The sequence below is a fragment of the Erpetoichthys calabaricus genome, chromosome 12, assembly GCF_900747795.2.
Source record: "Erpetoichthys calabaricus chromosome 12, fErpCal1.3, whole genome shotgun sequence".
NCBI classification, from domain to species: Eukaryota; Metazoa; Chordata; class Cladistia; order Polypteriformes; family Polypteridae; genus Erpetoichthys; species Erpetoichthys calabaricus.
The window spans coordinates 119594110-119882467 of record NC_041405.2 but is presented as its reverse complement, the minus strand read 5'-3'; the positions used below and the strand labels follow the sequence as shown (position 1 = coordinate 119882467).

At 40.1% G+C, this 288358-nt stretch overlaps 1 protein-coding gene across 1 annotated transcript; it reads right to left on the bottom strand.

The window, feature by feature from the left end:
- Nucleotides 1–152436: 152436 nt before the first annotated feature.
- Nucleotides 152437–281237, bottom strand: LOC127529974 (uncharacterized). Its single transcript, XM_051935400.1, has 2 exons — nt 280481–281237; nt 152437–152579 (listed from the first exon to the last, which is right to left on the bottom strand). The coding sequence occupies exons 1-2, from the start codon at nt 281199–281201 to the stop codon at nt 152437–152439; spliced, it is 864 nt and encodes a 287-aa protein (XP_051791360.1). The 5' UTR covers nt 281202–281237.
- Between the last annotated feature and the right edge of the window lie 7121 nt (nt 281238–288358).

Here is a 288358-nt window from a genome sequence, read left to right as displayed (position 1 = left end):
GAGTGACCCGGTACGAGCTCTGCGCCCGGCATGCTTCACTAGACACCCTAGGCAGGCCAGGGAGTGTGCAGGAGGGGCTCACAGACTTGGGCTGCTCCGGAAGGGGGAGGCAAAAGGGGCTTGTTATGCTCTCTCGGAGGAGAGTGCCCGCCTCCCTGTGAAGCCAGAGCCCCAATTTCCACCTAGGGGTGCCCCAGACTGGCAGGTGAATAGAGTGAAAATCTGGAGGTTCGACTCAAAGCGGCCGACCCCTCAACAAGCTTGGTCCTTATGGGCAAAGGTAGGGCAGTGGCTACAGCCACAGGAAAACAAGCCCTCCGACAAAACAGAGCAGGTGGCCTGCTACCTGCTCCTGAAAACACTACCCCGTGGCTTTACCCAGCCGGTCTGGGGTAAACAATTCCATAATATGACAGAGCTCATAGAGCTCGTAGAGACACAAAGGATGGCCTCGCAATCTGGGGGAGCTGAACTGTCCCTTAGTCAAACTCGACCAGAGTGTGTCCCAAAACCTAGCAACTCCTCCCGTACAATCCAGAGCTTGTGCCGACGTCCCCAGAGTCGCGGGCACGCAAACCACTTGGGAGCAAGGAGGAATGCAGGTGGAGGGGGAGGAGGGGTTGGTGATTAAATGGGCGATTACTCAGCTGAGGTACTACCTGCTGGGCTGGGAATTCACCCTCGTCACAGACCATGCCCCTTTACAGTGGATGGCCCTGCACAAGGAGTCGAATCCGTGGGTCACCAGGTGGTTTCTTGACCTCCAGCCGTAGAAGTTTTCGCTCGTTCATCGTCAGGGCACTCTTCACGCCAACACTGATGCCCTTTCTCGGGTTCACGACCTCTCAGCCAGGGTCGCCTGACCCGACGGGTCTGGGCTGGGGGGGGGGCCTTGTCACACACGTGCGCATGGGAGGCAGCTAAAGGGCTTGAGTAAGGGCAGTTCCGAGGCATACCGGGATGTAGCAGAGTGCACTGACTCTTTTTCTCCCTTGTCTGCAGACCATTCACAGGAGATTCCACCTGGCCTTCTTGACGTCACTTCCGGGACCGAGCCAATGGAAGGAGACCTTGCCGGCTCCAGCCCCTGTGATGTCACGTCTGGGCTCGCACCAATGACAGAAGACCTTCATGAGCCTGACCCCTTTGACTTCACTTCCTGTCTTCCCCTTTAAAAGCCTCCACCTTTACCCTGTTCCCTCAGTTCTGTTTTGGACTCGGTTTTGTGCACATCAGTGCTGAATTCATTTGTTCGACTTTGCAGTCAGGAAATTAATTACACGGGTGGCTGCCCCAAACCTTTTCACGAATGTTATGTCTGGTTTTTGTGACACCTGTTAATTGACCTTGATTTGGACAGACGTTTGGGTTACAGTTGTTACAGTTTATTTTTATTTTCTGTTGTTTTGACTTTTGCCTGCTTCTCCCAATTTACTTGCAAAATCACTTCTGCCGTTTTCCTGCTGAGTCAGTACAGTTAGGATGTTTGTTGAAGTTTATTTATTTACTTTTCTTTTCCTGAAAGATCAAAAGCTATGTGCATCTTTGGTTTTGTATGATCACCAGACACCAATGAACTTAAAATCCAGAGCCACAAAATTTTACAAAATAAAACAGAGTTCTTATTCCGAGAAAAAGCATGCTCACGAGGCACAGATGATATATTCTTCTCATGAGTATGCAATACCTGGACAGCAAGGATAATAAATTAACAACGAAAGATCAATTCACAATGGGATATGAGCCACTGTGTGTCTGCCTCATGGAAACATGGCTGATACCAAACATTCCTGATGCAGCACTTCACCCTCCTGGGATTTCAGTTCATTTTGGGAGTTGCACAGCTGATTCAACCAGCATAGAATTGTGGTGGAAGAGAGATAAAGCCTTTTCTAAGTCATGTTGAGCTTACCTGTCAAATCTTGTAGTTAAATATCGGCCCTTCTACAACTTGAAAATAAATCCTGAAGCTGCTTTACCTTGCCATCAGAAAATGTGCAAACAAGCACCAAGAATTTCCTGTCATATTGGCTTGGGACATTAAACTCTATAATTGTGAACTTTACCACCAAAGTACTTTTAAAAGATTTCTCTCCTATCCAGATGAAATGTCAGAAATCATGGGGTTAACCACTTCAGTAAGACCATGTACTCCTCTGCTTTCCTGTTTTGTGTAAATGAACAAATGAATAATAATGTAAACGTTTCCACTAAAAGTGTTTAATGCTTTTAAAAGAAAGCTTGGAAAAATGTGTGCATTAAAGTCTCATGGATCCTAATGAATATATAGAGTTGGTCGCATCCTTCTTTGAGGATTAGTGTGTGCTGTGCCGTAGGATCACACATAATAATCAGAAATGCTTGATTAACATTGATATTCACATAAAAGTGAAAGAACAGGCCGCTGCATCTTATTTAGGCAGTAGTGAATTAAACAATAAATCCTTATATATTGTACCCATAGAAATGACTATCAGGCAGGTAGAAAGCACCAGTCCACATGCCAAACTGTTGCTTGGAAAAGCCTTAATGACTTATGTAGATCCGCTGCAGTTTTCAAGTCAAATTAATGGGTAGAACAAGAAATTCAGAAATAAATGAGTTACACATTTATAATAAACCTATTGGAATTCAGTCAAAAATTAACAAAAAGAAAAAAAAATGAAGGAAACCAAAAACTAAGAGGAAAGGGAAGCTAAGACAAAAACACCTTGATAATTACTCCATGTAGAAATGAAGACAGCTAACCAAAAACTAAGGATGGAAATAAATCAAAACAAAACAGATAAGAAAGTGCAAAAATGCAGTGATCTAAACTCTAAACCTGATGGCCAAATCCATAATTCAAACACTCACCAGATAAACAAGATCAAAAGTAAAGACCAGAAAGACAAAGAGCAAAACTTCAAACAATCTTGAGACTTGACAAGGGGCACAAGGCAGTACCACAACAAAGAACTGAAGCTACAGGCCTCGCTATTGGTTGCCCTCAGGTCACTGCATTAAATTAGCAGCAGCACCTGAGATTTGGACGCCCATCCCCTTGGATCTGTTCTTAACTGGAAATGAACAACTGAAAAAGGACACAAACTGAGCCAGGATTTCCTAAATTGGCAGCAAAATGTCGTTGACATTCTATTTAAACAATTGAGCTCCCCAAGCTGAGCTGGTGCATCATCCTTAAATAACAGCAGCTTTTAATAGAGAACTGACTGTCAAATATAATTATAACTAGCAAAATACCCGCGCTTCGCAGCGGAGAAGTAGTGTGTTAAAGAGGTTATGTAAACATATATATACATATACATATATACACATATCTACATATACATATATATATATACACACATATCAACATATATATATATACACATACATATACACATATACATAAACACAGACATATACATCCATCCATCCATCCATCCTCTTCATATATACATATATACATACATACATACATAGTGCGCAATAACACGGGCTGTGATTGTTACATGGGAGGGAGACGACAAATCACAGCTTCCCGCTTTCTAATCGGGCCTGTTATTGGTGCTTTGACTGATGCCCAGATCCCACAGTATGTCTCCTTAGGAGAGGCGTTAGGCAAGTGTAATTGAATAGTGGTGCTGCAAGTTTAGCTTTACACCTGTTTTTAAGGCTTATTGACTGAAAGGGGCTTTCATGAAAAAACTTAGGGCTTTGCTACAGGATACACCCTCCACAAGTTAAGGAAGTAAAAATAAAGGTATATATTTCTGTTTTATTTAAACCTTTTAAGTTTGTATGCGGGCGGCATGGTGGCGCAGTGAAAGGTGCCAGTTAGGAGACCCAGGTTCGCTTCCCTGCGTGGAGTTTGAATGTTCTCCCCGTGTCTGTCTGGGTTTCCTCCGGGTACTCCGGTTTCCTCCCACAGTCCAAAGACATGCAGGTTAGGTGCATTGGCGATTCTAAATTGTCCCTGGTGTGTGGGTGTGTGCGCCCTGCGGTGGGCTGGCACATTGCCCGGGGTTTGTTTCCTGCCTTGTGCCCTGTGTTGGCAGGGATTGGCTCCTGTATTTAGGATATAGTGGGTTGGATAATGGATGGATGGACATTTGTATGCATAGCCCTATTTGCCCGTTTTCGTTTTTTTTCTTTCTTCAGTAATATTTCAGCAAACCCGGAGCTTGTCAGTTCAACTCCTGGTACTGACACCACTGTGTGACCCTGAGGAAGTCACTTCACCTGCCTGTGCTGCAAAAAACAAAAGTAATGTAACAAATTGTACCTCAGATGTTGCAAGTTGCTGGAATAAAGGCATAAGTAAAATAGATAAATATGTATTATACACATAGGAACTATTAATTTATTTTCAGTGAAGTCATCTGCAGCAAACCTTTATAAATGAGGGTTTCTCCTTTTTAGATAGTGCAAACTGTTTCTTCTTCATTGACGTTTTCTCTTGGAGAGCTTTTTTCATTTCATTGAAAATGAAAGCAGCAGCTGCCAAAATATGTAGCTTTCTTATTAATTTTTCAACATTGTGTAAAATAAATGTATAAAGTAACATAAAAGGTTTAAATACTGGTTATCCTTTTACACTAAAATATTACTAAAGAGGTTCGATTCCCGTAAGGGAGTGAAGTGAGTGTCCGGTTACCTACCAGGTAACGCTTATGGTTGGACAGCAAGTGACGTAACATCAGCCACGGTGCCTTCAGTTGTGAGAAGCAGATAATAGAATGATTGAAAATAGTTTTGCATTTACCTTTTTAGTAAAAGGCGAGCTTTTAAGCCTGAGAAATCACCCCGTAAATGCACACGTTTAATTGCACATGTGTTAATATGTATGCTTACACAGTATTAAAAGACAGTCAAAAATTAACGTCATTTACCTTCGTTCCCGCGTTTGACTCCTGCTGTAAATCTCTTCCTTGTTTTTAGTTCACGTGATTACGTAGGAGGTGTGATGACGCGATACGTGACTCCGCCTCCTCCATTAGAGTATATGGACAAAAAACATGTTCCAGTTATGACCATTACGCGTACAATTTCAAAATGAAACCTGCCTAACTTTTGTAAGTAAGCTGTAAGGAATGAGCCTGCCAAATTTCAGCCTTCCACCTACACGGGAAGTTCGAGAATTAGTGATGAGTCAGTCAGTCAGTCAGTCAGTCAGTCAGTGAGGGCTTTGCCTTTTATTAATATGTATAGATCACACGTAGTTATATCATCAAATATACTGACTACATCTTAGTGCTTAACCGCATATTAGAACTAGAATGTACTGTAGGCCTGCCAGAGTGATTTTGCACACTTGCTCGGAAAGTCAATAAAATCAATAAACAGAACTAACTTTAGAGTTCAGGAGGATCACAGAGAGCACAACCTTCTAGGCAGGATAAGTGGAGGAACAGCAGAAAATGTCAGCTGCTTCGAATACCCTTTGCACCAGATAGCTGACATAAGTACCCTAAATACTTAGATTATGCTGACAAAAAGTATAACACTGTGTTCATCTTTTGAGACATTTGAGAAAAAGTGGGAGAGACTAAAGAATATATATATATTTTTTTTTATTGTTGAATCACAGAGAGTCCTGACAGGTGACAATACGTGGTGTGATGGTAACGCAATCTTATATTACTATAACAAGCAGTATAAGATTTGAATTACTATTAATTATAGAGATCTTTTCCTCAGGCTGAGGAAGTAAGCACAGGATTAGATGTGTCGATTGTCAAGGTACATTAACCCAAAATTTAGAGGTGTGCAACCACTTTGTGCATTTGGCACAGCTAGAAGTCAATGCTGATAGCTCTCTAATAGGAACCAATTTAGCTGTATGTGGACTTATGCCAGTTTGCTTATAGTAAAATAAAAAAAAGTAATTTGGTTGTAAATTGTCAAGAATCACTTGTAATGCATATCCAGATCTCCTTTATTGAATAAAGCTCTGTTTTCAGCACAATTATTCCACTAAAACTTTAAGATAAACTGATAAGTGATGGGTACCAAATCAGTCCTGCATTTCTTAGTATAGCCCCTGGCTTCCTTACTTAAAGGAGCAGCACATTCTTATTCCTTCTACACTGGGAAAATATAATGCTAAGGTAGCTCTACTGCTGTTATTCTTGGCTTTCAGTGTTCTTCCAAAGTGGAAGTAGGCACGCCTAAAAGGCAATTAGTGATAGCAATATGGAGTCTGAAACTAGCTAGGTGTGATGGCTCACTCAGATTATCTCAATTTGCCACTATAATTCTGCAATGAAGACCTGGAACAAGTTCAGAGTAGGTCAAGTCAACACCATACAGTGGTTATCAGAGAGTTTCTCCCCACTTATTTATCCAATTGGTGATTTGTGGAAAATAAACAAAATATATAAATGTGAATGGTTAGAAGTCATGGAAGAATAAATTTCATTGTACTAGGTATACCTGACAATAAACCAGATCTGACCTAATGTGATCATTTATATACACATACTTGTACAATGTTGCATATGTATATGTATGTATTTATATACAGGTGCATCTCAATAATTAGAATATCATCGAAAAGCTCATTTATTTCAGTAATTCAGTTCAAAAAGTGAAACTCATATATTATATACATTCATTACACACAGAGTGATATATTTCAAGCATTCATTTCATTTTGCTGATTATGGCCTACAGGTAATGAAAACTCAAAATTCAGTATCTCAGAAAATTATAATATTACATAAGACCAATAAAAAAACATATTTTTAATACAGAAATGTTGGCCTACTGAAAAGTATGTCCATGTACGCACTCAGTACTTGGATTGAATTACTCCAGCGTGGCATGGAGACGATCAACCTGTAGCACTGCTGAGGTGTTATGAAGGTCCAGGATATGTTGACAGCTGCCTTCAGCTCGTCTGCATTGTTGGGTCTGGTGTCTCTCATCTTCCTCTTGACAATACCCCATAGATTCTCTGTGGGGTTTAGGTCAAGCAAGTTTGCTGGCCAATCAAGCACAGTGATACCATGATCATTAAACCAGGTATTGGTACGTTTAGCAGTTTGTACAGGTGCCAAGTCCTGCTGGAAAATGAAATCAGCAACTCCATAAAACCTGTCAGCAGAGGGAAGCATGAAGCGCTCTAAAATTTCTTGGTTGACGGCTGCTCTGACTTTGGACTTGATAAAACACAGCAGGCCAACACCAGCAGATGACATGGCTCCCCAAATCATCACTGACTGTGGAAACTTCACACTGGACCTCAAGCAAGGATTCTGTGCCTCTCCGCTCTTCCTCCAGACTCTGGGACCTTGATTTCCAAATGAAATGCAAAAGTTACTTTCATCTTAAAAGAGGACTTTGGACCACTGAGCAACAGTCCAGTCCGTTCTGTCCTTAGCCCAGGTAAGACACTTCTAACGTTGTCTCTGGTTCAGTGGCAGAGACTTGAAGGTGACACTGAAGCATTTGTGTCTGACAATAAGTACAAAATAATAACTCTCCCTTAATACTATAACATACAAAATATACAAATAACAAATCAGGCTAAACACACACATCAGGTCTAGATTGAAATAGTCACTGAAGGAAGTTGTTAAATTATGACAAACGCCAGTGTAGATCCTTGAAGGATACTGAATGAAAAAATGACTGAGCTGATGCCATTTTCCCAAAATGCATAAATCAGAATGATCACATTGATTTGAGACCAAACTGAATCTTTTTCCAGGTAGTGGAGAAACTGCCTCTCTGTTGAAAACACAATCTGTTGAGATGGCCTCTGGTAATTTGTCCCTGCTGGTAGAGGCCATCAGAAGCTGAAATGGTAATCGTTGTTGATGTTAAAGATGTTGCAATATAAAAAAGAAGAGGAACCTGAGGTCAGAGGCCCCATCTCAAAAAGTCAGTAGCTGTTAATCAGGCCATTCCACTATAAACATTGTTCTTTGTTTAAAAATAACTTCCCAATCTACAAAAAAGACAATAACCACCAGCAACAATGAACAAGACCAAATAAGTGACATAAATCACTGCTACAAAGGTATGAGCCAGAAAATCAATAAACGAAAAGTATCCAAAACTAAATTGTTTACTGAAAGTCAAAGTACCATGTAAAGGTCTATCTAGAATAATTAGCTGAACTGTTATTGATATGTCCTTAGAAATGTTTGTTCATAAATCTAGAAGTGTGGACACCAGGTGGGTATTCTGAGAAGTGCACTTATGAAATCGAGACTTAGGTCAGTAAACCTCGCTTGAATAAGCCTCATTTTCCAATGGAGACTTAAAAGGTTCCTTGAATGCAAAGTGTTTCTCATTACCTCAAGACAGGCTTGGGCAATTCACGATTATATGCACAAAATTTAAGCAGCGTATACAGAAAATAGCATTGTACAAACCAGATAAATAAATGAAGAAGATTAAGACAGTGAATTCTGAAAAAAAAGAAACAGACAACATAATTGATGGTCTCGCACACACACACAGGTTACATTAGCATCTTGACAGAGAAGTAAACTGAGAGAAGGGTAATAAAGTCAAGTAGAGCTAAAAGCCTTCCTGAACAGATGAGTTTTGAGTTGTTTTTTAAAAGAATTCATGGAGTCAGCTGTCCTGATTAATTTCGGTAGGTCATTCCAGAGTCTGGGCGCTATACAGCTGAAGGCCTTGTCACCCATGGAGTGTAGATTAGTGAGGGGCACAACAAGATTACCAGAATCAGGACCTTAGTGGGCGGGCAGGCACATAGTGATGGAGAAGGTCACTGATGTAGTTTGGCGCAAGGTTATTTAAGGCTTTGTAGGTTATTAGTAGGATTTTATATTCGATTCTGTAAGACACAGGGAGCCAGTGGAGACGGAGCAGGATGGGTGTGATGTGCTCACTGCTGCTGGTTCGAGTAAGGACTCTTGCAGCTGAATTTTGAATAAGCTGGAGCTGTGATATAAGATTAGAAGGGGCACCTGCCAGTAGGGAATTACAATAATCGATGCGGGATGTAATAAAAGCATGGACAAGTTAGCGTTAGAAAAGGAGAGGAAGGAGCGAACACGGGATATGTTACAGAGGTGAAAGTAGGAAAGTTTCTTAATGTGATTTATGTGGGCGGAATAAGAGAGGGAGGAATCAAAAATGACACCAAGATTTTTTACAGTAGAAGCAGGTCTGATGAGATCACTGCCAAGATAGACTGGGAAGGAGCTCATTTTATTAAGTTGCATTTTAGTCCCAATTTGCAGGAGTTCAGTTTTATTGCAATTTAATTTTAAAGATCTCCATCCAGGTTTTAATTTCACTAAGGCAGGTTGTGAGCTGAGAAAGCTCTGATGAAGCATTGCATTGGCGATTCTAAATTGTCCCTAGTGTGTGCTTGGTGTGTGTGTGTGTATGTGTGTGTGCGCCCTGCGGTGGGCTGGCACCCTGATCAGGGTTTGTTTCTTGCCTTGCGCCCTTTGTTGGCTGGGATTGGCTCCAGCAGACCCCCGTGACCCTGTAGTTAGGATATAGCGGAATGGATAATGGATGGATGGATAAAAAAAAAAGAAATGCATCTGCTATAAAAAACAACAGGGCTGTATGGTAATCCACGGCAGACCAATGTCAAAGTATATTATGGTTCTGAGCTTTGATAATTAAATATGAATGACTTTATTCAAAAAAAATTAAGTTTCCTTTGAATTGCTGAGTTTGATTGGAAAGACACTGGTTTGTGAGTGTCATACCTCAAACACTTAAAACAATTAAGTATTCAATGGCAAAATGAAGCACATTAGCAGAAATTGAAAAGTATGTACAAGCACATAACTTATTTTAGAATCACTAGAACTGTATATTTAGTACGCAAACATATAGTGCACATTTACTTTATTGCTTCAATGTCACTCCTGCAGAAGGAGGGTGTCCTAATCAGAATGGTTGATTACACAGTATGACTGGTCAGTGTCATTTAAAAGGACTGACCTGTGTGTTGATGCTGTGAATGATTTGTATTTAACACGCTCATTCTCTAATTAGCTTTGGCACTGCTGTGATTTGTATACAAGCCCCCGTGACATTTGGGAAGCCTAAATAACATTATCTAGTGTCACTGATATGACTTTGGGTAAATGAATTTTCCAGAGATTCATTTACCACACTTCTCATTTTATGTAGTGAATGTAATCACAAAAATTTGTATGAAAATTATTATCATGAGTACAAGAACCGACAACAGTTTTTATAAAGAGGTTTTCAATTTTACTGGCATATACTCAATTACTAAACATTTTTCATTTATTTTTAATATCTTACTAGTGATTAAACACAATATAAACTATTATAAACATAAAGAGGTCAGATCTGTTTAATTACTGAGGTGTGCAATTGAAACTAATTTAATAGGTGTTACTCTTTATGGTTTTACAAAGTAAATACAAATACTGTCATGACTTAGAGTATATCAAAAATGACAAAGGGCTTCTTTCTGTTCATTATTTTAGCTGCTGGTTTATAAGCTCTAAATAGCTCGCTAGGACAGGAGCCCCCAGGGTTGATCCAAAGGGTCTTGAAGTGTGGTGATTTTTATTGTGCATTACTATAAACATTTTGCACTATTTTAGTGTTAGATTTAGAATTAGCACATTTATAACTGACAATTTTAACATTTTGGAGCACAATCTATTAACCTATTTTTTTATTGCTATACTGTTTCTTTTTATTTCTCATTGACAAAAAAGTGGAAAGGGGATGAATGGCATAATAATTTAAAGAAGATATATTATTAATTCTTGTCATTTTTCAACAAACAGTGTAGCTTTTACTGTTTTACCACTTTGCAACAAATATCAGGTTAATTTAAATGTTAATAACATAACTAAGAATGCTACAAAATCCTGTCACTGACTAAAAAGGTTGTAACGAATGACATAGTTTAATTGTTGTTAATTTTCAATGGATAGTTTAGGTTGTAGTGCTTTACCATTTTTAATAAACATGTAAAATTCACTTAAACAAGAATTCAACAACATTAAATATAATTAAAAAACCCTTGGAATGTTTATTCAAGGTTTTGCTTCTCATTAAGTGGGAATTTCATGAACTTTCAATCCACAACATTCCACTTAGCTTCGTCTGGCTAAGACATGGCACTTAGTTGCCTCAGTTATCAGGTGCCACTTGCCCTAATTTTTTTTTCTTGGAACTGAAACCGGCTCAGATAAGCCCAACATCTCAATTGAAGTGAGGCGTATTTGCTAAGAATGCTCCGTGGAATACCCTGAAGGACTAGCTCACTACTAGTGTTAATCAGATAAGTTTTCCAAAGCATTTTTCACAGCAAATATTCTGCGTTTCCAAGTGATCTTGTTTGCTGAATATTTCCTGCAAATGCACAGTGAGAATGGCTTAGATGAACATTTTTTTTCCCAGAACCCCATAATGCTTTGCAAGGCCAGTGTGACATCACAGAGCTGTAGCAGCAATGTACAGAACTTTCATGTATGCATACTGCAAGATTGTTGCCGATATCCTTTGGACATGCGTTGCGTCACAACCTGATAAGCACTCCTGCTGGATTTCCACCCAGCAGTCATTAAAGAAATAATAATAATAAAAAAAAAATTACATTATTTGTATTTGAGGGTACATTAACCATACCATAATGACCATAATGAGATTATCATGAGTTCTGTCACCTGATGCATAATTAGCCATGTGCTACAAGTATTAGTCAAAACGATCCTTAAAGGAGCCCTCCCCTTCCCCTTCCCCTTCCCCTCGACAGAAAGCACATGAGATCCATGTGAAATAATAATAATAATGAAAAATATATTAGTATTTACAAGGCATTTCCTTTTTCTTCATGGAAAACTGCCAAGCATCTGTAATAATAATAATAATTCTTTGCATGTATATAGCGCTTTTCTCACTACTCAAAGCGTAAAGCAATTGCAGGTTAAGGGCCTTGCTGAAGGGCCCAACAGAGCAGAGTCCCTTTTGGCATTTACAGGATTTGAACCGGCAACCTTCCGATTGCCAGTGCATATCCCTAGCCTCAGAGCCACCACTCCGTAGAGATACATTGAAATCAAAAAGGGCCTTCTAGCTCTGTCAGGAGGCACGACTTCAAACAATGGAATGACCCAGTCTAGTGCTGGGTGGTATACTGGTTCATACCAAAAAACATTTTTTATTTATGTTATGATATGGATTTTTCTTATACCGCAACACCGGTTTAAATAGCCTAAACAACATTTGGAATGTGGCGCAGCAGGAAACTGTTTAAGGAGGGACCTTTTTCACTGCTGCACCGCTAAACACACATTTAACAGAGTACATGCGTTAGAGAAGGTATTGAACGGTGAAAATGGACAGAGAACATTCCGAAACTGAAGCTGTAGCAGACAATAAAGTTGATGACACAGAAGAACTTTTGCCGAAAAAAGGAGCCATGTCTGTTGTCTGGAGATACTTTGGTTTTAAAAGGTCGGATGTGGACCATTATGTTCAAATGTGTGAATACTGTTTCTATACTACTGGATAATACTGCAAGCCAAGTTGTACTTGTTTTATTTTTTTTTTCAATACTAAGTAATGTACCTGGGTACTGTGTAATAGTGTGACAACATGTTGACTTTATTCTCGACATTTCCACTTTAATCTCGATGCTTATGAAATGATATCAAGTATTTATCTTAGCATTCTAAATTTTCAGTGAGCAGGAATATCATGAAGTGAATGTATTCTGTGCGGCAATTGCAGCCTGCACCTCCTCTAAGTGTAGAGGAAGTCAGTTTAAGAAGCACGTAGCGATTAACAACTGGGTCGGGGATCACTTAACACAAAGCATTTAATGTGCTACATTAACTTATGACGGGGTTTGAGAAAATCTAGTAAATTAAACATTGATTTTAGGATGAAGTTTAGTTTACGACATTCTATTTTAATTACAAAATAAACTATGAGAATAAAGTGGAAATGTCGACTTTAATCTTGACATAAACGGCGAGAATAAAGTGGAAATGTCGAGAATAAAGTCAACATGTCGACTTTATTCTCGTTATAAACGTCGAGATTAAAGTCAACATGTTGACTTTATTCTCGACATATAGTTTTTTTTTTCTTCACTGTGTCCATATTTTTTTTTCTTCACCGTGGCCCTAATATGCTTCTGTAGGGCTATACCACAAATAGCATTATAAATGTAAGTTTCAGTTTTATTTTTTATGTATATAGCTTAGCTTGAAGCAAGGTCCATATTAATGCAATTTGCCTTAATGATGGTTCAGTTGGTAAAGATGTCATCACCAAGTTGCACTTGTTTTATTTTATTTTATTTTTATTTGGTGAATAATGTGTAATGCACCTGGCCTTGAAGAAATAGTATTATTACTGGAAGTTGCACTATTATTTATTTTATTGTTATATTTATTAGTTTAAATATTATGCAGTTCAATGATGGTAAAGTTGTTTAAAAAGTCACTTTAACGTGTCAGTGGACAACAATACTGTTGTATTTTGTTTGTAGTATGAGTTTCTTGTATGTCCTTTGTTATTTGAGGCACAATGGTGCAGTGTTTACCACTTACACCTCACAGCTCAGGTCCAATTTTTGTCCACAGTAATCTATCCAGCATAGTTGGCAGATGCTTCTCTACCTCCTCAGGGATATTTAAGAGACCATTGCACCATTATAGTCCACTCAAATCTAGTTCAGTTTGTACTTCTCCATTAACTTCAATGCAGAGTTCGGTGAAGTTCCCGAACATTTCCGTGATTTCTCAAAAGTCCATGGGGTTCACTCATCACTACGCACCACCATCTTAAATAGTGTTGTTTTGATGACATCATGATTTGTGCTTCCAGGAATCATATGTGATCAAAATCAACACAAAAGTGGTATAGGAGAAATTTCACCAGAATAATGATAAAATGTAGTAACACAGTGAAGATGAAGATAACAGTGCAAAATATTCACAGAAATTGACAATACTTTGACCAAACCTTTAGATTATAACTTACAGAAGAATAGCAAGGTCCCACTTTTCTTGGCCCAGTCTTATGTGCTGCTTTCTATTGACTTGAACATTTTTTGAACTCTTGCCATCTCACCAAGATTGCTCTCTTACAGTAATTAATAAAGCATCTGCTCTATGTATTGTGATAGAAAATTAGGCAGCAGACAGAAAAAGGTTTGGGGATGGACTCCCCATATATTGAATAAATCAGCAAATGAAAAGAAACATGTCTTTACAGAAGCAGAGTTCACAACTGAACTGACTAACGGATTCAGATTGTTCTATAAATATGGTGGGTAGAAGGAAGAGGTGGAGTCAGGACAGCCAGAACAGGAACTGATGTGGCAGGAAACGGAATTCTGGGTAGCGGAAATGATGTTATCAGAGTTGGCCGGAAGTTATATCAACAGGGGGTGGATCAATGGTGATGTCAATAAGAGTTAGGGTCTTCGGCTGGGCTGCAGAGGAATAAGAAGAGAAAGGATCAGGTTAGAGCACCAACCCCCAGCCTGGCAGACAAGTAACACTATTTGAGCCTGTAAGCTGTCCCCATGCGCACGAACGGGACAGTATATATATGAACTTTTCATTTAAGCATCAGCCTTATGATCAGTTTGGAAAATTATTAGCTGATATTTTATTACTGTCATTTTGATTTATGCAATGCTATTTTAAGTTTGGCCAAGTGATCACATGTGTCATGCTTATGACATGACTGGATATCACATGATTAATAATGCATGCTTACTTTATCCCTCAGTGGATTCTATGCATTTGTAAACTTTAGTGGTAGTTAGTTAATATCTATTCTAAGTAGGCCCTAGTGGAAGGATAACAATACTTATACAGAATGCCAGGCATCCCTGGATCCTGCTGAGTTGCTTTCCTTTCACTTAGCAGTACTTGTCTGCTCCCAGTTTATACATCTGTCTCTCTATTTTGGGTCCTATTTCTGCCTCTTAACCAGCACTCCCTGTCTTGAGTGTGTTCCCGTAAAGCCTGCTTCTCAAACTCTGTCATTATTTTTGAAGCACCTTTTTCACTTGCTGTCCGGTTTTACATTTGCTGTCTTTGAAGGCAACTCTCTTTACATATCCTATTTTGTTATGTCATCAAAGCCAAACTAACCAATCAAACCAAAACTAAACTGACCAATCAAAATGCTCAGAGGGACTGAATACACAGACTTAAGTGTTTTATTATATAGAATATTGCATAGTTCCAAGTTTTTAAAGCACAAGAGAAAATCTGCTACTATTGTACAAAGTCAAAGCTGATTATTAAGAAATATGTTCACCAAAAAGCAATCACCTGGAAGAATAAAACTCTGCGTAGATGTCAGTTAGTTAGCCAAAATAAACAATAATAACATGCAGTTTACCAATAATTTATGTGAAAATTCATATAACATTAATAATAAAAAAAAGTACTGTATAGTAACATAAAAATGTATAGAAGGCAGAATGAAACCTAAAAGTCAGAATGCATACTGTATGTAAATGATAGGTCAAAAAAAGGTTAAGATGTTTATTTTCCAATTAAATCTTGACAATTAATATTGAATGCAAAACTTGAAGCATCCCTAATCAAAATGCATACTTTACTGGCTCTTTGTGCATAACTTAAATATGGCATTTACAGGGTGAAAATCTGAACATGGCACATTTGTGCGTCTTTTAATGCACTCTTATTAGTTATCTGCTTCATCTAAGAGGTGAACAATGAACTGGTGAATATGGCACATGCAAACGTTTGGGGGGGTCCTACCAGGCAGGACTCCTTTGGAAGGAATCTCAGCTTCCACACATTTGCCTTTCACTTCCTTGCAGAATTCTAATATTTTCGAACTTCTTCCATGCATTGCATGTTTGCAGTCTCCCAACAGTGAATTGTTGTGAATTTCCCATTGGGATTAATAAAGTATCTATCTATCTATCTATCTATCTATCTATCTATCTATCTATCTATCTATCTATCTATCTATCTATCTATCTATCTATCTAACAGATCTTGAATAATATTAAAGACAGGCAACTATGAAGGAGATTTGAAAACTTTAAACTTTCCTTTTTTTAAATACTGTGATTTTCAGTATTGCTTTGGATTGTTATTTTGTGGGAATTTTCAACCTTTTATTTCTTCAGGGATATTATCTTTTAGGATTTTTTTTCTTTCATTCATCTTCATAGTATTTGTTGTGGCAATAGCTAACCTCAAAGTGTAATGGGATGGACTACTGCTTAACAGGGACTATAGTTGGGAAGCTATTTTTTTCTTCAAATACCTCAACTTTTTTTCTCCAAATTAGTCTTTCATGTTTGTGGCCCAGAAGATACATTTTTGTTTCATTCCACAACACTTTATTCCAGAAATTTCTCACTCATCAAATTATTGCTATACATACCTCAGACGCTGGTTTTTGTGCTGATGACACCAGACAGTCCTGGTAGATATTTCCTTAACTAAAATTGTTCTCCTTAACTGTTATTTTTAATGATAATTCTGAAAGTAGAAATATCTTGCTGCAAGTCCTTACCTATCTTCATAGCTTTCCTTGGTATTTCAAGAGATAAGAAGAGTCAGGGTCAGACTGTTTATTCAGCCCTGTAATTGTCTTTACCTTGCTTGAACTAGAATTATTTAAAAAAAATAGTTTATGAATCCACTAAGCAGGATACAAAGCACGGAGGGCTCCACAGAGGAGGATAGATAAGAAAAACACACCAGTTAATCTGAATACATGATTCTTGAAAATACAGATTTTCTTCTGAATAAGATACATGAAGTATTCTGCAAAGTGTTGTGCACTATAATTTAGTTGTCCAGCTATATGCAGTAAATACATCCTGTAGTGCGTCTTCTTTTTACCTGTATCCTGAAACGTGGAATTTTCTGTGAGTGGTACTAATGAAGTTTGAAATAAGAGCAACGAAAGTAGCACAATGTGTCTTCAGCACATCAAGAACTACTGACCCACTTAGCTTACTATTACACATGTCACTGCATTTCAGGAAATTTTGGATAGATGGGCTTGGATCAAAACAAGTCAAGTAGCTGTGTAGATTTGTGGGAGTATTTTATTGTAATAACTTGCTTACATTGACTTATTTGGCTGATGCCTTTATCCAAGTCAACGTACAACATTTATGATACAATTGGTTACGTTTGTTTGGGTTTTCCACTTGGATCACAGGCAGGTCAAGAGACTTGCTCATGGTCACAACATGTCAGTAGCAGGATTTGAACCCACAACCTCAGGCTTTGAAGTTTAAAGCCTTAACCACTAAACCACCCTGCCAGCCTACATGTGACAGATGAAGCAGCGTCCCAGCTGGTATGGACACTGACCCCATATCTGGCCAGGAGGCCAAGGAGGGAGTGATATCTCTTTTCCATGTCAGGACGCTGAGGTGGAAGACTGTTACAGTTCCTACATCGGGAGTGGAGTCCTTACAACCACTAAGCAGCATCCGGGATGGACTCAGGGACATGGAAGGTCTGTACAGTGATCGACTGGCTGCTATGGACTCTAGGTGGCAGCATCTTGACAGCAGTATGGACACCTGCAGGGCAGCATGGGAGTTGTAGTCCCATGTGCCTTCCCTTTCAGGTTCTGTGGGGGCTGCCAGAGGGAGTTCTTAGATGTTGTTGTTACAGGAACTGTGGTGGTCCTGCCTGACCCAGTAGTGCTTCCCAGGTGCAATAGATTAAGCACCAGAAGTACTCCCGGGTCTGGAGTTTAAAGAGAGTCCTCCATTCGACTCAGGAACAGTTGGAATTGGGTGTGGAGGAGAGAGTGGAGGTGTAAATTAAAAAAAGGAAAGGAAAAGAAAAAAATAAGAGAAACAGTTGTGCTGCATTTTGAACAAAAGAAGCCTGTATGAAGGTATAGTTTTAATTAAACGCACTTTTGTTGAACTGGGACTGCTGTGGTGCAATTGTGTCTGGAGGATTAGGACTCAGTGCTGCCCCTACTGGCCACACTTGTTTATTCACCACACAAACTAAGAATTTCAACAAAATCACTGGCACTACCTTACTGCAGAGTACATAGTGAAAAGCCCTGAAAGTGGCTTTGACTTGCCTTTTGTTAATAGCTGCAGGCCCCCGACACCCTGGGCCAACTACCTTTATCTGAATATACACCATTACGATTTACTTATGTTATCACTATTTAAAACCGCAAGAACTTCCATCAGTATATACAAGGTGAGACACTAAAATAACCAGATTGGTAAGAAAAAATAATTAGTGATGAATTACAGCATTCTAAACATTGTCACCTTCTATATACTCCCCCTCCCGATCTCTACACCGCTCCATACGTATCTTCCATTGATTGAAACAGTGCTGGAAGTCCTCCTGTTTGAAGCTTGTCATTTCTGTCTTCACTTTATCCATTGAAGAAAAATGTGTTCCCTTCAGTTCACTTTTGATTTTCGGGAACAAGTAAAAATCACAGGGAGTTAAATCGGGCTAATAGGGAGGATGATCTAGGACAGGAATGTTTTTGTCAGTCAAAAACTTCTCTACTGAAAAAGAGAAAATTCAGTCATTTGTTCGATTTTTTCACCCGACATTATCGAGGCAACTCCTGTAGCGATTGTTGTGTAAATACTGACTGGGCTGTTCACAGGATATACCTAGCCGGTCGGCAGTTTGAGAAGGTGTGTAGGAGGGGATATAGTTCTATGATTCACGTCTGGCCAGCCTACAGATGGTTTTCCAGGAAAGCCCCAAGCCCAGTCTGGTTATTTTTGTGTGTCACCTTGTGTATATATATATATATATATATATATATATATATATAGATATATACACACACATATACATATATAGTGTTTTGCTTATTATTAAGATATCCATTTGTCTATAGATGTAACTGCAATTGCATTTCAAATTGTACAATAAAATTAAAGTGAGATCTGAATTTTGGTAAATGTATGCTAAACCTGAGCTAGTGTAAAGACGAACTCTGCTCCATTCAATTTTGTGATAACCTATTTTATGCTACTACCATGACATTTGATTTGCTCAGCATCCTAAGCTGCAAATACAATAATAAAATGGAAACATATAAGAAATTGAAACATACACCATTCCTCATAAGGTACATTCAATGCCTTTAAGCAACGTCTTCTACAAATGTCAGGCATGAAGTCCAAGCCCTCTAGCAATTTTAGCTCTTCTGACTCCCTGCTTTGGCACTGCTTTGGCACAGTGTGAATGTGGCAGTGAGTCGGCTCTGCAATGGGCTGGCAGCCAAGGCACATTTGAGTCCTGCCGTGTGCTCAGTGCTGCTAAAATCAACTTTGGCTCCTGCAGCCCCAAATGCAATTTATCAGCTCTGAGAATGTTATATTACTTATTTTATGGCCTCTCTGTTTTGCTGGACAAGGGCATCTGAATATGATGTGGTATTCAACATATACAGTAGAGTAACAATGTCTGGCTTATTGACTCCAGTGAAAAAAATACGTAAACCAGCGGAAAATGTACATGTCTGGCTACAGTGCTCTGGAACATCTGTTTTGACTGATTGCTTTGTAACAGCATCCCATTTTGTTTTGATCTCTTTTTCCTATACTGGATTTTTGCCCAGTGTTTTCAGTATCTTGTCTTGTTTGCCTTTATTTACATGTTTTTTCTCTGTAGCTCTGGTCTTCTTCACTTTTGATATTGGAAGTCAGCTTTAAAAGACAAACACAACAAAAGACCAGAGTTGAACTTCTCTGAGCAATTTGAAAAGGAGGAGGAAGGAGTAGATTTATCATTGCATTTAGAACTGGCACGTGCCCAGTTCAGTACCACAAAGCATTGCAGTAGGGGGTGAAGTTAGCATAGAATGCAACTGGTATAGCACACGGCTCTCAGAAAATCAAAAGGTACTATTAAAGATTTCAGCATGCTGCGACCACCTTGAATGCCACTTCTGAAATGCTTTACAGTTCCAAACGAAGCCCACTAGCCAACAATAATATGAGGGCTGTTCCATCAAGCTTGTGTTTTTATCTCTCTATTTAGCACAACTAACATGCACCAGTGTAACAAAAAGACAAAAAGATCATAAAGGTATGGGACACCTTCTGGTAATCCCTGTAATTGAAAAAAACAATACAACCAAATGATTCACAGAGAAACATGACAACATCTTTCCAGACATGAGTTCTGAGCTCCATGATGGCAGCAGCTCCAGTTATGAGATGTGCAAGGCGGAACAGGTAGGTCCGGAATTGATGTCACTCAGCAGCCCACCACCGATCTCTGGATCTGCACGTAGAATGAGAGGAGAGTCATTAGGTGATGGCGCCACCCCTCAGCATGGAGTGGTATTACTGGTTCAGTAGCCCTGAAGTTGTCTCTCAAACATATGTGTGTGACACCAGACACAAAGACAGTAAGGAATTTAGATACAAATAATGGAAAATAGAGCAAAAATACAGCACACACAGAAATATAGTATTATATGTATAGAATCACTCACCTCACCAGTATGTTTACAAACCAAGTACTAATGAATTTGCTTGTCTTCTTCACTTCTAAATATCATGTTGCTTAAAGATGCTCACAAACTTCATTCAACATCAAAATCTTCACAAATTCTAACCAATCAATGTTTTTTTTTTATTTATAAAAAAAACTTTGGTACTCTGTCACCAGTTACAGAGGCCTCTTGAGCCAAAGTTGAATGCCATCTTTGAGTCAGTCGAAGATAGACTCATATCTGCCTTTTTAATTTGTAATTCAAATTTCCAATTACACAAGGATCACTACAGTGCCCCCATCTGTTTCTTTTGTCTTGATTACACTCTGTTATCATCCAGTTTAGACATTTCATACACATATATGGGTTGTAAATGCTGGCTGAGAAGTCACTGTCACTGAATAAACCCCTTGCCCCATTTACTAAAACAGTCGAACATCTAAACAGGCAGATGCATTGGCATCATGTTTAGAACCTTTGGAGTTGCTCAGCCTCAGAAGAGACTGAACTCTTGTTTCAAGTAATTGCCAATTTGAGTACTACAATGTGCTACTGATGCCTCATTTTCAGGATTATGGATTGTTACAGATGAGGTGCTCTCACCATATGAAAAAGACATGCCATTAAAAGGAAAGTAAGCACTCTTGTCACTAGAACCTGAGGCATCGCTCAATGTTCGGTCCTCAAAACACTTTAAATCAAAGATTTCGAACAGGAGAGTATAATGTGTTTCTGTTAGAGTACAAAAAGATATGAAAGTGGAGCATGTTCTCAAATGTAAATGTGCAATCATAGAAGTAAAGGAAATTATTATAGAAAATGCTTTGGGTAGAGTTTAAGAAAACCTTCATATCTGGTTTGTTGCCACGTATACTGAGCATAATAAAATTCTTAATTGTATGTCTCTCACAAACTAAATATATTGAATGAATCAAGCCAAGCAAAAGTAGGTAAAAAGCTGGGGGCCTGGAGGATGCCACATTTAATGTCCAAAGAACAGACAAACTAAAAGAACAGGTATTATGTACTAAAAAAAATTAGTAATTCTATCGATTTTTCATCCATTGTTCAAGTGGTTTTGTCTTTGATAGGTATGAACCCTTAGGTAGCTGGCTCCAAATTAGATGCTGACGTCCAGTCAGTTTGCTGCTTTTAAGGCCATGCAGACAGAAACATTGCCATTGGTGTTTTGCCTGAAGGGACATCAGAAATCATCCTGTGGGAGTTCCTCCATTCTAAAGGTGGAAATAGAAGAGTACTTAGTACCGGTGTGACACCATCAATCTTCCTCCTGTTTCCCTGAGTGGGAACCAGTGAGATATACCCAAAACACTTTTGTGCATCACAATATATATACTGTACTGTATGTGTGTGCATATATATATACATATATATATGTATATAGTAACAGCCCGTGACCCTGTGTTCGGATTCAGCAAGTTAGAAAATGGATGGATGGATGGATGGATGGTATATAGTAACAATTGCGCCTTTTTGCGCCCGTCCCAGCACAGGCTCACACAGAGGCACGTATAAAAATCAAAATAAAGATTTATTTTTCTTCACCTGTGGGGCACGTCTTCCCTGTGAACCCCACAGGCAATACACAGTCCCAAATAAGCACTGACCACAACCAAAACACGCTCTTCTGGCACCACCACTCCTCCCTTGAAGCTTTGTCCTCTCCTTCCAACTCTGGCCACTGAGTGGTGGTGGCTGGCCCCTTTTATAGCCCACCCAGAAGTGTTCCAGGTTCTTGACCACCTGGTCGCAATTGCACTTCCGGGTGGGGCTGAAGATTTGTCCAGCCAGGCTGTGGAATCCAGGCAGCACCCCCTAGCGGCAACCCTAGCTCCCAACCAGGTTGTGGAGGACTCCATCTCCCATGGAGCCCTGCGGGAGGTTGGGGAATCACCATTGGCCAGGGAGGCTGCCAACAAGTGTCCCGGGGGAGGTATTAAGCTACCCATGGTTGCTCCCCCGGAACATATGCAGCAGGGGCGTCCCGCTGCATAAATTAAAGGAACACTTTGAAAACACATCAAATCTCAATGGGAAAAAAAAGCATGCTTTATATCTATTCTGATATGGACTGGGAGATGTGTTAGGAACAAAATGATGCCACATTGTTTGATGGAAATGAAAATTATCAACCCACAGAGGGCTGAATTCAAAGACACCTCGCTGCAGGCTGCAGGCTAGTCCGTTTTGCCAAAATTTCATTGCAGCAACTCAAAATCATACTCAGTAGTTTGTATGGCCCCCATGTGCTTAAATGCATGCCTGACAACGTCGAAGCATGCTCCTAATGAGACGATGGATGGTGTCCTGGGGGATCTCCTCCCAGGTCTTGACCAGGGCCTCACTGAGCTCCTGAATAGTCTGAGGTGCAACCTGGTGGCGTCGGATGGACCGAAACATAATGTCCCAGAGGTGTTCTATTGGATTTAGGTCAGGTGAACGTGGGGGACAGTCAATGGTATTAATTCTTTCATTCTCCAGGAACTGCCTGCATACTCTTGCCACATGAGGCCGGGCATTGTCGTGCATCAGGAGGAACCCAGGACCCACTGCACCAACACAGGGTCTGACAATGGATCCAAGGATTTCATCCCGATACCTAATGGCAGTCAAGGTGCCGTTGTTTAGCCTGTAGAGGTCTGTGCGTCCCTCCATGAATATGCCTCCCCATACCATCACTGACCCAACACCAAACCGGTCATGCTGAATGATGTTACAGGCAGCATAATGTTCTCCACGCTTTTTCCAGACCCTTTCATGTCTGTCACATATGCTCAGGGTGAACCTGCTCTCATCTGTGAAAAGCAGAGGGTGCCAGTGGTGGACCTGCCAATTCTGGCATTCTATGGCAAATGCCAATCAAGCTCCACAGTGTCAGGCAGTGAGCACAGGGCCCACTAGAGGATTTCAGACCCTCAGGCCACCCTCATTAAGTCTGTTTCTGATTGTTTGGTAAGAGATTCACACCAGAGGCCTGCTGGAGGTCATTTTGTAGGGCTCTGGCAGTGCTCATCCTGTTCCTCCTTGCCCAAAGGAAAAGATACCGGTCCTGCTGATGGGTTAAGGACCTTCTTTGGCCCAGTCCAGCTCTCCTAGAGTAACTGCCTGTCTCCTGGAATCTCCTCCATGCCCTTGAGACTGTGCTGGGAGACACAGCAAACCTTCTGGCAATGGCACATATTGATGTGCTATCCTGGAGAAGTTGGACTTCCTGTGCAACCTCTGTAGGGTCCAGGTATCACCTCATGCTACCAGTAGTGACACTTTTCACTCGTAGCCAAATGCAAAACAAGTGAAAAAAACAGATGAGGAGGGAAAATGTCAGTGGCCTCCATGTCTTAAACCATTCCTGTTTTAGGGGTCGTCTCATTGTTGCTCCTCTAGTGCACCTGTTGTTAATTTTTTTAACACCAAAGCAGCTGGAATTGATTAACAACCCCCTCTGCTACTTAACTGACCAGATCAATATCTCAGAAGTTTCATTGACTTGATGGTATCCTCTGATGAAAAAGTGTTACTTTCATTTTTTAAAGTTTCAAATGTTTGAAGCGCTGCGGGAGAAGCAGATCACGCGACACGGCAACAGCAGCAAGCCAGCAGATAATGGAGCAAAGAGGAGGTAAAAAAAACTGTATTTGTTCCCATTGTATCAGCGTTTAAGAGGAGGTTTTGGAGGAGTGACTGCGTCTTCTAGGGGTGCATTCAGCCCCCCTCTTTACACTCCCTCCCTCAACTTTATTCGCATCTTCATGAATTAAGTGACTCTCCAAACCAGGTTCAGACAGGCGTGACAGGACATCTGCAATAATGTGCTCAGAGCCGGGTTAATGACTGACAGTAAAACTATACGGTTGCAAGCTCAAGAACCATCTCATGAGACAAGAGTTCATATCTTTTTGACGGTTTAGCCATTGGCGGAGTGGTGGCTCTGAGGCTAGGGATCTGCACTGGCAATCGGAAGGTTGCCGGTTCGAATCCCATAAATGCCAATAGGGACTCTGCTCTGTTGGGCCCTTGAGCAAGGTCCTTAACCTGCAATTGCTGAGCGCTTTGAGTAGTGAGAAAAGTGCTATATAAATGCAAAGAATTCTTATAACAATTATTGAAGAGCAGCGTGATCAGTCACCAATGTAAAATTACAACCCCATAAATAATAACGGAGTGCATCCACAGCCCATTTATTATTTTATTTTATTTTATTAATTTATTCGCTAAACATTCTTTCTCAATAGTCAAATAATTGCGTTCCAGAGGAAGCAATTTTCTACTTAAAAATGTGATAGGGTGCTCATCACCATCAAAAATCTGAGACAGGACAGCGCCTAAACCAAACTCATTAGCATCCATCTGTAGGACGGTTTTGGGACTAATACCACTGGACTGAACTAATCACTTTTACTTTCATGAATTACACCCAATGCCAACATCTGTTTGACTTCTTCATGCACAATATTCCTTCATGCTTCTGGGATCTGAAACGGGCACATCTGCACCTTAACACCAGGTTAAGTAGTGATTTTATGTTCTGCAAGGTGAGTCAAGCCCGGCAGGGCGGAAAAAACATCAGTGTTCCATTCAATCAAAGATAACAACTCTGTCTTTTGTGAGTCAGTCAAATTGTCACCAATGGCAATATCGGTCTCAAAGACAGCAGCCAAGGAAGTGCAAACCCCCTGCGGGTCACGCCACTCCTTCAAGAGATTAACATGTAAAAAATGGAAAGGTTTGCTCCGACCCGGTATTCTGACCTTGTAATTCACCAGCCCCATACGCTCTTCAATAAAGGCAGGACCCTGCCATTTTGCTAGGAACTTGTGCGTGTCAGATGGAATCAGAACTAAAACACCATCACCAGGTTTGAATTCATGGAGCTTACAGCGTCTATCATATAGACATTTCTGGGTTTCTTGTTCACATTGATGATGTTCCACAGCGATAGAAGAGAGTTTAGAAATCCTGTCTTGCAACGGAATTACCCGATCCGCAAAGCTTGGTCCATGAGCTTTTGTCCGGATCCCTGTCCATTCCTCACAGGCAACATCCAAGATGCCTCATGGGCGCCTAGCAAACAACAACTCAAAAGGACTCAAGCCAGTGGACGTCTCCGGCGATTCCCGCACCGCAAACATAAGAAAAGTCAGGACAGAGTCCCAAGACATTGGGTCATCATGAGCAACTCACCTGATCATCTGTTTTAAAGTCTTGTTAAACCACTCAGTCAGTCCATTCGTCTGTGGATGGTAAACAGTCGTACTTAATTTCTTAATAGCAAGGTTGTCACACAATTGTTTCATCATGTGAGAAGTAAAAGGCATCCCTGATCAGTTAAAATTTCACTAGGGATGCCAATACGAGTAAAAATCTCACACAGAGCTTTGGCAACAGGTGAGGTATTGGCTTTTCTCAGAGCAACCACTTCAGGATATAGCGTTGTATAGTCAAACAACACAAGAATATATTGATACCCATTTTAACTCTTAGGAAGTGGGCCAACAATATCTCATCCTACCCAATGAAAAGGAATATCCAAAATAGGCATAGGAGAAAGGGGCATCAAAGTCGCAGTGTGTTCAAAAGATAAAGGAACATCTGTGGGTCATCTGTAGGACCCATCTTCGTCACCAGATCCCTAGGATGAATAGAAGGAGCAGGTGGCAGATCATCTGGGTTGAGAGAAAGCGGAACACTTTGAGTGAATTGAAACAGTTCCACAGGATTCATCTGTGCAACCACTTCTGGTACCACTTGTCGCGCTTGGGTCACAGAATTGCATAGAAACACACAGGAGATTACAGAGACACCTTCACTTTCTGCACACTTTATTTTTGTTGTGACGTGGATTTTTCACCAAGGCAAAATAGTTCAGAGGCCTCCAAATGAAGCTATTAAAACAGGCCAGGATCTTCAATGGTCTGCCCTGCACAGGCTCATCTGAACACAGCTAGTCCTCAAATACTACCAACCAGCTTCAGCAGGAACAGGCCCAAAAATTGGGAGCTGGCAAATAACTAAAAATATTAAAAATAAAATAACAAAAGCCCCACAAGAGGAGGGTAGTCTCAGAGAATACACATCTGGGAATAACACATTAAAAAGTGTGTATGGAATTGCCGTGAAATCTTGTGCTGCAAAGGCTACAATCACAGGGCTTTCTTCCTAAAACACCCACCCACAGTTTCTCCAGTCTGTGTGTTTTAAACCAACGCTGGGAATTCAGGGATAAAGCAAAAGATACTGAAGAAAAGATCTGAACCTGAGAGAAAATAAAAAGCAGAAATTGTTGTTTCCATTCAGGAGCTCAGTAGCACAAGGTAGCTAAAACTTAGTAACTGATTTGCATGTTGTAATTAGTGGTGCAACAGTGGAAATTGACAGACACACACACACACACACACACACACACACACACACATTGACCACCACAGCTACTGGGCTCCACACGCTTGAGAAGTGCTTCTGTCTGTTATAATATCATTCTGACTATTGCATCGCTATATGAAATAACAACACCAAGTAAAATTTAGATAAGCATTGTGGTTTATGGATATCGAACATGTTAAAACGCTATGGCTATTTTGTCATGGCATGTTTGCATTTCTAATTTCTTTAGTTACGATTTGTTTAGACTTGCAGTCAGAAAGTGGATGCTGTGCAGCCGTCATCCTGATTTTACTGGTGTTATTAGGCAGATTTGTTGATTCGAGTGCTTTGAGTACTGAAATTTATATCTCCTGTGACTCCTCGTTATCAGCTCTCTAAACAGTAGTCCTTGGATGGAGTGTGACACATCATTTGCTTCAAATGAATATTTTGGAATTCATATTTTCATATAGCTGCCAATTCCTTCAAGCTTACATCTGCTAATATGCTATTGTCATTAGCGCTGAACAACAGAGAGCACACACAATACCTGCGACAACATATTGTTTTACATTTACCATTCATTCAGTGATGCCTTTTGAGTGCAAGTGTATAATCTTGTGCTACAGAAAGGTTACTCACTTGCATCAGGTTATTTTTATTTTTAAAACATCCAGTGTGCTCTCTGCACACACAACACACGTTTACAGTATATGCCTAATAGGGTTTTTTTAGGAGACTTTCGACTGTAGATGGTACATCATAAACAAAAGCTTGCTGTCTGCCAGACCACGTTAATGAGAGCACCTCTGATCTTTGCAGTTTAAAATCACCACCCCTACTTTGAGCTCTGCCTTAGTGAGGCATTGGATTGGTTGAGAAATGTGACACTCAGTGAGCCATTTAATTGTTCCCCCCCAGTTTTAAGCAAATCTTCTTTCTTCATGCTCTCAGCGTCCTTTAAATGCTGTTTGGCGAACTTTTACTGAAGAATGGCTTCCGTCTGAAAAGGAAACCTTTATTGTCATTGTACCAGTACGATGAAATTGTAATTGTGTGGCCACTCTACCATAAACACCTGACTAATGAGGTGCTACTGAGATGTTCATCTTCCCATCTCAGTAGAGGACTTCTGAGGCTCTTTGAGATTGACCATTGAGATCTTGGTCCCCTGTCTGACCAAGGCTGTTCATGCTCAGTCATTCAGTTTGGATGGACAGCCAACTCTAAGAAGAGTCCTAGTGGTTCCTAACATCTTCCATTTCACAATTATTGAAACCTCTGTGCTCCTAGGGACACTCAAAGCTTTAGAAATATCTATGATCTATGCATCACTGTAATTTGATCATGGGCATGTACAGAAAGTTCTTAGGACTTTGTGGCTTGTTTTTTGTCCTGAAATGCAGTGTGAACTGTAGGACCTTATATACACAGGGGTGTCCAGTGAATTCAATGTGCCACAGGTGGACTCCAACCAAGTTGTAGAAGATGCACCTGACCAGAAGACTTCAGTTTTTGATTTTTAATCAATTTTCAGACCTTTCTGAAAACACGCTTTCAGTTTGTCATTATTGGTTATTGAGTGTAAGATGATGGGGAAAATGGCAAATTTATCCAATTGAAAGAGATGCTAGAAGCTCCTACAGAACGTCAGGGTCTATAGAAGTGCCCAGTTTGTGAATTCTGATAACAACCTTTTTGTTGCTACTTTGAAGATCCAGCTTAGGTCCAGCAGGTTACAATCTGCTAGGAGAACGAGGCTGGACCTGGCCAGACTCCAAGACAAGGCTGTTTCTAATTAGTCTGCACGCAGTTTGTGTGAGGAACTTGCAGACTTAGGTGCGACTGCCGATCCTAACATGATGTGGGGAACGTCCATGACAAGACCCTAAAGGTTGCTGAGGGTTGTGTTGGTGTTGCCGGTGTTCCCAGAAGGAGGTGTTTCATCTTGCAATGTACCCTGCATATTATCGAAAGGAGACACAGCACACATCTTGATGGCAACTCTGGTCTGTACCGAGAACTGAGAAGGATGACTGCGAGGACTCTGAGGGCAGATATGTGTTGGTGACAAATAAAAATCAATTTATTTGAGCCTGGAATTGTGCTTAGGTAATATTTTGTCTGTGGTTTTTTGCTCATTGTCACTCATTGTGGTTATTACATAAATATATCTAATTCGAGGAGTCAAAGAAAGTTTAGGTTACTACTCTGGTAACCCCTTTAAATTGCAATGAAAAGGACAGCTAATAATGACTCAAACAAAGCAACAAAACAGGGCTGTAGACTGTAGGAGCTCTGTTCTCTGCTAGAGTCAGTTTGTCAGGGCAATGGGGCAGGGTTAAGTCATCCCTTTTAGGCATTTCTTCTTTGCTGCAGAGGAGTGGAACTTCTTATATCATATTTTGTATATATATACTGTATATAAAATCCAACATCTGTCTATCTGTATGTTGTAACAGATTGAGGCGTGGTCCACCTCTTGAACCCTCAGGTACCACTCTGAACACCAGGTGAAAGTGTAATACTTCTTTATTTTACTAATACACAGTGCACAAAGCATCCTCCACTCCACACTCATATAAACAATAAACTCTCACAATCCAATACTCTCTCCTCCTCGCCCAGACACTTGCCACCCTACCTCCCAGCTCAGCTCAGTGTCTGGGCTTTCCCACAGTCCTTTTATATCCCCTGACCCGGAAGTGGTTCCTGGCCAAACCTACAAGTCCTTATTCCCTCCGGGTCAGGGTAAACAGTCCTTTTCTTCAGCCCGGGAGCACGTCGTTCCTTCCTGTCACGTGATGATGACACACTCCCGGGTCATAGGGCACATAAGAGCCCACTAGCCCCCCTACAGCGACTCCCGGTGGCCCCCAAGGTATCCAGCAGTGCTGTGTATAAACACTACATAGTTCATGAGGCCCTGCTGGAACTCGGGGCACGATCATGCTGTCGGGAGAGCTCCTCCTGGCGGCCTGGGGGTGGCGACCGGAGTCTGTAGCCGGCCGTCCATCACAATGTCTGCCCTCTTTTCACGAGAGAACTACTTAACAAATTAAGATTGGATATTTTTCTATAATTTGCTTGAACATTCCAGTTGATTTTGCGACTTCTGTCTTTGCGCTAAGAGCACAGTTCACTTGCAGGAGCGATATATTGGCACTAATCCAAGACAGAGGCTGCGGGCCGAGGGGAGGGGGAACTGGAACGTCAGGAGTGGGGAGCCACTATATATATATATATATATATATATATATATATATATATATATATATATATATATATATACTGTATATACACATATATAATATTTAGACTTATGAGCAACCAGTTTATAAAAATCTGGATATGAATATGCATTTATATAAAACAAAAAATGAGACTTTGATAAGGGGATGATTTTGATAATGCAAAAAAAATTAATGCATTTGATATAGCGAGCAGTCATTTTGGAAAAATAAAGATGGATTATAGAACCTGACCACAGGTGAAAAAGTGAAAAAAACATTTAAAAAAACTGACTGGGCCTAACAAATTCTAATGTGCCATAAAATGAACAAAAAACCTCAAGACTGGCAATATAGCAAAGCTAAACATAAGTGTTTAAAGTAAAATAAGTCATCTGTCAGTTCCTAAATAAGTTGAAGTGAACAAATAAGCAAATGAGAGATTTAGTACATTCCTTTACATTAGGCCTCCTTCAGTTCTATTGACTTTAAAATATGATCCATATAAGCCACTACTTCTTATGCTAACAGTTTTCTTATTTACATTTTCATTTATTCTGTCAACATGTGCACAGCCTTCATTCATTTTCATTTGTAAGGCCCACATTCTGTTGACTGGTTTATGACTTGTACTGGTTTGTGTTTATCAGTAGGTGTTTGCATTTATTGCATCCTTCATGCTTTCAGTTTCAATTCTGTTTAATAATCTATATATATCAATATAATGATAGGCAAAATATAAAATATTTATATTTGTATTTAAAGAGTAGACAGTAGTTTTCCAGGTCCTTCATTTTTCTTTTGACTACAGTGTAAATTGTAATATGTTTCCAAGCAGGAGTTGCCAGGTCCTAGACAGACACCAGCACATTTCACCTCCAGAAGTAGCTGTTGCTCAGCGTGATCTCCAGACTTCAGCTTCTGCAGTGTAGAAACCAGGGCACGAGGACAGAAAGCAAAATGACACCCCCAAAGTTCAGCCAGCAGTGCAAGCCAAAGTGGGGATTTACTGTGGAGTGATGCAACACAGGTAAATACTTCAATATGTTTTATTCATGTTCCCCAATCCAAAAAAGCACTTAAAAAGAGGCAGGACCTAAAATAATGATAATAATCATTGAATAATATTTATTCAAAGAGCTTCTGTAAAAAGCCAAACTTCATCCTGATAGATTAGGTAGGAAAAAACATATTTACTTTTCTTTTACTATGATTTTTGCCTCTTGTTTGAAACATTTCTGTTATTAGCCTTTAAGGCTTTCCATGTTTAAACCTCTGCTTGATGATATATCCCTCTTTTGTATTCTCCCTAAAATAATCAAACTTTAGTCCTCAGGACTTGCTATCTTCCAGCTCAGGTCATGATAAAGAGTTTCCAAGCAACAGATGTAGGTGAGTGGGATCAAAGGGAAACAGCATAAGAAAGGGAACAGCAGAGGCCTCATTCAAACAGTTAGAAAAAGCATTCTCACATGGCGGAGGACCCAGAAGGTAACATAATTTAAAAGATGAAACCACACAGGGAACTGCTGAGCACCTTGAAATGCCAGTGTCACTAAACAGGTGTCTGGTACTGGTATACTCCATTTCTTTAAAGGATGCCATTTAAATCAAGTCAGAAATTGGAGATTTGGGTATTCTGAACACCAGAATGGAAATGTTAATAGTCATGAGATGATGGCAGAGATGCCAGGAGTTGGCTGTCAGATTGCAATTTAATGGCTCTTTCATTATTGTAACCCATGATAATTGTTTAGATTATACGCAGTCAGTGTCTGTTGACAGAGCATATAGTGAACAATAATCACTCTGTGGGCAACGAAGTGAGAAGACAGTCATAGAGAACTGACACAAGGCCAGTAAATGTTCCCAAACCAGGAGACAGCAGAAAATGTTCTCTTAAGGAATATTTTGCAGGGCTGGCATCATAGACACCTCCAAAACGCTACTACCGGGATGTTTATTTTTGAATTAGAGCGTAGGAACACAAGAATATGTGGACCTACCAGAGGTGAGTTCTGGTGGGACAATGTCAGGTACTTTTAGACAAAGGGAGTTTTAGACCTTCTCCTGTGGTCAGTTAAGCCATAATGTTACTTTTGGCATCAGGGCTTTTTTATGCATTTCTTGGTACCACTGCACCCCTGATCTCTCAATAGACTCAAGAGGGCCACAACAGTACTTAGGGCAATGAAAGTCTTACTTTCAAGTTTCTCATAGACTAGCGACAGTAGTATAATCACAGAAATGGACTAAAAAGACAAAGCACAGCATTATGCATTGGACGCAACATACTGATATATAATGATATACATGTGTGTGTGTCCATGGGCCGATACCATATTCATAGAATATTTTTGCCACTCCATGAAAATCAGTGAATTCCGAGGTCATGTTTTTTTATTTATTGTGAATAATTTTTAGATAACATTTTGAAGAAAAAAATTAAATTATATGTTGTCTGGACACTCGAAACTCCAAGGAGAACACCTCTTCCCCCACTCTTCACTCAAATTATAATATATCTGGATGTTTAAAAATCCCTGAGGGATAGTCCCCTACCCCCACTCTCCAACATAATGCAAAGATTTTATTAAGTCTTCTGCCAGTCAACAAGTCATAAAGATTGAAAAACACTTCTTCAGATATTTAGAAAATTAGAAAATTTTAAAGAGAATTCAGCTCATTCTTCTCAACAAAGATTGTCAATCCTACTCACCCAACTGCTCCAAAATAGTATCAAGTTAAGTTTTGAATACCCCTAAAGTCAAACTGTCTACAAAACTACTTAGTAATTCTATTCCATGTGTCTATGGACATTTACAGTATGTGAAGAAAATCTTTGTAGCTTGAGTGAAATCTGCTCTTAACAAGTTTACAGCTCTGTCTTGGTCTTCTTGTCGAATTCATTTTGAAGTAATAGCCTGGATCTACTGTACTAATTCCTTTCACAATTTTAAAAACTTCTATCAAGTAACTTCTTAATTTCTGTTTGATTGAACTGAAAAAGTTCAGCTCCCTTAATCTTTCCTCTTTGCTCATACCTCTTAGTCCTGAAATCAGCTTAGTCATTCCTCTCTGGACTATTTCTAGTAATGGTATGTCATTTTTTATAATCTGAATTACTCCAGGTGAGAATTACCGGTACTCCAAGTGATACCTCACTAGTGCGTTACAAAGCTTAAGCATACCTTCCTTTGACTTGTTCTCTACACAATGTGCTACAAAAACTGAGATTTTTGAAGACAGTGATGAGCCCACTATGACTCCTAGGTTCTTCTCATAAGGTGTACTTTCAAGCTTCAGACCTCTCAATGTGTATTAAAATCATGTAATACCCTTTGTTTACTTGTGTTAAATTTGCCGCAAATTTGCCCATGTCTATGTCTATATTCTGTGCATTTTCCTCTGATGGTTTACTGTAGTGTAACATGGCCTTCTCATAACTTCACTGTAATTTAATCCTGACACTCTGTATATCCAATTCATTATAATAACTATTCATTCAAAATTTGTACTAACCCCTACTCTCTCTTCTGTTTCCTTTTCCGGTGTCCTATTGGTGGTGGCTTGTGCCACCACCATCTACCCAAAGCACCATGATGTTCCAACAATGATGGATGGATTAAAAGCCAGAAGTCTGTATAACCATCAGCATCAAGTGACTCCGTGAGAACCCTAACTACAAAGAGGACTATTTCATTTATGTTAGGTAGAATGCCCAAAGGGGACTGGGCGGTCTCGTGGCCTGGAACCCCTACAGATTTTATTTTTTTCTCCAGCTTTCTGGAGTTTTTTTTTGTTTTTTCTGTCCACCCTGGCCATCGGACCTTACTCCTTATTATGTTAACTAAGGTTGTCTTATTTTAATTTCTTTTTTGTCTTTTATTCTTCTTTTCTTCATTATGTAAAGCACTTTGAGCTACTTTTTGTATGAAAATGTGCTATATAAATAAATGTTGTTGTTGTTGTTGTAGTTGATTCTAGATTGTTTGCACTCTCATCTAATTTGGTATCATCTGAAAACCAAAACAGTTTGTTATTTATATTCCTATCCAGATCAGTTATATACATTAAAAATTGCAGTGAAGCTAGCATTGAACCCTGAGGGCAATGGTGGATTAAGACCCCCACAGGCCCCTGGGTAACTTAATGAATAGAGCTCCTTAGGAGAGAGATGATCATACTTTAAACAATGCAACTGTTTAATGTGCACGGAGATTCTTCTTCAGCAGAGACACAAGTGTTTGCACATGGCAATCGTTTCATTGAGCGTGAGTTGGATGTGATTTCACCGTGCTGGTGGTGGACTGTAAGTGGTGATAAGGCCCCTTGCGTGCACTACCTATCTACTGTGTAAAGTACACCATGAATTCCTCCTTCTTATAGTTATAAGCCCAACCTCATGTGAGACCTTATCAAAAAAATCTTCACAATCAATGAAAGTAATATTACATGCACCTCTGAAAGCATATACTTTTGTTACATCTTCATAGAATTCATGACCTTACCCTTCTAAACCCACGCTATTTGCTAATACATGTGTTCTTGCCACAGCATGCTCCATCTTTTCCTTAATAATTTGTTTGATTCATTTATCCTGATACATGTTAGGGTTCAAAAAACAATGTAAAAGAGTTGGCAAAGCCCAAGAAAAATTAAAAGACCAATTATCTGAATGTAAAACTTGAAGTAATATTGCATTAAAAAAATATTAAACAGCATTTAAATGAAGAGAAAATTGCTTACTAGGGTTTGTACTGATGACTAACATTATTTAAACTAATTTCTGTCAATGTTATATATTTTGGTTTATTTATTTGAAGAAAACTGAGGAGATTATTTTTTGGGGGTCATCAAATGCTTTAAAAATTTATTGCATCTAACAATAGTAGTTTTAAGTTTGCGTGATGAAAGTTCATCCTACAATGGGGTGTTCAGTAACAGATTAGCTTTGCAGAGTAGAAGAAGCCTACCAGTATATAGACACATTTTTAATTATTTCTTTGTTATCATTTACATAATTCATACAATATCACACAGTTGTTATAGGTCTCCTTCTGTTTGTCCCTTTAAAATTATGTGTAGTGTTTTTTTTCTCCCAGCCATTTGCCAACAAGTAATCTGATCTGGATAGTTATAACCAGTCTCCGAGGGAAATATGGTTCCATTTCTCATAAAGTTCAAGCATGAGACATTCCAACCTCTCCCCAACTGCCCTTTGAATCTCTCTTTCTGTCAACCTCAAGCAGATTACTCCTTGACCACAAGCTACGATTATAGGGCTTAGTACCTCTGGCTGTTCATTTTCCTCACATTAGGATGTACACTTGCAAAACATATTGAAGGAGATGAAAATGTTCAACCTTTTCATCCAAAGGAAACTAAGAGTAAGAGAAGACTTTGACAGAAAGGAACAAATAAGGTTTAAGTCAACAGATACTTTAAAATAGGATCTTCAGTGGAACCAACATTGCACAAATGGAAGAAAGCTAAGAGAAAATGTTACCTAAATATTACAAATTATTTCTTTTGTTTATCCATGGAGTAAGTTGTCTAGAATTGTAGGTGGAAGTTGATCTTTTGTACATTAAGACCTCTATAATTTTCGGACACATAAGGATAAGAGAAATTCTCAAGTAATGTTGGGTTGAGGGTGGCATGGTGGCGCAGTGGGTAGCGCTGCTGCCTCACAGTTGGGAGACCTGGGGACCTGGGTTCACTTCCCGGGTCCTCCCTGCGTGGAGTTTGCATGTTCTCCCCGTGTCTGCGTGGGTTTCCTCCAGGCGCTCCGGTTTCCTCCCACAGTCCAAAGACATGCAGGTTAGGTGGATTGGTGATTCTAAATTGGCCCTAGTGTGTGCTTGGTGTGTGGGTGTGTTTGTGTGTGCCCTGCGGTGGGTTGGCACCCTGCCCAGGATTGGTTCCTGCCTTGTGCCCTGTGTTGGCTGGGATTGGCTCCAGCAGATCCCCGTGACCCTGTGTTTGGATTCAGCGGGTTGGAAAATGGATGGATGGATGGATGTTGGGTTGAAAAGATTCTGGTCAACGTTTGTTTTCTATTCTTATAATGATAATTAATTAATTAATGGTATATAATCTGTAATAACAAGAAAATGAAAATAAACTCAAATTAGGAAAAAAATGCAATCAAACATTTTAGGTTGCATTGCACTCTTTTAATTAGGCCACTTAATATCTTATTTGTACAATGCATTCTTATACCTCCTTCTAAACATAGGAATATAAATATTACACAGGAATTGTATTTCCAAAGTAAGCTTTGGAAGCTAAACAACAAGAGCATGGTGCGTCAATTATCTGTTCTTTATATGTGAGAAGAAATGCAATCTTTATCTATAATACACTACCAAGGCTATTCGTTTGTCTGTCCAGGATTTTAAATCACCTGTACCTCGCAAACCATTTGAACTATTGGCCTGAAATTTGGTACACATATACTATGTGAAGTCTACTATCCACATTCGGGGTGATGCTTGATCTCCAAGGTTATTCCTCTTTTTATTTTTATTTTATTTTATTGTAGAATTAACTCTCAGCAGCTGGCAGCAGAGCGGCCATGCAGCACATGCGTACGGGTGCTGTTCACATTCCTACCACCTTCGCTGTCACTTCTCCTACCTCTTCATATCTTAAATCATTCATGAGGCATATTGGAGACTTAAGTGCCAGCTTAAATGAAAAATTAAAGAAAACGTACTAAGTAATTGCAACACAAACACTAATTTAATCAGTTTTAATGCAAAAAGATGCCGATGAAAGAAGGGAAGAAGCGGGTCACTAGGGTGGAGAAAAGAAGAGCTGCTCAGGAAGCAGCAAGTGCATCAACCTCTGAGCAAATGAATGCTAAATGTACAGAGAAAGAGTATGAAAACTAGGAATGCTCAAGTCAAGGGTATTCACTGCACGTTATCGTGCAGTGCGCCATTACTGGTATAAAATATTTTCTGTAACTGACAGTGTTAATTGCTGAAATTTGCCAAAGCATTTTTTGGCAGTGAATATGCTGTGTTTGCTGGTGACCTCTGTTCCCTGAATTTTTTCCTGGAAATCCTGGCAGCTGGCTTAGGGAAACATTTTTTCCAAGCGCCCCAGGATGCTTTGCAAGATCAGCACGAAATTATAGAGTTGTAGCAGCCATGTGCATAACTTTCATGCATGTCTACTGTAAAAACGTTGCTGACATAACTTTGTCACAAGTACATGAGAAGAAAGATGTGGTGAGACCATCCACCAAAGCACATGACAGTGCTGTGCGATTTTTGTGCATCTCTAACTGTAATCCTTTCTTAGACTCTTCTATTGCTGAATGTGACTCGTCAGTTAATTGAAAAAGATAAAACATGGGTCACAACCCCACAAAGGTTGCAAAACGCTGCCAGATTTCCATTCTGCATGCATTAAAAAAAAAATGAAACAAACTTGCTATACTTGCTATATTACGTGTTTGACCACCGGATATATAACAGGGTCACTGTGCGCTGGCAGCACCGAATGCAAATTAGCTATATGCCCAGTAATAATCTCAAAACAAGCCTTAAAGGACCCTCCATCAGGAAACACAGGAAACACTGCAAAATAATAAAAACAAAAGATTTATTACTATTTTTACAAGTTATTTCTTCATTCTTAATGAAGAAGAAAATGCAAAGCATCTGTATAGATATATGGGAAACAAAGAAGAAATTTCTCCTGTGCCCAGATCTGCGACAAACAATGGAATGCTCCACCACTTTGTTGCATGGCCAATGTGTGCCCCAAGCTTGGAACTCTATGAACGTAATGATCTATATTTTATTTAGTTTTTGCTAGTTTGTGGCTGTTTGCTGCATTTTGTTTGTGGTATTCATTCCGTCTTTATCTTTTATTGTTTAAGGGACAGTGGTGCAGTGGTTAGTGCTGCTGCCTCACAGCTCAGATCACATATTTGGTCACAGTGATCAGTCCAGCAGAGTTGGCAGACTTTTCCGTACCCTTAAGGGATACTTAAAACAGCATCACACCATTATAGTCTAAAAGCTAGTTCAGTCCCTCCTTTACCATTGACAACACATTGCACAGACTTTGATGGAGTTCTGTGAAGTTTGCGAACAATTCTGTGATTTCACTGAACTCAAGGAAAGCGAATTTAGCGGGGTTCGCTAATCACTATTAACTGATGTTAAAAATTACCTTGAAAATTTAAAAAATCTCTAACGTAAATAGTGATGTACAAAAACAGATAAACATGGAGCCTTAATCTTTGAAGTTACAGTCAAAAAGTATGCACCTTTACTAATGCACATTTTGTTTGCTATTTATCCGATGTAAACAATGGTGTTGTTTTACAGTCTAGAGAATGAAACTCAGTTGTACTTGACTGTTACTTATTACTGAAAGGTTAACTGCTATTATACATTAGCATTGTAGGTCAAATGAAATGGCTGACATAAAAGATTTAAAGAACCACTAAATAGTTTAGGATTATATTTAGGTCTAAATTGAATTTACAAAAGACATGGGAATGGGCAAAGCAACAACATTGCTTTAAAAGAATCAATATATCATAATTTGTACTGAAAACTAGCTACCTTGATTGATCTGAGCCTCCAGTGTGTTTGTGCTCATTTCATTAATAGACATGTGCTCAATAATTGATCGGAGTTTCTAATTTGCCTGCATTCATCATTTTTTCTCAAACTGCATTTGACATTGATTCTGAGTACATCAGTCAACCATTTGAAAGGGGAAATAGCACATCTCAAGAATTCAGACCTACAGGGAGAATAATTTGTCAAGTTTAATTGTGATATGGAATACTTTGCTTGACAATATAAGAAAATGGCTTGTCCACGCAAATAGGCTGAGCTAATGACATTATAGCATAATTCTATGAGGATGGAAACAACTGTTTGTCACATTCAACAACATGCAAAATATCATTTGGGGCTTCATTTTCCATGCCCAATGAATATGTGAAGAAGGCCATTTCAGTTTTGCATCATTGTGTTTATATCCGAATTATTCAAGTTTCAAGCATGCATTCATTCAAAATGAAAAATGGTGCGGCACTGGTCTTACTGATAAAGAGGCCAGTTTATTAATGCAGTTAATTGCTGTGTCAAATATCAGTAATGCAGAGTTTTATCCCTAAGTAAATCAGGTGGTCCCTGTTACAATAACTGTGGTTTTCTATTGAATTATATATTGTACTATTTCGTAGACATATATTTGCCTTTTTTGCTTTAAACTTACCTCTGGACTTTAGTATAGATTGGTCCAACACAATCGCGTGAGCACTAGCCATACTTGCATTCCCTGCAGTACATGTACACATACTATCCCCTATTGATTTTATTAGTAAAAAAGTGCAGTATACTCAATGAGTTAAAAGCCCAGGCTCTCTCACTCAGATTCTAAGCTCTGACAGTCCTGATGCTGCTTTTCTCCTGTCTATCACCAGCTGTGCTCTGCTGCTCTACAGATGCTGCACTTTTCTAAACTTTGACAAAAAATTAAGAAAGTGTGCGGGTCCAACACATGTGCAAAGCTACACTTTTATTTCTAATGAAAGTTCTGTTCAGTACTTTCTAAAACGAACTCCACTGCACATGTTTTTAAAAGCTGGCATCTTTGTAATTCATTTGCTATAATGAAACTAGATGAAATAAAATCATGGAGAAGTCTTCTTTTTATTTAATGAGCAAACTTCAATAACAAAACAATCATTTTAAAAAAGAAATAGCAGTTACAATATAAGTTCTGAAAACAATCCATGAATTTATCCATAAAAAGTGTTTATTAGTGAAAGCAAAACTATACATTTTAATCAGTTGGGCACATAAAATAACATTTAATTAAAAAACGTTTTTTACTTCATAGACATAGTTTTAAAATTCATAATGATACTCATATATGGTCAGGTTTGCATGACTTGGGCATTGACATTTCATCAGGAATAACTGCTCATTACTGGTTACGTTCTGCCCTTACTTGTAACACGTGTTATAACACTGGATACAGCTGCACTTTGCCACATGTCTGACATGCAGCAAAGCTGGCAGTATATGAAGTACACAGCCAAAATCAATTTGATGCGGACAAAGGAGATCACACAAGATGACACACTGTGGAAAGAGCAACCGACAAATACAGAGCACAATGGCAAAATGCAGCTCACTTGCAATGCTTTCAGAGACACAGCTGACTCAAGAGTTATTCAAATGTGATAATGGAGAGTCAGCTTTCTTTGCTTGTAATTTGGGCCATGAAAGATGCTGACACACATCCAAGATTGTTTCATGCTGAAGCTGGCCAGAATTGGCCATGAAGTGTTTAGGGAAGAAAAATCAGTTTATATTAATAATTTGGACTAAGCTTTCTGAAGTCTTACAGAGCAATTTAGTCCATATGGATATATTGTGACTAAAGCCATATTTTCATGATGTTATAAATGGATATCCTCCTTCAACTCTATCATCCATTTCGGCATCGAAAGATAGTAAAACCTCTGGATATTCAGATTCTGTAGGACAATATATTACACTAAACAAGCATCAATGATTAAATATTAAATATCTGTCCTTAATAAATTTGGTTTAATCTTTTGTTATTATAGAGAGAAATGCCTTTTCCATTCTTTTATCCAAACCTTAGGCCAGGATCTTAACATCACTATTCTAAAGAGAAATTGGTCTCTATAATGTATATTTTAGCAGATCTTTACTTTTCTTTGGAAAAGTGGTAATTAATCTTGGTATATTGTTTTTGGTCAAACTTTATTTTATCAAGCTTCAGTAAACAGTGTTAGCAATATCTGGTATTAAGTTTTTATAACATTCCACAAAATAACAATCTGGGCCTGCAGCTTTCCCACTTTGCAAAGTTTATAGTGTCTTGCATTTATGTCTGAGGATCACCCTCTATGTTCTTCCCAGGTATGTGATACCACCCTAGACTGAGAAGGGGCACAGCCACTAACTGTCTTGTCTTTTTCTTATTCCACAGCGCCGATACACCACCACTCTGGGCAAATAGCTCCACCCCTTCTTGTACCTAGGCTATAAAAAGTGACCACCTGGAAGAAGGCATCACTTCATCACAAGCCAACCAGAGCTAAGGAGGTCCACATATTCACTAATGCAGATTAGAGAACCTGATTAATGGCAGCCACTTACTTTACATGCAACTATTTTTGTTTACTTTTTTGCGCCATTGTGCATTCGTTTTGTGTTGAACTTAAAATAAACGGCGTTGGCCAGGTTGGTACCCCAAAAATTCTTCCTTGAAGCCCTTCTTTACACAGAGAGTTTCAAGCTATGGTATTTGTATTTTATCAAGGAAGTCCTTTGCTTGAACCTCACTTACTGCAAGGAATACGAATACTTACAATATTCCTTACACAATATTCTTTGTGCTTCATGATTTTATTTTCTGTTTCATTTTTAATCTCGGGGCATGGTGGTGCAGTGGGTAGCGCTGCTGCCTCGCAGTTGGGAGATCTGGGGACCTGGGTTCGCTTCCCGGGTCCTCCCTGCGTGGAGTTTGCATGTTCTCCCCGTGTCTGCGTGAGTTTCCTCCGGGCGCTCCGGTTTCCTCCCACAGTCCAAAGACATGCAGGTTAGGTGGATTGGCGATTCTAAATTGGCCCTAGTGTGTGCTTGGTGTGTGGGTGTGTTTGTGTGTGTCCTGCGGTGGGTTGGCACCCTGCCCGGGATTGGTTCCTGCCTTGTGCCCTGTGTTGGCTGGGATTGGCTCCGGCAGACCCCCGTGACCCTGTAGTTAGGAATATAGCAGGTTGGAAAATGGATGAATGGATGGATTTTTAATCTCAATAATTGAGTTCTGAGATTTGTGTTTATGTATCTGTTCTAAAACATTCTTTTCCTTTTCTGTTTATAATGATGATGTGACTTGAATGTATTTTGCTCTGTTTTATTTGTAGTCAAATATTTAACTGATTGTACGGCCAAACTTTTTCTTTGCTCTGTATATGAAATCACAATAATGAGTTCTGTTGCCTTTCTAGCCTACACTTTATTTTTATTGAAACATACAAGATCATTTGTACACTTAAAAACTTCTTTAAGTGTTCCCCAGGAATCTCTGAACAAACAGAGGAATTTTATAAAGTCCTCTTTGGTGAGCATTAACTAAGCTGCCAGTATTCAGTTTGATTTGTTGAGCATAATAATTTAAACTACAAAATAACAGGACCACAGTCAGATGTAACATCAGTTCCATATGTTCTAGATTAACTAAGTTGTAGTATGTCATTGTCAGAAATAAATAAATTAAATAAAAAATTGAAAATACTTGAGTTATTATGTTGTATGGGTGAAAAAAAATTGAAAATACAGTACTTGAGTTATTATGTTGTATGGGTGAAAAGGAGTGTTCTGTCAAATTTGTGTATAGAAATCTCTGAGTCAGAGCGATTATTATATATAATAAATAGAAATTAGGACAAATACAAGTACCTAAATGTGTTGTATATACTGTATCTTATTCAAAATTAATTTAGATTTGCATAGATTCCTTCTACCATAATGTTTCATCGTTCAGAGTCGGACACTACAACAGTTGTTTTTTTATCATAGGTAGAATTAAAATGTGACCAACCCATCATATTTTCAACTGGAACTGATTGCTAGTGGACCGCCTGCAAAAATACTATCACTGCCTTTAATGAGTTACGATGGGAGAGCAACTTTCAATGTTCCAGTTTACAAAATTTATTAATGGATTAGAATTAGACTAGTTCTGTCTTCTAGGTAATATTTTCCAAAATTAGATAAGAAAAGTGCAATTTTTCAAAATGTAGCTTTATTACTAATAACCAAAAAACTATAGAATAATAGAGTGGGGAAAAGTGGTTATAGTAGAGAAATGATGGAACTGTGAAATAGTTTGTTTAACATCAGACTTTAACAAGATGTAACTAAACTTTCAATGTACCCTTCAACACTGTTGTTGCAGCTTAATAAATCATTTAAAACTTTGATTCATTTGAACATTCACATGAACTGTCTTCACTTGTCCCTCACTAATAAATCACTAGTGATGAGTTAAATTCACTTTGCCTCTTATTTGGTGAAATAATAGAAATGTTTAGAAACGTCACTGAGTTCTGCAAAATTCATTGAAGTCAATGAGAAAGGTGGAACTGAACTAGGTTTTGAGTAGATTGTAATGGTGCAGTGGTCTTTTAAGTACCCTTGAGGGATGGGGAAGTATCTACCAATTGTGCTGAACAAATTATTGTGGTGAATTATGTAATCTGAGATGTAATGCAGCTGTACTAATCACTGCGCCACCGTGCCTCAAACAACAACAGACCCAGACGTAACAAATACCACACACAAAATGTGACAAGCTGCTAAAAGCTAGCAATAACAATATAATAATAATTGTGAATTTCCCATTGGGATTAATAAAGTATCTATCTATCTATCTATCTATCTATCTATCTATCTATCTATCTATCTATCTATCTATCTATCTATCTATCTATCTATCTATCTAACTAAATAAAATATAAATCATATCACTCACAGAGTCCCAATCTTGGGGCATGCATTGACCGTGCAACGAAGCGGTGACGTGGGAATAGATTGCTTCATTGTTTGAAATCGTGGCTCCAGCCACAGCAACAATGTCGTCTTTTTGTTTCTCATGCATCTGTGCAGCTGCTTCACACTTTCTTTTTTCCATCTGGAAGAAAGAAACACATTGTAAATACCAATAAATCTTTCAATTTTATTTTTATACAATGTGTCCAGTGTTTTCTGATGAGGGGAGAGTGAGGGAAATGACTCCTTTAAGGCTTGCTTTGAGATTATTGCTGGGCACATGGTTAATTTGCATGCATAATTAGCCATGCAGTGCTGCCAGCACACAAGGATCAATGTTATATATCCGATGTCAGTAATGGAGGTTGAAACAACCACAAGTTCAAGAAACAAGTGCAGTTAGAGACAGGAAAAAACATTGTATAGAACTGTACAGTTTCAGTGCATCTTAATAACTGCAATGGCTTTTTTTTCTTTGTGTGCTTGCCATGCAGCAGTGGTCAAATTGGAAACGATCTTACAGTAGACAGTCATAAAAGTTCTGCGCATGCTTGCTACAGCTCTGTGATGTCACATTGACGTTGCAAAGCATCATGGGCACGTGGAAAAAAGTTTGCACAAGCCAGCTGCACTGCGAATTTCTAAGAAAATATTCATTGAATGAGGTTACCAGCGAACATTGCATATTTGCTAAGGAAAACACTTTGCCAAATTTTGCCGATCAACACTATAAATTACTAATATTTTGCCATTGTTGTGATTTACATTATTTTATCTTTAGTTTTCAGTCTCAACCTTACCATATTTTTGAAGAAATTTACTCTGTCTCTGCTTGCATCTGTGTCTCATTAGACAGAGAGAAACAGAGAGCAGCGCCCTCTCGGAGTAGTCCTGGAAGTGCCGATGGTGATTCCATTCTTGAATGTACTATACATATAAGGCAGAGATACTTTCATTTGTTTCATGTAGGCATTTTAAGTTTGCTGACATGTTGATGCTTGCTTATTTTTTGTTCTCCTCGTAGAAATTGCCCAAGACATACAGTGTGTCACTTCCACTCTCTGACACTATAAATAGGAAGCAGTGGTCAGGTTAGGTTTTTGAAGAAAAATGGCAGTGCATGAATTACATTGCCTCCTCTTACATATACACACACAGTCCCAGTTTAGAATCGTCAATCAACGCAAGGGAAGCCAGTGTAACAAAAGGAAAAGTAATGCAGACCCAAGAGGAACGTGCATATTACACCTAGAAAATGGCTGAGCCTAGGATAATGGATATATAAGGTAGCAGCACTTGGCCACCAAGCTGTCTCCCCAGCAGTTTGTATTTAATGAAGACATATATTCCTGTAATAAATATTTTTTTCACAAGATTATTTCTTCTTCCCTCTCAAAATTCATTGTTGTGTTAGTCAGTCAGTCATTGTCCAATCCGCCATATCCTAAAACAGAGTTACGGGAGTCTGCTGGAGCCAATCCCAGCCAACACAGGGCACAAGGCAGGAACAAATCCCAGGCGGGGTGCCAGCCCACCGCAGGGCACACACACACCCACATACCAAGCACACACTAGGGACAATTTAGGATCACCAATGCACCTAACCTGCATGTCTTTGGACTGTGGGAGGAAACCGGAGCACACGCAGGAAACCCACGCAGACACGGGGAGAACATGCAAACTCCATGCAGGGAGGACCCGGAAAGCGAATCCAGGTCTCCTTACTGCGAGGCAGCAGCACTACCACTGCACTACTGCATGTAGGATTACACGTATGCCCTGCAAAGAGGTTAAACATTCTAGCCACTTTATTTTTACATATGACCAGCAAAATAGCAACAAAAACAAAAAAATGGTACAATGCAGTCCAAAAACATTTTTCTTTACCTCAATTTGACAAGCACTTTTAGGGTGCAGTGGTAGGATTTGTGCAAGCTATGGGATTGAATTATAGCCTGTTCACATACAGGAAATGATATTGTATTGGCAACAGTGGTCTGGATTTGCCGCAGATGGGGAATTTGTGTGAGAGAACGGAATGTAAGAGTGAACCTCTGCCCCTCCTACTTAATCATAAACATTTGCCACCACATAGGATAAGGGAATGCTCTTTCAGCTAAATTACATAATTGCTTGCTTTTGTCATACATGGGTGGGCTGGAGCTACATGGGAGCCCCTATTTGAGCCATTTTCTGTGAATTACACTTGATGTTACATTGGTGATAGTTGTGGTCCAGATTTCTTCATTGCACCAGATAAAGACTTTGTGTGGGATGCGGATTAAAGTAAGAATAGCCATATGCTTCATTTCCTCCTTCGTGATAGGAGGCATATGATGCATAAATGAGAGCGTACTTAGCTGAGTGTTTCTGTCATTCATGGGCAGACTTGAGCCATGCCTTGCAATCCCATCTTCTAACATGCAGCTAGTTTTACAGAAATGATTGGATAGAAATTAGAATATGATCATTGCATCAGGTTCACAAAAAATATTCTCAGAGTAAAGATGGTAGAGAACACACTGTTAAGACCCTCTGAACTGGCAGACTAAGTGATGAAATATTTAACTAATATAAGCTACGGTTTTAATTATAGGCTGGAATTGGTCACCAGGTAAAAGGAAGCCTCAGGGGTCACACAAACCTGAGACTAAAAACCTGTTGTCTAAAGTGTAACAGATGTCTGCAAAAACACATATCCCTGCTGTGTTATTTTGATACTTTTAAATCTTGCATCTTTTTAATTATTATTTTCTGACGAAAGGTCTAGTTCCCTTTTCATGAGTCACAGGTTTTATTCCTTTTTATGTTTTTCCAAACCCAAAACCTGTTTTTAAAGCTATAATTCTCATCCTAAAATGATGAGAGAGTTTGGCAAAATTTAACAAACCAAATATGTGTGTTTTCAGTTGTTTTCGTTTAATCCTGACGTTGGCAAGTACAGAATCTTCCGGATGACTCGCCTACTACTATAATGAAACCAGCTGCCAAGAAAATTGTAAAGCAATAAAAATTATTTCACATTAGAAAATAATCTGTAGACAGGATATAATGATACATTTGCCACAGCTTTTACATTTATAGGCTTATAAATCATTACAATATATAAGAATTTAAGTTAAGAAATTATTTAAAAAAATCAAATATTATTTTGTTATAAGATTTTTCTATATTGCATTTGTAAGTTAAAATGTGTCAGTCCAGGCTATTATCTAATAGGTAGCGCCTTGTTATCAGCTTCTGTTTTAAATGTAAATTGGGCATGGAAGCAGTGCATAACAAAAAATTTACAAGCTATACCCTTTGAATAAGCATCAGAGCAGAGTGTGTCAGTATATAAGTTTCAAGCTGGAGAACAAGCAGCCTGTCATAAGCCATGTACTGCGAAAAGCAGCAAGAGGAGGAGGAGTGCGGCATAAAAGTGAAAACTGACGTATGACCAACACGCAGCACATCGCCCCTCACGAGGTACCCCAGTGCACAACTCTTCTTAAATATTATTTCAACTCAATCAATTTTCCATTATTCCTAAAATTTTCTGTTTGTTATCTTATCTGTGAAAAATATTTTAAACTTTAAAAAATTCAGAATAATTTATTTGGTGTTATACCAAAGAAGAGGAACAAAACAGCTTATTATTTATTTTCTTCATTCATAGAATTGAAATTAGCAAAAAATATAGTAAAGGCTTTGAATGAAGTTTCTGAACAATTTATACAATAACAATGCTGTGTTTTTTACATTTATTGTAGTAGCATGTACATTAAAGATCAGCGTTCCTTGCTTATTTTAAAGAACTTATGATTACATAATTACATAAAAAACCTTGAAAATGTTTATTCTTGAATGAGAAAAAGAGAGCATTCAAATCCGGTGACAAAGAGGCTCTGAAGGACTCACAGCGAGTGCTAAAAAATAAAGCTGAGTGAAGGAAAGGAAGCTTACAAAGCTAAAATAGAAAACAAACTCTCAGAATAACAGGAAAGATGTCTGGAATGGCATGGGAATAATTACTGGGCTCAAGCACTCCAGGGCTCAAATCCTAGAAGGGGATGTGGACAAAGCTAATACCCTGAACCTATTTTTAGATACATTTTTCGTCTCACTTCCATGTTCCTGTAATGGCCTGTAATCCCACATCATCCCTAATTATCAACAACACCTACTGCTTCAACAGGAATGGCCAGTGACAAGTTTACCTCTGACCATCACTGTGAACAGTCCATAACTGAAGACCAAGTAAGGAGACAACTGAGGAAGCTACACATAGGAAAAGCTGTACGACCAGATGGAGTGAGCCCTTAAGTCTTGTGCTGACCAAATTTATAGTGTCCTCGTTCACCTGTTCAGTCTGTCCCTAAAGCTCCAGAAAGTGGCACTGCTGTAGAAAACATCCTGCACTGTTCCTGTTCCTCACCTAATGACTACAGAACAGTGGCACTTAGGTCTCACATCATGAAGACCTTTGAGAAACTGGTCCTAAACTATATGAGTCCTCTTGTGGTAGACTTCCTGGTTCCACTGCAGTTTGCCTATTGGACAAAGATTGGAGAGGAGGATGCAATTATCTATCTGCTCGATAAGGCTTATTATCACATGGACAAAGCTCTGAAGATTATGTTTTTTGAATTTTCCAGTACCTTCAGTACCATCCTGCCATCCCTGCACCCTCAAGTTCTTGTAGGAGTGCTCCACCTTTACATTCCATAGTGACTGGACATTGATGCATTGACTGTCTATAACCAGTGCCTTTCTTTTGCTGATGTTAAGATACAGACAATTCTCTTTGCATCAGGAAACAAAGTTCTCAACCTGACTCCTACACTGTTTCTCACCCCCTTTATCAATACATACCATAAATACAGAATCATCTGAAAATTTCTGTTAAGTGTCATGACCTGGATTTATATTTATAGTCTGAGTTGTACAGAGTAAAGAGAAAAGGAGGCAGGACTGTTCCTTGTGGTGCTCCAGTGTTGCTCTTCCACAACTCTGTAATGGCCAGTGTGATTTTCTACGTTGTGGTTTACTCAGCTGGTAACATCACTTCAAGGAAGTCCACTGACTCAACAAACTAACTAAAAGAACAAGCTCATTTATAGGAAACACTCTTCCCCCCCTGCAGGTCATAGCAAAGGAAAGAATTAAAACACAACTGAGTGCCATTATGAACAAAACTGCGTGTCATCTCTCTGACAGACTCACCATGAATAAGATGATGTTAACCTGGCCTTGAAGATTTATATCAATTGTGCAGTGCACATATTTTCTGTGAGGTGTTAGATTTCAGAACTTTTGCCTGAGTAAGATAAAGAAATTATGTAATAGGGGTTACAAAGGAGGTAATGTAGGTTCAATGCAAGGCAAATGTTATTTATAAAGCACATTTACATTAGTCAAAACAGAACCAAAGTGCTGTACAAGAAAGGATAAGCGAAGCAATTAAAAATATATATACACATCATGAAACTGCAAACCAACCATTAAATAAAAGATAAATTCAAAATACCCAAACCTTCTTCTTCTTCTTTCGGCTGCTCCCGTTAGGGGTTGCCACAGCAGATCATCTTCTTCCATATCTTCCTGTTTTCTGCATCTTGTTCTGTTACACCCATCACCTGCATGTCCTCTCTCACCACATCCATAAACCTTCTCTTTGGCCTTCCTCTTTTTCTCTTGCCTGGCAACTCTATCCTTAGCATCCTTCTCCCAATATACTCAGCATCTCTCCTCTGCACATGTCCAAACCAACGCAATCTCGCCTCTCTGACTTTGTCTCCCAACTGTCCAACCTGAGACGACCCTCTAATGTACTCATTTCTAATCCTATCCAAAATACCCAAGCCCATACATACATATTTATATTCATAAATGTACATGAGCCAACATATACAAACATAATGACAAACTTCTTGCAAGGTCAAATGCCAGCGAGAAGAGGTATGTCTTTAATGATTTAAAAAGGCCAATATTGGGGCAGACCTAAGACAAAACGGCAAACTATTCCAATGAAGAGGAGCAGCTACCACAAAAGCCTGATCCCCTCTTTGCTTCAGCCTCAACCTTGGTACAACTAAAAGCATCTGGATAGTCAACTGCAGTGCTCTTGTTGACATGTGCAATTTAAGAAGTTCTGAGTGGCAAGACAGGGCTGATCCATTCAATCATTTCAAAACAAGCAATAGTATTTGAAAAATTGATTCTGAAGTGAACTGGAAGCCAATGGAGTGAGGTCAGTATTGGTGAAATATGGTCACACTTATGAGAGCCAGTCAATATGTGAGGAGCAGCGTTCTGGACTAGTTGTAGGCATTCGTAACAAGGCTTGGTCCACACCTACATACAAAGAATTGCAGTAGTCCAAATGAGATGTTATAAAAGTATGGATAACCTTTTCAAGATCACTGAGAGAAAAGCCTTTATCTTAAGTAAAGGTCTCAGATGGTGTTGTGATGTGAAATTTTGCTTACAAGTTGATAAATATTTTGTATGTCTTTATTTGTAACTTGGACAAAGCAATGTAATATTAGTCTTACATTACTGATAATAACAGCAATGTTTTAATGGTTTAAGAACCCCTTCCCCCCTTTTAGGGTAATTTTATGACAGAGTTGGGGGAATGCCTCAAACAAGTTTGGCAAGTGTTTCTCTGAAGTCTCTCAACCTCCATTGGAAAGCCAGGCTGCCTAACTGCCAAGATTTACCTTAACATATGGTTTGTAGGGCAGGTGTGAAGGTGTTCTATCCCCCTATTGGTCTGAAGTATGGCTGTTTGGAGTTGGCTTGTATCAGAAGCCTTTAAGTACCATGACGGCCTATTGACTGTAGGGGTTGGACAGAGAATCTATAAATGTGCTTGCTTTACCCAGCTCTCGCTCTCTCTTACCAAACTGATGAATGACCATCTCATACCATGAACTGAAAAGGACAACACAATGAAGAGCACAACTCAGCAGCCATACTGAGACAGGCAACGCGGCCTGTTCTGAAGAAAGCTGACCACAAAATGATACCTTAACTAGAGACATTTTAAGTAACTAACAAGTCTGTGTGCTGTCTGAAACTACACATCATCATTTATCAGGTTGTATGGTTGCCAATATTCAAATGTACTTTGCATATTGTTATTATTTATGAATATGATTAATAATACATTGTTTAAATTGTAACTTAAATCCTGCTTGTCTTTTACTACACCTAATTGCCTGAGGTTATAGATGTTATAAACAGTGGTAAGTCTGTGAGATTTGAGGCATTCTGACAAAGGCTATATTTTAATAATACAAAAGGGGAAAGTAGAGTAATATAATACTCTACCAAGACAAAACAGATGACAAAAGTTGCATCTAACCACTGAATTTATCTGTTTGTTGAGTTTGAAATGATCTGTCAAAAATCACACCTAGCTTCGTAACTGAAACTTTATGATAAATGGCAAGGGGTCCAGGAGAAATAACACTCAAGGTTTCTGAGCTTTTGAACACCACAATCTCAGTTTTATTATCATTTAGTTTAAGAAAATTCATTGCAATCCAGGTTTTAATATCAATGTGGGCATTCACTTTGTCAGTTCCAGTTAAGCCACAAGTATGTCATTTTTTTCTGAAAAAATACACGGCTCCTTTGAAGAGACTCATTTGTATATGGTATAGTGACCATTGCTCACCTACCAGCAACCGGAGCAGTCTGGTTTTACACCCATAATGTCTACCATCGACCGCATCCTGGCATTGAGGGTTTTCATGGAACGCAAATATGAAAATCGGCAGAGTTTCTTTGCTGTCTTTGTCAATTTTCATGAAATGTTTGACTCAGTAGATCGAGGTGCACTGTGGGGCATCCTGATTCTTTGCAGAGTCCCTCCTGAAGTTGCTGGATATCATGGCCAGTCTGTACACTGGTACTGTGAGTGCTATGCAAAGTAGTGGCAGATCCTCTACGTTTTTCCCAGTTGATTCTTGAATTTTTCAGGGGTGTGTTCTTGCTCTTACTTTGCTCAGTTCTGGGCACTGGGTGTTGGGCAGTGTCGTGGGGTCCAGAGGCTGTGGGGCATCTGTTGGTGAAGAAAGATTCACTGATCTTGACTTTGCTGATGATGCTGTGATCTTTGTGGAGTCAAATGAATGCTCTGATCGGGGCTCTCGAGAAACTGAGTGAGGAGTCTGAGTGTCCTGGATAAAAAACAACATCCAGGCCTTTAATGACATCTTGGGCACAGGCATCAGCAGTGTGTCTGTCTGCAGAGAGAATGTTGATCTCGTCAAGAGTTTTACTTACCTTGGCAATGACATTCATGTCTCTGGTGATCTTTTCCTATGAAGTCAGTTGACGGGTTGGGAGGGCATGGGTGCCACAAGGTCACTGGAAAGGGGTATTTATTTAGACATTCTGCAAAAGGATGAAGGTTCAAGTCTTTAGAATCCTGGTGCTTCATGTTTTGCTATATAATTGGATGGATGCTTTCCAGTGACCTGAGACAAAGACTGGACTCCTTCTGTACTGTATCTCTTTGGAGAATCCTTGGGTATCGCTGGTTTGACTTTGTATCAATTGAGCGTTTGCTCACGGAGTCCTGAATGAGACCCATTACCTGCATTGTGAGGCAGCGTGGCAATATGGCAATGTGGCATGATTCTCCAAGGGTGATCTGGCTCACAGGATCCTCATTATTGAGGACCCGAGCAGCTGGACAAGGCCAAGGGGACGCCCATGTAACACCTGGCTACGGAAGATAGAGGATAATTTCCAGGGAGTGGGACTGGACCACGTGTCTGCTTTGGGGGTTGACAACCGGGACCCCAAAACTGTTTTGTTGTGTGGTGGGTGCAGTTTTTTCTTTGCATGTAACTATGTCTTTGACATGTTGTAAAGCACTTTGTGTTACTTCCTATGTATGAAAATGTGCTATAGAAATAAAAGTTGTTGTTGTTGATGAAGCTGATAATAATAATAATGTGAACACCTTACTTAGTAGAGTCCAACGTGTGTGTTACCACAAGGGGGTGCCATTGAGCCCCAAACCTCAGACACATTGTCATCCTACATAGTCCCGGGTTAAAATAAAGGATTTTTAAAACACCAAAACTCCTCACCAAGTGTGCACAATCAACAAGACCACAATTAAAAAAGGGAATGCTCACACTCCTCATTTTGAATCTTGTCCTCTGTCTTCTGAGTCTGACTTACTGAGGTGAGGCTGTGGAGGTTCTTTTAAACCAAACCACAGACTACTTCTGGTGTCACAGCACTGATCGCCCGCAGCACTTCTGTGTCATGTGGACACCAGGGCAGTCCTCCCCCAGCAGCGCCCTCTGGTGGCTCTCAAGGACCCCAACAGGGCTGCCCTTCTGGGCTATAACTGCCATGTCACCCTGCAGATGTTCTAATTGAATTCAGCCTACAGGAACACTGCCATCTGCCATGTGGGGGAATTAACTATTCCTGGCATATAGCTTCCCCCAGTCCATTCAACATTCTTTGTACCCAGCTGGTACTAAGACTCCAGGAGATCCTGGTCGGGTTGTGTCTCCACCCTAGCTATCCTTCCATTGTAGTGTCACAGCTGAACAAGAAATTGCCCTCCATCCCAGTCGCAAAGCCTGCCTATCCTTCTTGATACTTATACAGGTCTTGAAAACCCCTAATGATTTCCTGTTTTCTGTCCCTGTTAAAGAAAACATCTATGTTCGCATTCATTACAACACAAGACAGCTGACAAACAACAACAGACCACTATGTCCTTTTATAGTAACTCAGTTTAATTTACAGCCATCAGTGAGGTTCAGATGTTGAGTAAAGTTGTCTTATTTTTTGCTGTATAAACATAAACCTATTTTTTTTCATGGAAGTACTGGAATTAATGAAACTAATAAAATGTCACAAAGGTAATCTCATGGAGTAAAATTGCTTACTTCTAATGAAGTTTATGCTGGTCAGTTTTCTTCCATATACGTCACAGTTAAATTTGAAGTGAGCAGAAGTCTTTAATTTAACTGTCAGTCTAAAAATAGATTACACATCACAATTAGTTTCATTCAACAATGCCAAAAGATCATTTTTCCCATTAAGGCTGCCTCAGAAGGGGATTTTTTTTTTGCCTGAACTGATTACAAAGGTCTAATTGGAGAAAGTCCTATGTTTGTCAGGTTATTTGTAAGCATTGACAAAGCCAGAAACTAACTGTGATCCCTGAAATCCTCCACAAAATTTACAAGACACCTGATTTTAGATGACATGATCCAGTAAAGTACATCATTTTACCGCCTGTTAAGATGGAACACCTGCTTCCAGGAGATAAGACAGCATGACGCAGGAGGTTATTACTTGGCTAGGATGTAGCAAAAACACATTCTTTCACATTTGATACTGATTCTAAATTTAATCAAGTGTAGCAGAGTCCTGTTATATACAAATACAAGAAATAACATAACATTACATTCTCAAACTTGCTCAATCCAATTCAGGGTAGCTGACGGGCTAAAGCCTATCTCAGCAGTAGTGGGCACAAGGTGAGAACCAACCTGAACAGGGCAACTTACCCCCGGAGGGCCCCCACATTTGCACACCCACAGTGTTGTGTACACCAATTTAGATTGCTGATTAATCTCACTTGCATAGTCATGGGGAGAAAAACGCAGGAGCCCAGGAAAAACACGAAGACAGACACAGGCAGAACATGCAGACTCCACTCAGACTGCTGCAGAAGTCAGGTTTTGGGATTTCTGAGGCATCACCTTGCTACCCAACATAAAAAGTATCTTAGGTTAATAAAAATAATAATATTAATAAATTTCTAAACTAACATAGCCTGGCTATTCATATGATTTTCTTATGTTTTAAAAAATATTAACTCTTTCTCAACCCATTGGTACATAATTGCCCAGTTCCAGTAGGATGGTACAAGGGTGGGCAATGTTATGAAGTACCTAGGTGATCATTTCTAGATCACTTTATCTTACTCATTGAAAATATTGTAACACACTCAGAGAAAAAGAAATTTTTAGAGTTGAAAAGCTGGCTCTTTAGCCCAGAAAGGTTCATATTCTTAGCTATAGAGGAGATATCATCATACATGAGATGATCACAGATAAAGGGCTACCAAACAGATCTCGTTTTCCAGATTTTGCTAAGGAAGGGGATAGACACTGGCCATTTTGCTCATCTACTTGGCATAGTAATCTAAAAAGTAAAACACACATATTCTACTTCAAAGCCACAGGCATATAACTTTGGCTTAGCTAAATCAACTCATCTTTTTATTGGGACAGTCATCCGTGTTTGAGAGTACTGTAGTTTGGACTGATTGCTGAAAAGATCCCCTTCAATGAAGTAAGTAAGGCAAAGTGCACAAGGCGGACATAACATATAAAAAAGGGACTCCTAAATAACAAATATATCAATTTTATGCTCATAAAACAGGGTTATCACGTTGGATATGAAAATTAGCTGCAGTATAGCTGTCACAGACAGGCACTTAAATTAAGGGTTTAATTGAGGATCAGGTGATGAAACATGAGCCAGAAACTGAATGAAGCTTGTAACCAAAAAGGCAGCCATATCTCGTGTCAAAATGTAATACAGAAAAGAAATTGCAAAATCAAAAACGAAGCGCAAAAACTCTGGAAATCCGGTCAAAACGGCAAAAGCAAAGCACAAAATGTATGTAAAGTAAAGGTATTCAATCTCAGATACCAGAAGCCTCATGCATAACACCGTACGTAGAATTCACACTAAAACATGGTGTACGGACAAAAGCAGAAATGTGCGTATGCACAAAAAAATCCAGATGCATAAATCTGTGCAAACGCCAACTTCTACGTTCTTCTGCTCCATAAATCCCGGCCAGTGTGAAAAGTAACGCATGTGCACGTGCTTGCTGCCCCACCCCAACTCCTCCCAGAATTACACTTCTTTGAATATGCAAATCAATATAAATAGCCCTTAAGCTCAGCATTCAGTGTAAACACAATGGCAAAAGCACGGGAGAAAATAGAAGAATTTCAACGGAGCCAAGGAAAAATGTACTATTTGTTGGTTTAAACAGTGGTATAAACAACAAAAGGAAGCTGATCGAGTGACACAGAGAGTCGGAGAAACTCGAAAGCTCAAGTTCACAAAGTCGCTCAGTGCCCGAAATAAAAAAGAAGTTGTCAGATATCAAAGTCGCAGTGAAAAGGCGAGTCGTAGCCCACTGTCTGAGTGTCATATGAAAGCTTATTAGGATACAGAGAAAAGAAAAAAAATAGAGACACAGTGAGAAAAAAACTCGAAATGTCAACTTTAATGTCGAAATTTCCACTTTAATCACATAGTTTATTTTGTCATTAAAGAAGAACATCATAAACTTCATCTTTAAATCGTATAATTTACTAGTTTCTCAAATACCATCATAACTAAAGTAGCACGTTAAATTCTTTGTTTTGTATGTGTACTTCTATGTACTCTATGTGTGTGAATCACTATGTGCTTCTTAAACGGGCTTTCTCTTCCTCCGACAGGATACAGAATCCATTACATTCGTATTATTACAGCTCTCTGAATAATTAAAATACTGAGATGTGTACTTGATATCATTTTCATGATGATAGGAGTTAAATCATGTTATTAAACATGGGAACACAGTGGTGCAGTGATAGTGACGAGCTGGCGCCCTGTCCAGAGATTATTTCTGCCTCCAGCAAGATGCTTGCTGCGCCATGCACAACCTTCGATGAAATAATTTATTGCAACAATACTGTCTCTTTCAAACGTACTAACCTCCAGTTCCTGTCCTTCCTTTTCTTTCTCCAAGTACCCAATCGTCACATAATCAGCTCTGTAATAGATGTTAAGCCATCTGTAAGCTTAGAATGCTGATTCTTCAAAACTTTTAAGGAACATTGAAATATCTTCGTAGAGAATGTTTAATTATTCTATCCATCCTTCCAGTGTCGTGCCAGTACCAGCAAGAATACAGCGCGAGGCAGGAACAATCCCTAAACGAGGCGCCAGCTCCATGCTAGTGCTGTGACACCGTGTCCTCACATGTTTAATTATTAACAATATAGATTATTTCAATGATGTTATATTTTATCTGTATAATGTGTGGAAGCTGGCCCGGACACAGATGGGTAGACATGTTTAAAGCACCACAACACGTTTATTTACAATACTAATATTTACAATAGTGACACACACAGCCCCAAAACTCCCCGAAAGTCCAGGCCTTCTCAATAATGCCTCTCTCTCTCAGGTCCACCTCCACTCCTCTCCTCTCCTCTCCTCTAAGACTTTGTCTCTCGTCCTCCCAACTCCAGCCATTGAATGGAGGGAGATGGCCCCTTTTATACACACCCGGATGTGCTCCAGGTGCCTCCTGATTAGCTTCCGCCGGCACTCCCCAGTGTGGCGGAAGTACCGGCTGTGCACCCGGAAGCAGTTCGGGTGTCCCTGGTCTTCTTCCCCCCAGCACTTCCGGGTGTGGTGGAAGTGCTGAGGGCCAGGGCTCCTCAGGCAATCGGGCACCCCCTGGCGGTGACCACGGGCCCCTATAGGGTTGAGCTTCCAAGCTCAGGTCCCATGGTCCACAAAGCCACCAGGGCAGTCGCCCTCTCGTGGCCTGGTAGAGGCATAAGCCCTCCTCCGGTCCTCCTGGGCGTCCCGGCTGGGTACCACCCCCAGCCCCTCGTCACAAATGTAATAAACATATTTTACTGCATTTCATCTTAAAAATGATATCGTCATCATATGTAATTACGTGCTTTATAAAGTGGCTCAGGTTGTGCAATATTATAATAGTATCGCAAGTTTACAGTGAGGTAATTGTACTAATAAGTACAAATAGTTCTACAAGGAGCACTTGATATACTGATTTGAGTGCATTTATAGTTCTTGGGATGAAGCTGTTTCTGAACCGTGAGGTCAGTACAGGAAAGGCTCTGAAGCATTTGTTGTATGAGAGCAATTCAATAGACTGCGCATGGCTGAGGCAGCGTGTGCTTGATGCTGTATTCCGATAATTCTTCCAGTCAGCTGCTGTAGAGCTGTGATTCCACACTCAGATACTGTGGGATAAATTCTCTGAGTGGTGCATTGAAAGGAACAACGCTAAAGCAGCTATGGTATTTGGAATAGTTTGGCCATTCCGTAGACCATTATATTGTTACAGGTTAATTACAATCAGATGCCTTAAACTAATAAACAATATGCGGTTAATTTCAGTGTATTTGATAAAGCTGCGTCAGGGATGTGGATCTAAAAAAGAAAAGGAAACCACACTGGGTGCCGCCAGTTTGCAAAACCGAGCAGAGAGCCTGCATATGCTAAGCATTTAGATGGCGTGAAAATGTGAGTGGCTTTACACCAAGTTTAGGTTTAACACATCAGTGTGGAAACGGGAGTACGCAACATTTTTGTGTGTACGCACCCGTTTATACATGAGGCCCAGGGGTGTATGAAGCTCACCTTCATACACTTGATCCCTAATGACCCCTGATGTCACCCACAGCAATGCCTTAGCAACAAAATGGCATTGAAAAATAATGCTAAAAAATTCACTTTGAAATAAGCTTTCTAACAAAACAAAAAAAAAACATCAAAAATGAATTCTTTGGGTTAAAAAAACAGGAAACATGCATACTTTAGTTTAAACAGTTACAAACAGCCAATAAGAAATTTAAAGAAAAATGACAATTACAACATAAGATGTGATGAAGCTGAGGGACCTTAACATCACAGATGGATGGGTGGAATCTATCTGTGTGACCTCAGAGCTCATGAGATGACAGTAACCAGCTGAAAGGCAAGTATTAATACTGTATTATACATATGGTCCTGAGGCAAATATTGTATTATGTGTAGCTTAGTAGCGAGGATACAACCAGCTTCTTTAGTGAGCTTATGTTATTTCTGGTAACATGTTATTCTAAACAAAAATTAGTAAGATATATGTGTCTGGTAAATCATTTGTGCAAAGTGCATTGTACTTTTTTTTTTACAAACAATGAAGTGTCCAAAATAAAGTGCAGTGCCATTTCTTCTTTAAATTAAGAAATATTCCAATAAAAACTGAGGAAGTTAAAGGTACAAATAATAAAGTCAATGAATATTCCATAAAACTGATTACAAAACTAAACCAGAATCGCCTTTAAGCTCTTTGTCCAGTGCTCGCTCTCTCTCACTCATCGTACCCCCGTCACCTATCTTCCAGGTATACTCAGCAGGGCCAAGACCCTAGTGAAAGTGGTCCTCACACTTGGCTCCTGTCCCAGGCACCATTCCTCAGCATCCAGTGTCCAGCTATGTCTTGTCTGTGCCTTGGTGTCTGTAGGATCCCCTCAATTACTCCTGCTCACCACAGCATAGCAGGAGTGATCCACTACACACCAGGAGTGCCTCTCCTTCAGCTCCTTTCATGGGGCTTCCTGCTAATTCTGTCCTTTCCTTTCCTTTCATTGTTCTTACTTCCTCAGATTTTTCTTCAGTTTGTTTTCAGTCATTCCCCCTTTCTAATGTAAGCAGGCTCCTTTATACTGTTGTGGGTACAGGTGCCTTAATGATAACCTGCAGAGGGGAAACTGGCTGAACTGATCGCGTCTTCATGCAAATGTGCGATCAGCCAGTTTCCTCATTAGCACCCTGGGGCCACTCGGCTTCACTGCTGTTTACATCCACACCCACCAAACCTAATCTGTCCTAACAGACTCGGACTGCCATGAACCCCTTACATGCTCTACCACATGGGTTCTGAGACCTCCTAATTAATCTTTTGGACCCCCTAAAAATCAAAGTTGCTGGGGTCCATGAAAATTCATTTTAAAAACCTGTCATGGTGTGGTAAATCACTTTACCCATTATTGAATTTGTGAGGAAGTACTGTAGCTGCTGACAGACAGCTCTTCACAGCATGGGCATGACTAGATGTTTGAGTGACAATAGTTTATTCAGCAGCAAAGGCAACCACATCCTTTGACAAAATTCAAAAGGATTCAGGATTAGGGCAGAGACTTCCAGAGAAAAAAATATAAATAGGAACCGTTAATGCTTGCCCTGTTCTTAGTGATGCTTGAGAGTATGTCGGTGGATAGCAGCAAGTGATGGAGATTACTGATACAATGATACTGACAGTATTCACGTTAAAGGGGAAAACTGCTTTACCCTTGAAATGGTGCACTTTTAAAAATCTGCTCTCAAAAACAGACCAAAGCTGCAGTACTGATCTGTTGTAGGGTGGTGAATTATTTTATGGCACAACATTATGATGAAATAGCCATTAAAGAACTGCACACAGAACATTCAAGTGCAAACATTTAATCAGAGGTACAAGGTGCTTTGAATTTGTTTGTAGATTGCTTTTCAGTATATAATAAAATTCATTAGTTTAAGATATTCTATCCGATATAATTATGGTGCAATGCAGTGGTAGCACTGCTTTCTCGCAAGACTGGGACTGGGGGTTCACATCCAAGGTGCTTTCTGCATGGAACTTACATGCTCTCCCTGTCTAAAGAAATGCAGGTTAGATGAATTGGTATTGTTAAATTGCTCCTAATTTAATTGCTCCTGTGAATGTGTGTGTGTATGTGTCTTTTCACCCTGAGATGGACTAGCACCTTATTTAGAGATTGTTTCTTCCTTGCACCCAATGCTTGTTGGGGTAGGCTCCAGCTGCCCTGCAACAATGCCCTGGATAAGTTAAGAAAATGGATGGATTGTTATACATAAATCACAGTGGATTTAATGTGGCCTTTTTTGACACTGATTAACAGAAAAGGACTCTTTAATATCAAAGTAAAAATTGATAATCTCCAAAGCGGTCTAAATTAATGACAAATATAAAACACAAAATAATTGATTGCATAAGTAAGTATTAACCCCTTTAGCAGATGCGCCTTTGGCAGCCATGATAGCCCCAAGTCAGAGGTCTCTATCAGCTTTTCACATGTGGACACTGAAATGTTTCCCCCTTCCTCTTTGCAAAACTGTTCAAGCTCTGGTAGGTTCCATGGGGATCATGAGTGAGCAGCCTTTTGGAAGTCCAGCCACAAATTCTCAGCTACATTGAGATCTGGACCCTGCCTCGCCCACTCCAGGACCTTAATATCTTTGTTTTTAAGCCATCCCTGTGTATTTGTGGCTTTATCCTTGGCATCATTGTCTTGATGAAAAACAGATCTTCTCATGAGGCACAGATTTATTGTAGACTGCATCAGGTTTTCCTCCAGGAAATCATATTTTGCTGCATTCATTTTACCCTCTACCCTCACAAGCTTTCCAGGGCCTGCTGCAGAGAAGCATCCTGATAGCATGATGCTGACACCACCATGCCTCACTTTGGGGCAAGTATGTTTTTGATAATTTTTAGTGTACTTGGTTTTTAGTTTGATGGACAAAAAAGCTCAAAGTTTGTCTCATCAAACCATAGAACCTTCTTTCAGATAAGTCTGCCATGTGCCTTCTGGCAAACTCTTTGTATGTTTCTTTATAACACAGGCTTTCTCTTTGCCAGTCTCCCATAAAGAAATAACTGGTGAAGCCCCTGGGCAGCAGTTGCTGTCTGCACAGTCTCTCCAATATGAGGCATTGTAGCTTGTAACATTATCATAGGTCTCTTGCCAGCCTCCCTCATAAATCATGTTCTGCATTTTACACTTTTTCATTTCGCAATGATTGGTTTAACTGAGATGATCATTGACTTTGTTATTTTCTTGCCTCCATCCCCTGACTTGTACTCTTTAATAATATTTTCACAGAGTCGCTTGGACTGTACTGTTGTCTTAATTGTGTAGGTTAGAGACCACAATACTGACTCAGCACAAGATGGTAGAGATGTTCCACTCGATACTGATATGTTGACACCATGTCATGCATTTAAAGTGCAGTTGTTCAAAGTGCTGCTTTGAGGCTTGTTTCAAATGCACCCGTCATGTGATCTTGAGGCACACTAGCTCCATGATGTCACTGACACCTCCACAGTGAGAAGCCAATTTATTTACCAATTGGATGCAGATTTTCCTTTGACCAAAGGTAAATATAATGGCCCTTCTCCATCTGCACAATGTTCCGACATGAGTTCGAACCCCGCAGGTCCTGTACAAAGAATTTGCGCAGTACTTATTTATAACTTACAAAATACTTTTGAGAAACATGATGAACGATTCATGCGGGACACCTCATTCCTTGGTGTGGAGTCATGTCCATGTAGAATCTTCATCAAATTGATGAGCATATTTTGTGTAATGCAGCTTGCATATTGCAATAATGTAATAAATGTTCTATTCTAATCCATTTCAATCATGTCAGAGAGGCTGAGAGAGGCTTCACATTAGAGTTTACTAATCTGATGCGGCCATCATGTCAGTATATGTATGAATATGTATGAATGTCAGTATATGTATATGAATACGCTGTTAGTATTCAATGATTTTCAAATCTGCAGCTGATATGTATTGTCAATTTCCAAAAGTAATGTTAATAAAAGCATGTACTGCATTATTACTGTACAGTTGTTTTTCACTCTTAACACATATAACATATGATAATATATTTTTGACGCTATGCAGTTTACAAAGGAGATTACATCACAGCCACAATAACAATCATAAATCATTAGCAAACTACCTGAATAGTCATTTCAGTCTGTCATTGAACTATATACTGTGTGTGTAATGTCAATACTAGAGGGTTCATTGTTAAATGTTTGATAGATTCATAACAATTTATAGCATAGTGGCTTCGAAAGTGTCAATATGTTACAAAACTTCCTATGAAATGTGCATGTCAGCTTAATGCTTCGAACCGTGCTCAGATGTTTCATTTTCACTGCACATGTCAGCTTAGTGTTTGAAAACTAAATAGAATTGTCAAGTGAAATGAATGTTTGTGGATCGTCAATACATTTTAAATTATTGTGCCAGATAATACTTAGTGTCAAGAAACAAAATTATAAATTACATATCTTACAAATATTGAGAGGTAGAATGCATAATGCTGCAAAGAAGAGATTTAGTAAGACAGGTCAAGACACCCCTCTCACCACAATACTCTCTTGTTATAAATATCCACACTTTGACTATTATCATTATTATCATAGTTATTATTATAAATAATAAATATATATCAAAAATAAATGCGTGTCTTGTTTCATGTGTATAAGAAAACTAAATATTTGACTGACAATTTCAATTGTTGTTATGTGTAATGACTGCAGCTTTAGGGGGTTGAATCATTAAATTTTAAATTAATCAGGAGGAATTTGTTCTTACTTTGAATATGTTGTGCTTTTGTAACTGGAAGATTAGATCCATCCATCCATCCATTTTCCAACCCGCTGAATCTGAACACAGGGTCACGGGGGTCTGCTGGAGCCAATCCCAGCCAATACAGGGCACAAGGCAGGGAACCAATCCTGGGCAGGGTGCCAACCCACCGCAGGACACACACAAACACACCCACACACCAAGCACACACTAGGGCCAATTTAGAATCGCCAATCCATCTAACCTACATGTCTTTGGACTGTGGGAGGAAACCGGAGCGCCCGGAGGAAACCCACGCAGACACGGGGAGAACATGCAAACTCCACGCAGGGTGGACCTGGGAAGCGAACCCGGGTCTCCTAACTGCGAGGCAGCAGCGCTACCACTGCGCCACCGTGCCGCCCATTAGATAGGAATGGTACAGACAATTGTAATGGAGAACTGTCATTATTATTTAAAGAAATGGTTTATTATACTGTGCTGTGACTAAGATGACTTTGTACTGATAGCCTATCCAGACATCGAATAATGTGCTCACAAGGAGGGATGTTGCTGGTCAGATTTCTGGTCAGTCAGATTTTTTTTTGAAAGCAGGTCCAGATTTGTTTATCCCGCTGCTCTTTGTTGCTGCAGCACTCAAGTGGCTCTTTAATGCTGACTTCCACAGGAATTGCTGAGTTCTCTTTTCACCACAAAGGCATCTACAGTTGCCACAGTTGATGTCCATGGCACTGTTTCTGTTTGAATAACAGTTGTAATTCATTATGTCTGTTATATGCTCTGGATTAACAGGTTTGAATTCCAGATCCAGCAGAGTAAATTCAGCCTGATCTGCCTCAGTGGGTTTGTTATCATCCTTTTCAATGGTTGGATTCATAGACTTCGACTGTCAATGAATAGAAGATGGATTATTATAAATACATGAGCTACTTTCCACATATTAGTCATAGCATTTTAATGGAGATTCTAAGTGGGAATAATTCCAGAACAGACCTTTTTTGTGATCCTTTCACAGTACCTTACTAAATTATTTGTCAACTTAGGTTATAAATATATCACACCTGATCATTGTATTATTATTATTTTTTTAAATTTAGGTGACTCTTTAGACTGACTTGAACCCGGGTTTGCACTAGGTGCAGAATATGAAAAGCAACCATCTTCATCAGTCAAACCACAGGACAGCACGATCAACACTTGTGATAGAGACAGTGGCAGCATCTTTTCTTCATAGCGAACTCATTCATTTTGAGCTCCACAAAATATTATAAAGTATTAATAACTGAAATATATCATTACTTGATAGAATAATAATGCCTGTTAATTTAAGGATTTCATCATCTTTCTCAAATGTTCTCGTCTATATTGTGGTAAAGTAGAGGGTTAAGCCTTTATTTTCTGTCTGCTTGGTTTTAAATAAGTGAACACAAAGAAAACATTTGAGGAGAAACCATGAGGCTTGTTTTCATTGTATTTACTAAACCTACAATAGTGGGTTCATGGAACGCCAAATGATGATTGATTAAATGCGATCTCAGGAAAAGATGAAGGCTATAATAATACTATTAGCAGAATCAATAATAATAATAATAATAATAATAATAATGTAAAAGGGGAATATTTATTAAAAGAGTTGGGAATCCATCAGCGAGGCATCTTATTAAAACTCTTGCTTATCGAATAGTAGTTTCTGCCTGTTGCCATTAGTTACATATTTTTAGACATCACTGGAAGCCACTAACAAATCCTTCTGTGTGTTCAGTAACAGTGAAAAATAAACTAAATCAAAGTTTAACAGACGTCTTTGAACGTTCTTGTCAGTTTGTGTAATGTTAATGCAAATGGTCAGGAAATGTCACTAGTGAGGTGAGCATCAAGTGTTTCTACAGGTCAGCTCAGGTTGGGTAGCATGCACTGGTACAGTGCATTGCCACACCAACTACATAGCGAAACATCTCAGGATCCTGGTTGACAATCCCCCAGGCAAACACGCAGTCCAGTCCCATACCTCATAAATGACCATCTATCTGCCACAGCTAGGTGTTACGTGGGCATCCACTTTGGCCTAGGCCAGCCTTCGGGTCCTCAACAACGTGGATCCTGTGAGCTGGATCACCCTTGGGAAATTGCGCCACATGGCCTTAGTGCCGTAACTGATGTTTCCTCACAATGCAGGTAATGTGCCTTATTCAGGACTCCATGAGCAACCGCTTCAACACTCCAACACAATTGCACAACATAAAAAATTTCACAAAACGAGAGGAGACCATTCAGTCCATCAAGCCCGTTTGTTTAGCTCATAACTAAGCTATCCCAAAAAGCAATGAGGGAGTCATTGTTCAAACCCGTCTGGTACTGAACAGGGTTGCTGGAGCCTTCTGGACATGAACTCTTGGCTCCTTAATGCAAGGCAGCAATGCTAAAATTGTTATATAATAATAAAATGAGAAAACTTCCAAGGAGTGCAACACTTTTTTAAGGACTGTAACAGGTAATTAATTCACATTATGTTTCAGGGTGTTTTACAGTGTGGTGTACAAATAACAAATAAAATAAAGTGGGCTATAAAGTGAGGGTAAGCAATTAGCTTATCAAACAAGTCCAACCGACTCTAATTTATACACTATTTTCCATGTTTTAGTAATCTACAGTGAATAAATAGATGTGTACCGATCAAGTAGTCTTCATTAAGCCACAGGAAAAATCAAAGACTGACAAAATTGCTTAAATTATAACATGTTATCATCAGGTCAACAGACTCAAACTGAGTACTTAGAGACATTAGTATATTTTATTTCCACACTACACTTAAGCAGCCCCCTGTCTTGGGATTTTTATGCAGCTGCATTATTGCTGTTCAACAAATCATCCTGTCAGTGCATTCTCTCCAAGCTCTGATATTCATTACTTTATGTAAAAACCATTAGACTCAAGAAAAGTATTCTGACCACCCTACTTAATACCTCCACCAATAGGTCACTACAAATAAATGATTTTTTTTTGGAAATAATTCCAAGCATTTTGTTCTGCTGAAGAAGAATACAAATTTTGTTTGGAAAAAATCAATGAAAGATATTTGTATTGTTTTGGAAAAATCACGAAAACAGAATTGTTTGTTTTGTTTCCAGAAAGTGCTTGGGTTGCTTAATGAGGAATTTGTTATCAGTTAGGTTATGGCTTAAAGAGAAAGAAAAAAGGGGTCAGAGGAAACAAATGTTTAATTTTTAGTGTTGATAATATCTTGAGATATCTCAGATGTTTGTTGAAAAAGAAATGAAGGTAAAATATTAGTAGAGTAATAAAGGCCATCTGAGACACACTTGGGCATGTGTAGAATGATTTCATATTTGTGTGACACATTTTTGTGTTGTGCTCCCAAGGAAAGGTAGCATGAAAGAGAACTGCTCAGACCTAGTCCTAGTGTATAGGGAGGCTCGTTTGAGCAAATGAAGGACTTTGTCTTTATCTACAGTATCTACTATAGGTTCCTGACTGCTTTGCTTTGAGAAGCTTTGAATGTGTTCCCACATAAGCACATTAACTATAAAAACAATTACAGGTTTTGACCTTAGTGTAACCCTGAAGAGGATATCTGGCTGCTACCTTAACAACTTAATTGTACAGTTAGGTCCTTAACTGTTTGGACAGTGACACAATTTTCTTCATTTTGGCTCTATACACCACCACGTTTGACTTGAAATTAAGAAATAAGTACATGACTGAAGTGTAGGCTTTCAACATTAATTAAAAGGATTTAACAAAAATATCGTATGCACCATTTAGGAATGACAAACATTTTTATCCATGGTCCCCCATTTTCAGGAGCTGAAATGTATTTGGACAATTGACTGACAAGCTGTTCCATAGCTAGGTGGGAGCGGGTCCCTCATTATTCCATTAACTATCAAGCAGGTAGAAGGTCTGGAATTGATTCCAAGTGTGGAACTTGCATTTGGAAGATGTTGCTATGAACCCTCAATATTAGGATCAAAGAGCTGTCAATGCAAGTAAAAATAGGCCATGATTAGGCTGATGAAGCAAAACAAAACAAATCCATCAGAGAGATAGCAGAAACACAAGGAGTAGTCAAATCAACCATTTCGTACATTCTTAATGAGAAAGAACATACTGGTGAGCTCAGTAACACCAGAAGTCCTGCACAACCATGGAAGACAACTGTACTGAATGATTGCAGAAATATTTCCTTGATGAAGAAAAAAGCACTTTAGAACAGTTAGCCAAACCAAGAACACTCTCCAAGAGGTACACCTATCATTGCCAAAGTCTACAATCAAGAGATGACTTCATGAAAGTAAAGACAGAGGGTCTACCAGAAAATATTTAAAAAATAGATTCTTTAATATTTTTTTTTCTACAGAGCTAACTCTTTAAAACCACTATTAATGTGATATAACATTTTTATGTTAAAATCTGAATGACTTAATTTGGTTCTTGGCTCCTTCATGTCAAACTCATCCAAAGGAAACCCAAAATGCCCATGCATTACACACATTTACGATGCACTTAAGTGGGTTTGGAAAATGAAGAAATAAATGAATACTGTGTCAAAAAAGGGAAAAATGGAAGATAAACTCTGCCTTGGAATTCTACTGTTGCTAGTACTTTCGATTTCATTTATGATTCATAGAATATTACAAGGAGTAGAAGCTGATAAATCAAGCTCAGTATTGACATATACAAAAATACAAGGTGGTACCAAAATAGCTAGAGGAAATAAACTACAATACACTGTTACATACACAACCAACTAATGCCATAATTCAAATTAATCCATAGAGAGACTGTTTTATAGCCTTCCCTTCAGCGCTCAATACTTAATATGCCAGTGTTACACCATAAATAGTGAATAGACGCCTGCTTCATTTGCCCAAAACACTAAAAACCTTTGTACGATTAGGCAAGGAATTAAAAGATGTATGAGAAAATAAGCCAAAGAAAGCCACTAAAAAGAAGTTTTACAACTGACCAACAAGGGAAGGCTACAACATTAGCTGGTATTACACCCATGGGCAAGTAGGCACCGTGCCATTCCCATGCAGGCTAAATACAATATATCACATTCATTAATTTTAAAACTTGAAATACAAGAACTGTTGGAGTGTGTCTGCAAGTTCAGAATTTCTACTTATTAAAAACAAGTGTAATGTTATCATAAAACAACTTATGTAACAAACAGGACTAAATCTGTTTTCAGGTTTGAGCAACACTTCGTAGAGTCAGAATGGGAAAGTGGCACTTTCAGCGGGTTTAGGCTGAAGGAAATCTGAATCATTGCTTTGACATTTGGAACAAATAAAAATGTTTAAACGGAAATTTTGACATGCTCTGGCAGGTGAGGTGTATGGTAAATGAAGAGTGAGATCACTTAACTTCCAGTATGAGCTCCAGCTGTTTGTAGTCCTGACCAAGTGAAAAATAGGTGCAAATATAATAAAAGTGAGTGGTATGAATTGTACATTATGTATTGTAATATACTTCAATCAAGTGGCAATATGTTGCGTGTTGATTCAGGATTGTGCTGGTACTTGGCATTTTAAGCAGAATTTCCTCAATCATTTGATGTCTTGCTTTTGCTTTTACTGTTTTCTGTTCCTTGCTTTATTTTAATTTGATGCTTGCAAAATCACAAACACTGTCACACACGCGTGTTTAAGAGACAACTAAAGGGCCTGAGTACATGTAATTCCACGCCAGACCGGGGGGTGGCGAAGTGCACTAATTCTCTCTCTTGATTCCTTACAGACCATTCTAGGGACATCCTGCCCAGTTCTGAGCCAGCCAACGATGTCACTTCTGGTTCCGACCCTAATGACATCACTTCCCATACTGGCCTTTAAAGCCGCCATCTTGTTTCTAGTAAATCAGTTCTGTTTTGGACTCAGTCGTGTGAACATGTCTGTTCTTTTCAATCAATTTTGCAGCAGGAAAAAATTATACAGGTGGCTGCCCCAAACCTACTCAATGTCTTTTGGTTGTTTTTGTGACAACACCATGATATAAACTTGAGTTTTAATCACAGGCTCCTTCTGCCTGGTGATTCTTTCTTCTTTTGTTTTGTGAAACAAAAACATACTTTGATTGTTACAGGGACTCAATATCTTGAAAGAATAGGAGTTCTAGAACAAGAGTTAATGGCCTTTTTTCTCTTTCATAGCAGCTGTTATGCCCAGCATGGGGAAAGGCAACTACTGTTACTGGGGGTGACCAAGAGAGGAACCATAAAGCAAGTCAGAAAATTAAAACATAAAGTCAGCCCTGTTGTCATGAACTTGGAAGAAGATTAGTATATAGTCCAAACAACTGCAGCCAAAAATCCTCAAACAAGTGGATGGATCCTACCCCTAACCTTACAGTAAACAGACCATTATAAAGTGAATGGTGAAATCCAGAAGTCAAGACAAATGGGAAACTAACGTGTTAGTGGAGAGTACATCCGTCTCGCCTTCGTGCAGGTAGGGAGATTATAAGAGAACACACTATAAGAGGTATACGTCCCTAAATTCCCAAGGCTAGAAATACCTAACCCTAACCCTAACCATGAGCTACTCTACCTAAAGTGCAGACAAAGATTCTTTATAAATAAAAAAACATTATTACAAAAATAATCTTCTTAACAAAAGCTTCAAGGAGTGCAAAAGGAACAGCAGGAGTTGCCTGAAACAGAAATACAAATCCAGAAGAATGGTCAAAAGCAAACATGAGGGACACAAATCCAGGAAATCACAAAAACACAAGAAATCAATAGAAATCGACAAAACCGCCAAGCACATTCAAGTGAACTTCTAGAAATTGCTTGTTTCCTCAGCCTTTACAGGGTTGAGGGAAGTCCCTTGATGGAGATAGACAGATAGCTCCACCTGTTGGGGAACCACCCACAAAACACATTTAACATAGAGGAACAAGCAGAGGTACAAGGAAACATAAAATAAGTAAAAAATAAAATAGATAATAAGTCAAAAATAACAATAAAATACATAAACATGTGTAAAACCACAGCACCTATCATTTGTCTAAACAAAACAGCAATCCAATTAATTATAGTCAAATTTTAGAAGGGAAAAGACAGTAAAACTGAAACTCTAAGGAGCACTATGTAACACACAAGTGCATGAAGGTTTTTCTCAGAATATCCACAAACTTGGATGATGAAGTATAAAAGGTGCTGATTTTTTACAGTTTCGCTCTGATGATGTCAAACACGGGACTTCTGCTACCATGCTTGGGAGCAACTGATGTCACACCGTGATGATGAAGACTGAAAATGATGGCATCCCTGAAAAAGAATTATGGTGACAGAAACAATGTAATATAACTTTAATAACAGAAAACAATTTCTAAAATTAAAAAATATGCAAAAATAGTATTCAGTGCCTTATAAAACCCATAATCAGTAATGATAATTAGAAAAGAAACTTGAATCAAGCATTCAAAAAATGGCAAAAATGCAGACAACATTAGATGCTTGGTCTATTTCCTATGTTTCTGTATTGTTTTGTCCCCTAGGGGTGCTTTGTGGCTCTTGAAACAGCACATGATCATTGTCTCTAACTCCATGTACGTCTCTAACCATAGGCCACCCAGCTCTTGTTGTTCAGGAAAGCTGTTATGATCTGCTGGCCTCACCAAACTCAAAAAGGCTTTACCCTAAAAATTAGACCTCTAAACCTCAGTGAGGCCAATAAGACATAAAGCGAACTTCCAAAACCCAATGTAAGATTGGCCATCATACTCATGAAACAAGATTGACGCCTAATGCACAAAGAACAAATGAACACATCATCAACATACAGAAATGCAGAATAATTTTTGGGCAAATCAATATTCAATAAAAAAAAGGGAAACATAAGTTACAAATTAAGCTAAAGGAATAAATGAACTAGGAAGGAGACCCTGGCTTTTTCCTAACAACAGCAGTGGCTGCATCTCTTCGGAGGTGACGAGCCAAACTCCTCCTCAGCTGACTCTTTCTGTCCTTGTCTTGTCACCTGCTAAAACTCCTTAACACAGGGGTGTGCAAAGCCATTCCTGGAGGGCCGCAGTGGCCGCGGGTTTTTATTCCAACCCAGTTGTTTAATTAGAAAACAATCCTTGCCAATAATTACATTTCATGGCTTTTTAGTGCTTTAACTCTGCTATGTCAAGTCATTCTCAAATCCTAGATTTTTTTTTCCATTCTAAAGATATCCAAATATTTTGAAGTGTAAAACGGATGGGTAATTCTCAATCCTTGACTTTTTTGTCTTCTCTTTCCTTCCAAGTATTTAATTAAACCAAATAGTGCATGATAAATACACACAGGTGTAAAGGGTAACAAGCAAAATGGATAACTGCTGGTTTCTTTTGTCATTTGCATCTTATTGCTAATAAGGAGCAATTAAAAACCAAGAATGCAGCTGTTTAAGACTTAAATAAGCAATAAGGGTTCAAAATCTTAACGAGGGAGATAACTAAAATGAAGCAGAAGTGTTTCTAGAGCAATTAGTGCTTCTTATTAAGCAATTGGGTTGGAACAAAAGCCTGCAGCCACTGCGGCCCTCCAGGAATGACTTTGCACATCCCTGCCTTAACACATCCTTAGGAGTAACTGAAGCTTCATCTACCTCATGAAAGAGTGTTAGAAGTGGGTTTTAGGTTTTTATGTATTTGCAACATAGCTCATTTTTAATACATGGTTCAAACTGTAGGATTTTATGCACAATCCCAAAATAATTAATAAATAACATGAGAAAAGAGTGCTACCCTAATTTGACCACACATTAGAACTGTCAATCTTTCCATAGTAAATATTTTTACACTTTCTTCACAAACAAATCTTAGTGGTTTGACCAGGTCAGTCCACAATCTGTACATAACTTTTATTTCATAAGTATTAAAAATGGGTCTACATACTGCAAAACAAGTTCAGTTGCTTTCATATCATGAGTCAATTTTTTATTCCATTAATTAAAGAGAGCTTTGTGGTGTGGCCATCATTCAATAATTCCAACCCTTATGTAGCCATGACCATGCCTGAAAAGCTACTGTTTGCTCTTTAATGCTTATGATAATTGTGTTTCTGTGTTTGCATGTACATGCAGTTCTCTAGAGTCATGCAGCAGCCAAAGCTATGGATATGGCCATTAATAAATATGCTGTTATATGGTTCAGTTTAGCATGGTTGGGTCACACTGAAGGAAAGTGTGGCTAACAGTGCCTTTTGAATCAGGGCTGATATACACAGGCACTTTATTTGTTGCTCTTTACGGCCTGTTTTGGACAGATTTCTTCATTTGTGTACTTATATCCTACACTACTGTGCAGATATGTTAATTTTATACTGATGTATTTTAATCATGTTATTGGCCAATTGAATTGGTAAAATGCTTGGTACAGATTTAAACTATTCATTTGCTATGTTTCTTGGGTGTTGTACTTATACATCTCCAGGTTTGTAACTTCATGCAACTGCAATGAATTTAGATAACATAGCTATAAACAAACCAATTAAATACTGAAAGTTGTCATACTTATTTATTTTTCTCTAAGCTTTTTACAGTAGAGACATAAATTGTATATATGGAGGGAAATGGACAAGAAAACAATATTTAGTAGCATTTCAGCTGGGCATGTAAGTGATGTTGCTATAATTTAAGAATGTCATGAGCTGGAGTGGGAATAAGCCAGCATCTCTGTAAAGTACATCTGACACCATGTTGAGTCCATTCTTTAAGAACAGCTTTAGCTAATTAGAACAGATGTAATATTAAAGTTAGAATGGTGACCCTGTTTCACTCAATCATTAAGACAAGGTTTTTGCTTCATCTAAAAATTTCAGTAATCCTGACATTTTTAAACTTCAGCAGAAGCTAAGATGAGATAATTTTAGGGACTCATAATTAGCAATGCCCACATCTGGGTGAGATCAAATATCTGACAGAGACACAAATTAGTCTGCAAAATGCTGCTTTTTGAATCCTTTTGGTATTGTAATGTATATGTCCTAGGACTGGCCTGGAGTTTAATGAAATTATTTGAAGCTGAGTCAGATCAGGCTTAAATGTGGTCCAGGTATACAATCCTCATCTGTGCCAGTATTGTGCAAAAAAGACACTGGATCAGGACTGGGCCTAATGCTGTAGGCTGTTCAGGCCAGCGCTAGAATGATGTCCTTTTGATGTTGGGGTAGGTTGTTTCAGATTCCCACAACTCTTTGAATAAAGGTGTGCTTCCTGGCTTCAGTCTTAAATGCATCTCCAGTTTTCACTGGTGTTCTTCGAGTACTGTATGTCATATCCTACTGTTCCTCATGAATGACTGCATTATTCAGGATGTTGCACAGAGAACTGTTAATGTCACAATAAATGTGGGCAAAGAAATAAAGAACATAAAACAGAGTGATTGTTTTATTCACGGAACAGGCTAGTCATTTAAATTTTATTGAGAATCATAGTCCAAAACCACAAAGCAAAAATAATAATAATAGTGTTTTATTTGAACAAGGATTGTAATTGGAATGGCTTCCAGACATTAATAACTTTTATGAAAAGCAAGAGACAAACTTCAGTCTTGGGTTTGGCATGTGTCATAGCTAACAGTTCAGCAGGACAGCGCATCTTTATGATGGGGTGAAGAAAACTTGACATCTTGGGAAGCACTAGTGTTAGAATTAGAAAACCTTTTTCTTAACAATCCAGGCACTTCAAGGCACATCAGCTGAATACATACACACGGCCGTCATCCACAAGGAGAAGCCGGCAGGGAAAAAAGACACAGAAGGCAGCTGAAACCTGGGTGGGTGGGGTAGCAGCCAAAGCTAACAAGACAAGTTGTGACAAAGCTAGCAAAACAGAAAGGACAGAATCGAAGTACAGAACCACCAAGGATGGGATTTGCAGACTGTGAAAAAAAATGAGCCAGGGCATCCATGTAATAAAACCATCAACAAATGATGGCTAACCAGTTAGTTTAAAATTTCTGTTACATCTCATGATAAATCAGTTATTAGGGGTCTATCCAATTATTTAACCTCATCTATCAAGTCAAGGGAGACAAAGGGAATACATTTAGACTCGGAACACATTGCTGCATCAAAGATATATTCAGCACAGCAGGTTTGGGAAGTAAGGGTCTGTGGGTGAACAGACAATAGACTTTTGTGATATCCCATGTAGTGGGAAAGTGGCCCCAACCTACCCTCTGGACATCTGATAGTTCATGAGCCAAACAGGATCAGCGGAGAGAAGAGAAAAAGACCAAAAGGTGCAAGTTTATTCACAAGAATGCTGCACAACAGAATTACAGTAGTGTCAGGTGGGCTTTGTTTCACAGTCCTTCAGCGCTGACACTCCTTCAAAAACTTCATAAAAACAAAAAAAGGACAAAAAAGGACATATAAACAAAAAAAAAAAGAAAAAATGCTGTATTTACAACAAAAACAGTGCACTCCTACAAAAACTACACACACACACACACTCTCTCCAAAAATGAAGGTAATCTTCCTTCTTTATCCCTGGATCAGGAAACTCCTCCAAAGGGGAAGAAATAAAAAACACACAAGTACGTGTATATACTCAGAGAAGAAATCAGTTGCACTAATCCAAAAAGAAAATCCCAACACCAAATAAGAATATATACCTCCACCAAAAATATCACTCCGAGATATACATGTACAAAAAAATATTTCCAAAGCCGTCAATGCTCTAGAGGTCAAGCAAACTGTCACCTTTTAGTTGGCCAATAAAAGATGTCATTTGGCTTGATTTCTCATTACATCCATAATGTCTAACACGGTACAACACCCTGTTTAAAGTACCAGAGTCGTCAAGTAACACAACTGCTCCTTCAATAGCGCAGCAGTGCTTAACCCCACCTTGCCTTTAGGTCCACAGACAACCCTTGTTGGCAGGCAACTCCTTAAATGTAACCGACAAGATTATCCAGCCAATCCGCCGCCCCCATCTACCCCACGCACCTATTCAGGTAGACACTGGCACGTTGAGGCCACGCGTCGTGACACACCCCTAGCAACTTTCTATTTAAAATCGAACTGCTGCTGGTTGAATGCGCATAAGGCCGGGTTTATACTTCACACAACACGACGTGTGCTCCAGCAGACGCTACTGCTTATACTTGTGTGCGTACTTTACGTAAATCTAGAAGATTCAACCTGGTTTCAGTGCGAGACTTCATTACGGTGAGAAATCGTTCAGCTTCACTGTGTTGTGAATTGCCTGAAACATCCATTAAACTCCGAGGACACCTTGCCACAATATCTCTGAAAAGAACATTTTATCATTACATCCATCAATCCAGAGATGCGCCCATTCCTGCAAGCATCGGGCAGGAGGCAGAAACAATCCCTCGATAGGGCATCAGCTCATTACAAGGTGAACACAAGCACACGCATACACTAGCGTCATTTTAGCATCACCAGATCCCCAAACCTTCATGTCTTGGGAAGGAAACCGGAGCACACTGTGGAAACCCACCAGGAAAACATGCAAATACCAGGGATGTGACACCCTGCAAGGCAGCAGCATTTCCGGTCTGCCACCTTGCCGCCCCCACACATGTAATTATTAACAGTATTTATTATTTAAATGAAGTTAATGATTTATTTGTAAAATGTAACATACATACTTTAATGCATTTCATCATGAATGTGATATCAAATATAATTCTTTTTTAAATGTGCAGAGAGCTGGAATATCATAAATTTAATGTGTTCTGTGTGGCGATTTCCGCTGTCAGTTCAGGAAGAAGCCCCAGAAGTACGCAGAGATTAACAACTGGGTTGGCTTTAAGATGACATTTATGACGGTCTACTTTAATGATAAAATAAACTACGAGGTTAAAGTGAACATTTCGAGATTAAAGACAAAATCTCCACTTTAATCACAAAATAGACATTTTCACTGCGTTTTTCATTTATTTTTCAGTGGCTCAAATTCACTGCCATACATTCTGATGCTGTTGTGAAGGTGCAAAAAAAAAAAGGCACAGAAGATGGTATGTGACATTTTTAAAATGTGTCGTGTCATTGCAATGGGGAATATAAAAGCACCAAGAATGCATCTGTATGTTGACGTTTTTCACCACATTGAGCCATTCATCAAACATCGAAGCGCACATCGATCCTGGAGGATCCTCAAAGCGGCTTTCTGTCACATGTAGATAGTAAACAGAGACTCTGACGCCACATTCCGACTTTTATTACACTGTGCCCCCTGACTTTTTGGTGGTACTGCAACTCGCGCACGCTCAGAGGACGCGTACGCGTACATGTTCTGACAATGAAGTATAAATGAGCCCTAAGGCACCCCAGATGGCCGACGGGTATGCTGAGCTCAAGAACATCAGTTGCCAACTCACCAGTAAGTAAACCTCATTTATTTTGCATTTGGGATACCCATCTCTGACTCAACCTTGGTTACAAAGACAAATGCCAGCTTTTTCCTCCAGGTGCAAACCACCTGCGATGCACAGGCTACGAGGACACCGGCAGAGGAGCTCGAACTGGCATTCATACCGGCTCCACATGTGCCCAGACCCGCCGTGCCTCACCGTGTGCACCCGCTGAGATGGCTTTGCGTTCCCGTGGCAGCACCTTTAACGCACAAACAGTAAGCGCACTTCCTTTACGTGGGCGTACTTTTACACTTGTAAACAATAATGTTCGATTTAATGTTACTTTTATCTTTAATTGGTACAGTATATGTAGCTGTGTATTCAAGAACAAAATGTCAAAACAAGTCATCTGCTGCATAGATAGTGAATTTGTCCACTATGCTGACAAGCAGAAAAGAGGGCACAAATCAAGATCTTGTAGGTGATCATCCTGATGAACTTTGTGGTAGATATCATGTACAATGTATTACTATTATTATTCTTTTTTTCTTCTTTTTTCTTTCATTGGTACTTTTATGTCATGTCTCCATTTTGTAGAGTATTTTCCTAATGGACTTTGCCATTTCCTGAGCTTTCTTACATGGACTTCATAAACTACTATTTATAGTGACAAACCATTTTGCTAATTGTGCACTTCTGTATATTCTGCCAGAGTAATATTTGGCATGCCAAAAGGCAAACCAGATTAGACAAGGAGTTGTAGAGGAGAAGAGAGGAGAAAATGAGGTCAAGGGCTGAGCTGGAAAGACAACAAGCCAAAACACCAAAATACCAAAATCTTTAACATTTACCATAAACTGAAATGAAAAATAACACAAAGTCCTGAATCTCCAAATAGTTTTTGCACTGAGTAATTACAGTGAAAGGTTTTCCATAAACAAATCCAAAAAGTTTGAAACTGGCATCTTAAGTAGTGTTGGCACTAGGCCATCATGTGTTGCATTTCCAGCAGTCATGTGATAACAATGGAGGCCATGACAAACAAGAATATGGCCTCTGCCATTCAAAAATACAAAATGGTGATGCGGTAACATCACCAAAATTAAAATGAAATAATAAAACAGTCAGAATTTAAATAAGATTAAAAAATATTAGCTGATATGTTTTTGAATCAAAAATGAAAACTTAATGAAGACCATTGCGCAGGAAACGAAAAAAGGAGCTTTTAAAATGAGTAGTCAAAAACAGGCAGAGGTCCCTGAAGTCAGGAGCAAAAAGTCCTGCTGCCAAATTCAAAAGAAGTACCAGAAAATCAAAGTAAGAAAAGGTCAAAAATATAAAAAGGCAGACACAAAAGAACATAGCAAAGCAAGTGTGAGCCACCTATTAGGATTCTAACCTAATGCTTACATGCAAGAATAGATGGAATCTGATGACACAACACATCCTGCAACCACCACAGTAAATGCAAACAAAATGTATAATAATAGTATTAAACCAATCAAAATAATGGCACCAGAGAACACTAAAAACTAAATCATGACCTCTGAAGTCATTGTGCTACCACTGTGTGTTCAACCTTTGTATCAAAGGCCTAAAAATAATCAAAAAATTAGAGAAAGGCTAACTAGTAACCAGGTAATTTAAAACGTCAAATATTCCTTTTTATGACAATGATTTTAGGATTTTATTTTAGCGTTGACTTTTTTATATTTCTCTTTAAATGTGTGTTGACCCATGCTACCCTTTTAGACTTTTTTCCTGTACTGTCCTTGCATAGCTCATTATTTTCTGGTCATTTAATAATTCTGAGTTTTTTGTTTCTCTGTTCAGCTCAATTTAGGCAAAATGACTGGGAAGACTGAGGCAAGCTATTAAAATGATGGTTGCTAATTGAAAGGATAATTAGAAACACAGAAGTAAAAGGGTTGCCTGGCTTAATGAAAATATAATATCTTCTAAGATGACAAAATAGAAAGATAAATAAAAACAGTTGTAACTGTGCTAGCCAATTGGCTTTACAGAGATAAATGTCTTCACTGGTCTGGCTCGGTAAGCTGCATATCAAAAAGACCTAAATCTTCATGCTAAACTAATCTCTACAAACCAAAGCAAAGTCATAACCAATTAATGCAAAAAACAAGCAATAATGATCATAAAATGTGAAGAACAATACATAGTTTTGATTAGCTATGCAGTTTTAGCCCTAGTTCTTGCTTTTGCCTAATAAATGTTTATCCCTCTTTTGCAGCTCAATCACACTGCAGTTATGTGAGGAGAGGGGCAAAATAAATAAAACAGGAAGCTTTTGCTGAGTTGGAATGTCAATCTATTGCTGGGTGTTTTGACTGTCTATGGATTCTGATTTTGCTCATTTTATTTACATTTTCTGTTTTAGCTTCATTGTTATTTTTTATTCTTTGTAGCCTGTGTGTATGTATGTGTAAGCATTGTGATACTGTATATGGCTGGCAGCTTATCCCAGCCAATACCCCCACGCCACAAGATGGAGTCCTCCCTACAACATGGAGGTGCCCCAAATTCCAGCAGGGCATCATGGACCATGGAGTTTTACTGCACAGCCCTGCTGGATACCGTGGGGGCCACCAGGGGATGCTGCAGGGAGGCACAATGGTTTTTATTGTAGTCCAGAAGTACTCCCTAATCACGGAGATGGAAGGAATGAAGTACTTCCGGGCTGAAGAAAAGAAGTTTTCATCTGACCCGGAAGTGCTATGAAATCACATGGACTGAGGGACAGAAGCACTTCCAGGTCAAGGAATATAAAGACTATGGGAAATCCCAGCAGACTGAGCCTAGTTGGGAGGGTGTGGAACAGAGCTGCTGGGAGTGGAGGATTGTGATTGATTATTGTATTGATTTATTGTCTATTTTTGTGTATTGTGGAGGTGGAGGTCCTTTGTGCACATTATTGGAAGAATTTAAATTAATTCTAATATTTTACCTGGTGTCAGAACGTGTTGTTTGTGGGTTCAGGGGTCGACAGGGACCCATATTTCCCACAACATATTGTGATGAGCACCACACAAAATAGTAAAAAGAATGTCAGGCCTTTAAAAGACCCACAAACCAGGCCAGGATGCTCACTAGTCTAGGCCTCACCCCAGAAAGCCTGACCTCAAACACCACAGTAAGAATTTGGCCTAAACAAGCTGAAAATAGGAAGCTGACTTTAAAGTTAAAAAATACCTTAAATGCCCCAAAATATATCAAAAATACTCCTCAAGCATCAGGAACCATCAAAAATCTGGCATGATAGACAGGTTCAATACAGAATCTTTATAAGAAGATATTTGTTTAATTTTTAACAAAAAATTGCAAAAATAATAAAAGCCCAAGCCAAGGCAGTAGGGTTTGCCTAAAAATGCAGCCCACAGCAAACTAGTCCAAATTCAAAATCCAAGAATTAAAAAACACAGAAACAATACATCTAGGAACTTTAAAAATCAACTCTTACAATAATATGTAATGTCAGTGAACCACCGAGGGGCTGTCAGCCTGGCCTCAATTATAAATACTGATGGTGGACCTTTAGAAGTGATGTCAAGGTGGCACCACCTCTTATGGCTTCACCTATGAAAAACACAGGATGATAAAAAAGGTATTTACATAATATTTAAACACTGAAAAATGTATTTTATTAACAATAAGCAAAAATCATGAAACTGCATAAATTAGAAAAACACAAATCAAAACTATGAACATAATCAACAACTTAATAAGGCAAACAAAGTAAAAATTGAAAAACAACAAAATCATTAAATAAAGAATAAACCTTAGCCAGAGCTGCAATCCTGTTTACACCATAGCACATATTATCTCTGCTTTCAGTTTTTAGTTTTCTGCTCGAGCCTTGCTAGTACCACAATGTCTTCAAGCTCCAGAGTTACCAGTTTCATTCCTCTCAGCTAGAGAATCACCAGCACAGGTTTGGCCAGTTCATGATAGATGTTGGCACAGTCTTGAGCAAGTCCTAATGGGTTTCCAGGCTCTGCAGGGTCCTGCAGAAATTGCTTAAAGTCGGAGCACAGAGGATGAATTGCTATTTGTGCTACAGATGATGGCTGTTCTGCCATGGAATAAAAAGAAGGAAGAGATTTTTTTACATGACCCGTTTAAGATAGAAAATGATTGTAACAGTCCTATGTGCAGAAGGCAGGTACTAACTCTGTACCAGATGCAAGTCCATTGCATATATAACTAACTTTCAACTTAACCAAAGTAAGTTAATATAAAGCATTAGTATTCTGTATTTGTTTAAGAATCTATAATAATAAATTGTATTTATATAGAGCCTTTCATTAAAGGAGAATGTACTTCAGGGAAGTTTTTACAATGAGAAGCAGAGAAGCTGTGAATATCCTTGAAAGGTGTGAATAAACAAACACACAGAGACAGAGAAAAAAGCGCACATTGAAAAACAAGACGTGGCAACAGACCAGTATCACGATAAGCGCTGTTTAAAAAAAACTAAGAGAACTGGATAGAAACTGTTGTTTTTTTTAGCCACTCTTCCATAAAGCCTTGCTCTTTGGGATGTATGGCTTAAAGTGGTTCCGTAGTCAGATGCTCCCATCTTCGTTGTGGATCTTTTCAGCTCCTTCAGTGTTATCCTTGGTGTCTTTGTTGCATCTTGAATTAACGCCCTCCTTGCACGGAATGTGACTTTTGGTGGGATGCCTTCTTATGTCAGGTTTGTTGTGGTGCCATATTATTTACATTTTGGTATAATGGATATAATGATGCTCAGTGGGTTATTCAAAGTTTGGTGTATTTTTTATAACCCAATCCTGATCTATCATTCTCTAAAACTTTGTCTCTGACCTGTTTGGAATGATCCTTGGTCTTCATGTTACTTGCTTAGTGGTGATGTAGTGTCAGGGACCTTTTGGAACATGTCTCTTTATACAGACATCATGCGCCAGATCATGTGACACTTGGATTGCACACAGGTGGACTCTAGTCAGCTAATTATGTGACTTCTGAAGTTATTTGGTTGGACGAGTTCTTCTTTAGGGGTTTAATAGCAAAGGGGACGAATACATATATATTTACAACATTTCAGTTTTTGCTTGTTTTTTATATACTTTATATATTTGATTACACTTCAACAATTTGGACTATATTGTTAAACCATGACATAAATCCAAATGAAAATCCATTTTAATTCTGGATTGTAATGCAACAAAACAGGACAAACACCAAGTGGGATGAATACTTTCGCAAGGCAATGTAACTAATACCTTAACTCAAGGGAACTGACATGATTCATTAAATTGGGTGGAGTGGTGGCTCTGAGGCTAAGGATCTGCGCTGGTATCCAGAAGGTTGCCGGTTCGAATCCCCGTCACTGCCAAAAGAGATCCTACTCTGCTGGGCCCTTGAGCAAGACCCTTAACCTCCAGGGGCGCTGTACAATGGCTGACCCTGCGCTCTGACCCCAAGGGGTATGCGAAAACTAACAAATTTCTAATACGAGAAATCGTATAAGACGAAATAAAAAACAAAAAAAATAAATAAATAAATATATAATGGTAATCAGTGTGAAGCCATTGTTGACCTACAAATTTCAAAGCATCGATTAGTATTACACAGAATGATATTTTTCTATCGTGAAGAGTGTACATTGCATTAAACACTTTTCTAGCTGTCACATATTGCTTAGTTTTCCAAATTCAAGGAAGGGTCTTGCCTCAGAAATCCCATTAAATGCAGAAAGTCAAGTTTTCTTCACTTGTATTAAAAAAAAAAAGGAAAACCAACAGATCAGGAATTTTCATAAAGGGAATCATGAAAGAAGGAAGCAGTTCTAGAATAAAGTAAACACATACTTGATCAGGATTTGTAAAGAAATAAGCTTCCACTGAATTAAATGATAAAAAATACATTCCATACCAGTTGAGACTTACTAAGAAGTGTCTAATTTAGACTTATTGTTTACTAAACATGGACCAGAGCCTAACCTTCCACCACTGTCAAAAGAGAAGAGTCAACTTTGTTTATGGGGTGAAGTAATTTGAGACGTAAGAAATGAAATAGACAGTTGCAAGTAGCTTTAAATAGGGCCAATGTAGCCTGAGAAAACATCCATAATTTATTATCATTATATAACAAATCAGAAGATTACTTACAGCAGTGAGTGAATATATCTGATTTGTGTCATCTACCGTTATTGAAGAAGAAATGCTTTGTGCAGCAATTCAGTTAATCCTCTGCATTTTAGAAAATACACATAAAACAAACAAGTGTCTAAAATATCATTATATATTTTGTGCTATTATGTTGGAAAAAGTCTTTTAAAAACGTGATCACATTTGCATAAAGACATATTTAAGACTCAGTGACCTAGAAACAGCTAGAAGAAAAAGGGATTTCATTTAGTTCTTAATATAAAGTATCAGAGACTGTAAATGAAGAAGACATGGAACACATTTTGAAATGTTGTTTTTTATATATGGTTAAAAAAAAGAGGGAGCTTAATAGTGGCAATTTAAGAATCTTCTTTATGAAAGTGAAGTGCTACATGTTGACAAAAAGATTTACAGTTGATTATATAGCATCAGTCTTCAACAATGAATATATATATATATATACAATATATATATATATATATATATATATATATATATATATATATATATATATATATATATATATATATATATATATAGTATGTTCAGAAAGTATTCAGACCCTTTCACTTTTTTACAATTTATTATGTTGCAGCTTTGTGTTAAAATCATTTAAATTCATTTTTTCCCAACATCAAGCAACACTCAATACCCCAGAATTACAAAGCGAGAACAGGGTTTTAGAAATCTTTGCAAACCTACTAAACAAATAACTGAAATATCCCATTGACATAAGTATTTCAGGCCATTTACTCAGTAGGTATGGTCCAAAACTGAACTAAAATCAGGGTTTTTTCGGGTCTAGATGGCCAAAAATGGGAGGGAATCCCTTGACATCTTGCACAACTAAACATCAAGATAAGTTGAACAGTATATCATATGTGGGGGTTTCCTGTTCGGGTGGGTCAGTAGGGTGTCACAAAAAAAATGAAGTGATTTCTAAGAATTAATAAGCAATTCTTATGAACACAATATTTAACATACTGTGATCAATGACATCGTTAACAAAAAGATTACTTATTTAGTGGAGTGTAAGGTGTAGCTCTCACTTTCATCTAAAGTGACAAAACCTGACCATTTTTTTCGCTTGAATAGTGTGAATTTCCAGCTTCAGGATGTGTCCAAAATGTTTTCAATGTGCAACATAAATTCAGCTTCTAATCACTGTCTGAGAAGGATATGTATTAAATTTAGCATAAGGGATCTTTGTTGATGTAAATTGAAAACTAAATCTACTGCATCTTAGCTCAAAAAGTATTTAAGGAATATGGGAAAATAATGAAATGGGTTGTCATGTTGCTGAGTATTTTATACCATTTGACCAGACTGCATGTGACCGATATTTTGGGTATGCCTCACACTGAAACAATGTTATGGTTACCTACACAAATAAGATATTTTAACTAATCATAAAAGTAATGTAGTTGTGTTTTTTTGTGTTGTCTGGAAAAAAATAGCCCCTGTATTTATGAATTCGAAGCAGACATTCTGATTATAGTGTTGCTGGAATTTGGTTAAAAAAATAAACGGGCCAATCTTAAATATTAGATCACTAAAAGAAAATCTTCTAAGTTGGTCAGGATCATTCCTGGGACAAATGTAGGTCTGTTTTATTTAACAGAAACTTGATAGTATGCCAATAAACTTGTATTACTAAGAAAGGCTACTTCAAAGTCTTCAGAATAAAAGAAAATCTGAGCAATGTGGTGACTTGGTAATAATCTGCTGTTCTGATCTGAATACAAATCTGAGTTTATTGATAACTATTCATCATCTGAATGCCTGCAGCTGAATTGATTTTGGTCAGGGTAATATTTTGTTGATTTTGATCATTTGCTTAAATCAACAGCAAATGTTGCAAAGCATTGCTTTCTTGGTTTGTGTCTACCGCTGCGTTAATGTTGTTTGTTAGTAACTGTAATATTTATATAATATTTATATAGATAAATTGAAATGCATTTTTACTGTTGAGTTAGTTTTATTTATTAATGACTAATGTGATGTGTTGCAGAGCATTTTGGGAGCTTTGAATTTAGTTTGTTCTGCAGAATCATATGTAACCAATGTTATGTGAACCTGATCTATTTTATTATGAGGTTCTTTATTAAACCACTGATATTCCTCTTGCTCTTTTAAAGAGGGAACACTATACTTGTTTCTGAGATTTAAAATCTATTAGACTTTTTTTTGTTTTATGACAACAATAAGTGACACACATGTTCCAATCCACTGCTTAATGTAATTTTTACACTATATTGGGAAACTCCATTTTAGACAAGCTGGTTCCAGTGAAAATGGGATTTGGTTCTTTTACTCTGTTTGCTCCTTGGCTTAACAGTACACTATGCCCTATAAAAGATATCATTTAATGTACTGTAGGTGGGGAAGAGAACAGAAATAGATTCATTCATGTTAAGCAAATGAATAAATAATTATTAACATTGCTTTTGGCAACATAAAAAAATGAGATGTTTGGTAAGACATTCACTTTACTTTTACTTAACCTTTTATGTAGATGGAGGTTTCTGTTTGTTAGACTTTGAATAAGAAAAAGAATAACATGATCTATTTCATCCATCCATTGTCCAACCCGCTGAATCCGAACACAGGGTCACGGGGGTCTGCTGGAGCCAATCCCAGCCAACACAGGGCACAAGGCAGGAACCAATCCCGGGCAGGGTGCCAACCCACCGCAGGACATGATCTATTTATAAACAGAATTATTATAGAAATATGTCAACTGCTTATATACACTGCTCAAAAAAATTAAGGGAACACTTAATCATCACAGTCTAACACCAAGTCAATTAAGCTTCAGGAATATCAATCTCTCCAGTTAGGAAGCATAAGCGATTGTGAATCAACTTCGCCTGCTTTGGTGCAAATGAAAGTGATAACAGGCACACTGGATGGGCAACAGCAAAACAACCCCCAATAGGGAATGGATTTACAGGTGGTGGCCACAGACAGTTGCTCTCTCCTTATTCTTCCTCACTGATTCCTCTCCAGTTTTGCATTTTACTAGTGTCCTTGTCACCACTGGTAGCATGAGGTGGTACCTGCAGCCAATTCAGACTGCACAGCTCCTCTAAGATAGCTCATCCATACTTATCACCTCAAGAAGATCTGCTGTGTCTCCCAGCACAGTCTCAAGAGCATGGAGGAGATACCTGGACATGGGCCGTTACACAAGGAGAGATGCACAGAGCTATAGAAGGGCATCAGCCCAGCAGCAAGACTGGTATCTGCTCCTTTGTGAGAGGAGAAACAGGAAGCGAACTGCCAGAGCCCTACAAAATGACCTCAAGCTGGCTACTGGTGTGCATGTTACTGATCAAACTGTCAGAAACAGACTCCATGAGGGTGGCATGAGGACCCAACATCCTCTGCTGGGTCCTGTGATCACAGCCCATCGCCATGCAGCTCATTTGGCATTCGCCAGAGAATATCACAGTTGGCAGCTGTGCCTTTGGCGCCCAATTCTTTCCATAGATGACAGCAGATTCACACTGAGCATATCCCTCCAAGATGTTTACTTGTGTCCTTATCAGTACTGTTGGCGACACCTGTAGTGCTTTTAAAGCATGCCAGTCTAGATGTATGTTGTTCTTGAGCCATTTCTGTCCAAATAAAGCTGGGCCCTCATTTTCCAGAACGTACAAGTCTAGCAACTGCTGCTCATCTTTGTGTTTCACATTAACAGTTATTTTGCCCCTTGGAGACAACTTTTGTCCTCAGTATGTCTTTAATATCACTGAAGTCTTTTAAAGTTGTATATGTGAAAACAGTCATTTGTATTCAGCAGCAGAGATAACGGACAAAGCAGATTGAGTGTCTAACTACATTTTAAATTTAACTCCTTCCACTTCTGGAAATATCCAAATTATTGGGTGATCTATTCCACTGATGCCATACAGCTCCAAGCAAGACAGGTCAGCAGTGTCTGAACTAGTGTCACTTGAATTTGATGCATTTTCAGCCATCTGATGCACATTTGTTACCTTTCGCTTCACTGTATGACCACCATCTTTGCTAACGATGCTGTTTTTCTCTGCCCTGTACACTCTCTCAATGTGACCCTTCTTATGACACCATCTGCATTCCTTATATTTGAACCAACAATCATGAGCAGGCTTGTCACAGTGGTAACATTTCTGCCTAACAAACACTTTGTTAATGGCACTTTCTGTCGCATTGTTTTCAGCAGTTTCAATTCATTCTGCGACGTTTTAAGCACGTTCCAGTTTTAAATCTTTATCTGTTAAAAGTCTCTTTTGTATACTTTCAGTATGCAGTCCACATCCAAATTTTTAGACCAGCTCCAAACTGGCAATGCTCTGAAGGCCTGCACAACTCCACCATTTATTCTGAAATGCTCTCACTGTTAGATTGATTCCACTTGTGGAAGCGAAACCTTTCAGCCAATACTAGCGGTTTGGGGTTTAAATGCTCTTGTAGAATGTCAACAATCTCCTTAAATGTTTTATCCGCTGGTTTGGTAGGAGTTAACAAACTATGGAGCAATCTGTATGTCTTTGTGTCCTTCACGCTCAGTAACACAGAAACTATCTTTTCATCTGCTACTCCATTAGCTTCACAATACAATAACGCTCTTTCCATGTAAGTTGCTCAGTCTTCAATACTACTATCAAATTCGGCAAAGGTTCCTGTGAATGACATTTTGCCCTGCTTCAATCTCAATTGAACTTTTTTTTCAGCAGGCAAGGATATGCTATTTCAATAACTCACAATTCACTTGACGTTGATAGCGTTCTTGAAACTTTTTCTTTGGTGTCCCCTTCCCCCTTCAGTCTTTATTTTATTTATTATTATTATTTTAAACAGGGCTCCTTTGTTAAGGGTTCAACTCATATCCTTGCTGCCAATTTCTTTTGTTTTCTTATTTTTTTTCCTGTAATTTAAACACATACACCAAACAAACTGCCACCAGGTTAACAACTCTTTATTGAACAACAACAATTACTACACTACACTAAATAAGATTGGAAAGAGAGGCTTTCCAATCGAAAGGGAACAGGAATCCTTCCCCACTAGGTAGGCCAGTCCGTTAAAAGGCCTGGGGGCAGCATTCCCAAATATGCTAAAGGGCTTCAGGTTCATTTTGGATACCCACGAAGCATGATAGGAGTTGGAGTCCCAAACCCTACTGGGTTCCATGGGTGCCACCATGTCAAAGATTAAAGGAGCTGCTTCACCTTGCTGAGAGAGTCAGCATTGGGAGACAGAGGACAAAGCTCTTAGGATGAGTAGAAGAAGAGAGAAAGAATTATATAAGAACGGTATGTTTGATTCTGTCACTGTGCTTGCTTACGTGTCCATTTGAGTCTGTGAGTAACAAAATGGACATTGGTTAAACCCATGGTTGTAAGGAGTTTGATTGTGTATGGGATTTTGGGCTCTGTGGTGCCCCTTACTGGTTACACCTGATAGTTTTCAATCTTCAAAAGGCCGGCTTTGTTCAATTCATTCTTGACAATACTTGTGATACTGTAAAAATCCAAGTTCTACAACATTTTTATTAGATACTATCTGTACATTCTTTGTAAGTATACTGTAAATGTTTCTACCCTGAGCCATTAATTTGCCAAAATAAAAAATATTTCCCTTGGACCTGATATTATTCCTACAACACTGCCTGCATTAAACTTAATGTACAGAAAACAAACCAGGACTCCAAAGTTTTTTATAATTACAGACTTGCTTTCTTTTTTTCCTAAAATGCTTAAATATGTGGTGCTCAGTCAATTTCAGAATTATTTGTTTTTAAAATGAACTTTCTGAATTATTTCAAACAGGATTTAGTACCCTGCATAGTACTGAGACTACTCTGAAAAGAGTGAAAAATGATCCATTGAAGGTAGCTAATGCTGATCTCATGAATGTTTTATTTTTAGTGGATATGAGAACAGCTTTGAAGACTGTAAACCATGACATTGTGCTAAGCAGAAGGGAGAATATTAACCAGCCTTCAGGACTTGCATTGCAGTAGTTTAAGTGCTGTCTGTGAGAGGTGGGAATTTCTGACCCTTGACAACTGTAAATTGAACTTTACAATAGTAACTCAAAGTATTGCAGAGAGTTCCATTCTTTGCTCTCTTATGTTTTACAGTTAGATGATACCCCAAAGATCAATTTATTTACACCTCTGGTCTGGAATATCAGTTTTTATGCTGATGTTACACAGACATATGCGAAACTGCTGCTTCACAAATAAAAACTGCACCACGAGTGCCTGAATATACCTGAGATGTTAAAGCTTTTGTTGATTAGTTCTAAGGGACTGTAGAAATAATTCTATTCAATGCCATTTTTATGTTCAACCGTAAATGTACCAGTCCTCATTTTGCAGCCAGTAATCTGGAAATGATATTTGATCCTGTTCTTTCCTTTACTGAAATACCATATTAATAATGTTAATGTAAAATGTAATTTTCCATTTAGAAAATATATCTCTTTTCTAACCAACACTTTCCTTCATAGATTCACAGAAACTAGTTTATGCTTTTATTACTTCTCAGCAACAGCAGTGGATTGTGTCAAAGACAGCACTTTTGTCTCTTCTACCTCCATAGCATCAAGTGGTCCAAAATGCAGCAGCTAAAGTCCCTACGTGTACTTTGCTTTGGGATCTGATAGGAAAAATCCCAATCCCTGGTCCACTCCAGCACTCGTGCATGGAAAGGTTCTTCAGACTCGAGCAATATATAATGTCACAAAAGCAGACCACAGATATAAAAAGGTTTGGATCAACCACCCGTATATTGTGCCTTGGCTGCAAATGGGTTGAAATTGCTTGTGATGCTCACAGGTTTGAATCCAAAACCGAACTGAATGTAACAGAAAAAGATGGCGGCTTTAAAGCCCGAGACCGGAAGTGATGTCTTCTGGAACGGAAGTGATATCATCATTGGTGCCATATCATAACATAAGCACTTTGAGCTACATTATAAGTACTTTGAGCTACATTATTTGTATGAAAATGTGCTATATAAATAAATGTTGTTGTTGTTGCTATAACTGAAAGTGATGTCTTTGACTCTGAAAGCCATAGACATATATAGGTAGACACTACATTCACTTTGTTGCCCAATCAATATGATATGTCAGCGCGTCCGCCATATTGCGAATGGCAAAATTGCCATTTAAACTAATACAGGTAGACATGGAAACCGGGTTTTCTGATGAAAAACCAATAACATTTAAAACAGTATTGTTTACATATAAAAGATTTTGGTGAATTGTTTAAATGCAATTATTTATATCCATTTATACACTAATAATGGCAATTATTGAGATGAAAACTTGACCAATGTCTGAAAGTCAAAATAGTATGACTGCACCTGGCATTCTGGTCTTTGTTTTAACAGTGAAATGATACACTCAATGACAAAAAAAAGCAATTTTATTGTATACAAATTGGCTTAATAATTTCTGAAAACATTTCACTCATTCCTCTCTCTCTCTCTCTCTCTTTCATACACACACACACACACACACACACACACACACACACACACACACACACACACACACACAATGTGGTTACTTAAATATATACAGGGTAGGATCTAAACTCCTTGAAACAGAACTGTCTACATAGCTTTTTCTGTGTGTTGCCATTCTGTAATTTGAGAGTATTCAGTCTGGCAATATGGTGCAGCCTTAGTATGTGGAAGACAGACATAACTAAAGACATGAGCATAAAATGATGGTTGCCAATTTCAAACTGTGTTTCTTCGATGTGCTCCTTGAGAAAAAACACATCATCTGAACCAATCTCAGCCTGAACAAACTGATTGATCAGAGATACACTGACAGCTTGCCCTAATGTCGACTGTCAGATAACACGCTCAGCTAATTTGACCACCTTGACTGTACCCTCAGAAGGAATCATCAAACCTCCTTTGTTATTTAATGTGAGCAAGTGGTAGCTTTGATCATATGATGCCGGTACAGCAGCTGTTACCAAACTAGCATGGCACACATCACAGGACAGCTTTCTCAAAATCTGTCGAACAACAAACCCTGAGATGTAAACAAGGGCATTTTCCATGAGGCCACCAAAGCGAGTTGATAAGTAGCTATGGTCACACACAATTTCAGGGATATTTGCAAAAGGGGATGGAAGCTCTTCTTCTGCTGCTGCTGGTGTAGAGGACATCTCAACAGCAGACAGGGAGACAGTATCATCCTTTGCTGCCACATTTCCAGATGTGCTTGGAGAGGCACCACACCGAACCATGAGACGATGGAAAATGGCCTGGAACTGACCAGCTGAAGGGTTGTTATTCCAGCCCCCTAAAACACACATGCACCACTTTTACAGATCTTTACTCTTTTTCAGTTGAGTTTGGCTTCATAAATTCTACAAAAGTGATAGATTTACATGCTTGTCTTATCTGTCTGTCCCCACAAAGTCGGTCAATCACAGCTGTCAGTCTGAGGATATTATAAAGACAATGCAATTACCATGGTAACACAGCACATGCATACCTTTGCTAGCTTAGCCTGGCATAGCAAAAGTTAAGATTATAAAATGGGATTCTCTAATGGCCAAATATAACCAAAACAATTGTTTAGCCTTACCTATGAAATGTAATCCCCTGGGATCTGGTTTGGAGCGTACAGTGGTTTGTACAATCCCAAGCAGCACATGCGTGAGGCATCTTTATCCACTACTGTACTTCACTCCACAGCAGTGCCACTCGCAACATGGCGGCAACATTGACATACGATGCTGTTGGTCATGCGGCGTCTACCTATATATGTCTATGCTAGAAGCGACATCATCCATGGCACCAGAACCGGAAGTGACATCATCCGTGGTGCCAGAACCTGAAGTGACATCATTACCGGCCCCGGGACCTGGCGAGTTTCCCGTGGATGGTCTGCAGAAGATTGAGAAAAAGAGTTAGTGCAGCTCGCCATCTCCTGGTCTGGCGTGGTAGTACTATTCTTTAATTAGTTAAATTAAATAATTTAATTCTTGAATTTATTAAAATCAAATAACACTCCATACACATAACTCGAGTTTTACAAAAAGAAAAAAAAAAAAGGTTTGAAACAAATCAACCCCACTCCTGAGAAAGAGAGCTAGGGCAGCAGTGTAAACTTTATGCTAGTAAAGACAAATGAATAGATAAAATAATAAATTATTAAAGATAAATGGAGTAAAAGAGGGGAGAGAACCTGCTTCCTCAATTTAAATGCTTATTCTCAAATGTTATTGACTAGAGGTTTTGAAAAAGTTTTGTACAGATCCTCTAAGTGCGAATTAGATTTTTTCCAGTTTCAAATAGTAATAAACATCAGTTACCCACTGACTTAGAATAGGTGAGTTAGGATTCTTCCAACTGAGCAAGATAAGTCTACGTGCCAATAGTGAAGTAAAGGCAATTACAGTTTGTTTGTCCTTCTCCACTTTAAGCCCATCTGGAAGTACACCAAACACAGCTGTTAGTGGATTAGGAGGGATTGTGACACCAAGGCTGTCTGAAAGGCATTTAAAGATTTTGGTCCAAAATAATACTAATTTGGTGCAGGCCCAAAACATGTGACCCAGTGAGGCCGGAGCTTGATTGCAGCGTTCGCAGGTTGGATCTTGCCCTGGAAATATTATGGACAATTTTAAATGAGAAAGATGTGCTCGATATATAATTTTGAGTTGAATAAGTCTATGCTTTGCACATATGGAGCTCGAGTGAATTCTGTGCATTGCTGCCTTCCATTCTTTTTCTGAGATGTTGAGTAAGAGATCCTTTTCCCACTGTTCTCTTGGAGCTTTGAAAGGGAGGGACTGTAAAATAGTTTTATATATTATACTATTCTTAAGGCCTTTCAGTTGTCTCCCAATCGCACGTGTGTGACAATAAGAAATGTACTTAACAAAGACACCTTTGGAGTACACCTTGCATTGTAATCACAGCTGTGCCAACAATCCCTTTTTAGACAAAGCCTTAATAGTGTATGAATATACAAAAGCATATTTAGCATATACAGTAGCTGATAACATTTTAATCTAATATAAATAGTTCCATATATGAGACATTAGATCATAATGTATTAGGTTACGTAGAGAGTGTAGAATAACTTGCAGAAACAAAAATAAAGATTTAGAAATTGGCCTCATATATTGTCTGGCAGAGTAGTTAAAAAAGACTGAAACTGGTCGGTAAGCTATAAAACAACAAAAGACAAGTGATAAATTAAGAGACTGGGAATTTATATTGAGACAGCAAGAAGTCGGGTGAGGTCATGAAGGTGGGATCGAAGTGAGGTCATCTGGAAGGGAGAGAAGTTACTTAATCTTCTGTGGTTCTGTGGAAATTAAAGAGGGAATGCATTAATACCCTTTACTAACCCTTTTCCTGATGTTTTCATGCCCTGAATTGGACCCTTTGGCTGTCCCCCAATTGCACGTGTGTGACAAGTGGTACATGATTCTTCATTCCAAGTCAGGAGCAACCCTAACAGACTGCATACTAGGATGAACTTACCCTTTTTAGAGCACTGAGACAAAAGGCAATAAAACTGAAAAGCTCAATAGACTAAAAGTGTTACCTAAAGGTGTTCTGTTACAGACCATATTAAGGTTATGTATCTTAAACTGCTTTGGCTTCCAATTAAAAATCAAATTAATTTGAAGATTTTATTAATCTTTTCCTAGATTTGATATTTCAGCCCTCTATATATTTCTTTATCGTAACACCCCATGTAGTGGGAACGTGGACACCAAACTACACCCTGGGTGTCATTGTAATTCTGGACTGAACAGGACCAATGGGAGAGATTTAAGACACAGAGCCACAGACAAAAATACCGGGTCTCAACAAAAAGGTGCAGTTTATTTATGATGTCCCTCTGAAGAAGCAAAGACACCTCTATTTGTAAGAGTGTGGATAGGCTTTATCAATGCCTTTGTGAATTCTGAAGACTTGGATTCAACTCTCACACAGCCTCCTCTGAACAAGACAAAAATAGTTACTTTAATATTAATAAAAATTATTATTACAGACAGAGTAGAACCACTTCAATCACCACCAATGTGTAGGACCCACCTTAATATTACAAAAGCAGCCATTGTTGCACCAGTGTGCTCACCACGCAATAGCTGTAAGGTCGTGAAGAGGTGTGAGAGATAGCATATTGGAGACAGGGGATGTCAAGGAAGCCAGAATGGATGAGGCCGCAGTGAGTAATTTAGCCAGGACATCAGAATAAACCCTACTTTTTTGGAAAGATGGCCAGGGATTTTTAATGAATACACAGAGTCAGGATCTCTGTTTTATATCTAATCCGTAGGACTGCACCTTCTTTACAATACAGTGTCCCCATCACTGCACCATGGACCACAGGGTAAGTACTCCAAGCTGGCCTTACCAACTTCTCTTCTAGGAGGAACCCAAGTATTTTCTAGATGGCCTCCCATCCAAATATTGCCCAAGTAAAATTTCGGTAGCATTTTTGTTTAGGTGCTGCTAAAATGCATCTATTACTCCTTTACTCATATGTAAAAACACCTTAGCAAGCACAAGTCTCCTTAGCAAGCACAGCCTACTCTGGCACGCCTTGTACAGCGCCTTTGTGTTGTCAGGCCAGTCCTGCTTGTTGTTTATGTGAAACCCTAGGCACTTCCATGTTCTCCCCCTGTATGGTGACTGGTCTCAGAGACTCCTTGGCACACCGAGAAGTCCACCATCAGTTTATCTTACTGATGTTGAGTTGCAGGTGGCTGTCCTTACACCACAAGACAAAATCCTCCAATACCTTCTTGTAGCCTGACTCGTATCCATTATTAATGCAGCCTATGATTGAGGAGTCATCTGAAAAGTTCTGTAGATGCCAGGCATTGGTATTTTGCTGGGAGTCTGTTGTGTAGCGGTTAAAAAGGAAGGGAGACAGGGCAGTTTCTAACATTTCTGACATGGAGTCCCTCAGCCTCACAAACTGCTATCTGTTGTTCAGGTAGTCCATGATGTAGAGGCATCAAGATACAAAGCCTTGAGCTTTTTCCCAAGGTAGTAAGGCAGGATGGTGTTAAAGGCACTGGAAAAATCAAAGAACAAGTCTTGTTCCATAACAGTATATGAGTGGTAGATGTTGCCATAATTTCCTTATCCTGTCAGATAAGAACATGCCTTTGAGTCCCGGGATGTATTTGGTTGCTATTCTCTATGAGCTTCTAGTGCTCCTTTTTCTGATGTGTTCATCAGAAGTGCAGCATTTGTGATCTAAGTTTGAACTTAATGTGCCTTGATTCGTATTCCTTGATTTAATATGGAAATAAAGTAAATCAATAAAATCAGAATTACATATAAGCATATCACAAACTGTTTAATTTTGAAATTAAAATCTGTAAAATAAATTGAATTAACATTGTTTGGACAAGTATAGACATAAACATAACTATCAATAGATGAACATTTACTGCAAGTGGGGGCAAAAGCTGAATTCTGCAGATTTTTTGGGAATGCCATTAACATTGTAAACAGCACTTTCATTGCGTACTTCTAATTTAGGGGTCTACATCTGCTTATATGAACTATGTAGTGTGCTGTAGTGACTAACAGAGAGGCTATGAGGACCAAGAATTTTTATAAATCAAGGCTGACTGTCGTGTTTTCTTTTCTTACATTTTTGACCCTCCGAAGCACCATAGGCATTGAAGTGGTAATGCTTTTAATTGCACAGCTTGAGGCTGATTTAGAAACCGATACACAAGTCATTAGATAACTACAATGGCAACATATGGAGCTCTCAGTGAGCTTAGTGCTTCAGTTAGCAGCATTCTTGTTATAATATGCCACACATGGCAAGGGCAGAGCTGAGAAGGCCTGAATGCAAATAGGTGGCACAATGTAAAAGAACCACAAGTGCAATAACAGTAGAGTGCCATGCACATTCTCTTAAATCCCTTCAAAAACTGGTAGCTTAGAATGTTGCAAAAGAGAAGTTTTATGGCAAAAGTTGACTTACTGTACATTTTAATACACTTTATGAGCCAAAGCCATCAATAAAGTTATAAACTCTGGGATAAAATTTTGCATTATGTAAAATCTTGCCAAAATACTACAGTGTTTGATATAAAATGCTAAATAAATCAGAATGTTTGATAGGTTTATGGAAAGGTAGTATTTTAACTATTAATTCACAGTAAGGATTTGTTTCTGTTTCCCACTGTGTATTTGCTGTGTCTACCATGAGGTTTAACAGGCACTTTCTCTAAGACTCTGTAATTGGCCCGCATGTCTTAAAGCCTGACCTGTTTGGCAGCTGATTTATGTAGCATTTCAAATGCCAAATGTCCTCTGCATTTTACCTAAGAAAATATATCACATTGTTTCCAGGAAAGTGTTGTAAGGATATAATCCACTAAATCTGCCATGTGGCTCTAGTTGTTGTAAAGATCTGTTGCCTATTCTCCATGGAGTCATTGCACAAACAAGAGTAGCGGAAATCTCATCAAACTCTGCAAGGTTAAAAAATATGGAGCATCTTCGGAGGCCACACAACCAAAACGAATAAATTATGTTAAAAGAGATACAAAAGATGTTTTTTTTTATAAAGCTCTTTTGATTCTGTACCCTAGATACTTCAAGCCTATAAGACAAGTATATGTTTTCTGATATTACCACCCTACTTGTAAAACAGATTACCATTTTAATATGGCTTTTCTTATCTGACCTACATTAAACAACCTCAACTTCATTTTCACCTTTTCTGGGTGATTTGTATTCAGGGATGGTTTTACATTTTGATAGACTAGCTCCTCATTTAGAGTTATGTCTTGCCTCTAGGATTACCTCTGCTTCTACCATTATATGACAGTGGAATCTGCATGTAAGAAACTGCATACACCTGGAATATTTTAAGTTGAAAAGTTACAATATAAATCAGTAGGTAAATATTTAGTGCCAGACCTGGATGAATGCCCAGGTTATCCATCTCTCTTTTCTAGGCTATGTGGTCAGAGACACTGGTGACCTTGGGGCTCTTGAGTATCACCCTGCAGGTTAGAACATCAAGAGCCAACCTAAATAAAGCTATCAGAAGAACTAAAAGGGCTCATGGAAAGGAAATAGACAGTCATTTTCAAGATCACAGGAACAGCAGAAGATTGTGGCAGGGGATTAAATCTGTTACAGATTACAAAACAGTTTCCTACCCCTGTGATGATAGCTTCAACTTCCTGAATGACCTAAATAAGTACTTTGGACGGTTTGAAGCATTGAATGATACATCACCAGTGAAGGCCACCCCTCATCCTGAGGAGAATGCACTGTGTCTGGAACCGGATGATGTTCTACGGACTTTGAGGAGAATTAATCCAAGGAAAGCTGCAGGACCAGACCAGATACCAGGTTGCGTACTCAAAGGATGTGCGGAGCAGCTGACACATGTCCTTACGGATATATTTAACATCTCTCTGTGTCAGGCTGTTGTGCTATCTTGCTTTAAAACCTCAGAAATCATCCCGGTTCCGAAAAAACTCATAGTCACAACCATGAATGACTATCGCCCTGTAGCCTTAACATCAATAGTGATGAAATGTTTCGAGAGGCTGATCAAGGACCACATTACTTCTGTCCTACCCTCCTCATTTGACCCACTCCAATTTGCCTACCACTCTAACCGTGCCACAGAGGATGCCATATCTATTGCACTCCATTTTTTGTTGGAACATCTGGAGAACAGAGACGCTATGGTCCACATGCTGTTTGTTGATTTTAGTTCGGCTTTTAATACCATCATCCCTCAGAATTTGATCAGCAAACTGGGCCCGTTGGGACTGAGCATACCTCTGCAAAACTGGATATTGGACTTTCTAATGGATAGCCCACAGTACGTACGGGTAGGAAAGAATAAATCAGATACCATTTCCTTGAGCACAGGTTCTCCACAGGAGTGTGTTCTAAGTCCCCTCCTCTTCACGCTCATGACCCACGATTGTTGTGCCAAGTTCAGCACAAATCAAATTATTAAGTATGTGGACGACACAACAGTGGTGGGTCTCATTCGAGGTGATGGGGAGGGGGATTACAGAGAGGAGGTGAAGTCATTTGTGGAATGGTGTGATAAAAACAATCTGATACTGAATGTTGAAAAAACGAAAGAACTGGTGATCGACTTGTGGAAAGCATACCCCCAGACACAGACAGACAGACACCAGGATGTCCAAAACACACTTCTTTTATTTTCCTACAGCACCACAATGCCTTCCTTCACCAACTCTTTCTTCTTCTCTTTCTCTTTCCTTCTCTTCTCACCTTCAACTTTCTCTCTCTTTCTCTCTTCTTCTTTCTTTCTTTCTTTCTCTTCTTCTTCTTCTCTTTCTCTTTCTCTTTCACCTTCGACCTCCTCTCGCCCTCCTCACAAGCTTCGTCTTCTTCCTCCCAACTCTGGCTCCCTTAGTGGAGGAAGGCGGCCCCTTTTATTACGACCCGGATGAGCCCCAGGTGCTCCCCCTGACATCCCTTCCTGGTGTGGCGGAAGTTTTCAGGAGAGCACCTGGAAGTACACCGGGTGCCCTTGGGATTACTTCTGGCAGCACTTCCTGGTGTGGCGGAAGTGCTGCCATCCTGGACTCCCTAACTGTCCGGGCGCCCCCTGGCGGTGGCCACGTCTTCTCACAGTGGTGAGTGTCCTGGCTCCATTCCTGTGGCCCCCAATTAGGCTTGGGCGGCTGCCCTGTCGTGGCCGAGGAGAAGTATCGTCCAACTCGGGGACTGTCCAGGCGTCCCGGCTGGGCAGTGTCCCCGCTCATCCGTGACAGACTTCAGGAAGAAACAGCTGATACACATCCCGGTCTACATTAAGAACACTGCTGTGGAAATTGTGCAGTCTACCAAGTTCCTGGGAGTGAATGTGACGAACAACCTCACCTGGTCCCTGCACACCTCCTCCATCATCAAGAAAGCGCTTGATCTTTCTGCGGAGGCTAAAGAGGGCCCATCTCAGTAAGTCAGTCCTCACCACTTTTTATAGAGGGACCATAGAGAACGTGTTAACCAGCAGCAGCTCTCTGTGGCAGGAGAGCTGCAGCGCTTCGGACTGGAAAGCACTGAGGAAAGTAGTGAGGGCTGTGGAGAGGATCATTGGAGCCCCGTTGCCTAATGTACAAGATTTGGCAAAACAACGCTGTCTGGCCAGAGCTGTACGGATTTCTAGAGACCCTACTTATCCTGCCTCTGAACTCTTTTCCCTCATGCCCTCAAGCAGAAGGTACCGCAGCCTGAAATGTAGAACTACCAGGTTTAAAAACAGTTTTTTTCCTACTGCCATTTGTCTTTTCAATGAAGCATTTTAGTATTTTATTGTAGGCATTTTTAATTCAGAATTTTATGTATTTTCAATTTAGACTTTTATGCACTTTTAATTAGAAATTTTTATGCACCTCTAATCAGAATTTTTGTGCATCTTTAATCAGAATCTTTCTGCACTTTTAATTGAATGTAATTGATTTTAACTATGTGTTTTTATTAATGTCTTGTGCATCGTATTTTCATTCTGCAGCACATCTTGGATGTTCTGCTGAATGACAAATAAAATTGAATTGAATTGAAGGTACCAACCTCTGGTCCTGGCACTTGGTGATGGGGCTTTGGCGGGTCTGGTTTACATGTCATGGATATTAACCTCCATAGTCCTGTATTGTCTGTCCCTAACACTGCTTAACCATTCAATGAAACCCCTATGTTCAGACCCCTAATCTTTGAGACCAGTAAAATGTGAGAATCTAGACTAAATTGTGTTAAAAGGTTTGAATTAAAGCATAAAACAAAATACAAAGATAGAAGATTAAATGGAATTGATATTTATTATAACACTTTAGCTAGATGCCTGTTGTAACTATTACGTTCTATAATGTAGTAAAAGTATAAGTAAAAGAAAATTATAGTCTTACAATAATTCAGGTCTTCCTTTTTGTCTCCAGCATGACTTTTTGATTTTAAATCTTATTGGATCTGTACATAAGTTCTACCAGAATTGCTCAGAAACTCTCACTTGGGTATGTAAATGGAATTCAACTTCCTTCCTACCTTTTATCCTAAAAATTCCATTTTTTATCTCATTCCATTTGTTTATTTATAGATTGATTGGCAATATTATTTGTCATGTGAATCTGTATTCTTGTTTTTTATGTATCTTCTGCTGTATGCATCTGAATCTGTCCATGGGATTATTAAAGTTTATTTTATCTAATCTAATTCTGGGGTGATGTAATAGTTCTCTTTCTCTTTTTAAGTATATAAAAATCTTATTTCAGATTTGTATTTTTAACTGCAGCACATTGCAGAGGAACTGTTTTTTGTGGTTTTAACTAAACTCCTTATCCTTGCATAGCACATTACTTAATCTGAAATCATTCATTTGAGCAATTGTGTCTTCACTTGTATATCTAAATTGTTTGATATCTAAGTAACTCCAATCCATTTCTGACATGATTTGGTTTTTAAGCTGAGCAGTCACTATTAATAAGAATCCCCTTCTTTATGTAATGTACTATTTAATATGGCTTATTTGTGCTTGTAACTAAAATTCCATTTTTTCATTAATCAAAAGCCAGTATGCTACTCACAGGTCACTAATCATCACCTCACTTCTTAACCTAGCTTCCACTACTCTTTCCTATAACTTCATGCTGTGGCTCATCAATTTTATTCCCCTGTAGTTATCTGCAGTCCTGCACATCCCCCTTTATTATTAAATATCGGCACCAGTACACTTCTTCTCCACTCCTCAGGCATCCTCTCACTTTCCAAGATTCCATTAAACAATCTGGTTAAAAACTTCACTGCCATCTCTCCTAAACACCTCCATGCTTCCACAGGTATGTCATATGGACCAACGGCCTTTCCATTTTTCATCCTCTTCATAGCTGTCTTTCTTTCTCCTTGCTAATCCATTGCACTTCCTGATTCACTATGTCCACATCATCCAACCTCTTCTCTCTCTCGTTCTCTTCATTCATCAGCCTCTCAAAGTACTCTTTCCTTCTGTTCAGCACACTCTCCTCGCTTGTGAGTACGTTTCCATCTTTATCCTTTATCACCCTAACGTGCTGCACATCTTTCCCAGCTTGGTCCCTCTGTCTAGCCAATCAGTACAGGTCCTTTTCTCCCTCCTTAGTGTCCAACCTCTCATACAACTCATCATACGCCTTTTCTTTAGCCTTCGCCACCCCTCTCTTCACCTTGCGTCTTATCTCCTTGTACTCTTGTCTACTTTCTGCAGCTCTCTGACTATCCCACTTCTTCTTTGCCATCCTCTTCCTCTGTATACTCTCCTGTATTTCCCCATTCCACCACCAGGTTTCCTTTTCCTCCTTCTTCTTTCCAGATGTCACGCCAAGCACCCTTCTTGCTATCACCCTTACTACATCTGCTGTAGTTTCCCAGCTGTCTGATAACTCTTCACTGCCACCCAGTGCCTGTCTCGCTTCCTCCCTAAACTCAACCTTGCAGTCTTCCTTTTTCAACTTACATCATTTGATCCTTGGCTCTGCCCTCACTCTCTTCCTCTTCTTGATCTCCAACGTCATCCTACAGACTACCATCCTATGCTGCTTAACTACACTTTCCCCTGCCACCACTTTGCAGTCTTCAATCTCCTTCAGATCAACTCTTCTGCATAGGATGTAATCTACCTGTGTGCATCTTCCTCCACTCTTGTACATAACCCTATGTTACTCCCTCTTCTTAAAATACGTATTCACCACAGCCATGTCCATCCTTTTGTCAAAATCCACTATCCTCTGACCTTCTTCATTCCTGTCCTTGACACCATACCTACCCATCACTTCCTCGTCTCCTCTGTTCCCTTCACCAACATGCCCATTGAAATCCGCTCCAATCGCCACTTTCTGTCCCTTGGGTATACTGTTCATCACTTCATCCAACTCACTCCAAAAATCTTCTTTCTCACCCATTGCACACCCAACTTGCGGTGCATATGCACTAACAACATTCATCATCACACCTCCAATATCCAGCTTCATAATCATCACTCTGCCTGACACTTTTTTCACCTCCAGAACACTCTTGATATACTGTTCCTTCAGAATAACTCCTACCCCATTTCTCCTCCTATCCACACCATGATATTGATACAAGTACTATTTTATAACTTCCTGAAATTCATTTCTGGCTAAGGCCCTGGGAAAAGTGATAGATATCTGATGGCAAAGGTTTTCCTAAATGTAAGCATCTCACCCTTGGCTGGACTGATTTATGGTACGGGTGGGTAAATCAACCAGTCAGAGAGGAACATGAGCTGTTGAAGGGCATTAAGATTAGAAAGTGAGCACAGGGGAGTCTACAGCAAACCCATACATTAAGGAAGATTATTAAAAAAATATGGGAAGCATAGAGGAGAATATTCCTCAGGGAGCCACTGTAGGAGTCTCTGAACTGCCATATTAAAGAGAGTAGGACTCTGCTAACACTAAGGTTTTAATAAATCTGCTTGTATAGTTTATCATGGAAAACCATGCAGATGAGTTAGTGCTCTGGTTGGTTGAATGGTCACACTATTTTTCTTCTTTCTTGTTATCTTCCATTTAGCCAGTTTCCAATATTTTATAAATATGCCTATTAAAGTGTAACTAAGCTGTAGTGTTAGGGAGGTTTTCAGATAGCATTTTGGTATGGCACTGTATCAAACACATTACAATTTTGTATTGATTTTGCTCTTTTAAAGGATCTTTTAGAATCCTCCTCGCTGAAGCGTAGCTATTTCTGGCACACGTCCCCACTGCAGCTGTAATTTTAAGAGAAGAATTTTTCTGTCTTTATGCTTTTTTTTTTGTTTAAGTCTTTAGATATTTTTGACAGTGAATGTTGTCAAAAGCCATCCAGATTTAGATAACAGACAAGGAATGCCTGAGTAAGCAAATCTCTCCACATGTTTATTCATATATAATCTATGAAGACAGTAATCCGGGATTTATTAGTCATATGCAGTCAATTTCAAATCTGATTATAAAAATATTTGGACATTCAATGAGATAAAAGCCTGCAATATCTGACTTTTGCTTGATGTCCTTGTTCTTTCCGTTAGTTTAGCTTTTAATGAGGCAGTAAAGCACTATATATACAGTATATATATATATATATATTATAGACAATAACTTTAACAGTGAAAATCTTTTTCTTTTGGCTGCTCCCGTTAGGGGTCGCCACAGCAGATCATCTTCTTCCATATCTTTCTGTCCCCTGTATCTTGTTCTGTTACACCCACCACCTGCATGTCCTCTCTCACCACATCCATAAACCTTCTCTTAGGCCTTCCTCTTTTTCTCTTGTTTGGCAGCTCTATCCTTAGCATCCTTCTCCCAATATACTCAGCATCTCTCCTCTGCACATGTCCAAACCAACGCAATCTCACCTCTCTGACTTTGTCTCCCAACCGTCCAACCTGAGCTGACCCTCTAATGTACTCATTACTAATCCTACTTCTAATCCTCATTTCTAATCTATCCCAACTTTAACAGTGAAAATAATTTATAAAAAATGAATGAGATCTGCAACATTCTAGTTCGCCCGCAAAAACAAAATATATTTTGTGATGTCTTTAGTGGCTAACATCTAGTGATTGTTTCTTTATAAATTTTAATGTTTTAAGATATACAAATATTTAGTTAAATAGTTTAATTAAACTATGTCCCATTGTTTAATACCTTCCACTGGCACTGAATAGTAACGCAAAATTTAAAAAAATTGCATAGACTCATTCATTTCCTCATTTCTATAATTAAAATACAGTGCTTTGCTATTAAAATGACGTTTTGCATTTCCTGATACCACATTGCAAAGATGGCCAGATTTCTCTATCACAGCAACACCTGTCCCCCAGGCAGTGGCTATTATCTACTCTATGAGAGGAGTGTTAGATGACACCATTTTCCACTTTCTAAATTTCAGAATTTTATTTTGTAATTTCGATGTAAAGTTTAATTTCTTTACCAACTACAGGGCCACGGGGGTCTGCTGAAGCCAATCCCAGCCAACACAGGGCGCAAGGCAGGAAACAAACCCCAGGCAGGGTGCCAGCCCACCGCAGGGCACACACACACACACACACACACACACACACCAGGGACAATTTACGATCACCAGTGCACCTAACCTACATGTCTTTGGGCTGTGGGAGGAAACCCACGCAGACATGGGGAGAACATGTAAACTCCACGTAGGGAGGACCCGGGAAGCAAACCCAGGTTTCCTTACTGCGAGGCAGCAGTGCTACCACTGTGCCACCGTGCTGCCCATTTATCCATATTTAATTAATATTTTTATTTGTTATTGGCACAATGGCACCACCATTGTGTGCGTTTGGTTTTCATGGACAAAGCCGTTTTGCTGTGTGATGACCAGGCAAGTGATGTACATGTCATGTGACCTGTGACACTATGGAGGAGCTTTTATAAAAGATGGCAACACTCATTAAACAAATGCAAAAGTGCATTGAGCACTATTTTAGTTATGAATCTGTTTATTTAAGTAACTTTAAATTTATCAGTCTCCCCTTGGCCTTAATGAACGATTGACTTGTCTTAAGTGTTTTGACTTTGGTTATATCTGATTTCCTTTTATTTATTGTTCCTAAAAAAATCACTGCCACCCAATTTATAATTAGGTCTCTCTGGAGTTTAAAGAAAGCTTCTGGTAATCAATACAAAAGATCAAATCAGAAAGAACAGTATAATAGGCTAAATTCAAAGGCACAAGTCTCAAAAAACAAAGAGAACAATCTGCAAGTAAATGTCTTGGAATTAGTTAACACAGTTTAGCTATGAATAGTGATAAGGATGCATTACAGCTAAATGTAGAAGCTTCATCTGATGCTACTTCATCACCAGTAGCAGTTATTCTCAGATTCCCTAACTAGAACATCACTTGGGGAACCTACAGTCAATCAATACAAACTATTATTTGTTTCTCCAGAGAATTTAAGATTACATTTTTGGTAGGAGAACATTTAGAATATGTCACCTCTATATATGATTATGTAAATGTAACAATCCAAAAAATTGCTGTTACCTGGGTATTACGAAACAATGAAATGAAAGGGCTTCCAGACCAGTGCTTTACTATTTAAGCTGTGGATAAATGTCCTTGACTTAGAATTTTGCTCTTCATTTTTGGCCCTGATGCACAGTTTACTGTGATATAATAGACTTGACTCATTTCTTTTTTCATGTCTTTCTCCTTTTTACTTGAAATCTCATCTGCCCTGCAGACAAAACACTTTATAAGTTCTCCTTTTGTTTCTTTTGGTTTGGACTGCACTCTTGTTTCTGGATTTTAATTTTTGGACCTTACATTTGCTTCTTATTTATTATTGGGTTCTTTCCTTGAGGTTTGGTTATTAATATTTCTGGACATTTGGAATTTATTTTTTTTGGCCTTTTCTTCATGCTTCAATAAGCATTATTATTATTATTATTATTATTATTATTATTATTATTATTATTATTATTATATTAAGAAACTCTGAATTTTATTCATTTGTGCCAGGTGTTTTCATGGTTCCCCTTCTCTTTTTCTGATTTGTAAGATTTGTCCTTTTAATGTGCGCAAAGGTTGCATGCCTGTTCTTCAGTTCTTCGCCAGGCCTACTTTGTTTCCAGGCCTCAGGTGATTTGGATTTAGTTTGCTTTTTTTTTCTGGTGGTAAAATGTCCAGAGATTGCTTGTTTGTTCTTGGCAATGCCAGTGCTGGCAGGTGTAGTTTACAGAGACTTTAATTTTTAGATTCACCCTAAATGTTCACAACAAACTGTAATATTACCAAATGATAAGTTGTTCATAGCCTTTACCATTTGTTTTTCAGTTTACCTACCAGAGAAGGGAATTAAACTGATCTTAGTTGCCATGTTGTTGTTTCTTATTATGACATGAAGAAAACTACATGGTCTTAGATACTGAGGTGCTGGCAAAGTTTTAGCAGTTTCCATTTGAAATGATAGTTACTGACATTCAGTTTCAAACCTACCCTTCTATGTAAATCAATTTTCCTAAATGCAAATTAAATACATCATTTGGTCAAGCATCTTAAGTATGCCTTTCTATTTCCAGTATACAGTACTGCTTAACATCCACGATACTTTCTGTGAAAGAGAATATTATGCAACAAACACCATTTTATATAGAGTCTGGTCCTGTATTTTCTTTAACAACAAGATTTATTTATATAGCAGATTTTCATACAAATAATGTAGCTCAAAGTGCTTTACAAGATAAAGAAGGAAAAAAAATACAAAATAAATAAGAATTAAAATAAAGGAACACTAATTAACATAGAATTAAAGTAAGGTCCGATGGCCAGGGAGGACAGAAAAAAAAAAAAAAACTCCAGATTGCTGGAGAATAAAATAAAATCTGCAGGGGTTCCAGGCCACAAGACCACCCAGCCCCCTCTAGGCATTCTACCTAACATAAATGACCTCAATTAGTTCTCATTGTATTAGGGTTCTCATGGAAGGACTTGTTGGCACCCTGCCCAGGATTGGTTCCTGCCTTGTGCCCTGTGTTGGCTGGGATTGGCTCCAGCAGACCCCCGTGACCCTGTGTTCGGATTCAGCGGGTTGGAAAATGGATGGATGGAAGGACTTGATGATGACGGTCATGTGGACTTCTGGCCTTTAATCCATCAATGTTGGAACATCACGGTGCTTTGATCGAAAACCGGAAAAAGAACAGAAGAGAGAGTAGGGGTTAGTATGGATTTTGGAGCCACCGTAAATGATAATGATAATTAAATGCATATACAGAGTATCGAGATTTAACTAAGATGAAGCTATGAGAAAGCCATGTTAAAGTAATGTGTTTTCAGCAGTGTTTTAAAGTGATCCACTGTATTAGCCTGGCGAATTCCTATTGGCAAGCTATTCTAGATTTTAGGTGCATAACAGCAGAAAGCCACCTCACCACTTCTTTTAAGTTTAGCTCTTGGAATTCTAAGCAGACACTCATTTGAAGATCTAAGGTTACGATTTGGAGTGTAAGGTGTAAGACATTCTGAAATATAAGATGGAGCGAGATTATTTAAGGCTTTATAAGCCATAAGCAGTATTTTAAAGTCAATTCTAAATGACACAGGTAACCAGTGGAGTGACATCAAAATTGGAGAGATGTGCTCGGATTTTCTTTTCTGAGTTAAGATTCTAGCAGCTGCATTCTGCACTAGTTGTAATCGATTGATGTCTTTTTTGGGTAGTCCTGAGAGAAGTGCGTTACAGTAATCTAGTCGACTGAAGACAAAAGCGTGAGCTAATTTCTCAGCATCTTGCAATGTTATAAGAGGTCTAACTTTTGCTATATTTTTGAAGTGAATAAATGCTGTCCTAGTAATCTGAAAATTCAGGTCAGAGTCAATAATCACTCCCAAATTCTTTAAGCATCTCGAAAACGCTCTGTGTCTTGGCAGTGATCACCAACATGCTGTACGAGATTTGCCTTTGTGTTTGGTCCTCAATCCATGTCATTAATAATTTCTCTATATCTGATAATGGTTCCTCTCGGATTTTCATTAGCCTTATAGTTTTCAGTGGAGCTGATCCTTTAACAGCTTTGAGAATTTTTCTTTGTTTTGAAGCTCATCATGATTGTCATGTGTGACATGCCCATTTCATAAGCAATAGCATTCACAGATTTTCTGCCTTTGTTTTGTTTAATAACCTTTTGTTTCATTTCCAGTTTGTTAACTCTCCAAAGCTTCTTGCTGCTGCTATCACTAGCACAGGTTTTTCTGCACTTGAAATGAAATGAAACAGAGACAACACTGCAACACCCAAGAGATACGCAAGATTGGGTGCTGCTGCCTACGAGTATGTATATATGGTATCTTTATTTTTCATTTTTAATGAAAAAAACACTTGGGCCACACAGTGCCTAATTCAGCTGCCTTTTCTGCAGAATTCTGGGTTTGAATTGCAGTCCATGTACTGTTTGTGTGGATACTGTGCATTCTACTTATGTTGATATGGGTTTTTCCTCAAAGGTTCTCACATTTTCTTCCCACACCCCAAGGCTGTGCTCTGCATGAAAGTTCCATTCTCAACTGACCCAGTATGAGTGAATGTGGATGTATGCGTGAGGGTGCCATGCAGGGCCGGATTTTCCTATAGGCTAACTAGGCTTCAGCCTAGGGCCTCAAGATCAAGAGGGGCCTACATTCAAATTGTTAGCAAAATTAAAATTACACTATTCTAAAAACAGTGAACAGTAAAACACTGAACCGAAAATAAGGAGAAATTCTACGCATATGACTAATAAACAAACATAAAAATGTATTGGTTAAGATCAACGCGTATTACGTATTTTATTATCTCTCATGTAATTTACAAACTTAAAAATGGAAGGTGAAAGGGCCTCATAAGTGGAATAGCCTAGGGCCTCTTTTCATATAAATCCGGCCCTGGTGCCATGTGATGGACTGTAGCTCAACCAACAGCTGCTTCCTGCTGCTAGTATAGGATCCAACTTCTATGATCCTGAACTGGCACGACCTTGATAATGAATGAATGGTTGAAAAATTAATAAATTGTTTGGAAATACTGATGTGCATTTCATATTACTAAAGCCCTCTTTAAACAAATTCAATCTTGAGTGATTAGTACTAGCAGTGTATCACCGCAGAGGAAGCTGCTTCATCATACAAAGTGCCTTGGACGGATTCCTGGAAGAACATTTCCTTGGTTGTGACAGGACTGAAGTCCTAATATGGTTGGTTCAGGTTGGTTGATTTAGGCCTGCTAAATATCTTGTCCTAATTAAATGTTTCAGTGAAGCAATAATGAAAAGCTTTGGATATTTGCCCTAGGGTCTGCTTCTTTACAGCAATAATGCATAGTTAAAGACATGCTGCTGCAGCTTTTTACCCTTTTTTGAGTCTTTGGTTTTAGACATTCCAGTGTGAATTAGGTAAATCAAATTTGATTGCTTATTAAAGTAATGTTTTGCTATAACCATATTGGAATGCTATGTCAATAGGCTCTCTGTATTTTGAAAAAAAAAATCCATTTACCATCTATAGCTGTCTGTCTACAGGAGTGAAACTTTATATATGTTAAATAAATTACTTACCATACAGGGTTAGGGGATTTTAAAATGTAAAAGGTTTGAACTACACATGCATTGTTACTGCTTAATTTGATTCAGAACTCATAAAATGTTAAACTCCTTCTTTGAAGAGTAGCTAAACTGTGAACTTGTTTTGGCATAATAAATTACACATTTATTTAAATTATTGTGGTGTATAGCATATAATGCAAATAATCCATGAACCATAGAAAGTGGATCAAAGTCATTCTATTGTAAACTACTTTACTGCATATCTCTTTAACTTTTGATCCATCATTTTAGCTGTTTTTACTTTTCAGTTCTATGTGATTGACACCAAATTAAAACAGTCTATATTTTCAAATGTACCATTGTCTTACTGGTTAAGGAGTTGAAGCTCGTGTAGATTAAAATAATGATCAGCTAGAAGTAGTCGGTTTCACTTCTATCTACACCAGGCATGTCAAACTTACTACCATTGGTGGGCCACTTCGATTGCCATATGTGCGTCAGCGGGCCGCACTGTAACAAATACTATTATACTATTATACAAAGTTACTGTAGCTTTCTTTCCAATACTGAAAACTTTAAAAAATGTAACACTTAAAGTTTAAAGTTTAATGAAAAGCAATTTATTTCCATGCAATCTCCGTACAACAGTGGACAATTAGAGTCTTAGCCTCTTAGCTAGGTCCTTATATAGGAGAATCTTACAGTCTGAGATCTATTTCTTTTGTCCCGACACTTGGCATCTCTTGTTAGTAACCAGTTCATCAATATCAGGCTTGAAATCTTGTGCAGCTGCAACTTTTATGAGGGATGAAAGGTGCTCGACGGTAAGTCTTGAGCGATGTGGGGTTTTTGTAGCTTTCATTAATGAAAACAATTGCTCATAAAAGTAAGTGCTTCCGAACATAGATAGTACTCTCGATGCCAACTTACGGATCTGCACATACGAGGGTGGCAGGTAAGCATACAAGCCTGGCACACCAACTTCGTTGTATTTTGCCTTCAGAATAGAATCTGACTGCAGTTCAATCAATTCCATTTGGATATTCTCAGGCACATCCTCAACATTGTAAGAGTATGGTGACGTAAACAGCGCAAAGTCCTGTTTGTGTGAACTGAAATCACGAGAATGCTCACTGAATTCATTAGTCAGTAATTCAAGTTGGAAAACAAATCCTCCAAAAATCAAATTGTCATTTGAATGCTTAAGACCCTGACATGTAGGAAAATGGACAAGATTCTCATTTCTTAATTGATGCGTCCACAGACGAATCTTGCCTTGGAAGCTTTTCACATCATCGTACATTGTAGTTACAAGTCTGTGTTTTCCTTGTAACTTCAGATTCAAGTCATACAAATGTCCAGTCAAATCCACAGCAAATGCCAAGTCCTGCACCCACATGTCGTCATTCAGAAAACTCACATGTTTTCCTTTCATCTGTAGAAACAATGTTATTTCTTCTCACAGCAGGATGAACATCTTCAGTACTTTGTGACAAGATAACCAACATACCTCTGTATAATAAGGAATGGTGTCAAATTCACTTCCTACATCTTTCCAGTAATGAAGTAAACTGTCGATGATTTAGTCCACGTGCACGAATGAAGTTGACTGTTTGTGTAACTGGTTTAAGGACTTTGTCTAGTTTCAAAACATTCAAACACAACGATTGTTGGTGGATTATGCAGTGGAAGTGAGCAAACTTGCAATCAGGTTCTTTCTCATGTATTTTTGACAACAGCCTCGCACCAACACCGTTAGTGTGTCCCACCATTGTAGCAGCCCCATCTGTTGCCAAACAAGCAAGCTTTTCCATAGGGAGAGTGTACTGAGAAAGAACTTCTTCATCCTTTTTGAAAATGTCCTCGCTGGTAGTCATGTCAAGCAAGGGAACAAGTTCCAACAACTCCTCTGTAATTTCTAAGTTTGTGTCACAAGCTCTTATAAATATAGCAATATGTGCAATGTCCGTTACTTCCGTCGATTCATCAATGGCGATCGAAAAGCACTCTAATTCAATTGACTTATTTCAAAACTGTTCCCTCAAGTTGCCGGCCATGTCATCAATTCTATCAGCAACTGTATTCTGTGTTAGTGATATATCTTTGAAAGCCTTTGTTTTTTCAGGACATATGATCTCTGCTGCTCTCACAATCCACTGCTTAATGAAATCTCCCTCAGTATACGATTTAGCATTGCTCGCAATAAGTTTCGTAGTGCCACTTAATATTGTATTCTTTTGGTACAGCAATGACATTATTGCAAATCAGACAATGAATTTTGTCATTTCTTGTCATACAAAAATATAGCAGTTCCCATTTCTCTTGAAAGATTCGATTCTCATCTTGCAGCTTTCTTTTCAACTTGGTCGAGATCATTGTACCCTTCATACTGCAATGCAAATATTTCATTTTAAATTAAATGACAAAGACATAGGCCTATCAATTTACACATGTTTGGCATTGTGCAGCTCAACATTTTACTTCAAAGTTTATATTGTAAAATAAGCCGATATGCAAAAAGCCCCCTGACCTACACTAATTTTACAAACTCAAAATCACAAAAATTTGTTAATAAACAACTCACCAACTTCTCACGTCCACTTCAGATCTTCAGCTGTCTGCACTAACTGTTCGTTACAATACTAGCACAAAATTACATAAAACTAGAGCAAAAAAACATGAAAATATGCGAGCTATTACTACCCGTGATGGTCAGTTCTGCCCAGTGGCCAGTATCAGCAGCCCAGCCAGTAGTGTAGCCTGCCAGGCTGCTGCAGCCTAGCACTTCAGTTGCAACGTCACGGCTCATTAACTTTGGTGAAGGCTCGTGAGTGGGAGGCAGTGTCATGCTTAGGGTATCGAGCTGACGCCGCAGCTGCAACTATACTAGCAGATAACGTTTCCAGTACCATAATGCCATGGGAAAACACGCTTTTGTCAGAAGGCAGAAGTAAGAAAAGTCAATAAGTAACGCCGAAGATGCAGAATGATTCAATCACAAATGATAGTAATCGTTTTGTACAAGTTTAGTGCTAACTAGGATCTGTCATGCGGGCCGCACAGATTTCTGTTGCGGGCCACATGTTTGATATGTCTGATCTACACCATTGACCCTAGAGCAAGAGTTCTCGATTGGTTCTTGATCTGGATCATCTTTCTGCTACTCTACATTTTCTACTATAAAGAAACTTTGGGTTGTTTTGAGTCTGTTGAAAAGCTATCAGCTTTGTGCCTTGTGGTGGAGTTGAATGATAAAAGTGGGGACTTAAACTTCAGACAGAAAAGTTTTGACGTTTTTCATGCACAGTGTGCATTTAGCAACTGTTTAGCTCATAGTCTCTGTATTTTTGGCTGCTGCCTTTTGGGTTGCACGAGGTTGTGACTCAAGTTTGTATTTAATTGGAAAGGGTCGCATACGGTTTGTGAAGTGTCTCGTGATGGGTTTCCATGGGTTGTTTAAGCAACAGACATTGCTCCGCTATGACTGTTGGCAATAGTTTTCGAAGACCCTAGGAAAGGTGAGATTGGGACGCGAGAAAAAATGTTTAAGAAACACTGGTTTAGAGTGGTTGGCCTTTTTAAAGAAGGTGTGTGTGGTGCTTGAAATGGTACCAGCTTTTGGCCCTCTATTCCTACTTAAAGACATCAGTGCTACTGTAAAGAATTGTGGAAACTCCTGGGTAATGTGATTGAGAGAAACAGCCTATCAGATGTAAATCCGAGTGAGGAGTTGTTATAAGATTTGCATAAATTGAAGACTATTCATCACAACAATATATGCCATCTGACCTGAGGTGATAAGTTCTCAACACTTTCATAAGGAACTGTTCTGAGCTTGTGGAAAATGCATTAATTAGACAAGCCCATCTCAAAAGAGCAGTGAGGGAGCCATGAAACGTGTAATGCATGCATCTGTTCTTTAACAGCCAACTCTATCATCCAAAAGTGCTGCTTCCAAATCTACAAGTGGGTTGTAAAGAAGTTCTTTAGATTTGAAAGACTTTGCAGTATATGAATACTAAAACGTATTTGTTCTCTTATTTAAGTTTATTAGTCAACTCTTTAATGTATACAAGAATCATGTGCCCCACACAGTTGTTCCTCCAGTGCCACATGCACCCTGTATGGAGGTGGGATTTCCCATTTACACAACTACACTACAGGTTAGATAACTTAAAAAGTTCTGTGCATTTCACAAGAGGGCAATAATAACAATGAATCAACTGTGTCATTCATTACTGCCGTCAAATGTATTATCTTCAAATAAACACGGACAAAAAGCCATTAATAATCCTCATTTGGATTGCGTGTGGCAGTAAGGTGTTTTAGTCATTTTTTGTTCCGTTCTGCTCTGGTGTCAGTTAGCTTTGAGAAGGTTTTCTGGTTCGTTTTTCATTATATCCCAAGGACTTGCTGGCTTTCATCCATTTTCAATTTTTTTCAGTAAGTATGCTCTACATTGGACGTTTTGTGCACCTTGTTTAATATTCCATTATTAAGCTGCATATGTATCAGAGGTGATTGCTCTAAGACTACAAGGGAAGCTCTGCCGCCTCTAAAATGTCATGAAAAATATTTGTCAAATATGTGCTGTTGTGGGCGGCACAGTGGCACAGTGGGTAGCGCTGCTGCCTTGCAGTTGGGTGACCTGGGGACCTGGGTTCGCTTCCCGGGTCCTCCATGCGTGGAGTTTGCATGTTCTCCCCGTGTCTGCGTGGGTTTCCTCCCACAGTCCAAAGACATGCAAGTTAGGTGGATTGGTGATTCTAAATTGGCCCTAGTGTGTGCTTGGTGTGTGGGTGTGTTTGTGTGTGTCCTGCGGTGGGTTGGCACCCTGCCCGGGATTAGTTCCTGCCTTGTGCCCTGTGTTGGCTGGGATTGGCTCCGGCAGACCCCCGTGACCCTGTGTTCGGATTCAGCGGGTTGGAGAATGGATGGATGGATGAATGGATATGTGCTGTTGTATTTACATTTCTGTTACTTGAAGAACATGTACAACTTCATGGCTAGTTCATCCAGAATCAGCAATAGTTGTTTTGTTATTGACTTCTTAATCCCTGACACTCAAAAAACATAAGCAATTTGAAGGATTGTTTCTTTCCTCCTAATGGAATCATGCCACTTTTTCATTCTTTTTCCTTTAGAAGAATGTTGTTATTTCCACGTACTTCAGACCCCATAGTGCTGGTGTTATTCTAGGACTACTTCACTGGTCTTTCTTCTCTCTTATTTTTCTTTTATGCACTTTACACATAACCTTTTCTTTAATTATGTACTGTAACATTCACTTACAAATCCACTGAGGAGATCTGTTAGATTTGCAACTGCTTCTTTTTTATTGTAAAATGTTTAGCATAATAAAAAGTATACTTTCAATTGATTTTCTTGCCCTTAAACTGCCTGTGAATCTAAAGGATTTTCTCTGGCTATTTCTTCAAGGCCTCGTTACATTAAAATATTTACTTTTTAATAGTTTCTGCTTCCAAAATACTGCAATTAGGAGATTGATACATCTTGCTGACTAAATCATAATGCTTTAACAAATTACATTCTGGATGCTATCATGATTATTATAAAATATTAAGTTCAGACCAACATTTCCTGTGTCCTTTGACATGTTCAAAAAAAGTCATTGATTACCTCCCTGAATTCAAATTCCTGTGTTGTATTACTAGATGGATTTTACTAGACAAATAATGTTTCTCGCTTCTCTCTCAGCTATGGTGTTATTATAAACATAACTATCTGCTCTCTGAATGCTGGGTCGAGGTCCATTAGGCACTCCTAATATTACATGTATGTCTGCTGTGAAGCTTTCAATTTTATCTCAAGCTAACTACCAGCCTTATATTTTGATTTTATGTGTGGTATATGGACACTTGTCAATCTTTTCAACCTTGTCTTTCTTTTTTAAGTGTATTTCTTAAATGTAATGTGATTATATACTTAGCAACTTCCTAAGAATCCACACATTTTTTTATTGCTCTAGTGTCTCCCCTCAATCCTTCAGTCAGTAAGTAGCCCAAACACATACCTTTTTAATATACACATGTCAAAATTATCTTGAAAGGTAATTTATCTTCATTTTACAGATCCCATCTGGCATAAAAGACACTCAACACCCGATAAACTGGTCATCCTCTATAAGGTGTTTATCAAAGGACACCAACGTTAATGTCAATTTTTCATTCTGCTGTCTCAGACATGTCTGATTTTTTTCATGTTTGCTCTATCTCCAAATCTGATCCTTTTTTCACTACCCTGCTTGTCCACGAATTTTTAATATTGTATTGATTTGTGTTTCTTTTTCAAATTTATTATTGGCCCTGTGGATCCTGTGGTCTGATGTTACTCTTATTTAATAAATTCTTCATTTCTCCATCAAACTTCATTACTGCTGTTATCCTATTTGTGAAAATTATTCCATTAATAATTATGTTTAATTCGGCTTAACATACTGTGTACCAGTCTTCTTTTGGTGCTAAAAGCTTGAGGTTCCCTATTCGCTCTTAAATAACTCAACATATTCATCAAATAGAAGCCTTGCATCCATTAATTTACTGAACAAACTTTTAAAAATCAGATTAATTAAACCACAGGGGATTTTGGTTTAATCCAGAAATAGCAAAAGACAGTCTGCATTCAAAATATGCACCATAAGCCCCAGTTAGAGGCTGTTGGCCAAGTGGACCTTTATCTGGTCAGGCATTGGACCATTCATGGTGTGCCCATTCCTTTAAAATGTGATGGATGAGGGCAGTTCATAGGTGATCTCTAATAACTATCATACAGTAAGTGTCTGGATTGTGAAAATAACCTATTACAGTGATCCCTCGCTATATCGCGCTTCGCCTTTCGCGGCTTCACTCCATCGCGGATTTTATATGTAAGCATATTTAAATATATATCGCGGATTTTTCGCTGCTTCGCGGGTTTCTGCGGACAATAGGTCTTTTAATTTCTGGTACATGCTTCCTCAGTTGGTTTGCCCAGTTGATTTCATACAAGGGACGCTATTGGCAGATGGCTGAGAAGCTATCCAGCTTACTTTCTCTCTCTCTCTCTCTCTCTCTTGCGCTGACGTAGGGGGGTGTGAGCAGGGGGGCTGTGTGCAGCTGCTTCCTGAAGGACATGCAGCACGGAGCTTCGCATACTTAAAAGCTCAAAGGGCACATATTGATTTTTTTTATCTGTCTCTCTCTCTCTCTCTTCCTGCTCCTGACGGAGGGGGTGTGAGCTGCCGCCTTCAACAGCTTTGTACCGGCGGTGCTTCGCATACTTAAAAGCCAAAAAGCCCTATTGATTTTTTTTTTGACTGCTTGCTTTGCACTCCTTTGAAAAGGAAGATATGTTTGCATTCTTTTAATTGTGAGACAGAACTGTCATCTCTGTCTTGTCATGGAGCACAGTTTAAACTTTTGAAAAAGAGACAAATGTTGGTTTGCAGTGTTTGAATAACGTTCCTGTCTCTCTACAACCTCCTGTGTTTCTGCGCAAATCTGTGACCCAAGCATGACATTCTAAAAATAACCATATAAACATATGGTTTCTACTTTGCGGATTTTCCTATTTCGCGGGTGGCTCTGGAACGCAACCCCCGCGATGGAGGAGGGATTACTGTATATAGTGTTACAATGGTAGATTTTAGGGCACTCAGGTGAGCAGTCTCTACATACTTAGAATGATAGTCCACTACTAGTAGGTAGTTTTGGCCTTTTAGTGAAAATAAATCAGCGGCAAGTCTTTGCCAAGGTCTCCTTGGGTAGTCGGTTGGTATTAATGGTTTGGTGTGAAATGTTCTTTCTTTTATGCATGTCCTACAATTCTGTACAAGCTCATTGAGTTGATGGCTTAGGCCGGGCCACCACACGGACTGATGGGCACGTTCTCGGCACTATACCACTCCTTGATGCCCCTCATGGATCTTAGACAGCACATCATTCCTTAATGTGGAAGGTATGACCAGCCTAGTCCCTTTTAACAACAATCCATCCTGAACAGTAAGGAAAGCATGCTGGGCCCAGTACTGACATAAAGGCCTAGTACATTTTGATCTGTCTGGCCATCCCTCTATACACATTGACATAACTTGGGAGCAGATACCGTCAGCTTTAAGATGCTCCCTTAGGCTTTCAATGTAGGCAGTGCTGGCTGGAAGATGTTTTATAATAGCATCAATATAAATATTGGTGCTTTCCATGAATTCATCTTGTTCACAATTTATTTCCCATCTGACTGGTGCACATGACAGAGCATCTGCAATCCACAGACTTTTCCCTAGGACATGAGCAATTGAATAATAGTACTTCATCAATCTCATCCTGAAGCGCTGAATTCTTGGTGGCAGAGCATCCAATGCTTGAGTTCCGAGAAGGCTCAGCAGAGGCTTATGATCAGTTTCAATCATGATGTGTTTCCCAATTATGTAGTCTCTGAATCTCTCGCATGCCCATGTCAGGCCCAGTGCTTCTTTCTCCACCTGTGCATATCGTTGCTCCGTTTGTGTGAGTGAGCATGATGCATATGCCACAGGCTTCCACTCCTCTGCCCACCTCTGCAGAAGGACTGCTCCCAACCCAAACGATGAAGCATCTGCTGACACTTTGATGTCTCTGTTTGGATCATACATTACCAGCACAGGTGCTGAAGAGAGCTCCTACTTGAGAGTTTCAAAAGCTTTGACTTGGTCTAATCCCCAAACCCAGTGATTTTTCTTAGAAAGCAGGTCTCTCACTGGTTTGTCTTTTTCTGCTAAGTGAGGAATACATTTTCCAAGCTGATTACATTAGAAGGCTCTTGCATTTTAAGTATGATTTGCTTGGGTCTGGTTTAATCCCATCGGCAGAGATAATGTGACCTAAAAACTGCACCTCTTTTTTATTCAAACTGCATTTTTCAATATTCAAAGTGATACCTGCTTCCTGGATATTTTTTAATAGTGCGTGCAGTCTTGCATCATGCTCTTCTTGCGTCTTCCCCCAAATAAGCACATCATTCATATGACAGGTCACTCCTTCCTTCTGTGAAGTCCGAGACCATGTGACTTTGAAAATGTTCAGGTGCAGAAGCAATGTCAAATGGAAGGCGATTGAAATAATACCTCCCAAAAGAGGTTATGAATGTTATGAACTTAGCCGACTCTTTAGTCTGGGGGATTTGCCAAAACCCCATATTGGCATCAAGCTTGCTAAAAAGCTTTGCACCTGCTAACATGCCAAGAGTCTGTTCCACAGTGGGGAGTATGTATTTTTCTCTGCACACTGATTCATTTAACTTGGTGAGATCAACGCATAATCGCACAGCACCGTTTTTCTTTGGGACTACCACAATGCTTGCACACCAGTCAGTTGGCTCCTCCGCTCTGCTAATTACTCCCATTCTTTCCATCCGTTGGAGCTCCTCTTTGACTTTATGCATCAGAGGGAGTGGAATCTGTCTTGGTGTCTTTAGGGAAAAGGGCACTGCACCTGACTTTAGTTTAATAGCATATGGGTGTTGGACGACACCTAAACCACTGCACAATTTTGGATATTGTCTCTTTAGGGTCTCCAAAGTAATGCTATCAAGCCGTGCTACCAGTTTTAGCTTTGTGACAGCTGGTCTTCCAAGCAGCGCTGTGTGAAGATTTTGAATTATGTAAACATCCTCCGCTATCTCTCTCTCCTTTCTTCAGTAGGAGGCTTGTGATGCCGATTACATCTATTGATGTCTGCCCTGGTCATAGAAGAGGCTTCACCACATTTTTCAGAGCAGGCTTAGATGTACGAGCAAAAACTTCACTGAAAATATGATGAGGAATTACAGTCACATCAGCACCAGTGTCAATTTTAAATTTAACTGTGGAGTCCAATATCTGAATATCCACCATCCAGGGATCACCCCCAGCTGAGACAGTTCCCAAGAATATGCTATCTTCCTCAGTGACCTCATGCACAGTTTTCAGAGTGGCACACATATGTCTAAAATGCCCTTTTTTTCCACACAGGAGGCAGTTAACATCCCATGCTGGGCACTGTTTTATTGGGTGTGAGGGGCATCTTCCACATTTAGGGCAACTGCTGCTTTCTGCTGCACTTTTGTTCTGTGTGAACTTGGTATACTTTCCTTTATTATGGGGGGTGCTGCCCTTAAAAACTGTAATTTTGTTTCAATATTACAGTCACTACGCAAAGTACTCTGCTGACGTTTAACTTCTTCTGATTGCCTTGCCATTCTAATTTCTTTATCTAATGTTAAGTCTTTATCGAGCTGCATATGCTCCAAGAGACTTAAATCTGACAATCCAACAACAAGCCTATCACGTATAAGTTTGTCGTGCAGCAGCCCATAATTGCAGTGTTCTGCTAAGGCATATACAGTGCATCCGGAAAGTATTCACAGCGCATCACTTTTTCCACATTTTGTTATGTTACAGCCTTATTCCAAAATGGATTAAATTCATTTTTTTCCTCAGAATTCTACACACAACACCCCATAATGACAACGTCAAAAAAGTTTACCTGAGATTTTTGCAAATTTATTAAAAATAAAAAAACTGAGAAATCACATGTACATAAGTATTCACAGCCTTTGCTCAATACTTTGTCGAATGCACCTTTGGCAGCAATTACAGCCTCAAGTCTTTTTGAATATGATGCCACAAGCTTGGCACACCTATCCTTGGCCAGTTTCGCCCATTCCTCTTTGCAGCACCTCTCAAGCTCAATCAGGTTGGATGGGAAGCGTCAGTGCACAACCATTTTAAAATCTCTCCAGAGATGTTCAATCGGATTCAAGTCTGGGCCACTCAAGGACATTCACAGAGTTGTCCTGAAGCAACTCCTTTGATATTTTGGTTGTGTGCTTAGGGTCGTTGTCCTGCTGAAAGATGAACCGTCGCCCCAGTCTGAGGTCAAGAGAACTCTGGAGCAGGTTTTCATCTAGGATGTCTCTGTACATTGCTGCAGTCATCTCTCCCTTTATCCTGACTAGTCTCCCAGTTCCTGCCACTGAAAAAACATCCCCACAGCATGACGCTGCCACCACCATACTTCACTGTAGGGATGGTGCCAGGTTTCCCCCAAATGTGACGCCTGGCATTCACACCAAAGAGTTCAATCTTTGTCTCATCAGACCAGAGAATTTTGTTTCTCATGGTCTGAGAGTCCTTCAGGTGCCTTTTGGCAAACTCCAGGTGGGCTGCCATGTGCCTTTTACTAAGGAGTGGCTTCCGTCTGGCCACTCTACCATACAGGCCTGATTGGTGGATTGCTGCAGAGATGGTTGTCCTTCTGGAAGGTTCTCCTCTCTCCACAGAGGACCTCTGGAGCTCTGACAGAGTGACCATCGGTTTCTTGGTCACCTCCCTGACTAAGGCCCTTCTCCCCCGATCGCTCAGTTTAGATGGCCAGCCAGCTCTAGGAAGAGTCCTGGTGGTTTCGAACTTCTTCCACTTATGGATGATGGAGGCCACTGTGCTCATTGGGACCTTCAAAGCAGCAGAAATTTTTCTGTAACCTTCCCCAGATTTGTGCCTCGAGACAATCCTGTCTCTGAGGTCTACAGGCAATTCCTTTGACTTCATGCTTGGTTTGTGCTCTGACATGAACTGTCAACTGTGGGACCTTATATAGACAGGTGTGTGCCTTTCCAAATCATGTCCAATCAACTGAATGTACCACAGGTGAACTCCAATTAAGCTGCAGAAACATCTCAAGGATGATCAGGGGAAACAGGATGCACCTGAGCTCAATTTTGAGCTTCATGGCAAAGGCTGTGAATACTTATGTACATGTACGTTCTCAATTTTTTTATTTTTAATAAATTTGCGAAAACCTCAAGTAAACTTTTTTCATGTTGTCATTATGGGGTGTTGTGTGTAGAATTCTGAGGAAAAAAATTAATTTAGCCTAATCCATTTTGGAATAAGGCTGTAACATAACAAAATATGGAAAAAGTGATGCGCTGTGAATACTTTCCGGATGCACTGTAGGGCAGTAACAAAAGAATCAATGATTTCAGTCTTGCGCTGTTTCCACATATTGCACCTTGCGCGTTCATAAATGATGTTTCTTTTAATAATAAAAAAGTCAACAAAGCCGTTCCTAACATGCACATACTCTTTTATCTGTTGCTCACTTAAATTCAAGCTCCTTAAAACATCATCTGCTTCAACACCCATAGCAGTAAATAAGCGCGTTCACCTGATTCTCTTCGGGGGACACATGCAGGTTGCTTGCCTGGCGAAACCTTTCAAAATGCCGTATCCATTTCAGACACTCCTGGGGTTTGGAAAAATTGAAAGGCTCTGGTGGCTGAATACTGAATGTTGCGGGCGGCCCTGAAGCTTGTGCGATTTGCTGGCATGCACTGGCAGCATCCATTTTGACCCCTACAAGCGCTGATTGCCATTCTTTTCTTGCGGATTCTCCAATGTTTATTTGTTTGAGAGAAATTTTTAGTACTGGAGACTTGTTCACGACAGCCAGATCACTTCTGATGCCATGTCGTGTTTTACAAGTGAGTTCAACTCTTCTGTGAGAACTTGATAACTTTTTATTTAACAAAGATAGCGTCTTACAGACCAATGCACTTCCTCCTCCCCGTCATTGCTCCTTCCTCCCTTTTCCTTCCAGTTCCCCTCCAGCATTCCTCCACCCGCAGCCTACATTACCCCCTAACACTTAACAGTATTATACACAAATTATCCCACACAAACAACCTTTCCACAGATGTTGTATCCCCAATTACCACAATACAATCCTTTCTTTCTTCCTTCCATTTCTAATTCCTCTTTTGCTCCTCTAGGCAAGTGTTGTCTTCTTCCTTCCAACTCCAACTCCCTGAACTGAGTGGAGGGCTTCCTTTTAACTCCAGTCCCAGAAGTACTTCCAGTGCTTAATCAATTACCTTTAGGAAGCAATTCCAGGTCAGGCAGGACAACAGCGGTCCTTGCATTATCACTATCTGACAGCTCCCCATGTTGGCCCCCATAGAACCTGAAATGACAGGCTGTAGGCGTCCATGATGGGGCTTATCTAATGGGATACTGCCACTCAGTGTACAGTCCTGGTTCCCACGTCCATCCCCACCATAGCCACTGTAACATCCTGGCACAGATATTAAATATTATCATTCCCTGCTGATGTTTTGCTGTCAAGGCCTCCTGGCCAGGTAAGGGAGTGGAGGTCCACTCCAGCTGGGGTGCCAGGCCGTCCCTTACAACGCTTACACAAAAAGTTTATAACAGAGACAAACACTTTTAAAGCTCTTTTCAAAGGTGGTTCAAGTTAGTTTTCAGTTAGAATAAATCAATAAAGCTAAAATATTTTATTTATTTTGTTATTCAAATTTTGTAAAGGGGAACATAAACACATTTCAAAAGATAAATTTAAAATATTACACTCTTCCCTATTGTTCTGCTAGTATTTACAAACACCGCATAAATCTTGCATATGTGCAAAGCACTACCTTCATTTGATTTGCAAAAATAATTCCTATGGTAATTGAGTTTTATTTTTTACTAGTCGAGTACTCAGTATTACCTGGGTACTTGTTTAGAATGGGTTAAGAAAAGAAAACAAAGGATTATGTGTTTTTTAAATGGTGACCCTGTTGTTATTGCTAGATGGCCCATCTGTCATCCACATTGACAGACATTGCCTCTTCATCAGTGTTTCTGTTTTCATGAGTTGAGGATTTGATCTTTTGGGGTCTGATTGAATTCCAGAATTGTGTTAACTCCTTGCTGGGTTGTAACCATGAATGTTGTTGTGTCTGACTCATCCTATTAGTTCAAGCTGAACAGTTTGTAGTGCTCAAATTATGATTAAAAGCCAACAAAGCAGAAGTTAATCACCAACCCTTTGATTTTCCTTTTGATATCTGCTGCACTTTCACTCTCAATCAAACCTCACGCAAAACCAAAAGCGCCCAATTTTTATTTTTATATTACAGTAGACAGAAGCAGCTTGTGGCGTAGCCCAGGTAAGTAATGTTAAGCTGGAACCCTCAGGATCAAAAGTTTGGGTTTCAAAGTAGACTATGTTGTCCATGCAAACTATGCAAAATTTGGTTCAGATCAGTCAAAGGGTGTAGGATTGTATAGGTAACATGCAGACAGACATTCTATTTTACAGGTATATTTATAGAATACAATCTAACAGTAGAACAGTTTATATATATATATATATATATATATATATATATATATATATATATATATATATATATATTTAAAAGCATAAAATTACTGATTTCCATAACAATGTCTATCAAAAGACTTTGCAGGACAGCCTAAGGCTGGGTAATATCAACTGTTAATATCCAATTTGTCTATGAATTATTAAGCACTTGTACACCCAGTCATAATGTTGTGTCTCTTTAGAAAGCCCAATATAAAGTACACTTTTTGATCACAACTCCTGCTGTGACCACTCTGTGGCTCCACACTTAGCACCTTCACTAAAGACAGTTTGTCTGCTAGTTGCAGGTTAGTTAGAATGAAGATGAAATTGAGTACATACAGATAGACGGATAATTAAGTGAACTGCTAAGTCATCTTTTGTGTCCTAGACAGAACAAGAATGAGACAGTCAAACCTGTAAAATAAATAAATCATAATATTTATCAAATCAAGTCAAGTGGCTTTATTGCCATACCATCCATACACAGTATTACAGCATACAGTGGCATGAAATAACATTCAGAAGGACTGTAGTACAAAATATACATAAACACAGGACAAGTGCAAACAGGTAAAGAACTATACAATACTATAAATAAATAATACTTAAGTGAATAGATAGTAATAATTTGAAACAGACATTAATAAATAATAAATAACAGTAAAACCAATAATAAAAAACAACAGTATTGACAAGTATAACAAACCACTGCATATAAATAAGTTACTAGGTGCAGGTCAGAAGGCAGGGGGGCAGAGTTCAGACAGTCAAGGGGTAGAAGTTGTTGTAGAACTTGGCAGAACTGGTTCAGCTGCGGTACCTTTGGTCAGATGGAACTGCAAAAAAAAGATTGTGACATGGGTGTGAATGGTATATCCCAATGCTGTAAGCTTTGCCGATACATCACTTTATTTATGAAGTTGTCTTTAATGGAAGGCAGCATTTGTAGGACCTTTCAGTCAGAGACACTGCATTTCTCAAACCAGACTGTGATGCAGTTGGTCAGAACACTCTTGATGGTGTCCTGTAGAATGTGGTGAGAGCGGGCAGAACTAGTACCAGTAGTAAATGGCACAAGATTAACTTTTAAAAGCAGCTCTTAGTATCTCATGTCATGTCACTTTAATGTGGCCTGTGGTCTGAGATTATGGGCCACATTATTAATGGCTGCCTGCTAATCCTCTGTGCTCATTGTATTTAGCTTCACATGTGAGTGGTAAGCAGTGGTGCTAAAGCAGACATTTGTGATTTTCTGAAATGGGAGATTAGGAAGTGGGTGGGATGTATCAAAGACAAATTTCCTTTGGTGATACCGCATCCTCCAATATCTTTATATTATTTTTTTTCAATACAAACATTTTTGAAGTTGGGCTTCCAGAGTTTATGAATATTTATAGAGAATGGATCATGCCATTCAAGAAACAAGAACAGGTGACAAGATCACTCCTAAATTTTTATTTCATATCCAGATGGCAGACTTGCTTCTCTTTAATCCTGTTACCAGTGTGAGGAGTGCAGTCATCTCACTATAAAATGACATCCAGGCCGATGATTACTGAAACTAAATCCAGCTACATGGAGGTATATTCTAGAGCTGACCTTTATGGAACAGGGATGCGTTTTAGAATCAAGGTGACTGCATAAATCCACTCCCAAGGCAACACTCTATAAAGTGTTATTTTGGATAGTGTTGAGTGAAACAACCAACACTGATTTATTTTTACAATAAACTGTTGTCTCATGGGAAGAGACAGGTTTGATGTATATTTTCCCAGAGAGTTACTGCAAATTTTATCTTACTGCAATGAGTGGTTATGCAGAAAACTTAAGAGGATAATTAAACTGGAAGAACATGCTTTTAACAGTAAGTCTTTCACGCGGTGTCACATACCCTCACATATTATTCAGGTCAGCAATGCATTATAACAAGTCGCATGTATGTTGTAATGAGCAATATTACACATTCTACCTCGCATTAAGAGCACCTCTAATGTGAAGTGAGATTAAGAGTGCTGATGAATGTTAATCTAGTAAAGGTGGGCTTTCAAAGCACATCATAGAAACAAAAAGCAAGATAGCCTTCAGGAAGTGTTTCAAATTGTATAACACTAAATGTATCAATTATTCATAAAAGCTCACAGACTATCAGTCGAGATCACAAACATTCAAACTTTTCACGATATATACAAATAAATACACATTCTAGCCTATGCAACCACTAACAACAATGCTTAATATTTCAGCATGGTAAAAGAACATATTCACAATCAAATTACAGCCATATGTCTCAGGATACACTCTGTGAACATTCACTAATGAAATATTTACCATCAGCTCTCAATTGCTATGGAGAAGCAAGAACAAAAATGGGCAACATGGTGTGCAGTGGTTAGTGTTGCGTCCTTACAGTTACAACAATTTCTAGCTGAGTCATCGTTTTTGCTGGCTTTATTTATTTCCATGTGTGCTACATCCTAAAAACATACTATGGTGGTGCGGGTTAACTCCACGCTACCGGATCCCACCGGGTGCTTCTTGAACCCACCACTACTGATAACGTTTCAGAGGGATGAGCCAGCTAATGAGGACACTCACACAAAGCAAGGGGAAGGTGTAAAGTGCTCAGTGCTTTTTTTAAACAAGTCCAAACAAAGTGTTTGAAAAGCACAGTTCTTAGTTAAATAAATAAAAGAAGGTGTCTATGTGAAGGTTAAAACAATCAAATAAATAATCCATTAAATGAAGGTTAAAACACGGCAGGAAATTGTCCTTAAAAGTATGAGCCCGGGTGCATTCCCATAAAAACTGATGTCTCTTTGGCTTAACACAAAGTTGGTCCTTGCAACCAAGGAGGTGCCTAACAAGCAGTTCAGCCCACCTCATCGCTGCTGATAGGCTTGGGCCCCTGTAGTCATTGCTAGCTCCTGACAGGGCACCCCACCAAGCTTCCGACTTCCGCTGCCAGGCTTGCGCCCCTTTGGTCCATGGTACCACCTGCAGGACGCCTGTCTCCGGTGAGTCACTACAACTGAGCAGCACCTGAGTGACCTGACAGCTGGAGTGACCATCAGCCCCGGAGTGCCATTCACACCATTCGTTCTGAGGGACTTCCTCCTGGCTGTCTACCTTCTCCATCTTTCATCCACTCATTTGCACCAGATCTCTCCCTTGTGCATGCCTTTTCTCACACTCCATCTTTTAACCTCCTTTCATTCATTTTCTCTCTCTCACTCTGTCTCTCTCCCCCTTTCTTGTGCTGGCTCGTTCTTATAAGGTTCTGTGGGAGTAGCATCTCAATCACTCACTGCAGGAAGCCAATGAAACAATTGAGAAAGACAGCACCTTCACGCGCAGGTACGTGTCACCCCAATTACTCCACCACCCATGCACACCCATTGAAAATGAGCTGGCCCTTTTATTTATTTTTATCAAAGCCCTTTTTTCTGAGCCGTGGACCCGCTATACTACACATACATGTTAAGTTAATTTTGACTCTAAATTAGTTCATGAAGTGGTGTGCCTGTGTCAAACTGCCATGGATTACTCTTGTTACACATCAATGCACTCTGGTTCAGTGATAACCACGTTGAGATGGCCATTTTATTCTTAGGTGTCACAGCTCTACTTGTCATTTTTCACACAGAGACAATGCAGTTCCTCTGCACATCTACTACTGATATTTTTTCCACCATCTATATTAGTCGTTATGCTAATTTGCCCATCACATTAGTCATAAGCAGATATGTCAGTCTAAGGCCAAAAGCCTCCCATGCCTTTGTGTTCTATGCATTTAAATTGATTTCCAGAATTTGCTCTAAAACAGTGATTGAAAACTTGTTCCAGGCCATTATCTGTCAATCCATTCATTTCTGAAAATCAAATATTCTTTTCTACTACAGGAGGTTTGAACTGATCCCAGCAACAAAGTTGACAAAGCAGAAGCAACCAAGGATTGCATTTTAAGATATTTTCAAAGTTGCTTAGGTAAAGTTCCGAATTACCAGTCATTACTCAATTCATTTAGGATTGGTGGTATAAGTGAAGTAGCAGGAAAAAACTCAACTGACAGTCACATACACTGATACTGAATGCTACATTCATTTTCTACTACAAAGGAAACTCAGTTAAACAAAATCAAAATTTTCTTTGATTTTTTTAGGTTTTCAAAAACAGTATTTTGACTTCCTCCAGGTATTCTAACTTTAACATGTCCTCTGATAATGTCTAGTTAGGTCCCCAAAACCAAATAATCCTTCTTTCATCTCCTGTTTTTCTTCACCTGTGCCACTGAACATTTTGCTCTTTCTTTACAATCCAATACAGGTACTACATACAGAACTGTGAATTCATTCAGGACATACAAATCTTTTTCTTCTTTCTCATTTTGTCACCTCTCACCTCATTAAATTATTGTAATTTCTTCCCGTTTCTAATACATAGTGATCAATAAAACTGCAACCGCTTGACATATTTTCATCCTATTTCTTTAACGTACGAGACTCACTTGCTTTACTGTGTATGCATTTCCTGCATCTACTGTATAGCATTATTTTCATTTCTCCATCCTTTCACACCTGTTTGCTATTACTATTGCAAATGCCAACTTCTTGTCTTTTTCAAACATAATTTTCATTTTGGCTAACAGCTGTTTCTTGTGCCATCCTTCATGAAAAGGTCAAATACTTAGAAACTGATTCATCTTGCTTCGTGTTGCTTCCCATTCCATGAAGTTTAACCTTTAACCTTGTATAATTTCACTTGCCTAGAAGTTAAAAAGTTCCTTGAATGAAGCGTGTAATTCTGCAATACTCTCAGGACTGACTATGATTTATATAAATCTGTAAATTTGGCCTCCAAGCCAATTTAGCAAAATAGTCTTCTGTCTTCTAACTTTTGTGATTTCATTTCAGACTGTTAGATGGTTGTTGCAAAACAAAACAAACAAAAAATAATCTTGCTTATTTGGTGTTTTATAAGCAATACCAACTACCACATTTGCTAACCAATAAGAAAAGACTAACTTCTCTAGGTAGTTTAGTGTTCTTTTCTTCTTTAAATCTATCCATTTTCAGAATCTATCTTTTCTGTTATAAGGATATGGGAAGGCGCACAGCAGGAAATAGCATTGAGAACATTAACTAACAACACTACTTTTTAGTACAATTATTTTACATATAATGCCATATCAGGCCAGTTTACTATTTCCAGTTATAAATTCTCCAGAAATACAGTGTCCTCCACAATGTTTCAGACAATGACACATTTTTTCCTTGATTTACGCCTCTTCTCAACAGTTTAAAATGACAAATGAAACAATTCAGATGTGACTAAAGTGCACATTGCCGACTTTCATTTAAGGCTATTTGCATACAATTTCACACACTTTTTCTATATGCCCCCCACCTTTCATGGTAGCAATGGCTGATCTATTAAAGCAGTCATATTTAGTACTTTGTTGCATATCCTTTGCATGCAATGACTCCTTGAAGTCTGCGATTCATAGACATCACCAGATGCTGAGGATCTTCACTGGGGAAACTCTAGCAAGCCTCTAATGCAGCCATCTTCAGCTCCTGCTTGTTTTGGGGGCTCATCCTCTTAAGTTTTCTATACAGCATATGGAAGGCACCCTCAGTTGGATTTAATTGGGTCAATGGCTTGGCAGTGGCGTAGCTGGGGGGGGGCTTTGCAAGGGGGGACATCTGTCCCCGGGCGCAGCATCCAGGGGACGCCAAATTTCCCTTCACCATTTCATTTTGGCAAACAGGAGGGGGCGCAAAATCTTCAGTTGTCCCCAGGCGCTGAAAACCCTAGCTACGCCTCTGTGGCTTGGCCATTCAAGAATTTTCCATTTTGTAGCTTTAAAAACTCCTGTGTTGCTGTAGCAGTATGTTTGGGATCATTATCTTGTTGTAGGATGAACTGTCGTCCAATGAGTTTGGAGGTTTTTACTGAAACTTGAGCAGATAAGATGTTTCTATACATGCTTTCGTCAGTGAAGAGAATTGTGCCGGTACCTGTGGTGGCCATACATGCCCAAATCATAACACCCCCACCACCATATTTAACAGATGAGGTGGTCTGCTTTGGATCTTGCTCAGTTCCTTTTGTCTCCACACTTTGCTCTTGCCTTCACTCTGATTCAGGTTCATCTTTGTCTCGTCTGTCCACAAGTACTTTTCCTAGAATTCTGCAGGCTCTTTGAAATCATTTTTCACAAACTGCAACTGACCATCCTGTTTTTTGTGGCTAACTAGTGGTTTGCATCTTGTAGTGTGGCCTCTGTAATACTGCTCATGAAGTCTTCTGTAGATAGTCATCTCTGACACATCCACATCTGCCTGCTGAAGACTGTTTATAATCTGTTGGACAGTCTTTTGGGGATTTTTCTTTACCATAGTGAGGATTCTTCTGTCATCAGCGGTGGAGGTTTTTCTTGGACTACCAGTTCCTTTGTGATTTCTGAGCTCACCAGTACATTCTTTCTTCTTAATGATATTCCAGACTGCTGATTTAGGTAATCCTAAAGTTTTGCCATTATCTCTAATGGTTGTTTTCCAGCCTCAGAATGGTTTCTTTGACTTTCATTGGCACAGCTCTTGCCCTCATGTTGAAGAATGGCAACTACCGACTCCAAAGGGTAGAAAAGAGCCTAGGAATCTTATGCCTGCATTATGCATTTTGCAGCACCTAAACTAAAGTTTTATCAATCCAGCTTGGATGGTTATTGCAATCTTTTCCATTTTCCAGGGAGACAGATTGAAGTTTCACTTTCCTCTAAAAGTGAAGGCACTGTTAAATTCAGGTTTATTATCATGTGTGCGCAGCACAACAGAATTCTTACTTGCATGTCTCCTATGAACATTTGATAGTAAATAATGGCCCCCAAGAAGGTACAGCCACTCACACCTTCTACAGTAGGTCCACGAGACTCAGTAGGCTGCTGACTCCCCTCAAGTCTCCTGAAGTCTAGTGTTAGTGACACTGAGGAAAACATTACACTCACTACCTGATTCAGAAAAAGATTTACCATCCAGCCAGCATACTAGCTTTTTTTGCCCACTACAAACTTTTTAAAGCAGGGTGTGTTGTGCTGGGAGAATGTGACTTGAAAAATAGCTAACCAATTTCGAAATGTGGCTGCATAAAGATAAGCTGAATATTTGATTCCTAATGCTAAAGTTGGTCTTATTGTTATGAGCAATTATCTGAAAAGACTAAATGCTGTACACAAAAATTAATTGAGTGATTAATTTTTATAAGTGTTTTTGTACTGATGCAAAATGAAACAGAAGATAAATGAGGTGTTTGCTTTTTTATGTCAGGAAATGGCACATGAATCTTCTGTGATTGATTGCCTATGTATACACAAGGTACCAAAACAAATACTTCACATTCTTCAGCAGATATCTTCAAAAGCGCAGAGGAAGTAATGTGGTTTATCTTCCAGTGTTGATAAAACTTGGCACACATAGAAATTAACATTTTTGTTGGAGGTAAAAAAAAAATTCTGATCAGTGGAAGTTCCTAGAGATTCAGCTTTCAAATGTGACCTTTGAAACTTCAAAGAGACCTATAGGTAATCTAATCAAATTGCAGCAAGACAGCAGGAGGCTGCAATTGTCTTTGGTTATCTACAATAACAGAACACATCTGAGGGAAACAGCACTGAAACAGCAGGAATCTTTGCTGACTGCCTGGGTTTTATTGAAGGCTTCAGTTTCTCTTGCTTCATAATGTCAGCAGCCAAGTCTGCCTTTGAACATCTAAATATAGATAAAGAAACTGTATTGACACTAATGAACCCAAATTGAGAAAAAATAGAGATTAATATCACAAGTCTGTGGAAAGCTGTATTTCTCTTGTTTCATAATGCTAATGAAAAACAATTCAATTAATTTTTATATTGCTCTCCACTAAGTACAGGGTCATAAAGACTTCACACTGTTCCAACTTTAATAAAATGACAAAAATGATTAAACCATATATGATTTACATACATCCACACAAATTACGTTGAAGACACAGTAAAAATTTCAATTTTGAGTGACAGAAACAGTATTTTAACATTAAAATGGAGATATATTTAGTTGACAATAGAGATGATGGAAGCCAAAACTCCAGTCAGAAGCATTTTTATAGAAACTAAACCTCTGGGGTGTCTGCAGTCAGTTATAATTGACAAGTTCAAAGTCAGACAAAGTCATAGTTCTGCTCACATATGCCAATTGGCCAATCACTCCAACTGACATTCTAATATACATGCCCTCTGCGTTGGGCTCACTAATACTTGGAAAATGCATACGACCACATTTCTCGGGGTGTCCTGTGAAGGGGTGCTTCAGAAATGTGGAATATGAGGCCCACTGTTGAAGTCCATTCAGTCTCTGTACAACCAGACAGAAAGCTTGGTTTCTCATTGCCATCAGTAAGTTAGACCCATTCCCAGTGGGTATGGGATTCACCAGTGCTGCACTTTGTCACCAATTCTATTCATAAATTTTATGGATTGATTTTCTAGATGCAATCAAGAAGTGGAAGGTGTCCAGTTCAGTGGCCTCAGGATCGCATCTCTGCTTTATGTGAATGATGTGGACCTGCTGGCTTCATGGGGCTGTGACCTTATTATTATTTATTTAAAAAAAAATGTTTTTATCATATTGGAAGAAAATAACATTCCATTCAATCAAGTCGAACAGAATTTAACCTCCAGCCGAAAGAAAGAGAGGAGAGACAACAGCATGGGAACAAGGAAGAAGGTCCTTTTCCAAAATACAAATGCTTATTGAGAAATGTTATTAATTAGATCTTAACATATTTTTAAAAAGCTTTGAACGAATCCTCTAAGTGAGAATTTGATTTTTTCCTATTTCAAATAGTATAAAACATCAGTTACCCACTGATTTATTCAAGGTGGGTTGGGATTCATCCAGTTGAGCAAGAAAATTCTACATGCTAGAAGTGTGGTATAGGCAATTATAACCAATTTGTCCTTCTCCGCTTTAAGCCCATCTGGGAGTGCACCAAACATAGCCGTTAATGGGTTAGTAGTGATTGTGACACCAAGGCTGTCTGATAGGCATTCAGAAATTTTTGTCCAAAATTTTGTTAATCTGGTGCACTCCGAACACTTTCAGCCCAGTGAAGATGGAGCTAGATTGCAACATTCTCAGGTTGCATCTTGCCCTGGATAGATTTTGGAAAATTTTAAACGAGATAAAAGTGATCAAGGAAAGATTTTAAGTTGAATGATTGATATGGAGCTATAGTGTATTCTGTGCATGGCTGCCTCCCACTCCTCTGAAAAATTAAGTGAAAGATCTCAGGATCTTGTTCAGGGAGGAAGAAAACAGGAGATCAACTGAAAGATCCGAGCAGCATCCACATGACCGGTCAGTGGTGGTGAAAAGATTTACTAGTTGATCTACGTTCCTACCATCCATTCATCCATTGTCCACCGCTTATCCGAAGTCGGGTCGCGGGGGCAGCAGCCTACGTAGGGAAGCTCAGACCTCCCTCTCCCCGGCCACCTCCTCCAGCTCCTCTGGGGGGACCCCAAGGCGTTCCCAGGCCAGCCGGGAGATATAATCCCTCCAGCATGTACTGGGTCTGCCCCATGGCCTTCTCCCAGTGGGACATGCCCGGAACACCTCCCTAGGGAGGTGTCCAGGGGGCATCCTGACCAGATGCCCGAACCTCCTCAACTGGCTCCTCTCAATGCGGAGGAGCAGAGACTCTACTCCGAGTCTCTCCTGGATAACTCCTCACCCTATCTCTAAGGGAAAGTCCAGCCACCCTGCAGAGAAAACTAATTTCGGCCACTTGTTTCCTCGATCTTGCTTTTTGGGTCACTACCCAAAGCTTTGGGCCATAGGTGAGGGTAAGAACGTAGATCAACGGGTAAATCGACAGCCTTGCCTTTTGGTTCAGCTCTCTCTTCATCACGACGGACCGTTGCAAAGCCTGCATTACTGTGGATGCCGCACCAATCCGTCTGTCAACCTCCCGCTCCATTCTTCCCTCACTCGTGAACAAGACCCTGAGATACTTGAACTCCTCCACTTGAGGCAATATTGTGTTCCTAACCCGGAGAAAGCATTCCACCCTTTTACGGCAGAGAACCATGGCCTCGGATTTAGAGGTGTTGACTCTCATCCCTGCCGCTTCACACTCGGCTACGAACCGCTCCAGTGAGAACTGGAGGTCACTGTCCGATGAAGCAAACAGAACCACGTCATCCACAAATAGCAGAGGCGAGATTCTGAGGGTGCAGCACGGTGGCGCAGTGGGTAGCGCTGCTGCCTCGCATTTAGGAGACCCGGGTTCGCTTCCCGGGTCCTCCCTGCGTGGAGTTTGCATGTTCTTCCTGTGTCTGCGTGGGTTTCCTCTGGGTACTCCGGTTACCTCCCACAGTCCAAAGACATGCAGGTTAGGTGCATTGGCAATTCTAATTTGTCCCTATTGTCCTTGTGCTTGGTGTGTGGGTGTGTGTGTGTGTGTGTGTGCCCTGCGGTGGGCTGGTGCCCTGCCCGGGGTTGGTTTCCTGCCTTGAGCCCTGTGTTGGCTGGGATTGGCTGCAGCAGACCCCCGTTACCCTGTAGTTAGGATATAGTGGGTTGGATAATGGATGGATGGATGGAGATTCTGAGGTCACTGAACCAGACGCCCTCCGCTCCTTGGCTGTGCCTAGAAATTCTATCCATAAAACTTATGAATAGAATCGGTGACAAAGGGCAGCCCTGGCGGAGTCCAACCTCAACAGGAAACGAGTTTGACTTGTTACCGGCAATGCGGACCAAGCTCCTGCTCCTCCTGTACAGGGACTGAATGGCTCGTAACAACAAGCCTTATACTTCGTACTCTTGGAGCACACCCCACAGGATGCTTTGAGGGACACGGTTGAATGCCTTCTCCAAATCTACAAAACATATATGGAGTGGTTGGGCAAACTCCCATGCCCCCTCCAGGATCCTGGCCAGGGTGTAGAATTGGTCCAGTGTTCCACGGCCGGGATGGAATCCGCATTGTTCCTCTTGAATCTGAGATTCGACTATCGACCAAACTCTCTTCTCCAGCACCACTGAACAGACCTTACCGGGGAGGCTGAGGAGTGTGATCCCCTATAGTTCTTAAAAAGGGGACCACCACCCCGGTTTGCCAATCCAGAGGCACTGCCCCCAATGTCCATGCGATGCTGCAGAGACATGTCAACCAGGACAGCCCCACAACATCCAGAGCCTTGAGGAACCCAGGGTGGACCTCATCCACCCCAGGGGCCCTACAACATTGGAGCTTTTTAACTACCTCGGTGACCTCGGCCCCTGATATGGACGGGCCTCCCCCCGGAGTCCTCCAGCTCTGCTTCCTCTAAGGAAGACATGCTGGTGGGATTGAGAACATCCTCGAAGTATTCCTTCCACCGGTCAATAACATGTGCAGTTGAAGTCAGCAGGGCCCCATCTCCACTGTACACAGTGTTGGTGGAGCACCGCTTTCCCCTCCTTAGGTGCTTGACGGTTTGCCAGAACCTTCTCGGTGCTGACCGAAAGTCGTTTTCCATGGCTTCTCCAAACTCCTCCTATGCCCGAGTTTTTGCCTCTGCAACAGCCGATGCCGCCACACGCTTGGCCCACTGGTACCCCTTAGCTGCCTCTGGAGTCCCACTGGTTAACCAGACCCGATAGGACTCTTTCTTCAACATGACAGCCTCTCAAACCTTAAGTGTCCACCACCTGGTTCGTGGATTACCAGCAGGAGAGGCTCCGACAACCTTGCGGCCACAGCTCCGTTCTGCTGCTTCGACAATGGAGGCTCGGAACACGGCCCATTCAGACTCAATGTCCTTCACCTCCCTTGGAATGAGACTGAAGTTCTGCCGGAGGTGGCAGTTAAAGATCTTTCTGACTGGTTCCTCTGCCAGACGTTCCCAGCAGACCCTCACTATACGTTTGGGTCTGCCTGGTCTGTCCGGTAGCCTCTCCCGCCATCTGATCCACCTTACCACCAGGTGGTGATCAGTTGACAGCTCAGCCCGATGACACGATTACAAAGTCGATCATCGAGCTGCGACCTTTGGCGTCCTAGCGCCAAGTACACTTATGTACACCCTTATGCTTGAACATGGTATTCATTATGGACAATCCATGGCCAGCACAGAAGTCCAACAACTGAACGCCACTCGAGTTTAGATCAGGGAGTCTGTTCCTCCCAATCACACCTCTCCAGGTTTCACTGTTGTTGCCGACTTGAGCGTTTAAGTCTCCCAGCAGGACGATAGAGTCCCCAGGAGCTGCGCTTCACAGCGCTTCCTCCAGGGACTCCAAGAAGGCTGGGTACTATGAACTGCCATTCGGGGCAAAAGTGCAAACAACAGTTAGAGTCCTTCCCCCAATTTGAAGGCGCAGGGAAGCAACCCTCTCATCCAACGGGGAGAACCCCAACGTGCAGGCCTCGAGCAGGAGGGCCAGAAGCAAGCCCACTCCTGCCTGATGCCTTTCACCCACAGCAACTCCAGATTGGAACAAAGTCCAGCCTCTCTCAAGAGGAATGGTTCCAGAGCCCAGACCGTGCGTAGAGATGAGCCCGACTATAGCTGGTACCTCTCATCCTCTCGCACCAGTTCAGGCTCCTTCCCCTCCAGAGAGGTAACATTCCATGTCCCAAGAGCCAGTTTCGGTAACCGTAGGTCGGAACGCCAGGGCTCCCGCCTTTGGCTACCACCCATATCACATTGCATCCGACCCCTATGGCCTCTCTTGCAAGTGGTGGGCCCACAAGACCATGTTACTCCTTTGGGCTGAGCCCGGCTGGGCCCCGTGGTCAAAGGTCTAGGCATTCACCAGTGAGCCCCTCCCCCGGGCCTGGCTCCAGGGTGGGGCCCCGGGTACCCTTTCCCGGGCAAGGGAAATGCCGATCCTTGATTTAAATCCATGTGGGGTCTCAGGATCGAGTTAGTCTGGATCTTCACCTCAGATCTTTTAGCTTTGGGAAACCCTACTAGAAGCACGTAGCTCCCAACAACATAGCTCCAAGGATCACTAGACCGCGCAATCCCTTCTGCCATGACAAGGCCTCAATCCAAGAAGGGTACATTCCTACCTTCACCTTTAATTATGAGCTGGAGGTAGTGACCAAAAGAAATTAGTTTTCTTTGCAAGGTGTCTGGGCTCAGTCTTAGAGAGGCACACACATTCTAGAGCAGGTCAAACTGGAGCTAGTGCTCCTCCACATCGAAAAGACTCTGATTAGGATGCCTCCTGGACGCTTCCCTAGTGAGGTGTTTTGGGCATCTACAACCAGGCGAGACCTTGGGGCAAACCCAGGACACTCTGGGGAGATTGTATCTCTCAGATGGCCTGGAAACGCCTTGGTATCCCCCCAGAGGAATTGGAGGAGGAGGAGGAGGTGGTAGGGAAAAGGGATGTCTGGGCATCTTTGCTTCGACTGCTACTCCCGCAACCTGGACCCAGATAAGAGGGAGAAAATGGATTGATATATGGATGTATATGTGTGTGTGTGTATACTGTCAAAAAATTAAATACTGCATAAATTGAGCAGTATTATGAGGCATAATAAACTACCTGCAAAAAATATATAGTCCATGGCTTTTTGTTTTGAAAGAATTCGTATTCTTCTTAAATATGCTTCTCACTCTAAGAATGATAAAGTTACATTGCTGTCTTTCACACTTTCATAAATACATAAATCTTCTTAATACCTAGGAGCACTCTTAACGGTCATTTAATTGCTCAAAACAAGTCTCTAAAATTCCAGAAGGGTCAATAGGGACCCACAGGCCCATTCCTGAGGGGCCATTCCAAGGGCCTAATGAACACTGATAATGTCTGTTCAGCAGACTGTCACTTCATACTGCATGATTCTGCTTGATGTTTACTCCTCCTGTATCTCAAAAATAGATCTTATTCCCTTCTGCCCTATGAATAGTTGTTCTTAAAGTGTATTTATGTATGTGCAATTTTAATTTACAGGCTGAGAAACGTACCCTTGTGAAAAATGTATTTTGAACCATTTAAAAATCAGTTATTTTTCTAAGAAAAGTGATGGGAAACACAGCATGAAAGCTAAAGCAAAACAGTAATGACGCTCATTATGCATATTTTAACCTGTCAGCTTCCTATACAGACAGCTATTAATGACCAAAGAGAAATATACTGTAAATGTGCTAATCTTTATATATAATCTTCATTTGGATCTTGATCTTTGTTTGTCCGCGAATTCCACGCATGCGTAGAACACCTTCCAGTTTAATACGTTGTTGTTACTCACGGATGTCAACAATGTGCCAGAATAACGAAAGGGGTGGTGGACAGTGTTACGCTGGTTAGCTCCTGAGGCCTGGTTAGAGAATGAGATTGCCAAAGATAAAAGGTATGTGCCTACGTAACATATGAATGAAAGAAATACAGTGGGTAAAATGAATGACAACATAACAGCACGTTCCGGAAATTATTATTGTTATGTTGTAGCCGGCGAGTGCTGCACGTCTCACAGTTGTACCCTGGCTTGCTCACATGTCAGTGAAGTGATCCCTATTTATGCTTTAAAGAGCCTGGATACCTATGCGTCCCCCTTTTATAACCATTGCTCCGTGTATATTGCCTTACTCTTTGGATTGCCACAAAGCAACCTGCAAGACTGGAGAAAGGTTGAGAAGAGATCGTGAGAGAAAACAACAGCGTCGTGAAAACGAGACGGAATGTGAACGGAGAGAAGCAGAAATGCTCCTACACCACCACATAATTACTATTCGGACAGTGATTCCGAGTAGGCCATTCCTATCGAATTAATGTCCAAGGGTTTTCTTTTGTAATTTTGTTTCCCTTATAAAAAATCATAATGCTGTACGACAAAGGGCCCAGTTCACAACTGGCAGCCGCATTTATACAGGGAGCCCTTCACAGACAACTTTAACACGCGCAACGTAGTTGGCCGCACATGGCTAATTTCATCTATATTGTTCCATTTGGCCTCTTTTCAAAGCCATTGCAGAAAGGAACCCAACTGAAAATTTTAACTAAATTAAAACAACTTGAAGAATTTTGTAATGTAATGTAACATTCTCTAAACATCTTTACAGTTCAGAGTTATGGAAGCTATCATAGGACCAACTCACAAACACACCCACTGAGGAAAACCCATAAAAACATGGGGACAATGTGCAAACTCCTCACAGACAGTAAACTGATTTGTGTGGCAGAAACACCTAGTACTTGTCTTGTTTTAAATAATTTGAAAACTGTTTTAATAGTTCACCAGTACTGTCAATAAACAAAGACTAGTTAAAAGATATAATTAAATTAATGCTTAAATTAAGATGATGACTGTTAAAATTGTAGACACATAAATTATCCATGTTTTGTGGTATACAAATTGCTTGTTGAGTAACAAATGCACTGCTAACCCAGCTGCTATGCAGGACCAGTTTTGAAAGCAAGGGCTAGACCATTGTAGAAGAAGCTGAAGCTCACAGCATCACTCAAGACTGATAACATCCTTTTGAACGATGGGGGCACATCAAAAATCATTTTACCACAGTATGTTTTAGCTGATACAATAAAAAAGTGATCCAAACCTTTACATTTTGCAACTTTCCAGCTATGGTATGCATGACTCAGCTTTACTCTGTTATAAAATCATTACCAGTAATTTTTGTTTTCAAAACTCTTTTGATTTGGAAAACATTTTTGCTCTTATACGCATAAAAGTGTATACATAAAACATACAGTATGTTTTTATATGAAATATATAGTATGTTCATGCAGATGAAAAGAATGAATTCAGAAAGTTTAATGTCAAATTACCATTGCTGAAACTACCGCTGACGTATAGTGTTTTATGACCCAGAGGAAGTCATTTAAAGGGCAAGTTAAGCCTTTTTGACATGTAGGTTTATTAAGGCCTGTTTTGATACGCCATTCGTGAATATATTTTAACAAACTTGTAACGGCCGACCCCTTTTACCCAGCCGGCAGCTACACCTCCAAGACCAGTGGCCTGGATAATTTACTGAGAAATAATCTAACTATCAAGCCGTACTTCTTACCAATTAAACTTTCCCCCCCCACAATCGACGGTGAAAAATATGAGCACAAAAACAGGATGTAAAATTAAACAGATTATATGTATTAAGTAAAACAAGACGACATGCAAAAAATAGAAACATATATAAATACAAATATCCCTCCACCCCAGCAATAACAAAACACCACCAAATATATATAAATATATACAACAAAAACCCTCCCTTGTCCCTGTAACAAATAAACACACAACACGAAAACAACAATGAATGATAAACTGAAAATGAATGAGAATGTGAGTCCGGCAATAATGAAACTGTCCTGAAAGCGGATGACTGAATTAGTGATATTGAGTGGTTTGAATCTCCCCGGAAAAAATGGAACAGCCTCACCGTGAATCCTCGTGTGAATGGTGGATGATTAAGTCCTACCCCGGGGTCTTTCGTGGTGAGGTCCGTGAAATAAATCCGGCAGATGGAAAAACAAACTGGATTGGCAAGCGCGATGTGGACAATAACTGGTACCGTTGGTTCGTGGTCGTGAATGAAAAATCTCCTCTCCTCTCCTCCTTTTCCTTCTCCTCCTGATGGCTTATATAGTCCTGTGACGGCTGGGATTGAATGATTGTAAACAGGTGTTTTCCAGGTTGGCGGCTGTGGTCTCCTTCCATCATCCGTCCCCCTTTTTTCGGGGACGGTATTAACTGATGCACAAACAGTAAACGGGACAATGAAACGAGATGCACACAGAACTGACATTTAAACACTATGTGGCCCCGCTACATTCCCCCCCCCCAACCTTGGACAAGGGAGGGCCGAAGTACGGCTTGAGATTGGCCACATGGATTGTGTCTATCTTGGAGTCAGTGCCGATACCCCTTTGAAACTGGAAATTAACGGGACCTGTTTGAGAAATGATTTTGGCCGGACCTAACCATTTAGGCGCTAGCTTGGCGGAGAACCTTTTTGCTGGCATCCGAGAGATGGTGAGCTCTAATCCAGACCAAGTCACCCGGCTGAAAGTGCGCTTCCTTACGCCGGGCATTATATAACTTGGCATGTCTGGATGTCGAACTCACCAACCTCTGTTGGATTCTCCGCCGTAATTCCTCAATTTTGAATAAGTTATTGTAAGTGGTGGTTTCTGGATTAGGGGCTCTGGGAAGGAGTCGGTCAAGCGGGCCTTTTAGCTGTCTGCCCAGCGCAACCAAAGCAGGCGTCTCACCTGTGGCTTCGTGCACAGCGGTGTTCAGGGCAAACCGGAGCTCGGGGAGCCATTTATCCCAGTCCTGATGGCGTTCACCCACATAGGAGGCGATCATGTTCTTCAGGGTCCGGTTCACTCGCTCTGTCATGTTAGCCTGGGGATGGTAAGCTGTTGTCAGGTTTTTCTTCACTCCCCAGGCTGTATAAAGTTCATCCAATAGAGAGCTCGTGAACTGCGGACCCCGGTCTGAGACGATGTTCTTCGGCACCCCCCAGCGGGTGAAGATTTCGTTCTTCAGGGTGGAGCAGATCTTGTTAGTTTTTGCGTCCGTTAAGGCAAACAGCTCCACCCACTTTGAAAAATAATCAATCACCACCATCAGGACGGTCTTCCTCGAGCTGGTAACAGGAAAAGGCCCCATCAGGTCGACTCCCAAAGTCTCCCCCGGTCCATCCGCGATTGTCGATTGCAGAAATCCTGCCGGTTTACCAGGTGGGTTTTTGAGCTGCCGGCAGGTGATGCACTTCTTCACGTGGTGGCAAATGTCTTTCCGGACAGACGGCCACCACGCAACCCCCAGGATCTTTAATAAAGTCTTTGTCCTTCCAAGGTGACCACCTAAAGGACTGTCGTGATAGTTATTTAAAAAGTCGGGGATGAGCCCTTCCGGGACGACTAGTTGGTGTTGCAGACCCCCAAGGGAGGATGGAGTGGTCCTGTACAGAACCCCCTGGAAGTCCACGAAGTGTACCCGGTCGGTACGCCGCTGTTCCAGTCCCTCCCTGATGCTCTGGCAGAATGGACTGGTGGCTTGTGCTTGAGCCAGGTCTTCCAGGCTTCTTGGCAGAGGGAGGATCATTTTCTTTGCCTCTGCCAAACACACCATCCCCGGTGGCTCCGACACCCTGGACAGAGCATCAGGCACAATATTGCCACAGCCCTTCCGATAGGTCACCTTGAAAGTGAAGTTCTGGAGGCGTAACACCCACCTGGTTAGACGGGAGGAGGTCTTCGGGTGATTAAATACCCAGGTCAGAGCGTGATGGTCGGTGTACACTTCAAATTCAACCCCCTCCAGATAGTGTCTCCATTTTTCCACAGCCCACACGACAGCCAAATACTCTTTTTCGGCTGTCGAATAATTGAGCTCGGCGCCGTGCAAGGCTCGAGAGGCGTAAGCGATGACGTGTTCAGCCTGGTGGATTTTCTGAGTGAGCACGGCGCCAAGCCCCAGGTTGCTGGCATCTGTTTGTACCTGGAAAGTGAGCTGTGGATCTGGCTGGGCCAGAACGGGCGGCTCTTGAAGGTGGCTCTTTAGTTGCTCGACCGCGTCCTGGCACTCTGCTGTCCACTCCCACGGGACATCTTTTTTTCTTAGTTTGTTCAAGGGAGCCGCTATATCAGCCATCCGGGGAATGAACTTGTGATACCACCCCACTAACCCAAGGAAACGTTGCAAAGATTTCAAATCCGTGGGCGTGGGGTAGTCTCGGATGGCTAAGGTCTTCTCGGGGTCTACAGCGACCCCCTCAGATGAAAGAATGTGCCCGAGGAAGCGTATGTGGGGTTGAATGAAGGTACACTTCTTCGTGTTCAGCGTAAGGTGCGCTTGATGTAATCGTTGGAAGATGGTGTCCAGGTCCTGAAGATGTTGTTTAATAGAAGGGGAGTAAATAATGACGTCATCGATGCATACAAAGCAGATCTTGCCTATCAACCCCCTCAGGACTTGCTCCATGAGCCGCTGGAAGGTGGCCCCAGCATTTTTAAGCCCAAAAGGCATGACTGTGAACTGGAACAAGCCTTCAGGGGTGATGACTGCCGTCTTCTTCCTACTCCCCTCGTCCATCGGCACCTGCCAATAGCCACTGCGGAGGTCTAGTGTGCTGAAAACTGCAGCTCCATGCAGCGACTCCAGAATCTCATGAACCAGGGGCATGGGATATGCGCCCAGGCTCGTCTTCCCGTTAACCCCCCTGTAGTCCACGCAGAAACGATAGGTGTCATCCGTCTTCTTTACGAGGACCACAGGGGACGCCCAGGAGGAGGAAGATGGTTCGATTATTCCCCCGGCGAGCATTTGATCAAGATGTTCTTTAATTATGGCCTTTTTTAGTGGAGAAACGCGGTAGGCTCGGTGCCTTATTGGAACTTCGTCCGAGGTGTGGATCACGTGGGTAACTCCACGGGCGACTCCTAATTTCTCAGTCCACACCTCGGCCCACTTCTTCAGCACCGGCCTTACCTCTTCGGGCTGTTCCTCCACAGGGGCTGCCGCCGAGGTGCTTACGTCACTCCTCACTGCCGCGTAGAAGCCAATGAATTCCGAGCCCAGATCTTCTTTGGATTTATGAATGAAGTCGCATACCCCTTCCCCTGGCACCGTATACCCCCTGGGACTGAGATGGATGGTCATCCTCATGGTGGTTAAAGAGTCCAGCCCAAGGAGTAACGGGACGGACAGGTGCCGGTCATCCAGGACATATGTATCCATCTCCCAGGTGGTGGAAAGTACACTGTACCTCAAGGGGACTTTGCCCAAGGCCCTGTGTTCACTCCCATCTGCCAATACAAATCGGACAGACGGGGCAGATGTTAAGTTGTCTGTCGGTCGGCTAATCTTCTTCCACATACTTGAGCGGATTAAGGTGTGATGGCTCCCTGTATCCACCACCGCATCTACCTGCCACCCCCGCAGCTTCACTGGGACGATCAGGAGGGACGTACTCCCTTGCATGATTGCGAGATCGGCTTCTGACCGGCAAGGTTTGGCTCGCTGGGGTTTTAGGGGCTGGGTTTCTCGTGTACTGGCTTGTACCTTGTTCCAGTACGTTTTTGAGTTTCCCCAGTCCCGTTCCACTTGCGAGCCCACCTTCACCAGGTCTTCCACCGACCCCACAACCCCCCTGAGACCCCCAGCTAACCGCGGGTTACAGGCATTAAGAATGCGGCGGACCACCTCTTCTTCAGACATAGCCGGCTGCCACTTCAAACACAAAGCCCGATATTCATAGGCGAAGTCCCGGATGGATTGCGAAGGCAGTTGCACCATGGATCGCAGCTTGTCCTCCAGTTCAGATTCATAGTCTTCCGGAAGAAAAGCCACGAGGAAAGATCGTCGAAAGGATCCCCAGTCTTTAATGTTCTTCTTGGCCGTCAGCCACCAGCTCCGCACCGGCCCCGAGAGGGATGCCCCTATCACCCCCATAAGCTCTTCTGGGGTTAAAGGGTTAACAGCCAGATACGCCTCCCCTTCTTCCACAAAGTTGAGGACATCATCGATGTTATAAGGGGCCCCCAACTTAGGAAAGGCGCACCCCAGGAACAGAGGGCCGATTGATGTATTCACCCCCCCCCCCCCACTAGACCTGTACGGCGTTGAATGACAGGGTGACTGACGTAACGTCTGGAGACTACTTCGGACCTCCCCCTGAAGAGTTTCTTGCCAGCGTTGATCCCGCCTCTGGAGGCACAACACGATTTCCCGCCCCAGGAGTTGAACTTGCTCACTAAGATATTCTTTTACTTCCTCCTGGGAGCTGCTGATGCAAACCCGCAAGGCATCTTCGCGCCCAAGCGCACTTTCAGCAACCTCGCGGACTTTCTCATCCAGCCGGGTTAGTTGTTGCACCAGATCTTCCCACGGAGGCGAGACATCCTCCAGGCATTCCTCCTCAGGTCCATGGTGATCTTCGAGGTACAGCGACTGCAACGAATCCACCACCTCCTGCACCGCTGAACACGCTCTGACCGTGACGTGCCGCGCCCCGGCTACTCCATCATCACACCGCGGCGAAGCAATGGTGTCGTCCTGCTCGGCACGCACTATAGACATATTAATAGGGGAATTGTTTAAAGGCAGACAGCGATAGATATTTATTAAGATTTCCTCAGAGAGGGCACCACTTTATGTAACGGCCGACCCCTTTTACCCAGCCGGCAGCTACACCTCCAAGACCAGTGGCCTGGATAATTTACTGAGAAATAATCTAACTATCAAGCCGTACTTCTTACCAATTAAACTTTTCCCCCCCCACAATCGACGGTGAAAAATATGAGCACAAAAACAGGATGTAAAATTAAACAGATTATATGTATTAAGTAAAACAAGACGACATGCAAAAAATAGAAACATATATAAATACAAATATCCCTCCACCCCAGCAATAACAAAACACCACCAAATATATATAAATATATACAACAAAAACCCTCCCTTGTCCCTGTAACAAATAAACACACAACACGAAAACAACAATGAATGATAAACTGAAAATGAATGAGAATGTGAGTCCGGCAATAATGAAACTGTCCTGAAAGCGGATGACTGAATTAGTGATATTGAGTGGTTTGAATCTCCCCGGAAAAAATGGAACAGCCTCACCGTGAATCCTCGTGTGAATGGTGGATGATTAAGTCCTACCCCGGGGTCTTTCGTGGTGAGGTCCGTGAAATAAATCCGGCAGATGGAAAAACAAACTGGATTGGCAAGCGCGATGTGGACAATAACTGGTACCGTTGGTTCGTGGTCGTGAATGAAAAATCTCCTCTCCTCTCCTCCTTTTCCTTCTCCTCCTGATGGCTTATATAGTCCTGTGACGGCTGGGATTGAATGATTGTAAACAGGTGTTTTCCAGGTTGGCGGCTGTGGTCTCCTTCCATCATCCGTCCCCCTTTTTTCGGGGACGGCATTAACTGATGCACAAACAGTAAATGGGACAATGAAACGAGACGCACACAGAACTGACATTTAAACACTATGTGGCCCCGCTACAAACTTAAGCTATAGAACCCATAGAAACTCCACATCATGTGTTGCCTCATTTCTATATAGCTCCTCAAAGTTATGGCAGTCTTACTTTTTAGGTGTTCTTTTACCAGGTCCATGCAGTTCCAAGAAAAGCCACCAGATGGCGAATGTCTTCCTGTGAAAACCCAGCGCAACTCACATACAGTATATTTACAGTGGAGAATCCTAAAATTGTTCTTTGTAAGAGGTTGATTATTTTCCTTATATACTGTATGTCAGAAGCTCATTTATGTGTGTCATAAAATGTAATGATTGCAAAATAGTGCAATTTATAAATTATTTTCTAATTCTATTTCATCATTTTGCCATTGCATAACATCCTACTAATAACCAGTAACCGTCTTTGCATGTGTGTTTTTCTTTTCTAGGGACAAATAGAAAAAGATTTGGCAAGGATGTTGTGCCCAGTACAAAAGTATAAATTAATGTACAGCTGTTAGGTTCTTTTACTTTCTTTTAATAACCTAGGGGTGCAAGAGATGTAACACATGCACCAAGTTGTTTCGTCCCTTTGTCTGCTCACACACATCACCTTACTTTGCCTCACTCCTCTCACCCATATGCCACATTATTCCCTGACTCCATGAGCTGACCCAAAGTTAAGGTCTGTATCTGCGCCTCACCAGCAGCCACACATAAGGGCTGATGGGCTTTAGAAGACAGAAGATGTGATGGAAGCGCTCTCCAAGTGCTGTGTCTCTACTTCACCACACTGCTCACAGGGCTGACTGCTTTATAGCTGGCTTATCTGGATATTCCCGCTAGTCCATGGCCACTTAAGGAGTGTGTGTCTCTCTCAGATCCAGACCCTGGAGTCACTACACTGTTTTGATACAGGTCCAAGTTTAATTTCTGTCTTGGCTTCAGGGTTCAAGTGGGTTAATTGCTTTGAGTGTGTGATGCTGCTCACCAATATAATGGTTGCAGATTTGTCTCCTGCTATAGGATCCTGAATGCCAACATAGGCTCTTCGTATTTTCCAGTAGCATGGAACACATAATAATAATTCTTTGCATTTATATAGCACTTTTCTCACTACTCAAAGCGCTCAGCAATTGCAGGTTAAGGACCTTGCTCAAGGGCCCAAAAGAGCAGAGTCCCTATTGGCATTTATGGGATTCAAACCGGCAACCTTCTGATTGCCAGTGCAGATTCCTAGCCTCAGAGCCACTACTTACGCCCTATGGAAGTTCAGCATGGACAGACATAGGACTCAGCATGTGTGTAGCAGTAAAACACACATAATCCAAAAAGAAATCTAAATCACAGCTGGAAGTAATTTTATAATATTAGTATGTCTTTTAATAAATCAGTAACACTTTACATCAATATACACATTAATTAAGTGCTAAAGTACACCCATGAATCGCGCTTATGCATAACAGAAACATATCCATCACTCCAACTCTGGAGTAAGAGTGTACAGTGATCCCTCGCTATATCGCGCTTCGCCTTTCGCGGCTTCACTCCATCGCGGATTTTATATGTAAGCATATTTAAATATATATCGCGGATTTTTTGCTGGTTCGCGGATTTCTGCGGACAATGGGTCTTTTAATTTCTGGTACATGCTTCCTCAGTTGGTTTGCCCAGTTGATTTCATACAAGGGACGCTATTGGCAGATGGCTGAGAAGCTACCCAACTTACTTTTCTCTTTCTCTCTTGCGCTTTCTCTGATCCTGACGTAGGGGGTGTGAGCAGGGGGGCTGTTCGCACACCTAGACGATACGGACGCTCGTCTAAAAATGCTGAAAGAGTTCTACCTTCTGTGTGCAGCTGCTTCGTGAAGCGACATGCTGCCCGGTGCTTCGCAAACTTAAAAGCTCAAAGGGCACGTATTGATTTTTGACTGTTTGTTTTCCTCTGTCTCTCTCTCTCTCTCTCTCCCTGCTCCTGACGGAGGGGGTGTGAGCTGCCGCCTTCAACAGCTTTGTACCGGCGGTGCTTCGCATACTTAAAAGCAAAACAGCCCTATTGATTTGTTTGGTTTTCTCTCACTTTCTGACATTATCTGCTGCTGACGCGCACTCCTTTGAAAAGGAAGGTATGTTTGCATTCTTTTAATTGTGAGACAGAACTGTCATCTCTGTCTTGTCATGGAGCACAGTTTAAACTTTTGAAAAAGAGACAAATGTTTGTTTGCAGTGTTTGAATAATGTTCCTGTCTCTCTACAACCTCCTGTGTTTCTGCGCAAATCTGTGACGCAAGCATGACAATATAAAAATAACCATATAAACATATGGTTTCTACTTCGCGGATTTTCTTATTTTGCGGGTGGCTCTGGAACACAACCCCCGCGATGGAGGAGGGATTACTGTATACAGAAAAATCAGAGCCCAGAAAAATGTGATGCCCTAGGTGCCCTTGCCGTGGGCATCATCTTTTTCCCAGAACATTGATAGACAACATGGAGAATAGACTGGGGGGGGGGGGGGGGGGTGCTTAATGGGGTAATGAGCTATTTAGTCATTCACATTCTCAACAGAGGTTGGCACAGCCAGCCTTCATTAGTAGTTCCATGGCTTGTAGAGAGAAGCACCTGTACTCGTTAGGGTGTAAAAGATTTGATTGGGTCAGTAAGGGGACAAAAAGAGGAAAGGGCAAGAGCAGAATCAGCAGAGGGGAATCCAGTGGGAGATGGAGAGGAAGCTGGTCGCTAGAAGCCCTGCGGTGGAGGGAACAGGGAGATTTGTTCCAGGGACAAGGGAGTGAGAGCAATGAGGGCTCCAAAGACTTTCTGTGGGTTACCAAAAGAGGTGACAGGAAGAGTTTACTGGGTTCAAGGGGATCAGGGGGTACTGAAGGAGGTGGCTGGGAGAAAGAGCCGTAAGCGGCTGGGTTCAAGCATGTCTGGTACCTGTCGTGTTCAGACGCAGAATGAGACACTGGTGTACAACTTTTTGTGCGCGGTTGATATTGTGATTGATTTTTACCCCACAGTTTTTATCCATTTATTGGGATTCCTTTTGATTGAAATAACCCTTTTTCCTAAATGCATCATTTTAAAATTTTTTTATTGAAGACTTGTACTTGCACTGCACTTTGGAAACCTTTTGGTGCTGTTCGTAAAATGCATTTTGCACTTTTTCACCTTTAAACTTGTTGTTGTGTCCTCACTAGCGATGTTTCAGGAGACGGATGATTACCATGGCTGCAGGCACCAGGGTCATCACAGGAAGATCACCCTCTGCCTGTACATTCCAGATCGGCACTGTGAGCTGTTCAGATACCTTTATGAGAACATTTATCAAGTTTTCTGGTTCCATCCTTTGTTTTGTGTTCTTTTATATTTGATTGTAGATTGGATTTTATGACTTGGGTTGCCATTTGGCAAAACCCTATGCTTTGCCTTTTTTTGCCTCTTATTTAAGGATATTTTCTTTCACCATATTTCTCCCCTTTTTGTTAATACAGGTATTTGGTATAGAAGATTGTTAAAGATTGCTTTGTTGCTGGGCTTTTCCCTTTTTTGTGCCTGTGCAGGCCAAAGCCTACTTAACTTTTAAGGTATAAGCCATTTTGAACACTAGGTCTCTTCAACCCTGGGGCTAGATTTTTGAGGATTGGCTTCATTTCGGCATACTGTGACAGGATATTACAACAGTCTTTATCTTAAAGATGTAATAGTATCACCATTTTGTCTGCTGTTTCCTAGCAGGAATTGACATTTTATTAATCTATTTTTATGGCTGTGGTCATATGTTTTATGGAAACTGTAACAGTTGCCTGTCACTTGGATAAGAATATTTAAGATAGACACACTAAATAAGGAATGCTCTTGTGGTATTTTTCTAAATTAAAACGGGTCTAGTAATTTGATTTTTATTTTCTTGGCTTCTGATCTATTAACTTTGATTCTTGATCATGATTCTTAATTCACATTATTTAGGGTTTGGAAAAATTATATTTTTTATTCCTTTGACTCCAGACCATTTGCCTGTTTTTTAACTTCTTCAAAGATTTCTATGTGCTGGTCATCATTTTTGTTTTTCTTGACTTAAAATTTGACCCTGTTTTCGGCTGTCTATTAAAATTGCTCTGTAAAGTGCATAAGCACATTAGGTGTCGATTTTAAATATTAATGTTCAGAAAGTTGTACTGAGTGTATTTTTCACTTAACTGTTTTACTTAGTGTATTGTGATCTATAAGCTCAATAAAATTTAAATAAATTTACATAAAACTGTAGATTATACTGATGTAGCAAAAGTGCATACATCAAGCACAGCCATATACAGTAGGAGAAGTATTTTCTGCAAAAAAAGAAATGAAAATTCAGATTATGAAAGAAAAATTATATAAAACCATTTACAATTTCATTTTCAGGCTGAACAGCAATGAAAAGTAAAATGTAAATAAGTACTGGCACCACCTGCTGTTCATTTCATTTTACTCTTTGTATTTTCATTTTCAAGCTCTCAACATGCAAATATATTTTAATTAGCACAGGTCAATGGACATGGCTTTGCACTTGGATTTCCCACAATGCTTTGTCCTTCATAGCTGTGGCCACTTCAATCGACAGACAGACTACAGTATGTCTCACTTCGACTATGTTTAAGTCACGTGATTTTGAACATTTCACCTCTATACTGTGAACTTTACAACATAACCGACTCAAAAAATCTGAATCATAATTGCAGTTCTGTATTGAATTAAGTGATTAAATTAAGTAATTAATGTGGTATTTAATTACAATATTTAACATGACAAAAATTAACCTTTATTATATCATGTTTTACATTTTTTTACATTAAAGTGGTAATGGGACATTCTGTATTTTTAATTTTTGTAACATTATATAAGAAATTTGCCCCTCTACGGTTTTCACCACCTTCTGCTCCTATAGTTATCTATAGTTATTTCCCCTGTAGTTGATCGACGACTCAACAACAACAACATTTATTTATATAGCACATTTTCATACAAATAATGTAGCTCAAAGTGCTTTACATGATGAAGAAAGAGAAAAAAAGACAAAATAAGAATTAAAATAAGAGAACACTAATTAACATAGAATTAAAGTAAGGTCCGATGGCCAGGGAGGACAGAAAAAACAAAAAAACTCCAGATGGCTGGAGAAAAAATAAAATCTGCTGGGGTTCCAGGCCATGAGACCACCCAGCCCCCTCTAGGCATTCTACCTAACATAAATGACCTCAATCAGTCCTCATTCTATTCAGGGTTCTCCATCAGTGTGGGGACATCACAGTGCTTTGATTAAGTGACGGTGGCGCAGGTTGCCACCACAGAAAACCAGACAAAGAGCAGAAGACAGAGTAGGGGTTAGTACAGATTTTGGAGCCACCATGAATAATAATGATAATTAATTGAATATACTGTGGAGGACGGCCAGGGTCCATGCCCGGCCAGGACGTCCGTTCTACTTATATTCCGGGGGAGCAGCCATGGACTCCTCAGTACCTCCCCCGGGACGCTGGGTGGAAGCCTCCCTGGTTAATGATGATGCCTCAGTTTCCCACAGGGTTTCATGGGAGATGGAGTTCTTCCCAACCCTGTGGGGACCTGGGATGGCCGCCAGGGGGCAAGGCGGAGATAGTTAAGCCCAGCTGGGCTAATCATTGGGCCCACATGGGAGTGCAATTAGGAACAGGTGAGCAAGCACCAAGAGCACTCCCGGGGGGCCATAAAAGAAGCCAGCAACCACCACTCAGGGCCAGAATCGGGTGGAAGAGGATGAGGTGCCTGAGAGGAGTGGTGGTGCCAATGGAAGGATTGCTGTCTTGAGAAAGAGGTACTTTGGGACTGTGTTATACCTGTAGGGTTCACGGGGAAGACATGCCCCACAGGTGAAGAAAAAGATTTATTTGTGTTTATTGCATTAAGTTCTTGTGGGACTGTGTTGGGCCTGTGGGACACGGGGAAGACGTGCCCCACGGCTGAAGAGAAAATAAAAAGATTTGTGTTCAATTTATACGTGCCTCAGTGTGAATCTGTGCCGGGTCGGACGCTTATATAGCGCCTTATTCACAATACAGAGCATCAGGAATTAACTAAGATGAAGCTATGAGAAAGCCATGTTAAAGTAATGTGTTTTCAGCAGTGTTTTAAAGTGCTCCACTGTATTAGCCTGGCGAATTCCTATTGGCAGGCTATTCCAGATTTTAGGTGCATAAAAGCAGAAGGCCGGCTCACCACTTCTTTTAAGTTTAGCTCTTGGAATTCTAAGCAGACACTCATTTATAGATCTAAGGTTACGATTTGGAGTGTAAGGTGTAAGACATTATGAAATATAAGATGAAGCGAAATTATTTAAGGCTTTATAAACCATAAGCAGTATTTTAAAGTCAATTCTAAATGGCACAGGTAACCAGTGTAGTGACATCAAAACTGGGGTGATGTGCTCTGATTTTCTTTTCCTACTTAAGATTCTAGCAGCTGCATTCTGCACTAGTTGCAATTGATTTATGTCTTTTTTTGGTAGTCCTGAGAGGAGTGTGTTACAGTAATGTAGTCGACTGAAAACAAAAGCGTGAATTAATTTCTCAGCACCTTTCAATGATATAAGAGGTCTAACTTTTGCTATATTTCTTAAGTGTAAAAATGCTGTCCTTGTGATCTGATTAATATGGGATTTAAAATTCAGGTCACAGTCAACAGTTACCCCTAAATTCTTTACCTCCTTCTTGACTTTTAATCCTAATGTATCAAGTTTATTTCTAATAACCTCATTATATCCATTATTGGCAATCACTAAAATTTTAGTTTTCTCTTTATTTAGTTTGAGAAAATTACTACTCATCCATTCGGAAACACAAGTGTCACTGACAATGTGTCAATGAATCAACAGAGTCAGGGTCATCAGGTGCTATTGATAAGTACAGTTGCGTGTCATCAGCATAGCTGTGGTAGCTCACATTATGCCCTGAAATAATATGACTTAATGGTAGCATGTAAATCGAAAACAGCAGCGGACCCAGGATAGAGCCTTGTGGAACACCATATAGAATATCATGTTTCATTGAAGTATAATTACCACAACTAACAAAGAATTTTCTACCTACCAGGTAGGATTCAAACCAATTTAAGACACTGCCAGAGAGGCTCACCCACTGACTAAGGTGATTTCTAAGAATGTTGTGATCAATGGTATCAAATGCGGCACTCAGATCTAAGAGGATGAGAACAGATAAACGGCCTCTGTCTGCATTTACCCGCAAGTCATTTACTACTTTAACAAGTGCAGTTTCTGTGCTGTGATTTGTTCTGAAACCCGACTGAAACGTATTAAGAATAGTATGTTTATTGAGGTGATCATTAAGCTGCATAATCACTGTCTTCTCTAGAATTTTACTTAAGAAAGGCAAGTTAGAGATAGTTCTAAAATTTTCAAAAGCAGAGGAGTCAAGATTATTTTTCTTGGGTAGGGGTTTAAATACAGCAGTCTTAAGACAGTCTGGGAAGACCCCCGTATCTAATGACGAGTTTACTATGTCAAGAATATTATCAAATAGCACGCCTGATACTTCTTTGAAAAAACTTGTTGGTATTGGGTCAAGGACACAGGTGGATGGTCTCAGTTGAGAAATTATTTTATATAAATCAGGTAAATCTATCCTGGTGAAAGAATTCAATTTGTTTATAATGGAGTACTGGGGCTTATTAGATAGATAGATAGATAGATAGATAGATAGATAGATAGATAGATAGATAGATAGATAGATAGATAGATAGATAGATAGATAGATAGATAGATAGATAGATAGATAGATAGATAGATAGATAGATAGATACTTTATTAATCCCGATTCACATTATTAGGATCAGTGTTGGGGAGATGTACTATATTGTTTCTAATATCATTAATTTTTTGATTAAAAAATACAGCAATAGCCTCACAGGTTTCACTGGAAGTATTTTGGAGGCATTCCATTGAGTGACCTGGGTTTAGCAGACGATCAAACATAGAGAATAAGACTCTGGGATTACTAGCATTGTTATTTATAATTCTAGAGAAATAACACCACCTCTCAAGATGGACTATGTTGTTGTATTCTGTTATTTTAACCCTCAATATCTCATAGTGGATAGTTAGTTTAGTTTTTCTCCATTTATGCTCAGCTCTCCAGCATGTTCACTTTAAATCAGACACTCTTTGGATCTTCCATAGTATAACAGTACTAGAAGATTTTTTAACTGTCTTTTCAGGTGTGATTATGTCAGCAGCAGCTCTCACCTTAGTATTAAAATTTTCATAATTTATTATTTACATTATCCTCACTTTTGTAGTAAGCACTACAATGAGACTGGTTGCTTAGAATGTTTGTAAATTTTGAAGCTGCTGATGAATCAAAGAAGCGTTTTTTAACAATGTGCTTCTCGTGAATATTTTCTATGATTATTTCTATATTAAATAGTAAAAGAAAATGGTCTGATAGACCAATATCAATGATCTGCTTCACATCAACTATTAGTCCTTTAGTAATGTGAATTTCCCCTTGGGATTAATAAAGTATCTATCTATCTATCTATCTATCTATCTATCTATCTATCTATCTATCTATCTATCTATCTATCTATCTATCTATCTATCTATCTATCTATCTATCTATCTATCTATCTATCTATCTATCTATCTATCTATCTATCTAATTACTAAGTCTAATGTATGACTTGATTTATGTGTAGGCTGACTGTCTCAAATCAAAAGAGTCCAGGAGGCTCATGAATTCTTTTACTTTTGGGTCACGGGATTATCAATATGAAAGTTAAAGTCACCAAATTTTAGGAACGTGTCATAGTTCGTAATTATAATTGACACCAAGTCCCTGCGGCATGGGATTACAGTTATGCTTCCTGTCAATCAGAGCAACAGCATTCAAGGCAACCTTCAGGGTGTTGTCGTTCCACTGCTCCTTTTTAATAGAAAGCCGGAGTTTGCCTGAATTGAAAGTGTAAAGCGGAGAGTAATCAACAAAAGTTGGGACACTTGTGCAAACTGTTTGCTTCAACTTGCAAGGCTTAATCTACTTTAATTACTGAAGAACATCTGTGGGTTGCAACCTATTAATATTTCCCTGAAGAACACTTATTTCTAATATTCTGAAATCTCCTTTTTTTCACTTTTTGCTAACCTAAACTTTAAATGTTAACCTCTGGCAGATTACAACTTCCTTTTCACCATTTTAGGTCATGTGTTACATTTCAACTGATAATATCTGAAGAAAAACTGGAAAAACAGAGGTACTCTAAAACTTTTGTCCAGTAGTTTACAGTACAGGCAGCATATAAAATAGAAGATGCCCTCCAATCATATTCAGCTCAGCTGGCTTTAAGGCAACTTTTTCTCCTCTTGCTTGGCTTAATAGAGTATATACAGTACATTGTTAAATAAGCATGCAGCTTTGCTTTCTGTTCTCTGCAAGTGAACATGCCATTAATTTAATGTTGTTTTTCAAAGCTGTAATTTAAAGCTCAGCTCTTTATCTTTGCCAAACAGTGGTCAATGCACAGTGATATTATCTTCAGCGATTCAGTATGGACTGTCTGAACTCAAATAACATGAACGTCACAGCACTATTCTTAAAATCTGGATGCTAAATACTTGACCCTAATTACTGATATAATTTCAGTAAAGATTCCACACTTTCTATTCTAATCCACACTTTTTACTGTTACATTAAAGGACTGGAAGATGTGAGAACTTAAAGCCAAAATAAAAATCTAAAACAGAACTTTGAAAATCCATTTCCCTCATATAACAAAAATATAACTAGACTAGTAGGATTCCATCCAGCACAAACAAATATTAATGAAATGAAAAATTGATGTCTTTACTGCAGCAGCCACTTGACCTCTGCCTTATTGCGCAAAAATTAATTTAGAGTCAGTGACCTAGAAGTGGATTGCTTTAGGTTTCATTGCAGCTTAATCAGCTACTCATTCTTCACACCTTGCAGTTCCTATCTTTGTTCTCTGTAGTGTGCCAAGAAAAGTTTTTGTTCTTTTGATTAATAGTTTTGCATTATGGAAACACAGATGCTGGCTTTACAGAACACAAATCTGCAAACGGAATAGTCTGATGTTTGAAGAAAAATAGAAAAATGAACAGGGTCTATTGACGTGATTGTTTCTGCATTGTTCAATAAAAGGGGAAAGGCACTCAAGGGCAGCAGAAAGAAAAAGAAACATGAAACACCAAAAAGAACTTAAACAGGCTTAAATCTGCTAAAGAGAATAAGGAGTCCAGATGTTCACCCAACATACGAGTATTATTTTGGCCTTTTGAACCAGAAGAAAAGGGCTTTTAAAGATGGTGATCAGCATGAGCTCAAGCGCGTGCAGAAGGAACTCCGAGTCCAGCTCAGGGCGGCGAAGGAGCAGTACAGGAGAAAGCTGGAGCAGAAGTTGCAGAATAACAGCATGAAGGAAGTGTGGGATGGGATGAAGATCATCACTGGCTGCAGCTCGAAGCGGGGTACCACCATCGAGAGAGACGTGAAGAGAGCAAACCAAATGAACAACTTCTTTAACAGGTTTGACCACCCTAACCCACTCTCACACTCACCTCGGAGTATTGCACCCTCCACACATCCTTCTGCTGATACCAGCATAGGAAAGACATCCCCACCCATAATTACAACAGCGCAAGTGAGCAGAGAGCTGAGGAGACTTCGTGCCAGCAAAGCAGTGGGTCCAGATGGAGTATTGCCACGACTGCTGAAGGTCTGTGCATCGGAGCTGGGGGGTCCTCTACAGCGCATCTTCAACCAGAGCCTAGAACAGGGGAGAGTCCCGAGGCTTTGGAAAACATCTTGTATCACCCCAGTCCCAAAGGTATCACGTCCTAGTGAGCTGAATGACTTTCGGCCTGTTGCTCTGACATCACATGTGATGAAGACCATGGAGAGGCTGCTGCTTCACCACCTTAGGCCACAGGTTCAACACGCCCTTGACCCTCTGCAGTTTGCATATCAGGAGAAGGTGGGAGCAGAGGATGCCATCATCTATATGCTACACCGATCCCTCTCTCACTTGGACAGAGGCAGTGGTGCTGTAAGAATTATGTTTCTAGACTTCTCTAGCGCCTTCAACACAATCCAACCTCTGCTCCTTAGGGACAAGCTGACAGAGATGGGATTAGATTCATACCTAGTGGCATGGATCGTGGACTATCTTAAAGACAGACCTCAGTATGTGCGTCTTGGGAACTGCACGTCTGACATTGTGGTCAGCAACACAGGAGCGCCACAGGGGACTGTACTTTCTCCGGTCCTGTTCAGCCTATATACATCGGACTTCCAATATAACTCGGAGTCCTGCCATGTGCAAAAGTTCGCTGATGACACTGCTATCGTGGGCTGCATCAGGAATGGGCTGGAGGAGGAGTATAGGGACCTAATCAATGATTTTGTTAAATGGTGCGACTCAAACCACCTACACCTGAACACCAGCAAAACCAAAGAGCTGGTGGTGGATTTTAGGAGGCCCAGACCCCTCATAGACCCAGTGATCATCAAAGGTGACTGTGTGAAGATGGTGCAGACCTATAAATACCTGGGAGTGCAGCTGGATGATAAATTAGACTGGACTGCCAATACTGATGCGCTGTGCAAGAAAGGACAGAGCCAGTTATACTACCTTAGAAGGCTGGCGTCCTTCAACATCTGCAATAAGATGCTGCAGATGTTCTATCAAACAGTTGTGGCAAGCGCCCTCTTCTACGCAGTGGTGTGCTGGGGAGGCAGCATTAAGAGGAAAGACGCCTCACGTCTGGACAAACTGGTGAGGAAGGCAAGCTCTATTGTTGGCATGGAGCTGGACAGTTTAACATCTGTGGCAGAGCGAAGGGCGCTCAGCAGGCTCCTATCAATTATGGAGAATCCACTGCATCCACTTAATAGTATCATCTCCAGACAGAACAGCAGCTTCAGCGACAGACTGCTGTCACTGTCCTGCTCCACTGACAGATTGAGGAGATCGTTCCTCCCCCAAACTATGCGACTGTTTAATTCCATCCGGGGGAGTAAACGTTAACATTTAACATTATACATAGTTATTGTCTGTTTTTCACCTGCATTATTATCATTCTTTAATATTATTTATTGTATCAGTATGCTGCTGCTGAAGAATGTGAATTTCCCATTGGGATTAATAAAGTATCTATCTATCTATCTATCTATCTATCTATCTATCTATCTATCTATCTATCTATCTATCTATCTATCTATCTATCTATCTATCTATCTATCTATCTATCTATCTATCTATCTATTTAGAAGAAGATGGCACTGATTAGGTTTTATAAATAAAATAAATGCAAGAAAGGGATAAATATGGGGAGATGAGAACCTAAAAAAAAATAAAACAGGCAAAGCAGCCCTGCAGCCATTCTGGTCTACTTGTATGGGCCATAAATTCTGTCAATGAAATGGGTGGTTTGTCCTCTTTGTTACTTTTCCTCTACCAAAAGGAACTCTCTGTTCAGGGTAAATTTAGGATAAACTTCACACAGGTCAGCATTTCTCAACCTTTAAGTATTTGCGACCTGTTTTCATAACAGTTTTAATTGTGCCCCCCTAATGTTTTTTTGAAAGGAGCCCACTAATAACAATTTGTTCTTTTTTAATTAATGATATATCATAGATGCATATTTTATTATACCTACTTAACCTTTATCGACATTTATCTAACTCTATATTTATTTTTCTAGTATCAGAATGTAGTTTAAGTTAATTTGTTTTGGTTTCAATAGATGTATTTTTCATATTTTCGATTCCTGTTTTCTTTCTGTTTTTCACATCTTTGCGCCCCCCCTTTTTGTTACTTTGCGCCCCCCTAGGGGGGCCCGCCTCACAGATTGAGAACCACTGACACAGGTGATCATATATACCAAGTAGTGTGGGTAACAGAAGAACTTTGGGGACCTTCAAACTCAACTTGATGTTCATTTTTACAAGAGTTTGTTGAATTGAGTTAAGTTCTTGTTACATTTGTCAGAATGTTCTCTGTATATCCCCTTACCCGACCCCTTCTGATCTTATTGATCTTTTATGTAGTGGCTTCCCTACAAGCTTTCTCCGTAACTCCAGCCTGAATGTGCTGCTGGCAATGGAGTGGCCTTAAGTCACTCGATGAACAGAAATTACACCTAGGTTTGGGGTGGCATAATTGTCTACAGGGACAAAGTTTGGTTAATACAAGGATTTGTTCTAACTAAATAAAGAATGACACGTGAACCCCAAGTTTCCAGTAGACCACAACAGCTTTGGCATCATCATCTAAATTTTAAGCTACTCAAGAATCACTCCATTAGGGGCCTATTAGACTTGGTGTGACCTTGTCTAGCCAGGAATGTTTGACAAAACCAAGGAACGCCATGAAGTTTGTGCACGGGACTGTAAACTCAAATCTTTTTATATAATACACTACCGTGTCTGTCAGTCCAGGATTTTAAATCACCTGTAGCTCGCAAACCGTTTGAACTATTGACCTGAAATTTGGTACACATATACTACGTAACGTCTACTATCCACTTTGGGAGTGATGATTGACCTCCAAATTTATTCCTCTTTTTATTTTTATTTTATTGTAGAATCATCTCTCAGCAGTGGCCAGCAGGCCGGTCGTGTGACGCATGCATACAGGGGCCGTTCTCATCCCTACCACCTTCGCCATCACTTCCTCTACCTCTTCATATCTTAAATCATTCTTAAGTCTTCAATCTGCCTCAAGTACCAGCTTAAGTGAAAAATTAAGGAAAAAATACTAAGTAATTGCAACACAAACACTGACTTAATTAGTTTAAATGCAAAAAGATGCAGAAAAAAGAAGAGAAGAAGCGGGCCGCTAGGGTGGAGAAAAGAAGAGCTGCTCAGGAAGCAGCAAGCACATCAACCTCTGAGCAAACGAATGCTAACGTGCAGAGAAAGAAAGAGTATGAAAACTATGAATGCTCAAGTCAAGTGTATACACTGCACGTTATCGTGCAGTTCACTGTTACTGGTTGTTGGAGATTGTGTGTACCAATCCCTGAGAAATATGATTATAAAATAATGGTAATAATAAAAACAATAAAGAAAATGAGCAACCAGCACTACTTCCCTACTGTTCTCACACTAATACAAATCAATCCAAACTATACAGGTGCTGGTCATAAAATTAGAATATCATGACAAAGTTGATTTATTTCAGTAATTCCATTCAAAAAGTGAAACTTGTATATTAGATTCATTCATTACACACAGACTGATGTATTTCAAATGTTTATTTCTTTTAATGTTGATGATTATAACTGACAACTAATTAAAGTCCCAAATTCAGTATCTTGGAAAATTAGAATATCAATTAAGACCAATGCAAAAAAAAGGATTTTTAGAAATGTTAGCCAACTGAAAGGTATGAACATGAAAAGTATGAGCATGTACAGCACTCAATATTTAGTTGGGGCTCCTTTGGCCTGGATTACTGCAGTAATGCGGCGTGGCATGGAGTCGATCAGTCTGTGGCACTGCTCAGGTGTTATGAGAGCCCATGTTGCTCTGATAGTGGCCTTTAGCTCTTCTGAATTGTTGGGTCTGGCGTATTGCATCTCCCTCTTCACAATACCCCATAGATTTTCTATGGGGTTAAGGTCAGGCGAGTTTGCTGGCCAATCAAGAACAGGGATACCATGGTCCTTAAACCAGGTACTGGTAGCTTTGGCACTGTGTGCAGGTGCCAGGTCCTGTTGGAAAATGAAATCTGCATCTCCATAATGTTCGTCAGCAGCAGGAAGCATGAAGTGCTCTAAAACTTCCTGGTAGACGGCTGCGTTGACCTTGGACCTCAGAAAACACAATGGACCAACACCAGCAGATGACATGGCACCCCAAACCATCACTGACTGTGGAAACTTTACACAGGACCTCAAGCAACGTGGATTCTGTGCCTCTCCTCTCTTCCTCCAGACTCTGGGACCTTGATTTCCAAAGGAAATGCAAAATTTACTTTCATCAGAGAACATAACTTTGGACCACTCAGCAGCAGTCCAAAGGCGAGACGCTTCTGACGCTGTCTCTTGTTCAAGAGTGGCTTGACACAAGGAATGCGACAGCTGAAACCCATGTCTTGCATACGTCTGTGCGTGGTGGTTCTTGAAGCACTGACTCCAGCTGCAGTCCACTCTTTGTGAATCTCCCCCACATTTTGAGGTTTTGTTTCACAATCCTCTCCAGGGTGCGGTTATCCCTATTGCTTGTACACTTTTTTCTACCACATCTTGTCCTTCCCTTCGCCTCTCTATTAATGTGCTTGGACACAGAGCTCTGTGAACAGCCAGCCTCTTTAGCAATGACCTTTTGTGTCTTGCCCTCCTTGTGCAAGGTGTCAATGATCGTCTTTTGGACAACTATCAAGTCAGCAGTCTTCTCCATGATTGTGTAGCCTACAGAACTCGACTGAGAGACCTTTTAAAGTCTTTTGCAGGAGTTTTGAGTTAATTAGCTGATTGGAGTGTGGCACCAGGTGTCTTCAGTATTGAACCTTTTCACAATATTCTAATTTTCTGAGATACTGAATTTGGGACTTTCAATAGTTGTCAGTTTTAATCATCAAAATTAAAAGAAATAAACATTTGAAATACATCAGTCTGTGTGTAATGAATGAATCTAATATTCAAGTTTCACTTTTTGAATGGAATTACTGAAATAAATCAACTTTGTCATGATATTCTAATTTTATGACCAGCACCTGTAAGTAATAAAAAGTTGGTTCTGTATGTTGGAAACCTGAAAATTAAATAATACACAGCATAGTAATACACAGCAAATGCCACTCAGGCAATGCCCTCCCCAAAACCTCACACATATAAACATATAACATTCAAACACAGTCAAATAAATAGTTATTAATGAAATAAAATTTTAAAAGCATATAAAGTACACTAAGTGCAACATTTTTGATTATGGGATTATGTGGAGCATTGAAGAGAAGCAATGCAAGTGGCTATAACTTTTCTAGCATGGAAATTCAGTTCACCCTGCTGGGAGGTTTTAACTTTTTTTTTGCCTTTTTCTGTTTCTTAACACAACTGTTCTTAAGTGAGTGCTCTCCACTGGTGCTTTTCGTATCATTATTCCCTCTGCAGGCTTCTTATGATTAGCTCTTTTACAATTTGATGCAACCAAACAACCAGAGTTTTCCACATAAAACAAAAGGAATGATTAACTGGTGCAGGCAGACGAGGAAATGAATTATTCACATAAGAACGGCTATAAGAGTATATAAGAAGGTGACAGATCGAAGGACATAAAATGATACCAAATGTCCTGATTCACTAAACTAGTCTGGCAACTTAGAAAAATGGAAGTGAGGACAACAGATGGGCTAGTAACACAACATCACTGGGGTCAGATCTATGTCTAGTGTGATTGATAGACAGATCACATCTTGCTGAGAACAAAGTTGAAGTGGGTTGTACTCCATCGTTGTCTTCCCGACGTGCAGTATCAAGACTTCAGACAGATTATCCAGAAAACAATCAAGAACATGGTCATATTTTAGCAAGGGACACAGGTCTTTGCTATCATATTAGAGATAGGAACACATCTACACAGCTGAACAAGGTGAAAAATCCATTTTGGAATAATCTGTTTGGATCTTGCAAATCTTAAGAGAAAGCAGACCTATTCAATAATGTGTTTGTGGAACTCAAGGGGGAAGATGCTATAATATTATTATGTTGTGCTATTTTATATACTGACATCAGTAAGGTGAAATCAAAAAGGAGAAAATTAGGTTAACTAATATATTTAGTGACGTTATTGCAAGAAAAAAAGACAACACCAAGAGGCAACAAAAACCAGGCCTTAAGCGGACTAACCTAGGATCACTGATCACTTCTTCCTTGCTCCTGTCCTATACGATACAATATAAATTATTTCTGTATAGCCCAAAATCACACAAGAAGTGCCGCAATGGGCTTTAACAGGCTCTGCCTCTTGACAGCCCCCCAGCCTTGACTCTCTAAGAAGACAAGAAAAAACTCCCAAAAAAACCCTTGTTGGGAAAAAATGGAAGAAACCTTGGGAAAGGCAGTTCAAAGAGAGACCCCTTTCCAGATAGGTTGAGCGTGCAATGGGTGTCAAAATGAAGTGGGTCAATACAATTCAATACACAAAACAGAACAAATCCTCAATACAGTATAAAAATAAAAATTTTACAAGTACGGACCAAAATTTAACAGTAGATGATATCACATAATATGATTTGGATTTGTTTAGAGTCCTGGAAACCTCAGCCATCAAGCTGCCTCCCCCATTTGGCCATTCCACAGCTGAAACAGCGCTGGGCCAGCCAATCCGATGAAAGGACCCCCTCTACCCCACGATTCCTGCGATCCTCCATTAGGGTTGACTTTACCTTAGGCAGGCAAAAAAAACTTGGCAGGTAGGCCGTGGCACCAAGTGTCACATTTGAGTACCGAGAAGAGAAAGTTAATAGGTGAGTGTTAGTAACAAATTATAACTATCATGTTACTTATGTTTTAGCGCTAATGACTAACAACAGAGATGCAGTCTGTACAGTTAATCAGAAGCTCTAGTCAGGATCTTATACTTCTCCTTTAAATTTCCTTCAGGACAGGCCGTCATTTTAACATGTATAGTGTTCTGCTTTTAGTCTCAAATAAGCTCACCATCTTTGACGTCTCTCTAGCAAAAGTGATGATTAGCATTAAGAAGCAGTTGCAACCACAAAGATAAGTAGAAAAGCAGAGGATGAGACAGAGCAGGCTTGTGCTTTATTATTATCTTACTTCATGAATGCATGAGGCCTTGCATCAAACTTTTTGAGAAGTGTTTAAATTATACATGAAACAATTATTTTTTGTAGTCTGCCACAGGAATTGATGGAATATACTGTATTTCACAAAATGTACTTTACTGATGCTAATGGAGAAAATTTGAAAGTGAATTGTAAAGTATTTGTCAGCACATCAAACCCAAGTGTGTAGCTACTTCATGAAAATATAAAATTATCCGATGTACTGAAATAATTCCTATGGAGGTGTAGCATATCTGATGTTTCTGGCAATTTGAAGGAGCAAAATTGAACAAACAACACCAAAATAAATTTAAGGGAAGACCTTTTGATTTTTTAAGGAACACCAGTCCATCTTTACTTGCTGTGTTCTTTAATAATTTATTCTGCATCTTTAGCAGCAGCTAAGTGAATTTAAGCAAAGAGAAGAAAACAGGAATAAATCTTGCAACTTACCGGCATTAAAACGTTAGTGTCACTTATGATTTACATTGACTATGAACCAGGAGTCAAATCTTTGCTCAAATACCTACATTTTGTCTAATTCCATTGTATTTCTTTAGCTTGTACTTGGATCTTTTATGATCTATGCAAAGGGATTTCAGCCACATTCTTCAGCTTCCCCATTCCATTTCAGCTGGCTTTGACCCTCTGTTGCCTCTGTTCCAGGTTTTCTGGAAAAAAGCTTCTCTTGCTCACAAAGTCTGCATGCATTTAGGTACCCCACCCCCATCCATTCCAGATTTTAGTTTTTCCATTAGTATTTTTTATATTTTTTCAAAGAATAATTTATTTAATTTGACAGCATTCCTTCTTAGGTGCAGATTACAGCTGTTTCTGATATACACCCTGCATACTCTGCTCCAAGCAGTCCACTGACCTCTTCGTAGATTTCTCAGACTACTTGTACAATGTCAGAGCTATAAGATGTGTTGTACAAGTAGCTACTATTTTAGAAGTGCTTTAAGTCTTTTGCATATCTATTTATATTTTCTATTTACTTCCTTTCAACTCGATATTTTTGCTCCAATCATTTTCTTTCAGGACAAGCTTCAACACTGTCAGCCTCTGAGTAAATTAAGGTGCTTCATAAAATATCTATATATATAATTCACTAAGCCGCCGACAAGTAGCCACCCATGGAAAGGACGCAGGAAGGGGCGTGGATTCACTAAGCCTCCGACAAGTAAGACGCCCATGGCGCACGCAGAAAGGAGCCACGCCCACCAACTCTAAGACCATTGGATACGACGACAACTCGCAGAGCCACGCCCACCAACTCGGACGCGACGACTCAGAAAAAAATGCCGTCATTTATGTTTGTCTGTGCTACAGTACACATGCACCTCTGAGCCACGTTGACTTTTCGACGCACGACCGCGTGCACCATAGCAAACTGTTTTACACGCTGCATACAGCAATTCGCATCCGCGACAAACATGCGTCTTCTTAGATGGTCCTGCAGGAACACGGAAAACGTTTCCCCACCCACCAACACTCCTTATTCCCCGACTGGCGTCCACCGCATCCGCGACAAACATGCGTCTTCTTAGATGGTCCTGCAGGAACACGGAAGACGTTTCCCCGCCCACCAACACTCCTTTTTCCCCGGCCTGCGTCTACCCTCGCTCTCTAAGCATTCACACTGCCTGCTCATGTGCCCGGACACAAAAACTCACCGACCACCCAGTTAGTCCCTTTCGTCTGTGCCAGGAGTCCACATGCACCTCTGAGCCACGTTGACTTTTCTTTATTCTTTTCGGTTACGACACCCGACCACGTCCACCATCGAAAACCATGGGAAAGGAACAACAAAGCCCCACCCAGAAACTCTACCCCTCCTCCCACGTGATCGGGAACGCACCTCAGAGCACTGCCCGCCAACTCAAACAGCTCATCAAACACATACTTGCTTTGGTCTGTGCTGCTGTCCAAATCCAGCTGTGAGCCACGATGACTGTTCTTTTGCCTTTCATGGCTACCGCTTCAAATGTATTTCATGGAAACAACACTTCTTTCAATGTTATAGAAATTCCTGCATCAGGTAACTGTTTGTTTCTATCAGTCGGGTTTTTTTGGAAAAATGTCATTGACGAAACTGTTGCTCTCAAACTTCGCAACATGGCTGTTGGCTTTGTTTGCCAACATTGGGATAACGTCGGCGATGTGGTCACAAACTGCAACAACTCACCACACAAGGACGCCCTGTCTCTCGAGGTATTCACACTGCCGGAAGACAACCATGGGATACGCAGAAAATAGCCATGTCAGTCAACGCAGATCAGACACCCAGGCAAACAACATTGAATAATCAATAGCTGCAACTTCTTTGCCCGCCCCAACTCCTCACCTGAGTCGGTTTCATCTGTGTTCAGCAGTGTTTCCCAAACTTGGTCCTGGTGAACCCCTGTGGATACAGGGTTTTGTTCCAACCAGATTCCTAATCATTAATGCCGGTGAAACTCATCAGGGATAAGTCGGTTTTTCAAACGCAGCCATGTAGCAGATTAGTCTAGCAGGATGTAATAATCCGAGATGAATGCACGCCCCCCGCGCTGAGTGAAAAGACAATGTATATTGAGTCTAGAAAACATGATCAGCAAGTCTTTGATAGGCTGCAACAAGATGATGAAAGAACGGGCGCATTTTTTTCACACAAGCTGGGTGGGTGGGTGTTAGTTAGTTAATTAGTTACTCGAAGGATTTCAAGATTTAATATGCACAAGTGGTAACACTGCAAAAGCAGCCCAAACCAGAAAAGACGGCTGGCAAAAAGTGGCCGACAAATTAAACACGTGTACATTGTACTTACTGAAAGCAGCGTTACGGATTTGCAAATGTTCATTTTTTTCTCTCTGCTTAAAAAACATTAAAAAAAGCGGCGTGATTATGCAGCGTATGCAGCATGTAAAATAGTTTGTTTGTCGCGGATAATTTGCCTTTTACTTTAACACGAAGGCAATTTCCTGTTAGATTTGCCTTTGTGATGACAATTAATAAGGCACAGGGCCAAACTTTCAAAAAGATGTGCATGTATCTGCCAAAACCAGTTTTCAGTCACGGACAGTTGTATGTTGCTCTCTCCAGAGTTCCATCTTTTCATTCACTTACTGGTATGCCTGCAGGAACACGTGCAGCGAGCGAGCGACACACACACACATACAGGCGTGCGCAAGAGGGAGTGAGCACTGGACGCATAAGAATAATAATACTTCATTACATTGATATACATGTGTTTTCAGTATTCAAAGCGCTATCCACACAGGGAGAAACTGGGAAGCGAACCCAAAATCTTCCGCAGTCTCCTTACTGCAAAGCAGCAACACTACCACTGCGCTATTTGGCAGTTAAAGAATACACCTGGCTCAATCTTGTTTTCACTTCTGTTTACAGCGATCGGATCGTAGCGAGCATTATTGCAATGTTACTTTCCTTGGTGGCTTATTATATTACGGATGTTTCACATGTGAATTTTTTCCCTGTGCTTAAAAGACATTAAAAAAGTGTTTCTCAACTGTGACTCCAAAACAACTCAGTACGCAAGCTATATTAAGCGTCAACAATGAAGACTCGCTACACCTTAATGAACAAGTGCTGAAACTTATCCCTACCGAATTTCACCAGCGTGGCCTCCATTGTCACAGACGATCCCGCTTTCAGTCACGGACAATTGTATGTTGCTCTCTCCAGAGGTCCATCTTTTCATTCACTCACAGTGGTATCCACAAACCCACCCCATTTGGACAACTGTGTCATTCAGGAAGTGTTTACCCATCAATACACAATTATGTGGCATATGCTACACCGCGGGTTGGCTAGCTGGTCATACGCTCGCACTGATTACGTCCCTGCCCTTTGTACACACCCCCCTCCCCCCCCCCTCGGTACTACCATGGTCGGGTGACTTGGTGGATTATATATAGAAAAGCAGCCAAAACCGCAAACAACAATGAAAAGTCTACGTGACTCACAGGTGCATGTGGACTGTGCAAAGAGGAAAACGACTCAGGTGACGAGTTGGGGGTGGGCACATGAGCAGGCAGTGCATACTGAACGAGAAATCAGCAGACTAGCATGACAGAGGGGGCGGAATGGGCGTCCTTCCCCTCTCCTCCCGTTCCGCACTCCGTGCCCGAGCGCCGTCCACCCCGATCCCTCGCTCTGGGAGGAGAAGGCGCGACAGCGGTCCGCCAGTTTTCAGTCACGGACAATTGTATGTTGGTTCGTTCCGTGCATTTTTACAATGTTACTTTTCTTGGTGATTTATTACATTACCGATTTTTCAAATGTTAATTTTCTCCCTGTGCTTAAAAATCATTAAAAAAGCGGCCTGATTATGCGGCGTATGGTACGCCGAGGGTTGGCTAGTAAGTTATATTACCAAACAAATTTAAAAAATATTTGATACTGTATCTCTTGCCTTATGTTTACAGTCAGCTTTTGTCCAAAAAAATAAAATCCATATATATTTCTTTTCCTACACATAATGCTGTTGGGATATGCTAATCTCTGTTACTCTTACGAACAGGTTTGAAAAATCATGAATCACTTTTGAAATTACTGAATTTGACTGGGTGTAAGTGCAGAAATTGGGCGTAACTAGAGATGACATTACATTCCCTCATCTATCATTTAGATATGTGTCATACTAGCTGTGCCCCACGGCTCCGCCTGCGTATTAGTGAAAAAGAACAGAGAGGACAGCACACTTCCCCCTCCCCTCAGCCTGCAGCCTCTGTCTCTCATTAGCACGAATATATCACTCTTGCAAGTGAACTATGATTCTTAGCGCGATGAGAGAAGTCACAAAATCAACTGGAATATTCAAGCAAATTAAAGAAAAAAACACGATTTAAATCCGCTAAGTAGTGCTCTCGTTTGCTAGCTAATAGGAGGTAAGGAAAACCCCCGAGGACCCCGCATCCATTACCCCCCCCCCCCCCCCACCATCGGCCCGCTCCGTGTTTCTCAGATTCCCACAAATAAATTAGTACCGCAAGCGAACTATGATACATAACACAATGGGAGAAGTCGCAAAATCAACTGGAATGTTCAAGCAAATGATAGAAAAAAACCCTCAATCTAAATCTGTTAAGTAGTTCTCTTGTGAAAAGTGGACAGACAGACAGACACTAGATTTTATATATGTAGAGATGGGCTTTAGTCAAACTTCAGTTGTTATATATTGTATATAGTTATTATATTCATAAACAAATAAACTTTACTTTGGTTTAAAAAAAAATTAACATTACAAGTGTAATGTTTACTGATTTTTACAGTAATTAAGCATTCCATGTCAGCAGCTACTAGCCCCATTAATTCCAGTTCTGTTCTCACAGATTATGCAATTCAGTTAAAACTTTTCATGTCAGTAATTAAAAAGGTTTGCCTTGTGCTTGAAAAAATGAACTCATTTCTGGCCAATGAAGAAGTTTTGAAATACTAAGTTTATTTTGGAATGATATGTAGTCGAATATACAGTATGTGACATTGGCACCTCGTCAAAGGTCGTGTCCTGTCTTTTGCCCAATGCAGTCGCAATAGGCACAGAATTACACCGGTCAGAAAATAAACAACTGTAACCATATTCTTAAAATTCCGTGGATAAACGCAAAGCTTCCATTCCTTTATCACAGCTGTGTATGGTGCTGTATTAAAAATAGCTAATAGTCTCGCCACTTGTTGAATTCCCTCAACCGATAATTGATTGGTTTCAATTTTCATAACTCTAAAAGCCTGCACAAATTGTTTATTTTTATTTCACAATCAATGCTATAAGAACATAAGACATAAGAAATTTGACAAATGAGAAGAGACAATTTAGCCCATCAAACCCATGTGTTTTGCTAATAACTAAGCTGCCCCAATGTCTTATCCAAATTTTTCTTAAAGGTTGCCAAGGTTTCAGATTCAACAACATGTCTCGGGAGTTTGTTCCAGAGTCCCACAACTCTTTCTGTAAAGAAGTTCTTCCTGGATTCAGTTTTAAATTCACTTCCCCTTACTATTCACTGATGTCATTGAGTATGTGATTCACACGTAAGACAAAAGGATGTTTGGCATAAAATAGTCAATTATAAAAACCTGTTTTAGTCAGGCAGTGCAGACAGGCATTGTGGTTTAGTGGTTAAGGCTTTGGACTTCAAACCCTAAGAATGTAGGTTGAAATCCTGCTATTGACAGTGTGTGATCACAAGCAAGTCACTTGACCTGCATGGGCTCCAATTGGAAAACCCAAAAGAAATGTAACCAATTGTATCATAAATGTTGTTAAGCACCTTGAATAAAGGCGTCAGCCAAATAAGTCAATGTCTTCAAAGTGTTGATACTTTACTAAGTTAAACCATGGGGGATTTCAATCCTGTCCTATGATTCTTGAGGAGTAGTTACCATCACAACAGCTTTCTCTCTCTGCTACTCCATATTTTTTGTGCTCTCTCTCATACCACCTGTTTAGAACCACTGATCTACAGTTTTGTAAATGAAAGAGACAGGCAAAACACATGAAACAGGATGGGAAGCCAGAGAAATGCCTTGTTAATAACTGGATGTAAGACTATAAAGGTTCAGGAATATCAATAATCAAGTGTGCTTGCTCTGGCCATAATGAAGTACCTTGAAGCTTTTTTGGTCCCAAAATGAACAACGTCTTCTGGTCTTCTATTGAAGGAAGTGAGAGGCAGCAGGTGCTGGAGCCGTAGTTATGGTTCTTTCTCCTGATTTTTGCCTTCAAATCTGGGTGTAGAAAAGGAAGACACTTAAGTGGCAGTATGGCAGTTAAATCTACCCCAATGTACCCTAAACCTAAGCCCCATAAAAGATTCCCTAAGCTTGCACACGTGACGGCTTTTAAAGTGGTAAATACTCAAATGATACCACCATGAAAACGCATGGAAAACTGGATATATTTTTGCTTTTTTCTTTGCCCTAATGGCTATTCTTCTGTTCATAACATTCTAATATATGTGAGGTTTGAGCCACACAGCACTTTGAAATACATATGTTGAGCTTTTTTTAACAGAATAATTAAAATTAATTCACATTGAATGAATAAAAACTGCCAGCCAACCAATCACTTTAATTCTGGATCAGTTTAATTTTCATAGCTAGTTTATGGGTGACAACCTTTGGCACAAATGGGGCTAAGTACTGCTATATTTAGTGTTTTTCTTTTAATTTTGTGAACTATCCTGTATGAATTTTTACAAAGCTTAAAGTGTCCATGATAGGAGAAATAACTCTGTAAATAAAGAATACTTGTGAATATTGCATTAATTTCTGATTTCATGATGAATTTAAGAAATTGTTAATATATACCATTATGCTGTTATGCCATTTTTGTTTTGCTACAGGAGGCCATTTTAGAACTCAGGTGAATGGTGTCTCAGAATTCCCCAGAATATATGACGCCATTTACATCCTCAGTGTGACAGGATAAAGGTCACCACTGATATCCTATTGCTATCCAAGATTGACAGCTAATGTTGATCAGTGTGCAAATTAATTTAAGAAAATTAGTTTCTGTTTTAGGATCCCCTGTTCTGATTAGCAATTACATTTTTCACAACAGTTTGGTCTGAGTTTCAGATTTTACTTCAGCGTTTTTCTACATTTACCTCCATGTCCTTATCATTCCAAAATACACTGTCTCACCTTGAGCCTCCATAAGTATGAGCTAAACATGAAGCGGGGGCCAACTCATTATTGTACTGAGTGCACAGGATGACAGCAGTGTAATGTAATATTTAAATTAGGAGAAACGTGCCAAACTTCGAAAAATGGGTGTCAAATAAATCTTTCAAACAAGCCAAAAATATTAAACCAAAATCAATTGAAATAAATCAAGAAAAAAAACAGTCAGAAGCATGTAATTTTTATGAGTATTCCATATCCAAACAAAAGACAACGTCGTACTGATAAACAGAAGAGAATTCATTGCCAGAAAATTTTAAAAACTAATGAAGGAATACTTACGTTTTCTCATTAAATTATCCACAAGTCTGGATGACCAGGAAGTGGATGACAGTAACCTTCATACCTTTGACTAGATGATGTGACAAACCATACAGTTCCTGTTGGCAATACCTAGCAACAGCCTTGTAACCAGACCAAACAAAATGCACAAAACTGCAGAGCCCATGATGCTAAGAAAATGTCTCTGTTGAAGAATATGTCTCATTTTGAAATTGTGAAAAACTTCACTAAACAAAAATGAAATGCAACAACTGAATTCCTTCACTTACAAGGCCCCCCAGAAAAGAACAATGCCTTGATGATTTTTAAAAGTCAAGAAATGATTATAAAAATTTAAAAAAAAAACATTTAAAATCATGACAGTTATGAGGTGCTATCGCATGCATACATACACATTTTGGGCTAATTTAGTAAATTAGAGTCAATGTAGTGTACCTAAGAAATGCATTTCTCTTAACCTTTTAAAGTTCCTATGAATCTTGACTTTTACTCTTATAAGAAATTAATGATTTATTAGGGAGGTAAACATTCTTACTATCTGTTAGTCTATTCATTGTCTTAACCCGCTTACCTATAGGGCAGGGTTGTGGGGCACCTTTCTCCTATCCCAGCACTCTTGCAAGGCAGGAATAACACCTGGACATGGAACATTCATACCTTTAAACATTACTAATAAATGAAAAATAATTATATAAAAGAATTTTGGCAAAAGTCAAAATCCTAGGTTTTGTATATAAATGAACAAAAATGGCAAGAGATCTAATATTTAATCCATGATTGACTTGTTCAGTCTGCAGAATGGATTGAGTTTCCATGAATGGTTCCTTTAAAAGAATGTTTACCCAGCTGAACAAACGGCAATGTTGTGAGTACAAGAAGAAGAATGCTAATCCCCCTGTGCAGTCTGTTTTGATCAGATTAAAAATGTGATTCAATCTCCTGATATACATGTTTAATAAGTCATACAGAGTAAATCTGTATCAGAATATAGTAAATATATTTTGAAATGCAGTGGGTGATGGGGGGGACTAGTATGCTAAAGTCAGTACAGGTTCATTTAATCACACTACAAATTTTGGCATTGTATTGCTGTGGTCTGGCAAATCAGATAGATAGATAGATAGATAGATAGATAGATAGATAGATAGATAGATAGATAGATAGATAGATAGATAGATAGATAGATAGATAGATAGATAGATAGATAGATACTTTATTAATCCCAAGGGGAAATTCACATACTCCAGCAGCAGCATACTGATACAAAAAACAATATTAAAGAGTAATAAAAATGCAGATATAACAGACAATAACTTTGAATAATGTTAATGTTTACCCCTCGCATAGTTTGGGGGAGGAAGGATCTCCTCAGTCTGTCAGTGGAGCAGGACAGTGACAGCAGTCTGTCGCTGAAGCTGCTCCTCTATCTGGAGATGATACTGTTTAGTGGATGCAGTGGATTCTCCATAATTCATAAGAGCCTGCTGAGCGCTCGTCGCTCTGCCACAGATGTCAAACTGTCCAGCTCCATACCTACAATAGAGCCTGCCTTCCTCACCAGTTTGTCCAGGCGTGAGGCGTCCTTCTTCTTAATGCTGCCTCCCCAGCACACCACCGTGTAGAAGAGGGCGCTCGCCACAACCATCTGATAGAACCAGGTTCCTTTTTACTTTATTCTACAACTTACATCACCACCTTTTCCATTTGAGGAGACAGTTGCACTAATGTTGAACATCAACAACATTACTGAGTGTTAATTTAGGTTATAATTATTTTATACAGAATGGGCTGAGTACAACACTTCCAGCTTATTACCTGCAAGTGTCAACATCCATTCTGATGTCATTCACAATAGTAGCAAAAATGGCGTATCCAAAGCACAAACTAAAAGTTGGATATCGACCCATGGTTTTCAAACTGGGGGTTCCTATGCTGCACATTGTGGGGCTGCAGTTGTTCTAGCGAGGTTGATGTTCTTAAAAAAACGTACTCCAATTTTAAATATTGTTTTTTAAATTGCCTCATGTAGTCATTTAAATAAACAAAGTTCAAAAGGTTCTTCAATTGTTGCATTATACTAGTCCTGTATCAGTGTAGTTAATGACTAGAGCTGAGGATCTGAACTTGTGAGGTACATGAACAGCTGTCAGGAGATGCATTGTGCAATACAAGAAACAGATAGAGAGCCCTTAAAAGATCCATTAGTTACACAGCGGCTAAACCCATGTCTCCATGTCCGACTGCATTTCAGTTTCACTGCTCCATCTAACAGTGATCCTACTGCAAGATTCCATCTCCCTTTCCTCAGATGAGGTCTGAGATAAAAGCCCCCTTTTCCTCCCCACATCTCTGAGATGATTTGTGCCAGAACTAACACTGGCTGGGAACCACATGCCAAGACCAATGGATTTTTGGGAAAGAGAGTGTCTTAATAGGCGAGTACTGTCTTTCTCACCCCTCACTGTACCATCCCTCTTTCTTCCAGTCAGGTCTGGGGTGCCAATGCTATAATATTTAGTGTTTTGGTCAACATTTTTGATGTACCATTGAATATACATTGAACATCAAAGATGAATGTTAACAATCTATAATCAGTCACTAAGGTGTGTGTGTGTCCAATCCCTCAGATTGGTCAGTTGTGTGTGTACAGACCCACTCTGATTGGTCAGTTTGACTTTGGTGACACAATTGAAAGAGAAAGTGCAAGACACAGGCACTTGAGGAGAAGAAAAGGCATAGTAGGCACACTGAGAGAGACATCTTCAAAGATGGGAAGTACAAAACCAGACAGGAGGCGACAAAGGGACCTTGATAATGACAGAATCTGAGAGAGAGGAGTGCTGGTTAAGGGAGGTTCAGACACACACGGATACAGAGGAAAGGTTCTAAAGGTTGTGGAGGATTGCCGGCTTTCCAGCCTGGCCCTCACCCCCAGGCTGCTAGGAGGAGCCCTCCGGACAGCATATTGGTGCCCCGAGTTCCAGCAGGGCCTCATGGACTTTGTAGTTTCTATACACAGCCCTGCTGGATACCTTGGGGGCCGCCAGGAGTTGCTGTGAAGGGCCTCATGGACTCTTGCATGCCCTATAACCCGGGAGTGCATCTCAGTCACATGACTGGAAGAAGCGACGTGCTCCCGGGATGAAGAAAAGGACTGTTTGCCCTGACCCGGAAGGAAAACGGACTTCCGGGTCAGGAGCTATAAAAGGACTCTGGGAAGCCCAGAACACTGAGCTGAGCTGGGAGGAAGGTGGGCTAAGTGTCTGGGAGTGGAGGATTGTTATTATAGAGAGAGTTTATTGTGTATATGAGTGTGGTGGAAGGAGTGCTTTGTGCACTGTACAATAATAAAAAGAATTATAGTTGTACTTTTACCTCGTGTCAAGAGTGGTACCTGAGGGTTCGAGAGGTGGCTCAACGCTACATCTGCTACACTGGCGTAGTCGGCAGGATACTCTGGCCGTCTGGAGGCAGAGGATCTGCATATAAAAGTATATTTGTTGTGGCAGAGAACCCTAAGAAGGTCCCTCAAGTAACCGCGGAGGTGAAATCTCCACCCACGACCAAGAGCGCTGCTATTGTGAGCCGTGACACGCAGTCAGCTGCAACGGGGAAAAGGTCTGGTAAAAAGAAGGCCAGCACCAACTGGGTGAAGACCGCGACCGACGCCGAGCTGTACTGGACTTACCTAACTGGGTGTGAGGGGGACCGACAGCCGATAAAGGCTGAGCAAGTCCGAAGGGCGCAATTGCAAGTAGGCTGCTAGCAATCGGCTGCGTCAACAGCCCTGAATGAGTCGGGGACACAGCGGGAGAATCCGGAGGTTTGTGCCGGGGCAACGCCCGATGGGCAAGGGATAGTTTATTCCTATTTTGCAGAGGCCTGCCTTCGGAAAACAACCGCTGATTCGGATACCTGCCTCGTACCGTGGCAAGATGGCCGCGATACCCAGAAGGCAAGTCGGGCTGGAAATCGGATGGAAGCGGCCAACCCATTCGTGGGATGTATCCACGTGACCTCGCGCGATGGCAACCAGGAAGAAGGTCGGTTTGGAGCCGTCGGTGAGGTCGATAATTCCCCAACGCGTCTGCACTCCCTGAAGGGGAAGGGGGCGGCGAGCGAAGCAGCGCCAACATTAAACAAAGGTAAAGAGGGACGGGAAGTGACTGTAGAGTCTGCCGGCAAAATTAAAAAGGCAGACCGCAGCCAGCCGCAGGAGGCTACCCGTTCCTCTAAAGACTCCAAATCCCAGGAGCCCTTGCGAAGCCCAGCAGAGCACGTGCCAGGAGTGGACGTGCTCATTGGTTCCCGGTCGGCAGGTGACCAAAATAAGGAAGTAGCCTTACTGCCGACCGAGACAAATAACTTTATAAACTTAGGGGAGCTCGACGAGTGTCTCGAGCCCCTAAATATTGTCTTCCAGGGGATCGAGGACCTGAGGAGACCGCTGGAGGAGCTGGGAGCCACGGTCGAAGCGCCGCTGAGGAGACTACATGAATACCTTCGGCGGTTAGGCCGTGAAGCCCCGGCCTCGATTGATTCGGCGGTGCAGGTGAGGGAAATCTGCGGCGTATATAATAAGGGGACGCAGTGTGAATCGGCACCGCGTTTAATAAGTTGCGGTTGCCAAAGCGCTGTGTCTCCGACAGTAGAGTGTGGCGTGATGACTGACTGGACAGGGGTGGAAGCGATCCATCCGGGGCTTGCGTTTGACGCAGGTCCCCGGAACGAGACGCCACTCCAGACCCCGATCGGTCTGATGAAGGGCTTACCGTTGGTTACTGAAGGGGCCGGGGAAGTACCGATCGTCCCGGGGCAGCTGAATAGTGCTGTTACCCGGAGCGATACGGTACTAATGACGCTGCCTCCGAATTTGCATAGGACAACGGGCGTGCAAACAGCAAAGATGCTCTCTCTTTTCCATAGAGAGCCTCACGCTGTGCACAAGTCTCAGAAAAAGCAGGAGATCCCCGAATTAAAACGAGGGTCTCCTAACAAAATAAAGAAAAGGGCAGAGAGCAGCAAAGTGGCTATAATTCCCTCCTTGGCGGATGACAGGGCGGAGCTAACCCTGACGGAGTTTCCAGGGTGTTTTAGGTCCCAAGAAGAGAGGCGACCAGGAGGACGGCGGTGGTGTTACAACTGCCGTCAACCGGGTCACCTATGGCGAAGTTGTCCCCGGAGGACAGGGGAGCGGTGGGTTAACCGTTACACTGTTCCCCCAAGGTTCGCTGGGGGGGTCTCGACATCGTCGCCAGGGTCCGGACGACGCGTCCTCTTGGAGGAGAACGTCCCTCGCGGGGACCAACGCTCCGCCCCAGTTGGCTTCGCTGAGAGGGGGGAACTGTGGAGGATTGCCGGCTTTCCAGCCCGGCCCTCACCCCCAGGCCGCTAGGAGGAGCCCTCCGGACAGCATATTGGTGCCCCGAGTTCCAGCAGGGCCTTATGGACTTTGTAGTTTCTATACACAGCCCTGCTGGATACCTTGGGGGCCGCCAGGAGTTGCTGTGAAGGGCCTCATGGACTCTTGCATGCCCTATAACCCGGGAGTGCATCTCAGTCATGTGACTGGAAGAAGCGACGTGCTCCCGGGATGAAGAAAAGGACTGTTTGCCCTGACCTGGAAGGAAAACGGACTTGTGGGTTTGGCTTGGAGCCACTTCCGGGTCAGGAGCTATAAAAGGACTCTGGGAAACCCAGAACACTGAGCTGAGCTGGGAGGAAGGTGGGCTATGTGTCTGGGAGTGGAGGATTGTTATTATAGAGAGAGTTTATTGTGTATATGAGTGTGGTGGAAGGAGTGCTTTGTGCATTGTACAATAATAAAAAGAATTATAGTTGTACTTTTACCTCGTGTCAAGAGTGGTACCTGAGGGTTCGAGAGGTGGCTCAACGCTACATCTGCTACAAGGTACACGTAGGGCAAGAAATAGAAAATATTTTTAGATCATTCTGTTACCTGTCTTGGGCAGTTAATGTGGCTTTTAATAAAGAATATAATAAATCTTCTAACATTTCATTTGAGTGATGATGTTTCCACTAGTGCTGCTGCCTCACAGTTGGGTGATCTGGGGACCTGGGTTCGCTTCCCGGGTCCTCCCTGCGTGGAGTTTGCATGTTCTCCCCGTGTCTGCATGGGTTTCCTCCGGGCGCTCCGGTTTCCTCCCATTGTCCAAAGACATGCAGGTTAGGTGGATTGGCGATTCTAAATTGGCCCTAGTGTGTGCTTGGGGTGTGGGTGTGTTTGTGTGTGTCCTGCGGTGGGTTGGCACCCTGCCCGAGATTAGTTCCTGCCTTGTGCCCTGCGTTTGCTGGGATTGGCTCCAGCAGACCCCCGTGACCCTGTGTTCGGATTCAGCGGGTTGGAAAATTGATGGATGGATGTTTCCACTGCTGTTGATAACCTAATATAGTGGTTCCCAAAGTGTGGCATGCAACAGTCGCAGTAAGGCTCTGGGGAGGGGGTGTCACAACAGGATTTCTAAAATAAACAAAAAAGCATCTTGTTAAGGCATTTATTAACGTCTTACTATAAAAGAAGCACTAATGCGTTCCAGTATGAACTGGTATTCTGTCTATTGATTCAATTTGACAATCTTGAGCTAGGGCAAGGCGAAGGACTAAACATTGGTGACGAGGATTTTGCTAAATGGTTGTGTTTCACACTGAAAACCGAGCTGAATTTTTGTTCGAGATGGAAACATTTGTGCCAAAATTTGATTGCTACGCTAAACCCACCACGCTGGGATGACAATGGACAAGATGGCAAGTGGCGTTTGAGTTGTTCGCAGATGGCAAAGGACTAATTTTAACAAATAATGTATCAGAAATGACAAAACAATAGAGAAGGTCATTGCTTTTGAACCATGTTGCTCCGGATGTGCAGGATATATTTCCTACTTTGGAAAATAACTGTGGGCTGGTGGATTACAATAGTGCAGTAGCTGTGTTAAACGCTTACTTCATGCACCAAATGAACACAGCTTTTGCAAGGCAAGCTTTCTACCAGCTGATACAAAAGCAAAGTGAGACTATACAACAGTTTGTTACATGGTTTGGGTAAGCAGCTAAAGACTATGGTTTTGAGGGTGATAGAGACAAACAAATCAGAAACATGGTATTAAGCAAGTGCACTTCAGAATACGTACAGAGGAAGTTGGTACAAGAGAGGTTAAGGCTCACGCTAATACGGTCACTTGAGATGGCAGCATAATGTGAGCTTAGAATTTACCATATTATGGTGGTTTCGTCCGTTTATAGGAGATGGACGTCTGAAGCAGAGCTCCGCTAGCAGCGGCTTTATTTTTCCACGTATTTCATATTATTTAGAGGTATCCTGTATTTAACCTGACCAAGGAACTTCCACTACAATATACAAGCATGAGTAACAAGAAGAAAAGTCAGAAAGAACCAGAAAAGAAACTTAAAGCTGCATCAAAGTCCGGACAGACTTCCGGCCTGAGTGCAAGTGTAAGGTATGGCCTCACGGAGACTGACCTGAAACAGGCAGACGAGTGCGCAGAATTCCTGGGACCCCGCTCCATTGTATCGTCTCCAGTCGAGAGTGAAAATGGGAGCGAAGGCGCAAGTGATACAGGTCGCATTGGATCGCCGATTTCTAAGGATCATTCAAGACTAGAAAGGGCTCTGCAGGACGTGCTCTAATCTACTCATCGCGAGCCTGTAACAGGAGCTGCATTTTCACTTGCGGAGCACGAAAGCTGAAGCGAACTGTCCGAACTGAAAGAGATGATCGCTACACTGGCCACTACCATGGTTACAGCCATGAATGAGCTTAAGAAAGATAACACAAATGATCTTAAGAAGGTGGCCATTGAGCTCAAGAAGGATAACAAAGATAAGGAAACGCGTTTATTTAAACGTTTTGACGTGAACTTTAAAGGTATGTTGGAGAAATTAGTGGAACACATTGAAGAAACTAATTCCAAACTGAAAAGGCTTGATGATCATATTAATGACGTTTCAGATCAGCTGGAAGACGTTAAGCAGGGACTCACGGCTCGAGTGGAAACAGCGGAACAACTGGCATCTAACACAGATGAAAAAGCCACAGCTGCGAACTCGGAATGCAAAAAACTTGGAGACAGACTTGCAGCCCTGGAGGATGGGTGCAGAAGAAATAATATAAGAATTGAGGGTATACCTGAGAAACGAGAAAGCTCAAGCCCAGTGAAATTTGCAGTAGAATTACTGTCTAAAATAATTGGAGATGACTTTAAACTCGACAATGAGATAGCCACGGCTTATCGCACAAAGATACCAAGCGCCTTTAAACCTAGGTCTTTTATTGTCCGCTTCGAGCGACTACGATGTAAGCTTGATGTGATGGCACTTCTCAGACACAAGCAAGAGATTATATTCGAAAATAATCTTATTCGTATTTTTCCCGACTTCTCACCATCAACAGCTGCAAAACGCAGATCCTATATCGACGTTAAAAGGATGCTACGGAAAGCCGATATCAAATACAGCCTCTTGTATCCTGCCAAACTGAAAGTGTAAGTTCAAGATCGACATTATATTTTCTTCAGCAAAGAAGAAGCTGAAAAAGAACTAAAGAAGCTGTTTCCGACACTTTTTTGAAAGTTAATAAAGAGCCGTATTCTATTAAGGCACGGGAAGGACCTATGATCTGGTCGCTGGATCCATGTTTAAAGAGATTGGTATTATAATTATACATCACTTATTTTTTTTTTATTTTTTTTTTTATCTGGACTTTATATGTTTATGTTTTAATCAGAGTTATAGCGTTATAGACGTGAGTGTGAAAATGTGGAAGTAATTAAAGTAGGATTCGTTTTTTTTTTTTAATTTTTTAAATTTTTTTTATTTTACTATACCTTAAAGTAGACTGTTTAACTTCATACCCTTGGTTTATTGCTTGTTCTACTATTTATACAATTACCATTATACTATTACAGTAGGAATTACCAGGTTTATCCTAGACTAGTTTTTAAAATCATTCCCAGGGTTGTTTTTTTTTTTTTTTTTTTTTAATCTTAATATCTTAACTTAAAAGCGCTGAAGATTATTTCAAGCTTAAATATTGTTAATGAGAACATTTTCGGCAGATAGTATTAAGAATTTAACTGCAAAAGATATCTCTGTTTTAATTCTGTAACGCCGCTGCAGGGTGGGGTTTGTTTTGTTTTGGACGTGCTCTGTCTCTTCGTATGTCAGAGGACTGGAACATCGCGAAGTGGGATCTAGCCTCATGTGGGGAGGCAAAATGGGGGGGTGGGGGGATAAAGGGGGGAGAGAAGGAGAGCAGGTTATATCTAATCTATTCTTGTAATTCTTATAATTATAAATATCAATGCAACAATAGGCTAAAATGCAATAACTCATGGGGAATCTTGAAACTAAGATTAAAACTGCCATATTACCAATTAAAACTATAAATGACATTAAAAACTCAGAATCAATGTCTCCATGATGGGACAGTTAACTTTGTGAGCTGGAATGTTAAAGGCCTGAATCACGAATTAAAGAGAAAGAAAGTATGCTCTCACCTAACAGGCTTAAACGCTAAAATAGTATTTCTACAGGAGACCCACTTACTAACCAAGGATCAGTTCAGATTACAAAAAGACTGGACTGGCCAAATGTTCCATTCTAGCTTTATAAAGAAAACTAGAGGGGTGGGAATTCTCATACATAGAACAGTTCCATTTGTAGCATCAGAGGTAGTGTCGGACCCTGAAGGGAGATATGTGATGGTTATGGGCAACTTATATAACAGTAAAATGATTTTGATAAATGTTTATGCACCCAATGTTGATGATAAGGAATTCATGCAAAATCTATTTGCATCCATTCCCAATGTGAACACTCATAAAATTATAATGGCTGGGGACTTTAATTGTGTTTTAAATCCACTCTTAGATAGGACTCCTGTGACAGGGGGGACGACATCTAATACTGCAAAGATAATTACACAGTTTTTGAATGATCACAACTTATCAGACCCCTGGAGGTTTCTTAACCCAAACTCAAGAACATATTCGTTCTACTCACCAGTGCATTATAGCTACTCAAGAATTGATAATTTTTTTATAGATAATAATTTCCTGCCTACAATTAAATCATGCAAATATGACACAATTGTTATCTCTGACCATGCCCCTCTAGTCTTGGAGCTAAAATCATTAAGCCCCTCACACTCACCTCGCAGATGGCGTCTTAACCCTCTTTTATTGGCAGACGAGAACTGCACAGAATTTATATCCAAACAAATCAGCTTCTTCCTAGAGACAAACACGTCCACAGAGGTTTCTGCAGGAACACTCTGGGAAACTCTAAAGGCCTTCTTAAGAGGCCAGATTATTTCATATCTTTCCCATAGAAATAAATTAGAAACCAAGAAAGTGTCAGAGCTAAGAAATGAAATTACTAGAATAGATGAAGGACAAGCCAGGCGTCCAAGTGAAGCTCTTCACAGGAAAAGGCAGGCCCTGCATACAGAACTTAACATCTTAACAACTAAAGAAACTGAACAACTTATTTATAAGTCTAGACAGCATTACTATGAACACGGAGAAAAAGCTAATAAGCTTTTAGCTCAACAAATTCATAAACAAGAAGTTCACAATGCAATACCAGTAATCACCAACAAGAATGGAGAAGAAATCATCGACCATAATAAAATAATGCACACATTTAGAGATTACTATAAGTCTTTATATTCCACTGAGCCCAAAGACGACAACAAGCAATCTAATGCATTTCTGGATAATTCACAAATACCACAAATAGATGCTTTAAGTGCTGAGGAACTGGATAAACCTCTAACGCTAACAGAATTACTAGACGCTATAAAGTCACTACAAAGCGGGAAATCATCAGGCCCTGATGGTTACCCCGTAGAGTTTTATAAGAAATTCTCCATTCAGCTAGCTCCACTCTTATTGGCAACATTTACAGAAGCTAAAGACCACCAAATACTACCTCAAACATTTCGACAAGCATTAATCACCGTCTTTCCTAAACAAAATAAGGACTTGTTACAATGTGCATCATATAGACCAATTTCACTCCTGAATAATGATGTTAAGATTCTCTCAAAAATCCTAGCTAGAAGGATGGAGAAAGTGCTGCCCTCGGTAATATCACAAGATCAAACTGGATTTATTAAAGGCCGACATCTATCTTCAAATCTCCGACGCTTGTTTAATGTTATATATTCACCAGCAAAATCAAACACCCCAGAGATATTACTATCATTAGACGCAGAAAAGGCATTTGACATGATCGAATGGAATTACCTTTTCACTGCATTGGAGAAATTTGGGTTTGGCCCGAATATTTGTGCTTGGATCAAACTACTGTATACCAGTCCAGAAGCTTCAGTTTGTATTAATAACATTTGCTCAGACTACTTTAAACTAGAACGTGGTACCAGACAAGGATGTCCCTTGTCGCCACTGTTGTTTGCAATCGCTATTGAACCACTGGCGGTTCACTGCCGAAATTCTTATCAGATAAAGGGGATTGTCAGAGAAGGACTGGAACAGAAAATTTCTCTATATGCAGATGATATGGTCTTATATATATCGGACCCAGAAAACACTGTCCCTGCTGTTTTAACAGCACTAACAGAATTTCAAAAGATATCTGGTCTTAGAATTAATCTGAATAAAAGTCTACTCTTTCCAGTGAATTCACAACCATATAATATTAGATTAGACACCCTACCTTTTACCATAGCAGATCAGTTTAAATACCTAGGGGTAAATATCACAAGTAAACATAAAGCTCTTTATCAACAAAATTTTGGCATCTGTATGGAAAAAATTAAGCAAGACTTGCATAGATGGTCAACCCTTCATCTCACTCTAGCCGGAAGAATTAACGTTGTTAAGATGAATATCCTTCCTAAACTTCTCTTTTTATTTCAAAACATTTCAATATATATCAATAAATCATTTTTTAAACAGTTAGATTCAATAATAACCTCATTCATTTGGAACTCAACACACCCACGTATCCGAAGAGCGACCCTACAAAGACCTCAGGCAGAAGGTGGCATGGCTTTACCTAATTTTCAGTTTTATTACTGGGCAGCAAACATACAAGCCATAAAAACCTGGACACAAATAAATGAACATACACAGGCTTGGTCCGCAATAGAAGTAAAATCCTGTAGTACTTCTTTATATTCCCTGCTCTGCTCTCCAATAAATGAAAGTTATCGCAAATATACTAATAACCCAATTGTGCTTTACTCACTCAGAATATGGAACCAAATTAGGAAGCATTTTAAGATGGAAAATCTTTTATCAGTGGCACCTCTGCAAGAGAACCACCTCTTTCAACCTTCGCAAGTATATCCAGTTTTTAATACCTGGAAAAGTTTTGGGATTAAAATGCTCAGAGATCTTTATATAGACAACATATTTACATCTTTTGAACAATTGCGTTCAAAATTTAACCTCCCAGCTACACATTTCTTTTACCATCTTCAAATTAGAAATTTTGTTAAACAGAAATTGCCCGATTTCCCCCACCTTGCACCCTCCACAATGCTGGAAAAAATACTGCTCAATTCCGAGGAAACAAACACTATTTCCGCAATATATAAAATCTTATTAGAGTCCCTACCTTTCAAAGATCCAAGAGGACATTGGGAAGAAGATCTCTTAATCAATATATCAGAAAAGGAGTGGAAGGTAGCAAAGCAGAGAATTCACTCGAGTTCTATATGCGCAAAGCATAGAATTATTCAACTAAAAATTATATATCGAGCTCATCTGTCTCGCTTAAAACTGTCCAAAATGTTTCCAGGCCAGGATCCAACCTGCGAGCGCTGCAACCAAGCTCCTGCCTCACTGGGTCACATGTTCTGGGCCTGCACCAAACTAACATCATTTTGGACAAAAATTTTTAAGTGCCTCTCAGACAGCCTTAGTATCACAATCCCTCCTAACCCACTAACAGCTGTGTTTGGTGTCCTTCCAGATGGACTGGAATTGGAGAAGGACAAGCAAACTGTGATTGCATTCACTACACTCTTGGCACGCAGACTTATTTTGTTAAATTGGAAGAATCCTAATTCTCCTCTTATAAGTCAGTGGGAAACCGATGTTTTATATTATTTGAAATTGGAAAAAATCAAATTTTCAGTTAGAGGATCTGTACAAAATTTTTTCAAAACATGGCAGGATTTAATCAATATTATTTTAGAATAAGAGAAATAACTATTACCGCATTTAACTCCCTTCTCCATCTCTAATTTATATAGATATTTACTTCTCCCCTTCTTTTGTCTAATGCTGCCTTATTAAAAAGCCTTAAGCAATTTTCCTTTAGCTAAGCTCTCCTTCTCAGGGGTGGGGTTTGATTTGTCTTCAAATTTGTTGGGTTATAAATTGATCTGTTTGTATGGAATGATTACAATGAAAATTAATAAAATAAAAATATTAAAAAAAAAAAAAGAATTTACCATATTATAGCTAAATTTTCCATGAGTTGTTGAATACACTGGAATGTTTCAAATGTCCTTATGTCAATTAAAGTTGACCAAGTTTTACACAGTAAATAAAGTGTATTATTATTATTATCTTCTGTCATGTCATTTATTCTTCTTTGGTTTGTATTATTGGAGAGAAGTATTATTTTAAGCTTGTCAGCCTCTTTTTTACCAAACATTATTTGCACCAAATCAAAAGCTGTCCATAAAATCATATTTTTGGTAATTGTATGTGACTTACTGACTTTTGCAACGCATAATGCAACTTGATAACTTGTGTGGCAGGTGGTTGGGGACCCTACCCAGCCGGGACGCCTAGAAGGACCACAACAGGGACAATACCTCCACTGGGCCACGAGAGGGCAGCCACCCTGGTCTGCATGGGGGCCACGGGAACAGAGCTGGGAAGCTCATCTCTGTTGGGGCCAGTGGCCACTGCCCGGAGGATTAAGGAGCCTAGAATACAGCACTTCCGCCACAACTGGAAGTGCTGCCAGAAGTAATTCCAGGAACACCCAGAGTGCTTCCGGGTGCTCATACGGCACTTCTGCCACACCAGGAAGTGCAGTCAGAAGACTATCAGGAACCAACTGGCGCACATCCAGGACATTATAAAAGGGGGCCGCCTCACTCCATTAGATGAGTAGGAAGGAGTAAGACGGAGCTTGCATGAGGAGTGAAGGCGGCAGAAGAAATAGAGAAAAGGAAAAGGAAAGGAGCTGGATAGTGATTTGTGCACTGTATTAGTTGGGAAGGTGCTGACAGAAAAAAACATGTGCATTTTTGGACATTTGTTGTCTGTCTGTCTGTGTCCCAGGGTTCATCTTCCACACTTGCTAATAATGCTTTTTCATTAGTAGTGCCTTGCTCCTTGTGGAGGTAGTTTAGCCTTCTTTCAAAGAATTCTACAGGCTTGTCTTTTTTTGTCTGTATTTAAATGTCTATGTAGCTTCGACATCTTCATACTTTGAAATAACAGTAAAATCATATTGGGATATTCATCACTGTACAATCTATTTTTCTTTTTATTCTTGTCACTGCCAGGTACAGAACATTCAAATGATCTTTTTAAAAGTTTATCCATCTTTAACAAAATGGGTATAGCTTGTATTCTTATCATTGAATATTCAATATTGTACTTGTCACTTAACAGCACAGCGCACAGCTTGGAAATGATGCCTCATCTCACTTCAATACTAATATCAATAAAGCTGAATTTAGAGAAGATCCTAGTGCCATCGAGCAATGATGCAGCAATTAAAATTAATTAGCATGCACTTTCTCAGACTTGGTGAAAAGTCTAGGAAACATGAACAAAGACAAACAAACTGCTCTATTGGGTAACAAATGTTGCCATTATTTCTATTATTTGTTAACTCTTTTACTGCCACTCAGCTGCTGTTTGTTTAATAATAATAATAATTAATAATTCATTACATTTATATAGCGCTTTTCTCACAAATGGTGTTGAGTACAGTAGTGGGGGGTTGCAAACAAAATTCTCACCCAAAAGTGGGTTGTACCTTAAAAAAGTCTGGGAACCACTGGCTTATAAATTTTACATTGTGAGATCCCACATCTCTCCCGTGCTCCCTTATGTGACCCTCTATGGCTCCTTCCACGTGGCTCACATGATCTTTTTCCTGCTGCTTCCACTAACTTTATGTTCTTTCAGCAGTCTCTGCTGCACACTGATCACTTGCAGTTAGAGGCAACACCATCTGTGCTCACTTTCTCCAACTCTGTGAGCTGAGGTAGTCTAAGTTGGGATCCTTGCTGAGATCACTGGTGGCCACTTATCTGTTAAAGACTGGAAAAAAACCTTTAACCACCTTATCGTGGTGGAGGGGTTTGCGTGTCCCAATGATCCTAGGAGCTCTGTTGTCCGGGGCTTTATGCCCCTGGTAGGGTCACCCAAGGCAAACTGGTCCTAGGTGAGGGATGAGACAAAGAGCGGTTCAAACCTTCTATGATGAACGAAAACTTTGAACGGCGTTTTCCCTTGCCCGGACGCGGGTCACCGGGGCCCCCCTCTGCAGCCAGGCCTGGAGGTGGGGCTCGATGGTGAGCGCCTGGTGGCCGGGCCTGCACCCATGGGGCTCGGCCAGGCACAGCCCGAAGAGGCAACGTGGGTCCCCCTTCACATGGGCTCACCACCTATGGGAAGGGCCAAGGAGGTCGGGTGCAGTGTGAGTTGGGTGGTGGCCGAAGGCGGGGACCTTGGCGGTCCGATCCTCGGCTACAGAAGCTGGCTCTTGGGACATGGAATGTCACCTCTCTGAAGGGGAAGGAGCCTGAGCTAGTGTGTGAGGTCGAGAGGTTCCGGCTAGATATAGTCGGGCTCACCTCGACGCACAGCTTGGACTCTGGAACCAATCTCTTCGAGAGGGGCTGGACTCTCTACCACTCTGGAGTTGCCCCCGGTGAGAGGTGCCGAGCAGGTATGGGTATACTTATTGCCCCCCGACTTGGAGCCTGTTCATTGGGGTTTACCCCGGTAGACGAGAGGGTAGCCTCCCTCCGTCTTTGGGTGGGGAGACGGGTCCTAACTGTTGTTTGTGCGTATGCACCGAACAGCAGTTCGGAGTACCCACCCTTTTTGGAGTCCCTGGAGGGGGTGCTAGAGGGCATACCTTCTGGGGACTCCCTCGTTCTGCTGGGAGACTTCAATGCTCACATGGGCAATGACAGTGAAACCTGGAAGGGCGTGATTCGGAGGAATGGCCCCCCCGATCTGAACCCGAGCGGTGTTTTGTTATTGGACTTCTGTTCTCGTCACAGATTGTCCATAACGAACACCATGTTCAAGCATAGGGGTGTTCATATGTGCACTTGGCACCAGGACACCCTAGGACTCAGTTCAATGATCGACTTTGTGGTCGTGTCGTCGGACTTGCGGCCACATGTCTTGGACACTCGGGTGAAGAGAGGGGTGGAGCTGTCAACTGATCACCACCTGGTGGTGAGTTGGCTTCGATGGTGGGGGAGGATGCCGCTCAGGTCTGGTAGGCCCAAACGTGTTGTGAGGGTCTGCTGGGAACATCTGGCAGAGCACCCTGTCAGAAGTAGCTACAACTCCCACCTCCGGCAGAACTTCGACCACATCCCAAGGGAGGTGGGGGACATTGAGTCTGAATGAGCCATGCTCCGTGCCTCTATTGTTGAGGCAGCTGACCTGAGCTGTGGCCGTAAGGTGGTCGGTGCCTGTCGTGGCGGCAATCCCCGAACCCATTGGTGGACACCGGCGGTGAGGGATGCCGTCAAGCTGAAGAAGGAGTCCTACAGGACCCTTTTGTCCTGTGGGACTCTAGAGGCAGCTGATAGGTACAGGCCAAGAGGAATGCGGCTTTGGTGGTTGCTGAGGCAAAAACTCGGGCGTGGAAGGAGTTTGGGGAGGCCATGGAGAACGACTTTCGGACGGCTTCAAGGAGATTATGGTCCACCGTCCGGCGTCTCAGGAGGGGGAAGCAGTGAAGTGTCAACACTGTATATAGTGGTGATGGTGCGCTGCTGACCTCGACTCGGGACGTTGTGGGTCGGTGGGGGGAGTACTTCGAAGACCTCCTCAATCCCACTAACATGCCTTCCAATGTGGAAGCAGAGCCTGGGGACTCGGAGGTGGGCTCCCCCATCTCTGGGACTGAGGTCACCGAGGTGGTCAAAAAACTCCTTGGTGGCAGGGCCCCGGGGGTGGATGAGATATGGCCGGAGTTCCTCAAGGCTCTGGATGTTGTAGGACTGTCTTGGTTGACACACCTCTGCAACATCGCATGAACATCAGGGACAGTGCCTCTAGATTGGCAGACCGGGGTGGTGGTCCCTCTCTTTAAGAAAGGGGACCGGAGGGTGTGTTCCAACTACAGAGGGATCACACTCCTCAGCCTCCCTGTAAAGTCTATTCAGGGGTCCTGGAGAGGAGGATCCGTCGGATAGTCGAGCCTCGGATTCAGGAGGAACAGTGTGGTTTTCGTCCTGGTCGCAGAACAGTGGACCAGCTCTACACCCTTAGCAGGGTCCTGGAGGGTGCATGGGAGTTTGCCCAACCAGTCTACATGTGTTTTGTGGACTTGGAAAAGGCATTCGACCGTGTCCCTCGGGGAATCCTGTGGGGGGGTACTCTGAGAGTATGGGGTACTGGACTCCCTGATAAGGGCTGTTTGGTCCCTGTACGATCGGTGCCAGAGCTTGGTCCGCATTGCCGGCAGTAAGTCGAACCCGTTTCCAGTGAGAGTTGGACTCCGCCAGGGCTGCCCTTTGTCACCAATTCTATTCACCAATTCTGTTCATAACTTTTATGGACAAAATTTCTAGGCGCAGCCAGGGCGTTGAGGAGGTCCGGTTTGGTGGACTCAGGATTGGGTCACTGCTTTTTGCAGATGATGTTGTCCTGTTTGCTTCATCAGGCCGTGATCTTCAGCTCTCTCTGGATAGGTTCGCAGCCGAGTGTGAAGCGGCTGGGATGGGAATCAGCACCTCCAAATCCGAGACCATGGTTCTCAGCCGGAAAAGGGTGGAGTGCCCTCTCAGGGTTGGTAGCGAGATCCTGCCCCAAGTGGAGGAGTTCAAGTATCTCGGGGTCTTGTTCACGAGTTAGGGAAGAATGGAGCGTGAGATTGACAGGCGGATCGGTGCAGCATCTGCAGTAATGCGGGTTCTGCATTGTTCTGTCGTGGTGAAAAAGGAGCTGAACCATAAGGCAAAGCTCTCAATTTACCAGTCGATCTATGTTCCTACCCTCACCTATGGTCATGAGCTATGGGTAGTGACCGAAAGAACGAGATCACGAATACAAGCGGCTGAAATTAGTTTCCTCCGCAGGGTGTCTGGGCTCTCCCTTAAAGACAGGGTGAGAAGCTCAGTCATCAGGGAGGGGCTCAGAGTAGAGCCGCTGCTCCTCCGCATCGAGAGGAGTCAGATGAGGTGGCTCAGGCATCTGATCAGGATGCCTCCTGGACGCCTCCCTGGTGAGGTGTTCTGGGCACATCTAACCGGGAGGAGGCCCCGGGGAAGACCCAGGACACGCTGGAGGGACTATGTCTCTCGGCTGGCCTGGGAACGCCTTGGGATTCTCCCGGAAGAGCTAGAAGAAGTGGCCGGGGAAAGGGAAGTCTGGGCATCTCTGCTCAAGCTGCTGCCCCCGCGACCCGACCTCGGATAAGCGGTAGAGGATGGATGGATGGATGGATGGACTGGAAAAAAACACCCAAAATTAGCTCATAGGAAAAATTTGACCAGGGCAGGGATAAATAAAGGGCGAAGTTGGCAAAAAATCAGAGTAGTGCAAAGGTTAGAAACAGAAAGAGCAACAAACCTAAAACATCTTTAAAAGAGCAGATTAAAATTGTAGGTGAAAGACAAAAGTGAGGTCAATACAGAAACAGCTGAGAAACTGACTATGCTAAGAGCTTTTTAACAGAGTTGATACATTGAAAATGCTGATCACTACCATATTTATACCAGAAGGTATAGTGATGTCACCAACCGCAACAAATGCAATCATATGAAACACACGGAATTACTTTGCGGTAAAGAAAATCAACAAGAAAGTAAAACAATCCTGCTAGTCAAAATCAATTTTAAATCCCAAAATAGATAAAATTGATACCTATGTTTCTCAAAACCCCAGGAAAAAATTACAACTCGTAAAAATAAGTTTATTAAGATAAAAAAACAATGAAATATAGATCTACAATCATAAAAGTACCAAGGATAGTGAATTTCAACAGAGGAGTTGGTCTTGTGAGTTTTACTCTTTTACTGCTTGATCATTTCTCCCTCTCTGTTACAAACACACACACATACTCACACACACGCACACACAAACACACACCCATACACTGTTCAGGTCCTCAGGATGTCTCCTAATTTGACAGAATTTTTTTTATGGTCATAATGTTACCTGTCCCTATATGTTGTTATTGGGGATTCCTGAGCATAGTTAGTCCCTATAATGTCTCCAAATGCCCACTAGAGGGGGGAAACATCTAACCCTGGCTAATCACAAAAGGACAAACATAGAATCTTTAATACAGTAAATGAAAAGATTTATTTTCATAGAAATGCTCTGTGGCACATGATATGATACAAGGACTACAAAAGCAAAGGAGTTGCCTGGAATTACAACAACAATCATGAGTCGAATAATGTCCCAATACACGAATCCAAAGAATGGTCCAAAAATTTGAGCAACAGCGCCACAAAAAGCCAGAAATGGATAATTATGAAGATAGCAAAAATTACAGGAGGACTCATCACCCACCTACCATATTCAGTGAACCACAAGGAACTGCGGTATTCCTCAGTCTGATAGGACTTAGGGCAGTTCCTTGTGGTGATTTGCAGGTGGTCCCCACCTTTTGGGGAACCACTCACAAAACACATAGAATACAATAGTAAAAACATAGATACATAGAAACTAAATGCCTAACAATATTAACATAAACAAAAGAATCAAAAATGAATAAAATGGAAATGAAAACACCATTTGAACCCCAGAAGGGGGGAACCCTGGCTGAAACACAACACTTTAGTAGAAGGCTAGGGTTCATGATTGCTGGGTCACTTGAGTCTGCTGCAGAAGGTTCTAACAGGGGGATCTTAGGACCTCCCTAGTCATTTTCTGACCATAGAATTGATAGCTGGGTTTTTCCCAGAAGCAATTTCATGCACTAACTTGAAAAACCTCAGGAGAAGAAGCAAGAAACATATCAAGGTGAGCAAGTCCCCTTACCAAATAGAGTCTTATTAACTCCTGTTTTCTTTATTCCTGAGGCTTACAGGCTTATTGCTTTCCCTAAAATGTGTATCCTGTCTCTAAGTACCTTTATCTTTCTGTTTTATTGTTTACTTTGTAAAAAATACATTTTTTGTACTTTTGGCCTCCTTGGCTCATGAGTGCCTTTCAAGTCATCACTGGTTACGGTTCCCATGAACTATAGGCTATGTCGACATCGTCTTTGCTAGGCTACATGCAAAAACTGCCAAACATCCTAAATCTGAAGCCATTAAATCAAACCAATTAATCAGCCTAAAAGCACACCAATAAACTATATCTTGACAAATAGACACAAAGGTGTATTTTTATTCCTTTGTAAAAACTTAGCATAAATCAAGTCTAAATTGCATAAGGGAATGCTTTAATCTTGCATCCAGATATTGCATATTAGACTGCACAGAAATCACACTTTGCTTTCATTAACCACTTAAGTTATAGTCACAAAGTCCAATATTCATCCTGTCCCATGGCCTTTTCATTTCCTAGCATTGTTTCATCACCAGATTGAAATTGTTTTTAAAGAACAGCACAAGTAACTGCATGTTCTTCAGCTCTGATACGCTGTAAGGAATACATGAATGGGTGGGCACACGGCCCAAAGTAATTTCTGCTGCCACTTAGAGTGTCTACTGTGATTATTTAAATTTACAGAAGAAGCTGTAGGAGTGAACACATCTCAGGGGTTAGGATACTAGAATGGACCCTTTATGCCGGTGTCAGCCATTCTTGAATTCATGAACCTATTCATTTTGAGACAATAATTGGCTTACCACTCCCAATTTGTCTTCATTGGTTAGATGTTAGAAGATGTGATAAAGTCACTGAGATTGCATCCGCTGAAACGTTTTAAACACTCAGCTAGAATTCATAAGTGGCCTCTTATTTACCAGTCTGTTTAAGAGTGGGCTTGGGGGTCAGACATCTTTGATTTATCTAAGTGTATTTTCTATTACATCCTCTCCCCTTAAGAGCTATCAGCATTGATCCTTCAAGCTTCCAGCCACATTTCTGTGTTGAAGTCTCACTGGGTTTATCCAAAAGCAATTACTAAAGCAATTACTAAAAACAATGATTGGAAGTATTTACTAGACAACATTTTTGCATTTCACCAGCATCAACATAAAACAATATTAAAATGCAATGATAAAAGGGGATACATTTGAAAGACTTGCTTAGAAGTTTGAGAAGCTGTAGCTGATTCTTTGCATAGATTATACAGGGAGATTCACTCGAAAGAGGTCCTGAATATTCTGGTAATATCTTTCGCTAGGATGAAGCAATCTGAATGAAACAATGTACAGTGTGCTCGTCAGTATATGGAGCTTCGAACAAAGAGGAATGCAACTGCATTAAAGCGATGAGGTAGGCACCAGACAGTCATCACGACTTTTAACTTCCATGTGCAACTTCTGGGTGTATACCTCCCGTACCCCTTCACTCAGTCACTCGACTTCTTATCAGGATGGTTTTGTACGGTATTGAGCAGCATGTCTTCATGGTGTAAATCTATTGGGTCACAAATTCTTTTAAGCAATGTCAGAATCAACTGGATGATCGTGAGTTAACGGAAGGTTACTTCCTGAAAGATGGAGCAATGTATCACACATTAGCAAGGAGCATGGCAGAAACTGAGTCTTTCTTCTTCAGCAACAGGGTCATTTCAAAGGTGCTTTAGCCACTATGGTCGCTGGATCTGACACCACCAGACTTCTTCCTTTGGGGTATGCTCAAAGGAAATGTCTATCGGAGCAAGCCTCACACTGTGGAAGATTTGAAGGAAAACATCCAAAGTGAAATTGCTGCTATTGCCCCCGAGATGCTTGCCAATATGTTCAGGAACACTGAGCATCATGTTGAAATGTGTCTGGCAGAAAATGGAAACCACTTACAGCATCGCATGTAATGCAATCGATTACACATACGTCAAGGTATATAGCGTATTTTTTTGATTCAGATTTTTTCATCCTAACAGGAGTTACAGCAGAATATTCAGGGCCTCTTTCGAGTGAATCTCCCTATACAATGTCTGAAATCTTTAGGGTAACCAAAAGTTAACTGTTGATGAACTTTGTACGTTTTTGGTTTACATGCTTAGTTATTTTGTCTGTTTATACACTGCCTTTGCCTTTTTTACAATTCAGAACTTAATTTATTTAAAAATTATGTTTTTATTATCCTCATAAATAATAGAGAACATTCAAATATTGACTTCTTCTTACAATTCCAAGATGTTTCTTCTGGATTAACTGGAAAATCTAAATTAGCCTGGTGTTTGAAGGTGAGTGAGTGTACTTTGCGACTGAATTCATTCACCCGAGCTCACCAGGACTGTAGTTGAGAAGAGGGGACTAACATGTTTGTCTCATGTTTTCAAATTGCCATTAAGGGTTATTGAGTCTAAATTGATGGGCAAAAATGGCAATGTATAGATTTAAAATTAAAGTGAAGGGCTCTGAATACTTTCTGAATCCACTATGTGTAGGACAGGGCTCAATGACAGAACAATAATCTGGGAAACCAGTTCAGTCTTAGCTGGAGCACCTCCTGCAGAATTTGTATGTCTTTCATGTATTCAAGTTTATTTATTCCAGTTTTATTACACAGTTGAGAATGATGTTAAGTTGGTAGGCCTGTTACAAATGAGTGTGTTCTATAATGAAATGTTATACTATGTACAGCTTATTCCTGTCCTATTGTTGTTGTGGCTCAGAAAAGCTAAATCTCTCCTGATTAGTATTAGAAAGTGCATACATATTTCCTATTGTTATGAGCTGGCCACTTAAAAAAAATTTGTCTTGTTCTCCATGGAAAATATTTGTGGAAATATTAGTTTTGAGTATTAATCATCCCATTTACCAGAAAAAAAGTTTAATTTATTATTTTTATGTTGTTTACTATACCATTTTGTTCTTACTCATGGGTGCTGCCATTTCATTAGTTCTGTTGCAGACCATTCGTAGTTGCTAAGGGGATGCGGTTTCACATGATGTTCCTTTCCCCATTCAAGATTTGGATAAAAGCAACTTCTGAAATAGATCTTCGTGTGGGTATTTTTGCAGTTCTGATATAGAATGTTTTTTCATCCATTCTGTCTACAGTTCTCATTAGCATTTTGTTTTTGGTGTTTGAGTTCTTTGTGATCTTTTCGGTAATGGCCCTTTTTCTGACTGACCTTCACTCATTTCCCTGTTCAGTGTATTCATTCATCTTTGCACTGTTCAGTCCTGTTCAGTGCACAAACAGAGTAACAGATGTAGCAGTAATATAATAGTCAAAACAATAAAGATGGTCTCTTCTGTACAGTCTAATGCTTTCTTTTTCTTACTCTGAGACAATTTAACTGCGTATAAGGAGCATCCTCTCTGGACTCATGTGATCCGTCCCTTGACTGGTCAGATGTGGAGTATGGCTAATTGTGAGAGCTGTTAATAGAAGCTGGATCGCCAGTTTCACTCCCCCTTTGACAGGTTTGGGTGCCCACTAACGTGAAGGTTGACTATCACTACATGCCACAGGGTTTTGAGATGCTTTACTCCCTAGTTTTTAGGCATCATCCTTTAAAATTACTAATGCATTTATTGTCTCAAATTTTACTTTTTAGCTCCCCTTGCATATGAATGATGATGACAATGACTTTTTTGTCTGCCCATTAAAGTACCCATTTTCAGCAGTGCCATCATTTTGCAGAGGCCTGACACTGTAATAACTTTAAAAATAAAATCAAGTTTACAAAATTCATTTTTTTTGTTTTTTTCAAGTATTAATGAAGCAAATATGTATCTTATGGCTGCTCCTCTTCACGTTCTAATGATTTGATCAAGGTTGATTCCCCAGGGGAATGTGAAAGTAATAAGTTATAAGTGTGCCGAGCATTTACGGGCTTACTGATGAAACGGTGTAATTTTGCAGAGTGTCTTACAATTTACTTAAATGCATCATCAAAAAATAAGCGCCTGGTGCAGAGGCTTGAACAGTAAGTCAGTGCCCTCCTCTTAAAAGAAAAGATAGGTACTCATACCGTTCTGTACTGATTGAAGTCAATGCAAAGTGCTTTCTGGAAGCGGTGGCAGTCCCTGCATACGCGTATTTAAGTTGCAGATCAAGTGCTAGTAAGGATTCATTTGTTTCAACTGAGATTTAAACTCTTTTGTTTATATATACTTTTCTGGGATAGACTCAGGATGAGCATAACCAGAAATAAATGAAGCTATGTCATTTCTTACAATACACAAAGGCCTATAAGCTTAACAATAAAGCTTAATTTGCTCCAAGATGGGTAAAACGTTTAAGATGAAGAACAAACAAGGAAAACAGTCTGATAGTGTGATAAGGGAGGATGAACTGTAATATTTGAGAAATGACCTATACATCTGCAGCAAATAGGAAGTGTGGTCAAAGAATAAACTAGTTTGACATGAGAATACATGAGCTCATAAAGCAGACATATTTCCAATTGCACCTGAATTTGTTCTAAATTACTCAAGCAAATGTTTCAGTGGTGGGGAATACTGATTAGGGCAACCCAGTGGCCCATAGGGTAATGCTGCCGCTTAACAAGTAAAATGGCATAACATAACCACAGAAACTGGAGTAATCCTCACTGAGGATATGTAAATTTGAAATAGACTGTGGTCAGGCCAGGATGTGACCTTGGGTCCATGGAGCTGTGAGGTAGCATGGCTTAATTCCCATACCTTTATATAGAACAGCATATTTTAAATGAATTGATTCAATCTTCATCTAATATGTGAAGTTATAATTTCAACTAGAACAATTGTTGCTTAATTTAAAAAAATCAAGCCATGCAACTGGCTGCTATTTTGTCATCTTATGGGTCTGGCTCTCAATGATCTGATTATATATTGTGACCACTATGGGGCATTGCAGCATCCCAAACACCAAATACAACTGCACAGACACCAGTCTCGGGTTTAAATGAAAGGTTAGTTATAATAAGTTACCTTAACAAAGGTTTCTTTTTGGTACAACAACATTAAGACAAGCACAAACACAATCCTTTTTTTCTTCTTCCTTTCACTTCCACTCCTACCAAGTGAGCTTTGTTCTTCTTCCACCCAAGCTCCAACTTGCCTGGGTGAGGCAACACGACTCCTTTTATCTAAAACATGGGAGCACTTCAAGTGCTAGGACATATCTCGATGGAAATACATCCAGGTCAAGCGGAACTCCCTCAAAGCAGGGATCATAAATCTCCACAGCACTACAGTTCCCAGCATGCTCTGTGGGTGTCCATTTGGATACTGAGGCTCAGGAATGCTGCCATTTGGGTATGGAATCCTCCCCGATCGTACCATCATGCCGGGTAAGGATCCTTTATCCGCCCCTGCTGGGATACTTACACTTTCCACAAATTGTTGGCAGATAGATAATTGTATCTGCTACTCTACTCTTTGTTCGATAAGTAAACAGTAAGTCCAGATGGTCTCCCACAAAAGGACTTATATAGTTCAGGACCAGGTTCTCAAAGGTCTTCATGATGTGAGATGTACTGTAAGTGCCACTAGTCTTTAGTCATTAGGTCAAGAGGCATCTGCCTTCTTTGGAAAAGGAACACTTCAGGATGTTTTCCACATGTTTTTTGCATTTACTGAAGCCTTAGGGACAGACTGAATAGTCACAGAGGACACCACAAAGATGGTCAGCACAGGCTTTAAGAATGTGAGGACTGACTCTAGTCCCATAGCTTTTCCTTTGCGCAGCTTGCTTAGTTATCTCCTTACTTTGTCAGTTATGGACACCCTATGCTGATGGTCAGAGGTCAGATGGTCAGAAAATCACTGGCCATTTCTGTTAATGTGGTAACTGTTGTTGATGTAGTAGGAATAATGTGGGGAGTCTTGTCATTGGAAGAAGGTGGCAGTGGGAGGGAAAATCTATTAAAAAATTTGTTCAGTGAGTTAGCCTTGTGCACATTCCCTTCTAGGAACTTAGCTGTGGATCACCTGAGTCCAGTAATTATGCCATTTCCTTTCCAGAAATCTTCCATGTTATTCTGAGTGAGTTTGTTTTCTGTTTTAGTTCCATAAGCTTCCTTTTCTTCACTCAGAATTTTTTTATAGCATTTACTGGATGCATTTCAGAGCCTCTTCATCACTGGATTTAAATGCTCTCTTTTTCTCATTTCCTTTTATTAGTCCAGGGCTTGTTGTTTGGAAAGCAACGTACTGTCTTTGAGGGTACCACAGTGTAAACACAAAAGTCAATATAGTCTGTGATGCAGTGACCGAGTCCCTCAATATCATCCTCATGTGTCTGTCATTTGGAAGCAGTCACTCAGGCTCCTTTCTGCAGTTTTCATGGTACAATTTCTAGGACTCTGTACATCTTCATCTTTTGCTCTGTTTCAGGTTAGCATACACAGAAATCTAACAGACCCTTGCTGACTCCTTCATTTGGAAAAAACACATCCAAATGATTCCTGCAATCAGACATGTGTGCGTAGTAAATGGCAGTCATTAAATGCCGATTAGCATTGCTTAACACGCATCTAAAAACAGACTAGATGATTAATTAATTTTGATTCTTGTCATTGTAGATTTATTCAAGTTGACTCAGCAATTCCTCCTGGAAATATTGAAAGGCTAATAATAATTGATTTTTCATATTGTAGTGGTGCTGTATGGTTTATGTCATTTGGTCATCTGTAATTGCTGTTAGTTATTGTCCTTTTATGTATGTGTCAATCTTCTATTCATAGATATAACTGCCATTTGAGGAGTAATGGAATGATATGATTAATCACTGCTATACTAACACTCTGTGATGGAATTACCTGTTTCCAAGAAATAATTTCCAGTTCATTGCTATATACTGTATATAGCATTTCAGCTCTTAGATTCCTTATCTTCTTCTGATTCCAGCATCTTTGACCAGAGCCCCAACCACTTCAATTTCTGATGACTGCTACCAGTGCAGAGAAATTACAGCAGAGGCAGTTTCTTCAATTCATACAAAGAAAAGGCTTTTGCATCCATTTTAACCTTCATCAGACTACTGAGATCATTTTGGTTTATTCACTTTGGGATATTCTGATAACTTAGCTATTTTTACATTGCTGCCATTTGCCATTATTTAACAGCTTCTTTCAGTGTTTGTTCCATCATAGACTTTGCATGTGCTTGGTTTATAGCTTTTTTTGCTTGTACTATACATCCAGTAGTGATTATTTAGTAAGCTAAGAAGGGAAAGTAATTATGTTGTCTATACATTTTTTTTTGTTTTTTATGTATTTACTTTTTTACTGTATATATTGTGTTCCTCAAATTATTTCTGGTTTTATATTCACTTTTTTAACAATATATTACATTTCATCTTTATATTTCAATATTTCCCCACTTGCTTGTTTTGACAGTTCTCCCCCATTTGATTGTATACTTTTATAGCAAGTCTTCTTATGAGCTATATTAATTTATAGTGTGAGATCTGTACTCAGTCCTGCGGTGGGTTGGCACCTTGCCCAGGATTGGTTCCCTGCCTTGTGCCCTGTGTTGGCTGGGATTGGCTCCAGCAGACCCCCGTGACCCTGTGTTCGGATTCAGCGGGTTGGAAAATGGATGGATGGATGGATCTGTACTCAAAATATTATTATTGTGTTAACATACAGTAAACTGTATATTCTCACAATAGTGTGTTACATGACAGTGGAATTTGTTGAGCTCAGTTGGAACATTGTGTTTTTTTTTTGTCCATGATCATCTCTCACCACATGTATATGATGGTTCATAAACTCCATCCCTGCAGCTTGTGAACAAATCTGTCTCATACTTTTTAACATCATTTATGAAGCCGAACGCAATAAACTAAAACTCAGCCCTAATAAAAAATAACATAGGAAGTCCAATAGTACCATATGCCCTAAAGGCTGTCCAGGAAACTCAGCATTTAAATGTCGTCAACAAATTGCGATACCATATATAACTAGAGAATCCCATCTAAAGCCATAATTGATATATGGTAAAACAGCAAATAAAATAAAAAGGTTCAATATTGGCCTAGCATGTTTACTTTAGAATTAAATTAATGTTTTATTGTCAAGTTCTGAAAACATTCTGAACAGTTCCTCATAAAAAGAATTCATTTGTCACAGATACTGATTTTGAAATAATGCAGAACACAATTTTTCCACTGAGGTATACAAGATGTACTGAAATTCATTCAGTTGAGCAAAATACGCCTTTGTGTAAGATGTGTATTATAAGATATTACAACAAACTTTTCATACCACACATCGATCTTTTACAGTATTACTCCACATATTATTGTTATGGCATTGGATGCAATTTTTAAATTCAAGTGGATGGATGGATGGATGGTTTAAGTTTAGGACATATTTAAAACATGTGACACAGTAATTAAAAAAGTTTGATAACTTCACTTGCATATTTTATCTTGCCCTGGGTATATTTTAGACTATTATGGATAATATGCACACATAAATAAACAATTTTTAGTTGAATTACTTTGTGCATGTTGAACTAGAATGTATTTAATGAATGGCTGAATTTCAGTTGGTTCCTGAAATTAGAATTGGAAAATCAATTTACCATGATTCCCTAAGATCATTACTGGGCAAGTTCCTTGAAATTTTTATATATTCTAGATATGTTGTTTGAATCATCATCTACGCAAGCCAGTATTACCTCATGAACTGATATAGGTAAAAGTTGAGAGACATTGGATAGGTTGCTTTTAACACATTTTTTAATTTGTATATAGAAGAGAAAGAGTGTCACTGGAAAAAAAAAGTTTGTAGCTTAAAAGTTCAAAAGTATGTTATCAATATAAATGTTTTAATCCCTAGCATCTTCCAGTGGTTGCATACTGCATATCTTTAGCAAATGGTGAATCACTGGATTCATGTTAATTTGTTATAATTAGTATTAACTGGAGCACAGATCAATGCATACAAAGAAGGTTTACAACAGCATTTCCTTTCCATTGTTAACCAGACAGGTGTAGTTTTGTGGACTTCTGCCAAATTGCAATATTTGATTGCATAAATATTTGCAGCCCAGTAGCAGGACTGAAAGGTAGGTACAGTAGAGCCATGCCTCCTTCAGATTTTGATTTCTAGAGAATCGCTTTTTTTTTTTTTTAATTTGTGGCCATTTTGAGTTTCAGGTAAATTACATAAAATTTTGCCTCAGTTCTTAAAAGAGGATTTGTTGATAAATTAACAGATGCCCTGAAAGAAATGTAGAAGGTTTGGGAGGATATTCTTTTTCACATTATTGCTAAAGTAAGACGGAGGAAGCACTATCTAACATTATCTTATTTAAAGTCCTCCATCATACAACCAGAGTTGTGTTTATAGAAATGTTTATATTTCCTTGTACTAATACTTCCATGGTGTTAAAAATATTCTGATACAGTAAGTAAATAGGAATACAGCATCCTTATATTCAAATAATTTTTTAAGGTCATAAGAAATACAGCAGATATAATACTAACAGCATAGATGGATTTGGGTCTGAGATATAAAGCAATATGTATCACTGTGAAGATGTATTTTCTAATTAAGCCCTTCTTTTAAGATCCTTTTTGTCTTTTCCTCCTGAAATGATTACTGGTTAGTTAGTGGTTCAATAGCAATTGCACGAACTGTTGGTGATAATGTACACTATTACCTGGTTCCACATTCTAATTTCACTGTCCAGGTTTATAATATTACTAAGGATTTTGGACAGTTATAAAGTAATTAAATCCATGTAGCTGTACAGGGGCCAAACCCAAAGCTTCAAAACAGAGTAAGCAGATATCCTGATTCAACTCTATCAACGCCTTTTTCTACATCCAAAAACAGTGAGACTTCTGGAGATTCAGTTTCTGTAGGGGAATATATCATATTATACAAGTTAAGATTGAATACTAAACATGTCTGTCTTTAATATATCCAGTTTTATTTATTTGAAATACTGTATATTTTGTGCTTTCTGGTATTTGAAAGAGGTGGGTTGCACTGCGTTCTGTCACTAAAGTTTTTTTTCTCTTTCGTACCTTTCTTTTATAACATTTTTATGGTTTTCACTCACTTAGCTTTCTTACTTTATAATCTTCTGGCATTATCTTTTTCATTGCTTATCCTATACAATCAGCATTTCTCTTGTCTGCTCTTCACAAAGTCATTACTTCCACTACAATGATAATTTGCTTTATGACTCTTATCTTAATTCATACTTAATCTATCTTGGAATTCTCATGGACTGACTTCAAAGCAGAAATTAGATTTCTCTCGACATTTTTAGCTACTTATCAAGATATTTTACTTTTGTTAGAGACTCAAAGGCTTAACAATAAACATTTCAATGTTGCACAATAAAACTTGCGGTAAGATGTAATTTATCCATCAAAATAGATGGGTATGTTTGCTGTCGATCACGGTGACCTTTACCTGAAGAAGGCATTCATTCAAGGACTGAAGAGCAACATAATTGAGTCCTCAAGCAGTGCTATTTAAAAGTTGATCTGTTACTCATGGATCGTTATAATCTATTTCCTTTGTTTCTTCATCTGAAAGTTGACCCTTCATTAAATGGGGTTTCCATCTGCGACCCCAACCCTTTACGCACCTGTTTGTGCTTGTGTTACAATATGTATTTTTTTCCTCGCTTTTGCTTTTGGGCCAGTCCCTTTTTCTTGATTTTATTATTTCAACATGAGGCCCCAACAGATTTCCTTGCTACTTTTTGTGGTATAACGGGTCTGCAGCTTTAAAAAGGAGGGCCAGGTTAATTTAAATCCGTATAGCCATGTCGTTCTCTGTGGGCACGATTGCACGACAGCAGGGAGTTAATGAGGTAGTTAGAGCGAGTCGCAGCTGCATGTGTGGGTGCGATCGTTCTCAATTGCTTCGTTGGCTTCCTGCGGCGTGTGATTAAAGCGCTGCGCCCATGGAGGCATGGATGGATGTGTACATATACGGGTCGGCACTAGGGAAAGGGGGATGGATAGATCGTTCAAGGAGAAGAAAAGGAAAAGAGGTTAAAGAAAGTGAAAGAGCAGTCTTAGCAGGAGGATCTGGCAACCTGTAAGGAGGAGACAGCACGAGCTGGGGCCTGCGAAGGAGCGTTTGGTTGTGGCGCTCTAGGGACTAGTCTACCCCACTGAATATTCGGGTAAGTGGGGTGACCAAGGCAGGTGTCCTCCCGAGGGATCTGATGAGCGACTACATGAGCGTGAAGGATGAAGGAAGGAGAACCAACCTCGGGCAGTCTGGCTGTGATGTCCGGAGGTAGTCAAGACGGAGGTCGGCCGAAAGGAGTTCGTTGCTGTTGGGTCTCCGCCGGCTACGCAAGTTATGGGTGAGCCGGGGAGAATGAAAGAAGGAGGTGTGCTAAGATTGTGAAGAGTGAGACGGCATTTTTAACCTCGGATTTTAAAGGATTTATTTATTGCTTTAATCCCCACTGAACACTTGTTTTTATGAATTATTTATTGAAACCGTGATGCACTGCATTTTGGAGACTGTTTTGTTGGTTTTAAAATAAAAGCACTTTTGCACTATCCTGTGGCTTCATTAGAGAATTATCCTCATATGTCAGCTCATCTCGGTGACGGTGCTGGGTTCAGGGACCCCGTAAGGACGATGAAAGTGTGGAGCGGACCTGCATCATCACTTTTTTACTATCACAATCTTCTGTCCTCCAAAGGAGAGTCACTTTCTGGAAGAACATAGAACGGCAAGTATGTGCCAGCATAAGCATTCAGTGCTGACAGGTCCAGGCCCTAAACAGTATCTATATCAAACAGAAGAGAATTGCATGTCATGTTTTAGGGCAGCTACTGACAGGATGATAATTTTGTTGAGTGGAAAAGCTGAAATGTTGGGGTTTTTTTGAGGCTGGAGGAAATGGGGAGTTTTCAAAAATTCTTAGAATTTATTCCTGCATAGAGCGAGTGAGAACTATATATATATATATATATATATATATATATATATATAGTAACAAAAGGCGCTATATAGGCACCCGACCCGACACAGATGCACGTATAAAACCAATGCAGACTTTTATTTTTCTTCAACTGTGGGCACACGTCTTCCCCATGACCCACAGGCAATACACAGTCAAAAAGCACTTGATAAACACACCAACAGTTTTCTCCCTTTTACCACCACTCCTCCTCAAGCGTAGTCCTCCTCCTCCTCCCGACTCTGGCTCCTTGAGTGGTGGTAGCTGGCCCTTTTTATAGCCCACCTGGAAGCATTCCAGGTGCTTGACCACCTGGTCCTAATTGCACTTCCGGGTGGGGCTGAAGATTCGTCCAGCCAGGCTGTTGAAACCAGGCAGCCACCCCTAGCGGCCACCCCAGGCCCCAACCAGGCTGTGGAGGACTCCATCTTCCATGGAGCCCTGCAGGAGGTTGGGGAATCACCGTCGGCCAGGGAGGCTGCCACCAAGCGTCCCGGGGAGGTATTGGCCTGCCCATGGTTGTTCCCCCGGAACATAAGCAGCAGGGGGGACCCGACCGTTCGTCACAATATATACAATATATATGTGTATACATTTATATATATGTGTATACATTTATATATATATATATATATATATATAAAATCCCTATGTGCGTCCAGGTGTCCGTGTGTGGGTGTCTTCTGATGAAGTGCGCATGCGCCGGGCACGGTGCGATGCGCGATATTACTGTCAGAGAAAGTTAGAGGCGTTTTACGGAAATACAAACCAGTATTACTGCGAGAAGAAATTAAAGGTACACAATACAGTGACACATATTACAGCCACATACAAGCCAGTATTACTGTCAGAGGAGATTAAAGGCATATTACTGACGCGCACGCCTGTATTACCACCAGAGAAAATTAAAGGTATATTGCGGACGTACAAGACGGTATCCTTCAATTAGGGCGCGCACAGGCATCCTTCAATAAGGGCGAGCACAAAAAGGCAAGCCTCAAAAGGGCGACCTCAATTGGGCACAGCGAATAAAGGCGCGCGTAAATAAAGATCTGCACCTGTTGCTCTTCACATATTCCAGAGCCATTTGAACTAAATTATCTACGAACACCTTTATTCGCCGTGCTCAATTGAGGTCGCCCTTTTGAAGCTCGCCTTTTTGTGCGCGCCCTTATTGAATAGAACCGTACAAGACAGTATTACTGTCACAGAAAATTAAAGACACACAATACACGGCGGCAGCCCACGAAGAACGGTCAACTCAGCAAGTAAACATGAGGTCAAAGTCCCTTGCCATTTAATATAGACTGTTCCTACTAATGTTTATGCACTACTGTTCTAGCGCCCGTTATTGTAACGGGCTAAATGACTAGTATATATATATATATATATATGATAAATCTCTTTCCATTTACGGCATTTGGTCCAAAAGGCATCAATCACAGAACAATGGGAGTTCATCCATGGTAACACTTTACTTTTTTACAGACTAGGGGGCTTCACCCCCTGCTCGCTTTGCTCGCCAACCCCCGTGTTTGGTTTTCTGGACACACTTTTAAGATTTTTTTTTCTTTGAATTGTTGCTATTTCATTAGTTTCACTTTTATTTCAGAACTTCTGTAAAAAAAATATTTGGAATCTTTTGAGTCCAAATTTGCTGAATCTTTTAAATGAGGTCAGTGACACGTGTTTAATGACTTTGTCAGGTTAGAGATAATGAAAACTTGAATTCAAAAGACCCCAAAAAAACGTAGGCGCGAAACACATGCAGAGCAAGATACAGAATATGAAAGCAGAAAAAAACGACAGTGTCAAAAAAAGAAAGTAAACATCGCATTAGTGCAAAAAAGAGAGATGATTACTCAGAGAAATAACTAAAAGGTGAATAGAGATCTGAATTTCAGAAACGGGGTTTACCTCACATGCATTTATTGTTTACTTTGCAAAAAAAATTATTAACTGATGATGATGTAGATCGTTTTGTCTGTGCTGAAATTCGAAACAGAGAAACCTATCCTGAATTATCTCTAACCTGGGGGGTATTTTTCGTACGTGAATTAGTCGTTTAGCCGGATATAATTGTTGACGATTTGGCCTGATCCTGGATCTGTCGGATTTTCAAAACTCTTGCTGGAAGTGTTGTCATAGCAACACATCCTAATCCTCAAACCTGCTCGGAGCAGGTTTGTTCTGTGTAAACAAGGATTAGTTTATACACGTAATCGGTGACGGTGAGTTTGATCAAACATTATTTGGAAAATGTACCTCTCCTCCTGATGAATAATCAGACACAGTGTCTTCATCAAATATTTGACCTTAGTCAATATCTCATTGGTCAGACACAGGTTCAAGGGATATGATATTCCCTGCAACTGACCCAACAAAAAAGAGGGCTATATGGAACATACCTATGGCACACATGGAGGACAAATATATGCAATGACCATCCTTTACCTGAAATGAAGTGACCACTGCATCCTGCCACTGGTTCTGAGGAGGAGCTTCCCCCTGGAATGCCCTCAGAAACAGGGCGATGGGCATTTTGCTGGAGAGCCAACTCTTCTGCAGGGGTTAGGTGTGGACTGCGTGGACCTCCACCTGTTTTTTGATTGTCTGCCTTCTTATTAGCTTTAAAATTAATGTTTTTTGAGAAACCTCTAACGCTAACAGAATTACTAGACGCTATAAAGTCACTACAAAGCGGGAAATCATCAGGCCCTGATGGTTACCCCGCAGAGTTTTATAAGAAATTCTCCATTCAGCTAGCTCCACTCTTATTGGTAACATTTACAGAAGCTAAAGACCACCAAATACTACCTCAAACATTTCAACAAGCATTAATCACCGTCTTTCCTAAACAAAATAAGGACTTGTTACAATGTGCATCATATAGACCAATTTCACTCCTGAATAATGATGTTAAGATACTCTCAAAAATCCTAGCTAGAAGGATGGAGAAAGTGCTGCCCTCGGTAATATCACAAGATCAAACTGGATTTATTAAAGGCCGACATCTATCTTCAAATCTCCGACGCTTGTTTAATGTTATATATTCACCAGCAAAATCAAACACCCTAGAGATATTACTATCATTAGATGCAGAAAAGGCATTTGACATGATCGAATGGAATTACCTTTTCACTGCATTGGAGAAATTTGGGTTTGGCCCGAATATTTGTGCTTGGATCAAACTACTGTATACCAGTCCAGAAGCTTCAGTTTGTATTAATAAAATTTGCTCAGACTACTTTAAACTAGAACGTGGTACCAGACAAGGATGTCCCTTGTCGTCACTGTTGTTTGCAATCGCTATTGAACCACTGGCGGTTCACTGCTGAAATTCTTATCAGATAAAGGGGATTGTCAGAGAAGGACTGGAACAGAAAATTTCTCTATATGCAGATGATATGGTCTTATATATATCGGACCCAGAAAACACTGTCCCTGCTGTTTTAACAGCACTAACAGAATTTCAAAAGATATCTGGTCTTAGAATTAATCTGAATAAAAGTATACTCTTTCCAGTGAACTCACAAGCATATAATATTAGATTAGACACCCTACCTTTTACCATAGCAGATCAGTTTAAATACCTAGGGGTAAATATCACAAGTAAACATAAAGCTCTTTATCAACAAAATTTTGGCGTCTGTATGGAAAAAATTAAGCAAGACTTGCATAGATGGTCAACCCTTCATCTCACTCTAGCCGGAAGAATTAACATTGTTAAGATGAATATCCTTCCTAAACTTCTCTTTTTATTTCAAAACATTTCAATATATATCAATAAATCATTTTTTAAACAGTTAGATTCAATAATAACCTCATTCATTTGGAACTCAAAACACCCACGTATCCGAAGAGCGACCCTACAAAGACCTCAGGCAGAAGGTGGCATGGCTTTACCTAATTTTCAGTTTTATTACTGGGCAGCAAACATACAAGCCATAAAAACCTGGACACAAATAAATGCACATACACAGGCTTGGTCTGCAATAGAAGTAAAATCCTGTAGTACTTCTTTATATTCCCTGCTCTGCTCTCCAATAAATGAAAGTTATCGCAAATATACTAATAACCCAATTGTGCTTTACTCACTCAGAATATGGAACCAAATTAGGAAGCATTTTAAGATGGAAAATCTTTTATCAGTGGCACCTCTGCAAGGGAACCACCTCTTTCAACCTTCGCAAGTATATCCAGTTTTTAATACCTGGAAAAGTTTTGGGATTAAAATGCTCAGAGATCTTTATATAGACAACATATTTACATCTTTTGAACAATTACGTTCAAAATTTAACCTCCCAGCTACACATTTCTTTTACTATCTTCAAATTAGAAATTTTGTTAAACAGAAATTGCCCGATTTCCCCCACCTTGCACCCTCCACAATGCTGGAAAAAATACTGCTCAATTCCGAGGAAACAAACACTATTTCCGCAATATATAAAATCTTATTAGAGTCCCTACCTTTCAAAGACCCAAGAGGACATTGGGAAGAAGATCTCTTAATCAATATATCAGAAAAGGAGTGGAAGGTAGCAAAGCAGAGAATTAACTCGAGTTCTATATGCGCAAAGCATAGAATTATTCAACTAAAAATTATATATCGAGCTCATCTGTCTCGCTGAAAACTGTCCAAAATGTTTTCAGGCCAGGATCCAACCTGCGAGCGCTGCAACCAAGCTCCTGCCTCACTGGGTCACATGTTCTGGGCCTGCACCAAACTAACATCATTTTGGACAAAAATTTTTAAGTGCCTCTCAGACAGCCTTAGTATCACAATCCCTCCTAACCCACTAACAGCTGTGTTTGGTGTCCTTCCAGATGGACTGGAATTGGAGAAGGACAAGCAAACGGTGATTGCATTCACTACACTCTTGGCACGCAGACTTATTTTGTTAAATTGGAAGAATCCTAATTCTCCTCTTATAAGTCAGTGGGAAACCGATGTTTTATATTATTTGAAATTGGAAAAAATCAAATTTTCAGTTAGAGGATCTGTACAAAATTTTTTCAAAACATGGCAGGATTTAATCAATATTATTTTAGAATAAGAGAAATAACTATTATTGCATTTAACTCCCTTCTCCATCTCTTATTTATATAGATATTTACTTCTCCCCTTCTTTTGTCTAATGTTGCCTTATTAAAAAGCTTAAAGAAATTTTCCTTTAGCTAAGCTCTCCTTCTCAGGGGTGGGGTTTGATTTGTTTTCAAATTTGTTGGGTTATAAATTGATCTGTTTGTATGGAATGATTACAATGAAAATTAATAAAATAAATATTTAAAAAAAAAACAAAAATTAATGTTTTTTATATTATATATGATTATTTATGTCAACAATTCTTTAAATAGTTATATACATATATTTATCAGTTTGAAGTATATTCTTGTACTTCACTTTAACCTGTTCCCATGTTCTCCTTGTGCTTATGTTTGATCTGGAATTATGACATATTAAATAATAAGTAATCTGACACATAGGAAATGAAATGCTGCATTCAGTAAGTACAATGCACACTACTTAGCGTTTAATTTGTTGGCCACTTTTTGCCAGCCGTCTTTTCTGGTCTGGGCTGCTTTTGCAGTGTTCCCCCTTGTGCATATTAAATTTTGAAATTCTTCATGTCCTTCGAATAAAAGGTCTTGCGCCGCGTGTGTGAAAAAAAAATGCGCCTGTTCTTTCGTCATTTTGTTACAGCCTATCAAAGACTTGCTGATCATGTTTTCTAGACTCAATATATATGGGCTTTTCACTCAGCGCGGGTGCGCGCATTCATCTCGTATGATTAGATCCAGCTCGACTAATCTAATACACGGCTGCATTTGAAAAACCGACCTATACCGGATGAGTGTCACTGGCATTAACTTATCCAAGATGAGGCACCTGATCTCGGATGATTTAAGCGACGTACGAAAAATACCCCCCTGCTCTGCATTTGTTTGGCCCTTTTGTTTTGTAACCTCTTTATGATGTTTTACTTTGTTTTCTACTCTGTCTTTTAATTCTGACCTCACTTTGTCCTGCTTTTTTTTTCAATGACACCTGGTCCGTGGTGATTATTTTCCCTTTTTCGAGTATTAATTTCCATTTGTTTGCGCTACTGCAATCTTTACTTTCTTTTTTTTATACTTTCTAATTTTCCTACTTTCATATTCTTTAACTTTCTCCATATTTGAATCGCACATACATTTTTTTTTTGTAGCCTTTCGAATTGCACTTCTTTTATAATCTGCTCTGCATGTTTATAGTGCCAACGTTTGTGAACGTCTTTATGAAGTTCTACTTTGTCTTTTACTCTGTCTTTTAATTCTGAGCCCGATTGGATGTGCTTTGTTTCAATTCCACTTGTTACGGGCTGATAATTACTTGCCTTATTTTCTGAATTTGCACCTAGATTATTTTTTCTTTTTTCTTTCCAATGCTTTTGAGTCTCTTTTCTCCACGCTGCTTTCTTCTTCGCTTATTCATCGTCGTTTCATTTATAACGTATTGTCCTTATACACTTTATATGCGCTGAGACCCTGGATCTGTATGTGCTCAAATCCTTCACAAGACTGAATGTTTTGCTGCCCCGTTGTCTTATTTGATAGACTGTAAGTAGGGCATGTCTTGCAAGAATCTCATGTTCTATGTCATCACGAGACGGTCCTGGGTGAATCTCTTGGCACAATGTCTCATGTTTACGGTCCCCGCGAGACGCACAGTGGCAAGTCTCTTTGGTCTCGCATGGCTTTTAAATGTCTTCAGAGAAGATCACGTATCGTAGCCTTGCTTTTGCTTTCAAGGCAAGGATTTTTTTTAATAATAGAGAGAAATCTCAACTGCCATTACACTCATCACAAATTGTTCATGGGTTGCATCAAAAGCCACTGGCCATGAGTCCCCTATATGTTTTTAGCCATTTGGTTTCTCTGGGTTCAAGTGATACATGTCTACAAACTGTATATTGGGAATGAACCTGCTTTTCTTTTTGACATTTTATATCAACCTGTCTTTTCCATTTACTGAAAGTCTTTACCCCCTGTTCTGCTCTTTTCCTTCTCAAGTATAATTTTTCATTATTAAAAAGCATGATACTTTTATGTTTGATCATTGCCAAATCCATCCTGGCTTCTATATGGAAACAGTCAGAATTGAATATCCAGTACTGGCAGCTATTTCAGTTGTTTTAATCCGTCCATTTAGGGACGGCCACAGACATAATGAAGGGCGCATCTAATAAAACTCTTTTTTTTCTAGAACAAAACATCAAGTGAAAATAAATACCTAAAAATCAACCAATGTTAAATCCTTAATGAAATTAAATTGCTTAGTTATATATTTGTTTATTAGTGCTTTATCTTGTTTGTTATTATTCTATTATTTGTTATCAGTACTTCCACTGAGGATTGAAAGAACAACTTTAGAGTTGTACTTTTATACAGTAAATATGGGCATAGGTTATAGTGTTTTTGAAACAGCACTGACTTGAACCATACACTAGAGAAGGAGAATCCATTTCTCTTAATGTCTGAACCAAAAAATGGTGCACTTTACCATTCGTTCCACTATGTGTCCATTGATAACTAAACCGATTGCCTGTGAGTATGGTATTTCGTATTAAGCTACTTTGCGCTGGTCTCATCTTAGTAACTATCAAGTGTAGTCTGCCTGGTTTCCTTACAATTCCTTGTGGATTAAATCAAATCCTGTATTCTTTATCACTTCCATTCTCTATACCACTACCTATTTTGACTGATGGATAGCTGGAGTATGAAGAACAAAGAATGAGTGACCCTCAGTGTGCTAAACACCTTTGGCAGACTCAATTTCATTGTCATGGATCTGGCTTTCATTATAAATTTCCTGCAGACGTATGCGCATTATGAAAATGATGATGAGAGGGACGATGTCATGTTTGATTTCTAGTCTATATTGATGTCTGCACAGTAATTACTGCATTGTAGTTGAAGTACAATTGTATATCTTCACACAAATACCACACAGCAACTTCTTTCTACTCAACTGTAACTTTACCAAAGTACTACATTATGATGAACAAATTATACAGTATAAGGCATAGCTTAATTGCTACTCTGCATACTTTAAGTGTGACATCTTTTGCATCAGCTGCCTTAAAATTTCAAACATTTTTATGAGCTTTTTGAATGTCAACAAGAGTTATTTTAGTTGGTATTGAGACTGTTGACACAAATTATCCTGATCTTGATGAGATGCAGTTGACAGATGGATGTGCCTACCAGCAGCATATAATTTGTGCAATGGACAGGCCAACTTACCAAGAAAAGGTGCTGCACTGCACACTTTCTTATGACACTTTAAGTGACAGTAGAGACAGGTGGGCCAAAGTCCTGAACTACTTGATTTTTTACCAGGTTTCTGTAACTTTGCTGTCTTCTTGGCTCAATAAATGAAGAAATCTTTATTTTATTTTGCACTGAGCTAATATAATTGCACTGTAGAAACAGGCCATTTTGTCCTAATTTAGGAGGGTATTAGTAGTGTTTTCTTGTCATTTCCACCACTTTCTGTGTGTCTTCTTTGTATCCACATCATAACATTACTCTGTTCTTTCAGTTGTTACACACATGTCCACAAACCATGTCGCTCCTTCTAATAACCGAGTCCCAAATATAAACAGGTGCTCAGTGGTGCAAAATATAAGAACACAAAAAGCAAACATCATCTGGTAGGGCTTGTATGTGAATCAAGGCTCTGTTGAGCGTTCACAGTATCAGGTTGGAGCTTCTTCCTGCAATCTGATGTTCCCAGAGCAAGATGACCCCTGCCAGGAGCGTCTCAGTTTTACAGTTGCTGGACCAGAAGGGTTGGAGTTGGTTGACCTCATACCATTAGCGACACCTCCCCTTCGAGTCCCAGAGAGGTAGTGCTTACCACTGATGAGTCCTGAAGGTGACCCCTGATGCTCAGGCATGACAATGTATACCTGGTTTTGACAGTTGCTTGCCCGGGCACTAAATTATGTTAAGGTTATAATTGTACACGTTCAGTTGTTCTGTTAACAGTTCCTGGTATGTGTTTCAATTTTGCCTATTGTTGAGATGTTATCATTTGATGCTTGAAAAAAAAGCAAAACAAAAAATAAATCCTGTTTATGCTTTTTCTTGCACATGCATCATATTACTAAGAAATAATCCATTATATGCTAGAGAAGAAAGATGTGACTCTTAAAACTGCTTTGAGATTGCTGGGATAAAATGAGCTCTTAGAAACATTTATAGAGTGGATGTCACAATACTGAATATTCACTTGTAATATGTTTCCACAGTGAGCAGAAATCATCACCCTGCCCCAGGTTTTTATTCTCCTTTTTTTCAGGATCAAAAAAATCTGCCTATTCATTAAAAGTTATTATCTAGAAAATAAATAGACATCAGACTCTTATAACAACAGAATGTAGCCTATCCCCCTGATTTTTTTTCAGTTGGACTAGACTTACCTCGCAGTACACTAAAAGAGACCTTACTTTTATTTAAAAGTCTTAGGGTTTAGCTCTCTCATTTCAGCACTCTATAGCTGTCACTTTGCTGCACATTCAGCCCAGCTGAAAGTGGACCTTCGCCTCCTTTTACCGCTCATTGGTGATCCTTCTTTTTCCAGGAAAATCTATTAGTAAGCATCGAAGAGTCGGTTGTGCTTGAAAAACAAAAATGGTTGCAGCATTGCTAAGATGAATGCAGCTGCCCAAACACAAGGAAACATTCTCAAAACTTAGGCCAATGTTCAGCAAGCCAAAAAAAATGATAAAGAGGTTAAAAGGGGTTAAGAATGTGATCAAAACCATAGGATTAATGCTCAGTATCAAAGGCAACCACATATTAGTGTTAGAAATTTCAAAGAAGCATTAATCTTTTCCACATTAGATGAAACTTTCAAAAGACTGAGATTAAAAACCACATTTGTCAAATAACAATTTAAAGATGTTTTGTGCCTTAAGTCTTTCCTTCTCCAATTTTAATGATCAGTTAGTCTAAAAGTGTACTATCAGATGATTTTGAAAATCAATGAATATAACAACATCACAGAACGTACTGCATATGTTACTGCTGCTTCCTCACAGACATTCAGCTTATTAATGAAATATGATCTGCCATATCTGAATCATTGCTAACTGCTCCTTATCACATCTGTTCTTACTTTTATTGTATAATTACTTCTTTTATTTTACATATAATTCAGATTAGGACACACGTCCTGTAATTTTCATAATCAGCATGATTTATACTTAATAAAACTTTGCCATCTATACTCCAGTCCTTAGAATTTTCCCTATTTTGTAGAACCCTGCAAAATACAGATTTCTGCGAATGAGAATGCCTTTCATGAAAAGAACATGTGTGCTTGTGGCTTTACTTCTTTTAATTCACAGATGGCAGAGGTTTAAGTACACAAACACTGAGATGATAATTAGGACCCTTATGATCAATTTTGGGCAGATGGAAAAGTCTGATCAGACAGAGATTACTGTCTTTCTTTACAGGAATGGGAAAAAGAATAGTCAACAAATAAGCAGATGTCCGTCACACATGTAGATGAACAATCTTCTGTCAAAACCCGAAACGTTAACCAATGATTCAAAAGACATAACAAAATTGTAAATCAGAAAAGTTTTTATTAGCAATCAATTGAATTACAGTATTTTATTTTAATGTTCAGAGTCTTCACGGTGCATCCCACTTTATTTTAAAATGCAATCAACTTGACACTTTGTGCCGCATAGGTACATGCTATGTTGCATATTCACAGAGTGCGTCTATAGCCACGAAATTACAATGCCCATTGAAAAACATAGATAGCTTAAAAAAAATAAAAACAAAAAGAAAAAAAAATTCAAACAAAATAAATACATCGAAAACAACTTCCAATATGTTTCTGCCAAAACAAGCAGGTGTCAATCACTTAGGAAAACCTTTGTAAAACTAGAAATCATAACCACAAATCGATCACAGAGCTAGACTGTGTCCTCACAATAATTAAACAATAAAAACCATACTGTTATTCTTTTTTTTCTAATTATTATTGCTTTTTTAAGTATAGTTCAAATAAATAAAAAACAAAATATCACAACAATACACACCATGGAGTATGCTTTACTGTCTGGTTGGCAAAATCATGAAAATGTTTAGGAAATTCACTGAACTCCACAAAATACATTGAAGTCAGTGGAGGAACTGAAGTAGTTTTTAGAAGATTATAATGGTTCAATGGTGCTCTAAGTGTCCCTGGGGGATAGGGAAGTGTCAGCCAACTATACCATGTCATGTAATGTAGCCATAAGTGTTATCTGTGCCTCAAACAACAAAAGACGCAGCCAGAGCAAATATCACGAACACAATGCAACAAATGGCCACAAGCTAGCAATAAGTAAATGAAATATAGATCATTGTGCTCATAGAGTTTCATTCTTGGGGCACATATCGGCGGTGCCAGGAAGCGATGGCATGGGACTGGCTCATTCCATTGTCTGAAGTCGTAGGATGTCTTTTTTGTTTCCCACATATCTGTGCAGATACTTTAATTTTTTTTTAATTCATCAAGATGAAAGAAATGTGTTGTAAATAGTAATAAATCTTTCATTACTATTATTATTTCATATGGTCTCTTATGTTTCCTGATGATGAGAGGGGGAATAGGAAGGATCCTTTAATGCTTGTTTTGACTAGTAGCTGTGGGATATGGCTAATTGTGCATTTGAACTTGAACTTTCGTGTTTCTCTGCCACTCTGTTACTCGATTGTTTATATCACTGCTTAAACCAACAAATAGCACGTTTTTTCTTGCCTCCACTTGGTATTTGCTGAAATTTTTCTTTTTACCCTGTGCTTTTGCCATTGTCTTTTCACAGACCGCAAAACATAAGGGGCTATTTATATTGATTTGCATATTCAAAGAGGTGTAATTCTGGGAGGAATCCGGGAAGGGAGACAGGTGCGTGCACAAGCATTACATTTCACGAAGATTGGGATTTATGTAGCGGAAGAACGTGGAAGTTGGCGTACGCATAGATTTATGCATCTGGATTTTTTTGTGCGTACGCACATTTCCACTATTGTCCATACGCCATTTTTAGTGTGAATTCTACGCACGGCATTACGTATGAGGCCCCTGGAGTGCTGATCAAGTTGTGTCATAACTGCTACAGCTCTATAATTTCACCCTGGCCTTGCAAAGCATCATGGGGCACCGGGAAAAAAATGTCTGGCTAGGCGAAACACACGGCAAATTTGCAAAAAAAATATTCAGCAGAGTCAGTAGCAAACACATCATATTTGCTGTGAAAAACGTTTTGGTGTATTTCTCCAGTAATAAGCAGTAATAAGGTGGAATTTGGCACATTATCAATTGAGTCATGCACAAAAGTACCACAGCAACAAGAAAACATCCATAAATGCAAACTGTAATATAATTCAAATGATGTCATCAACTGCAAAACAAAAATACCTGAAACAATAAATAAAAATAAAGGTTAACACTTTAGTTTAGGTACTGCAAAAACGCATCTAATACTCATTTCCTGTTAGGTAACATAACCTTAAACACTTATTTGGGTCTTCATAACACTTACAAAGCATCAGTGAAGTGTTTATTCCTCTCTGAAATGTGACTTGATAGCAAAATGTTATTTTGGAGTGGTCTGAGGGGGCTTAACTGAGACACATTTCTCTTCATATTCCATATTTAGTATAAGACCTGTGAATATTTCATATTAACAAGTAATTTTAATATTATCTCAATATGCCACACTGCACAGAGATGAATAGCTTATCTGTTGATGTTTTATAAGTGTTATGAAGATCAAAAGAAGCCTTTGTTAATGTCTTGTTAAATAAGAGTAAACAAGTAATTGATGCATGTTTGCAGCACCTAAACTAAAGTATTACCAAATAAATTCCAATAAAGAGAAAGTTTTGAATTTATTTGAATACCTCAGAAATAACTAAAGTTCAGGGCAGTTTATTCAAATGTTTCATGTATCACAGCATTTTCAACAATCTTGAAGGTTGGCCTGAATTTTCTCTGTAGTTATTAAAATATTATGTAAAGAGGTGAAAACACTGGGGTGGAAGGTTTCAATTGTATTTGCAGTTTTCTTTTAGTGCTATTTATTTTTTCTAGTTCAGAGTGGGTCAGGATACTGAAACATGTGTTTTGAGGCTGTGGGATGCAATATTGAAAATAGTGCAAGGGGTAACAGATGAAGTCGTCTTCCACTTTCCAATCCATCAAGCAGTCCAGATGCTCACTGTTAAAATGTTTTTTAGTTTTTTGGAAGAGGAACTTTCCAAGATATTGAATAACCCAGAGACAAAACTCTATACAAAGCAGAAAAGGATTTGTTTTTGTCTAAATCATAACACATTTTAATGTAAGGTGTAAGTGCCATGGAGTACAGATAGGCATTCCATCTGGACAAGAAAAAGACTTCTTGTCCAGCCAGAAGGATATAAGGGCTGGAACAGCAGCAGCCAGAGGCCAGGATCAGTTCCATCCCCCATACAACAGGTGGTGGTGGTCCTCTTGCGGCATCACAGTTTGGACACCCACAGGGGTGCATGGGAGTTGGAGTCTGGAAATGCATCCCTGTCGGGGTCCCTGGGTCCTGTTAGAGGACACTATGGGGTGACATTCTCTCTGGTTCTCATGTGACCCAGAAGTGCTTCCAATTGGGTCCTGCTTAACCAGGAGGGTGGAAAGAGATAAAAGATTGAATTATCTTGTAATTGTGTGTATGTGGCTGTTCTCACTTTGGAAAAGTAAAGATCCGTTATTTGAACTCCGGGCTCTGTTGGGCATTACTGTGTTTGGGGGATCTGTGGTACATCCAGCTGGTTACATTTCTCAGCTGCTTAGTCTGAAAGAGTGAAAGTAAGCCCAGGAACACATATATTTTTTATTTTGTTCCCTTTTTTTTATTGTGTGCATCCTTTTATTCGATTAATATAATTCTGGGGTTTTGGAACATGTGTAATCCAGTATATGCACATGTTTTGTAATTTAGGTTTCATTTTGAAGTTATGATTATTTATTTTTTCTCAAAACGTTTTGTTTTTTGTTTTTGCTTGCAATTGCTGCCATTTTGTACATTTTCAGATAGCATGCGGCCAAATTGTTGTTAATGATGGCACTATTTGCTATCATGTGGCGGCCAGAAGTTGCACTATGTGACATCATCAGGTCATTGCTGTTGAAGACGGTGGACACTATCAGCAGTATCCAAGTTTTAAATTCATAGTGATTCAAAAAAATGTAAGGAGTTAGGACTCCTGGTTAGTGGACATGTTAATTACCCTCCCTTTCTTGGTTTTGACTCTTATTAAATGGTTTATATGCATAGACCATTTGACAAACCAAAAATCTGCCTTTATCCTCAATTGTGGAGGAGTGTTAATATTTTCCTTTTTCAACAAAATACCTTTTGAATAATTTATTAGACTCTGCTGTTAATTTCCTGGATATAGGATTCCGCTTTAGAGCACCCCACCTTGTCACAAAACTAATGAATTTTAGACCTTGTACTTAACACGCTATGTTAAGTGATCTTTCCAAATGTATGCCTCAGCTGGCCTTAGACTGGCAAGGAATTAACTAGAAGAACTTGATGACTTGACCTGGGTTGCCCCCATAAACCTGTTAGGGCCATAGGCCTCACCAAGACAAAAGATGCTAACGATAATATGTGATGTTTATCATTTAGAAAATGTCTCTTAGTCAAACAGCTGGTGTAAATTATTATTATTATTGTACTTGTGAATGTTACTGGTTTTTTTTTTTTCACTTTTATTCTCTGTCACGTTCACGCTCCCCCTCCAACCCTATCCCCCCTGATCTGACACTGTTAGTTTTCAAAAAAAGACATAGTATAACAAACTTGTTTTGTTATACCACCTCTTTATTTGAAAACAGTGTCAGATCTTGTGCGTGAACAAGACTGGGAAAACTCTGGATGTGGGTGTGAGTGGTGTACTTGACTGGGTGTTTTGAGACAATGGAACTGGAAATTCTCTGATGTGGAGGAATATAACATTATATTTATATGCAGAACGCATACGGTTGTAGTCAGTATCCGCGTTTGTTTTTTTTTTTCCGATTTTGGCCAGTCTCCACATTTTGGTGCATGGTGTTGTTTCTTTAGTATGCCATAACATGCAGAGGAAAGAATAGCACAAAGCGGTCAGTTCAGCGCTATATACAATCATCAAATTCGAATGTTAACAGTTCCCCCACACCCAAACTCTGTCCTTCCTACATTTACGACTAGTGAAAGTGTTTATTTTATATTTGGACACATTATACATTTCATGTTTACATTTTGTCAATTATTACTAAAACATGAAAAACGTTTCTGTTTTAGCTATATGTTCAGTAATTCCTGCCTCGCATTTCCTGTCATCCTACATTTACCTAGATTGTTTTAGACACAAAATACACATGAAATGTATTTATTCCAAATGGTGATATATTATTTACCCTCTACAACTCCAGGTACCTCACACCGACATAAACACACTTGACCTCTGAGAATTTTCTTTGCGACTTGAGCTGCATTGATGGAGTGGATGAGGTAGCAGGCTGGATGCTGCTTGTGCTGATCAACACATTTGCAACACAAAAGACGCTAATGGAGAGGTGCAAAGAAATTTAAGGTGGCCCAGGATTACGAGTTTTTACATAGGCTTCAGGGATTCTAGTGTTAAGGAACAGTGCAGTCTCTGCTTATTGGATCAAAGTTCACTTTCAAGTATAGTCAAATCTTGCTCATAGGCGCCACTACATTCCCATCAAAGTAGGCAGGAGGGCCCACTCTGGTTACAAAGCTTAAAATGTGACTTCTATGTGACTCTTGGTCTGAAGAGATGACCCCGGTTATCAGATAAAATTTAAACAGCTTGCTTTGCTACTAGTAGAACTGCAGAAAATATTACTTCAGTTCAGCGGGTCAATAAGTGTCATTTCTGGAATGCAAAGTGGTGGGAGTGGCAAGGCTGGCTTTCAGTTACAAGAGGCCCTGTATATTCATCTTTGTTAAGATCTTCTTTTTAATAGGGATTGCTGTCTGCACAATTTTATGTCTTGCTTTGAGAGAATGCAGTAAGAGTTTCCTGTATGCATTGATTTTCACAGCTCTGATGGCAAGAATACGCCGCCCACGGTAGCTGATACTTTGATCTAAAAATGAACAACTGCTTCTTTAAAGGCTTCAGAACTCTGCTCTGAAACACTGACTTTGTCCATTATCTTAATTACTATGTTTTGTTAGTAAACTCATAAGACATAATACTATAAACTGAGTGTATAAACAATCACATGCAATTGAAAATCCTGCACACTGTATCTGTAGACGGCAGCAAAAACGTTGCAACCAGTTTTTAATTCAGTGTGTTATTTTACCTTTATTGAGACATTAAAGTCAATGTAAGGAAATCAATTATGTCATAAAAGGCTGGTTAAAGATCATCCCTTCTACTAAGATAATAATTGTCAATAGGTTTAATGCCCGTTTTATATTAGCACTTAACTATGGTTGTAAACTATTATGACCAACCCAGATAATAATTCAGTTAGACCTGGTGTAGAATTTTGCTAGAAAGCATTTTGAAAATGGCTTGGTTTATACTTTAAATTGCCTGTAAGATGCTAGTCTTTCTATTACAGAGTATCTTTAGTAAACATACTCCTAGCATCAAGGTGCAAAATATGGGGGAATCCTTGGAGACCTGGGATCCCCTAATTAATACTTTGACCTCCTGAAAGTCAGAAAATCAAAATGGGGGGGGGGGGGGTCCTTAAAAATCATTTTTAAAAATATGTTATGGTGTTATAAATCACTCATTGCAGATTACTGCAATTTCATCACTTTGAGAAAGTATTGTTGCAGCTTGCAGAAAGCTCGCCAGATGTGTAGCACTTAACATCTGAAGAAAACCTTGAGTGAATTTGGCATAAATGTGGATTGGAACAGGTAAACGGTGTGATAAGTGGTCCATCATGTAGAGCATATTTTAAATAAATAAACAGCTTTTGAGAAGTGTGGGCTCCAAATGTGTGAGAGTGTGCGTGAGTTTGCTCCACTCCGGGGATGGTTGGGGTGCCTGGCTGATCACACACACATGTGCGTGTGCAAGTGTCAGTAAGGTGCCTCATTCTAACCTCGGATGGAGTGGCATATTACATTTGTGCCAAAATAGGCAAGCCATTATATAAGGAGAATGCATGGCAGAGGAAGATAAACATAAACAGAAAAGAAAGAGAATGGAGATTGAAGAGAGAAGAGAGGGGGGGGGGGGATTGGGGGATGCCAGGTTGCAGAGGAAAGGAGCCAGGCAGCCAGGAGGAGAGCGCCAGGAGGAGCATAGGGTCGACGCTGGAGGGGGCTGTTAAGGGCCACTACAGCTGAGTACTTCTTGAAGTAGCTGTAGTGGCCAAATTTTCACAGGGAGCTCCTGCATGTGGCAGCAGGAGCAAGGAGAGGCTCACTGTGGTGCACTGCTGTGGGCCGGTGACAGCAGTGACCAAAGCCTGGAAAATGGTTGGCTATGCCTGTAAGAAGAATGTCTTCTATGGCTGCTGGATCCCATCGGGGTAAGCAAAGGAGACATCTGTTTTAGAAAGGTTACACCTGGGATTGGGAGTCCTGCCATGGGATTTTTAACCACCTTTTAATGGATTATTTATTTATGGATTGATTTTATTCTCCATATTCATCTGGATTTTTATTGGATAATTTATTGATTGAAGAACTACACTGCACTGTTTCTTTGGTGTATTGTCTTTTGTTGTTAATAAAAGCACTGAGCACTTTTGCACCTACCCTTTGCTTTAAGTGTGTGTTCTCATTTGACCGGCTCATCTTGGTCTATGACTATCGACGGTTCAGGTTCAGGAGGCCCCCAAACAAAACTGGGAGCATGGAACTGATCTGGACCACCACAAATGGTTCACTGATGTAACATTTCTAAGCTAATCCATCACGTCATGAAGCCAGACCTGAAAGTAGGGGCAGTGATTTTAAACAGCAAAGAGCGCTGGTGCTCTTGTTAACTTTGCCTGACCGACGGCAAGCCTGTGGTTACAATGGATAAGCCTTCTTTGGATGAAATGTCCCCTAAAAGACCCCAGTTAAATGTATAAGTATGTGTCATGATGTTACATGTGGTTAAAAAAAAAAAAGTTGCAAGTGGGAAAACAATAGATAAAACCAGATTATACTTAGGCATTGGAAGACATTGTTGGGATAATCGTAAAAGTGAATGATCCATTGCCACTGGCTGTTTGGGTTTTCTCATGCTCACCGTTACAATGATACCGTTGCAATCAATTTGAGTATCAAGGAGTTGGCAACTTACATTCACAAAAAATTAACTGTAAAATACACATTAGAACTAAATGTGCCTTCACAGCCACTTTACTGAAGTACTCATTACACCCAAAACAGTAAATGACACTTGTACCACTGTACCACAGACAAGGCTATAAACATCCACTTTCAGACTCTCCATCTACGCAAATAACTAAAGTAAAATAACATTACTGTCTAATTATAAATGCCAGCTATGTCATATCAGAATAAAACTGCAGCATTTTGACATGTAAGATACTCATTGTTAGACATTTGTAAGTAGAGGTCATTTTTAAAGGCTCTCAAATTACATGTAATTCACCTCTGGACTAAGGCTCGCCACTGTCACTAACTTTTTCTTTCCTTTTTCCTTCAGAGTGGATGACAGTTAGCCAGAACAGCTATAGCATCACTTCCTCTGATGTCATAAACTTCCCACTTCTTCCACCACAACCTCCATATCAGAACAGTAAACCCCGGAAGTCGACGTTCAGTTAGGAAACTGCAACTGCGAGAAGACAACTCTCTCTAGTAGCCACTCTTTCTGTGAAGAAAATGACGGACACAAATAGTTCCCTTTTTCCATTTGCATCTGGTTTTGTTTCATATTTTTTAATTGGCGTGCCTATAAAATGTAGTTCACTCGGCTTGTGCCCCAACTGTTTATCTTCTTTAGTCAGATTTTTTACTCTACTAGAGAAACACATTGACCTTTGTGAGAGAATAGCTTTAGGGTAACATATTGCGTGTCATTGCCTTTGGATTGTGTTACAATGGCCGCATGACTCTTTTTGTCCCTACACCTTAAATAGACTGCATGTTTGTGTTGAAACCCAGTATTTTTGTCAGTGGCTCTCCCGAACTACAGTGATGCCCAGTGTGGAGTTTGGTGTCCATATTCCCACTACACAGGGCGTCACAATCTGGAATATGTCAGGTCGTAATCTTTCGATTAAGATAAAGGTTCTGGCCCCAGTTGTTCATGAGAATTGCATGACAGAAGGAGAGACATTAGTCTTTTATATGTAATTTGACTGATCATACTGCATTTTCATTCTCTTGGACTGGTTCAGCCATGAAGAAAACATCCTTTCAAACAGCAATCTGATACAAAAGAAACACACTTTCAAATAACCTAAAGTTTTTACTATGCAGGAACAATGGCGTGTACTACATATATCACATAGGGTCACAAGGCTTTAAAGCCAGCTTACTTACGTGGTTTTTTGTTCTTTGTCCTGTGTTGACCACCTATGGCTCCGCTCTTGCCTCCACTGCTTCATTCACCTGAAAACTCCTGATGAAGTTGCCTTCAAGTTCCTTTAATCTGAAGAAACTACCACTGGAGCAAATCAACTAAGAAGATGTCAAGTTTGCTGTATGTTGGAATAAAGCTCCAATACTGAATAAAGCGACAATACTGTTTCTTCAAGCACCGGAATAAAATATCTCTCTTTGCTCAATTCTTTCCTGTAGAAGCCCAAACACAACAATTTATTCTCTAGTAGTTTGTCTGGGATGGAGGGAGAGCATGTTCTGTGACAAGCTTCAAAAGGTTTTCAGGAAGAAGGCACAGGCATTTAGAGAAAACGTATAAATCGGAGCCTTGAGGAAGCCATTAGCACCTGGTGTCGGTGATGCTGAAGAGAGAGGATGGATAGCTGAAAGTGATAGAGTTCACATTGTACATTAACACTGCTTTACCCTTGACATCCTTCTGCCTGCCGTGCTCCGGAATTAACCACCCAGACAGTGCAGAAAGGAGCCACAAGCCTGCTCTAATTTTAATCATTATCCACGGAAACAAATGACTCATCATCAGCCCTGAGGATTACCACAGGACGCCATTATTTGGATATGCAGTAGCTCAACTTTAAGTTTCAGTATACTGTCGGGTTCAGAGTTGCACAAATAAAACTAAAACAGTTCTTTATTCTTGAACTTGTAGAAACAGTCGTTAGAGTGTTTCAAAACAAAGTCAGACTTATTAATAATAAAAATAACTTCAAACTTAATTTTGAAAGGCATTCAAGTTCATCTGTGACTTGCTGAAGTTAAAGAATTCAAAGGCATCTTTAGGAGAGCTGACTCCCTGCAGAGGGAACAAAGCCACAAGCTGCACGACAGCCCTGCAAGAGAGAGAAGCACCTTAGATGGGTAGAGCTAATTGCGTCAGGCAATTAATCAATTATAAAAGTTTTTATTACCGAGAGATATGAGACTCGTGCATGAAGACATCTGATCCTGCACTTGCTTGATTTGTACAGTATTTGTGTGAAAGTGTGTTTTCTCTTATGGACCACCAGGCTGTCTTCACCAGCTTAACCCGACACAGACACGTATGAGACACAAGTTCAAGGCACACACTTTTTATTTTTATTTTTTTTCTCGTGGGAAATACAGTGCATCCAGAAAATATTCACAGCGCATCACTTTTTCCACATTTTGTTATGTTACAGCCTTATTCCAAAATGGATTAAATTCATTTTTTCCTCAGAATTCTGCACACAACACCCCATAATGACAATGTGAAAAAAGTTTACTTGAGGTTTTTGCAAATTTATTAAAAATAAAAAAGCTGAGAAGTCACATGTACATAAGTATTCACAGCCTTTGCTCAATACTTTGTCGATGCACCTTTGGCAGCAATTACAGCCTCAAGTCTTTTTGAATATGATGCCACAAGCTTGGCACTCCTATCCTTGGCCAGTTTCACCCATTCCTCTTTGCCTGCACCTCTCAAGCTCCATCATGTTGGATGGGAAGCGTCGGTGCACAGCCATTTTAAGATCTCTCCAGAGATGTTCAATCGGATTCAAGTCTGGGCTCTGGCTGGGCCACTCAAGGACAGTCACAGAGTTGTCCTGAAGCCACTCGTTTGATATCTTGGCTGTGTGCTTAGGGTCATTGTCCTGCTGAAAGATGAACCGTCACCCCAGTCTGAGGTCAAGAGCATTCTGGAGCAGGTTTTCATCCAAGATGTCTCTGTACATTGCTGCAGTCATCTTTCCCTTTATCCTGACTAGTCTCCCAGTTCCTGCCACTGAAAAACATCCCCACAGCATGATGCTGCCACCACCATGCTTCACTGTAGGGATGGTGCCAGGTTTCCTCCAAACGTGACGCCTGGCATTCACACCAAAGAGTTCAATCTTTGTCTCATCAGACCAGAGAAATTTCTTTCTCATGGTCTGAGAGTCCTTCAGGTGTCTTTTGGCAAACTCCAGGTGGGCTGCCATGTGCCTTTTACTAAGGAGTGGCTTCCGTCTGGCCACTCTACCATACAGGCCTGATTGGTGGATTGCTGCAGAGATGGTTGTCCTTCTGGAAGGTTCTCCTCTCTCCACAGAGGACCTCTGGAGCTCTGACAGAGTGACCATCGGGTTCTTGGTCACCTCCCTGACTAAGGCCCTTCTCCCCCGATCGCTCAGTTTAGATGGCTGGCCAGCTCTAGGAAGAGTCCTGGTGGTTTTGAACTTCTTCCACTTATGGATGATAGAGGCCACTGTGCTCATTGGGACCTTCAAAGCAGCAGAAATTTTTCTGTAACCTTCCCCAGATATGTGCCTCGAGACAATCCGGTCTCGGAGGTCTGCAGAAAATTCCTTTGACTTCATGCTTGGTTTGTGCTCTGACATGAACTGTCAACTGTGGGACCTTATATAGACAGGTGTGTGCATTTCCAAATCATGTCCAATCAACTGAATTTACCACAGGAGGACTCCAATTAAGCTGCAGAAACATCTCAATGATGATCAGGGGAAACAGGATGCACCTGAGCTCAATTTCGAGCTTCACGGCAAAGGCTGTGAATATTTATGTACATGTGCTTTCTCAATTTTTTTATTTTTAATAAATTTGCAAAAACCTCAAGTAAACTTTTTTCATGTTGTCATTATGGGGTGCTGTGTGTAGAATTCTGAGGAAAAAAATGAATTGAATCCATTTTGGAATAAGGCTGTAACATAACAAAATGTGGAAAAAGTGATGCGCTGTGAATACTTTCCGGATGGACTGTACCTTTCCCATTCCCCACAGGCACAACACAGTCCAAAGCACAAGCACAGCACCAACACAATAGTCTCTTCCTTCACTCTTTTCCTTCTCCTCCACTCCTCTGGTCAAGCTTTGTCTTTCTCCTCCCGATTCTGGCTCTCCCAGTAGTGGTTGCTGGCTCTTTTTATAAGGCACCCGGAAGTGCTCCAGGTGCTTGATCACTCATTACCAGCAGGACTTCCAGGTGTGGCGGAAGAACTGCCCATAAGGGCTCAACAGCTCCTGTTGTAGCACCCCCAGACAGCATCTGTGGATCCCAACAGGGCTGTGCCACACTCCTACTCCCATGAACCCTGCGGGAGTCCAAGGCACTGCTGCAACCCAGGGGTGTTGCCATCTATTGTTCCGGGGGAGGTAACACTCTGTCCACGCTTGCTCCCCCGGTACTCCCAGAGTGGAGGCGTCCCAGCCAGGCAACTGCAACAGAACCAGCTCTAGAAAACACAGGCTTTTATGCCCCATGCATCAAAATTCACACAGTTTAGAGCACACACTAGGAAAAACGCATTTATGTCAAAATGACATAAAGTAAAAAGTTTCAGGAAAATTTTCTACAGGTTGTGGCAGACGACCAGGGACCTTGCCCCACCGGGATGCCTGGAGCAGGGAAGGACCGGGAGAGGGGCAATATCTCCCCCGGGGTGCAAGAGGGCAGCCCCCCTGATTTCCATCAAGGACCACAGATACAGAGTGGAGAAGCTCAACCCTGTGGGGGTCCATGGCCAACCCCAGGGGGCACCTGGATGGTTCCCGAACCCTGGAGGACAGCACTTACGCCACACCAGGAAGTGCTGCCCAAAGACCATCTCAGAGCACCTGGAACACATCTGGGGAGTTATAAAAGGGACCGCCTCACACCATTCAAGGAGCCGGAGTCGGGAGGAGGAAGATGGAGCCTGCGAGAGAGGAGTGAAGGCAGCCGAAAAAAGAAAAGGACTGAGTAGTTGTGTATGAGTTGGTGGAAGTGGACTGTAAATATTGTAAAGAAACCATGTGTGTTGTGGACATCGGGTGTCATGTCTGTCTGTGACCGGGCTATCTCTTACAAGGTAAATAGGAGATGAATGAGAACAAAATCAGTCACTGACCAGGCATTTAATCGGAACTTTGCTGCATGCATCACCACAAACCGTGAAAGTCTGGCAACTTTCTGCATAACTGTAGTCAGTGTAGACCTGCTCTTTTAGTAGCAACATCTCAGCATCACCACAAAACATAACAAGAGTTCAACACCTTTAGCAGTTCTATGGTTTTGTCCTTCCTTACTGCAAAGCAAAACATATGACCACTGTGAGCAGTGTCATAAAGCAGGAAGAAAGACCAGCACTGGTATTGAGATTTGCTTTCACATAACATTATAAAATATAAGCAAAAGACCAGTTTCATCACTGATTTTTACAGAAATTTTTTAAAAGGGTTTTTACACAAAAAGAACACAATGTAAGCACCTATTGGCAGATTTAGGTATGGTGTGACATTGGCTGCTGGGGTCAGTAATGGGCATTAGCAGCAAAATATTTGTAATGGTAATTACAACCAAAGCCTTAGGGGCACTGCTTATGAATATCAAGGAGCATGCTCTTCGGACAGTAAGTGCTGCTGCTCCGTAAAGTCTGCATACACAAAGGGGTTATGTAACAGACCTCCCCCGGGTCGTCGAAGTCTAGTAAAACTGAAATGTATATGAAAGGTAAGGGTGTGCATGTTCCGTAAATTCTGCAGTGTGTATGCAAAGGGGTGCCATTTACTTTATTTAAGGGGTGCATGCTCAACACAACGAGAGGGACACCCCTAGCCATCCGAGTCCACCCTCCTTACCTAGTACCCCATGCACCACCATCCTGAGCAGGAAAGTCAGTTTCCATGCTATGGCTTAGCTTAATATTGAACAATGCAGAGCCAAAGACCACCATGACAGAAACTGCGTTATCAGGCAGGAACCAATTCCAGCAAGGACACCGGCACATCACAGGGCATGTTTATGTACAAACTTACATTCATTCATATTGGGATAATTTAGAATATGTGAAAGAAACAGCCGGACACACAACGAAGGTCTGGGGCAGCCACCCGTATAGTTTCCGTGGCTGCAAAAGGCTTTAAAGTAGAGTACAATGTGTACTGGTTAGAGTCCAGAACAGAACTGTTTAAGTATGGAGAATGAGGGGTTTTATAGCTGGTTCACAGGAAGTGACGTCCTCATGGCCGGGACAGGAAGGATTTCTCGTGTTTGGTCTGCGGATAGAAAAGACAGAGGTTCAGTGCACCCCATCACCTCCTGGCCTGACGTGGAATTGTCGTTTCCTGGTCCCTTTGGTTGACTCTCAAGCGCATGTGTGTGACAAATAGTATATGGGATGCACCAGAAGGAAATATGGAGAAACATTTAAATTCTACTTATTCAGTGGACAGGTGAGAAGAACTTAAACCCAAGTGTCTAGAAGTGTCTAGAACAGTACTAACAATGCAACCTACAAAACCACACACTGTATTTGCTAAGGTCCCCATGTTGTAAATAAGAGATGCCAGAGTTCATGCTATTGTTAATTTGTTAGTTAGTTAGCAACACTTCCGTCTTCTTTTACGCTGTGTCCCCACTTGTTATAGCGCTTCCTCCACTTCTCTTATCCTGTACCACTTCCTCCAGGTTTGTTCCGCTTGCTTCTCTGTCTTTTGACTCCTCTATCACCATATCTTTCCACCTCTTTACTGTTCTTCCTTTTCTTGTCCTTCCTACTAGAAACAATCGTCCTACTCTTCTAGCTGTCCTTGAATCGTCCATGTGCCATACCTGTTATGCTTCTGAGCAGAGTGGAAGTTTGTTCTTTTTGCTGTACACACAGCCAGGCAAACCCCCTTAAATTACACAAACAAGTAGGAGCAAATATGAATAGGAAATGTAAATAGAGGTGTGAAGTTAAGAAGGGGGCGGCACGGTGGCGCAGTGGGTAGCGCTGCTGCCTCGCAGTTGGGAGATCTGGGGACCTGGGTTCGCTTCCCGGGTCCTCCTTGCGTGGAGTTTGCATGTTCTCCCCGTGTCTGCGTGGGTTTTCTCCGGGCGCTCCGGTTTCCTCCCACAGTCCAAAGACATGCAGGTTAGGTGGATTGGTGATTCTAAATTGGCCCTAGTGTATGCTTGGTGTGTGGGTGTGTTTGTGTGTGTCCTGCGGTGGGTTGGCACCCTGCCTGGGATTGGTTCCTGCCTTGTGCCCTGTGTTGGCTGGGATTGGCTCCAGCAGACCCCCGTGACCCTGTGTTCGGATTCAGCGGGTTGGAAAATGGATGGATGGATGGATGGAAGTTAAGAAGGCTGAACCCAGGGAGTGCTCTGCTCTTTCTGTAGGGTTATATTTTAGGATACCAACAGAAGCTTTCACACACTAGTTGCAGTGCTAGGGTGACATTTGTAGTTTCCTATTAGAAATAGTTTTTTTTCTTATTAGGTAGAGTGGATGTGAGCAAATACCCATAATCCTTGAGTAAGAGAACACGCATTTTTGGCAGAACATTTTTTATTATTTTAATTTTTTAAGTGATTAAAGTACCAAACATTTGAAAGTAACAGAGAGACAAAGAGTATCATTCTGAATGCATTGAATGGGCATGAGAAAAATGAGAAGAAAATGTCACGGAGCAGTTACTAGAGGATATTCTTAGGTTATCTCCCATATCACAGAAAGGTCAGAGATTGGACTTGTATTAATGGACTCAGATTCCTTAAGGTTTGCCCTAAATTGGCCATCAAATTGTTTACTTTCCAGTAAAACTTATTAAAAAGCAGGGAGAAAATATTTGATAAGATTACTCTTGGTATCTGAAATTGAAATCAAGTGTAAAGTGGTATCTGTAGGGAATTGCAGTACAGACTGGAAAATGAGCATGGGGTCATTTTTGTGGTGCAGGGAGAAGATTGAGTTGTGAGGATTAAGAGCCTGAAGGAAAATTCTCCCAAAATTCAGGAGTAGTCGAATTCAAGAAAGAACTATGGGGTTTGTGTCAAAGTGCAACAAGGGAAGGAGTCAGTAAATGTCAGCAGCAGTTTAGACATTTTAGAAACACTACAATTCACTTCCTTTAATCTTCCTTTCCTCTTAATAAAAATGAGAGTACCACGTAATTTGGAGGAGGCTGAAAAGGTGGGACTTTTTAGTATATTCAAAACTTAGACATGGTTCTTGTAGAGGAATGCACTCCACAATTTAATGCAATCCCTCTGTAGGAATGAAGGAAAGATGAAGAGGAACAGATGGATATTAATCCATCAATTCATTATTAACTTTGCTTTTGTCATTGCAAATAATTAATGTGATATTTTGGTAAGGTACCAAACAAATCTACAAATACACCCATGATGAGTGGCTTGTGTCTGGATATAACAGTGCTGCTCAGTCGTGTCCCTAAGTATAGTACATTCTAAAAATCTGTTAAGTTCAGACCTTTAGGTGTATCTCAGCGCCATAAATAATTAAAACTATCAGTCACTGTAACCAAAATATTCAATTAGTAAAAATGACTTTCCATTGCTAAAGGCAAGTTTTTGTATTTTTTGATCAGTGATATTTTGATGTTGTAGGACCACTTGGTAATAAGCCATAGGGATTAGGACCTGATGCATACATTAGTATTATAGCAATATGTTTGGTTGTTTTTGATGATATTAGTGCATTTTTTTCCATACTGAGCAAAGGTCTTAAGCCAGAAAATTGTTTTAACCCTAATTATCTGAGCAATAAAGTTTATTTGTTCAGGCAAACATTATATAATATAAAAATAAAAAAATGAACTTAATATTTTCAAAAGAAGGCAGTATCTTATATGGCCTCTCTTAGAAAAATTGACGGATTTTGCTTAGGTCCCCTACAGTACAGTTTATGCATTTTTGATTTTTTTTTTTACTTTCATTTGCTTTCATTTGTTTCTTTGATGTCACATACCAATGACATCATTAAAGAGTCACGAAGTTTCTGTGCCACATGTGCCATCACTATGGATGTCCGTTTTCAGTCTGGCACGTTGTGCCATTTGTAATTTAGCACAATTACCTCATGTTTTGCTTATATGATCATTGTTTAACAAAAGATTTTATTAATTCAATAGTTTGGTTCAGCATAGTTTTATGAGCTCGAGTTTGACTTTGGCCTTTTGTTTTGTTTGTGTTTTCTTTAAGAGAAATTGGATCTTAGTTAGAATTAAAACCACAAACTTAATTTGTAGTTTCAAACTTTATTATTTAGATGACATTTGAGTAACATGTAAAAAAAATTACAATCACCTAATCAGTTATTCTATTACTGTCATCCCCAGCATTTGGGTGATTCCTTGTGAATCCTGAATGTGTGGGGTGTTCTCCATCATTCCATCACATGATGTGAGTAGGTACCAGTGTGTGGTCTGAATTTTATTTTTTAATTACCTCAAAATTTAAATGACTGATCCAATCAGTAAATATTGAACTTGAAAGAAAGAAAGGAGAATTGGGCAAAGAGATGCAGATGACTGAAGGGGATTGGGATGGTGAAGTGAAAGCAGGTGAATGCTCCTCTTGCTACAAAGTGATTCAGATGCCTAAAGCCATAAAGCTAGAGCAGAGCGATACTGTTAGGGGTTTCTTTTTCTGAACTGTGCTTTTGTTACTCTCAACTTCCTACAAAATGCCTTCATAAATAAAATGAGTGTCTTACTAGCATGTGCTGTTTTATGTGGTTCAATTTATTGTTGTCTTGAAATGAAAATCCTTGACTGAGGCAAAAAACAAACTTTAGAAAACAGAGTGCTGAATATCTTTTTTATTTATGTATCTTTTGCTCATTTGTTTTTGTGCCATTGCATCATTTTTTATGTTTTTTAATTTATTAAAATTATAAAACTGCAACTGATAAAATCTGTTTATTATTAAGGCCAGCTTTTTCAAACAGTATATATTTTAAAAAACTGAGATGAATACAGATAAAAAATAAATGAATACCTAATAACGGTAACAAAATATATTTCTGTAAATAATAAATGATGACCTAGAGTATATAAATCCATGAACTAATGTGATCAAAAAATCATACTGCACTCAACAAACAGAAAACGTTGTAGCCCTACAGAATACACAGAAACAGTAAACAGAGCTTATGCTGGATTAGCGAGCACAACTGGCCGACCTTGACAACAGAGACAAGTCTCAGGATTGATCAACAAGAGTTTGATCTTCTAAAAGAAGAACCTCAGTTTGGAAGAGATTTGGTTTTTCTTTTAAATCATCACACTCCAGTCATAAGGCAGACTTTACAGCTCCATTTGGAACTGGCCATTTGGGCGTATGTCAAATTGGCCATGTGCCGGTCACAAAGTGTACGGGTCCTTACAGTTTTGAGGCTCTGTGGGCCCGGTGTGGGTCACCAGTATATGTACTCCAACTGCTGGTACAGTGTAGCACAAACCAATCTTCATGTCTTGGCAGCTGCAAGCTTTGTTCATGTAAGTGAAGGCATTTGGGGCTGAATGCATAAAAATGAGCCACATGGAGCAGCGCTGATCAAAACAAACCTTAAAGAGCCCACCTAGAATCAGAAAACATAGGATACCCTGTGAAATAATAATAATAATAATATTAATAATCTGCGGTGGGTTGGCACCCTGCCCGGGATTGGTTCCTGCCTTGTGCCCTGTGTTGGCTGGGATTGGCTCCAGCAGACCCCCGTGACCCTGTGTTCGGATTCAGCGGGTTGGAAAATGGATGGATGGATATTAATAATAATAATGAAAGATGCATTATTATTTACAAGGTGCTTCTATCTTCTTGATGGAAGAAAAAAGTCTAAACCATCAGCACAGGTGGAAAAAGACATACCAGCTGCATGAAACACGACTTCAATAAAAGTGCTGTGTGGCATGGCCAATCAACTCCACGAAGACTGGAACTCTGTGAGTGCAATGATTTTTTTTTCACTTATTGCTTTTGTGGCTATTTGTTGGTTGTAGCATCAATACAGGAAGGCAGGAAACTGAGAGACTGCTACCTCTGCAGCTCCAACACCTCTTCTTTCACTACAAAGTGTATCATTCTATGGCTCACAGTTCTGATGCAAGTACATAATAAAGAAAAGGTGTACAGTCTTTGAGGCCTATAGAGGCTGGTTTTGGCAGTTTCTAGAACAGTATTACTCTATTGTTTTTCTAAAGCCCTAAACCGCAACTACAAATGGCCTCAACTTGGTAAGTCATAAATTGACACATTACTGTATTGTGTTTTTTGAAAATTTGAAAATTAACAATGAACCCAAAATATGTCTCTTTATGATGTCAATATACTGTATGTGAGTGATTAGTTTGTTGGGGGGCATAATCCATGTTCCATTTCTTGACTGGCAAGTTATAAAATCCACAATGTTTATTGCCTTGCTAAATGAGCACCCCTTTGCCTCCCAATTCACATTGTCCCAGTCTAATCCCCCTTTCCTTCTCCTCTCCATTGTCCATATGCTTTTGCTCTCATAAAGAGCTGTAGCTTCTTACAGTATGTCACAACTATACTGGTCTTCCAGTAAACCAGTGAAATCCAGGGGAAAGCATTGAAAAACAAAATCACATATTTGGCTAAAGAATTTGGCATTTTTGCCAATTCAGACCAATACCAAATGTGCCATTTGTCTTCTATTTGTAGCCAGATATTTTCTTTGGCTAAAAATCCAGTGTATCCCTACTTCCATCACATCTCCTTAATAAAATTTTGTCATCAAATCAATGTAGTGCTTCAGAGACTCTGCTGACTTTCCTGAAAAAAATATCACTTCATTACCTGGAACTCATGGAATTTACAGCAGCAGTAACACGTTGACATGCCACATATTTGAGCTTATTGCTGACACCCACGCTTAGGCCACCAAATAAAGGTTCTTTGCATATCTCTCAGTTAGAGACTTGAACTTCTATCTCACACTACTAGATGCATCCCGTACGTGGCTGCTGTAACAAGCCAAAGAAGGTCTGCAGCATCGTAATTGTATATGTTTGAGGTTGATTAGCAAGGCTCATATATGGTTATTTCAGGGTGGAACTGGGGGGGTTTGAGCCGTGTTCAAAAATGCATATCTACAAGATGACTGTGATTTATAAACAGTAAATTGCATAGAAATGTACACACACCAGGTTTTATTAATCAGATTTTTTTTGGTGTATGCATATTTTCATACTCAAAATCCGGCAAAGTTTTATAAATGGTTGCAACCATGTATTTCGTGGAATTTGACAATGTGGCATCACTGTTCCTAGTGTATAAAACATGGCAGTATCTATTAATTCATCCAAGTTTCTAGATTGTGAAAAATGTCTTGAATGCTTTATTTTTTTCAAATAGATCCATAGTTTTATGGGCTTTTGTTGCTTGTGTCATATAAAGTTATCCTTTTTGAAACCCTATTTGAAAATTGGCACAATTTTTCCATGAAGAGATGTATGTAATGCGGTGGGTTGGCACCCTGCCCAGGATTGGTTCCTGCCTTGTGCCCTGTGTTGGCTGGGATTGGCTCCAGCAGACCCCCGTGACCCTGTGTTCGGATTCAGCGGGTTGGAAAATGGATGGATGGATGGATGTAATGCTTGAAATCCTAGCAGAATTATTGTTCCTAGTAATAATAATAATTCATTACATTTATATAGCGCTTTTCTCAGTACTCAAAGCACTATCCACACAGGGAGGAACCAGGAAGCGAACCCAGAATCTTCCACAGTCTCCTTAGTGCAAAACAGCAGCACTACCACTGCGCCACCCGTGAGGACAAGTACATGCTAGCACATCTGGTGCTCACTGCCATGCAGTCAAAGTTTCGTACATTATCAATACTATCATTGACTAAGCAATTGTGGGAACTCAGTGTACATAAAATACATTACGATTATGGTTATTTCCATCATTACCATCATTTTGCCCTATTCATGCACCACATCTTCCTGCCATTGAATATTCAGTAAAAGCTTCTGATGTACATTTGGAAATCTCATCTCATCATCTGCAGTCGCTTTTCTTGGTGAGAGTCAAGGTGACAGAAGATCATGCGGGATAGCAGAGACGTCTTTGTCCCTATCTACAGATTCCAGCTCTTCCTGGGGAATTCCCAGGTGATGCTACAGTCAGCTGAGAGGTATAATTTCTTTGGAATGCCTTGGATGTGCCGCATGCTGTCCTGTAAGTGGGATATGCCTAAAGCAGATCTGGGGGGACTGCCCTGAGGGTATCCTTACTACATGCCCAGACCACCTCAACTGGCTCCTCTCAGTCAAGAGGAGTAGCAACTCTACTTTGAGGCTCTCCTGAATCACTGAGCTTCTCACTTTATCACAACGTGTCGGCCCAATGGCCCTGCAAAGAAACCTAATTTCTACCACTTGTATGCCTAATGTCATTCTTTCGGTTATTACCCACAATTCATAACCACAGGTGAGGACAAGGGTGTAGATTGACCAGGAAACCAAGAGTTTTGTCTTTAGGCACAGTTCACGCTTCACCACCATGGATAAGTACAGCTCCTGAAACACAGCTGCCTATGCTCCAATCCAAGTGTTGATATTATGTTTCCTTCTTCCATCACTCGTGAAGAAGATCCTGAGATACGCAAACTCCTCCACGAACCCCATCACTTAGAAAGAACAATCCAGTCTTTTGTAAGTAAAACAGCATGACCTCAGAGTTGGAGGGCCTGATCTTCATTCTTGCTGTTTCACACCTTACAATGAATCACTCAAGTGTGTACTGAAAGTCATAGTCAGATGAGGACAGCATCAATAGCATGAAGAAACAATGCCACTCCTGGGCCTCCCCAACTGAACACCCCTTCTCCATGATTGACAGGAGCCTGCTCAGCGCCAGTCACTCCACCACAGATGTCAAAATGTCCAGGTCCGTGCCTACAATAGAGCCTGCCTTCCTCACCAGTTTGTCCAGGCATGAGATGTCCCTCTTCTTTATGCTGCCTCCCCAGCACACCACCACGTTGAAGAGGGCGCTTGCCACAACCGTCTGATAGAACATCTGCAGTATCTTATTGCAGATGTTGAAGGACGCCAGCCTTCTAAGGAAGTATAGTTGGCTCTATCCTCTCTTGCACAGAGCATCAGTATTGGCAGTCCAGTCCAATTTATCATGCAGTTGCACTCCCAGGTATTTATAGGTTTGCACCCCCTGCACACAGTCACCTCTGATGATCACAGGGTGAGGGGCCTGGACCTCCTAAAATCCACCACCAGCTCTTTAGTTTTGCTGGTGTTCAGTTGTAGGTGGTTTGAGTCGCACCATTTAACAAAGTCCTTGATTAGGTTCCTATACTCCTCCTCCTGCCCACTTCTGATGCAGCCCACGATTGCAGTGTTGTCAGCAAACTTATGCATGTGGCAGGACTCCGAGTTGTATTGGAAGTCCGATGTGTACAGGCTGAACAGGACCGGACAAAGCACAGTCCCCTGTGGCACTCCTGTGCTGCTGACCACAATGTCAGACCTGCAGTTCCCGAGACGCACACACTGAGGTCTGTCTGTAAGATAGTTCACGATCCATGCCACCAGGTATCAATCTACTCCCATCGCTGTCAGCTTGTCCCTAAGGAGCAGAGGTTGGATGGTGTTGAAGGCGCTAGAGAAGTCCAGAAACATAATTCTTACTGCACCACTGCCTCTGTCCAAGTGAAAGAGGGATCGGTGTAGCATGTAGATGATGGCATCCTCTGCTCCCACCTTCTCTTGGTATGCGAACTGCAGAGGGTCGAGGGCGTGGTGGACCTGTGGCCTCAGGTGGTGAAGCAGCAGCCGCTCCATGGTCTTCATCGCATGTGAAGTCATTCAGCTCACCAGGACGTGATACCTTTGGGACTGGGGTGATGCAAGATATTTTCCAAAGCCTCGAGACTCTCCCCTGTTCCATGCTCAGGTTGAAGATGCGCTGTAGAGGACTCCCCATCTCCAACGCACAGGCCTTCAGCAGTCATGGCGATACTCCATTTGGACCCACTGCTTTGCTGGCCCGAAGTCTCCTCAGCTCTCTGCTTACCTGGGCTGCTGTAATTGTGGGTGGGAGGAAACTCTCTCCTATGCTGGTATCAGCAGAAGGATCGGTGGAGGATGCAGTACTCTGAGGTGAGAGTGGGTTAGGGTGGTCAAACCTGTTAAAGAAGTTGTTCATCAGGTTTGCTCTCTCCACGTCTCTCTCGATGGTGGCACCCCGCTTCGAGCTGCAGCCAGTGATGATCTTCATCCCATCCCACACTTCCTTCATGCTGGTATTCTGCAACTTCTGCTCCAGCTTTTCCTGTACTGCTCTTTCGCCTCCCTCAGCTGGACTCGGAGTTTCTTCTGCATGCGCTTGAGCTCATGCTGATCACCACCTTTAAAAGCCCTTTTTTCTGGTTCAAAAGGCTCTTGATGTCACTTGTAATCCATGGCTTGTTTTTAGCATAGCAGCATACTGTTCTTACTGGAATTACAATGTTCATATAGAAGTTAATGTAGTCAGTAATGCAGTCAACAACCTCCTCAATGTTCTCACTATGTGACCCCTGCAGGATATCCCAGTCCGTAGTTCCAAAGCAGTCTCTTAGAGCCTGCTCTGCCTCAGGGGACCACTTCCTGAATGAGCGTGTGGTTGTAGGTAGGTCCCTCACTCTTGGTTTGTAGTGAGGCTGAAGCAGAACCAGGTTATGATCTGCTTTCCCAAGCGCAGGCAGCGGGGTGGGTCATACTTGCATACAGTAGGTCAATAGTCCTATTTCCCCGGGTGTTACAATCCACATACTGGGAGAAGGCAGGTAATGTTTTGTCCAGCGTCACATGGTTAAAGTCTCCAGCGATTAGCACAAGTGCCTCGGGGTGCTGTGTATGTAGTTTAGCAACAGCTGGGTGGATGACATCACTTGCTATCGCCACATCTGACCGAGGAGGGATGTAAACAGTAACAACAATGATGTGTCCAAACTCTTTGGGCAAGTAATAGGGACGCAGACTTACGGCATATTATTATTTTTAGCTCTTATTGTATTCATATAGGTAATGAAATGTACACAAAAGCAGGCTACTTACCCTGTATTTCTGCTGCATAGCACCTCCCAAAATACATGCTGAGGGACACGGTCATATGCTTTTTCCTAATCTACAGAACACCTGCAGACTGGATTATCATACTTCTACACACCTTTTAACAACTATGCCAGGGAGAAAAGCTGGTCTACAGTTCCAAAGCCAGGGTGGAACCTACATTATTCTACCTGTATGTTACGCTCAACTATGGAACCGTGTCTCTCCATCAGTAAACCGACATAAGCCTGACCTGGGAGGCTGAGGAGTGTGATCCCTCTATAGTTGGAACACACCCTCTGGTCACCTTTCTACATTTGGAAATATATGCCAGAATGTCACCATGGGACCTCAGCTAATGTGGGTAATCGAGACAAAATTGTTACATTGACCAAGTAAAATTAAAAGAGAAGCTTTTCATAATAAAATTATTAATAGTTACAGAAACCATCTTGTTATTTGTAGAATTGGGAACTTCATAGTTAACTATACAAAGAGAATGGCATACTAGGTCAGTATGGCCCTCTTCTTGTTTGTAGCACTTCATGTTATTTCTCCCCCATTAGTTATTATTTTATTCCTTACTTTTTTTAACAAATTGCTCCCATTAGGAGTTAAAAATTCCTTGAAAAATAAAACAATCTTTCATTTTATATAATTCCCCACATTTGAATCACCAACTGTAGGCTATTAATGCTTCACTACATAAACATTTATGCTGCAGTCAAAGCAAGTAGTTAATGACAAGCAGACATGGTGACTTACATCGATGCCAAGACTAACCAGGACATTTGCATTCGGTCAGAAATATTAAAGTTGTTTGTTATGAAAAGTGCATTTTCTTGTATACAGTGTCACACACGTGCGCATGGGAGGCAGCTAAAGGGCTTGATTAAGGGCAATTCCGATTCAAACCAGGATGTGACAGAGTGCACTGACTCTTTTTCTCCCTTTCCTGCAGACCAGTCGCGGGAGATGATTCCACCTGGTCCTCTTGACGTCACTTCCGGGACCGAGCCAATGGAAGGAGACCTTGTCGGCTCCGGCCCCTGTGGTGTCATATCCGGGCTAGAGCCTATGGTTGAAGACACTCATGAGCCCGACCCCTTTAACCTCACTTCCTGTCTTCCCCTTTAAAAGCCTCCACCTTTTCCTTATTCCCTCAGTTCTGTTTTGGCCTTGGTTTTGTGCACATCAGTGCTGTATTCAATTTTTATGACATTGCAGCCAGGATACCAATTATACAGGTGGCTGCCCCAAACCTTGCTATAGCTCTGTGTGGAGTTTGTAACAACAGTAACTCCCAATAATTAGTCAAAACAGAAAATAAATCAGAAAAACATATAAAAAATCCATTTCAAAATGTCAGCGAATATTATTTTAAAGTTCGAGTGAAAATCATATTTTTATAGAATAATATCCCAGAGTTGTTCATTGATGTGATTTATACCCAAAGGTGGCTGGGATAGGCTTCAGTCCCCCACGACCCTGCTCAGGGTTAAGCGGGCTTTGAAAATATTATGTTATGGTACTTTTTGTTTTAGATTTAAGTGAATGTGGTGTTAAAAAGAGAGCTTCATATACAACAGATGGTTCTGAACTGATTAAATTCATACCAGGAACTCATAATACAGGGGCAAATGTTAATTAAATGTAACAAGGTAAAATTATATTGGGTAGCTTTTGAAAATCAATAACATTTGTGCTGTTAAACATTAACAGACTGTGAGCCACAGACCCTGAAATGTAGAGCACATGTTTGTTTGTTTTCTTCTAACCTAGAGAATGTTCCTTTTCTTCTCCGTGATCATCCAAGTCTTTTGTTCAACATCCAGATTTATATAACACATACATGTACATTTCCTTAAAAGTTATGCTTCTGAACCATTAATGCAGTATTTCAGATTGTTAGAATAAGATGTTGTCCAAATAACACTTATAGTGACACTGGTATCTTCATTTATTGGTACATATAACTTCTGTCTTAAAATTGAAGAGATTTATATTGTTAAAATCTTTACATGTTATTGTTGGTCCTTCCACCCTTGTAATCATTCTTGGAAATTGTCTTCTGTGTGGTCTACCAGTACATCGATTGTGAAGGTTTGGTTACTTTCAGGCAGTCTCTTTAATATCACGAGAGACCTCACACTTCCTTAACATCTCTCTATTATAAAAAAAATCTTGGAAGGCTTGGAAGGAGACGATACACGATTTTCTCAGAGACACTTTAATGTCCCTCATGAGACACTTTAACGTCCCACAAGACAAGGCAGTGAGACAAAAGGACAGCTTCTGTACAGGCTTTTAAATGATTGGCAGCAGCTGATGTGACCTCATCTCCTTAGTGTGCGTTCAGCCCCCACTTCACAACACGAGTGCCAGAGATGTGAAGTGGCTGGCGCATAGAGTGACCCAGGGGGGAGGGAGTGGGCGAGTGAAGTGAGCAGGGAGTAAAGCCCCCTAGTTTATCATATAATCCAGCATACCATTAATATGCTATTCATGTGCTGCCTCAGTACAAAAGTCATTCTGAAAATAATTATTACACTTCTTTGTCTTTTCTAGGTACTATATGTAGTTTTCCAATCTGAATATTATTTTAGAAACAAAAACTTAAGCAGAAAAAGATAGGAACAAGAGATTAATACTTAAAACTTAAATGTAACAACTGGAATTGTATTTCTCACATTCAGAGGTGAAGAGTGACAATTTATTCAAAGCCCACACTCCTGCTGCATGCTATTATAAATGTTGAATTGACAGTAGAACTGGCAGAGGCTCAAGTGTCATTTTTCATCCATCAGCTGTGAAATGACATTCTTGCCATCAGGTCTTTAAGGACATGTTCTGTTAGGAAAGGGAGATATTGAATAGCAGAACATAATATGGGAAACATAAAACAACGCTCAGAAGTCGGTTTATTCCAGTTTGGTCATGTGAAGGGGTGATATATTATGCTTCTTTTACTTTTCTAAGAAAATGTTTTCACACTACATATTTAAGAGAATGTTTTTCTGTCCTTAGTTTTAATTGTAGAACATGAATTCTTTTTTGTCAGACTCACTATGTGTGTTCTTTATCCTCACTCCTTAATTAGCTGCGCTTATCTGCAACATGATATAGAAGCTTAAACAGAGGTATGGAGTGAATGATTTGGGCAATAAACTTTAAAATACACTTCAGGAAATGCTGGGAAGGAGTAGTGGTGTTGTGTGCCCTAATATTGTTGCATTTCCATAAGATCTCATTTCTTTAGCTTTTTTAACTAAATGGACTGATTCGATTATTCCCTCCTTTCATTAGTTACCCAGATTTTTCATTCACATGGTTTCTGGCACTGTTCATTCAGGATTATGAGACATTAAATAGCCTTTATTACTAGGCCAGTGACACAATTCACATAAGGACAAGGATGGATATGGACAAGTGTGGATGAAAATGCATGTCAGTGTGAGAATACCCACAATTCATTATACTCTTATAGGGGTAGGGTGTATACTATGCAGGGTGAATACTTGTTTACTACTCAATTGAACATTTACATTGTGATTTATCTTGGCACTGGACAGTGGTGACATGTTGCATGACATTTGAAACGTGTGTATCCTGTTCCATTGATTATCGTTGAGATGTTTCTGCACCTTGTTTGGAGTCCTCCTCTGATCAGTTCAATTGATTGGACTTGATTAGGAAAGGCACACACCTGTCTATATAAGGTCCCACAGTCAACAATTTGTATCAGAGCATGAGGTCTTACAAACAAGATAACATCAGGGCACAGGTTTGGGGAAGGTTACAGAAACTTTCCTCAGTGTTGAAGGTTCCCAAGAGCACAGTGGCCTCCATAATTCTTAAATGAAATAAGTTTGGAACGATTACAAATTTTCCTAGAGAGAGGTGAATAAGAAACAAGATCATTCTGGCTGAGTGTGAATATGGGAGAAACTTCCACCACCACTGTAACATTCCACTAATCTGGGCTTTATGGCAGAGTGGCCAAGCAAAACAGAAAAGCATGGTTGGATTTTGCAAAATGACATCTAAAGGACTAACAGACTATGAGAAACAAGATCCTCTAGTCTGATGAAACCAAAATTGAAATGTTTGGCCTCTAAGTGTCACCTGTGGAGGAAAGCATCACCTGTGCAATACCATTTCATCGGTGAAGTATGGTGGTGGCAGCATCATGCTGAGGGGTTGTTTTTCAGTAGCAGTATCTGGGAGACTAAACAAGGTTGAGGGAAAGATGAATGAAGTAAAATACAGAGATGTCCTTAAAGAAAACCTTCCCCGGAGATTCTTTAGATAGGTAGATACTTTATTCATCCCCTCAGGTGTCCGGTAGCTCAAGCACATCAGTAAAAATTGTTACAAATTATTGAAAAAAGGAAAGGAAAACAAAATATATAAATAAACAATAAAAAGTACAAGTTGTTATACAAACTGTTACCAGTGTCGGAAGGTAGAGTGGTGACCAGGTCATTAATCACTAGCGTTGACAACGGAGCATTAGGAACAGCAGTAGGAACAAATGATCTTCTAAAGCGTTCTGTTCCACTGTGCAGTGAGAGAAGACAACTGCTAAGTTTACTTCTCTGACCTGCCAAAATGTTGTGGAGAGGGTGATTGTAATTGTAATTGTGTAATTGTATCGTCTTCCCCATACACCTTTCCACCACCATTCCCACTGAGTGCACAGTTCTGCCTAGCACTGAATTAGCCTTCTCCACCAAATTGTCCAGCCTGTTTTTGTTCTTATCTGTCATACTGCCTCCCCTACACATGGCAGCAAAGAAGAGGACACTGGTAACACCATTCCACTACATATGCTGAATGGTCTGAGTCTTCTGAAAATAGATGTACATTGACAAAGCAGCCCCAAAGCATAATGCTGCCTCCACCATGCTTTACTGTGGGTATGGTGTTCTTCTGATGATGTGCTGTGTTATTTTGGCGGCAACCATACCTTTTGGAATTATGGACAAATAGTTCAACCTTGTTCTCATCATACTATAATACATTTTTCCACATCATTGTGGGAGACTAGGTATACTTTTTTGCAAAGTTTAGCAAGCTTAGATGTTTTTGTTTGTGAGAAAAGGCTTTCATCTTGCTACTCAGACAAATGAAGAATATGACTAATTGTTGTCACATGTAGGGAACAACCCATCCATCCATCCATCCATTTTCCAACCCGCTGAATCCGAACACAGGGTCACGGGGGTCTGCTGGAGCCAATCCCAGCCAACACAGGGCACAAGGCAGGAACCAATCCCGGGCAGGGTGCCAACCCACCGCAGAGGGAACAACCAGGTACTTTAATGTTGCCATAGGCCTCTTGGTAGCCTCCTTGATTCATTTTCTCCTTTTCTTCTTATTAGTCTTGGAGGGATTTCCTGATTTTGGTGGAGTCGCTATTGAGCCATATTTTCTCCACTTGTTGATGACTATCATCTGTGCTTCATGGATAGTTTAATGCTTTGGATACCTTTTTGTACCCCTGTCCTGACTGGAACCTTTGAACGATGAGATCCCGTTCATGTTTTAAAAGCTCTTTGCTAACCATGTCTTTTGGAGTAAATTGCAACCAAGAGGATATCAAGCAATCCTTCAAGAACCACAAAAACTTTATCTGAGCTCAATCTGAGCCACTTTAGTTGATGTCTAACTACTATTTGAGATGAGACTTATTATGATTGATGGATTCTGAACACAGCCACATCCTTGATTATTAAAGGGTGTGCACACTAATGCAACTAGGAATTTTGTAGCATTTTTTCCCATTTTTCACTACACAGTTTCTGATTTGTTTTCACCTTCTTTGCATAGATTGCAATTTTGCAATAAAGGTGGAATACGTCCTGATAGGATTTATCTTGGTTTCATTTATTTTTTACGCAAAACCTGAGATTTTAGCAGGGATGTATAGACTTTTTATTTCCAATGAGTATTGTGTAGTTGCCAGCACATCCAATTCTTAGTGTCCACCTTTACAGCCCTCCCAAAAGAGGCAGGCATTCCTCTTTTGACATATTCACCTCCCTTCCAAGGACTGCTCCCAACATATGATTTTCACACTAATATCAAGGAGAGATGAACCAGTAGTACCCATATTTCAGTCATGCCAATGAAGAAATCAAACTTGAGGTGTCACCAGTGCCAAAGTGGGAAGCGTGTATTGTCCCTGCACAAATACCTTGTACATCCCTGGCACAGGAAGTGCAGCCATAGTCCTTTTTTAAAAAAAATCCCATAATTAAACATTATGACTTAAAAGTGCTATGCTTTCTTTCTTACTAAGTTGCAGTGAACTGAGCACTTAATGGACTTCTCACTACTTGCCACTTGTCAGCAAATGCTTCTTCATATTTCTTTTGGCCTTGCTGGTTCCACCCGGGTTACCCCTTCATGCCTGCACAACTCATTTTCAAGGAGCCATCTATCACATAGACAGAAGCTCAGCAATATCAAAGGCAAAAGGATAATCCAAATGTGAAAAGAAAATTCAAAGAAGGGAGTTCAGAAAACTTTAAATCCACAGAGAGAAAAAGGGTGTCACAATGTAAAATTGGAGAAATTGAAGATCAACTCAAAGAACACTCCAAAATGACATCAGACATGGAGCATGACTGGCTTGGAAGTTGCAAAGTCACATTTGAAAGGCAAAAGCAGAATGTGGGCAAGAGATAAGAGTGGGGAAAACATGGTATCACATGAAGTATTAACAAAGGCTTATATTTTGTTACTTCAGCTATCCCCAACCCTGAACTGAATGATGAACAGATTTTGAATATTCATAAAAGACTCCATTGTGGTTTTTACAGTTTTAAATGAGTAACTGTCATCCAAAAAATTGGTCTTTATTTACTTAACAGAAAATGAAAAAGCATTAGTGGCGTAAAAGCAAATCCAACCACTGTTCCATAATTTGTCATTCTTATAACTGATAGTCCCTGTCCCTTAGACAGACTCCTATATCTGTTTATTTATTTGCTGATCTGTTTTACAGTTTCCCCAGACAGGTTTCTCTTATTTATTAGCATATGATGTTTTTCTGTGGAGGTGCACACCTGTTGTGCAGACTACAAGAACAGAGAATTAAGTGTGTAGTGGTAGTGTGTAGTAGTATGTAGTTCAATGTAAGTGTATTTCAGGCTCTCCAGGCCCCACTGTAGATAAAGAACAACAAAGTTGCAGGTCTTCCAATCTGCAAGGACAGACAATGCTAAAATGTAAAAGAAAAACACTCTTTATAGTCTGACCAGACTAGCATTCTAGACTAATAGATAATAAAAGTCATAATCCTCTAGTACTGTTTAGAAGAGTGGCTAATCTAACAAATGGTAATTCTGAACTGAAATGCAAAATGCTGATAGACATTAACAGTGCAGACTTTATGTAACTTCTTTAATGAGAAAACTGACAATATGCACTTACATCCCAGATTTCAACATCACGTGGCAAACGAAATACTAGATTAACATCTTGCGCACACCACTTTAGTAATTTTAATTTGGTAACAGAAGAGGAAGTTGTAACTTTCATTTCTAAAATTAAACCTGATACTTGTTCCTTATACCCTGTCCCAACTAAATTAGCAAAAAGCTCAATAGATGTTCTGGCAGTATCCATTCATAGCATTATCAATAGTTCATTACTGAATGGTGCAGTTCCTGATGCACTAAAAGTGTCCGTTTGTTGACCATTACTTAAAAAATGAGAACTAGACCCAGATACGCATAATAATTATAGACCCATTTCAGATTTACCCTCTGTCTCTAAAATGCATGAAAAAGTAGTCTCCATGAGGCTTCAGTCTCATCTTACACATCATGATTTATTTGAGAAATTGCATTCTGGCTTCCCCATCATTCATAGTACAGAAACAACACTATCCTGTGTTGGTAAACAATTTAATATCCTCTGATGAAGGGAATTTCACAGTAATTATGTTGTTAGATTTAAACACAAGGATTTGACACCATTGACCATTCAATTTTCCTGCATAGGCTGGAAAATTACATTGTTGCCTGGTTTAGGTCTTATTTATCAAATTGATTCCAATCTGCACTGAAATGTGTTGACAGTGCTCCATCATTATACTCAGAAGATAAATATGGTGTCCCACAGGGCTCAATACTCAGACCTTTACTGTTTTCACTTTACATGCTTCAATTGGGAACTAGCATTAGAAAACATAACATTAATTTTCACTTAAATACAGATGACACCCAATTATACGTTTTTCTTTTAGACCAACTAATGTTTCTACAGTGCTGTCCTTAATTAGTCATGTCAGTGAGTTAAAACAGTGAATGGAGGAAAACTACTTGTCTCCAGAAACAGATGAAACAAAAAATCTATTTATTAGGGGGAATGATGCTGACCGCAAAAGCATTCTGTTACTTTTTAACTCGGGTGGAATCACTATCAGTTTAACTGAACCATCATGCCATTTAGGTGTTATCGTTGACATTAAAATGTCATTTAAAACACATATTCAAAACTTTCAATTAATGCATTTATTTCTAGTTGGACTGACTGCTGCATTGTGTTATTCGTTGGCTGTTCTGATTAGTTGTTTATTCAGCTTTCAGTTAATTCAAAATGCTGCTGCAAGAATTATTACAGAAACCAGAAAATATGAACACATAACTGCAGTTCTCAAGTCCTTGCACTGGCTCCCAGTTAACCTTATGGCTGATTTCAAAATGCTCCTTATAAGAAAAGAGGGCAAGGTCCTTCTTTGTTAACAGATAAATATAACATTATTTGATTTATCATTACCCCTCAAACCAGAGTGCACATTGAGATCTCAGGAAGCCAGCCTATTTAAGATTTCAAGGATTAATAAAATAACAGTGGGAGGTCAAGTTTTTAGTCTCAGGCCCCCAAAGCCCAGCTTACTTAACAGAGCTTATCATTACTTACAAACCAGAGTGTGCATTGAGATCTTAAGAAGCCGGCCTATTTAAGATTCCAAGGATTAATAAATAAAGAGTGAGAGGTTGAGTTTTTAGCTACAGGGCCCCGAAGCCATGGAATGATATGCCTACTAGTATAAGAGATGCCTCTTCAGTCTCAGCTTTTAAATCCCAGGTGAAGACTCACTATTTTATTCCAGTATACCCTGACTAGAGCTGCTGATTAGCTGTGCATAATGCATTTCTGCTTGTTAGTAATTTGTACAAAAACATGTGGCACTCAGATCCACTGCTGTTCTACCAAGCTGTTCTCATGTAATTGGGAAACTCATCTCGGATAAAGTAGCATTGGAATCATTGGATGGAAATATTCTCTCATCAGATTGGATAGCCAGCACAGACTCCACTGTAGAAAATGCAGGACTGGGTAAGCAGTCAGTTGGCCATGGTGTCCAGGACTGTGACTGTGTCTGACTTTTTCTTTGACCTCCTCATTTACAATTTTAATCTTCTCTGTTGTCAGTTGGTCATTGTTCATCAATTAGTTAATGGGCAGATATTGTTGGTTTCCATTTATATTAATCAGTTTCTATTTTGTTTCTTGTGTGTATTAATAAACCCGTATCTTCATATGTACTAATTCTGTAATCAATGCTTGTATTTTAACATAGAATTTGCACCCAGCTCTCTGCGCCTGCTCTGTCTGAACAGTGCTATACAACAATGAGTTGTATTTGTATTGTAATTACGATGTGCAGGTGCGAACAGCAATCGTCTACTAAGCTTTCAGCCACCATAGCCATTAACAGAGAAAATCAAGAATCAATAGCTTCCTCATTTACAATTTTAATCTCCTACTAATTCCGTATTCAGTACTTAGTATACTCTGTACTTGTATTCTACCAGAGAATATGCATGCATCTCTCTGCGCCTGCACTCAGTGAACAGCACTATACAACAATAAGTTGTATTTGTATTGTAATTACGATGTGCAGGTTTCAGCCACCATAGCCATTAACAGAGAAAAATCAAGAATTAAAAGTGTTTTTATAGATTGCATTTATTAATACTTCTCATTTCCTCATTACACTGCTCTTTCTTTTAACCAGCATTTGTTAATATCTCTGTGCAAAAGGTGTACATGATGGGCAAGGCTGCTGGTGTTCCTGGCTTTTCACTATTAAAATGCATAAAATACAAGTCGAAATTCTGTGCAAATCAATAGTGGACATAATACATTAGTGTCATCCAATACAATACAACTATTATGTTATTAGTGAACCGATTTTACAAAGGCCCAAAAACATCTACACATGCTTTAGGGTCTGGTAAATGACAAGAGCAGTAAAAGATCAAAGCTAAGGCAATGGTGCTGCATTGTAGCTGAGGATGAAAAAATGGCACCTCAAGTGAGGTAGTGATGCTGCATTTTACAATACATTGTGCCAATAAAATGTCAGCTAAATAATACCATGCAAATCACATAAAACTCCTTCAACATAATTTGGCATATGGCACAACCACCAAATAACCAAATCAAATATATTGCAACTTAAAATACTTAATACCGAGTTATAAATGCAAATGAATATAATTTTCAAACTTTAGCTCAATGGGCAAAAGCCTAAGTCATATTGAACAAAAGTCAGTCAGTCAGTCATTTTTAAAGTGATCAACATAATTCAGGATAATGATGAGATGTGCAAATTCATGCACCCTTTAAAAAACATCATAAAAAAGTCAACTAATGGGTCACTTTAATAGGCCTAAGCTTAAGGGCATGAATGAGAACTTCAGGCTACAAATGAGAAATTGCTTTAACCATGAGAACAGGACAATTTGAAAAGGATAACAAAGTTGAATTTGCTATAAATATTTTACCAACATGTTACACTATTGAGGCGAGTTTAGCGCTTATTTAATTTAAACAGAACATCGCCATCTGCTCTGCTTGCCCTTCAAGAATAAGTTTGGTAGGTTTCAAGACTAAATTATTTCTTCCCAATTGTGGTATATATTAATTTGTCATATAAAAGTTTTTTTTTTTTATATAAATGTAAATTTTAAAAATACCTTGTCTGTTCATGTAGCTTATAATAGGACTAATAACTAAATGAGGTCCGTGAAAATAACAAAAAACTTACCAAAATATGCACTTTGAAGCAGCAAAGGTTTTGAATTAAGAACATATGCTTTTCCCATGCATGCCTTAGATCACCAAAATGCAGATGCATCTGTTCATCATGTAGAACCTCTACTCACAAGAATATTATAATCACCCTTTCTTCACCATTTTTGGTCAATAGGTCTGACACCCCACCTCTTTTTCTTCTTCTTAAAAGTCTTCTTCTTTCAACAAAGTGTCACATCCTCTGCTGTGACATTGTTAGCTTTGCAACACTGACCAAACAATTATACTTATTGACAAGGAGAATATCAATTTGTTGACCAAATGGTCTGCACCAAGTGTAAATGTATTTAATTCACTTTGCGGTGCGGTCTGCACACCAGGTTCACGTGGTAAGTGTGTATAGACCAGGCAAGCAATATCTCCGCTTCTATCTACAAACAAAGGCTTTCTCCCACCTCACCATCCTGACCTGATGTGCAGAAATCAGTTTGATGCCAGCTCCCCTAGCTTGCTAGATGATCACCCAGATATATTCCTTACTGGAGACTTTATACTTAACTTGAACTTTTCATCATCAGACCACTTTTGTGTCCTGCTTTCCTCGCTCTCACATTCTGAACATTGCAAGAAAAACACTGCCAGTCTGCAAAAAAGCACAGCAGCATTGTGTCAGCAATACTGCATGATGGACTCCAACAGTAAGAGATACTGAAATTGACTTCTCATCATTTCTCCAAGTCATTAGAGAGAGGACCCACACTGTGAGGATTTTCATGTCCCTGCAGATGATTAGAAGATCGAATGAAGCCTGTGGCAGACTCTTCTTTCTCTAAATAACTGACTGAAATCTTTCTGTGAAAGGACCAATTTTAGTTACATCAATAACTGCATGGTGGCTTTGTGAATATTTTATGAACCCAGTAAATCTGTAAAGATACCAACCTTGGCAGTTTTTCCTTTTTTTTCCTGTCTGTTATTATTAAATGAATTCCACCTATCCTTACATTATCAATGTGTCATCTGTCAAAATATAATGCCTTGCTGAGTTAATTGTCAGATTTACTGTCTATTATAATAACTAATTATGACAAGTTCCTAGCAGAAGTACTTTCAATTTTCATATAGATACTGAAAGTGACCCCAAAGCAATGGAGCTTATCAACCTTGTGTATTACTTTGATCTTAGTCAGCATGTTTCCCAGCCAACACACTAGGTGGTCATATATTACTGTTATTACTATCAAAAGGAATTAACATTGATAGGACATAGAAATTGGCATCTCTGATCACTTCTCCATTTTCTTTGATATAAAATCTTTAACAAGATCTAAAAAGGAAAGTATTGTGGTGGTATTTGATGCAGTGGCTGTCTGCATTTTCTAGTATTTTTAATAGCCAGTTGGAATTTGGCTCATATACTGATATACTCTACATAGAAATATAAACAGCCCAGAAAAACTATATATTTTTTTTAACAAAGACTACTACAGTTCTGTTTAGAAACTCAAGCAGTCTGTCAACGTAAAAGAAATTGCTAAATAAATGAGTGAAAATGGAAGAGAACAACATTAATATTACACTGTGTAATTTTGAGGACTCAGATAACTACATAAAATTCAGCAGTCTGCTCTAAAAGACAATTACAAGAAATTCAAGACTGCTGGTCTCGTGGTCTAGTGACCGTCTATTGAACCCAGCTCCAAATTTGATGTGGGTGAAGAAACCATCAGTGATTAATTATAAAGTTTTCACAGTGTTTTTGAAGGAATAATAAATAAGACCTACTGTGGTGATGATAGTATATTTGTCTGTTAGACAAGCAATGCATTTTTTTGCCATTAGTGCTAGTTTGTATTATGCCTCATTATATCAAAATGCTGTTAAAAGACATTTTTAAATAAGGTTAAACAAAGGACATGCATGAGCCACACCCTACTTTCATAAGCAACTTTTGGACTCTCAACACAAGTTTGTCTCCAAAAGGTCACAAGTTGGGACCCTCGCCTTGCAAACAAGTAAAAGTGCTTGTTGGCCACTGCTGATAGTGGCCTAAGGAGTGGTCATCCAAAATCCACAAGCAGGCTGAAGCTGGGAGTTAACAGACTGTGGCTGAAGAAAAGGCAGAAGAGAAAGAGCAGCAGAAGACCAGCAAGTGGGTGTGACACGAACTCCTGATAGAGTGAGACGACCAGCTATATCCAAGATGTAACCACTTTACTGCAAAGACTGGCTGCCTAAGAAGAGAGGAGAGTGACTGAAATCACCTATGATGATGGATTAATGCTGCTAACATTTAAGTGCTATGGGAACCCATGTTATGTAATGTAATTTGTCACACTTATTTTGCTTTATCTTTGTCATGATAAATTATATGTTAATGGATAAATAAATTGAGAACATCTACTCTGATGTCTTGCTTACTGCACTGTGTATCAAGGAGGAAGGGTTTGTGGGTAGACATCCCCTGTGGTGTATGGTCACTTGATTGTGGTCAATTAGGTGCAAAATTGTTGTCCCAGAAGTAGTGTGTACTACTGCTGTGAGATCAAGTGTTATCCTGTCACAGAATAGTAAGAAGTGGATCACAGTAGCAGCCTTAGAACCGACTGATGTTGAGCCATCAGGCCCAGCAGGCACTCTAACTGTTGAGCAGGGCTGAGCAACGGCTATGTTCAGTAGCCAACGAGATGCCTCCGTGAAAAGAAGCTTGTTACACAGAAAGTGGAAAATGTCTTGGGCGGATGGGCACCACACACCTTCCATGACAAACTTTGTGAACTCTGTACAAGTAGGAAATGGGGGACTGAGACTGCTGTGACAGAACGATCTCTGATGTCTTTTTCTCTCTGGCCCTGCAAGTTCTGCCCCTTCTGACCCACACACTATTTAAGAAATGATTAGACAAGACGTTGGTGTTCATTCACAAACCAGCTAATTGATGGAGATGGATTCTCTCCTTCAAAAGCTTAGATCGTTGTCTGATGCAGCCCTAATATGGACCAAACGATCCTTTGTACTGATTGTTCTTGCAAATATTTTGTTTGTTCCCAAAGATTTTGAAGCATTCGAAGCTCCTACTTAATTGCTGACTATTTTACCAAAACAATGTTATCTTAAAGTTTTAAAAAATTGTTGTTACATCCTGGTATTAAGAACCCTATTGCCACAGAACCCCAGACACACTAGAGATACTGGACAAGACAGCAACCCTTATACAAAGAGCACTTAATGTTTTTTCATTCAAGCTTAGTATAAATTATTATGACAACATTATTATCTGACTTTGAGGTGGTATTATAAGCTGAATCAGTTTTCCACTTTGCATTTCCCAGCTCTGAATCTGGTCCATCCATGTTTCTAACACCCACCACTGGATGTAGAAATCCTGCAATGAAGATACATGCAGAACTGAATCTTCAATAGAGTTTTGTCATATAGAAATATCAATAGCTATAGGATGTCCAGGTGGGACTGGGTGGTCAGTTGGCTTAGAACCTCTAGAGGATTGTTTTCTCCAGTACATATGCCAACTGGTTTCCTCCCTGATCATCTGACCATCTAGCATGTATTTATCCAATCTGACACTGGCATTTCACATTATAACCAAATAACTCGTATCTCCTAAATTAATTTTAATTTTAAGTTACCATTATTAATATTAAGGATTTTTCTATATTTACTTTTAAAATTATAATTTTTTTAGCATTTTAAAACAATTTGAGGTACATTTATTGTATGAAAATTGGCTATAGAAATAAAGATTAGATTAGAAGCCTTTATTGCCATTATACCATGAATAACGAAGTTACAGAGCAGCTACTTCTTCTGATGCAATGAAAAAAAGAAAACAATCAATGATTTTTACAGTAACTGTTGTTGTTTTAACTTTTAGGGAGGTGAAGCTTCCTCCATTGTCCAAATAATCCCACAGAATGTAATTCAGTTTTGTTGCAGTGTGCTCTGAAGTCATTGCGGCAGGTGTAGGAGTTTAACATGAAATCATGCTGGTGGAAGAATGAGCCCAGAGGCAGCAAGTAGACATTAGAAACAAGTGAACCAAGTACAGAACCTTAAAATACTTCAGGAGAGAGACTGAAGAAAGCTACATTATGCTATTGAACACAGCCGAATGCCAATAAAAATAGAAGATAAATTCCATAAGCAGTAGTTTTATCTTAGTCCAGCATTATTTTTTAGATATTTCAGGGAAGCTTTGTGGTCAAAAAGCAGCTGTAAAACAGAAAGACAACCATCTTCAACACTGAGGAGATGTGCTTCACAAGTCAGACCAGAGGAATTCCAGTACACTGATCAGATCTGCACCCCAGTCTCTATTTTCACATTTGGCTACGTATTACCATATAAAATTGCACACAATAATACCAGTGTTATCTTACATACAAGTAAGATTTGATATATATTTACTACTTTCATTTTAGGTTTTCAAGGATGAGCGTGACCAACAGTTTCGTTCCATACAAGACAGGAATATTAGTGTTGTGAAAGCGCTTGCACTGAACGAATAGGCCAGAGCTTCCCTTTTTTAATTCACCTTGCTATTGGTAAGCATTTACTTTTTATCTATGTTAACTGTAAAAAAAATTAACAATATTATTTGCAATTAAGCATGCATATAGAAGGCAAAGGCAAAAACTTCTCTAAGTGCTCAAATACGACCGACAAAGGTTGCGGTATTAATTTTTTTTTTTTTGCTCATTGACGTTTTACTATTTGGGTGTACATTATAAAAGCATACATACATAAATCCTTAGACTGGCTTAATGTAATTCAAAATTATGAGGGCAATGTAGGAAGTAACCCGGTGCCAGGCCCGTTCGTGCACACATAAGTCTTAACCAGCTCTGAAATCCTATAGCCCCACCTGGAAGAGTTTAGCACAGATGGCAATATTGTGGACCACCTCATGTCAGGCGGGTCCATCAGTAGCTGGGCTCGATGTCCTGATAGAAGATGTGCAAATTGTAAATAAGTGCAGGGCATATCTCGGGTCTATTAAGTATTAAGGGTCTAAAAGTGAATTTGTTTTAAATTTGCATTGAAACCTATTCAGGGATTGAAAATACTTTTGAATGTCAAGTGTGTTTATGTTAATTTATTATGATGGATTTGATAAAGGACAAGTTAATATTGTAGGATAACAACATGTGTCTGGCATTTTGTTTGTTGTTCCTGTCTTAATCCCTGATTTACAGTGCTGTGAAAAAGTATTTGCTCCTTCCTGATATCCTCTATTATTATATATATATTTGTCACGGTGAATGTCTTTAGATCTTTAGATGAAATGTAGCATTATTTAAAGGGATCCAGATTAAACACTGTAACAGCATTTCTAAATTACTACTTAATGCATTTAAGTAAAATTATCCAACATCTGTATTCCCTATGTGAAAGGCAATTGCCCTCTTAGTTAATCACTCAAACATCTGACCAAAGGTAATTGATAATTAGACTCAGCTGACTGAACACCACCAGACCTAACTGCATCATCCAGCCCTGATGAATCTAAACCAGCCATACACTGACCATCACTATGAGAGTGAAGGAGTCATCACAGAGTTTGTGAAGAACCCTTTTCAATGGAAATTCCAGAACAGATGAGCAAAATAGGAAGCCATTTCTAGGGCCCTGGGTCCCCAGTGTACCACTGTGACAGTCATTATCTCCAAATAGAGAACATTTGGAGCAGTGAATCTTCCCTGGAAAGGCTGACCAGTAAAGGGCACAACAACAACTCTTTCAAAAAGTCTCAGAGGATCCCAGAAGAACATCCAAAGAACTGCACACTTCTGTGGCCTCACCAAAGGACAGTGTTCATGACCCCTCAATAAGAAAGAGACAGGGAAAAATTTGAATACATAGAAGAGCAGCAAGACTGAAACCCCTGCTATCCAAGAATAACATACTGGTGTTTAAAATATGTTCTATCGAAAGACAACATCACAGGTTCACTTTTGTCTGGAGTAAAACTAATACAGCATTCAAAAGTAAGAACATCATAACTACAGCAAAACTTGGGGGTGGTAGTGTAAATTTTATAAAAGATATTTTGCTGTTTTGGGACCTTTTGTGACTTTCCATTATTGAAGGAATCACAAATTCTGCACTTTACCAGAATAATCTTAAAAAGAATATCTGATCATTTGTCTGCAACCTGAAGCTGAGGTGTACTTAAAGGTATGCAGCACGACAATGACCCAAAACAATAAACCAGGTCTAAATGTAATGTCTCAAAAGAAACACAATTAAATTTCTGACTTAAACCCAACAGAGATGCTGTGTCAGAGCCTGAATTCTGCTAATATGTCTGGTATAGAACAGTTGTTACTTGAAAATATATAGCCAACAATTAACTTAACGGTTTATAGGATTTTAGAAGAAATGTATGCGGGCACAGGGACAATGTCCAAACTCCAGGCAGAAAATAACCAGTAATTGACTCTAAGTCCCTTAGAAACTTTACACTGCAACACGATGTAAAGAAATATGACCACACCGATTAATCTGACCTTACAGCTATAGTTTTATTGATAATAAAATATCCACAGGAATATATATGTGAGTGCCACAGAGGACAGACGGGCATCCTAGCTGGACGATGGCATGACCTCTGGACAAAATGAAAGGTTCCAGGGGATGAACAAGCAGAAGCCAGAGGCTAGGAGTGGTTCTATCCCCCATATTTTAGGTGTCAGTAAGAGTAACAGTTTCTTTGTTTCTATGGTTATTGGTTGTACTTGATGATGTTAGGTGCGTGATGTTGCTGCATTAAGAATCCATTCCTTGAACCTGTGACTGTGTTAATGTGTTAAGTATTATTTGGTCTGGGGTTTGGGGCTTGGTAGCACCCCTTAATGGCTACTTTATATATATATATATATATATATATATATATATATATATATATATATATATATATATATATATATATATATATATATATATATTGTGGAAAGCATACCCCCAGACACAGACAGACAGACACCAGAATGTCCAAAACACACTTCTTTATTTTCCTACAGCACCACAATGCCTTCCTTCACCAACCCTTTCTTCTTCTCTTTCTCTTTTCTTCTCTTCTCACCTTCAACCTTCTCTCTCTTTCTCTCTTCTTTTCTTCTCTGTCTCTTCTTCTTCTTCTCTTTCACCTTCGACCTCCTCTCGCCCTCCTCACAAGCTTTGTCTTCTTCCTCCCAACTCTGGCTCTCTTAGTGGAGGGAGGCGGCCCCTTTTATTACGACCCGGATGAGCCCCAGGTGCTCCCCATGACATCTCTTCCTGGTGTGGCGGAAGTGTCAGGAGAGCACCTGGAAGTACACCGGGTGCCTTTGGGATTACTTCCGGCAGCACTTCCTGGTGTGGCGGAAGTGCTGCCATCCAGGACTCCCTAACTGTCCGGGCGCCCCCTGGCGGTGGCCACGTCTTCTCACAGTGGTGAGTATCCTGGCTCCATTCCTGTGGCCCCAAATTAGGCCCGGGCGGCTGCCCTCCCGTGGCCGAGGAGAAGTATTGTCCAACTTGGGGACTATCCAGGCGTCCCGACCGGGCAGTGTCCCTGCTCATCCGTGACAGTGCCCCCTCACCAGCTGAAGCCCATCTGGCAAAGCGGCCCGTCCCGCGAGGGATAGAAATGTCCCAAGTCGGGGGTCCCGGAATACCATCTTCCACGGTCCAGACCTGTAAAATAAGAAACAGACGCGGAGACGTCGTCCCGACGCCGCCTAACGGCATCTCTGCTCAAGGCATAGGGACAACGTCTCCACAGATGCCCGACTCCATGGCAGATGTAACACCGGCGCACCCCTTGTCTTTCCGGTGCCCTCCGGGCCTGAAAACAGGACGGGAACGCCCGTGCCTGTATCTCTTCAGCTTGGTTTGGGGCAACTCTCCACTGCCTTGGAGAGAGCTCTCTCACCGCACGCAAGCTCTCGTGGTCTTGTTTCGCCCTGGCGGGAGACCCTTCCGTTTTCCTCCGGGGCCTCCCGTTCCTCTGGGGTGCTGTAACAGCCTGGATCCCCTTATGGGACAAAGAGGGACCCTGTGCTGTTTGCACACCTCTCGAACGGGTTATGAGCGCTGCAGTTTCCTTGCGCGGGGCGGTCTGGGTACCGACACAAACAAGCCGGCACCGCCCCCGCGTCTCTGCTCGTACTGCAGGCTCAGTACTCGTCCCCCGATCTACTGTCGGAACCCTTGCTACTTGGATCCCTTCCGTTACATCCGGGTCCTTTTCGCTAGGGTTTCCATTATTATATTTGGTACCAGTATCACTTACCTGTACCCCGACATCGGACTGGCAGGAGAATCCCACGTCGCGCCGCCTCAACCATCTCAGTACGGTTCTCAGGGGCGCGTCCGCAGTCTCTTCCAGTGTCTTAATTACGCCCTTTACCTCACTCAGCATCTGTAGAAGAGGCTGTATAGGACGAAAGACTTTCTCCAAGTCCCATACAGCCAACAACAATTCACTAACATCAGCCGGCGGTGAATTCATGCCTTCTCTGCACTCACCTACCGGCTGGGAGCCGTGGAGCCCCTGCGCATGCTCCGTTGGGTCTTTGAGTGTTTCAGGATTGACGTTCGTTGGTCCCGCCTTCAAGTCTTCACCGGCGGGTATACAACAGACCCCGTCCAATCCTGTGCTTGTCTCTGGGAGGAACTTCCGGTCTTTCGACGCTCCCTCCACCCTATGAGCGGACTCGATTGGGGAAGAGTCTTCCGGGCAGCTTCCGCCCCGCAGCCCTTCTGCAACCAGTAGCGATTCTTCCTCGTCTTCCGTCTCCGTCTCGCCAGCACTCCAGGGGTTGGCGTGCTTCGGCCACAGACGCGGATTCGGGCAGTCTCCTGCTAAAAAGCAAGACCAGGAGACAACAGGGTAAGCCCCGCCAAGCGTATCGCCGTCACACGCGAGACTTACCTCCCGGTTCCCGTCTTCTTGAGCATACTGCTGCTGGGTGGCCTCTTCTGCTGAGCTGTTAACCCGTGCGTCCGGAAAGACGACGTTGGGCAGAGGCGTCGCTATCTTAGGGGCGCGTTTGCCCTTCTTCTTCCCCATACTGCTAAACGTCCGTCAAGCGTGGTCTTTGGCGAGCGTTTTCTGGGACGTTGGCGCAGGACTGCGTGCCACAATAAACGTGTGTCTTCGTCCGCTGTGCGGGCAGCCTCCACAAAATTTTTTTTGAAAACGGGGTCCCCTCCTTTTAGCAGGAGGAGGGCCCCACGTTGGGCGCCATTGTGGAAAGCATACCCCCAGACACAGACAGACAGACACCAGAATGTCCAAAACACACTTCTTTATTTTCCTACAGCACCACAATGCCTTCCTTCACCAACCCTTTCTTCTTCTCTTTCTCTTTTCTTCTCTTCTCACCTTCAACCTTCTCTCTCTTTCTCTCTTCTTCTTTTCTTCTCTGTCTCTTCTTCTTCTTCTCTTTCACCTTCGACCTCCTCTCGCCCTCCTCACAAGCTTTGTCTTCTTCCTCCCAACTCTGGCTCTCTTAGTGGAGGGAGGCGGCCCCTTTTATTACGACCCGGATGAGCCCCAGGTGCTCCCCATGACATCTCTTCCTGGTGTGGCGGAAGTGTCAGGAGAGCACCTGGAAGTACACCGGGTGCCTTTGGGATTACTTCCGGCAGCACTTCCTGGTGTGGCGGAAGTGCTGCCATCCAGGACTCCCTAACTGTCCGGGCGCCCCCTGGCGGTGGCCACGTCTTCTCACAGTGGTGAGTATCCTGGCTCCATTCCTGTGGCCCCAAATTAGGCCCGGGCGGCTGCCCTCCCGTGGCCGAGGAGAAGTATTGTCCAACTTGGGGACTATCCAGGCGTCCCGACCGGGCAGTGTCCCTGCTCATCCGTGACAATATATATATATATATTGTGGAACGAGCCCCGGACACAGACAGGTAGACATGTTTAAGCACCACCACACGTTTATTTACACCAATATTTACAGTTAATAAGTGTACACACAACCCCAAGATACTCCCCCAAAGTCCAGGCCTCTCACACTCTGCCTCACTCTTCAGGCCGCCTCCACTCCTCTCCACCAAGCTCTGTCCTTCTCCTCACCCGACTCCAGCCCTGAATGAAGGGAGGCGGCCCCTATTATAATCACTCAGATGTGCTCCAGGTGCTTCCCGGCAATCTTCCACCGGCACTCCCCAGTGTGGTGGAAGTGCCAGCTGCGTACCCGGAAGCACTCCGGGTGTCCCCGATCCTCTTCCCCCCAGCACTTCTGGGTGTGCCGGAAGTGCTGAGGTCCAGGGCTCCAAAGGCATTGGGGCGCCCCCTGGTGGTGACCACGGGCCCCAAAAGCAACCAGGGCGGTCGCCCCCTTGTGGTCTGGAGGAGGCGCAAGCCCTCCTCCGGTCCTCTTGGGCGTCCCGGCTGGGTACCACCCCCAGCCATGTGCCACAATATATGTACATATATATATATATATATATATATATATATATATATATATATATATATATATACTGTATATAATGATTTGTGGGTCACTGACTTTTACAAAAGAGAAGGAGATGAGTACAGGTTTCTGAGAAAATCAGCTTTATTTTAATGAAGACAGGAACAGACTCAGCATTCATTCAAACAGGAGCTGCCACTTCAGCATACAAAAACACAGCAAGCAAGCAGTGACGTTTTCAGTTGTCCTGCTATAGCTCCCTTCTTCAGATTCTACTTCTCTTCTACTCGTCACGTAGGTTCAGCAGTTGTGGATCAGCAACTGGAGCAAGCTCATTCTGGTGAACAGAAGAACAGAAAGTGAACACATGGCCAGGTCAGTGGCGGGTTTTAAATGTTCCCTGCATCAGATATCAAGCGACAGACATGTTACATGCAGATGACCAATTCCTGAGTTTTAGGAGTGTTGGGAGGTGTCGGGAGTCTCACTATATATATATATATATATATATATATATATATATATATATATATATATATATATATATATAAAATAACACATAAAGTGTACTGTACTGTATATGCATACTGTAAATATATTAACAATATAAGTGACACCTATTTTTGTACTTTAGGTTTATTTATCTTTCATCTTGTATTTTTAGAAGAAGGACCATGTTGGCGAGTGCTCTCCTTTTATTGCTGCTGGGGCTGACATTGGAAAGCCTGTAACCTTGGGTGTGATAAGCAGCCTAAAAAGAAGACAGAAGGATGCAATTAATTGGGACTAATGCTACTAAGTGACAGAGTAATATATTTTTCAGATACCTGTTGTGTACTTTGGTAAATGGGAGACTGGCACAGCAATGAATTGTGTCTCAGTGTAACATATCCTTTCACCCTTTTAGTTTCAAACCAACTCACTCCAATTCAAGGTCACAGAGAGCTGTAGACAATGGCAGACATTACCTTGGATGGGACAAAAGTCTGGCACAGGGTGCAGGCAAGTTTGTCATAGTGCTGGAAATTGATGACATGCTGAATGTTGGTCAGATGTGCAAATAAGAATTTCACTGTACTCTGTACACATGACAGTGTAGCAACAACGAAACCATCCCATGCAGGTAGTATTTATTTTATATGTTCTTTTGTTATGGTTTACACATCCCCAAGGTGTTTAATGGGATTATAAATCAAATACATTAAATTTTTTACTAGAACAGTCAGCAGACACCCTGGGAATGACAGACTGAGCCAGCCAAGATATCAGAGTATCTTGTACAAAAAGAAAGTAAAGTGTGAATGGTGGGTTGGATGAGGTGGCACCACTATGTACAGAACTACTGCATGATGTAAAAAGGTGGTTTCCAAACTCAGTCCTGGGGACCCAAAGTGGCTGCAGGTTTTTGTTCCAACCAACTTCTGTTTGTAATCGGCCAATGAAGTGAGTTGTTATCTCCCAGTCTCTGTGTTATGAAGTCAATGTAGAAATTAAAAAACTAAGTTTGGTAAATTTTTACTAAAATGTACAAAACTGATACATGGGGAAACTTTTTTTTTTTACTTTTTAACTTTATCCTGGTTTTCGTTCTGCTTTTCCTGGTGTTCTGGTAATTTAATCCCTTATTTACTAATTACTAGGCCTGACGCTGAAGTAGTTGCAGCCCTACATCGCTCAGTGGTGTTTAGTGTTGCTTGTCCGTGTGTCTGCTCTGCTTGTTTTTAGTTGTCATCATTAGGATACAATGAAGGGAGCAAACGACACAGAAAAAGGGCAAAATAATACGAAAACAACAAAAGATAGTTAGGAATTTTTAAAAAAATGGAAATTTTTGTTTTATAAAATTATACTGTTGTGCTTTTCTGAATGCAGAATAAGAGAAGAGGAAAAATGACCAACTAATTACAGTAAATGAGATCAATTATTATCACCGATTGTGAATCTGGTTGGAAGAAAACCCTGCAGCCACATGGGGCCCAAGGACTAAGGGAACCACTGTGGAAGATTATTTAAACGCTACACATACAGTAATTATTATTTTAAGAACAATATGTGCCACAGGAATGGTCATAGTCACTCTCAAAATATTCTCTCTTTTCTTACAGAGAAGTTCCTTAATGTATTATTAAGTGATTTATCCTTTTAACACATTTCACTTCATTTTATGTCATTTTTATTTTATATCAGACTTTCATGAGAAAATTTCTTGCTATAAGAAAATCTGCAGACAATTCGAATCTTTTACAATTATGATTAACAGCATTCACGCTGTCACTTCAAGCTCCATATAGTCGGCCATTGTGTTCTTTCAGCTCTTTATTGTACAGGTGAGTGATGACACCTACTGGAAGCAAAGAAAATGAGCAGCTTCACTTTGCTGTTCTGTTGTTTTCCTGTCCTTACAATGCTTTCATTTTGTTTTTAGTTTGCATCTCATGAATCCAGAGTTTAGGGCTCACTCGAGTTGCCTCCTGAGATCAGATTGAGCCTTCTCCTCATGTTATATTCCTCTATTTTTCTTTACAGACACATTTTCTGATGTGCTTGTTGAAGTCTGCATTTTATTTGATCTCCTGTTTTTAGGGTTAGTTCTGTTAAAGACGGGTCTGTTGACACACAAGAAATGGATGAAGGAAGGCAGTTCTTTATAAATGATATTAAGATTTGAAAAAAAGGAGATAAAGAGTGATCTTTTATCAAAAAGGAAGAAGGGAATTTAGGTACGAATGTCACAGGTGTCTGGTCACACTTATAGGTAATCTAACTTAGACACCATTAAAATATCCTACTACGCCACCCAGTTTTATCAAGAGACTGGGAACTCCTGAAATTTACCAATAATAGCACACAGGTTTCTTTAAATTGGGCGGTGAGTAAACACACAATGAAAGACACAACAGTAATTTTAGAAAAAAGTAACAGTAAGTTCTATTACACAAAACAATATAAGGGACATTAAAAGGATAAACGAACATAACAAAAACTAAACATATCAGGAATCAATTTCCCTTTTTTAAAAAAGGAAAATACACAGTCCACCCTCTACAAGTCCGTTAAAAACAAGAATTGGAGGATACAACCTTTAGTGGTGCAGAGTCCAGTTTGTGCACTGTGTTACCCCAACACTTAATTGTTTAACTGTCCATGGATGCACTCTGTTTCCCGGCAGAAGCTGTGTCAAATTGTTGACTCCCTGTCAGCGTCTCTTCATTGTTCTTTTTTCTTCCACTCTGGGCTCCTTGTGTGGCTGGGACCTAGGCACGCCTCATTCCTCGTCTGTCAGCTTCGCTTGGTCCTCTCGTGCGGCTTCCCTCTTTCGCTGGACCCACAACTGGCGTCTCCTTGTGGAGCTGTCTCTTCCTCCCTGGAAGTAAATGTTGCCGTCCTTGTGCCTCACGTCGTGCCAGCCAGGTACCCCTGTGCCCTGTCCGAGTGTCTTGGCAGCGTTTCCTGTGGACTCTCCCTCCTGCCTTCTGCTGGCCAGGAGTTTATATTTACTTCAGCCCCTGCTGTTGTCAGTCCTGGACAAACAGTTCAATCAATGGCACATCTAAATTGCCTGGGTTTAACAATTAATAAAAACACAAGTTAACAAAATGTATGGTTACCAAACATTAATAAGTACAGATATGCTGATTAGGAACCAATATTTCCAAGCCAGGTAAATACAGGCCTCCTCCAAGGCCAGACTTCAAAGCAGTGACTCCCTTGCAAGACAGCAAATACCATTAATAAGTACAGACATGCCTTTTAACTTCTCACCCCCCAGTCCCAACAGTGGGTGCCTAATGGAACCACCCAGTGCACAAAAAAAAAATGTAAAAGTGTCCCCCTCTGACACGAAACCGAAGTTTAATGTTTTATTTTTGGATTTTACCTATTTTGACAGTAGCTGTGTTTAAGATCTAATAGTTTAACTTCATTGAGATCAGCAGCTACCATTGTGCAATCAGCTTAAATAGCTTTCCACACAGATTCATTCAAGTCTCTCTTATTTTGAAATATTTCATAATGATAAGCTATTTGATATTTGGATGTGTTGTTCGATCTTGCATCTTGCATCTGCTTTGTATGCTATGACTGATCCTGTGGATTGCTTTTTGTTTAGTGTCCTTAAATCTCATCTTAGCCAGGCAGTGTCCTTACAGGAGGCCTCAGCTGGAAATGCAGGAGGAGCTACAAGTGAAAGGCCATGCTGTGTTAGCTCTCTGTCATTCCACTGCATCATGGCCACAGACATTAAAACACTTAGATCTTCTATATTTACTTTCTCAATGCATAACATAGGTGAGCATAGTGTTGAAATTAAAAGGTCATATTTTCAATAATGAATACATTTTAGTCAAACACAGACTTACAATTTCTGGAGTGAAGGTTCTATGCATGTATGTGTGTGTTTGAGTGTGTCAATGTAAGTAGATCAGCCTATTATGTTCAAGGGTGGCACTTTTATTATAATGCGGAAACACTAGCATCATTTTGATTTTGAAACAAAGCATCTAGAAACTTCAGGTTTACTGAATGTGATTTTTATTTCTTTAGCAGGATTGATTGTAAATATTTTCTTTTTGAAAAATGTTTCAAATAAAAGTTTATAAAAAGTCAAAGGACTACATATTTCTTTTGAACAAAACTATGATGTTTCCAGCTGTTTTGTAGCTTGGAGAAGGATGCTACCATCGTGGCACTACAACTTCATTTTTCATTAATACATTAATTATATCTTAAGTATCATTATATTAACTCTTTCAGGGTGGATGTCGACTTTTGTCAAAAGGAGGGGCTGACGGTGGTAATCAACTGTAAACTGTGATGAAAACCCTCCATTATGTTTTAGTTGGTCTCTCTTTGCTAGAAGGAAAGTTACCTTCATAGGTTTGACAGAAATTCCCTGCGCTTGTGTGAGTAGCGAGGAGTAAATAACAGCAAAAATGACATTGACATCTGGCGAGAGATCGAAGCAAATGCGTAAAGCAAAATACTCCATTTTACATGTTATTACTGAATTGGGCTCTGACTTGTTGGATTCCGATTTTGATACAAGACATTTGAAAAAGAGGTACCAGCATCAGCTGATCATGGAGCTGAACAGGTTTGTGTAGCTGACACGCCTATGATAAAGTTCGCCTGGGAGGACTCCCACTTACAATGACAAGAGGTACAAACCAGATTGTGATGTGCACAGCCACGACTGCTATGGCCACCATCTCCGCATTTCTGGTGAACTGGCGGCCATACCATGCAGCAACACACATTTTATGTTGATTTCTGTGTGAAACCATTGTTTTGTGTGATTTTTAGAAAACTGTGTTTTTTAGAAAAACAAAATCCAGCCCTCAAAGAGTTAAAAACTGTGTGAGACATGCCTGGACACCACCAGACTGACACCACATCTTTATATAAAAGCACACATTTATTTTTACCAATTTGCACACACAACCCACAGTGCCTCCAGCACCAATCACCCCTGCTCCAGGCTTTTCTTCAAATGTCCGTGGGCCGCCTTTCCTCTCTCCACGGGAGCTTTGTCCTGCTCCCAGTCCTGACTCTCGCTCCCAGACTGTAGGAAGGCGGCCCCTTTTATTTCCACCCGGATGTGCTCCAGGTGCATGATAACATCCTTCCGGCAGCACTTCCTGGTGTGGTGAAAGTGGTGCTCTTGCACCCGGAAGCACTCCAGGCATCCCTGGAAGAATCTTCCCGGGTGTGGCGGAAGTGAATGGTTCCCAGGCTTTCTGATGATGGGCTTGAGCCTCCTTGCTCTTCTCCCGTGGTCCCCTCAAGATCCAGGATGGTTGCCCCCTCGTGGCTCAGAGGATGTATATGCCACCTCCTGGTCCTTCCTGACCCCCAGCCTCCTGTGACAACTGGAATGACACTATTACAGTCTCTGTGTGTGAGTCATAATGTGCTCCATTAAGCTGCTGGTCGTAGATGTGTGTCTGTTAGTAGTTCTAATGGGGTAGTTCTGTCCAGTTCTGTAAGTAATTAAATAAATGATATCCTCTTCACATGGCCTGTTATTGGGCATTATTGAACATAGATCATAGTAATATTACATAGATGTTTTAGAAGAATCTCAACTGCTTTTAAGGATTTGGAAAAAATGATTAAATCGTCACTAAGACGCGCAAGAACTACACTCCATGTATCTTCTCTCCCTACAATATAGGTGTTCTTCTGTCAATTGAGTACTAATATTGTATTGTTATGCATAAATATAAACCACTGAGTATAGATGTGCTGAGACATACAGCGATCTAAATATAATGAAAATTGTGCAGCCATATTTTCAGTTTTTTAATCCATTTTTATTACAGGAACATACAGAGTCAGGTTCTTTTCCAAGAACATCAGATTAGCAGTGTAGTTAAGACTGAGTTGTATTTTAGTTGTAAATGGAGTGTTTTCAAAAACAGGTCTATGGGAAATAAATTTTGACATGTAGTAAGTGCTTGGTGTGACACAGAGTCCCCTTGATCATTATTGTCACCTCACAGTTTTGATGACTGGGACTCAGTTTCTCACTCGGATGCTTTCTGCAATTGGTGTGAGTGTGTATATATGTTTTATTCTGGCCTCTCCTCTTCTCCCACATATGAGAAAGTTAGATTAGTTTGTGTCTATAAATTTTCACTGTACAAGAGCGCAAGTGTAAAGTATGCTCTGCTATAGACAGGCATCCATCCAAGGCCAATTACTTCTTTGTTCTCAGTGCTGCTGAGATATTCTTCATCTCCCTGTAACCACATGAAGGATTAGAAAGTTCATCAAATTAACCATGTATCTGTGTTTGAAGTTGCCCAGTGATGGTGTCTACTGCTTTGAGCAGCCTAATGAAATTAGTGGATGTGACAGCTGGCAGTTATTGAAAAACTTAAAATAATAAAACATTAAGCATCTCTGAGTAGGGCTGTCTCAACTTTAGCCAAACTTCCTTTGTGGTCATGAGAAAAGCTTTTACAGTATGTTTACAGCATGTGTGCTTACAATATCTTCTTTTGTCTTAATTTTCTCAGTTTAATAACTAAACTTAGGCCTCTCTTGCACACAGTAGAGAATGTTGGTTGCCGGCTACTTTGTCACATTATGCAACTTCTAGTCGTTGGGTGCTGCAGACTTGCTGACCACAGATGCTGATCTCGTTCCTGGAACATGTCAGTTTAAATGACTGAAAATTGCTGGGCATGTCAAATTTAGAGATCATGTGCTGATCTTCCAGCACAATTGTGCTAATGTGTGGCCTGAGAGAGCTGGTGCTGTACAAAGGGTTACCAAGTACAGAGAGTCCAGCTGCAATCTCAGCCCATGTTTTCTTTTTTTCCATAAAACATGAGACATCAGACAGACTAGCTTCTCTTCTGTTTGTAAAGTCCAAAACACCCTTATTCCTTATGCCTTGTTGCTGCATTGTACTTCCCGATGGGCATTCATTAACTGTCAGCTCTCATGCACTCACAGCCCATCCCTATGTCTAAAGATAAAATCAAACCCGAATATTTGGAGTGAGTTGCTCAGCATGTCACATTACATGACTGGCTTCACGGGAGCGTGCCACCAACTGCTTCCGACTTGCTAAGTTTATGTAAATGAAGGCTATAACTCATGTCTAATGTGACGAAGCCTTTACCATCAAGAGGCCAACAATTTAACTTCCAAAATGGTTTCTTTAGTGCTTCTCCATGAATAACTTCTAGTTACCACAAGTTAAATATGATGCCCCTTGCTGAAACTCCCACCAAGCAAACTACTTCCATAATGGACTGAAATGCCTTATGGCACAACAAAGCAACCCCTAGTCCTGCATTACTTATTTTGGATCAAACAATTAAGACAATATGGTGCCTGTAGTTTCCACAATAAATGCTAAAGAGGAATGCTTTAAATTTTAATGTAGACCTGTCAGCCTATGATGAAGCATCTGTCACAGATGCAACCTGATTCATCAAAGAGTGCTTTAAAAATGCAGCGCTTTGATGGCAATTTAGGCAACAGGAAGGATGCATCAGGATTTATGAAAAGTATAAAATGAAGTGCAAATTAAAGTAAGCAGCACTGACACATTTCCTACCAAAGGAGATCTTAAATATACATTTCACAGCTACATGTTACTTAGAGTATACATAAAAAAAGGCTTGTGTACTCTTCTTTATAAAAGAGTGGTGAAGGAGTAGAACTGGGCCACAAAACATTTGTTCCACTCTGTTCAACACCAAAACATTCTCTTCAACATGTCTGTAGTTTTTTTACTTTGAATTATTCTTATTCTGCATTACAGTAATGCTTAATGTATAAACGATTATAAAAAGAAAGCTCAAATGATTGTTTAACTGATATATAGAGAAAAGCCAAGAAAAATGACACATTTTATTGGCTAACTAAAAAGATTACAATATGCAAGCTTTCGAGGCAACTCAGGCCCCTTCTTCAGGCAAGATGTAATGTTAACTGATATATGGAATTGTTTCATTCTGTTTCTTGAAGGTAAGTAAACTGTGTCTGCATTGTTAATGTATGAACTTTTTATTAGGTTGTTGCTCCTCTTAACACTGAATAAAAATACTGGAACTGCAAATACAATGAAAATGAATTCACCAGTATTTTCTTAATAATAATCTTTTATTGTCACAAATTAACTCTCAGATCTTGGGTCACTGATTCAGAAAATTATCATCTGCCAGAAAATAAAAGTCTTGTGTTGTAAGGGCGGGTTCCTGAAGCTTTGTTTCTTCTTTGAGGTGGAGAGTAATGTTAAAGAAAGGTGGATCAGTCCTGCTCTTCCCCCAGAATGTCTAGAATAGAGTTAGTCTCTGAGCTGGTTGAGGTAGGACTTTTACTACGCCTTGTGTCTGTTTATGATATATTGTTTTGTTTTTTTAATTACACCCAGTCCTGTGCTCATCATATTGTTCGTTTCTGAAGCCATGGCCACAATTAAATCAGTTCCCTCTGATGCTGGCTGCAGTAAGCTGAAGGCCATTTAAAGGCACCTCTTTGCTGTGGTATTAGTACTTAGTAACCTTTTTTCTTGGCTATTTTTTGCTTTTAGTTTAAAATTTTTCTTAGGTTTTGACTTCTGTTCCACTTTTTCACATTACTTTTCTGGTGTTCTGCCTTGGAAGAGACAGAGGGATTTTAGAGTGAAGTGATCAGAAGAAGGAAGCGATGTCAAAGAGAATATCCAAAGTCATAACCAAAACTCAAAACATATGATTGCCACATTTAGAACGCTAAGGAGAAATCAAAAACCCTAATATCAGAAAGAAAGTTCAGTAACCAAAAAGAATTTCTAAAAGCAAGAAAATACACTAACTGCATAGTTATCACAAAACTCAGATAGTTTGAAAACTTCAAGTGCACTCCAGAAGATTTGTGGGTAATTTGCAATAGTAACGGCTGATGCATCTTCCACAAATAGCAGTGCTCAGAAGGAAAACCAAATGCCGTAAAAGGAAGACAGTAAAGATTTTCAATTTTTCAGACCCATATTAATGAAAAAACTAACATCAGAATTAGAATCCTTTGGGTAAGAGCTTCAGAATAGCTGTGTAGATTGTAAGGATCTGGCCTGGATTTTTCACATTAAATTAATTACAAACTCAAAATTACAAAATTTACAGACTTTTCCTAACGAATTAATCCTGGTGCCTTTTATGTTTATTGACAATTATCTTTTTTTTCTTCCATCTATCCATTTTCCATCCATCCATTTTCCAACCCGCTGAATCCGAACACAGGGTCACGGGGGTCTGCTGGAGCCAATCCCAGCCAACACAGGGCACAAGGCAGGAACCAATCCCAGGCAGGGTGCCAACCCACCGCAGGACACACACAAACACACCAAGCACACACTAGGGACAATTTACAATGGCCAATCCACCTAACCTGCATGTCTTTGGACTGTGGGAGGAAACCGGAGCACCTGGAGGAAACCCACGCAGACACGGGGAGAACATGCAAACTCCACGCAGGGAGGAGTGAACCCAGGGAAGTGAACCCAGGTCCCCAGGTCTCCCAATTGCGAGGCAGCAGCACTACCCACTGTGCCACCGTGCTGCCCATTGCATTTCTTTCTTTTATAAATTTAAAATCTGTTTATTTGAAATTCATATTTTACATTTTGCAAGATGATTTCTCTTTATTTAAAGAAAACCTTCAGTGAGTAATCACAGCAGATAAGAGGATATACTGTACCTGGTGTAGTTCTGGATCAACATCCTGTCTCATCTCAACATGAACTGATTCCTGGAAAGCTAAGCAGGGTCCTTCAAAAAGCACATGATTTTTTAGATTTAAAACATCCACTGTTATATTACTATTTACTATTTCAAACCAGCCTAGCAGCTTCTTAGTTGTGTTGGTGTATCAATTTAAGATCTGAAAATAAAAGTCATCAAGAAAATCCATAAAAAATGCTCATGCTTTATTTGGAATGTGCTCTGGACCAGTACTACTTTCACAACAGCCTCCTTCTTTAAGCTTTATAATGCTGGAATAAGGACTGATCCTCACCCCAATACTCTTTTGAAATAAGCAGGTTCAGAAAGCAAATGACTAATTTGCTTGTATAATGAAAATGGTATGAAGTGTGTATCAAGTGACGTCACTTTTTGTAATGCTAGTCCTTTGATCAAATTAGCTCCACCTTCAATTATCACATACATTTTGCCATGAAAATTGTGTCTTTGAGACTCTGAGTATTAACTTCAGCTATATGATCACTGGAGAAGACACATATGTTGTACTTACTATACTCTGTTAAATTGTCAGCCTGAGTTATCGCTATACTGTTTTACTCAGATTTAAGTCAGTGGTGGTGGTGGTTGTGGTGAAAAAGTGAGTGACATTAATCAGAGTTTTAGTGATTGCCAATTTATAACTTTTTAAACAGTCATTTGAAACATTTTTTTTGCAGTAGGACAATTGTTTTTATAATTTTTGAACTTTTTGTCGGAGACTCATAACGCTTTAGAAGTTCTACACAACATTTGATGTATAATCTATCTATCTATCTATCTATCTATCTATCTATCTATCTATCTATCTATCTATCTATCTATCTATCTATCTATCTATCTATCTATCTATCTATCTATCTATCTATCTATCTATCTATCTATCTATCTATCTATCACTGGTCCTTGCTAATAACATACTTATCATGTCACGGTGTCACAACAATTTCATGTAGCTTTATTATTATCATGGTCCTACTCTCTTTCATAAAACATTTTATATAAAATTTATAAAGAGGTGTACATTTCTGAACATTATGACTTTACATTATGTTTTCAGACCTACTTAATTCAATTCAAGATCAAAGACAGCTGAGTAACCAACGTTGAGTAGGGTACCGGACCACCATGGTTACTACTTATGCACACACATCCACAATCATACTGTCCCAATTTAAACCTGCCAATTTTCCTGGCCCATACATCTTTAGAATGTGGGATGTGAACTGGCCTTCCCAGAGACAAACATTATTCACACAGCAAGGGAGTGGTTTAGCTCCATATACTGTAGATACTTAAAACCAGGCTGCATGATCTCTGAGGGAGCTAAAATTTCTTTCAGCAGCAGTGAACATTATTTTTCTTGAATCTAACCAATTCTATATAAATGTGATATTAATATCATTGTTTAATTAGTATTTCACATAAGAGAGTTAAGGTTTACCTCTGAAAGTTGGTCTTATTGTTTGTCTGAATGGAGATAGTATGATAAGCCTTTGACCCAAGATAATAGTTTATTTTACTGTTATGCATATGCTTTAAAAGATGAAACCATAATAGTGATTAAAATTTATGGGGAGAAAATAATCCAAACCGCAGATACAGAATTTGGAGGTTTGGGACATCTTTCAAAAACTCATCTCTAATTCTCAGTATTTAAGAAAACTACTCCTCACTATTCTTCCAGATTGTCCTGATTGGAATGCTGAAATGAATCCCTTGCCTTTCTTCATGCTCCGGTTTACATTAAATATGGTAATCTGGCAAATCCTCTAATGGGGATTGCTGTCAGGCCCAGTAATATGCTGCTGGCTGCTATTAATTGTCTCATTAATCTTGATCTGATTGAGCTTACTGACACGGCTAAATTGCCTAGTGGTGGACCAGTTGTATTCCTACTGAACGCCTCAGAGGTTCGATCACGGGGACTTCCCTCCACACCACTGAAATTATTAACAGCTCTTTATCTTCCTTGTGAAATACAGATTGAATCAGTAATCTCAGCATTATAAAGGCAAGCCTAAGTCAAGATACCTTGGCTAACTTTTGGCCTATATTCAACATATCTTTTTGACAAAGTTCTGGAGCAGGTATCTATAAACTAGTTGTGTTATAATTGCATTGATGAGAGATTCAGGCTGGATTTGAGTCTGCATGCAATTTAAACTGAACTGTTTAAAGTACTAAATGATGATCTGTTTGGGTCCAAAGGATCCTGTAATGAAATGAACAGATTCATTTTTATTCTTAACACCTTACGCAGTTATTTATTATTTCTATTCTGCCTTTGGGGCAACATCATTAGTCAATATGGTCTCAGGTTCCATTGGTATTTAGATACCACACAGATGTACATGCTGTCCTCTAGGCCATAGGCTGTTAGAAAGAAAAAAAAGAAAGCCTGCAAGTTATATGTATATAAAGTGCCTGACAGTTCTATAATTTAAAATTCTATATTGATTATGTACAACATATTGTTACAGTTTCCTTCTGCTTCCTGTGTGAATACTTCAGGAACAAAGATGAAGCCACTGGACAGAAGGTAAATGTTGAGAACTGTAGATACAGTAGACTCTGACTATAGTTCAACAATAATGTTAAGGGACAGATATTGTTAGGTTCCATTTATTATGATGCCCAGGTTTTCTGCAGCTGGCCATCATCCCTACTTTCACCCAGATATCAATAGTCATGTACCAAGATGGACTAACACAATGAGAGCACATAATAACAAGGGATGGTGCAAAACAAATTTTGCATTTTATTTTGAATTTAAACAAGCATTTAACAAAATGCATTGCAAAAACCTTCTTTAAATGAATAAACTATCCAATAAAAACAAGTGCTTCAATAGTGGGAGTGAAATTAGTCAATAAATAATCCATAAATAATCCATGGGACTAAAATAGGAATAAATCCAGAATTATAAAATCAGGGTGTACCTCTCTTCTTTAAGCCTTGATGCCTCCCAACATCTTCTCAGCCCCAGTTCACCCGTCAGGTCTGTTCAAGCCAGGAGCTGAGACACTGGTAAGTGCAGTCAACCTTTTAAAATTGTTTTACGGCCCAGCCACTTCATTTGGTCACCACTGGGCCATCCCAAGCCTAGCCCACCATTACTCACTGGTGTTTGCAGGACAATTTTCTGAGCCCTTCAGTCGCTCCTGCTCCCCCAAATGCTTAGCAGAAGCGACCCTGTCCCATGAGTGCTTTACCTGCCCATTACACCAATTATTCAGTTCTTTCTTTCCTGTTAATAAAACACTTGACTTTGCTTTTTCTCTCTTCTGTTCTGTCATTCTGATCCAATTATCTTCCTATCATCACTTTCCTCAGGCTCTTCTTATACTCCCATTGGTGCAGGTGCCTTAATTACAACTCACCGAGCACCAATGGGAAACAGTTGAGCTGATCACACCTATATGTTAACATACAATTAGCCTACCTCCCCACTGACCCCCAATGGCACAGCTTCTCAGCAGTGCACACCCACACCCACGGAGCCTGAGCCGTACCTTTTTTTACCTTAAAACTTGTGGACCCCAAAAGCAAATTACCACATTTATGTTAATCAGTTTTAAACTGTTCTATTTTACTTTGTGTTTAAACAAATCTGTATATTTTTATGTCTTCATTATGTAATTAGCAATTTATGGTAATTACATTTTACCTGTAAATTTGTTACAAGACTCTGAGCCCACACTCAGTGAAGGGCGCTATACAAAATAAACTGAATTGAATAGGTGCTTCTGAACATACCGGTATACATCTTCAAAGGTCCACAAGTATCACCCGGGGCCTCATTTATAAATCTTTGAATGAAAATATGCACATGGCAAAAAAACAATGAAATGCGTACACCAAAAATATTAAAAGCAGATACAGTACATACTGTAAAACCTGCAGTAAACAGATATCTATGCAATTTACCCTTTACACATCATAGTCACCTTGTAAATGTGCATACATGAGCACGCCTCTAACAGTGCCTTGAAGCATGCATTTATGGAACATGCTAATCAACCTCATACAAATGCAATCATGATACTGCAAAACTTCAGTGGCTGGTAGAGCAGATCCCTCCACTTACATTCAAAGAGAATCTGGATGTGCTCCGCAACTGATCATGTGAGGCATCATCACACCTCTCCTCTGTGCTCTGGGGATCTCATAAAGGATACATAAGGTGCCAGCATCTGAATGGGTAACCACTACCACCTGGCACATGTAAAGACCTGATTGCTGTCACAAATGAATAGTAGAGGTAATATGAAAGACTGAGGGTTCAGCCAGTTATCTTACCAACAAACCAGCCGTCACATACAGAACTGTTACCTTTGCCAAAGCTACTTTGCCATAAAATTGATAAATCACAGGTTGAACAAGGCCACAGAGACACAATTTTTGCCAGTCACATCTTGGATGACTTGTGCTTTAATGGAATGGCATTGGTAACATTGGTTAACAAAAGCAGCTTCATTCTCACTGGGTGCCCTTACTGCAATTTCAGTGCAGCAAATTGCTCCAATTACATTTGAAGAACAAGACACTGCCACAGATTTCTTTTTGTTGTTGGGAAAAACATGTTATGCTTATGTATGTACACTCACACCAAACAAAAACATGTTGGTCTGCTGGTCGGTTAATAGATTGCAGCATAGAGGGTATGATGAAGTGAAGCTTGGCTAAGATATTTCTGACCTGTCAGCCATTGCCCTGAGAAGTGACAACATGTAGCCGATATAAATTGGTGAAAAACCCCAAAAAAATTTTTCAGTGCAAGTATGTAGCATTGGCCCTCTTGATAGATAGATAGATAGATAGATAGATAGATAGATAGATAGATAGATAGATAGATAGATAGATAGATAGATAGATAGATAGATAGATAGATAGATAGATAGATAGATAGATAGATCTTTATTGTCATTGTCACTTTTACAAAGGAACAACGAAATTGAAGGTGCAGTCGACTCAGTGTGAGGAATAAGAGTTAAAAAGACAAGTAGACAGAAAATAATAACAAACCGAATAGTAATAAAAGTACTTTACAAAATATACAAATTGCACTTGTTGACTTAAGGTCTATATTGAAACATTGGGAGAATGATACGGATATGATTCTGAGTTCAGGGCCATGATTGCTTTTGAATAAAAGCTGTTTTTAAGGCGGTTTGTCCTGTTTTCATTGCTCTGTATCTCTTGCCCGATGGCAAAAGCTGGAAGAGGCAATGACCGGGATGTGATGAATCCTGTGAAATGTCTATTGCTTTTTTGCGGCATCGGGAGGTGTAGATTTGTTCCAGAGTGGGGAGGGTACAACCAATTGTTCTCTCTGCTGTCCTGACGACCCTGTGGAGTCTGTACGTGAGCACACTCTCGATGGAACAGTGATAAAAAGCAAGGAGCAGATTTTTGGGGAGATGGTTCTTCCTGAGAATTTTCAGAAAATACAGTCTCTGCTGCGCCTTCTTCAGCAGCTCCTTGGTGTTGGTGCTCCAGGTCAGGTCATCCTCCAGCTCAATGCCCAGAAACCTGAACACTAGGACCCTCTCCACACAGGCCCCGCAAATGATGAGTGGCTGGATGTCAGTTTTGTTTTTTCTAAAGTCAATAACAAGCTCCTTCATTTTTTTGGTGTTGAGGAGCAGGTTATTGACTGTGCACCACTCTGACAGCCGCTCCACCTTGTCCCTGTATGCCAGCTCACCCTCTTTGCCCAAGATGAGTCCAACCACCGTCGTGTCATCCGCGTACTTTATAATCTTGTTGCTATGGTGAATGGGGACACAGTTATATGTGTAGAGGGTGTAGAGGAGCGGGCTGAGCACACAACCCTGCGGCATCCCAGTGTTGAGGCTGAGAGCAGTGGATGTGTGGAGACCCAGCCTGACCCTCTGGGAGCGACCAGACAGGAAGTCCAGTATCCAACTGTAGGTGAGTGATGGAAGTCCCAGATCTTCCAGTTTAGACGCCAGTCGTTGTGGGAGGATGGTGTTAAACGCCGAGCTGCAGTCTACAAAGAGCAGTCTGGTGTAACTCCACTGCTGCTCCAGGTGGGTCAGGGCAGCATGAAGGGCTATGGCCACAGCATCCTCCGTCGATCTCTTTGCTTTGTAATGGGTCCAGGTCTGCTGGCAGGCAGGCGATGATATGACTCCGCACCAGTTTCTCAAAGCACTTCATGATGACAGATTTGAGTGCCACTGGGCGGAAATCATTCAGACTGTTCGTGATGGATTTTTTCGGCAGCGGAACAATGATTGAGGACTTGAGGCAGGATGGGACAGTGGCCAGGGGCAGGCACTGGTTGAAAATCCTAGTGAAGATTCCTGCCAGTTGATCTGCACAGTCTTTCAGCACCCGTCCAGCCACACCGTCGGGTCCTGCAGTCTTCCTCGGGTTCACCTTCCTCATCACCCACCTCACCTCAGACTCTTCCACTGTGAGTATATTGCTGTTGTGAACAGGCTGCTGTGATGGAGCTGCTGTTGGTGTCACCTCAAAACGGGCATAGAAGATGTTCAGCTCCTCTGCCAGTGAAGCGTCTCCCTCAGCGGCTGAGGAGTTGCTGGAAAGGGAACTAAAATACAGTTTGTTCATCATATTCATCATTTTGGAGGTGTAATATGTCACGTCAACGCACATTACAATAGCAGCTTGGTAACAAGTATTAATATGCATATGAGTTGCCATTTGGCTGGTTTGGCTGCTTTTCCTTGTTTGATCTAGGGTGTCCCCATTTACCAGACTTTCCTAAATATTGTGTATGCATGGGTAAGAGTTGCAGTAAATATATGTATCTTCTTCTGTGACGTTTTATTTTATAAATCCTGAAGATACTCATATTTCAAGCATCTTTTTGTGTGGGTGTAAGCTTTATAAATGAGGCTTCTGGTGAACAAGCCAAGGTGATCAGATAGGTAAAAGGTGTACAGTCTTTCCCAGTCAAATGATTATCCCTGGTATAACAGAAACTTGAAGAAGAAGGATTTTCCATTTTAAAAATGTTTGAAGATTACAACGTTTTCTAAATATGCAAGATATTGAGAAATTCATTCATGCATTCATTTCTAGTATGATTCACTACTGCAATGTGTTATTAATTGGCAGTTAAGAGGGTTTTTTATGCATCTTTCAGTTAATTCAAAATGCTGCTTTAAGAATTATTATACAAACTAGAAAATGCAAATATTTAACTCCAGTTCTCAAGTCCTTAAAATGGCTGCCAGTTAAGCTTAGAGCTTAATTTCAAAATCTTCCTTTTAACTCATAAAGCCTTAAATGGCCAAGGCCCAGCTTACTTAGCTGAGCTTATCATTACCTAAAAACCAGAGAGCACATTGAGATCTTAAGATGCTGGCCTATTTAAGATTCCAAGGATTAATAAAATAACAGTGGGAGATCAAGCTTTTAGTTCAGGGCCTGGGAGCAGTAGAATGAAATGCCTGCTAGTATAAGAGATGCCTCTACAGTCTCAGCTTTTAAATCCCAGGTGAATTCTCACTACATTAGTTCAGCATAACTTGACTAGAGCTGTTGATTAGCCACACATGCTGTTTTTCTGTTTATTAATCATTTGTACAGAAATATAAATAATAGAATATTTATAAACCGTTACTAACGCTCCTCTATTCTGTTTCTATTCTCGTTGTTTTGATGTGTCACTTGGTGCCACTGCTCTACTCTCAGGCTGCTCTCCTGCATATGGAAAAGTCATCTCAAATAAAGCAGCATTGCAATCATCGGATCGAAAGATTCGCTCATCAGATTAGACGGCCAGCTCAGAGTCCACCATAGAAAAACCAGGAGCGAGTAGATGGCCATTTAGCCGAGGTCTCCAGGACTGTGACTTTATTTTTGACTTTCTCTTGCATGATTTTAACCTCCACCATTGTCAGCTGGGCATAGTTCATTAATTATCTACCTAATGGACAGATATTGCTGATTTCCATTTATGTTTAATCAGCTTTAGCTTACTCTTAGTGCGTTTTAACAAATCTGCATTTATATGTGTACTACTTCTGTATTTATTAATTCGTATAATCTATGCTTTTATTTTAATAGAGCATTGTTCACAGTGCTCTGCGCCTGCACTCACCAGCTTAGCATGTAGAAAAGATGCAACTGTACTAGAGAGAAGATGCCTGGTACGTCATTGATTCAAAGACCCCACCTTGTTACCTTATTAACTGAGGAAGGCTAACCTGTTCCTTTTGTTTGTTTGTTTGGAACATTAAACTGTTGAGAATCTAAACCAGGCTGGTCTTGTTTAGTAGCGAAACACTCCATGCCAGTCACAATATAATAAATTGTATACTTACAGCATCTGCAACCTGGCCTTTAAAAGATCTGCATTTTTGTTTTTGTATTGAATGCTATTTTGCCTGTTTATTTTCACTGTATTTTAATTGTAAATGTATTCACTTGTCCAGACCTCTCAGTCTGAATGTAACATGGGAGCACTGTTTTGACCATGCCTTGTTCTTTGACGTTCCTATCGTGTACAACATTCATTTTTACACATCAAGAAAATTGCTTGACAAAGCCATTAAATGTCTCTAAAGGATACTAAATTCTTACCTGATGTTTTTATTGCCAGGCTGGATTACTTTAATGGTTTTTTTATGCACCTTTCCATAGCAACACTGCCCAGACTTCTTCATGTGTAAATGTCTTCTGTGGCCAGTACACTTCACACTTACTACAACTAGATAATACATTATACTCATCCTCAGAATATTGCATTGGTTTTCTGTGAGTACCACTTTGTTGCCCTGTCACCTCTGAACTCTAGGCATTTGTGGTCCACTAGAAACAAAACTTTCAAGACGCATTGTTTTCCAAATGGATTTTCTCTCTCAATGCTCCCCCAGCATGAAATGCATGTTCATATTTCACGTTGGTGTTCCTGTCTTTAGTCAAAATCTGCCATAAAATTTTTTTCTATGAGCTTGTTGATTTGAATGAAGTTGTACAGCTTACTATTTTTGCCATCTTCAGTCATTTTTGTTTTATATTTGAAGCATGTGTCTAAGTTTTGTATTTTAATAGATATCTATGACTTTTTCAAAGTTCAGTTTAAGTTCATTGCTCTCAGTGCCAACTCATTTCTGCTAGCTGAACCATTATGGTTCCTTCTCTGTCGGAGTTATATTTGCTTTAATTTTTTATAATTTTGAGTGATTTTTGCCTTTTTGTTTACAGGGCTCAGGTTCCTCGCAGTGTTTCTAGCCACAATTTAATTTGCTAGGTGTCATTTGTCATTCCCCCTTCTCTACCATTTGTTTTTATTATCTGACTTGTTTGCTGTTGTGTTTTCTTTTTTGAAGGATTTGTTTAAAGCTATAGGCAATAATTGGGAGATGAATGGGAAGGCAACTTGACTGGCTGCTGTAAGTGCTATTTGTATTCCTGCTTTTTGTAAAATGTAGGAGGCTCACAACAATAACATTTATTTATATAGCACATTTTCATACAAAAAGTAGCTCAAAGTGCTTTACATAATGAAGAGAAGAAAAATAAAAGACAAAATAAGAAATTAAAATAAGACAACATTAATTAACATAGAAAGGAGTAAGGTCCGATGGCCAGGGTGGACAGAAAAAACAAAAAAAACTCCAGAAGGCTGGAGAAAAAAATAAAATCTGTAGGGGTTCCAGGCCACGAGACCGCCCAGTCCCCTTTGGGCATTCTACCTAACATAAATGAAATAGTCCTCTTTGTAGTTCGGGTTTTTCACGGAGTCACTTGATGCTGATGGTCATACAGACTTCTGGCTTTTAATCCATCCATCATTGTTGGAACATTATGGTGCTTTGGGTAGATAGTGGTGGTGCACGCCACCACCAACAGGACACCGGAAAAGGAAACAGAAGAGAGAGTAGGGGTTAGTACAGATTTTGAATGAATAGTTATTATAATGAATTGGATATACAGAGTATCAGGATTAAATTACAGTGAAGTTATGAGAAGGCCATGTTAAAATAATGTGTTTTCAGTAGTTTTTTAAAGTGCTCCACTGTATTAGCCTGGCGAATTCCTACTGGCAGGCTATTCCAGATTTTAGGTGCATAACAGCAGAAGGCCGCCTCACCACTTCTTTTAAGTTTTGCTCTTGGAATTCTAAGGAGACACTCAGTTGAGGATCTGAGGTTACGATTTGGAATATAAGGTGTCAGACATTCCGATATATAAGCCGGGGCGAGATTATTTAAAGCTTTATAAACCATAAGCAGAATTTTAAAGTCAATTCTGAATGACACAGGTAACCAGTGTAGTGACATCAAAACTGGAGAAATGTGTTCGGATTTTCTTTTCCTGGTAAGGATTCTAGCAGCTGCATTCTGCACTAGTTGCAAACGATTGATGTCTTTTTTGGGTAGTCCTGAGAGGAGTGCGTTACAGTAATCTAGCCGACTGAAAACAAACGCATGAACTAATTTCTCTGCATCTTTCGATGATATAAGAGGTCTAACTTTTGCTATGTTTCTTAGGTGAAAAAATGCTGTCCTAGTGATCTGATTAATATGCGATTTAAAATTCAGATTACAATCAACGGTTACCCCTAAGCTTTTTACCTCCGATTTGACTTTTAATCCTAATGCATCCAGTTTATTTCTAATAGCCTCATTGTATCCATTATTGCCAATCACTAAGATTTCGGTTTTTTCTTTATTTAATTTGAGAAAGTTACTATTCATCCATTCTGAGATACAAGTTAGACATTGTGTTAGCGAATCAAGAGATTTGGGGTCATCAGGTGCTATTGATAAATACAGCTGTGTGTCATCAGCATAGCTGTGGTAGCTCACGTTGTGCCCTGAGATAATCTGACCTAATGGAAGCATGTAGATTGAGAAGAGCAGTGGACCCAGGATAGAGCCTTGTGGAACACCATATAGAATATCATGTGTCTTTGAGTTATAATTACCACAACTAACAAAGAATTTTCTCCCTGCCAGGTAGGATTCAAACCAATTTAAGACACTGCCAGAGAGGCCCACCCATTGACTAAGGCGATTCTTAAGAATATTATGATCAATGGTGTCAAATGCGGCACTCAGATCTAAGAGGATGAGAACAGATAAATGGCCTCTGTCTGCATTTACCCGCAAGTCATTTACTACTTTAATGAGTGCAGTTTCTGTGCTGTGATTTGTTCTAAAACCTGACTGAAATTTATCAAGAATAGCATGTTTATTGAGCTGCTCATTTAACGGCATAATGACTGCCTTCTCTAGAATTTTACTTAAGAAAGGCAGGTTAGAGATGGGTCTATAATTTTCAAGAGCAGAGGGATCGAGATTCTTTTTCTTAAGTAGGGGTTTAACTACCGCAGTCTTAAGACAGTCTGGGAAGACCCCCGTATCTAATGACGAATTTACTATGTCAAGAACATTATCAATTAGCACGCCCGATACTTCTTTGAAAAAATTTGTTGGTATTGGGTCAAGGGCACAGGTGGAGGGTTTCATTTGAGAAATTATTTTATGTAAATCAGGTAAATCTATCCTAGTGAAAGACTTTAATTTGTTTATTAAGGGGTACTGGGGTTTAGGAGGATCCTTAGTGTTGGGGAGATATACTATGTTATTTCTAATATCATTAATTTTTTGATTGAAAAATACAGCAATAGCCTCACAGGTTTTACTGGAAGTACTTAGGAGGCATTCCTTTGAGTTACCTGGGTTTAACAGACGATCAATTGTCGAAAATAAGACTCTGGGATTACTAGCATTGTTATTTATAATCTTAGAGAAATAGCAGCGCCTCTCAAGATGGACTGTGTTATTGTATTCTGTTATTTTAACTTTTAATATTTCATAGTCAATAGTTAGTTTAGTTTTCCTCCATTTACGCTCAGCTCTACGGCATGTTCTCTTTAAATCAGACACTCTTTGGGTCTTCCATGGTATAACAATGCTAGAAGATTTTTTAACTGTCTTTTCAGGTGCAACTAAGTCAACAGCAGCCCTCACTTTAGTATTAAATCTTTCCACCTTACTATTTACATTCTCCTCGCTATTATAGTTGGCACTATAAACGGACTGATTGGTTAGAATGTTTGAAAGTTTTAAAGCTGCTGATGAGTCAAAGAACCGTTTTTTAACAATATGCTTCTCATGAGTGTTTTCTATCATTATTTCTATATTAAAGAGTAGAAGAAAATGGTCTGATAGACCAATATCAATGACCTGCTTTATATCAACTTTTAGTCCTTTAGTAATTACTAAGTCTAACGTATGACCTGCTTTATGTGTAGGCTGATTAACGAGCTGTCTCAAATCAAAAGAGTCCAGGAGGTTCATAAATTCTTTTACTTTCTGGTCACATTGATTATCTATATGAAAATTAAAATCGCCGACTATTAAGAGTGTGTCATAGTTCGTAATTAAGATTGACATCAAGTCAGAGAATTCCTCAAAAAAAGACGCGTTGAATTTTGGAGGTCTATACACGGATAATACTAGAACATGAGAATCTCCCTGAATAATAATGGCGAGATACTCAAAAGACTTGAATTTACCAAAACTGATATTTTTACATTTTAACCTGCTTGAGTAAATGTTTGCTAGTCCGCCACCTCTCTTTCCTTGGCGATCAGCATGAGTAAAACTGTAATCTGGAGGCGCAGATTCGATTAAAACAGCTACGCCATCTGAGCTAAGCCACGTTTCACTTAGTGCAATGAAATCTATTTTTTTATCACTAATAAGATCGTTGATAAAATACGTCTTGTTAGTTAAAGCTCTAATATTTAATAGTGCCATATTCAATGTTTCGGAGGAGCAGAGATGAATACTATGTGCGTTATTGATATATGGAACAGGAGTTAAGTTATTTTTATTAGCGCCGCTCTGCGTGTATTTTTTGTTTAATCTACGATATGTTTTTATAGTTTTAATACATTGTTCATCTAAAGTAGTAACTTTAATTAAATTATTGCCGTTTATGCCGTATTGCCTAGATTTTCTATGTACATTAAGATTGGTTATTACAGTATTTATGTTGTGCACTTTTATGGAAGATTTTATTAAACAATTATCATGACCAAGCACAGGAGTGGCATTTCTGAAGGGGTTAAAAGCAGAGATAGATAGTCAAGATAAACGAATTACCTTGGATATGTTTTCGGAGAGGACCCGGGCACCGAAGCTATTCGGATGCAGGCCATCTTGCTTGAAAAAACGCGGTCTTTCCCAAAAGAGGTCCCAGTTGTTGATGAAACCGATGTCTTGATTCTTGCAGAAGCCCTGCAGCCAGTTGTTTAAACCAAGCAGACGACTGTAGTACTCGTTTGATCGTCTGACGAGAGGGAGCGGACCCGAGATGAAGATCTTTGCCGATGGGGTCCTCTCCTTTGTGTCTTTAATTAATGCTGTGAAGTCTGCCTTGAGGATCTCGGACTGTCGGTGCCTTATGTCGTTTACGCCAGCATGTAAAACAATTGCTCCAACTGCCCTGTTCTTGTAGATCGCCGGCGCACGTCTCGTCACATCTTAGACACGAGCACCGGGAAAACAAGAAACAAAAGATTTTCTATTAGGGCAAGTGATATTGAGGTTCCTAACAATAGAATCACCTACCACTATTACATCACCAGGAGCTGAAGGCGAACTGGGGACGCTTAGAGGGTCAAACCGGTTCTGCGTTACGATGCTTGCCTGTGCCGATGGAGGTGTTCTGGCCTTGAACCCCCGCCTGCATTGCTGAAATACACTGAGGTCATCATCGGTGTTGCTCCTACGAGGCGCGGGGGTGAAGGTGACTTGAGCGGCACAACGCGGGGTTGATGTTACGCTGATAACAGATGGCGAGGACGGTTTATCCAACAGCCGAGCCTTCAGATCTCTGAGGTATCTTCATCTGGACAGAAGTTTCTGAATCCGTTCATCGAGTGCCTGGAGTTCCTCGACTACAATTTCAACGCGATTCACCTCACTATCGGTCATTGTCCACTTCTGTTTCTGCTTCTGCTTCCGCTTCCGCTTCGTGCCCTAGGAAGAATGAGAGAGAGATAGGTTAGTCACCTTGGTCAGATGCTTGTAGATGGAGGTGGGCTGGAGGGAACACTGATTGGGTTTTAGAGCCTTGTAGCTTTATTGTTATATAGAGTAATGAACTCACTATTTGTCATGCTGCTATATCTATAGTAATCTATCTGCTCTTCAATTTATTCCTGTCTTTTACCTCTTTCTCTTAAAATGATGGATAAACTTAATATCATTTTCTGCAATGTCAAATCAGTAACATTTATGTATGCTTGACTTCCTCTGTCGTCACCAATTTGATGTGTCTTTAACATAGGAGTCTCGTCTACAGGCACCTGATATGAACCACTCTCAGAATAAATACAATGGATTGCAACTTTCTCTGCTCCCACAAAAAAAGGTGTGACACCCTCATTCTTGTGAGACATTTCCTCCAAAATGTTAATCCATAAACAGTCAGTCATAAGGCAGGGCAGTTTTGTTTCCTGGAACCTTGTAGCAGTCCTGTGCCGGTAAGATTCACACCGTCGTAGGGACAGTGATTTATTTATTTTTTCGGTGGGGACCCCAGGAATGAACCCAGCCTTGGCCTGACTTGCACACATTTACTCCCAGAGACATACTTACACAACCGATTAAATCAATCAAAATTACTCATCTCTTCACAATCTCTTTTTCATCACACCACATCAAAAGATTCATAAAGTTGCTAACTTCTAATTCAAATTCACTACACTAGAAAAGGGTCGCCCACCTGGGGTGAATAAAGGACACAAACTTCTCATCACTTTCACTTGAACTTAAAAACAGAAGGTGAATTGAAAAAAAGTAAATCAGTTTGGGAATGCTCGGCTGCAGTGTGATTTTACAAAACTAACAGTATGGTAACTGTATGAAAAAGGCACATGCCTTATGAATTCTGATCTTTCCGTTAATATGCTAATTATTACATGTCTAGCATCTGCACTGTGATGGAAGTGTTAATTTGCTAAGTAAAAGGAATTAAAAGGGTTGTTCAAGAGTTTGTTGCAAGCAACACCTTAGTAAACAGGAGTCCTGCTGTTAAGCAGACTTACAGGTGGATTGAGAGCAGTAAGAGCATACAGAGAGCACATCTGATGCTTGCAATGGGTTACAAACATAGGAGTTGTTGTTTTGCCATTTACGATTGGTTTGTTGGGTGCACATAAGCCCAACTTTTTGGTTGACAATTGATGAAATGATTTGTCTATCAAGGTCGCCACTTTTTGAGTTATGGCTCTTTGTTCACTGACCAAGTGTTTAAACAGTGCATTATGGAGACAACTCTGTATGTTACTTTGCCAGTGATTGATTAGTTTTATCACATAAGACTAAGAAACTGCATCCCAAAGAGAGGCCCTGTGAGGAGAACTGACAATTAGAGCTGAAGTTAAGAGTGCCTGGCAGCTGCCTCTTAAGCAAAATACTTGTGTGCCAAAGTAAACAAAAATGGGTAATGCCAGTCTGTCGTACAATGTGTACATAACCAGCATTCCATGAAATGAAGCTCTGCCACCAAGACATGTGACAAACAAAACTATTTCTGCTTTTTTGTTTAATTTAGGCATTGAACTCAATTCTGATGCTTATTTTCCAAATTCTTGCACCATTTAAGCCACCATTATGTTTTCTTAGCAGTGGCTGCCATGTTGAACAGGACAGCTGCCCATGTTTCTAGGTGCATGTCTTCTGTGGTTGCTACTTGAGGGTAGTCAACGTGATAAGCTAAAAAGTCAGCTGAAAGTTCATTTCCTCATCCAAGTTACCGATTGAAAATCCTTTTTTCAAACATCCTTTTGCTGAATTCTTATTTTGTTTTCTTGCTCTGGTTTTGACATTTTGCTATGAATTTCTGTCTACAAATTTTGCCACTCATTTTTGACTTTTGACTTCCTGGTTTTGATATTTTCAGCCTTTTCGACTTAGGCAACACTATTTTTTTTGTATTGAAGAGAAAATTTCCACTACGTGCTACACCTACCACACAATGAACCACCTCAGGATCCCAAATTAGGACCCAGGCACTGCCGCGCAATGGGTGATGTCTCAGCACCACACTAGTTCGAATGGAGTGAAACAGTGTGAGTTTTTTTAGAGTGACTGCAGTCAGAAAGAGAGAGAGAGATTTTTGAGACTCTGACAACCCCCCTACTGCGCCGTATGACAAAATCTGTTAACAGGCAGTAATTGGTTGTCCACCGCCAGTGCAACTGCAAGTTCATAGGCTAACTGTGTAACATGCCTGTCATCCAATAATTGCTGCGGGGAACATTTAGAACCGGCCGCTGACCTGGTCTTGTGCTCACTTTCTGTAGTCTCTCTTCTATAATGAACCTGCTTGATGAAGGAGACTATCTGTTCTTTTAATCTGAAGAAGAGAACTAATGCAGGACGACTGAAAACATCTCTGCTTGTTTGCCATTTTTGTACGTTTTTAAGTAGCGGCTCCCATTTGAATATATGCTTTGATAATGTTCCTGTCTTCACAACAATTAAGCTGATTTCTTGGAAACCTGAATTCACCTCCTTCTCTCTTGTGCCGGTCTGTGACCCACACATCACTATATATATATATATATATATATATATATATATATATATATATATATATATTTACAGCTGGAGATCCACAAAGGGAGAAAAAAATGAATCATGTATCATAAAGTAGTTTTTATTCCTGAGCTTTCAACCCCTACCAGGGGTCTTCATCAGAGGATAATGCTTAGACTTACAAGAATCAAAGGCAATATATATTGTGGACGCTAGAAGCGCTGTTGCCCCATTAAACCCACCAGACAGATGTCCAAGACACACGTTTAAAACACCAAGAATAATTTCTTTAATAATTTCTTCAGTTATAGTGCACAAAGCACTGCACACTCCACAATTCACAATAATAAATTAATAATCAATAATACAATAATACAAATCCTCCACTCCCAGCAGCTCCGTTCCTCTACCACCCAACTCCGGCTCTTTCTGCTGGGTTTCCCACAGTCCTTTTAAGGTCCATGACCCGGAAGTATTCCTTCTTCGGATCAAACTCCTTCTTCAGGTATCCCAGAAGTACTGCGGGCTTCCGTCCTCATGACTCTGAAGTACTTCCGGGTTGACGTAACCGTAATAGTCCCCGGGTTCTTGGTGAGCTCCCCCTGGCGGCACCCATGGCACCCAACAGGGCTGAAGAGATGGACTCCATGTCCCATGCTGTCCTGCGGGAATCCAAGGAACTATTTCCCACCAGGGGAGCTGCCATCTAGCATCCAAGGGGATGTATTGCCCTGAAAAGGTTATTTTCTTCTGATGAGGGACGTCCCGGCCGGACTGAAACGCCGGCCATCCATCACTATATATATATATATATATATATATATATATATATATATATATATATATATATATATATATATTGTCACCAGTGGCTATATAGCCCTGGTTGCTATGGGGGTCATGGGAACTGAGCTGGGAAGCCTATAGGGACCCATGGCCACCACCAGGGGGCAGGTTCTGGATGCTGAAGCCCTGGTAACCAGCACTTCCACCACACCAGGAAGGTATTCCAGGGTCACCCGAAGTGCTTCCAGTTGCTGAGCCGGCACTTCGGCAGAAGTTCATCAATGGGCACCTGGAGCATATCTGGGGCAACATGAAAGGGGCCGCCTTCCAACAGTCAGGAGCTGGTGTCAGGAGGAAGGAGACAAGGCTTGGGAGAGTGGAGAGAAGGTGGCCCGAAGAGGAGCATTGGAAGGCTCAGCAAGAGAGGTGTTTGGTGTTGGAAGCATTGTGTGCTGTGTTTGGGACTCCTGGGCCCATGTGGGCAGCATATTCATCACACTCGGAAGTGCAACCGGAACTTGGTGATCAAGCACCTGCAGCACTTCTGGGTGAACTATAAAAAGAGCCAGCGACCACCACTCAGAGGCCAGAGTCGGGTGGAGGGGGACTAGGTTGCCTGGGATGAGTGGTGGTGCCAGAGAGAGAAGAAGGGTGCTTGGTGATACTTGGTGTGCTTTATTTGGGACTGTGTATTGCCTGTGGGACACGGGGAAGACGTGAACCCACAGAGGAAGAAAATAAAATAGTTTTGGTTTATTTTACACGTGCCTCCCATGTCCAATCTGTGTCGGGTCGGGCGCTATACAGCGTCCATTCTTACAATATATACTTATATGTAAATGAAATTGTAATCCTGCAAAAGAACATTAATGCTTCATGTAACCCGACGTAAGGGGGCCATGATTAGCAGCACCTCGGTAAGTTGGTGTAAATTGGTAATCAATTCACAAAAGCAGAGTGTTTACTCTGTATAAGTTAATGTGATTGCCAAAACAAATAAACTCTCATTAGATGCAGACTAAAAGTGCAATTAAAGAGGAAGATTGATTTCTGCACTTCAGCATTGTGCTTTAATTTTCTTTATGGCTTTCGTGAAAGGCAATTTGCAGCCATTCATTTACCTTTAATGTGTTTAGTTTGGGTGTTGATTAAGAATATATTAAATAGCATACAGAAGCAGCACCACTACTATCTTGCCGACTTAATTCTGCCTAGTATTTCATTGTGCTTCCACTTGCCTGTATTTTAAGATCTCCTATCTGTGAAGATTTTTTTTTGTCTTGTTGGGCTTCATTGTACATATCCCAGATTACGTAATGATGATTGTGATTCTCATGATTGTGCTTGGCCTGTGTCCTTGGGCTTCAATAAATGCAGCTCTGCTTGGTACAACTGCTCTCCCATCTAATAATCCAATGTTGTCTTGTTTACAATATCAATAGCCACTTTAAGACCACATAAATGATCTGATAGATTTGTTTGTGGCGGCTAGTGTCATTCTTTAAGTATTACCATTAGGCTCTAATGTTTTCCCAGCATTATTATGAGTTCACTTGGCGTGGTCAGGGGCAGCGTTGTGGTGCAATAACTACTGCTGCCTCATGGTTCAAACCTCTTGAAGTTTAAATCTGTTGCTCGGTTAGCACATTACCTCTGTGTCTGCTTCCTCAAAGTACTCCAGTTTTCTTCTCACAATACTGAAGACATACAGCTCAGTTGGTTACTCTAAATTCACCCCATGTGAATGCAGATACATGTGTGAGCAGGTCCTGCAATGGACATCTTAAAGCTTGTTTCCTGCCTTGCACCCAATGATGTCAGGATTAGGCATCAGTCCACTGCAAACTTAATATGAATTAAGCAGGTTTGAAAATTGTATGCTATGCAAAATTAATTTCCTAAAATTATGTTAATGCATCAGCAGAATAACGTGGCAGTCCTGCTAGTGTAAGCAGCATAACAGGGAAGAAAATTGTTGGGGACGTTAAACAGTCAGTATAAAAATTGTTATTAATCACACCAGTGCCACCTGCCAGCTCAGAACAAGTCAAACTTCTGAACAATTTGAAGCAAGACTAGCAGACAAAATGACCAGAGCTTAACATTACTTACCTAGGCAACACCATGTGCTGCCTCTATCTGCTATAATAGGAAATGGAGTATCCTGTACTTCTGCAGGGGGATGATGGGTGAGGCTTGATCAAGAGTGAAAG

Bases quoted from the DNA above. Each gene is read 5' to 3' on its own strand.
- LOC127529974 (XM_051935400.1), bottom strand. From the start codon at position 281,201: ATGTCAATCTTAATTACGAACTATGACACACTCTTAATAGTCGGCGAT. The intron at 152,580-280,480 runs GTAACTCAAAGG...TGCTAAACCCAG, and splicing joins TGATCGTCTGTTAAACCCAG to GTCACTCAATGGAATGCCTC.